A 288,358-nucleotide genomic window follows, 5' to 3' on the forward strand; every position below is an offset into this window, starting at 1 on the left:
ATACTTACATACATGCATATTTACAATCATGCATACTTACATACATGCATATTTACAATCATGCATACTTACAAACATGCATACTAACATACATGCATACTTACAATCATGCATACTTACATGAATACTTACAATCATGCATACTTACAATCATCCATACTAACATACATGTATAATTACATACATGCATACTAATATACATGTATAATTACATACATCCATACTTACATGCAAAGTTAATGAAATATCATCTTAAAATCATAAGAAATGAACAGAAGTATTCTTCCTGACAAAGTTCATTCAAGTCTCTTTCTTACAGCTTTAATTTGTATGTTCTTAATTACATGCAACATCCTGACTTTCTGCAAATAAAACACCTTTAAATACAAATTACTCTCCGTTAAAATGATGTATGTGTTCAGTAAGCACTGGTTTACCTAGTACAAGATTGTTCAAATGTTTAATCGACTGACTTTTGTGACGTGAAAGACACCGCTCGAAACTGAAATGGTAGATTAGTTTACAATTTTACTACCATTGCAAATGTATTGGAAAGCAAATTCGAAACAGTCTAACCGCCCAGCAATACTTTTGTACTCGTTCAGCACTCAAATTTCTTTTAAAATTCCAAAGTCGGCCTTAAGGGATAGCTTGAATAGTATCGAACTAAAGTTCATAAAATAGAAAAGACTTCTAAAAGATTTGTCATGATATTTTTTATTTCCTTGTGATAAATTTATAAACGTTAGCGTATAATGATAACTACTATACTTTTAACATTAGGATCGTTGAGTACAAAATAACGGCATCTTTGTTTGTTTCAGCCAAAGCTCTCTGTTAAAACGATAGCATATCATATGTCATTGTAATTAAGAGGTCTTGAGTTCAATACTAGACTTGACGCCACGGTCTTCATGAGTTCGTGGATCAGATAGGAAAAGTTGATTAGCATTGGAGTGATAACGTCCTGACATGGAAGACAAGTTGACAAGTCACCCTGGAAGCTACCAATGTTATCATTATTAGGGGAGATTCAATGATACCACACAACATCAGAAAATTCCATCTCTGACAAGCTCGAGGATACGGATGCCTAAGAATAGCTGCAAACTCCACGTGATTGAACGATTCAGAGGGGTCATAATTACATGTTATCTTAGCGAACAGGCTCGATTTAGACTCAACAGGAATGTTCATGTCAGTGAAAACGGCATTACCTTCTGTGTAAACATTCTAATTAAATAGGGCAAACCTAGTAATACAGAAGGGTAGCTATGAGTGGGGTAGGTAAACTGACAATCTTCATTACGGAAACTCACCCTATTTCAGCTTTTTAATTTAGTGTTGCTGCTCTCTCATCCTGCCGGTCAATGGCTGGGATAATGTTAAATGTCAAAGTGCTCGTTAAAGGGTGGGGTTGGATGTGGCGGGCTGTCATGGCTGTTGAGGAATGCTGACCATAATGGTTGTTTCATATTTAAACAAGCATGCCGTATTTCATATCAACAAACTTCAATTTGTAACAAAACTCAATGAACTAAGTAAATTTAGTTGTGTTCATTATATCATACAATGTTGGAAAATTCGTAATATGAGGGAATCCTGTATTTACTTTTCATTTGTATTTGTTTCTAATTAAGTAATAGGTTTTTGAAGTTTCGTTTCCAATCTTCATTAAGGAACAAGCATTGATACAGATCGGTTTCTTCAGTCAGTAAAAATACAAGTGCTAGCCTCGGATGATCGTCTAACATTATCCATCGACGATGCAAAGCAGCTACCTTGCCAAGAGTTACTTGGCCAGAAACCGTAAATATATTAATAAATTTGGTTACCGAATACACGATGAAATAGTAGTCATGGTAAATACCAACTGTTACGCAAAGACAATGACTTCCAGTATGTCGGAATGAGTATACGTACGTAACATTGTTTACTCTTTCAAATGGAGATTCCATTTAACAGCAGTACTTAACACTTACACAAGTATACTCAATCACATGACTTCTAAGCGTACAAAATGAATTACATTTCATCCATGAAGTCGAGTGATCCAGAATAGTATTTTGGTGTCTCAAAATATAGTTTGTTCTGTTATTACCGATTCTGATGACTTTAGATTTATTAAACACGTAACATTTTGTAGCCAAACTATGAAGATTCTAAGACTACTATTTGCTGAAAATGAGAGAGTATTAAAACGTAAATAACAAGAACATGAATGATTGGATAGATGGACTGAGGGATTGATACCATCAAAGTTATTTAGTATTTTGATGCGCTTGAAGCAAATGAATAAAGAACATGAATCAAATGTATCGCTCTCAGCCAAGCGCCTTCTATAAGAAATTTCCTCACGATCAAAATTGAAAGATTCATTTTGCAGGGTAGAGAATGTTTCATCACACTCATTGACTTACAAATCTAAATTGGTGTTACTATGTGGTTGATTACTACGTACAACGGAAATATCGTTTATGGACATTAGACGTATCATCGACTATTTATTTTGTTTGTTTGTATGAACCTTGTACAACTAGTGATCTCTGAGGTAACTTATATAAATTTGCATAAAGGTTTCGAATGAACGTGAAATTACTGTGGGTCAATATCCGATATCTGATATTCAAATATCGAACCTGTGGCGTGGGAGATTTGTTATGCCGACACTGTCGTAGGTGTGGGGTCGGGTGCTTCCAATATTTATTTAAATTATTATAGAAGTCCCACCCCGGCTTGATTTTGGTTGGAAGTTAAATTAGTGAAAGACAGATGTAAAGCTCCGAGCCACCAGTTAGCAATGCCGACGGGTAATTGATTGATGATACCAAAATGTGAAATTCAACTAATAACTATTTAATGACAATTCAATGAACAAATGATTAAAATTTCCCAAGTACTATCCTTCCTTTCGAATCTGTGATAGCCTGTTACATCATTTGATTTGTAGTGTGAGATAGCTTCCAACCTGTCCTTGTATTCTACTAATCTGTGTATTTTTCCCTCCGATCCCTCCGATTCTTTATCCTCTTCCTTCCGACGTTCTCCAAACTCCTTCTCTCCACCGACTCCTCGATACTGTTCCTTCTCCACTTACTCCTCCTTTTCCTCCTCCTCCTCAACTCTCTACGGACTAGACTTGTCGACTGCGACTTCTCTGCTAGACTTACTTCGGGACTCACTGAACATGAAGTTCTGTCTCCAAAAAACTTACTGTGAAAACACAAGGAAGGTACAATATTTTCCTAAGCTCTCTCATCTCACACTACACCCAGCCAATCATATGATAACGGCTATAAAATTTCTTCTGTCACGCATTCTTTCACATCGAAGTACTCATACGTTCTTGTATGGCAAAACAACTTCGTTCTAAAAGCACGGCATCAATTACTTCTCATATATACATCAATAAATACATCAGTACATATGCCTAATCCCATTATACTAAACAATATCACAACAAGGAGACGCATTTCTTTACGTCAAAACCCATACAAAGTACATAAATATTAAAATATCCATGCATCCATATTAACTAATCTTGCATACTTCAACCATTTTCCAAATTCACAATTTAGACATGTGTAATATGAAACATATCGCATGAATAAATGCACATGTTTACTACAAAGTAATATATTAACGAATGATAAAATTAATTCTGATCACAAGCTAACAATCTGTATAATTCTATATAATTCTTTATATATGTAAGGATGGAAATTTCTGTCGATCTATGAAGGGCACATTAACTTGGGCCGGAGAACAATTATTTAGGTATATGGGGACAGGTGCTGGTTAAATCTATATACTGCAATGATTTCTAATGTCTGTGTTGGGAGAGGAAGTAATTATTAATTAAACCTTCTTAACCGTTAGACGACTAGAAAAGGAAAGGTTACCTTAGATTTTATATCGAAACTGTCAGATTTGAAATTTTCCAGATCTGTTGTTTGGAATTTTATAAGTCATGCTGAACGTAATTTTGGCGCCTAGTTATAAAAGGCGGTAAGTATATTTAATCCTGACTGGTTACACTAAAGAAGGGGCGTGGTTCCACCCTAAAATTCTTGGGGTTAAATTGCCCTCATCGAAAAAATCTAGTCAGTCTGCAATTTTCCTGCAAGAGTGACAATATAAAGGACTCCGAGAGTAAATTTGGAAGAAATTCTCTCTTAAATCATTTGTCAAAGGGACCGGATGTCGGGAAAGTCAACGGACACAATTTGGTGATAGAAGAGAACAAAGCTTAAAAGCACAAGGTTTCTGCGTCAATTTCATGTAATTCGTTGATACCAATATAATGATTTGCTTAAATTTAATTGTGTATATTTGCATGAATTTATTTGTTTAAATCCGTAGATCAATTATCTTTATATGAGTGTACATGTGTTGAGTTCATGTATCTGAATTCGTACAATGATCTTTATATAAGTTTGACGAATTGTTTGAATTTGTAGTCTTGATTGCTATTGGAATCTAAGAATTTCATGCATTACTTTAGTTGATATTAGTTAAAGAATCCGTTTGAATTCACCAATCTTAGACAATTTCATGAATGCTAAAGACTCGAATGTGTGTATTCGCTGAAAAGAATGTAGATAAGTCATGTAATGAATTGTAATCATTAATTTGTGTATAATTGAGACGAGAACGGAACTGTTATGTCTCGTGTAATGTTAATGGGAATCAGTGATGAAATAGCCACTAGGAAGTACATTAATCTTGTAAACTAGGTTTGTTTATGGTGTGCCATGTTTAGCTTGACCATTTAGCCTTATGTCTGTTTGAACTCCGATTGAACGATATCTGACATAACGAGAGGGGATTAATGATCTGTTCCCAGTAGGACAACTGACAAAAGATTTAGGTTTCTTCTGTTTATTTTGAAAGGGAAAATAGCTCCACGGACGTATCCTATCCACTGAATTATCCACTGACGTATCCACATACTTACTTATCCAAGTATCTACGTACTTACGTATCCACCTAATCACACAAAGTTTGAGGGTCGAAAGGAGGCGAGACAGTAGGGAGGTCGGAAAAAGAAAAAAGCGAAAGGACCTAGAGGAACCACCACAGAGAAGTTGGAGTGGACTGGAATAAGCAGGTTATGAAGTTGTACAAGGCAATGACTACAATCGTTCACTCGATTATATGATGAACTATTTCTATCATTTAAAACAGATCGGTTAATTATATACATATATTTGTGTTTGACATTCGGTGAAAGATTTATTCCAAAAAGAAGTGTATCTTCCTAATGTAATGTGTTATCCCAGTTGTTTATGTACTTGATTAATTTTTGTTTTTCCATGTACGGGGGCTCGTGTCATTCTTTTCTATATATCTGCTCAGATCTCTATTTATTCCATCTATAACTTCACACTTTATTTTATTATTTACTCGATCCGGGCAACAATACCGAGGGCGATCATCCTCTATATAATGATAGCCAAATAAAGCGGACACCTAGCAAGAAGGTAAAACCTCATAATACCACACCAGCAGTAGCAACCGTTACATCATAATACTCAAACTCATTTCTCAAATACGCATGTTAATTGACACTACAAAGGTAATTCTACGTGCTAAACGATTCTAGTAATTAAGTATACATACTCCACTTTAATGCAATTACAATGCCTAATATTCCGCAAAAATCGAGCAAATAACTCGCTGAACTTTACGAAGTGCTGTGTCTTTCCTTATAATCTCCTCTCTAAGTTTTCTCGCCAAATTACGAGTGGCTTTCTCGGAGTAATCCCATTTACTCAGCAATCTTCCCAGAAAAACTAAATTTTTGCTTGCTAGGTAGAAGTTATAATTCAGATCGAAATTGTTACTACACCTTCCATCTAAATACCGATTAGATGTCTATTTGATTCGATCCAATAAACTTAGCGGACAATGTCCTTCTCGCTGTCTGTCCACGTGGGAACGGATTTAGAACACGCACCGGTTTCTCACGGGTTCCTCTGATCTTTGTAACACATAGGTGGGAAGTCGCTCGATCTAACGCCTGTGCCAATTCAAGATGTCGGTTCGTCTCTCTGGTCACGGTAACCTTGCGTAAGAGATTAACTCTAGCCTACAACATGTTCAGACATCAAATATCACTTGTAATAATAATGCCTTAGCTTATACACGACTTACGAACTATGGTTGAGCAAACGTGACAGAACCCAAAGACTGCAAATTAGTGTGATTTTCGTTAAATCTAACATATTCTTGAAAATTAAGTTTAAAAAGTAAATACTTGCTTTGAGAACAACCTTGGTCAGTAAATAATAAAGCAAGTTAGAGATTTTCTTCCAAAAAATCTACATTGTACGCGCATAGTTTTTCTGTCATCTCTTGCCAGCCTCCGTTTTCACAGAATACGGTGGTTGAAAATTTCCATCATCATTGTGACTAAACCTTTGTTCAACCCCAGCGGAAGTAGCTCTGAATGTGCTAACCAGATCAGTATGGGACTTCATTATAAAGTATATCTCCCTACACTTGCTTATAGTGTCCGTTTTTGAAATAATTCATCCTCTCATATTAGACTTGACCATTTGATGTAAATTTCTGGTATATAACAAAATGTGAAAACTCCTTTCTGGAAATGTTTAATCAGAGCAAGTGTAATAATCTGAATTGGACTTGACCATATTGTGTATGTTTCTTAACAATTTCTTGTCATTCCAATTTCTACACACTTTCACTGCTGGCAGGAGGGTTCGGTATTTGAAAAACGAGCCCATTGCTCAATTCACATATATATTTTTCAAAACTTATTTGTTTAAACCCTCCCCACTAGGACCTCGCTACCTTTCTGACCGTTGAGTAAGGTAACCAAACAAACAGGGGCCACGCCGAAACGCTAAAGGCCAGACGTTAGTCGAAAATTCACGGATCATATTTTGCAATATGCAGCAGAAGATGTAAAAATAGGAAATAACAATGAATGATAATTGGATGTTATTCTTAACATGGACTGCCATACTGATAGGTATAACATGTCATTGATCTTAGGCGATTGGAGAAAATATGTAACGGGATCATATAACTTTGATGTTAAAATTCATTGACATGTCGCTGTATTCTTAACATGGACTGCCGTAGTGATAGGTATAACATGTTATTGATCTTAGAAAATATGTAACGGGATCATATAACTTTGATGTTAAAATTCATTGACATGTCGCTGTATTCTTAACATGGACTGCTGTAGTGATAGGTATAACAATGCCATTGATCTTAGAAAATATGTAACGGGATCATATAACTTTGATGTTAAAATTCATTAACATGTCGCTGTATTCTTAACATGGACTGCCATAGTGATAGGTATAACATGTCATTGATCTTAGGCGATTGGAGAAAATATGTAACGGCATCATATTACTTTGATGTTAAAATTCATTGACATGTCGCTGTATTCTTATTTGCTTTACATTGCGACGGCAATGTACGCTAATTTAAGGTTTGAAAATCCTTTACATTATTATTATTATTATTATCACCATATTTACTGTATCTTCATTGGCATGGCAGAAGAAGCAGTATGAATCGATGACAATGATTCACCATGTTTATTTGTAATTACCATGCACCTTTTCTGAAAAAGCTTCGATAACATTCCTATTTCTACACATGTTTTGAAACAGCGCTGTATATTGCTTCGATAACGTTTCTATTTCTACACGTTTTGAAACAGCGCTGTATATTGCTTCGATAAAATTTCTATTTCTACACCTGTTCTAAAACAGCTCTGTATATTGCTTCGATAACATTTTTATTTCTACATATTTCCATAGGTATATTTGGCTGTAGAAGTAATGCCGGTAAGATATTTTGATTTTTAATATCATTTTCATCTTATTAGTATTAGTTTAATTTTTTTAACTACGCTTATAGATCAACAAATATGGCAGGTGTGCGACATCAAGTTAAAATGGTTCGTGGGTGGGTTAGAATGTAGTTATGTAAATATATGTATGCATTCTTTAATGTACCCATCCATTCATCCATCCATTTGTCAATATGTGCGTATATCAGCTCGTCTATACACTTATACATGCATACATACATACATGCATACATACATACATACATACATACATACATGCATACATGCATACATACATACATACATACATACATACATACATACATACATATATGCATTGCTTTCCAAAGCTTGTAATTGGATAGTACGGCTATGCATTATTTCGATTTCACTGTGTGGCCTTTGAGGGTCTATAGATTACTTTTGAATGAGACGCAGATTCGTCGCTGGTTAACTCCCAGTTCGATGCTTTAATACTCGCTTTCAGCTGAACTGACTGCAGCAACAGAGGTCAAAGTATCTTGCTTTTAAGGCGCACGTATGTGGCCATGTTGATTCTAAAAATCACGACATTACTTATCCACCTACCTATTTAAGTACTTACATTCATATAATCATATATAAATATATATTAATTACAGAGAATTATAAATAAACTCCATAAAGAACGGAAAGTGCTATCCCTGGATTCTATAGAAGAATGCTTGATAATAGTAGGCAGAATTAACATTTTAATACAAATAATCCTATCATACAGGTCAGAGAAATTTGAATTCGTACTCTATGGAGAATCGAACCCAGGTCTGCATTCTTCTATATAATCCAGGGATAGCACTCTCCTTTCTGTCAGGTGTATATTTATAATTCTCTATAATTAATTCTATATACCTTTCATGTGAATCCAGAATGACTGTGTAGATAGATAAGAATTAATTACTAGGTCGTCATGTGAGTGTGTCTGCTACACACGAGTGCATATAATACCGATTTAGTAGTATCATTTTTGGTGAATATGAGCTTGCGTATGCAGGCAGGCGACGGATGCCGTGTACCCGCGGACCTGGGCTCGAATCTCTGTAGAGTGTGAATTAAAAATTGTTTAACCTGTATGATAGTATTATATATATATATACGAATTTGTTAAAATTTGCATTTGACTTCTTAACATCAGGTAAACAAATAACTCAATATTTTGTAATTATCCTCAGAGACTTGTAATGGGCTGTTAATGCCAGGCAGAACTATTAAGTTGACGGCTTCGTCAGTGCGTCAAGTTCCAGGCGAATTTCACGGCCCCACAAGGGCAATCCTTAATGCTCATGAATTTACGGACATAAACGGTAGGCTGCTGGCGGGGGCATGGTCTGCCGCATCCAATGACTCGGATCCTTATATACAGGTAATTGACGTTGATGAGGCAACCCGTGGTACACATATTATTTATATTCCTTATTTGAACGCTCATCAGTTGTCAGATTCATACCAGGAGAATTATTTTCTACTTCTAAAGGCCACATCGACAACACTATTTTCTTTCCTTTCATTATTTAAATTTTGCACAATAATTTTACAAACGAAATCAAAATCGGACTGTAATAAGAAATTGTAACTATAGGATTATTGAACCGATAGAAAAAAAATTTAATTCGTCTCACGGTCAAACAGTTTACAACATAATAAAATCCTCTCATATGGAGACCGGCATGATACAATATTTATATTGCTCTTGTCCATCGACTTGTTTGACACCCACCCCACCCCCACCGCTGTGAACAAGTTTCCTAGGGTTCAGTTCTAATGTTCCGAGGGTTATACAAACAAACGTAATCCAATACTATAAATTTGCAAGTAGACAATAGAGTGTGCTGATGACTGGTTCCTGAAAAAACTTTTCCGTTTTCTCAGTTCTCAATCCTACCATGCAGTTTTCACGTGAATGTCTTATTCAGCTCCAAATGAAGCAGTAAACTCGAGATCATATACAAGAGACGGTCAAACTGACGACCATCGATGCGAAAAACGACTGAAAATAGTGTTAGTGAAAGTGCTAATCGATATTTGAAACATACAATTACTGTTCCAGGTCTATGTATGCTTACCACTACAGGGGATAATGCAAATAACAGACTGTGAAATAGTAACTCAAAATGGCTTTTACACTGGCTTACTATAGAAGGGGTGCGCCATAAATATTTTCACCAGCGTGGTATTTCAAGTATTAGTTCATTCCACTTACTTGTTTTTGTGTTATATCCCTGATACAGATACTGCAGGTCCCAATGTCAACTGCAGAAAATTCATATTTTTCTTCAATAATTGAGGAAATATCGAGCTTATGTGGCCTGTACATGAAAATAAAAGTCAATCTGACGATGTACGTTTGCAGTCAAGTACAATTACGAGGAAGCATAGTTATTTGAGACGCAATTTGGATTGAAACAACCACTGAGACTTCTAGTTTGTTCTTTGGCACGCTGGAGATACAAATCGATCCGACCAAATATTTATTTTCACTGTAAAAACTATCGTTTGTAGCAGTTTAAAGTTATCTGCATGGTAATAATAATTGACGAGCATAACCCTATTGAAGATTTTCCTTTTATCTTAAACAATTACCAGGCAAGCATGATACTGGCGAACACTTCACCGACTGATATGTATAGTATTTTGAAAGGATTTAAGGTTGTATCTAATGCGGGAATCACATTACCCAAGCAATGGAGTATTTGTAAATTTGCAGAAAAGATTACATCGTCATATATATTTGTTGAAGTTGACCAAAAGATATGGTGTGATTTTTCAAAATATGTTTTCGGAGCTTTTCTATAAATTAATCGAGTTAGGGAGTGAATTGGAATAATGTGAACCTGGTAAGGTTTTTGACACAAAAAAAAGTAAAAAGCGTCATTGTATTATATCGTGCAAGAAAACGTCTAGTTGCGGACTCCGTGCAGATGTATTGAAATGTTTAATGGTGACATAGAAACAATAGGTGAACACAGTTAAGATTAATAAGAGACACGCTTGCAGATTTATAAAAAAGAAATGGCATCCACATTCTATTTCTATCATGAAATGATGTACGACACGGTAGAAGCGGAGTAGCGCAAGCAGGGGAAGAAATTGTCCGAAGCTATTGCTAAACACAATGAAGCAAAATCTATAGCGGAAATACACAAACATTCAATAATGTTTGATCGTGTTGCCTATAAAAGAAAAAAGTCTCGGAGGTTCGAGTCGGTGCTCGTTTGGGCCGACACCATGTTGGAAGATATTTTTTTAAACGTGCAAGCTAATTTCATGATCCTGGAATGAACAGGCTTATTTATTAGCAATGGCTCCATTTACAAATTTATATTATTGTAAAACCAAATAAGACTGGTTGCTTTGTGTGCTCTGTAAAATTCTAATATATGATACAAAGTGTATTCTTATTCAGATACCACCACATGGTAATGAATAGGGAAAGGGCTGCCACAACAAAAAGTAACAAGTTAGTTAACGCTGTGTATATAAGAAGTTCAATGGTTTTGGGACGCAGTCAATGTAAAGATGTATGCTTTGAACACTGCGACCAAATATGCCATTATGAAACTGCAAATCCCACTTGTTCGCGTTACTTGGAGGTCAAGGTGCTCGACCATGCTTTCAATGTTGTATCTAACTAAAGTCACATAATCAGTTTTGCCAACCATGCGGATCTGTTCGAGAGTATTTGCTGATTCACCAACGCAACAAATATAGCACTATGATCGTGAAAAAATTCGATGATGTTAAGAATACTGAAGTAAATGAAATTATTAGCAAGTTTGAAGTGACTGCAGTTTCTGATCCTAGTAAAGTAAAAACAATACAGCAAAAATTTATGAAATAGGCAACCACTTTCATTTATATACCAGCATGCCGAAAATGAATCAACTCAGGAAACTCACGCGTGAGCGTGGGATAAAGATATCAAGAGTTAAAACAAAAGCAGGTGTACTTACATTATTAGTACTTTTCGCGGAGGAGTCGGGTACGAATGTAAAGCAAATCCGCATAACGACAACGCGGCTAGGTAATGCAATTCCTACACGATCCAAGTTGGCCGAGATTTAGCACATCGTTGGTGATGTACAAGATCATCGCAGCTGTATCGCACTTACCGTTATCACCGAGGCTGCTGCAAGTTTCCGAGTTTGAGTTACATAAACATCGCGGCGATTTACAAGATTATCAGGAAATTATCACGATCGAATACAAGCCAAGTATAATCGCTATATAAACTGTTTTCAAAATTGCTTCCAGATGTTATATCAGCGTTACAGTGCGCATGCACCTCCACAGTTAAGATGGAGATTGTTCCTCGTCTTCATCTGATTATGCCGCTTAACCGAACCAATGATGATGTGGAGAAAATCAGCAAAACGTTTGCATGGACTCTTGAGACAATGAATACATTCACCAAAGCAGGATCAAGATGGACTCTGTGAAGATTCGTGGAAGTTCAAATGCATATTTCCCCGTTAAAGCTTTTCCACAGGATGAATTATATTGAGACGCCAATGTATATCCCGCGGCAAGCAGTGATCAACGTAAAAATAAGGACAGCAGATATTTAAATGGAATATCGTATCTGCGTTGCATTCCGCTAGTGACAATACAAATCAGTCTCTTTAATACAGACAATATCTGGGAGAATTCAAGTTTGTCAGCTTGGAATTTCCTGTTAATGTTACTGACATCAGTAAGTTTGAGCGACTCAACTCTGATATTGGTGTTATTGTCTTTGTTTCGAATTAACTAGTGGTGCCAATCCCACAGTCCAAGGTAGGAATCGTGCGGTACAACACTGATTTATTAATATTGGACAACATAGATGGTTTAGTGGTGCAGTATCATTGTGTGTGCATGCAAAATTTCAACGAAAGGTATACCGGCACAGTAAGTACGAGGGGGAGGTAATTACCATGCAGATATTTTATGCATATGTGTAGCACCCAAAGGCTGCATGACGATCATGCCTTTTGCTACAGTGGAATCCGTGAAAATCCGCAGCGTGCTATCATGCCAGAACCTGCAAAACATTCTGAAATTTACAGCGGTAGAACGAAAAATGAAAGTCTCGCATGTCATTTATGCGGAATTTGGATGCTAAAAAGTTGCAGTAGACGCTAAAACAGAGGTTTAGTCAAATACAACACAAGTAACTGGACAAGTCCCTGTAGGTTTTCCCTACACTACAATCAGACGTTATGGAGTGTCTGAGACACCAGTGTTATATCGTGGCAAGCACTCAGTTAAGTTGTTTCTTTATTCGCACAAGATTACATCGAAATGGATCCGATAACAGCTCTCCTCACCCGCAGACATGAATATAACCTCTATAACACCGCAAGTGTTCCACGGAGACTCACTGATAGATCTGTGATGGTATCTTTGGGACTGATGCCAATGTACTCAATCACTGTCACACCACATGGCGCGTGCAATCTACAGTTGCGAGTTTACCCCCAATAAAACATAAGCCCCTGTCGTTCTTAACAATTGGCTTGGTACGATGATCACGTGATTATCCAAGTGTCTCAGCCGCCTCGAATGCACCAAAAAGTGTAATTTCTAACAGCTTGAAAAATGCGTTACGTTTCATCTGTGGTACTTGCAGTTCAAGGATTCTCAGTGGTTTATTAATTAAAGTTGTACAAACTAATTAGCAACCTTTCAGCAGTTGCTGGTCGATCCGGTTGTGCTACCCCTGACAAAAGTTACAAGATCAGCCTGAATACTCATTAAGAATGTATCCATATAAATACATGAACGGATGAGAAAAGTTTGATGAAACCCATCTTCCATCTGTTGAACGTTCTATTCATCTCTAACACGTGAAAACATTTCCGCAAAGACTCTGCACACTGAAATAAACTATGGTCAAAATTCCATGAGTGACTATTACAATCTGTTTCTCAGATGTCTTCGATACGTTCCGATATGCGTCCATGCGCTTTTATAAACTAGAATCCGCACACAATTTCTCATCCACAGGAAATACTTGGGTTGCACATTTGTCAAAAGCAAAGGCAGAGTTAGAATTACTGACCGATATCGATATTCAATAGTTTGTCGAGCGTGCAATCCGTAGTAGGATTTCAATGTTCAGCTGTAAATATCCGCTAGTGAACGGATACGATCATTCCATTCCAGCTAGATACATAATCTATTTAGATAGCAGCAATCCGATGAAGACTATGCGTGTTGCTAGGTTTGAATGAACTGACCCAGCGCACGTAGACGTGGAAAAACACAACAGCAACAGCGACATAGGTACTTCAAGGAAGTTGATCTAGAATACCAGGAAAAGAGTTTCACCGTTGTCATAGTGGCTATCTACTGACCCCGGAAGCTTTGTTGGTGTATCAAGCGTGGCTGTAACCTTTGAAATGCAATCATGAATGATTCCCTACACAAGTTTATATAATGCGTAAAGCATGTACCGAACCTGAGAACCAAGAGCATGTATCTAGTCCATTTTCGTAATTTACAATGTATCTGCGATTGGGTATATATATACAACTAATCCCTCGGGTGCTCAGGTTTCGCCAATGTGCTCGGTCTGCTCCATAAATGTAAACGAACATCAACCTGAGAACGGTCGCTACAAACGAGTTGAAAAAGATTTATCTAAACGCGTGAATAACGCTATTCTTGGGAAAATAATGAAGAACCTTATAAAACTTGTTGGTGTTGCTTCTTTCTGTCACTGGGGGCCCCGAGTGGCCGAGTGGTCTAAAGCACTCTTCGTTACGGATCACTGCCATCTCACCTCTGTCTGCGGCGGTTCAAGTCTCGGATTCAGCCAATGTGGGTATGTGAGAAAGCTTGCCAGTAGCTTCTCGTGGGTCGGTGGTTCTTTCCGGGGTTTTCCCGGGTTCTTCCTCCACCATTAATACTGGCCGCCATGTATAGTCTATCGTGCATTGAAAAATGGCGTTAAACCCCACAACCACAGCAACAACATTCTGTCACTTAGTTAAAAACCATAAAGTAATAATATATTAATCTCGAAACCCGGTCTTTATGTTTTTAGTCACATCCTGACTTTCTGTCAATTTCAGGGTATCGCTACGAAGATTATTAAGGCGATCTTCCATTCCCTTTTGTCCTCAGAATACCCAGAAGTCAGCTTGATAACGAGGTTTCTTCTTTGTCTGGTAATACGGGTCACGCTTTTCGAGGACGCGACATAAAGCGCTGAGTTCGCAGGCGATACTTTGCATTTATACAGCCCTGTTGTCGATATTTTGAATCTTCATGCACGCAGTATTCGATGTGTTATATTACTGGTGCACTTGCGTCACCAACACCTGGTTTACAACTTATCATCTTGACGTGAAGGAATGCCATCATATCTACTTTAATCTTGTGATTTTGGGGAACTGCTGCTCGATAGTCCTTTAGTAAAGAACCCGGCCTTCGCATTACGATTGTCAAACGCTTTGGTGCACACTTTGTATCCCCTTCACAGCGAAGCGCTGGTACTGACATATCAGGCCTTGACGCTGATATCTTGTGCCTTGTCACTGTCAGTGGCCTTTCAGTCCTGGGGTTTCGGCACCATGCTTCAGTGATTATATAGTATGCCTACTGCAATGTCTGAATGAAGACTATTCTACAGTGCAATTGCAGGTATAGTGAACCAAATATTTCCCCAAAACTTAACTTATTTGGCATGAATCCTGCACCTGACATGTCGCTACAATGTGGACAACTTGCGTGTACGCAGGTGTGTATCCTTTTTCTACAGTAGTCTTTAATTAAACAATTTTAAATGGGACGACTAATTTGTATTATGTACCACTCCTGATATAAATATACAAACGGTTACCTCTAGTTCCATTCGGCCATGTTACAAAGCTTGGAACCTGCTGTGAATTGCCTTGAGGCTATGCGGGTTGGCGTACATCTATCTGGCCTTTAATTCTTTTTGCTATATCTTTTTGGAAGTAAACCCATTGTACTTGTTGCAAATCCTACGCACTGCTATAATTCCAGCTTGTCACTTCTAGCATGACTTAAAATCAATCCCCTCTTACACTAGGGGTTGGGCGAGTGACAATATTTGACAGCGATTGATTTACAACAAACAACCCTTTTACCTAGCTTTGACCACTTATAACGTCGCAGCTCAGGTATTTTACTTCGCGCGCATCCTATACATCACACGCGTGTATTTCATTGGGAAACACTTAGTCAATATATACCATGCTCGGAGTCCAGCTCACTAAAACGGAAGTAAATCAAGCGCGGAATAGAAAGGTGGACCCCTGAGTTACGCACGAGGTAAAACGTTTTGTACCCCTAGAGGGTATGGGCAGTGGAGGTCGGGGCAAAAAGCTTTGGGGCTCCTACTTAACCTGCTGAACTAATCAGATATTGTATATCTATTACGTTTAAAAAATGCAATTTAGTTTACCATGAGGCTAATATGTAAGCAAATTGTCAAATCTTTATCGAGCTAAAAACAGCACCTTTAACGTCATTAATACAATCACGCCGAAATGTTCGTGCAAATTGATTAGCAATGACAGGAATACGCCAACACATTCTAGATACATCATTACGGGCAAGAGATATTTGAAATGAAATTTTAGTTTGGGATTAACTCGGGGATTCATCGTCAATAATGTATTTCAACAGGTGGAGTTGGAGGCACCAAGTGTTGTACGTGGCGTGATAACCCAAGGACGGAATGGATGTTGCCAGGAATGGGTCACTGGGTACAAAATTCTCTATAGCAACGCACATGACTGCTCTACTTGGGAGCAAGTCATTGGAGGAAATGGAACAGTAAGTGTAACAGTCTGACACGAATTGTAAAAAGACCACTTTGTAAAGGACTTTACGATATCTTCATTTACCTACCATGACTTTACCTAAATCTATTCAAAGCCAATTTTATACCACATATCTTGACAATGTAACTATAAAATACAGTTGTGATTCCTAAATACTTATATATATATATATATATATATATATATATATATATATATATATATATATATATATATATATATATATATATATATATATATATATATATATATATATATATTAGTCAGGATTGTACTGCAAATGAATAGTAATACCTAATAGGTGCCTTAACATGTATCGACAAAAAATTTAAGTCAACAATTGTTTCAGATATTCCATGGCAACGTAGATGAGGACACACCATTCCAGAACAATTTCCAGTGTTCCGCATCAATCAAATGCATCCGACTGGTTCCTGTTACGTGGCACAATCACCCCTCTCTGCGATTTGACCTTATCGGTTGCCCCATAGCAAGGACAAGAGCAGCCATTTCACTTGCAGGGGCTGTTACTACGAACCAGACTCCGAATGTGTCCTTAAGCAGTAAGTAGTGATTTAGTAAATATATGATTTCAGCAGTGGCAGCAATGGAATTGACCTTCTATTACAAACTTCATGCTGCAAATTAAATACAAATCCACTGAAGTTTCTGTTCGTGTTTAGGCTCTAAAAAACAGCAGCACACAAAGAGTGAAAACAACAAGCTTTTTAAATTTAACAAATAACTTAATTCCTGGGAAAATTATGTAAAAATGAAAAAAGGAGGAGAACTTACGGTTTCATAAATCAAATCCAAAATTAATCCATGAATAATCCAAAAATAATCCAAGAATAATCCACGAATTAAACAGCAAAAGTCCTACTAATAAATGTTCTAATAATTTCAAGTTCGAATCCTGATGGAAAATCCAAGATGGATGACGATTACGTATGATGTAGTCTGTACTGTGTTGTTTTACAGTGCCTTGTAGAAATACAAATAATGACACTCCGGTGTTGGAAATCCAAATTTGTAAGCAATGTCTTTCCAAAATTTCTGTGTGATCATTCCTCAAAATATTTCCAGAGAAAAAAGAATTAATCCTTTTGAAATCCAACTGATCTGAAGAAAATTATAGCTCAAAATCTTGCTGCAACAAAGTAACTTGACATCAGTGTAAAAAGCCCAAACTGAGAAATCTCTCTCTCTCTCTCTCTCTCTCTCTCTCTCTCTCTCTCTCTCTCTCTCCGCATCTCTTTTAAAACTAACAAATGCGCAGTAATGGAAAAACCGGAATTGCGAAACATAGGGCCATGTGACCTTGTTTACCCAGTGTGACTCTGACAAAAACCAATCATTTTTACTCTAAAAAATAAAAGTATAAAAAATTGTTTATATCTCAAACACAAGGTTCCATCATAACCTTGGAAACAACCAATCATTTTAAATTAAAATATAATTTGTTTACGAAGGTTGCTACAAATTCTGAAACAATGTCAGGATTTAGATCAACACCTGGTGTTTACAAAAAGAATGATTTAGGTCAACTGATTTTCTGGACAAATATCGTCTCCAGTGATTATACTTTTAAAAAATTAAAACTGACAAACAATTAAATAAAAATAAATATGAATTAAATCAGACATACGTAACACTTTGAATCATATTTCTTCACGTACACAGGACTCAACTAAAGCTACCAAGAAAAATTGAATATGAACTGTAGAAGTCTTTTAGCATGTAGTTTACTTAACGAGGAGATACGGGTCCCGGGTGGCCGAGTGGTCCAATGCGCTCGTCTTTATCGATAACTGTCACCGCACCTCTTTCCGCGTGGGTTCGAGGTGCGGGATCGGCCATTGTTGATGTGTGAGAAAGTTTGTCAGTTGCTTCTCACAGGTCAGTGGTTCTTTCTTTCTTCCTCCACCAGTTATAGTGGCCGCCATGTATAGCCTATTATGCGCTGAAAAATGGCGTTAACCCAAAACAACATCAAAATAACAGAGAGATAGATATTTTTGTATAATGTACACAATGTGTAGTGATTTGAGTCTGGGTTCAAACTTAAAAATAATGTGAGATGTTGCCGACATGAAAACGGGGCGAGGAGAAGAGTGTGGATATTCCTATTTAAAATGACACTACTAAACGTTTTTATGATAGAACATGGTGAAAATTCTTTCGAAAAATATTTCGATAACTTATATCAGAATAATCTATTTTTAAATGTAAAAGTTTATATTTTAAGAGTTGCTTCCAAAACAAAAACAAAAAAAAGAAACATACTTACAGTTCTTCAGTGTCGTTCCAATTGTCATAAATATGCTACATGAAGGCAAGAATAATGGCATTTTACAATGATTTTCCAAACTGCTTCGCAGATGATGTCATATAAGAACACTACTGTCTGCGCAAGCTCTTTGACCCAGAGGTCAGCATAGTTTGAAATGTGATTTCTGTAATTTTAGTCAATGTGCCGAAAAATATCGATAAACGTACAAGTACGGTGTAAGATCTGCATGCATAAATATTGCATTTTCCACATTACCGTTGTCTGGTAAATTGTTTCAAAGGCAAATCTTTATCAAGATGGAGTTAACACTCTTCTGCACATTTCTAGCATATTGTAGCATGCTGTGGCAGTGGGCGGTATCCAAGATATATGTAAGCCAGATAAAACTCAATGAGGCGGTGTCATAGCTTGAAGAGGATGTAACTAATTGCAAGTGGTATGTTAATTAACCGTCAAACAATAATCATAAACACGGTTCTTTGGAAACGCCAAATTACATCTTAACACTCTAGGTAAAGACAAACTGATGGAAACAGCCCTCTAGCCACGCCATAACTTGGAAAACTAATGTATTACCACGATTTAACACTGCTTGTAACTATAAACTGAGGAAAATTACTCTATAACCTGAGTAAACTAATTTATTATCAATGCCTTAACACAGTACGTAACGGTAAAATGTGGAAAATGACCTATTCGAATACAGTCTGACTGTAGACAAAACAAATTTATTGGGTCCACCAAAGTAACCAACACATAGAAAAACCTTTCCTTCCTTGAAGAAAAGGTCCAAACCTGATAAAACTATATTTTGCGACCTAAGAACTTTAAGCGTACGTTCGAATATACGGGCCGTGTTAATCTTATGAGACGTAGACTGTGTTAAACCTAAGAGACATGTTGCCAGGGACGTCATTTCAACTTTTTTCGGGGGGGGGGGGGGGCAAAACTTGACGGACTTGTTAATTTTCGTATATAGGCAACATCATTTTTACATTTTACAGCCCAAATGACGTCCCTGCATGTTGCTAATCAAATTCGCAGAATAAAAAGGAATTCAACACGATGGTCAGGTGAATTCCTATCACTGACTCCAGAGTAAGTGCGATTCAAGATGATTCGCGAAGTTTAGCAGTGATAGACTTTATTCCTGTTAAATATTGACCCTATCATCTTCACAGAATTTTAGGAGAATGCACATATTGATGCATCGCTCAGAGCTAGACTTCCCCGTATATATCATATTGGAAATTCCTGGAGCGAGGAAAGAGGAGGTGTCTTCATCATATATACTTGAAATTGCTTTACAGCCTTTATGATGTCAAATACACATATATGTATCCTGTCTGTCTTGAAAATGACGATATATAAACTCCTCCTCAGGTGATTGTAGTGGCAGCTTGTTGTCTCAGCATCCCTTCACGATCACCGCCTCCTCTGAATTTGCATCGCATGACCCAAAGCACGACTATGGCGCCAACAGAGGTATACTGAACACCACAGAGTACACCGATGGGCAGGGAAACGTTCATATTGGAGCCTGGGTGGCGGAAAAGAGTGATTTCAATCAGTATTTGCAGGTGATTTCTTAATACATGGATTATCGTAGTACAGATTTAGATGGTCGTACAGAAATGTTTATTGGGTATGAACTAAATAAAAGGAGTTGAGTTACTGTACAAGCCATTAGTTCTTTCACGAAAGTGGCATGTGACTAGCTTGTTTTATTCTGTCCGTCAACACATTTAATGGACTCAGTATGAAAATAGTGCAAGCTTAAAATTCTCACATTTAGAAATATTCTGCGTGACAAACAGTGCATTGTTATGTGACCTGGCAATATGTTATGGCACGCTGTGACATGGAGTCTTATGCGCCGGTACATTTGTGATTGAGATGACGTTGCTTACAGAGTGTTCAATGCGGCTTCTGGGGCTGGGAGTAAGGAGTAAAGAATAGATATCGAAATAGAATATAAGGTTATGAATAAATATCAGAGTAGATGAAAACAAGAGAATGGATTCTATACCTTTATTAACATCGACGAATATTTGAAGACAATTCAAATACATTAAACGAATCTTCTCTTAGAAAACTGGTATTCGTTCAGCACTAAAAGATAATGAGCTTACAAAGTCAATAATAAGGTAGTCTATGTTTTCCACATTTCCAATGCCCTCAAAACAACTGTCTTTGTCAGTTTCAGGGTTTTTAAACTACAAATGCTGCCAATAATTATTCTCTAATCACCTAATGACCACGCATAATGTAACTTCAAGTTTGCATTTGAATGTGTTTTCCTGTCCCATATCTGTGTCACTTACAAGACGAATATTAGTATATCCAGCCGTGTAATTCAACACACAACCAGAACACCCAATACAAAATTATTCTTATCTCAAAATACTAAACACGTATACCTAAATATATCGTAGAATTCCCCATGCCAACAAAATTAGGGTCCACTTTACGAAATTAAGCCATGCTGTCATAAGGTGTAGTGAATACGGAACTTTGTGACATCTACTCCAAGAAATTGGCTAATTACTCTCTCTGAGAAATATATTCCCAATACCGACTCTACATAAAAAAATAATCAATAAAATCTAGCAAAACTATGAGAAGTTAATACAAAGAGCACATACCCTAGTTTTATTGGATTTATTGTGTCGATCTATATTGTGTGTTTAACTTTTGTCCATAATTGTGAATTGAAATGATCATTTGTAAATATGCTGCATGGCTAATGTTTCCATGACTGCAAATTATAATTTGCGATAATGATTAGATTTGAGATCAGAACTTTGCTTTTTCCCTTGAGAAAAACATGGTCAACCTGATATTTGTCAGGTTGGTTGCTAAAATTGAAGTCAACAGACCAGACCTTGTTTACAGATTGAGGTAAGTTTTCATCAGGTTAGCAGGTTTTTTTCTTCTTCTTTAGAAACAGTCATTGAGACATTTGTGAAGTGGGCATGTATATATGATTTGTGATCAACAAGATTTCTCATTCCTTTTTTAGCGCCTGTCTAATGGAATCACTGTTACTTGTCTTCAGCTATAGTTTCAGAGTATTTATTTATTTTTTATTTTTATATTATTGATTGGAATTACAAAGTGCTCATTTTCCTTTGGCCTTGATCGGTGTTTTGGGATTATTGTAAATAAATTCAAGGTCATTCTGGACTATATTATTGTGATACATCAAGACAGTTGGCACATCAGCTCATCCAAGGATAAAGGCCCTGACCGAGTCATACCAAAGACTTACAAAAATGGTACTAACACCTGCCTCGCTTGACGCTCAGCATTACGAGTTTTGTGTTAGGACTGATAGGCCTGGTGTCAGGATAATGTGACTGGGTGGGACATAATGCTACATGTCTGAGGCATGATGCCCCAGTGCTAGACATCACTATAAACTGTCACACTGCAGACATCACAGCGATATGACTGAAAAGTTGTTAAAGCTACGTTAAATATCCAAATCACACACACACACACACACACACACACACACACACACACACCATAGAGTCGCAAGACATTAATATGCAATAATACGCATAACTGGCTGCATAGTTAACACCACTGACACCAGTGGAAGAGGATAACTAATGAATATAGACTTTTCCGCTTTCCAATATATGATAACAACTGAATATACAGGGGCCCCGAGTGGCCGAGTGGTCTAAAGCGCTCTTCGTTACGGATCACTGCCATCTCACCTCTGTCTGCGGCGGTTCGAGTCTAAGATTCAGCCAATGTGGGCATGTGAGAAAGCCTGCCAGTAGCTTCTCGTGGGTCGGTGGTTCTTTCCGGGGTTTTCCGGGTTCTTCCTCCACCATTAATACTGGCCGCCATGTATAGCCTATCGTGCTGAAAAATGGCGTTAAACCCCACAACAACAAATATACATTTTTTGAGCAGATAATAAAAGCATATTATACTCCTGAAGTGGAAACATTTTGCATGGTCACTCGTGCTTTCACAGCTCGTTACAATTCACTGTCCCCACTACACTCCTGAATGATATTCTTCTACATCTAATTGCATAATTGGATGATGTCTACAATTATTATTTGTTGACAAATGGTGGATCAGGTATTTTGAACACAATCGAGATTGTTCTTAGACCTCAAAATCCCACGATTCAAAATAAATTACACATTTAAAGACTGCGAATTGGGATGGAAGAGTCAGGAAAGATGTAAAAATTACTTTACAGGGGCTTTCGATGAGGTAATGAAAAGCAATTAACGAAAGGTAATTATAATTAATAAGGCTAATAGACTCATCCTTAGAATCGATGACGATAACAGACTCGTCCTTAAAGGTCACTAATGATCACTATCTTCGTCATTTAGGTTGTTGTAGAAAATAGAAACAGTGACAATGCATGATTATTATGAAACGAACATAAACCCGGATGTCTAGAGCTTTGTGTAGTATAGCAAAAAGAAAACCCAACAATACAGGTAAGAGTCATAATTTGGTCAGTGTTGTTGTTGAAGACATAGCCATCACCTTTGGGGAAAACTGTAATGATGTTCGTGTGCGCTACAATGCTACAATTCGACACAGAACATAAGTCAATAGTACACACTTTCCACATTTTTTTAACATCTTTAGTTGCGAAACTGGTTAAGCTTCGTTTTTAGCGCTTGGTTCTGTTTCTTCAAACAATGTTGCTTGTAGAGTGACACAATTTGCGTAAGTCATTTATCTTGAAAACTGTACTTCACAACATCAAGTAGTGCGTCACAACGACCTACTCTTCTACCTCTAGTGACTATTGTAGACATTTAGATCATTAAGTGGCAGAACAAGCGAGACATAGCACCAAGGAAATACTGTTAACGAAACATATTAATTTGGGTTTTGCTTGAATTTGTTAGGTAGAACTGAGCAAGCCAAGTATAATCCGTGGAGTGGTAACACAGGGACGTAGCGGCTGCTGTCATCAATGGGTTTCCCGATTTAGAATACAATACAGCGTTGACTGCAAAACTTGGAGCACGGTGGGCAATGGGAGTGGAAAGGTAAAGTAAATCGAACCAACACATCAGTCTTATCTTATGCGAGATGATACAAGTGTACCATAGATTTTACATTCTGTATCCTTGGATGATGAATACAAGATCTGAAAATTGGAATCAAACTCAAGTAATAGCATAAACGTGACAAGATTAAAGTGTACTTCTGTTCTGTATGTTATCATGTTCCTTGCAAATGCGTACCATTGTCAGTTGCCAATGATACAACATGTCGGATACCAAACTATCTGCTTGGTGCAGTAGAGATCAGTGATAATTTACCATCACTAGATTTCGCACCGAAAAACTGTCTGCCAATCGCTATGACTAACTGTTTATAACGTTTTATAATCTTTCTTGTCTTCGTTTACTGTTCCTGAGCCTTGAAATGTACAATGACACGTTTAGCTTGCATTCCTGCAATCTTAGAGAGTAGTAAAAACTATTTTGTTAAAATCGTATGCGTCTTCTTATATTAATGATTGACAAACATAAATTAGGGTAATAGTATATATATATATATATATATATATATATATATATATATATATATATATATATATATATAACATGCAGCTATATATATCTGTGAATGTGAACGGGTGTTCGTGTGTACATGTTGTTTGAAAAGAACTATATTATATCTTGTCTGAGCCAATTGGTCTCTGTCAACAGTCACCGTCTCATTCGCCGTGTAATGACTAGTTTAGACTTAGAATGACTTTCTTTTCATTTCTTTTCACAAACTTCAGTTTACATATTGTTGATGTTTTTGTTTTTGGTTTGTTAGTAATTAATTTATGTCCAAATGCAAAGATGAAAAATCCATCTTACTCATGTCGCCAAAATTGTGATACATTTGTTGCCAATTTATGAGCATGCTTTTACCTTCGAAGGTCTTTAAAAAAAACACGTGTAAGAAATGGAAGCGTATCGGTCACCATCGGTCAACAGTTTGTTGTGTTAATGATGACCATTAAATGACATCCCTGACAGCATTTGTCATATGAATGTTGAGGAAGAGAGTCTTTAATTGTATCACAAAATATGGTGCATTTATTTCATTAATCTGTAAAAACTGTCAGTATTGTTATGGTGCGACATAAAGTTCAATTAGGTATTGGTTAATCAAAGTAGTAAGTTGGTGAGGGACAACTCCAAGGCCTGCATTTCACTGGAGGGGTTAACGTGTATCTCATACAGACTTCAATGGAGGAATTAGCATACATACATACACATACATACATACATACAGAAACTCAGTCGAATGCAAATAGAACTACTTTACAAAACGGCTTATCTTTGATAGTCTAGGGCTGTACAATCGTCTCTACAGAAACAACATACATTATATTTATATCTTCCAATATTAACAGATTTACGCATGTATGGTCCATATCTTCTACAGGTGTTTGAAGGCAACAGGAATGAGGACACGCCAGTCACAAACATTATGGATTGTCCGATCACAGCCAAGTGTATCCGAATCGTTCCCTCACTTTGGCATACCCACATTGCACTGAGGATGGACCTGTTGGGCTGCGAAATCAGACGAGGGGGAGGTAATCCCATATTTGTTGTAGTTGAAAATAATTCTCTCTCTCTCTCTCTCTCTTTCTCTCTCTCTCTCTCATGGCATATAGAGTTCTAGGTGATTGGAAACTAAGAGTGTTTTGTATGTATTTTTCCTCTTTTGTGTTATAGAGCTGAAACGAATCTGTGCAAGACTTCAGTAAGAAAATATTCTTTCATTTGCAAATGAAATGATGCCACCAATTTGCGAACAGCCACGATCTAACTTGATTTTTGAAACCTATAAATGCAAATAATTCGTGAAAGTTTTGTATCGCTATCTGTTTGATTGTTTTTAGAAAACATGTAAGCGACCTATATTGAAATTCTGATTTAGAGTTATTACGATCTAAAGTTATGGTTTATTTTATAGCGCCTGTTAACGGAGCTACTATACATTCCATGACGTCGTTGACAAGTACAGCAACAGCTTTCACTAAAACAGCATCAACATCTTCAACAAAAGCATCAGCGACAACAACTCCACCAACGACAACAAAAACAACAACCACAAGTACAGCGACATCAGCAACAACAACAAAGCAAACTACAAATACAACAACTTTAAGTACCAAAACAACAAATACTGTACGTACAAACGAACTGACAGATGCTACGGAAACATCGCCTACCACACCGCCACTAGAGCCATCAAAAGCGTGTGCAGATAAACCAGGCGTAGACTGTTTGATTATGGACCAAATTGGAGTTTGCAACGATGCCATGACAGCTCGAGAATATTGTCCAAAATTCTGTGGAATTTGTTCATCGCCTTCAAGCATCATAGTCGGTCCTCTGCACACTACATCAGTAGCTGGGATACAACAAACAGACACATCCGCTTTTAGGACGGTTGTTTCGCCTTTATTGTCAATTAATCGGGCTTATACTGTATCACCTAGTTCGTCTTCTATGACAACAGATTCACCCTACACAGAATGCCAAAACAAGCCAGGTGTTGACTGTAAGCTTCTAAACACTGCGGGTATATGCCATGAGCATAATTTGGCTCTGAAGTATTGCCCAGAACTATGTGGTCTTTGTACGTCACTGTTAAGTAGTGTGACATTGCCTTATGTTGCTGTGAATTCACTTAGTAATGAAAATAATTTACATTCAGTTTCTTCATCGCAACCTAACATAATGCTTTCATCGACTTCAGTATCACCTCTCGCGTCACCAATTGCATCTGCACTGCAAACATCATTTGCCACGGAATCATTAGCCACGCCAGCTTTACAAGCCATTCCATTATCAACACACCAATCAATAAGATCTCCATTTACATCTATATCTACTTCCGTGCCACCGACATCAGTACCGATGCAAGCTGTGTGTCAAGACAAACAGGGACTTGATTGTTCAGTTCTAAACCATATTGGTGTATGCCACGATCCAATCCTGGCACCTAAATACTGTCCTATGTACTGTGGTATCTGTCTTGGCATGAATTCGGCGTCAGCGTCCATGCTTGTGTCGAATTCGGCATCAGCGACCATATTACAGTCCTATCAACAGCAATCGACACCTTCATTTTCCACTAAAGCAGCCGTTTTACATACCTCTCCAGTAACTTCTTCTATAATTTCAAAAACCTCTACTACTTTAACAAGTTCGTTTCTGTCTTCGACTCCATCCGTGAGGGCATCAAGTACATCAGGTCTGACATCATCTGTACCTGTATTCATCTCTCCAACATTAACTGTAAACACTTCAATGATAATATCTTCACTTGCAGTTTCTTCATCTGTATCGTTTTCGAGCGTGTGCGTAGACATGCAGGGGGTTGATTGTATTGTTCTGGGAAGATCAGGAGTGTGTCATGATATAGGTTTAGCACAAAAATACTGCCCTAAATACTGCGGATTGTGTCAGGTTTCTAGTTTATTTACAAATCAATTTTATTTTACATCTAGTGCCTCAGCTCACCCGTCTCAACCACCAACCTTAACACAACCTGCGACAAATATGACCACAATACCTCGCATGTCATCTTTAAATCTGTATTCAGCAATAACTAGTAGTACGCCATATCTGTTTTCACTTTCTGTACATCATTTAGAAACAAGTTTTTTGAGTCAGATTATTTCTCCTACACCTGTAGTTTTGCCCGGCATTACATCCAGTTCGCTATCATCGTTTATACCCAACACGGTGTTTTCAACAGCTATTCCAACTTCAGCTATGATGAACTCGCCGTTGCTTTGCATGGACAAACCAGATGTGGACTGCATCTTACTGAATCAGATCGGCGTTTGTCAAAATGCTAACACAGCACAGACGTTCTGTCCTAAATTTTGCGGCCTATGTCAATCACTTGGCATTACGACAACAATATCGCAAGCAAATGGCAGCCCAAAAATATATTCACATACACCAAGAACAAATGTGTATTCAGGGACTTATGCTAATATGGTCTTTTCAACAGTGTATTTGCCATCTTCTGTATCGACTTCGGATTCCATTCAACCTCAGTCAACTTTAGCACAGTCTGTCGCAGCGCCAGAACCAATAATATCATCGCAAAATTTCTTCATATCCCAGGCCGTGACGCACATACCACTTACCAGAGGTTTTACGAAATCAGGTTCAGTAGCCCAAAGTATATCGCTCTCTTCAATGCATGAAGTGCAAACTGCTATACAGCAAACCAAGTCTTCGTCAATTCTATCAACAGCAAGGGCCAGGTACACATGGTACACATCTCTTACTTCTTTACAACTCTCAACAGTCAATAGTATGCCCACATCGCTGTCACCGTATCCTTTATTGCAAAATGCCCACAGTAGTTTGCCTGTGTCAAGCACGCACTTTTTTTCCACTGTATCTTTCAGTAAGTCTCCATCTTCAACACATTACGCCCAATATCTATCTAGTAAAATGACGCCTCAAAATAGTGTTATAACTCTAATACAGCCTTCAGCAACTCTGTCTAGCTTAGTACCCATATCTTCACAACATCTATCAGTATCACAGTTTAGCAAAACACCCTTATCATCAAAACAGTCAATTGAATTAACATCTAATTCCAAATCCACATTATCGCCATGGCTGCCAGTATCAGTATCCAGTAATATGCTAACAGTCAGGTCACATGATTTTGAATCTCTGTCTAGCAGGATAGTGTCAACATCATCATATCTTCCACTTCCACAGTCAGTCAGTGTGACAATCTCTTCGTTCTTCCTGCCCACGTCTTTATTCGGAATGTTGCCCCAAACATCTACCCAACCTCTAGCATCACCAGGTGGCATAATGCAGACATCGTCACAACGTTTGGAACCGCCTTCAACCACTGTGTCTTCTACGCCATCACAATTGTCTGCAAACTTTGCCTTACTATCCCAGCATTTGACTTCTACATATGTAAGTATCTCCGAACAATCATCACATCAACCAGTATCTCATTTTGGCATAACGTATCCACTTTCATCACAGTTGTTGAAATCAGACTTCAGCAGTGTGCCGCTATCATTATCACAACAGCTGACATCTATGTACAACAGCAATCGCACGTCATCACAACGGCAGTCATCTATCTACAGCAGCAATCCTACATCATCACAACATGCGACACCTTTCTATAGTAGCAATCCCACATTATCGCAACAGCTAACACATTCCTACAGCAGCAATGCTACATTATCAAAACAGCCGACACCTAACTTCAGCAGCAATCATCCATTATCACAGCTGACACCTTTACAAAGCAGTAATCCAACATTATCACTACAGCCTACACCACCCTATGGCATCAATTCCACATTATCACCACAGCCGACACCTTTCTACAGCAGCAATCCCACATCATCACAACTGGTGACACTTTTCTACAACAGCAATCCCACATTATCACAACAGCTGACACCTATCCACAGTAGCAATCCCACATTATCACAACAGCTGTCACTTTCCTACAGCAGTAATCCCACAATATCACAACAGCTGACACCTCTCTACAGCAGCTATTCAACATCCTCACAATATATGACACCTTTCTACAACAACAATACTACATTATCACAGCAGCTGACACTTATATATAGCAGCAATCCCACATCATCGCTACAACTGAAACCTCCAAACAGCAGCAGTACCACATCATCACAACAGCTGACATCTTTCTACAGCAGCAATCCAATATCATCACTACAGCCGACACCTCTCTACAACAACCCTACATCATCATGGTTGCTGACACCTTTCTACAACAGCAATCCCACATTATCACAACAGCTAACACCTATTTACAGCAGCAATCCCGCAACATCAAAACAGCTGACACCACTATATAGCAGCAATCCTACATTATCACAATGGATAACACCATTCCACAGCAGCAATCCTACATTATCACCACAGGTGACACCTTTCTACAGCAACAATCCCACATTATCACAATTGCTAGCACCTATCTACAACAGCAATCCTACATATTCACAGAAGCTGACACATATATACAGCAGCAATCCAACATCACAACAGCTGAAACTTATCAACAGCAACAATCCCACATCATCACAACAGCAGACACCTATCCACAGCAGCAATCCCACATCATCAAAACAGCTGACACATGTCTACAGCAACAATCCCACATTATCACATTTTATGACACCTATCTACAACAGCAATCCCACATTATCACAACAGCTGACACATATCTACAGCAGCAATCCCATATTATCACAAGTGCCACCTATCCACAGTAGCAATACTACATTACTGCAACAGCTGACACCTCCCTACAACAGCAACCCCACATCATCACAACAGCTGACAACTTTCCACAGCAGCCATCCCTCATCATCACCACAGGTAACCCCTTTCCACAACAGCAATCCCACATTATCACAACAGCTGACACCTATATACAGCAGCCATCCCATATTATCACAATTGACACATATCTACAGCAGCAATCCTACATTACTGCAACAGCTGACAACTCCATACAACAGCAATTCTACATCATCACAACAGACGACACTTTTATACAGCAGCAATCCTACATCATTCAAACACGTGTCACCTCTTTACAACAGCAATCCTACCTTATCACAACAGCTGACACCTTTCCACAGCAGCCATCCCGCATCATCACAGGTGACAACTTTCTACAACAGCAATCCGACATTATCACAACTGCTATCATCTATACACAGCAGCGATCCCGCACCATCACAACAGCTTACACTTCTCCACAGCAGCAATCCCACATTATCACAACAGCTCACACCTATCTACAGAAACAATCTCACATCATCACAACAACTGATACCTACCTACAACAGTAATCCTACATTATCACAACAGCTGACACCTTTCCACAGCAATAAACCCACATTATCAGCACAGGCGACACCTTTCTACAACAGCAATTCCACATTATCACAAGTGCTAACACCTACCCACAGCAGTAATCCCACATCATTACAACAGCTAACACATCTCCAGAGCAGCAATCCCACATCATTGCAACTACTGACACCTTTCTACAACAGCAATCCCATGTTATCCCAACAGGTGACACCTATCTACAACAGTGATCTCAAATCATCACAATTGCTGACACCTTTCTACAACAGAAATCCCACTTCATTACAACAGCTTACGCCTACCTACAGCAGCAACCCTACATTGTCACAACAGCTGACACCTTTTCACAGCAGCAATCCTACATTATCACCACAGGTGACACCTTTCTTCAGCAGCAATCCCACATTATCACAGCTGCTAACTCCTTTATACAACAGCTATCCCACATTAGCACAACAGCTGACACCTATATTCAGCAGCCATCCAACATCATTACAATTGCTGACACCTATCTACAGCAGCAATCCCACATCATCTCAAGAGCTGGCACCTTCCTACAACAGTAATCCTACACTATCACAATTTCTGACACCTTTCTACAGCAACAGTCCCACATTATCACAACAGCCATTCTCATTCAGAAGTGTAAGTACATTGACACACATACAAGTAGCATCATCTTATGATAGATCTCTGTCATCGATACCACTGTCAATGTCTACAGCGCCTATACAACCGAAAATACCTTGGCATAGTAGTTTGTCTAGGCCATATCACATGTCATACCAAACTGGAAGCGTGTCCCTGACGGTACTACAGCTTTCACCATTACAGTCAAATAGTATATCGACGTCGTCATCAAAAATATCAGCAATATCGCCTGCCACCATGCCGACATCATATTTACACCCCTCGTCGTTTCCCGATAATATTACGCCGTCTCTTTCTCCACAAATGTCGGTTACCGCAGCAGGAATTATAGTCACAACAGCATCACAGCCGTCGATTCCCCTGTCTATATTTGTCTCTACCACTGCTACAACCACCACTATTTTATCACCTTGTGTAGATACAACTGGATTTGATTGTCACACATTCGACGTATACTATGGCTTGTGTAAAAATCCAGTTATTGCTAAGAGTAACTGTCCAAAATATTGCAATTTATGCCCCTGAAAAGCAATGTTCTATTGTGTCTATCTATTTTGCAACTACCTATAAAGAATTGTTCATACTTGAAGGCATTCTTTAGAAGCCAGGACTACAATTATAGACTACTGTTTATTTTAATATTCACATAGGTAGATAACCACTTTGAAAATTAATCAATTCATCTACTGTAGAAGATTTAACATTCTGTGAAGTTATTTCAAAGTTTAGTCTCTGTATAGATTTTATTATTCTTCAAACGAATGCTGACTGTTGAAAGACAATAGTAATACATAACATACAAGAATAAAAGGTAAATGTTAAACCAGCATTAATAATGTTTGGGAAAAAATGTATAAAATGAATTTGTTGTCTTTCTTTTTATTAAAATTGTGGGTGCTGATTTCTCTTTTTACCGAGAGATTTCCAGTAATGTGCGCTACTGTACTGACTTGTGGTTCATATAGGAATGTAGTGGCATTCTTGAAACCTATATCAACCTATATCAGTCAGTAATAATTAATATATATTCTTGCTTTGATTAAAAACAAATCAATAACAAGTAGTGTATAGTGTTGCTTTGATTAAAAACAAATCAGTAACAATCAGTGTATATTGTTGCTTTGATTTCGACTAAGAATTAACTGAAGGCTATTTTTTAGCTACTTGTTGCGATCATCAAATTAGATTTGCAGCACAGGCACAATTACTGTATCTTAACATGTAATTGTTTATGTTGTTCTATTTTTACCTTAATGAAGAATGTTATATTCTAATTTCAACTAGAATTTCTCTATACCGTTTATGTATCTTCATGCTGATTTAATACACATTTACGATGTGTATAACCCGTTGGCATCATTCTATGTAAGATTTTTCTAGCAAAATTCTTGCTTTATGTGTAAAAGAAATTACAATCAATCATGCACGCGTGCCGAGGAGTAAAATAAGTTACAGTGTTTCATCTCTGCATTCGAATTTTGTACTAAAGCGACAACTTGTAACAATTACGGCAATGATGGTAGCAACGTTTGAAGAGGTGACCCGTCATGTGTTACAACGACCACTGTTAATTACAACGATCACTGTTAATTACCAAAATCATATGAAACAGTGATCTTCTTTGTTGAGATGCTTCTTAATAACTTGAGACCTGAAATTTCTGTATGATGTTGGCATTACTAATAAAGTAAAATCAAATTAAAATTTTGAGATAGTAATTGTCAGTTATCAAGAACAAAAATATAAAAATAGATACATTCTAGCAAGAAAATTTCTTCCAAAATCTTCAGAGTTGATATTCCTCTATAAGCGCCTCTGATAAAATGAATCGAATTTATGTTCGAATTTATATTTGTTTCAAGTAGGTCTTTCTTGTGCACATTCCTGTATCTTCCTCTTAGAAAAACTACCAGTCCTTCCAACCGCTCTTCAAAACGCATCTAAACAATCATAATAGTATAAATGCTCATTACATATCTGATGTCATTTATAAAGATACATTTCTTCTGTATTAAAAACCAAACAACAACGAACCCGAAGTGACTGTGATAATTTGTTTGAAGGATTGCATGTTACCCCCCTCCCCCCCCCAAAAAAAAAAACGGTTACCGCAAGTTCGTTACTTAGTCTTGACTTTGTGCCGTACCAATTTAGCGAACACATTACTAAAATGTAATACTAATTGTAAGGAACATGTTACGTCTTCATTTAAAAATTAAAAGATCTGCACAGAAACAAGAAGAAAGAAACGATAATGCGTTAGCTGGTCCCAGAGACAAATGGTGAGGACCCTTGTGTGTTTACACTCAAGTAAATACGAACCTTGGGGTGGTGGTGGTGGTGGGGAATGCAATGATAATCATCTGGGCTTTTAATAGGACTTGAGTATCCATATTCTTATCACCGACATCATCTCTAGTAACAACCAACTTAAATGCTAATAACAAGCAATATTTGGAAAGCCGATAATCTTGCATCTCCTCGATTGATTTACTGGAGATTTATCCTACAGCTCCACTAACCCAAATAACAAAAAAAAAAAAAAAAAAAATAACATTATCATTGTGTTTTGCGTTCTGTTTGCGGATAAAGTTTTAGAAGAAATGCATTATAATATATTTCCCCATTTGACAAGATTTTTCCTAACATTTGACAATGACAGATGTTGACGATTTTCTACAAGATTGTGGATAAGATCCTATTCAACCGAATATTTGTCGTCGGCTAAAAATACAGCTGTAACCCGTACAATAAACGTATTAAAGACGTATTTCAGTCTGTTACTGAGAATGCAGAATGAAAATATTTGTCGTCTGCTAAAAATAGAGCTGTAACCCGTCCAATAAAATTCTTATAGACGTATTTCAGTCTGTTACTGAGAATGCAGAATGAAAATATTTGTCGTCTGCTAAAAATAGAGCTGTAATCCGTCCAATAAAATTCTTATAGACATATTTCAGTCTGATACTGAGAATGCAGAATGAAAATATTTGTCGTCTGCTAAAAATAGAGCTGTAACCCGTCCAATAAAATTATTATAGACGTATTTCAATCTATTACTGAGAATGCAACAAAGTAAAGCTGCACGTGCAGCACACTGAATACCGTACAAAACATATGCGCGTCACACATATCTAAATACAGTGATGCAAACATGTTGAATAATGACAACAATCAAGCCACTATGTAAAGACTATACTGTAAAATCTAGGCACTCTTAGGGTACTCGGACCAACATCAAGGCTGACATGGAATGCAATTATCCGCCACCTCCGACAGTTTTGGGTTGGTTTCATTGTTTAAAAGATGGTTCCAACTCAACTGAATGTGACATACTCGCTTGAAGACCGTTGGCTGCGGCTGGTCAGTGGTAAGTGGCAGTTGTACAGGAGGCAATTCATGAAGATGCTGGATGCACAATGGAAAAATATTCATGTTTGCACGGGCATTAACTCGACAGTTGTTTATAATATACAGAAAAGTCATTTGGAGCCACAAATATATTTCTACAAAGTCAATCCCGCATTTGTTGGCGGCTGACAAAAACAGACTAGGGTTGAAATTAACACACACTAACACACACACACACACACACACACACACACGCACACACACACGCACACACACACATTCACCAGTTATTAGACGAGTAGCAGCCAGAGACGTTTGAATGAGATTGTCACGGGTGATGTTACATAGATTTGCTTTTCTGAATATGACTCGAGAAAACATAAGAAAGTCTGGATCGGAAAAAAGGTTTGATTTGGTTTTGTGGGTTTAGTGCTTTTTTCCAGCTCATGATGGGCCCTACATGGCAGCCAGTATATTTGATAGAGGAAGACCGCAGGAAAACTCTATGAAGATCCACGAGAAGCTACTGGCAAACATTCTTAGAAGCGCACATCACAATTCGCTCGACGTATTCTGCATGTCAAGAGAATTTTATATGCATTATTTTTCGATGCAAAAGGACCGCTTGTCCCGGTACTTATGTCCGACTTTGCTAGTGTCACTGGGGATTTTTATGTCTTCAGAGTGTTGCCACAAGTTGTAGAACACTACCGAGCCACCCGTTCACGCGCTGGAAGACGAGATATCAATCTACTCTATGACAAAGCAGCGTACCGGCACATAAATCAGTCGTCGTGACAGACCTCTGTTGGGAGTACAGTATCAGACCTCTGTCACAGATCTCTATTGGGAGTACAGTATCAGACCTCTGTCACATACCTCTATTGGTAATGCAGTATCAGACCTCTGTCACAGTCCTCTGTTGGGAGTACAGTATCAGACCTCTGTCACAGACCTCTATTGGGAGTACAGTATCAGACATCTGTCACAGACCTCTATTGGGAGTACAGTATCAGACCTCTGTCAAAGTCCTCTATTGGGAGTACAGTATCAGACCTCTGTCACAGAACTCTATTGGGAGTACAGTATCAGGCCTCTGTCATAGACCTCTATTGGGAGTACAGTATCATACCTCTGTCACATACCTCTATTGGGAGTACAGTATCAGACTTCTGTCACAGACCTCTACTGTGAGCACAGTATCCGACTACTGCCACATCCTCCACACATCCCTGACATTGCTAAAAGTCATTTTTTGCCTGAATTCCTTTGTCAAAGATTCGCTGAGTGGCAGAGAATTTGAAAGCAGCCATCTGAAATCACTTCTACCATCCGTATAGCGCTGGGCGTTTTGCCAGAATCAGTAACAAATCTACTATCAGATAACCTACATAACTAAATGATTAACTGACTAACTCATGAAATTACTGTCAAAATAAATTAATTAAAGTAGACAGTCAACTCAAACGTTTTCTTTCATTACAATTTCCAGAATGTCGGATCCGAGGTCATTATCTGACGTTTACGTCCAAATAATTCAGCTAGTTTGAAAACGTGCTTAATATTAATATTCTTTTGAAAGTTACAAATTATCCGCTTTCAGAATTTGGGTTGTAGTGTTTCTCAAGGTAGAAACTGATTAAAAAAGCGACAGAGGCTTTAAAAATATAACCATCTTTTATAATTATGCAATTAGTCATAGCCGTTTTACATGAAGACAGTGTTACTCCTAAATGTTTGTGTGAATATACTAAGATAAGTTCTCCAAAGACGAATTACAAACTTACAAAATCTGTGGGTTTCTGTTGCTACAAATATGCATGAAGTTTTGAATATCTGAAAATTAACAAGCTATTTATTTGCCCCTCTTATCAAGGTCATCATTTAGTACAATTTGCATCTCGACAGGATCAGGAGTCAGAAATTGTAATAATGATACAGCATCCAAAAGTCTTGGTAATTAATTAAGCTCATCAATACGGCTGAGCAATGAAATGTGCCTGTAATATGTGTTAAATACAACACCTTTTTCAAACAAATTTGCATTGATCGAGAAATTTAACTGTAAATAAAGATACATAGAACATTCACGATGGTGACTTGTAGGCGCTAGAGTTTGTTTATATAAGTACAATGTAACTAATGACAAATTGACCAGAACCCTTATTGGTAAAATAGAAATTGTATCTTACACCTCCTATTGTTGAATGACTAATTTGTCCAATAGCTCAGTCCTATATTGTTTTTCAAAGTGTATGTGACATGTGATTTAATTTCAATTGAAGTTTTACGAACAAACTTATTTAAGAAATCTGTATAGACTGGTTCTATCTTTTCATTTAACAGCTACGGTATGCTGTATGATGATATTATTTATTACACAAGTGAATCATCAGAAAACCAGTGCATTTTATACTTGCTACTGATGAGGTCTGGTAGTCATTAACTTTGTTCCTCTTTAATTTAATGCATTTCTTTACAGCTTTCAAAACCCCAGCTTCTGACATAATTCTAGATTTGGAAAATAAATGTTTTTATTTACTTCAAATTCACTTTGAAATGAGAACCCGGTAATAAGGAGGTAATCACACAAAATATTTAAAGAAGTAACATACTATATTATATCATTCAAATTTGAGTTCTTAGCCCTCGTCTGAGTTGCATATGTTTACGTTAAAATGGTTATTTGGTGTAGAGCAAGAACTTTCTGTTAAGGACTTGTTAGAGGGCATCATCTACAATGTCTATCATATAAATGTTAGGATGGATATTTTCAGTAAATTGTACTCAAAGCAAAATTTTATTCTTTTAATATAAATGTGTACAATTTCGAAAAAGATTTTGCTTTTCTTTGTGAAATCAAAACAATCCTAAACATTGTATACTGCTTTAAGTTTACAAATTTAGAACTCAGCAGCAAAGGTGCTGAGCCAACAAATTCCTTTCAGCCGAGTGTATCACTAAAGTTTCACGTGTTCTTGGATAAATCTATCTGATGACGTACATAGACCCAGACGGTAGTCGATAAGAAACGATGAAGCCTCACTTTGAGATTCTGGTGGAACCCAAGAACTAAGACGTATGACCATATCTGGCTGCGTCCTAAGAAACTGTGTAAAAGAATCGAGAAGATTTGCTTGGCTAAATTAGTCCGTTTCGTCAGAACTCAGAAATAGCTTGTCTTATTACAGGTTAGCTTAAAGGATTTTTATATACAATATAGGGATTTTTAATGTTAAGATTTTAAAGTAAGAGTTCAATCTAAGATCGGTACATTTGCAACATTGGATTATTTTAATCTTTCTTTACTATTCTTTAACATAATGTATTGAAAACTGTAATAGTTTGAAGAATTTATATTTACTTGTAATTATATTATTGATTATTGTAAATGGCGATGTTCGTTACCAACTTCATACTCAGTAATAATTAATTCAGAAATAAAATACACTTTAACTAAGAGAGTTTAATATTTTGGCATTTTGGATTAAATTCAGTAAAATATATTTCTACTAAATGATTGCGGTATTAGTCTGAAATATTGAATCTTAGATTCTTTATCTATCGTGAATTTATTCAATATTTAATTATCTGTTTTATGTTCTAAACGGCAGAAATTGTATAAATGTATCAAGTTGGTAAGTGGAGGAATATCTTAGTTTTATATGTATCTCTTACATCCGTAATTTAAGTTTATGTAGACTGATACTGGAATGTAATTTTATATATTGAGTATTTTAATAAAATTAGTCCGTTTTGTCAGAACTCAGAGAGAGCTTGTCTTATTACAACGATCCCGTGCTTTTCTCGCATCTTCCTTCCCCAAAGATGTAAACGTATCTACACTGTTATGAGTGACACCTCTTTTAAGAGAGCATGAAGTCTCTCTCTCTCTCTCTCTCTCTCTCTCTCTTATCTCTTCTCTTCTCTTCTCTTCTCTTCTCTTCTCTTCTCTCTCTCTCTCTCTCTCTCTCTCTCTCTCTCTCTCTCTCTCTCTCTCTCTAAAGCGCTCACCGTTACTGATCACTGCCATCTCACCTCTGTCTGCGTGTGTTCGAGTCTCAGGCTAGACTAACGTGGGTATGCGAGAAAGCCTGCCAGTAGCTTCTCGTGGGTCGGTGGTTCTTCCCGGGGTTTTCCAAGGTTCTTCCTCCATCAATTATACTAGCCACCATGTATAGCTAGCTTGTGCTGAAAGATGGCGTTAAAACCTACAACAACAATTCTCTCTCTCTCTCTCTCTCTCTCTCTCTCTCTCCTTCTGGCCATGGAAAAGAGCATTGCTAAATGTTTATGACAAACTACCCTTATAAAATAAATTATTTTCACAATAGCGTTTTTGCCAGTTGGATTCTTTTTTTTCTCTCCAGTTACTGCAAGAATATTAAGAAAGAATTCACTTTTGATTAATCTAAATTCATCGTTGATTTAGAAAAAAACAACGTGTTAATGGACTAAAATATGCACTAAGTTTTACTTGTACTGAAGGCCAAATGGAAGAGAGGGGATTACTCTACTGAATCGGGAATAAAACATTATTTACCAACTTGATTTCAGTTTGACGTTGTAAATACGTTTATATGTAACAGTAATTTTGGTATGTGTCAATTGTACACGACGATGATGGGATTGGCTTTATTTCACCTGCTTCGTTTCTTGATGGATTTTTAAGTGAGTATGGGTTATTAAAAAGATTCTGATTTTGAAAAAATGTTGATTTTGTTTCACAAAATCATCTTTGACATGAGTGTGTGCTCTCTCTCCCTCCTCCTCTCCCTCTCTCTCTCTCTCACACACACACACACACACACACACACACACACACACCTTTCTCCCTTTGCACATGTACATCTTTATCCGTTAAAAAGAATGTGTATATGTCACAAAGCATACATCTGTATGTATGAAATATATGTATCGTTTTCTAGCCCAGTGTAGGGTCGGGTCCAAGAAGATCGTTGGGTGAAGATGACCTCAAATAAATAGGCAAGGAGGCTGTGAGATAGAATTCTGGTAGTGGCCCATGTGGCAAAGCTCTATGGAACACATGAGTTTTAAGCGTTTCATGGCCATACATTTGACCATCTAATTCTAAAGAAAACTTATCTATGAAACGTTTCAGTTGTTTCGGGCACATTTTTAGTTGGAGAGCACGCCAGCTCCGTTTTACCCCTCCATCTCTAATCCGTTCCTGGCACAACTGTTGTACGTTCATGACACTCACTAAATTCCACTTGACATAAGTCCCCATACTGTTCAATCCTTTGTTTCATAGCCGTCATGTCTTCCACATGTTTCAAGCAGTGTTAATTCCCCTTAGACACTACACACCTATAGGGACATTTTTATTAATGATAACTTTCCATAGGTCTATGGTGACATCGGGCTCCAATGCAAACCCTATATACTGCCTGTATTATTAAGGTCGGGTCTCTCAGCTGATGCTGTTAGTATATCTTAATTAAGGGTATAGGCGTTTTCGTTTAAGTTGGATACGTCGACTTAATTGGACAGGTCCGCTTGGTGGATACTGCTCACATACCTTATTGGCCTGGTGGATACTGCTCATATACCTTATTTGCCTGGTGGATACTGAATTTATGCCTTTTTTGAAAAGGAGGGTGGATAGCTTTACTAAAGTGACGGGTGGACGGGCAGATATCAGCTTGATACGTGTATTTTATTGAGCTGGGACTCTCTTTTTATTTTATTTTTAACTTTGTGTTTCTTTGTATGAATCACTCCCAATATGTATTTTTTTAATTAATAATATTTTTCACAATAAGACGGCCTTTCTGGTGAATATTTTTTGTACAGCTTCAAGGTAAAACCGTTGAAGCATCATTGGAAAGTGAATATGACGATGCATGTATATGGATATTGAAATTGTTTTATATCCATTTTTTTTATAATGATAATACAACTATGCTGTCTTGATGGAAAATGGAGACTGTTTCTAAATAACGACTTAAATAGGAAATCCAAAACAAACAAGAAATGTTTGTTTGTTTTGACATTTTGTTAACGAGTATATAAATGAACAAAGCTTTATTTTTCTTTCATATCCACTTTTAAAAATTGTATTGTAAAACTTTTATTTTCAATTATGGTACATAACCTAATATTTATTCATCGTCAAATAAAAATATAATACATACTATTGATATATGTAAAAATGTAATACATGCTATTGATATATGTTCGTGTTCAAACATATAAAAAAAACACAAGACAGACAAAGTCAGTGGTACACCTTCTTGCAGTCACTGACGTTTATTTTTGTTTTGTTGCTCTTCTTTGTTGTCCTAGCCTTGATGATGCTGATGATGATGATGATTATTATTATTATTATTGTTATTATTATTATTGTTGTTATTATTATTATTATTATTATTATTATTATTATTCACAGTAACCTCAACAATAATAATATCAATTATACGAAAACGTACCTTAAATCATTGTTTGATTACCCCAATTTTTATTTTTAAGTTATAAGAGGTGAAAATGGCAGATGCATTTTCAGAATTTATTTTTTCTGTTTACGGTATATCCCGTTTCTTAAAAAGCCACAAAACAACAATAAATTAGACCCTAACTTTATTTCCTGGGCGCATGTGGACGTATGGGTCAGTTGATATTCGGAATACACGTGGGCGTATCATGTTTTTGGTAGTATAGTAAGTTCGGGTACTTGCTTCGCTTTAATTTTCCTCTAGCTTATTTGTCGACTGGTTTTGAAACATAGATGAAATATGAAACTATTTGCCAACCAGTCGAACATATCTAAAGGCGCCATTATTGTTTATATTCGAGACGAACCTGAACTTGTTTCGACAAACTTGATATGTTCGTTCCCTCAAGAGTATAGCTAAAAGAAAATGGCAGGTGAACGCGTACTTGGAGTTGGTATAGGAACCTTTCTAATTGCCTTAGTCTGGTCGTTCGCCTTGTTCTTTTGTGTGGTTTTCTCACGTGCGCAAGGAGCTGTCTCGTAAGTCCCGGATAACGTTTTTAAAGACTTCACGCATATGCTATCAGTCTTGGCGGTATTCCGCATACACCACATGACTGTATTCCAGCCAGCTTTCTTTAAAATATTCATGAATAAAAACTCGTGTATATTTTGAAAATATTAACTTTTCGCATATAAATAAATGGTTGACATTCACACCTTTCAAACTTATTTTTTATGTTCAAGAATAATAATTACAGTACATTTGAAAGTAACTCACGTCACTTGAATTCATGTGAGAATATCTTAAAGAAAATAGTTTCATATACAAATTGTTTTTGAAACATGTGACGCTGTTGGTAACCAGCATGAAACTAACCAACCAGACTTACGCAGACAACTGCAAAAAAAATATTGAAAAATATATTAAATATGTGGATACTTAATATATTTTTTTTATCTAAATGGTATCTATAGGATTTGCACACAAGTTTGTTTGTACCCACTACCAATTTAATAAACAAAAGGCAACGATTTTAAAATATGATTCACAGCTGGCATGTAAAATAATTTATAAATAATAGTTGCTTTCACAAAATTACATTCATAATCATAAATGTGAATACTTTCATTTAGGGCTGCAACATTTACTAGTTTTGAATAGCTCATTTTAGGCCATAAAATGTGTACAGAACTGGTAACCATGTCAGCAAATTGGCTATTACTGACAAGAACTGAACATATGTCATATATGCCTAACAATATCATAATCAGAGATCTCGGAAATGCTTAATTACGTGTATTTGGACACCAACTTTTTATCTGAAAGCAGAAAATCATTGAGGCAGGAGTCCTCTGTATGCATGTAATAGGTGTGCGGCAAAATTCAAAGACTTGCCAGTCCTGCTTCAGCCACCTGCTTTGTGGAAAAATGTGTTGATCAGTTAGCTGTGTTGATATTTACAATGACAGAATTCAGTGACTGAAAGACCTCCTTGATGTACATACATGTTGCCATTATAAGAGACATCAAAAAGAACATGATACAATAGCTGGGTGGCAAGTTCAAAGACTATGACTGGAGACCGGGTGGTAATGTAATTATATTTTCAGTGATTGAATTCAGAGTCAGAAAGACCCAGAGATGTACATGCGGTCATTTATAAAAGTACCTAAAATACACAACTTTAGCTTTTGTTATTTTGTTCATTTCCGAATGTATCAGAATAAGTAGTGCACGTGACCTCAGAATCAAAACATGTCGAGACTTAGACAAAATGCCATTTGTAAATTTGGATAAGTATTTTGGGGTTAAATGGCAAACTTACGAAGATTGTAACGAGATTCAGAAGAGTGCTAAAGCTGCTAGAATTGATAGTTCGGATGGGACAGTAGCTAATTGTAAGAAGGTGTGTGATGCCTAGCTTAGTGTTTGGAATAAGTCCTTACTTGGACTGACAAAATTCAGTATCACTCTGATGGACGAACAAGAGCTATTTAAGAGGTACATAGAATGACTGTCCATACTTTATTTTAAAATGCCCCTCGCCTTAGCCCAGTTAGTTCTAGTGTCATGGCGAAATGTATTCATCAAGACATCAGTAGCTAGGCCTAGTTTTGATATCAGTTAAGTTGACAAACAAACTCTTGCCCATTCACAAGCATATGTTTTGATAGTTGATTGACCATTAACTCTTTTCCGAGTAAGGTAGTAACTATCAATTTCCTGCATGATATCCTTTGATGATAAAACATACAAACATGTGTTTTCAGATCAGAATCGGTGATCTGGATATATATTAACTGCCTCTTGTACACTATTTTGTCATAAAATTAGTTTGAAACTCTAAGTGAACCAGTAGGCCTAACGGGAAATAATGGCGGACTTTGCTAAGTCTGGGATGTACCAGTTTATTAGATTGTCTGTTTTCGTAAATCATCACGAAAATATTTTCAGAAAAATATACAAATCATTGAAAATGCAAATTATGTAGGTCAGAAACGTATGGGACAATGCTATGTTGTGGAATTTGGGAGAAGCACTTTAAGGTCTAAGATGTTTTTGACTTGACACATATTTGCAAAAATACGGGGGGAAAAAACAGCAAATCAGATACTATTTAATCATTGCCTAAAATTACTACAAGGACGTAGACAAATAAATAAACCATAAATTTGCAATCCTGTCAATGGACTGTTGTAATGAAGCTATATTAAAGTGAGTGATTACATTACAAACACCTCTCCATCTAAAAATGGTGGGACTCCTATTTTTACCAAAATGATAGTCCTGGACTCTAGTTTTAAAATCCTAGCGAGATCTCTGATCATAAAACAGAAGTTGGCCACATGCATTAAAAACAAAGTGCCAGCTGAATCCTGTAGTTTAAGGCAGCAAGCAAATGTAACAATGTTAGATTGAGTGAGGTTTGTAAAATTGCCATTGACCAGCATTCATCCATCAGCTACGAGTGTACTTAGTAAAGATGCTTTGCTGACTTCCAGTTAAATGGCATCACAGAAGTTATTGTATACTGTGTGAACACTCAAAAGATCACCCACAAACCTGTTTTTACAGGACCTAATGGCAGGGCAGACACAGTACATAAGCCACCCACCCATCCTTATTTTAAAAATGAGTGCAGAGCAACCAAAACATTTCCTAGAGTATATAAATGTTGTTTACATTGAGGTGGTTATACAAGTGTGCCATTATAATGCTTAAAATGCATGATCTCTTACCCCTGTACCCCCACAAGGGATTCCCTCATACAGACCTCTTGCCTACTTGTTTACACCACCATCCCCCTCCCAGTGATCTTATTGGATCTGTCCTTGGATATAAAAGCTCCTAACCAGTATCACACACTAAGTGATGATACTGTGATGTTTATACTTATTTCTTTAAAGAAAGAAGTTATTTGGCTATGAGTAGATTAAGGCATGAATCAGCAGATGGTTTCATACCTTATTTAACTAAGTAAATTTAAATTAAGACTTCTGACAAGCAGTACAATCCCAGCTCATGGTTTTAAATCAGAAATTTGAACACTTGTAGGGGAAGGAAACAATACTTTTAAATGTTTTGCTAATGAAAAATGTAAGTGATTTGATGCATTGGATGGATAAAAGACAGATTCAACTTGTTGTCTGAGTATTGAGGTAATTCCACATCATTGAATTTATCAGTTCTGAGACTAAATCCAGAATTTATATCAGGCAGACTTTCCACCATTTGTGTTTACTGCCATACAGGTTTTCTCCAAAATAGTATTGGCAGAAAGTAATAAGTCATGCTATTATATATTTGTTTATTTGTACAGTTTGTATGTACAGTACTTTGTACTGCCCCAAACAGTCTAGTAGTTGTAAAATATTCTAGATCTAATCCAAGCATTTTGATTGCAAGGAAAACTCAATTTAATAATGAATTTTTAGAATAAGTATCACTTTAAATTTAAAAGTTCAGATAGTTGCAAGAACACAAATGTCAGGGAAAAATATACTCAGTTTCTAGCCGGTTTGTATAATCTTTAACTATAGTTTCATTTTAAAATGAAGATTTATGTTCAATTTAAAAGAAAATTTTGATCTTTACAGCAATGCAGGAATTGGAATCATACTGATAGCTGTGCTTTTCTCTGTGATACTACTGGTTCTTCCAAAGGAGGAGAGTGCAGCACAAAAGGCAGTACCAAAGGTATTAAGAGATACCTCTGAGTCATTTATGTTAATCATTGCTAAAAGCTTTGCAAAGTTATTGAAAAAGTGCTAGTGGAAGGAATGTGTAACCACTGATATTATTCATTATATAAGAATAATTTAGAAGACTTTAGGGGATAATGTATAGGAAGAGGTGCCTGAAAAAATGGACATCAGGATATCATAACAACATCACACACATCTTGACTTGCTAATGGGTTGTATGGCATTTCTGGCACGTCAGTGTATTATAGTAGGGAATCTGTCATATTATTATTTACCATATTAAGTTAATGGTAATAAATAGTTACAGTAAAAAAAATAATATATATATATATATATATATATATATATATATATATATATATATCAGTCATTCAGAACACAAGCAAGGAATTTCTTACAGAGGGGTTGGCAAGAGGGGTACCTTTCATGATTCAAAACCCTTATTTTTACCACAAGGATACATTCTGGAACAAGGGAGGATTATTTGTAAATGTCATCTCTTTTGGAAGAAAAAAAATCAGACAAAATATATATATATATATATATATATATATATAAAAGGGCCAGACTTTCTTCCTATTATTTTGACACTGTTGAAAAACTGCTATATGATCAGGGATTTTCAGATTTGACTAGAAAATTGAACTTGCCCTTGGGACAATTGAGCTTGCTTTAAGAATGGTCAGATAGAAAATGGTTTCGAAATAGCTAGATTTTCCACGATGATTGAAACTTTCTTGCATGTTTAGCATCATTATGCTGTTTATTTGTCTGTCAAATGGGTTCATTAGAACTAGAAACTTCATCCATTTTCTAGTTTTTGCCTAAATAAAATTTTATCAACTTCATCGAGAATAATGAAAGCTAGACTCTTTGTAATGAATAATTTCTACTGGCAACTTAAGATTTGTGAACACGGATTTTATCAATGTACTTCACAATTATCATCTTCACATTGAATTCATCAAAATATTTGACAGGCCGACTTTTAAGATTTAGAGCACTTATTTTTATCTGTTTAATTATTTGCCAAGCAGTATTTACATATGACTATTGGTCTCCTGTTAATTACCTCATGAACATCTTTATATCATAAACACAGCATATGGGTGTTACATTTTCAGTTCATCAATCTTGCTTTGAATGAAATCTTGGTGGTTAATTGTTAGTGACGAAAGCCTTTTATTTCCAAACACAACTGTCATTGAAATCTCACAAGTTATGTTATTAACAATTAATGCCTTCCTCACTTGAAGACTGTTTCATGCATCAAAACAGTCCTTAGACTCGGCCAGCTAACATACTGCTGGAGGTTAGGTTATGGACCTGTACACTGGCTTATCCTGGCTGCTATTTGTGAAATGATTCATTGATATATTGATCCATCAATACTATTGCTGAAATGATACACATATTGATACAAGAGACGGAGAATCGATACAAAAAGATACTTACCATATGCATGTTATTTTAGTCTTCAGCAGTCATAAATAATTATTATTAGTTGCCTTGTTTTTCTGTAAAATTATAATCCATCTGAAACAGCATTTGCAGTCACAGGTACTCATGTTTATTAGTAACAATGACAAAGATTATCTGAGCATACCTACTCGCAGTAAACAAGTTAACACAAAGTGACATGGTTCGTAATCTGCCCCCCCCCCATTTCATGCTAATTATCTTAACCCAGAAGTATGTTCAGCATATGCTATACATTCATTCCAAACGTGTTCCACATGGATAATGAAGTACTTTACTCATCATTTAATAAGCACTTTTATGCGAAGTTTCAACTTTGAATTGTATCTTGACTCCTTTGGTCGATTTGAAAACTACGCTGCCAGTGTGTAGCATGTTGAAATATGTTATATTCAATTCTCATTTGTTGTTATTGCTTGTTCTGCTCCAGGTTAAACAATAACCACCAATCAAAAATCAATGTAGCTTATTCTCTGCGAGACAAACAGGACGTATTGGCAGAGAGACTTTGCATGAACATCATTAGATATATCAAGTGCTTAAGCGGAGATGTTGTCAAGGTATGCCATTGCACAAATTTGTGCACTTGGAGAACAGTGAAACGTGAAACCTCCCGCAAATTCGCTGAAAGTCCCACATATGATACTGTGCACAGCAAAGTATACAATTTTTATTTTAAATTTCCTGTCAAGACATCTGTTTTTTGGGTAGCAGCTGTTCCACAGCTGGGTTTTTCAACTCGATATGAATGGTTGTGAAACTAAATTTGATTAGAACGACGTGCCCAGGAATAAAAACTATGGCATAGTTTGAACCATTCATGAAGCAAATTTTACAAATGTGTGTTTAAAATATGGGCTACCTAGAAAACCCAAATGTCTTATTCCCGGTGTAGTTTATTACAGTTTTGTCCTGCAGATGCTTGCTGATGATAGTGATGATGACAATAAATTTTTAAAGTTATGATGTATATCAGATTATTGGATCTGGGAAAGCGTTAATGGAGATATCAGTGAGTGATTTGAGTGCAAAATGGTGTTAAATAAGAGTCAGATGTACATGCTGGATGGACAAAAAATAGATGGCATGACCCTTTCAGTGATATTTCGAAATTAAATGTACAAAGGGCAGAATACTGAGCCTAATTAAAATACAGACAATTTAAAAGTATAATGCAATTTTCTGTTTTTTCAATTAATCAGATTCACCCTGTGGATCATGTGCTACAAAACCATATACATGTATCCATATCAGGGTTAAGATCAATTGAATAAAATAAAGGTTAAAAAATGCGATTAGGAAGTAAAGATATTTATTTTAATACCTCAGTCTGCACAAACAATAATGGACTAAATACCCAAATACAGCATTATGGAACAGATACAAAATTTGGCATAGTAGTCAGTAAACTACTGATTTAACAAAAGAAGTTTATGTTAGTGCGAAATCCTATTTTGGAGCAGATGTATTCAAAAGATAATATCTGTGATCTCAAGAAATTGTACAAAACAGTCAGTGAGATCAGTTTCCCAACATGTTCAAGCTGACAAAACTAGCTATGTATATGCTCCTTCAGAAAAAAGCACAGATCAATATTGATACAAAGAAAAGGATCAGAGTATGCTCAGAATTATTTAACAGATTAATGCTTATACAACCTGAGGTGATATCTGTCAAATATGTTTATTTCAGTAGAGCTAAAAGAAGTGGAGCAGGAAGAAACAGACGGATATTGAAGTTTACATAAATATTGACCTATGACCATTTCTTCCTCTCCTCCATTTTTCTTTGATAAAAAGGGAGGCCTCCCTTAAGATATAATCCTGTCATCGTCTCTCCTAAAAATTGTACATGGGGAAACAAATTTGGAATTTCTCTTTTTTATGCAGAGATATTTAACCAGTGAATGAAGGTACTGATGGAATAAATGAAATTAGCATAGAATGAACAATGGGGCAGATTTCAAACTGCTCAAGTTTATCAGCTTGTGTAAGTTAAAAGAAAATTGTTGAATAGGACTGGGTGTAGTCAATAGTTTTCTATTTTCACTAACAAATATAAGTACCTGTGGCTGCAGTAGTCTTTTGCATCTGCAGGAAATAAAATGTGATAGATTTTTTTGGTATTCAACCTTATTTCCAATGCCCGGATTTGTTCTAAATGAGATTTTCTTTGCACAAGCAAATTGCATTATTTCTTCTGTTTTGTAGATAACATCATAATGTCTTCCAAGTATAACTGAGACATGAAATTGATAATAACGTTTTCAAATCATTTATGTTGTGCAAAACAAAGGGAATAAAATGGCCTAAAATGCTGGATGAAACTCAATGCAACCAGCAGGTAGTATCTTTGAAAGTATTCTTGATATCTTTTTATCAATCAGGATTGCACATAAATATATCATAACTATATGTCTATCTGTAGTCTGCATACTAGAAATACAACCAAGAATGTCGACATACTTGAAAGGGCACCACCCACCTTCCAACGATGGAAAGACCATCAAGTTCTTATGCATACTGATATGTACAGGCTGGGTATCATTATTCATATCGATACATGGCACAGGTGTACCATTTCACCCCTACTGGCTATGTACAAATGTTACAATTAAAATTTAACTGATAGTTTTAGAACATCAATATTTTATTCCTTATTGATTTCAAATTGTAAATATTCACATCATGCCTGAGCATGAAAATGTAAGTGACATTGATATTCACTACAAGATGGAATATGAATTGTGGCATTACAGATGGAACATTAACACTCCCCATCTTGAGTTGTTTTACTTGCCCATGGGCAAGTGGCTTGAATACTTGAGCTTGCCTGGGTTGAATTTGAGTTTGTCCAGGGATTAAGGCAAGTTGATTTGTAAATCCCTGATTTTAAATTTTTTTAAAATGCTTTAAATTGACTGCTTTTCTATGTATTTTCCTTGCAGTAGTGTACTTCTGAAACAGAGTGTTTGCGACTTTGTATACTAAAATTTTGATTTGGTTTGATTTCATTAAAAGCACCGTCTTCTATAAATCTTGATGTAAACCAGTACTCTGTAGTTTCGTCTTTTGAGCATGGAAAAACTCTATCAGAGTTGAAAACCATTTGAGTTGGAGAGGCACTGGTCATTTAAGAGTAACTGCAAGTTTTCTTAATTACTTTATGTGATAGTACTTGTGGATATGTCACTTACAGAAAACATTTCATATATCAAGAGAGCCAGAGGCTACCAACAATTTACAATACATGGATTAAATACAGTGTAATTCACTTTGTTCCTTTTGGATGAAAAACATTAAATTAAAGGCTTTTATAAATTGCTATCTGATTGGTTTAGCATAATTGTCAATCGCTTTGATAATGCTTGATATAATTTATTAGTGATGTATAACCCATGATATAATTAATTAGTGATGTATAATCCATGATATAATTAATTAGTGATGTATAACCCATGATATAATTAATTAGTGATGTATAACCCATGATATAATTAATTAGTGATGTATAACCCATGATATAATTAATTAGTGATGTATAACCCATGATATAATTAATTAGTGATGTATAACTCATGATGTAATTAATTAGTGATGTATAACCCATGATATAATTAATTAGTGACGTATAACCCATGATATAATTAATTAGTGATGTATAACCCATTCAGCATGAGAATGAGATGGCTTATTATTATTCATGCAAGACAAGTGGGTGATAATAAAGGTAACCAATGAAATATGGAGAACAGAAATCACTTTGAATAAAGCTTATTTTTTTAATACAGTTACTTAGACTATCTTCACAAGGTGGAATGACTTGAAAATAAAGCTCCAAACTGGGCTAAATATCAGAACTTTAGAAAGAAAATGACAAATTTTGTCAGCACACTTAAGGTTACTTTCAGGCCAATTAGGTAACACTTTTCTTTTACAAGCCTGATGAGGGATATCTGAGTTACTTTTATCTCTAAAGTTTTCTTTTTACTTTGTATAATTTTAAATAATGCAGTGAATATGTTTTAAAAGTATTGAATATACACAATACTGAGCAGTAGTTATTTCACACTGATCATTCTATTAGACACATTTTATAAATAAATTGTTTATTGATTCCACCTTTAGGATCTGTTAAGTTGTATACTTTAAAAGCAAATTTTGTCTTTTGTTTCAGATCTATGACTACTCAATAATCTACAGATATTTGCTAATTTCTGGACTGGGGCTCTTTCTTTTGATTGGCCTGGCTATTTATGTAGTGAATCATGTGATGGAACCAATCTATGCCAAACCACTACGAAGGATTAGACGGTGATTCAACAGGAATAGAAAATATGATTTGATGTGAGACTCTATACTTAAGTCATAATGTAGAAACGAAGGATGATTGTGTACAGAACATGACCATGGAAAAACACAGACTGATACACTTTTGAGATGTATCGATAAATGTTTCATTTATATAAATAGTGAAATAAAGTTTCAGGATTAAAAATGAAAATAAAATTAGAAAGTATGACAGATAATGACTATGATTTTCGGAACATTAGATAATTTGATAATTATGTATTTAACTGATTATCCTTATTTATGCAAAACGTCGTGCTTATCTAGAAAAATGATGTAGATAAGAAGTGTTTTAATGGGAGAGAAAAAATAGAATATAATTTTTATGCAGGAATAATTCTGTTACAAGTACATGTTGTCTGATATAACATGTTTGAGAGTTTTGTTCTTAAGAAAAAGTAAACACTGAATAATAATGGTAATCTTAATTGGGACTTTCTTTCCTTCCTTCATAGCTAGAGGATATTGTGAACAGTTTTTAAGCTTGTGTGAACAAATGCATGCACTTATTGCAACATAAAACAAAATCATGATAAGATCTACAGACCATAGTTGAAATGATAAAATATATATACTTTGCAAACAGACAGTTTTGGAACTTAATAAATATTTTTCCTTTTCCAACAAAATTTTACAAAGTGGTCTTTGAAGTAAAGATGAGAACTCACAGGAAAGCAAAAATGTAGGTTATTTGTATGATCCTCTACCTTATTCATGTTGGAACCTGGGATCAAATTTAGAATCACATATGTGTACAGAAAAACAACCTATACCTCTCTATCATAGGTCCACTTCTCTATTCAGGGTTTCAGATGAGTTGATGTTTATTACAATGTTTCTACCAATGAAATCTCTATAATAATTTGTCTAATACGTAAACTGTTTGACTAGTTCAGTCGGCGTTTGAATTTTAGCTGACACTAGATAAACTTTTTAAAGTTACTCAACTTTATTTTTTTGATGCAGCCAGACAGTCAGCGACTGTCATGATAATGAGGGAGTCTCAAGTTGTTACACAAATAGTTTTTATTCACACACGTTCTGAGTACACATCAATAAGCTCCCATGATGGATTGCCGTGCCCCCTGCGTCCAGGAGCAGTCCCTATCTAATGTTGCAGCTACAAAGGGGAGCAGTTATTAGTTAGAACAACCAAGTAAACTACGATACCACACATCTTCCCTCTTTTAAGATTATCCGAACATAAGATTTTGCTTACGAGTAGATAGAAAGAAAAAAAAAAATTCCGCGAATATGAAAACATTAAATAAGTAAGCAATGAATTCACTGTCTTTGTATCTGAGCTGTCCACTGAAAGAATTTAAAGGAATTGATTTATTTAATAGGTTACTGTAAATTTGCACAGGATAGTCCTGATTCTAATATTATAGAAAACCTAAAAGTCCAATTCTGTTGCAATAATTCAGAAATCCAATACTAAACAACGCGTTGGCACATTGATAAAAGTCACTTTCTTAGACAAAATCACTGAATCTGGCTGGATTTCGGACGACTCTCCCACTTAATGTCCGCACTGGAGTGTTTGGATTGTTGGGCCCATTGGGTACAGCTGGCTTGCTGGGGGTTGGCTGCACTGGGTCATGCTGGGTGGTAGAATCATCAGATGGTGGCACGGGCTTCATGTTATTGAGAGACTTTGGGCTGGACTCCAAATGAGTCCTGACAGGACACTGTGGGGACTTTGTTGCAATGTCTGTAGACATATTTGTCTTGACTGTAAGTAGGTTCTCGGGGCTTTTCATCCACTGTACATGGATTCGATTGCACCTGTATATCCCTTGGGGAGTTTTTACCAAGTAGCTTCTTCGGTCTTTGTCGGCTTGAATAACTGTGCCTGGTGTTGACCACTTGTTATCATTTCCATTTGATTCTGACACTGTTTTCCTCAGTAATATCTGGCAAATTATAATGTAGTGTGGCGTCGGTTGTAAAAGAATTCATATCTTTGTTTTGTCTTGAGGTCTCTCTGCCTGATGATTTTGAGGCTTGGCCACTTGGGGTTTAACTTCTTTTCAATAACAGGCAAGGTGGTCCTCATCTGGCGTCCCATCATCAATTGGGCTGGGCTGGCACCGGTCACAGCCATCGGTGTGGCTCTATAAGCCATCAAGCCAAGGAATACATCATCCTGCTTAAGTATGGACTTTGCTATTTTGACACCACTTTCTGCTTCACCATTTGCTTGTGGGAAGTGACGACTGGTAAATACTTGTTTGAAGTTGTATTTCTCAGCAAACTCCTTGAATTCTGAGGAAGTGAACTGGGTTCTATTGTCTGATACTACGATTTCTGGGATTCCCCATCATGCAAATGTGCTCTTTAGCTTTCCAGTTACCTGCTGGGAGGTTGTTATTTTTAGATGCTTAATTTCCAATAGTGTGAAAAGTAGTCAGTATCTACCAGGTATCTTTCTCGTTTGGCTTCACAAATATCGATTGCAATTTTCTGCCATGCTCTGTCTGGTAGAGAGGTTGCCTTCATTGGTTCCCTCCTCTGTGCTGGCTTCCTAATCTGACAAAATTCACGTCTCTATTTTGTCTTGGATCTGTCTCGCGATTCCGGGCCACCATACACATCTTTGGGCTCTCTCACGGCATTTGCTAATCCCTGATGACCCTCGTGAATGTTATCAAGAATTCCGGGCCTTAAGACTGTAGGTATGATAACTCTGTCCCTGAAGAGAAATAGGTCGTTCTGAATCAAGAGTTCACTGCGTACAGCAAAGTATGTATGTACATCTAGGGACAGCTATTTTACTTATCCGGCCATCCATTTCTGGTGAAAGTCACTGCAGTCTGCAGATGGTGGTCACTCCTGTAACCTTTTATTTGTTCTAATTTCATATCGGAAATTGGCCTGTATGCCTCCATTGACTCTATAAAAACTTCTGTTTCCTCCTCGTATGTGGCTTCCTGGCCCAGGAGAGGACTCAGAGAAAGGGTGTCTGGAACTACCAAAAGCTTCCCAGCTACATACTCTGCCTTTGCGTTGAAGTGTCTCAGTGGGAGTAGAGATACACCAAGAGGATCTGAACCTATAACCCAATGTTGAGGATTGACACCATGGCAATGGGAGTTATGTGCCTGGAGTAGAGATAAACCAAGAGGATCTGAACCCATTACCCAAGGTTGAGGATTGACACCATGGTAATGGGAGTAGAGATAAACCAAGAGAATCTGAACCCATTACCCAATGTTGAGGATTGACACCATGGTAATGGGAGTAGAGATACACCAAGTAGATCTGAACCCATTAACCAATGTTTACGAGTCTTCACTTACCAATGAATCACCACGTGGAGATGCATAATAAGTGTAAAGCAAACAAACAAAAAAAAGATTTCGAACAGTCAAGATGTCATAGGGTTTAAGATACCCAGGATGTAACAAGGAAATGGCTAAAAATATAAATGTCACTGCAAATTAGGTCATAGTGACCTAGCTTTTTATGTACAAGTTATTCTCCTTGAGATACATCCAGATACCAGTTTTGAGTATAGAAGAAATAGGATCCATTATATACTGAGCATGTTATAAACAAATAGCTGAAACGCAAGTCACTTTACTTGCAAACGTTTGGTCACACTGATGATGTGGTCTTGAGATAAATCAGCTACTCTCCTGAAGATATATCCACAGGCCACCATTCATGACGAGATAAAGTTTAACATATCTATTTTATGAGAATAAGGAGAAATAAATCTTAAATAACGAGTGTGTGTGTGTTTGGATTTTTAATGTAGCTTTAACAATTTCAGTCATATCGCTACGATGTCTGCAGTTTGTAGTCACAGCATTAGGAACAAATGAGAAGGCAAATTTCAATCATCTCTCAACCTTCAAATAAGAAAAACTCATTGTTTTATATATATATTTTATTGTTACATCTAGAAAACTGAATTACAAAGTAAATTTTTTGTAAATTATGTTTTTCAAGAATACTTACCCAATCACATTGAAGTTAGGAATACAAGCCTGACTACCTCTTGAATCCAGGAATTCAAGTGTTAGGTTTTTTATTTATATGTCTTTTGTTTCATTATATGCTATTATTGATAATTTGATACTGTATGTTGGACTTGACCTTGTCGAAAGTCAAGTTCATTTTCTACCTGACCTCAATTATTGATTTTGGCTTTGTAGTAAACATGTTTATCTCAGTATGAGTCTTGAAATTTGGAAATTCCTATGAATTGCTGGGTCTACTTGTTGCTTACTACACATTTTATATTATAATTTTAGCAACAGACTTCTAATTACAAGTAAGATTTTATTTTGTAAACATTAAGTAGTTTCTAGAAGGTTATTTTCCATTAGGTTGTTTTTTTTAGAAAATGTTAATTGTGAGTTTAGGTCAGGTGGAATACTATTTAGTCTTGTTATTGGAAAAAAATTTAATTTATGCTTTAAGATCCGTGTAGAATCAATTGTATTAATACTGTGACCAGAAGTTCATTTGGACTAAAATGTTATTTATTCAAATTATTTATTTACTGGAAATACAGAGGGCTCATAGAAAATAACATATTTGAAAATAGACTAGAATTTATACTAAAATTTCAAATAATTATATATTCTTGGATTGTACTATTATGATTCAACCAAAACGTGTTGGTACATCAACATGTGATGGGCCACCACAGGCACATCAACACCTTCAACATTGATTTAATTTGGATTTTCACAAAAGTTTATTCAGAATTTTAATTATTAGGACTTGCGTCTATAATTCTAGGATTGTTTGGGAGTTAATTTGCAATACCATAAATATATTTTCTTAATATTTTCATTTTGTATTTGAGGGAAATAAATTATCTGTTGAATTTTATAAACTTGTTGTTTCTCATTCTTTCCTATTACTTGTTTTAAGACCACAGAGACATAATAGAAAATTCGGTACTCACCCTTTGGATACAAATTTCTCTAAAATTTTCAGAAAACTTTGTGAAATTTTGATTCACCTTTTTGTGGAATTTTCTAAGTCCCAGTTATAATTTCACATTTTAGAAATCCAAAGTGAAACAAACAAGCTTTCACAATACCTAAAGTAGATTACTTTTTAAATCCTACTCAGGAGTGTTTAGAATTTATTGAAAATAGAATATAAAAAAAAGTTGTAATTCGAGTTAAGACAGGATCAGCTTCAGATAGAAATGATGTAGATGCAAAGTAAGAGGGAGAGAGACAATGGTTGGAAGAACAAAATGATAAACAAATGCAAAGAGAAAAGCAAGAAAGGGAATTTCAGTTTAGATTAAAAGAATTACAGCTGGCAAGTGGAAAGCATTCCCCCACTTTTGATGTTATCAGAAATTTCAAGTTAGTACCCCATTTTCAGGAAAATGAAGTAGATCAATATTTTGGTAATTTTGAGAAAACTGCTGAAGTTTTGAAATAGTCAAGAGAGCACTTACTTTATTGTTACAAAGTGTAATTATTGGCAAAGCTTGTGATATTTACATTTTACTGTCACTACATCAGAGTGCTGATTATGATCTGGTTAAGGAATATATCTTGCAGGTTTATAACCTGGTACCTGAGGCATATCAACAAGGTTTTAGGAATTCTAGAAAATCAACTGACCAAACCTATGCCAAATTTGCTTGGAAAAAAAGCATGACAATTTGATAGGTGGTGCTCTTCTAAAAAGGTTAATAAAGATTTTAAAATCTCAATAAACTCATATTAGCGGAGTTCAAGAATTTGTATCCATAGTGACATTAAGATTTACCTTGATGAGCATAAGGTCAAGACTAGAAATTACTGCTCTTAAAGCTGACCATAAAGTTTCTTTTGTCACTAAGCCTTCCAGACTTCTGGTCTAAAACTATTGCAGCCTAATATGAACAGTTTCAAATTTTAAACTTTTAGAATTCAAGTTCTGTTAAGACTGACCAGAAGTCCTTATCTCTTCCTACATGTACCTTTTCAAGAAGAAAGGGCACATTATTTCTGATTGTTACAAACTGAAAAATAAGCAACTGAATCAAGACAGAGCTATTCCAAACGCTCTTATTTCTAAGAGGCTATGGTCATGTCTTGAAAGCATTACATTTGTTCGGTCAGACAAACCCCAGTCTGATTTTATTATGGAGAATTATGAACCATTCACAACGAAGGGTTCTATATCACTCATGGGTGATTCTGCCAATCCTATTCCTATTAAAATTTTAAGGAACACGGGAGCTTCTCATTCTTTTATTATAAGGTGGTTTGCCTTTTTCTGAGAAGTCTTCTTCTAATGAGAGTGTTCATATGTAGCTTTGTTGATGTTCATCTCCAATTTGTAAGTTAGTCATAAGACTTAGTCTCAGGACCTGTGACAGTTGGGACTGTCATATTTACCCATTGAGGGTATTCATTTATCAATAGGCAATGATCTAGCTAGAGATACGGTTGCAGTCAATCCCTTTTTAACTGGCAAGCCTTGTTTGGATCAGAAAGTCGATCCTATTGAAAAAGAAATCCATTACTACACATTTGACATAATTTATTTTAGTAGCAGACTTCTAATTATAACTAAGATTTTATTTTGTAATTATTAGGAAATTTCTACAATTTTATTTTCCATTAAGTAGTTTTTTCTTTTTAAAGAAATGTTAATTGTCACCAGAGGTCAGGTGGAAGTCTATATAATCTTGTGATTGGAAAAAATATTAATTTATGCTTTAAGATCTGAGTAGAACAAATTGTATTCATGTTGTAATCTGAAGTTCATTTGGACTGAAATTTTATTTATTCAAATTATTTATTTACTAGAAATACAGAGTGCTCATCAAAACTAACATTCTTGGAAAGAGAGACATGAATTTATACTGAAATTTCAAATAAGGATATATTCTTGGATTGTATTATTGTGATCCAACAAAAGACTGCTGGCACATCAACACAACATGGGCCCTGCATGCACATCAACACCTTCAGTGTTGGATCTAATTTGGATTTTCACTAAAGTTGATTCAGAACTTTAATTATATGGATTTGTATCTGTAATTCTAAGATTATTTGGGATTTAATTTGCAATGCCAGTTCCTTTTTTTAAATTTTCACTTTGTATTCTAGGGAAATAAATTATTTGTTGAATTTTACAAAGCTTGTTGCTTCTCACTCTTTTCTATTACTTGTTTTAAGACTATACAAGGGGCCCCGAGTGGCCGAGTGGTCTAAAGCGCTCACCGTTACGGATCACTGCCATCTCACCTCTGTCTGCATGAGTTCGAGTCTCAGGCTCAGCTAACGTGGGTACGTGAGAAAGCCTGCCAGTAGCTTCTCGTGGGTCGGTGGTTCTTTCCGGGATTTTTCAGGGTTCTTCCTCCACCAATTATACTGGCCGCCATGTATAGCCTATCTTGTGCTGAAAAATGGCGCTAAACCCTACAACAACAACAACAACAAGACTACACAGTCGTAATACCAGAAAGGTTAAAATGTAGTCTTTCATGTTTATATATCATACCATACCAAGGGAAGAAACTCTTCTGCATTACTCCCTCTTACCAATACAAAGTGGTACTGATAGCGAACCAGTTTAAGATGAGTGATACATCAACATTTACAGGGAGATGTGGGAGTAGTAAACCTACTGGTAATGTGAATTTCCAGCTTTAAAAAAATTCAACAAATATAGAAATACAATCACAGATAATCCCAACAAATTTTACCATTTCCTTGTGTACACTTTGTTGAAGGATTCAAATAGGCAATGCAGTACATTGTTACTTGTACTTGGGGGGGGGGGCGCAGGATGGCCGAGTTTCTTAAGGCACTTGCCTTTACAGATCAATGACATCTCACCTCTCTCTAAATGGGTTCAACTCTTGGGTTTGGCAAACATATGAGAAAGGTTACCCAGAGCTTCCCATGGGTCAGTGTTTGTTCTTGGAGTTTTCCTGGGTTCTTCATTAGACAGATTTACTTTCCTGCCAAGTATAGTCTATCATGTACTGAAAATGGCATTCAGCCCAGAACAACAATAACAACTTGTATTGCAGTGACTGCTTAAATAGGTTTGCTACCAATGCTTCTTAGCACTGATGATGGGTAAGAGTTTCTTCCCTTTTTACATATGGCATATAAGCATGAAAGGAATTTTTCTCTTCTGTTTGATTTGAGAGGTAGCGAGGACTATATTCCCAACATTTATGTGATAGAGAACATATATGAAGGAGACATATTCAGTATTAATACATGGCTATTGCAAACACAAGACAAAATGCCAGTAAGCAACAATATCAATTAATGGGTTGAATATACCCTGACATTGTCAGAGTACTCAGTAACACATAAATTATACAAATAAATTGAAAAATGATTAAATGTCATGACATGAACTAAAATTCCTAAACATTAGATAATTCCTAAAAACAATCTGGATCCAATGGTATTAGATTCGTACTTACAGCATATCAAGAAATTTGTGCTTCCTTGTTATGTTGTACAGAATTTTAAAGAATTTTTACACATTGCTCTAATTTGGATTAAAAACAATGAACCCTTCATGAAGTCTTTTTACATAACTAAATAAGCTACTAATGCATATTATATATGCATGTATTTTATTTTTTACCATATTTAACAGAGAGCCTTGATGGCCACTTGTGAACCAAAGGGTGCAAGTTCAACTTCTCACCAGTCCAGACCAGGTTGGCTGTCTCTTTTTTTAGCAAGGCACTTTGCTTAAATTGTCTTGGCGTGATGTAATCATTCATGTGTTGATGTTCTATAAAGCACCAAACAATCAAAATGAAACCATATTTAACCAACATAATAGATGGCAAGATGCTAGTCTTTCACACAGGATTCAAATTATTTACAAGCAAACAAACATTTAATTTCAAAAATATTAATTAAATAGAACAAGGTGAATAAATATGAAAAGCCATACAAACTGTCTTTCAAGGATCACATACAGTACCCTGGTGTATCAATTAACAGTATATTTGCAATATGATAAAATACAAATTTATTTTGGTTTGCTAGAAATTCCCACATGAAATCTGCACAAATATGTACACTAGAAGATTAACACCTATTATTAAAGTCAGCTGTTGGTGTCTGCAAAGCCAGATGGAAAAAAGGCCAAAACAATATTTTAAATTTTAATTCCACTGGCAGAGTTACAAAGTACTAGTAAGCCTAACATTTACAGATACAAAAATATGTTGAATTGTGTATCTATGTCTAATAATATTCAGTCATCTCAGACCAAAAAATGTGTTTTTAAGATACTCATTAAAATGTACAATCATTGTTAATCTCATCAAATGACAATTTCTCAAGTTGTGATTGTTCAGATATAGAAATGTATATTAGGACAGTACTCATTACCTCTTAAATCATGGATACTCTACCTGGCAACAGTCACTACAATCTGTTACAGTGTATGCTATTGCCACAAACAAACATTACATGACATCATGTGATGTATGCTATTGCCACAAACAAACATTTCATGACATCATGTGATGTAATAAGTTAGTGATTACCTACTCCCTTGAGAACTGTTCTCCTGCAGTGTTGTCTGGTGGAGGAGTGTCCTCACCTTTGGCATGGGTACTATATCCCACTGGACAACACTTGGTGTACAGGAGATGGCATTAAAAAAATATCATTAGTCAATATACTATTAATATTTATGTGAATAGTCATGTCTTGTTACAAGAACATCAATTACATTGAGAGTATCTTCAGATTCCAATGGGAATAAATGTGTTCAATGTGTCAAAGGTAAATTTGATCATTACAACAGAATAATCAGCTTCTGACACAGACACCAGTTTCCTGGTAACCAACATGCATGTTTCCTTTCTATATCCTTTACAATGATAATTATAATTACCCTTTGCAATTGCATGTCTACAGAAATATGTCTGAAAATAAGAAAACATTTATCTCTCATATATCAGCTTTTACTGTAAATATATGAATGCAAGTATTAAAGAGATTTTAAAACTGACATTAAATATTAAGTCGATATAACTGACTATTGACTAATTTATATTTTTACATGCTGGTTTCACTTTTAACACAAAAGGGGTCATTTCTCTACAGCCAAAATATTTATGATATTTATCACCCAATTATTGATAGCTTCTCTAAAGCCATAATCAATGATCTGTCACTTGGTTACTGTAACAAGAATTGACAGAACTACTTGTTAGCTATTAAATGGGATGAAACAGTAAAAACAAATTGAAATAAAATGGAGGCTTTGAAGATATCAATTCAAGATATGTATACTTTCAATTCTTCTTCAAAAGTTGTTCAGGAACATCTGAATGTGGCCTTAAAGATCATGCAATAAAATCAAGCATCCATTACCAACAATACAGTGGTAAATCAAGCATCCTTTACCAACAATACAGTGGTAAATGTAAGTCAAAATGATATCTCAAATCAACAACACTTTCTTATACAGTTAAAACCCTAATGCTGCCATTTATCATAAATTTCATTATTCTTCCAATCAACCTGTTTTGAAAAAAGGAAATGATTTGTTAAAATGTTATCTGACATAAACAGTTCTCTGAAATAATCAAGATGTTAGGTTTAAATGATGTTCAAATATTCAGTTTTGAATTAGGAGGTGCTAACCCTTAATTCTGTCACCCAAGTCACTTGTAATTCCGTTATTTTATAGGAGTGCTCCAAAAGTACTGATGTGATACATTCAACGAATTCCATTAGTGACTAATCTAATAATAACAGCATTGGCAAGTGGTGCAAAAATTGGTTTGAGAGGGAATGAAGATATGCATGCTCACTTTTTTAAATTGGTTCTCAGAAGAAAAAGCATGCATTAGATAAAAATAAGACAGGGGTAAATATTGGTTATCAGCTAGAATACTTTAAAGGGTGAACTTTGGCTAAAGACAATCCAATGGACTGTGGTGTTGGCTTCTTATGTTTACAATGGTGATGTCATAACATCTTGTGTTCCAGCTTTCAACTGAAATTGGTAGACCTATGGATGTCACCAACAACATTGGATAAAATCATACACATGTGAAAAATGGCCAGGTTTCTCAGTTTGAGGGAGAAATTACATGGCTCATAATGTGATGAAATGTCGATATTATCTGGTTTCAACGGAACCCAATGATGTCTAGGACCAAGATCAAAATTATTTAGATGATTTGGCATGTATGGCTTCTGCATGTAATGGCAGCATTGGGGCTTTAAACGTACCTAATATGTAAATTTATTAAGGGCTGTTCCATTTCAACATACATGGTACCCAGGGAAGGCAGTTTTTTTAAAATATATGCCAGGGTACTTTGATTTCACAGAGTTCATATTAAAATGATTTTAAAAAATTTTAGATTGCATCTATGGGTGATTACCTAACTATAAAAGTAAATTCCCTGTGTCCCATGTGTGTTTTAATGGAACAGCCCTAAACATATAATGCTATTTTTCTGATTATTTCCACTATGTGTTATACATAGCAAACTGCATGCATGACCACTTACAAATTCTTAATCTGTACATGTGTATGAGAAACATTTATGATATCTAAAGTGGTTTACATGCTGATATAATTTTTTATGACATTGCGTTTTTACCTGGGTGTATTGTTAAAGTGGTATGAATTTGGATGTAAAATCATAAATGTCTTGGAAGTGACTTGTGACAAAATTGCACAAAATTTTAATAATCACAATAACAGTTCTGTGAAAGAAAATTATAATGTCAACAAAAAGTATATGGGACCTTTGGAAACTTTTAGTAAATTTTCAGCCTGCCATAAATCAGTAGTGGCAACTTTCTGTTGCAGAACACCAATGTGCTCTTACAGGTATATCATACTAAAAAAGAAATTTACTCACTGACTTAACTTTGTCAGTGTGCATGTGATACAAATGCAAATTTTGATGAATTTTCAAATACAATACAGATATTATTTTATGGACAAACAATGACAACTTACTTTTACACATCCCTTTTCTGTGCAACAATCCTAAACTTGGATAATGACTAGCACAGGAAAATATACACCAACCATAAACATTTGGAGTGATTTTGGATTGCTTAGACACTTAGCAATGTAACAAGAAAATATACACCTACCATAAACATTTGGAGTGATTTTGGATTGCTTAGACCCTTAGCAATGTAACAAGAAAAGATTTTAAAAAGTTTGAGGCTCCAATATTTTGCAAGTGATCACGCAAAAGCAACTGCACAATTAAAAAAAGATTAGACTGTAATGATGTCTCATTACACTCAAACATTACCCTATAGGATGCCCCACCCCTAATCAGCAGCCGGCCGCTGAGTTTGTTTTCAAAAGTACCCCTCAAAGATGGCCACCCCTTTCACACTACCACTGGCAGGTATATTAGTGCAAAAAATGTCAAACTTGCCCCTCATGAACAGCCACATTTTCTCCAACATGCCAAAAAAGAATCAAACTTTAATTCATACCAAGAGGTAAGTAATCTGATTATACCGCTGTGTGATCCTCAGATGTCAGATTTTGTCATCTTGATAACTGCTGGTTTTTATTACTGCCAATAACTGCCAACATTGAAGTTGCTCACAGCTTCCATTAGAGGTAGTATTTTTCACCCTGAGCATTAGTGGCTATTATTACTGGCAATAATTATCAAGATTAGAAAAGCTAACAACTCTGATGTGCTTATTTGTTCAGCACAGATGTGCATGACATGAAAATGGTTAACAGCTGATGTGGCTTCTCCCACATGGAGAAAAGAAATGTAAATTCATTAGGGTAACAGACTATGTCCAGTGAATCACATGAAAAGATCCTTTCCTTTATAAACATAGGCCATTTCATTTAAATGCAAAAAATTGTTTTAACAATGACATAGTTGGCAACACAAGAGGAAATTAGTGTGAATAGTTCAACATGTCACTGAGGAAAAGAAAACATCAATTTTGAAGAAAAGTGAAGTAATTCAGCTTCACAAAAAAGTGGGAGAGCTTGAGGATGCTTGACAAAATATTTGATGTTGGAAAGATTCAAACAACATCATAAAAGGACCTGCAGAAGGGGGAAAATGGAATGGACAGAGAAAGAAAGATTGTTAGAGCCGAGAGATGATTGTACCTTGATTTAAACGATAAGGTTTTCAAATGATTTTGTAATGCCAAGAACGTGATACAGGTTGAATGATTTAAGAATAGGCAACATTAAGACATCTCTAAAACATAGTGATTTTTGAAATGACATTAGTAACAGTTTGTATCACATTGATTCCGCAACATGAATGTAAGTTTTAAATGAAAATATTAAAATGTTTCCGAATTAGCTGTGACTTTTTCACCCCAGAAGCAATTACTACTCACACATGTGATCCCCTTCTTACAAGGCCACTGTCCTGCTGCAGAAGGGGTGACCTTATTGGAGGGGAATCACTGTATAGTATTACAGAAAATTTCACTGTTATCTTACGATAATCTTATCTGTAATTTGGATAGTTTGTCCAAGTCCTGGGGACATAAGCAGTGGACACAATGGCTACTGACTGAAGGTTGAGGGGCTGACCCTGGGTGCTGCTGACCCCTGGCTGTGGGCTAAGTGACTGTTCTGCATCTACAACCTGAGCTGTCCCATTTTGCTGGACCTGCCCTTGTGGTGGAGCTGCAGAGACTATCTGAACAGGTAGTGCCCCTTGGGCAGAGGTGAAGTGAGCATGGGACAAGGCCTGACTGAGATGGGCCAGCTCAATTGTGGAGTGTGTTCCAATGTGGCCAGTTGGGGCCTGGATCTGGACCATTGTGGGTGGACCATGCCCAAGTCTAGTTGACAGATGATATGTTTGGTCCCCTGTTGTCTGTCTGTACTCTTGCAGTGTTTGTGTTAACTCACTCATCGCCTGCGTCAAAAGATCAGCTTGTATCTCATGTGGCTGACCATGACTTGACTGAACAACTCCATCATGATCAAAACGTTCAACCACATGAATCGTTGTTGTCCCATCTTGGGAAGACTGGGGTTCCTGTTGAGGCTGAACTTCATCTTTGAACATGGGCTTGCGACGTTCCTGAGCTGGAGGCACTAAATGGGTGTGTTTCTTTCTTTGATGCTGGGTCAACTTGGCCTTGCTTGCATACTGCTTGTGGCAATACTCACATCCATGTGGCATTGTCGTAATGCTCCCAACTGTCTGGGAAAATGTTGGGTTGGGCAGGTGATGATGAATGTCATCCAAAACAAGCTTTTTGCGACTACTCAGTGGAAGATCTGCTCCAGGATGGTTTTTAATAATATGAGCCTTTCGCTTTGAGCTGGATTTATACACTTTGTCACAGTATTGGCAGTAGTAGTCACGCTGGGTCTTTAGGATAGGCAGGTTCAACTCTGGTACAGAGTCTGGCTTCACATCTGGGTGCTTCTTAGCCAGATGGTTCACCAGCATACCCCTACGTTTGAATCCCAGCAGACACAAATGGCATTTGTAGATAAACCTGTGATAATCTGTCGGTGACACCTTTGGTATAAATTTTTTCAATGGTTTCTCAGCTTTGGCTGCATCTTTGGCTTCACGTTCTTCAGAGTGCATACGCCTAATATGTTCCTTTAGTTTGTCTTTACGTTTGAATTGTCGGCCACATGTTTCGCACATGAATTCACGATGAGATGAATGCCTAAGCATGTGAAGCTTTAGTTTGTCTGGACGTGGGAAAACTTTCTCGCATTCTGGGCATGGATAGCATCTGTTGGAATGAAAACCTCTAATATGTTTCTTTAGCACCAAAAATTCTGAAAATTTTTTGTTACACTCAGGACACGTGAATTTGCCTTCCTCATTAGTATGGACAATACTGTGTTCTCTCATAGCAATGGTTTGATCAAAGCCTTGATGGCAGATTGGGCATTCATAGTACTTCTTTTCACTGTGGGTTTTCATGTGGCATGCTAAGGCTGAATTATTCATGAAACGTTTATAGCAAACTTGGCATTGTAGAGGTTTATCATCTTCGTTTCCATGACACAGAAGATGACGCTGAAGTCTATCTACAGATGTAAATGATTTCCAACATCTTTCACATTTAAATGGTCGGTGATAATTAATCTCTTTACTTTTTGATTTACCATGCTCAGCTGCATGATCAATTAGATCTTTTTTGTTATCAAACTGCATGTGACATACTGGACATGCAAGTCTGTACATCTCCAAGGAGACAACCTCTGTCCCATCCTCCATCACCATTGTATTGTCCTGAATCTGTAGACTGCAATTTTCTGCTGGCTGGTATGTCAACTTCCGAATTTCATCTAGACCAACATCCTCGGCAGCATGGGTCAAAGTATGCAAATTCAGAAGGTTAGAATGGTCAAAGGTCAGGTCACAATGAGTACACACCCACTCATTCCCTCCACTATTTGTTCCAGTTTGCCTGTATAAAGACTGGATATTACGCCGCATAGCTTGACTGTCATGTCGCTTCTGGTACTTCTTCAAAGTTCTGAAAGTAAAAGAAACATTATTAATAGTTGGATGCTAAATAGTATTTCACAAAATGGTGCAAGAAAATACATAAAACTGGTGTAGTTCATAATATGGGAAGATAGAACACTACGCAAAAACTTTATATCCAAAAATAGTTCTAACTGAAACAAGTTGGAGCAGAGTAAGTCAAAGTTAAACAACTGGCATATCTGGCATCAGGGTAATATGACCAACTCAATCGTATTTTTGACATGCAATTCAATGAGATTTCGGCCTGGATGAGACTTTGTTTCATTTGATCCATTTTTTGCATCCAGATATTTGAAATATTTTGTTCAGATTTTTTTTTGAAATCAGGATGGGACACCCAAAATGAAATTCAGATGTCACCATGTCCAAAGTAAACCTGCAGCAAATTGTTTTGAATGATATTATACAGAATATTACCGTGGTAACAAGATGCAGATCCAAGTATTCTCTAAATTCTAACACAACTCAGTAAGCCCCTCTATTTTGACAATGAATATGTTAAGTAAACATATTTAAAGACTGCAGCTACTAACTGTTCAGTGAAACATTTTGTGTCAAAACAGCATGTACATCAAAACCAACACTATTTCTTGATCATTTAATGGTGCCATAAAACATGTTTCTCAAGAACAAATCAAATTTATTGAAGGCAAATATTATATACATGTGTTTGCTTCTGTAAATAAACCTGTAGAATATTATAAGGTATAAAAAGCATTGCTGTCTTTATTATTCATGTCATAAAACCTGTCAGGAACCATATGTCTATTTACGAATATACTTCAAGTTTATTGTGATACATCATCACTTAATGGATCATTATTATAGTTATTCTCATAAAAACAAACCTTTTCCAAGTAGCACTGTATCATGTGAGAGTATCCCAAAATGATGATCTATTTCATTCTGATGCTTAAAAGTATCAAAATTGTTGTATTCCAATAGCTTACATGACATTATGAGGAATCTGTTTTCCTATCCTTACTCAAGCTTCACAGCCAGACTCATAAAACTGATTTCTGTATGTATAGTTTCAAAGAAAACTTTAAGACATTTTGTTAACAAGGTACTTCATGTGAATAATTAGTTCATATCCCCATCTATAATTCATAGGATCAAATAGGTATATCCTTCCTGTATTCTGAAAAACTACTTTTTGGGGTATCTTTTCAAGCAATAAATTTTCAAACCAGTTCAAGATATGTTCTTTATGTTCTTTTATTTATTTTAATTAAAATGTAAAGGAAGTAATATAACCCAGTTCCATACTCACTTGTTGAGATAAATATTGGTAGACCTTTTCTTCCAGTGGTAGGTGGAGGGACCAGGCATCTCTGAGGACACATCCTGTTAAGTTGAAAGAATGTCTTAAAATATTAAAGCAACCAGTATACCATCAAGTCACTGTAAATTCTGAAAGACAAAACCTTCTGGATTATCCTCAGGTTCCTAGAGCTGACAACTATTTCATCTTTATTTTCAAAGGCTTTGTGTTAACTGGTCAGGAAAGGCTAATTTTACATAAACATTCATAATGCATGGTAAAAAATTATAGCCAGTTGGACCTTTTGTTGCAATCTTTTTTCAGAGATAAGAAAATGTGGTTGACTCTAGATATACAAAATAAGTGGTATTACCTGGCCAAACTATCTACAAAAGAACACATTTTGTTGACTAATTTTTCCCCTGATCGCATTATAATGCCACTGAGTATTCACAGGGGTACTTTACATCTTCTGAGAAGTTACATATTTTTCTATGTATTAGCTGATACATTTTGCCTCTAAGAAATTACTTGATTTCTACTCCACTTCAAGGGGGCCCAGAGTGGCCGAGTAGTCTAAAGTGCTCTCTGTTACCGATCACTGCCATCTCACCTCTGTCTGCATGGGTTCAAGTCTTGGATTCGGCTAACATGGGTATGTGAGAAAGCTTGCCAGTAGCTTCTCGTGGGTCAGTGGTTCTTTCTGGGGTTTTCCCGGGTTCTTCCTCCACCATTAATACTGGCCGCCATGTATAGCCTATCATGTGCTGAAAAATGGTGCTAAACCCTACAACAACAACAACTCCACTTCAACCTGTATATTGCATAACATGTAAAACCTCACCATAACTATTTCTGTTACATAGAAAATTTGACAATATAGTACACATGTACGCCATGCACAATTTCTGCTAATGGCAGGTAATACAAATTGGGATGAAAAACTTCCATGTTATTGTTTTTGGAAATACTTTTTGTATGATATCAATTATTTACACATTTCTTTAATATCTCTGCAGATTCAATTACTAATACCTACATAATCAATCTAATATCCATCCAATGTCATTTCTGAAATACCCAATTATGAAATCAACTGCTTTAAAACAGTTTCAAAAACTTTTGTCTATGTATTGGAGTTCAGATGGGCAGGTAGACATTGTCAATGAAGCATGCTATCCTAAGGCCTGTTTCTAGTGAATGGAGGAGGGTTCATGAGAAAAATCTGCAGAAAAAACATGCTGTCAAGGAGCAGATTTGTTATTTAGGAAACTTGCCATTGACAAGAACTCACTATAACATTAAAGCTCATGAAATCTCATGATCTTCAGGAGAAGGTGGCATCACAAAAAGTTTAAATGTAAATGATGTAAATGTGTCAGAGCTTAAGGCTGATCTACAAGAGACTAAAATCTCTTGAATTAAGAAGTGTTGATCAAGAAAACAAACCCGATCAAGGGAAAGTAACTTGCTGTTTTGTGGGAATCCCTAAATATCCCAAGAAGACTGCTGTCTAAGTTGAGCATCATGTGATTCAAGTAAATGATGTGAATTTAGCACTTACTTGTGGTGTTTTTTTAATGATGTAAATTTAGCACTTACTTGTGATGTTTTTTTAATGATGTGAATTTAGCACTTACTTGTGATGTTTTTTTAATGATGTAAATTTAGCACTTACTTGTGATGTTTTTTTAATGATGTAAATTTAGCACTTACTTGTGATGTTTTTTTAATGATGTAAATTTAGCACTTACTTGTGATGTTTTTTTAATGATGTGAATTTAGCACTTACTTGTGATGTTTTTTTAATGATGTGAATTTAGCACTTACTTGTGATGTTTTTTTAATGATGTGAATTTAGCACTTACTTGTGATGTTTTTTTAATGATGTGAATTTAGCACTTACTTGTGATGTTTTTTTAATGATGTAAATTTAGCACTTACTTGTGATGTTTTTTTAATGATGTAAATTTAGCACTTACTTGTGATGTTTTTTTAATGATGTGAATTTAGCACTTACTTGTGATGTTTTTTTAATCATGTGAATTTAGCACTTACTTGTGATGTTTTTTTAATGATGTAAATTTAGCACTTACTTGTGATGTTTTTTTAATGATGTAAATTTAGCACTTACTTGTGATGTTTTTTTAATGATGTAAATTTAGCACTTACTTGTGATGTTTTTTTAATGATGTAAATTTAGCACTTACTTGTGATGTTTTTTTAATGATGTGAATTTAGCACTTACTTGTGATGTTTTTTTTAATGATGTGAATTTAGCACTTACTTGTGAGAAGCTACTGGCAAGCTTTCTCACGTACCCACATTGGCCGAATCCGAGACTCGAACCTATGCAGACAGAGGTGAGATGGCAGTGATCCATAACGGAGAGCACTTTAGACAACTCGGCCAGTCGGGGCCCCTGTGCTGGTGTATGCATCGAGCCATGTGTTTCCAAAGGCTTTATAATACCAAAAATTACTGGCTTTATAATACTAAAAAATACTGGCTTTATAATACCAAAGAATACTGGCGTTATAATATCAAAAAAATACTGGTTTTATAATACCAAAGAATCCTGGCTTTATAATACCAAAAAATACTGGCTTTATAATACCAAAGAATACTGGCTTTATAATACCAAAGAATACTGGCTTTATAATATCAAAAAAATACTGGTTTTATAATACCAAAGAATCCTGGCTGTATAATACCAAAGAATACTGGCTTTATAATACCAAAGAATCCTGGCTTTATAATACTAAAGAATACTGGCTTTATAATATCAAAGAATACTGGCTTTATAATACCAAAGAATACTGGCTTTATAATACCAAAAAAATACTGGCTTTATAATACCAAAAAATACTGGCTTTATAATACCAACGAATCTTGGTTTTATAATACCAAAGAATCCTGGCTGTATAATTCCAAAGAATCCTGGTTTTATAATACCAAAGAATCCTGGCTGTATAATACCACAGAATACTGGCTTTATAATACCAAATAATCCTGGCTGTATAATACCACAGAATACTGGCTTTATAATAACAAAAAAATACTGGCTTTATAATACCAAAGAATCCTGGCTGTATAATACCAAAGAATACTGGCTTTATAATACCAAAGAATCCTGGCTTTATAATACCAAAGAATCCTGGCTTTATAATAACAAAGAATCCTGGCTGTATAAAACCAAAGAATACTGGCTTTATAATACCAAAGAATACTGGCTTTATAATACCAAAAAAATACTGGCTTTGTAATACCAAAAAATACTGGCTTTATAATACCAAAGAATCCTGGTTTTATAATACCAAAGAATCCTGGCTTTATAATACCAAAGAATACTGGCTTTATAATACCAAAAAATACAGGCTTCATAATACCAAAGAATACTGGCTTTATAATACCAAAAAAATACTAGAGATTGCTGATAACAAAATTATAACCAGATGAATATGCTGTTACACTGATCAATACATTTTTCATCAGATGAAATATATATTGTTACCAATATTGGACACTCTTGAATACTATATTGTATCAGGGTATCTTTTCCAAGTGACTGGTCAAAAGGGTATAAAGTCCCAATTTATAAAAAAATTAATCAAGCATGAGCTAGAATTATGTTAAATAGATATAACACTTACAGAGACTGGGTAAATCATTTATATCTTTAACAGCAGGTTCATTTACTGGGCAACAATGCACAGTGTATACATTGAACATCAGTGAGGTTTTAGAACTGGTATGTGTACCAATGGGCAACAATGCATAGTGTATACATTGAACATCAGTGAGGTTTTAGAACTGGTATGTGTACCACTGGCAACAATGCATAGTGTATACACTGAACATCAGTGAGGTTTTAGAACTGGTATGTGTACCACTGGCAACAATGCATAGTGTATACATTGAACATCAGTGAGGTTTTAGAACAGGTATGTGTACCACTGGGCAACAATGCATAGTGTATACACTGAACATCAGTGAGGTTTTAGAACTGGCATGTGTACCACTGGGCAACAATGCATAGTGTATACACTGAACATCAGTGAGGTTTTAGAACTGGTATGTGTATCAATGGGCAACAACGCATAGTGTATACATTGAACATCAGTGAGGTTTTAGAACTGGTATGTGTACCACTGGCAACAATGCATAGTGCATACATTGAACATCAGTGAGGTTTTAGAACTGGTATGTGTACCACTGGCAACAATGCATAGTGTATACATTGAACATCAGTGAGGTTTTAGAACTGGTATGTGTACCACTGGCAACAATGTACAGTGTATACATTGAACATCAGTGAGGTTTTAGAACTGGTATGTGTACCAATGGGCAACAATGCACAGTGTATACATTGAACATCAGTGAGGTTTTAGAACTGGTATATGTACCAATGGGCAACAATGCATAGTGTATACATTGAACATCAGTGAGGTTTTAGAACTGGTATGTGTACCACTGGCAACAATGCATAGTGTATACACTGAACATCAGTGAGGTTTTAGAACTGGTATGTGTACCACTGGCAACAATGCATAGTGTATACATTGAACATCAGTGAGGTTTTAGAACTGGTATGTGTACCAATGGGCAACAATGCATAGTGTATACACTGAACATCAGTGAGGTTTTAGAACTGGTATGTGTACCACTGGCAACAATGCACAGTGTATACACTGAACATCAGTGAGGTTTTAGAACTGGTATGTGTACCACTGGCAACAATGCATAGTGTATACACTGAACATCAGTGATGTTTTAGAACTGGTATGTGTATCAATGGGCAACAATGCATAGTGTATACATTGAACATCAGTGAGGTTTTAGAACTGGTATGTGTACCAATGGGCAACAATGCATAGTGTATACATTGAACATCAGTGAGGTTTTAGAACTGGTATGTGTACCACTGGCAACAATGCATAGTGTATACACTGAACATCAGTGAGGTTTTAGAACTGGTATGTGTATCAATGGGCAACAATGCATAGTGTATACATTGAACATCAGTGAGGTTTTAGAACTGGTATGTGTACCACTGGGCAATAATGCATAGTGTATACACTGAACATCAGTGAGGTTTTAGAACTGGTATGTGTACCAATGGCAACAATGCATAGTGCATACATTGAACATCAGTGAGGTTTTAGAACTGGTATGTGTACCACTGGCAACAATGCATAGTGTATACATTGAACATCAGTGAGGTTTTAGAACTGGCATGTGTACCACTGGCAACAATGCATAGTGTATACATTGAACATCAGTGAGGTTTTAGAACTGGTATGTGTACCACTGGCAACAATGCATAGTGCATACATTGAACATCAGTGAGGTTTTAGAACTGGTATGTGTACCACTGGCAACAATGCATAGTGTATACATTGAACATCAGTGAGGTTTTAGAACTGGCATGTGTACCACTGGGCAACAATGCATAGTGTATACACTGAACATCAGTGAGGTTTTAGAACTGGTATGTGTACCAATGGGCAACAATGCATAGTGTATACATTGAACATCAGTGAGGTTTTAGAACTGGTATGTGTACCACTAACAATATCTTTGTGCAGTCAAACTTGATAATACTTTTTCAAGTAGATATAAAAGTTTTGTTTATCCATTTGACTAAACCAAAGATTTAGATTATGTGACAATGAACATTCGTTATATGCTTATACAACTATGAAGAAGTGGCAACTTGCAGATCAATGTACCAATCGGCCAAATCATGGTCTGTATAATTGTAATTTGTCTAACTCTTTCATATGTACAACTGGTGTAAGATATGGAGAAAGTTCATCACCCTTTATGTTTTCTATGAACAATGGTCACTGTGAAGGTCACACTGGCTGTCCACATGGCACCATTTTTACTTAGCAGCAACTAGACTGGGGGATGAATGTGTGTGAGCATAAAATTAAAAGCAGTCCTCCAAACAGATTAGTAATAATAAACTTTTGCCAATGGAAGGAATCAATAAGAAACAAATGGCCATTTGAAGAAGTTTTTTTAGTCTATAACCAGGAGAGCTATAATTTAACATGATGATTGATGTATTTTTAGCAGTATATGTATTGTTTATGTATGACTGTATGCAATATTTTAAAATGATTTCTGAATAAGAAACAAAATATATGTGCTTTAATTATGGGTAGTTTTTCTTCTTAAGCCCCGCAGAACTGGCCCTGCTTCACAAACCTGTAATAAGACCACCTCTCATGAGCTGACTTCTGTTGGCAGAAGGCATGAACTCTCAAGACAGGTTTTACTAACTATATATGTACATATATGTATTCAAGATGACAAGATGACTGTCACGTTTACCCCGACCCAGAGTAGCCCCAGTTTGAAACATGTATAATCAAGGTAATTCTGACAAGCCATTGTTTGATGTTAAACACTGCCACAGGCTAGCACTAATCCCTTACATAAGATTGCCATGGCTAGAAGTGGAGAGCCAGACCTAGGAGCTGCGAGGCCGCCAGATAGTCAGTTATCAATTAGATGTGGAAACGTTTGTCCAGATCAAAAGAATTTGCCCGAAGAAGTGGGAGTGTCTTAACTTCTTTTCCCTGCAGACAGACAGCCAGGTTGAACTGGCCACTAAGACGACTGGACAGGGTCACAGCGCCACCCAATCAGAATCGAGATAGGGGAGAGACCCTGATTTGGCTAGAATGATATCACTGCATCTTCCGGCAAGAATTAGTTTGCTAGAGAGACTGCCCAGAGAAGGATAGCGTAACTCTGAACAGCCATTCGTTATTGGCAGGAATATCTTAGAACAGGAAATTCTAAGTACAGACAACTTCAAATAAGGTCAGTGAGCTAGTTGTTCGGTCTTTGCGGAATGCGACTGCATTTTTAATTGTAGGTCATATGTATACTTTATTATTACTAGAATCATAGTACGAAGAATTACTTTGTGGTGTTAATATGTTTGCATATTTTGAAGAAATGAGTTGATATTTGTAAAGAATTATATAGCTTGCTAGCCGTTGTAAGAGTTAATATTGTAATTCGCTATGTGGGTATTTTATAGTAGACTAGCACATGTGTTCATGTGATTATAGATTTTGCCACTGTTGAGTATTTGTGTACGCTTGTGGGAGTGTAATGTACAGACATGCGTCTGATTGTTGTCATATTGTAGTACAATGAGATTCAATATATATGTGTATATACTGATGTGATGCAATGTATTGATGTCTGTATGACAGTTCGCTGATACGGTGTTATTATGCCATTGTTTACCCTGCAAGAAGTGTGTGGGAATTTCGATGTGTACGCATGCGTGACAGAAACCGTAATAGCCTTATCTGATGATTAATTGTTGATCTAGTGTGAGGTGAGATTCGATAAAGCATATGTTAACGCCTTGTGGTTTTTCACAGGAAGCTTTGAGGGAAAGACCAGATACAGTTTGGTCCCGTAGTCTCAGATAGAGAGACAGAGGAAAGAAGAAGAAAGGAGAGAAGTCAGGAGAAGTTGAAGTCTAGGTGGAAAAGAGGAGAGAAGGGAGGAAGAGGAAATTGGGAGCGAAATTGGAGGAGGAGATAGTCGAGAGGGAAACGGAGTTGAAGGAAGTGTTGGTGGAACAGAAGGAAGGAAGGAATTAGTGGGAAAGAAAGAGATAAGTAGACACAAGGACAAGGGGAAAATTGAACTCACACTGTAAATCATGGGATGAATTAGGCTGTCACTTGGTTGAGGGAAAGACAGGTGATTGAGAGTTTATTGTTTTAAATTATCGAATTTATTAAATTGTTATTAACTGAATTTCATCTTCGTGTTCTCTATAATTTAACCATCAGCACTGCTGACTGGGGGCTCAGGGCTGTAAATCCACCTTGTCACTAATTTAACTTTCTAACCCCACGAGCCCAGGTGGAACTTTCATCATAATTTAATTAATATTTATTGGAAGAACCCCACCCCAATGCGTGCAACTGCCACAATGACAGTTATACTTGCAGAATGCTTTTACCTTTGTCTTCAATAACTTGTTTACTCTCTGGGCAAGTGATGTTGCAGGACGTTTTCTTTTCTGTCTGGACACTCCTTTCTGCTGCTGAGCTAGAGGCTCTGAATCTCCTTCCTTTTCACTGATTCCATCTTCGTGGGAAATCAGATGCTTCTGCAGAGCTATTTGGATTAAAAAGTTACCAGGAAATGCCTTATACCTTTTGTTCAAAAGCATCTTAAATCAGAACAAAACAGAAGCATGTATTATAACTCACTATTTTTCATTTGGTACCAATATTTTCAGAATCCATTTTTGATACAAACAACAGTTTTAAGAATGCTGCAAACAATGATATTTCTATGGATACAAAAGGACAGCAACAAATCCACAAATGTAAGTACCACTGAAATGTCATTGTTCCTAAAACCACCAAAATTTATACCCATCAAAATAAATGATATCACAATTATATCCAGTATTATTAAAAAAAATTAAACTGCTACATTGTCATTTTCATAGCGTGCATTGGAAAAGTTGAGATTGGCCCACCTTCCTCCCTCAACAACCCTTTCCTCTACTTCGGTAAGTTACAATTCTAGAAGAAAACAACTTTTCCAGTAATATTGTTTAGTTCAAAGAAGGTAATTCTAGCAATGTAGGAAGGAAATATACTTAAAAGCATATGTGCATATGACCATGCTCATAGATGGCATACATTGATAGAACCAATCAGGCATACTGGTGTGTGATGAGGGAGGGGCAACTGACCTGAGTGTCAGAATTTGTGGGCAGAAATAAGGCTAATTATTACTTCATGGATTTCCTATACTAATGACTGATAATTCTCTCATATATATATATATATATATATATATATATATATATATATATATATATATGTATATATATATATATATATATATATATATATATATAGATAGATAGATATGTGTGTGTGTGTAATCTATCTGTGTATGTGTGTCTGTGCTGTGTAATGCAGCCATGTGGGATTGTGCTATCTCTCATTTATATACATGTTCAATAATATGTGCTGTGTAAGGCAGTCATGTGGAATGTGGCTTTCTCTCACCACTAAATGTATGACTGTCCATGTGAGAAAGCCAGGTGAAATATGCTGATCCAACAAGAGTGTCAACAGACTTCATAAACAATTTTATAATGATTGCAATGTATCTTCGGTTAGACAAAAGGCAATATCTCTCCCACATTAAGTCTCCTTGCCACTATTAGGTGTTGCCAGTTTTTAAGTTGAGCAAATTACCACAAAGGATGCTCACATTGTAAGGTTGATGGGAGGGTCTTTAAGTCATTTGACTGGGTAAGTATTCTTAGAGAAACATAATTTATTAGAAAAATTTCCTTCTCCTTCTATACATTCCCTAATCACATTAACATTAGGAAAATAGTTAACATGAGGAGGGAATACTGAGCTTCCTACCTATACTGTGGGTATCCTTGTAGGGAAGAAAAATTGGATTCCCTATTTGTACAATAACCATTCTCCTACTTAAAGCAATACAGCTTATGTTCTCGTGAACTGTGACCACTCTATTAGGTCAAGAAGATGATTACTGAAATCTTCCTGTCAAAATTCAGTGGTGAATCCAGCAAAACTATGAGGCTGTGTTGGTTTCATTGGGACTGGTCATTTGGTTTAATTGGGGCTGGTCATTTGGGCCACAACCACAGGACCCGTCAGATTCAGGTTTTGTCTCTGTGGAACTAAATCCAAGTGATAAAACCTGGAGAAGATTGCTTGCATACCAGCTAATAGATTATATGATCAAAACTCTGCTAAACCTTGGAAAGCTAATTCTTTTACATTCTGAAGATAACATTATATGTTTCGTCCAAAGTCCGATTTGTATTCATGCATATTTTTTAATGTGAAAGTTCCTTTTCTGACTAATATTAATTGTTATAATTAAATATGTTATTTGGTTGAGAATTTCTAAAGAAGTGCCTTTCAATGAATAAAACATACTAGTAATTTTATCTATTTATTTCTTGTCATTTGCATTATATTGCATTTATGGAGTTGGAATGCAAATTCAAAATTGGATTTCAGTTATACAGAAGAAAAAATAATTAAGGTGTACATGTATTGTGTTTTTAAAAAAATTACAACTCAAACTGATACAAAAGTGTTTTAGTTTTTTTTACTCTAAAATGCCTAGTTTACAGTGCAGTAGAACTTCGATTATCTATCAGGGTGTGGAACAGAGACCATGACAGATATGAGAATAGACGGATAATAGAGTATGTACATTAAAAATATTATACAATATACAAAAATCACAATATCTACATATGTACTTGTACCTGTTTTTAATATGTTGACGTACAATTTTGACACAAAATTCCCTGACGGTTAAAAGAGACTGACGGTTAATAGGGTGATGGATAACTGAAGTTCTACTGTATAGATTATTAAAAGTAACTGATAATTATGTGAAAGAGACAATAGAAATGTGTTTGAGGATCACAAATACTTTATCATAGTGCATGAAAACATGTCTAAATGCAAAACAAGATGGATGGATGAGCATAACACCTTATGCCTCTACCAGATTCATAGAGGAGTATGTAAGTCTTGGCACAAATTTAAAACTTTCTTGTGATGTAGGGAAGAATTTTCCACATCTAATAATATATACATACCAACAGCAGTCTTAAACCTCTTTGAACATTCAAAGCAGGGAAACTTGCACTCTTGCTGGTCTAAAACTAAAATAACATTAAAGAAATATTATATGAAAAGCATCAAATGCAGTAATAATTTTTATAAGTCTGACTGATATTAATCAAGGGCACAATATTTTTTTAAAATAAACTAAATGTGTCATAAAATGTGCTCATGAAACAATGTGGTCCCAAGATTACCTGTAGATATAAAAAGGCTTAACAGCATTACCCCATCAGGCCCCAACAAGGGCATGATCTAAAGGCATAACACCATTACCCCATCAGGCCCCAACAAGGGCATGATCTAAAGACATAACAGCATTACCCCATGGCCCCAACAAGGGCATGATCTAAAGGCATAACAGAATTGCCCCATCAGGCCCCAACAAGGGCATGATCTAAAGGCATAACATTATTAGCCCATGGCCCCAACAAGGGCATGATCTAAAGGCATAACAGCATTGCCCCATCAGGCCCCAACAAGGGCATGATCTAAAGGCATAACATTATTACCCCATGGCCCCAACAAGAGCATGATCTAAAGGCATAACAGCATTACCCCATGGCCCCAACAAGGGCATGATCTAAAGGCATAACATCATTACCCCATGGCCCCAACAAGGTGCATGATCTAAAGGCATAACATTATTACCCCATCAGGCCCCAACAAGGGCATGATCTAAAGGCATAACATCATTACCCCATCAGGCCCCAACAAGGGGTATGATCTAAGGGCAGTAATACCACAGGTAGTAAAGGAAGTATGTAATGTTTTTATATATTCCAGAATGGGTGCAAATTTGCATGCAAAAAAACTATATTCCCCAAAAGTATGACTTTTTGACCTAATGGCTGCATACAAAGATACAACTCAAGAGCAATGGTACATAGTGATGGGTAAAAATGTGATGTCAATAGTTCAAATATGCACCAAATTATTGACCTCATGGCCCTATCCAGAGATATAACCATGGAATAATGGTGGGGTAGAGTGAACTAAATTTTTGACCCATGGCCCTATACAGAGACATAACCATGGAATAATGGTGGGATATAGTGAACTAAATTCTCGACCCATGGCCCTATACTGAGACACAACCATGAAATAATGGTGGGATAGAGTAGACTGAATTCTTGACCCACGGCCCTATATAGAGACATAACCTTGGAATAATGGTGGGAGAGAGTAGACTGAATTCTTGACCCACAGCCCTATATAGAGACATAACCTTGGAATAATGGTGGGAGAGAGTAAACTGAATTCTTGACCCATGGCCCTATCTCAAGATATAACCATGGAATAATGGTGGGATAGAATGAATTCTTTACCCAATGTCCCTACCCAGAGGCATAACCATACAATAATGGCAGGATAGAGAGAAAAGAAAGTTAGGATTATATAATATTCCAATTATGATGTGAACTGAGTGAGAAGCTATTTAAATATCAGAAACAAAAATAACGAAAAGATGTCCCACTTTTTAGCCCCATGGCCCAATCCAGGTAAATAGTACTGAGGACAGCTTATTACTGGGAAAAAGCAAGCTCCAGGATCATATAATAATCCAAATTGTTAAGTGAATTGGACAAAGTTAATTAGAATACAGGAATCTGGCCAAGGTCTGCACGTCAAGTGCACCCACCCCATTACTGTACACAGATCTATCTGGATAAAGTGACTGTAGTGACATGTAACTGAAACAATGACCACATTAAAAACAGATGGATGGATTGACATGTACTTGGCAAATTGACCACATTAAAAACAGATGGATGGATCGACATGTACTTGGCAAATTGACCACATTAAAAACAGATGGATGGATGGACATGTACTCAGCAAATTGACCACATTAAGACACCATAAGACTGTAGGGTGTGGATGGACAAATGAATGGATAGACATGTGCTCAAGAAATTGACTACATTAAAAAACCTTATCACTTTAGGGTGTGTATGGACAAATGAATGGATAGACATGTGCTCAAGAAATTGACTACATTAAAAAACCTTATCACTTTAAAGTGTGGATGGACAGATGAACGGATAGACATGTGCTCAAGAAATTGACTACATTAAAAAACCTTATCACTTTAGGGTGTGTATGGACAAATGAATGGATAGACATGTGCTCAAGAAATTGACTACATTAAAAAACCTTATCACTTTAGGGTGTGTATGGACAAATGAATGGATAGACATGTGCTCAAGAAATTGACTACATTAAAAAACCTTATCACTTTAGAGTGTGGATGGACAGATGAATGGATAGACATGTGCTCAAGAAATTGACTACATTAAAAAATCTTGTCACTTTAGAGCGTGGATGGACAAATGGATGGATAGACATGTGCTCAAGAAATTGACTACATTAAAAAACCTTATCACTTTAGAGTGTGGATGGACAAATGAATGGATAGACATGTGCTCAAGAAACTGACTACATTAAAAACCTTATCACTTTAGGGTGTGTATGGACAAATAAATGGATATATATGTGCTCAAGAAATTGACTACATTAAAAACCTTATCACTTTAGGGTGTGTATGGACAAATGAATGGATAGACATGTGCTCAAGAAATTGACTACACTAAAAACCTTATCACTTTAGGGTGTGGATGGACAGATGGATCGATTGACTACATTAAAAAACCTTATCACTTTAGAGTGTGTATGGACAAATGAATGGATAGATATGTGCTCAAGAAATTGACTACATTAAAAAACCTGATCACTTTAGAGTGTGGATGGACAGATAAATGGATAGACATGCATAAGGATACCAAATTTTCACAATCGTGATTTTTGACTCATGGCACCAAGAAGGGGCAGGAGCGGTACTAGCAGAAGGGGATCATGTGATGTACTGGAATATATGAAGTGAATTGGGAGAATACTGAGCTGCAAGTGCTCGAAACTTTAACCATATCTATCCGCAAACACTCATACACCCATAAAATGACAAACCAAATGCCACTTTCCCTGTCACTGTAGAATATAACAAAATAAAACCATTCTACTTTAAGGGTAAAGAGATACTGAATTTCAAGAAAGGTAAGACTCTGTAATACCATGATTATCATCACATTTTAATTTTTTGGGTTTACACTAAAATATGAGAAAAATAAATGCAAAATAATACAGGGTGCATGTTGAACTTTTTCAAAGTGGATATCTAAGTTGAAACTGGAAAAAAAGTACATCGACTATCAAATTTTTAATCTAACTGATCAAATTCTTAATCCACAATTTTATACTTACGAAAGTGCAATTACCAACTTTTGCAAACAATCAAATGACATGTCATAGCAACTAATGCGTACAAAATGCCAGAACTAAATCTCTGAAAAAACTCAAGCCCAAAACAGTTCATGAGCAAATATTTTCTTTTAAATGAGTTCCTCAATCTGATTCAAATCAATAAGATATCACATAGATCTATATAAGTTCCTGTTCTAGTTGCCTTTGGAATTCCCTGTCCACTTATTTTTTGCAGCCTATCAAATAATACACTGTTAGGTGGAGTTATTGTTACATTAACAATTATGTTTTGAATGATATTCTTCCCTTACAGCAGCCTGAAATCTTTAATTTGATCAGTAAAACAAAATGTCAACACAGCCTGACATATCAGTGACTGTTAGATCTCCTTACAAACATCAGTAAACATATATCCACTTTGACATCCTTAAACCCTCAAGCACCAAATCAACAGTGATAGCAGTTTTAAAAAACTGTATTGCTACCTTCTATATCCTCTTGAGTAACTTCCAGCCTCTTCTTGCCAAATCTCTCCGCATAATGAGCTGCATACCATACCTGCAACAAATACTGACATGTAAACGGAGTATCGCTATTCAAGATTACTCTGTCAACCATTGTTTTCCATGCAATTCTTGCACTGTCTGCTTTAGGAATTATTATTTGTGTTGATTCTGGTTTAAGCCCATCATAATAAGCACTCTCCAATCATATCATGAATTATTATAATTATGAAAGTGAAATAAATATATATATATATATATATATATATATATATATATATATATATATATATATATATATATATATATATATATGTGTATAGAGAGAGAGAGAGAGACACTTATTACAAGAGTTAGCTCCCTTTGTATTTATTGGTCATACTGAATAAAACAAATGTAAGCCCCATGTCTTGGACAAGCTTAACCCATTCAGTTAAGTGTTAACAGGACTTCTGACACACATATGACAAAGGCAAAATAAAAAGAAGCAACATTAAACTTTAATTTCTGTTTGGCTTCAATAGTCTAGGGAACTTATTTAAAAAAAAAAATACTGACGAGAGGTAATTATATGTGATACTAGTAACCTTATTGGTCTGACAGACATAATTACCTTTAATTCTTGTTTGGCTTCAATGTTCTTAGTTACAGAGAAGAAGATATCCAGCCCATGTTGATATGCCACAAGATTCTGCTCTGCAAATGTGTCAGCAGGACGAACAAACATCATCCAATTACACTTGTTTTCATCACTAGTTTCATAGTAGAGAAACTCTCCAGTTTGTCTTTCTACCTATTAGAGCACAGAACAATACAGTGAATGAAAAAAAAATCATCCATAAACATAAAAATCCTTTACAAGTTTTCAGTCACATAAAATTCAACCAGTGAGTTGAATAATTTCCACTTTTATGGAATGAAATTATTAAATAAGATTCACAATAAATTTCTTATCAAATGATTAACAACATAACACCATATTTCAATTAGTTAATACATTATTTGGCAAAAAATTCTTTGAAACTTGCATTGCTTGTATCAAAAAGTTAAAATTTGATGCTTCTAACAATCCTCTTTCCCACTGTGACAGTAAATCATACTTCTAACAACCTTCTTTCCCAAGTGACAGTAAATCAACAAATTTAATGCAGAAGATTGCAAAGCAGCTGGCCTGTGACTATCCTTTCACCAGCAGAAACAAGAATTCTTTGCCATCTTGGCTTATTGGCTCAGAGGCCCTTACTTTTTCTACCAAAACCTTCAGTTGCATCTTTTCCCCACAAATTTAGTACTTTCACTTATAAAATTGTATGCCTCTGATAGATATGTGATAGCCCTTGCCCTCAGGATGCTTTTCTATGCTATTTTTATATACCCCAGGGAGCACTGTTCATAATCCGAGCCATTCCAATAACAAAGAATTACAAACAATTTTCCTGAATAGCATTTTAAATGAACAGAATAGTATTTTCAGTACTGTGTCTCTCAAGTTTCTTGTGGACATTATGAATATCACATTCATTAATTTGCATGTTTGAAAGTTTCACTTGTGACTCAGTAAACTTGTCCACATTGTTCACTGTATCATTTCTACTTTCAAACAGACTAAACAGCTGCTTTATTTCATCCACAAACAAATCTAATAAACTAAAACCAAAAGGCTACTGCATGAGTGTACACGGTTTGTTTACAAAGCAGTTCCTAGTACACTATACTATCTTTAAGCACATAAAACTGAAGCTGACATATTGATTCCTTTGAGTTTCACTGGATTACAACGTACAATAAATAGGAAATGTTTAAACATCAATTCAAATATTATACCTTTATCTATATGACACCTAGTTCATCAAACAAAAGAAGTTTAATTTGCATACTTAGAGGGGTTACTGCTGATACATTGTAGTGAATGCAGAAGGTAGGCTGAAACCACTGCTTAGTTAAGAAATATACTGCTGCTGACTGCGGATGACAGGTGACCACTGATTACATGACAATTATGTAGGAAATTTGCAAGGGAGAAATTAGAATGGCCATTGTGACCAGGTGACTGCTGAACTCAGATGACTGTTAGGACAGGTCTGACTGTACAAAAACAAAGTTCTCCAGAGAAAAATGATGACTCAGTAAATATTTTACTGAGCCTCTTCATCTGGAAAACAAACCATACTTTAATAAGAAAAAAACACAGAGACCTCATTCACTTTTGTCATTATATCATAACTCTAGACAGATGATTTAAGGCAGTACCCACTGTGCTACAGTGAAAGCAGGGTGATAAGAACTCTATAGCTGTATAGGTTTTCAAAACATATACAAATCTTTGAACAAAATGTATCTCCAATGATGCTACTCCTTTAAAGACAGACTGGTTAATCAAACTAGAGATTTTGATGACCATGGTGTTACAATCACAATGGTTAATCATAATAGGGATTTGGATGACCATGATGCTATAAACACAATGGATAATCATAACAGGGATTTGGAGGACCATGGTGTTATAATCACAATGGTTAATCATAACAGGGATTTGGAAGAACATGGTGCTATAAAAACAATGGTTAATCATAATAGGGATTTGGATGACCATGATGCTATAAACACAATGGTTAATCATATTAGGGATTTGGAAGACCATGGTGTTACAATCACAATGGTTAATCATAACAGGGATTTGGAAGACCATGGGGCTATAAAAACAATGGTCAATCATATTAGGGATTTGGATGACCATGGTGCTATAAACACAATGGTTAATCATATTAGGGATTTGGAAGAACATGGTGCTATAAAAACAATGGTTAATCATAATAGGGATCTGGATGACCATGGTGATATAAACACAATGGTTAATCATAATCTGATTTGGATGACCATGGACCATGGTGCTAGAACTCACAAGTTCATAAATCTGGTTTAGAAATTTTGTCCGAGCTTCATCTGACCTTTCTTATCCCATTTTAGATATTATATTGGGGTCTGAGGTCAGAAATCCTTGCCTATTGAAAAGCTAGTATTCTCTGAAACTGCATGGAGTCAGATAGGGCAGTGCTTACTAATGAACTTAAATAACTATCCCTAGGAAATCAATAGGAAGATTATTTATTTTCTCACAAATTGGAAGTATAACATTTGTTAGGTCTTTAATTTATAGACATATTCATCAGATAGAAGCAAATGTCAAGGCAGCTGTTGTTAATATCATGTGAATACATGCTGATGTGTTCTCTGCATGAAGAATCAGACCTTTTCCAGGTTGCTTCAACAGCAACAAATTTCTGGTGTTTGTCCTGGAATAAGTATACTGAAAATTATGTTATTTTGTTGCTTTAGAAAAATATGCACTTTTACATCATTTTTTAATTTTTTTGTACAACATTAGAAAGGGCATTTTTGTTGGTATGTCATTACTAATGAACCTCTGTTGTCATGGACATTTAGGCTGCTTGATTTGGATAGGCATGTGACTTGTAATGCAAATGGAGAAAACAGGGTCAGGTTTTGTCAAATGCAGCAGTTTAATCTAGTTTGTAAATATATTAAAGAGGCAAATTTTATACTCCTATGAGACAGAATGCAAGCCTGTGACACATCTTTTAGTCATGATATATACAAGGGCAAGCCTGTGACACATCTTTTAGCCATAATATATACAAGGGCAAGCCTGTGACATATCTTTTAGTCATGATATACACAAAGGCAAGCCTGTGACACATCTTTTAGTCATGATATATACAAGGGCAAGCCTGTGACACATATTTTAGTCATGATATATACAAGGGCAAGCCTGTGACACATATTTTAGTCATGATATATACAAGGGCAAGCATGTGACACATATTTTAGTCATGATATATACAAGGGCAAGCCTGTGACACATCTTTTAATCATGATATATACATGGGGAAAGTTTCATGAAAATCATTGTAAAGTTAAAGACCAGACAAGAAAATGTTCACAGATGGACCGATGGGTGGACATTACCAAATTAAACCATAAAATGGTCAATTAAAGACTAGCACATAAAAACGACACAGGTTACTACAGCATCATACTAATTGTATGATATATTTAATCAATAGTTGCATATGATAATATCACGCAAATGTCCTATTCCATTAATTTTGGTGAAAGTGCTTGATTTCTGCATTTTTAACAATGACAACATATTTTGTTTCCACCAAGAGAACTGTACTGACATTTCAAACTCACTTACTCAGCAACAGATCACTATGTTTTGTAAATTATGTTTGTCTAAGAATAATTATGCAATCACATTATGGTCAGGAATTGACTTCTGCAGCCTTCAGACACCAGCCCTCCAAAAAGATGAAAAAGTTCATCTTTCTTGAATGCATATCATATTGTTATGCTCAAGGTGTTTCGAAAAATGCATTTTCAAGGTGTAATATATTCTTTTTTGTTTTATTATTAAAAATATTTATATTTTTTCCCCATAATCCCAAAGATTTTACACCAAGAGTTCAAATCTAAAAACAGCATTGTAGTAACATTTTCCCAAATTTAGAAATCAATGATTCCTCATCAACAACAGGGATGAAAACATTTCTCATAATACCTTTAAAAAATGCCGTCATATTAATATCCCATTCAAGTGGATTACATTTGTCTATGTATGGCAATTTAGGGTAAATCTTGCCTGACTGAACAGTAAAATTCACCTCCCATTGACTTCCTCCAAAATGAAAAGCATAAACCATGCAAATCCTGTGTGATCTAAATATACCCTGAGCAACAATCTGAGTCGAGTTGTCAAAGTGATTTCCAGAAAATTCCAAAAGATATACTGCTCTGATGCAGGAAGTATATAATTTTGGTCAAGATCAGAACAGTGATATATTAGCCATTGGCGAAGGGTACATGAAAACCTCATCAAAATGAAGAGTCTGAGAAGCTTTATAAACGCCATCACATATATCCATGTCTTCATTGAAGCCCAAATCCCTCATGAAAATTCATGACTTCATTGAAGCCCAACTCCCTCATGGAAATTCATGTCTTCATTGAAGCCCAAATCCCTCATGGAAATTCATGTCTTCATTGAAGCCCAAATCCCTCATGGAAATTCATGTCTTCATTGAAGCCCAAATCCCTCATGGAAATTCATGTCTTCATTGAAGCCCAAATGCCTCATGGAAATTCAGGTCTTCATTTAAGTTCAACTGCCCCATGGAAATTCATGTCTTCATTGAAGCCCAACTCCCTCATGGAAATTCAGGTCTTCATTTAAGTTCAACTGCCCCATGGAAATTCATGTCTTCATTTAAGTCCAACTGCACCATGGAAATTCATGTCTTCATTTAAGTCCAACTGCCTCATGGAAATTCATGTCTTCATTTAAGACCAACTGCCTCATGGAAATTCAGGTCTTCATTTAAGTTCAACTGCCCCATGGAAATTCATGTCTTCATTTAAGTCCAACTGCCCCATGGAAATTCATGTCTTCATGTAAGACCAACTCCCTCATGGAAATTCAGGTCTTCATTTAAGTTCAACTGCCCCATGGAAATTCATGTCTTCATTTAAGTCCAACTGCCCCATGGAAATTCATGTCTTCATTTAAGTCCAACTGCACCATGGAAATTCATGTCTTCATTTAAGACCAACTGCTTCATGGAAATTCAGGTCTTCATTTAAGTTCAACTGCCCCATGGAAATTCATGTCTTCATTTAAGACCAACTGCCCCATGGAAATTCATGTCTTCATTTAAGTCCAACTGCACCATGGAAATTCATGTCTTCATTTAAGACCAACTGCTTCATGGAAATTCAGGTCTTCATTTAAGTCCAACTGCCCCATGGAAATTCATGTCTTCATTTAAGTCCAACTGCACCATGGAAATTCATGTCTTCATTTAAGACCAACTGCCTCATGGAAATTCAGGTCTTCATTTAAGTTCAACTGCCCCATGGAAATTCATGTCTTCATTTAAGTCCAACTGCCCCATGGAAATTCATGTCTTCATTTAAGTCCAATTGCACCATGGAAATTCATGTCTTCATTTAAGTCCCACTGCACCATGGAAATTCATGTCTTCATTTAAGACCAACTGCCTCATGGAAATTCAGGTCTTCATTTAAGTTCAACTGCCCCATGGAAATTCATGTCTTCATTTAAGTCCAACTGCCCCATGGAAATTCATGTCTTCATTTAAGTCCAATTGCACCATGGAAATTCATGTCTTCATTTAAGTCCCACTGCACCATGGAAATTCATGTCTTCATTTAAGACCAACTGCCTCATGGAAATTTATGTCTTCATCGAAGTCCAGCTTAATATGGTCAACAATCTGTGTGTTGCTCTTGGAAGGAAAGCAAACTAAATTGCAATGAGTCTGAAACACCATGCCATGATAGATGAAACACTTGACAGATTTCTTTTCCCCATTCACAAAAAAGTGAAATAAGAGAGAAATGAGAGCAACCTGTTCATATTTTGAATCAGAATCAACCCAATCATGTGTTTGAGCAAGATGTCATTGAAGTATCCAGCACTTGTTGTTCTCATGGTCAGTCTCAAAGGAGTAGAGTTGCAGTCAACTGTCTTGATGAAAGTCCATGGGCTGAAGTGGAGTCCATATTGGAGTACCCCAAACTGACAAACATCCTGTAAAACTTGATCCAGAGGATGTGAAAATAGGCATCTGACAAGATGAGACTAATCCAGAACAAATCTCTCTGTATGGAAAGCTATACCAACCATGCAGTCCCCATATTGAACTTGGGCATGGCTTTAAACTTGCTGAACTTCTGGTTGGAGCTCTGCACCATTCACTTTCACACCAGGTTGTATGTAATAAGCAGGAGGGTTTGTGTTGTGAATTAGTGCCAATGTTTACTTGCTGAACATAATCTGCATCTTCTTCAACACCTTCTCAAGGCTGTTTTAGACCTCTATGATAGAAACTATTCTTCTTCGCCCCTTTATTTTGCTTTTTCTGTTCTGTCATGGCTGCTGCCATCCAAATTACAGTTGTCAATAAAATGACTGCTGATGATTGAAGCTTGTAAATTTCTCCTTCTGGTGAATCATCCTGCTATTGGGACTGGGACTGAAGTCCTTCTGGTGAATCATCCTGCTATTGGGACTGGGACTGAAGTTCTTCTGGTGAATCATCCATCTATTGGGACTGGGACTGAAGTCCTTCTGGTGAATCATCCACCTATTGGGACTGGGACTGAAGTTAACAAAAATGTAAAAATGAGTTGGAGAAAACTTCTTGGGCAGGCTGCCTTGTCATGTCCTAAATACTGCTGCCGAACAGCAATGGAGACCAAAAGGTAAATGATGACACTGACAGAATGACCAAAGACTGACAAAAGCAACCCTTCTCAACAAGAATGCATGAGGCAGTCAGGGCATTTGTTACTGTGGTCAGCTGTCCTGTTAACAACCTTTGTAAGGCATCACGTAGATACGTAAGCATGAATGTGACCTATTTATGTGAGCCTGAAGACAGCGAGTAAAGATAAGTCTAGCAGAGACACAATAAATATTATATTTCTCCCCTGCTTTAAGGCAGCAAGAACACTTCATGAGCTGCTTAACAGAAAAGAGGGGCTGATATGTTTACAGTCACTTTTGGTACCTCTGTAGAATTATTAAATGTATCCTGTACCAGCAGTTGGAGATGTACACCAGCAGCTGACTATCTGTGAAGAAGGCTTTTGAATCTCTTATCTTTTCAGACAGACAGCCAGTATCGTCTTTAATATGGAAGGATTGAAAGAACAGATGGAAACAGGGATACTCACCTCATTGTATACATACAATGATGCCCTGACTCCATATGATCAACTCAAAGATGGAGGTGGCAGGAACTAGGCCAAAAAAAAGGATCCAAATGATCTCTTTCATCAGTCTCAAAGCTACATTCAGCAAACTTCATTGCAGGATGAAGGTTCATACGCTGATCAAGGTTGTGCCTCTCTGGTTGGGTCTGGCAATCCAGTCCCCATCAAACATACCATGTGGAAGCAAAGATGGAAACTTGTCAAAGGACTAGTACTGAACCTGCTCAATGGATGAGTGATAAACTGTGAACCTGCTCACAGGATCAGTGATAAATTGTGAACCTGCCACCTGCATTAGACAACAATCAACTGACAGGGCCAGTGGTGGGACAGCTATATGAACTAACCATTTGGCAGATCCCTGTAACTAACCATATATGATGAACTGGTCAGCCAATCTGCAGTCTAACTCATAAAAGGCTTCTGATCAAAAGAATAACTGATCAATCAACCAGCTGGATGGAAGTAGCAGGCATCAGGTCAGTGACAGAGGGCATAGTTGGCTTGTGTGGCTGGCAGAAAACCCATGTGCAAAGATTTAAAAAAATACCCAGGCCGTGATCCTGTATGCAGCGGGAATGGTGCCAACTGAGTTGCCCAAAAAAGTGGATCAATTTCTACCAAGCCATCCATGTCATGAGTCAAAAGGTGAGAAGATAGTCAAGAATCTGATAGCATGATCCAGTGAATCTTGGCAGGAGGAAGAGCTGAAACAAGATCCAGTGAATCTTGGCAGGAGGAAGAGCTGAAAGCAAGATCCAGTGAATCTTGGCAGGAGGAAGAGCTGAAAGCAAGATCCAGTGAATCTTGGCAGGAGGAAGAGCTAAAAGCAAGATTCAGGGAATCTTGGCAGGAGGAAGAGCTGAAAGCAAGATCCAGGCAATCTTGGCAGGAGGAAGAGCTAAAAGCAAGATTCAGGGAATCTTGGCAGGAGGACAAGCTAAACGCAAGATCCAGGCAATCTTGGCAGGAGGACAAGCTAAAAGCAAGATCCAGGGAATCTTGTCAGGAGGAAGAGCTGAAAGCAAGATCCAGGGAATATTGGCAGGAGGACGAGCTAAAAGCAAGATCCAGGGAATCTTGGCAGGAGGAAGAGCTGAAAGAAAGATCCAGGGAATCTTGGCAGGAGGAAGAGCTGAAAGGAAGATCCAGGGAATCTTGGCAGGAGGACGAGCTAAAAGCAAGATCCAGGGAATCTTGGCAGGAGGAAGAGCTGAAAGCAAGATCCAGGGAATCTTGGCAGGAGGAAGAACTAAAAGCAAAATCCAGGGAATCTTGGCAGGAGGAAGAGCTAAAAGCAAGATCCAGGGAATCTTGGCAGGAGGACGAGCTAAAAGCAAGATCCAGGGAATCTTGGCAGGAGGAAGAGCTGAAAGCAGGATCCAGGGAATCTTGACAGGAGGAAGATTAAGAGCCAGGGAATCTTGGCAGGAGGAAGAGCAAGATCCAGGGAATCTTGGCAAGGGGAACAGCTGCTGGAGCACTCCACACTATACTAACTAATATCCAAAGACTTCAATCTTGAACATTTTCCTTGCCTATCAATTGTTTTCACAGAACCATGGACCAGTTCCTTTCCAATGAACTTGTGTCATTGATTGCAGAAGGTGCATTAACAGATTTGAGGTATATCTCATTGGTGTCCTGATAGCTTGAATACTTATACTTAGGTCAATTTATTGCTGCTATGTTCTTACAGTGACAATGAAAACAACTAAATAATGAAACAGACAAATGGTCCATACTGTATCCAAAATAAAGCACTGAAATACATAAATTACTAAACTGCGGTAAGCTTTAAAAGTGTCTGCTGTACAGAATGTTATTTTACAATGCATTCAACAAAACATAAAACACTGCAAGTCAGTGACTATATCCACAAAGGTGTACCTAAATTTGAAAATTAATGATGAAAAATAAAAAATAAAGTTGTTGATGGCTAAATTAAAGAAAAATTAGCATCATAATGCCAACTTTGCATGGGATCTGCTGATATTTGCACAGAAATCCAATGCATTTCTAAAGGTAGATCAAATGATATTTACACCGAAATCCAATACATTTCCAAAGGTAGATCAAATGATATTTACACCGAAATCCAATGCATTTCCAAAGGTAGATCAAATGATATTTACACAGAGATCCATTGCATTTCCAAAGTTAGATTAAATGATATTTACACAGAAATCCAATGCATTTCCAAAGGTAGATCAAATGATATTTACACAGAAATCCAATGCATTTCCAAAGGTAGATCAAATGATATTTACACAGAAATCCAATACATTTCAAGATGCTGCCTGAATAGAGTGCAAGTTTAAAATGAGGAACACTGGAAAAAATGGTAGCCACACAGTAGCAGTAAAGGGCAAGAAATAATATTGAAAATGTTTTTTTTCCAGAGATACCATTTCACTAATCTGCATGGAATACAGACAGGAAAGACTACAATTTTGGTCTTTTGGGGAAAGCTGCATTCAGGCAATAGTTACCTTTATAATACCAATATGATCATGTAGTATATCTGGCAGAAAAATGATAATAATGTTGTGTTTTTTTTCAAAATGTTTAATGTAGGCTTTGAAATTAATAAAGGCTGAAACATATTAAATGTAGTCTGACCAATACAAAATCATACTCTATACCCACAAATGCCATATGACCATGACTTTGATACCTGTAATCTTGAAATAAGACCTTTTTGGGGCAACATGTCACTTTTCCATGATCATTAATTATATCATATGGTGCAAAAGTCTGATGATGAAAACTAGAGATATAGCAATTTCAAACAGCTACATGATAATACCATACAGACAGACAAATGGACTGAAATGTTCTCATGTTTGTTATAAACAAGTAGTATAAACCTGATGGGTAAAAAGTATGTCAGTGTTTACTCACCATGAGAGGGAATTTGGCATTGTTAACTTTGGCCTGCGAGTCCACAACCTCGGCAATAAATGGACCAAACTGAGTGAATTTTGGGATTAGTCTCTTAGAGAACACCCCAGGGTCTAGAATAAAACAGTGTATTGGTAACTTTATGGTGAATTTGCACACATGAACAAATCTGACACATGCATGAGAAATGAAATGATCATTTGTTATCAATGGTTCACATCATCAACAGGATGCTTTTGTATCTGGCTTTTATACTGGACGATCTTACAACATCGATACAATGTAAAAAAATTTAAGGGCAAGTAAAAGTGGGGTATTATAAATGCTTTATTTAGACGGATTCTGCAATGTAATAAAAAGCCACAATTAACATATAAAGAAATGTGTAAGAAATGCACAGAGCTATGGGAAATATGAAGGAAAAGAAATTTCAAGACAACAAATTTTTGAAATTTTTGTTATGAAAAAGTCAAAATGAAATATCTTAGACACCTGAGAATTTTTATCAATTTTAAGTAACTGAAATGTATGCTCCACATTGATTTTGATATAGAAAATTTAACAGTGAAACAAATAATGGAATGTACAGCAAATAAAGAACAAATTACAAATAGAATGCAGAATGAACATGAACAAAATACAGAAATGATAAAAATTAAATGATGAATGTATTTCGTAAAAAGAGAATATAAATGCAAAATATTAGAAAATTGGTTATTTCTAGGCTACCACAAAATTTTCATGATCAAGTTTTTCATATGATGACCTAGAGTTAGATCGTAAATAATCAAATATCGACTGTTGTCTTCACTTTGGCAATGTATCAATAAACCTCTAGTTTTTTTCAAAATACTGGTGTGCTGGGGTAAACCTAACGCTGTCTGACCAGAAGAAAAATAAATGTTGACATTTTCTTTTTCTTAACTAGTCATGTGTAACTTGTACAGATTTGTGATAGCTCCTTGTTAAGTAAAACCTCTCCAGACTAAACTTGTACAGATTTGTGATAGCTCCTTGATAAGTAAAACCTCTCCAGACTAAACTTGTACAGATTTGTGATAGCTCCTTGATAGGTAAAACCTCTCCAGACTAACCCCATACAGATTTGTTATAGCTCCTTGATAAGTAAAACCTCTCCAGACTAAAACGATACATAAATTATTGAGATGTGTCTCTGAAAATGCAAATACCATTAAGAAAACAAGTGCTAGGTGTGAAACTGCAATCTCTTGAGTTATAAACCTCATCTTTATCTTTCTAATGGGATATATATTAAAAGATTTTTTAATTCACTGTCTTCACTCTGAACACAATATTTTCATGTTCTGGTCTCATTTTAGTAGCAATCTTATGTCAAGCCTGTATGTTTTAGTAATAACACAAGAAACTTAGTGGACATGTGCACTTCGCTGAATAATCTGATGACAGGGACTAGTATTTGTCGCAATTCACTTGTCTGAAAAACAAATGCTTGGAAACATTTGCCTGAGCTCTGCGAATGCAAACAAAATTAATTCCAAACATATTTCAAATGCAAATATAGACTGTTGATAAAATTACCTGTTACAGGGTCTGTAATACAGGAATGACACAACATTGAGATATAATGAATTCTGAACATTGCATGTTGCAGCTATTAGAAAACATAAGTGATTATAAAATAAAGAATAGTAAACTGATACTTATCAGACTGAAAAGCTAATTTGAAGATACCTTTCATTTTTTGTTTTTGCTTTACACAGACTTAAAGATCCAAGCTAATATTTACATACATAAAGGATCTTATAAATAGGGTTGGATGGATATAAAATAAGATGAACTAAAGCAACACTAACAACCTGCCATATCCCTACTCTTTTTAATGCTTTTTCCATCTCCACCCTGTGCCCATCCCCACCTTATAACAGTGACCCAGGCTTAATGTTTAAATCTGTCATACTATTATGTGTCTTTCTGCTATGAATACGCAAAGTTTCATAAAACAGTCACATGGTCTTTAATCACTTTCCACGGACCCCAGGCATGGGAGTCAAGGATGATACCCATCTAAGAGATGATTGCCAAGCAGTTTCGGAAAAATGATAACAATAAAGACAGAACAATACTGCATGAAGTGAAAATGTTTATAGCCAGTGGCATGCTGAACAAGACATATTAAACTGATAACTTCCATATCTAATGAACACTATATCACATAACCACAAAAACTTTGCATTTACCAATTACACAGAAATCCAATTATGTTGCAAACATGCTAAGTGCCATTCATAATTGTATAAAATTTTCAGTATGCCTTCAGGCAGTTTTTAAAAAAACAACAATTTTTGGAGACAAAATATTAATTTCATGCTTTGTCATTTTTTTAGACGTTTATAACAAGAATTTTATTCATGTATGTCAGACAAAAATGTAGTTCTATAACAATAAAGCATTGTGTTTAATGCTAAAACCTATAACCAATTACATACCAGTCATGCATATAAAAATCAATTTCAGTGAGTATTTTTAAAAATAACCTAGCACAAAATATACTCATGTGTTTTAAATATTATGAATTTTTAAAATACTTGATGTATTTCAGTTGTAACCAGATGCTAGTTTAAGTATTTTCTACAATGGTAGTGTTAAAAAAATTTTAGAGATGACAACTTTCACTTTAATAGTTTCCTCTTTTAGATTCATATTCTTCTGGTGTTTAATAATCAATTTTTTTTCTATAGGTGAGTGATACAGTAAAAACACATATAGAGTGATCTCTGTTATGAGCAACCACCTGTAATTTATGGCAATAACTGTAATGCATGTATCAATTTTATTACATAAATGCACTGTAATGAGTAACCACCAGCAGAATGCAACCTGTGACTATGATTTTTAGGCAGAATATGCATTTCAATACTGCTATAAATGACCATATCACAAAACATATAAACACCACTGACCTTGATTAATTCCTGGCAAAGCGCAGTTCTTTGTAAACAACACTGCTTTGAATGACCATATCACAAAAACTGAGACAAACACCAATGACAATTATTTAATCCTCTGTAATTGCAACCATTTAAACAACAACAAAAATTGAGACTCGTTTCCAAAATTCTATAGGTCAGGCAGATATTGTCATTTGCTGCAGACTGTAAACCAGACTAAAGTAACTGCCATTGTAGTGCCAATGTTAGACAGGGAGCTGCAGTGGCTCAGTGGTTAGTGTGCTAGATTCACAATCAATAGAGTGTGGGTTTGCATCTGACCATCGGACCAGCCTGGGTCATCTATGATGGTGTGTCCATGGGGAAGGCACTTTACTACATTTGCCTTGCAGTAAATAGTCTACTTGTGTTGCTGCGCTGTAAAACTTAAAACCAAACTAAAACCAAAGTCATGTCCACATCCACTGCAATTAACCATTCTTTCTTCAAAGGGAATGGTCACCGATGCATTATAGTTGATTCAAAACTTTGTACTGTTTATTTTTTGTGAAAACCTGCATAACAACAAAAATGTCAAAATAAAAAATATTTTTGAAGTGCTTCAATGGTATTGTCAAGTGCAACACTTATTTTTGGAGTTGATGATTCATAATGCCTGGGATGAATGAGGTCTTTGTCTGTGATACTTGTCAATGATAATCAAATTCTAGATTTGATTGTCATTGATGTTTACTGTTTTTTAAAATTATTTTACAGTGATTACAAACCACACATCAAGCCATCATCTGTTCACTGTAGTGCAGCCTGTTGAACACTTTGTTTACAAATTTGATCCATTAAATCAGTGATATAATAAATAAATTTATTCTGTTTCTGGAGGAAATAATTATGTCTTTTAATTTCATTCACTGATATATATATATATATATATATATATATATATATATATATATATATATATACATATATGTTCCATTTTTACCCAAAGCCTGATCAAAACTCCTACAGTCATTATTACAACTGATCACTGATAACATCAATACCTTGATAACAAGGGCAGAACCTCCCATGACAATGCAAAAATTTCTAACACTGGAGAAAAGAATAAATGTAACTGAATAAAGTGAAGATAGCTCATGGACTGGAAAAATAAATATTACCTTAGTTAATTCTCTAATTCATATGTAATCTTCAAACACAAATGGGAATGTATTATGATAGATGTATACCTATATTACCATGTAACATTACTTTCAGATGAATTCATGCAATATTTTAATAAGAATTTTGAATAAAGAATACATGTACATGATTGTAGATATATTTCCTTCTTAAACAGTGTTGAATTTCGAACCTGGCAACATATTTTTTTCACAAACCTCTTATGAGACCACCTGTCTTGAGAGCAAACTTTTGTTGGCAGAAGGGGTGGTCTCTTTTGACCAGTTTTACTGTATGAACAAGTGTTATTCATTATATCAGTGTCAGTGACCTAATGAACAATGAATTGTGGCCATCACTATTTTTGACAATTTAAGTCCTACCTAAAACTTGTTAAAGCTATTTCAATTGAACAGCAAGCCATTTTTCCAATTTATAAAATAGGCATTTAAACTGTCACTCTGTCTTGTCCTTGTTAAGTATTCATTGTTTAGTTTTTATCTGATTCTAGGCACTAAAAGAAATATTTTAGAATGTTTTCAGACAGAGAAAAGAATTGATTATTTCTTAACCATCCCAAACCCATGCAAAATATAAGTTGTCAATTCGCGATATGAAATTGTGGAAGTGTTGTGTCAGATTGCAGCATAAAATATCATTCACAGATTATGATTAACCTATAAGAAAAGAGTCAATTTTGTGAAAAAAATTCCTACCTCCTTCTGCCCCTAAACGAAATATCTGCAGCAGTGAAGGTAGGCTGGCCCAAGCTCGAGAGAATACAATCTTGTCAGGACAAAATGTCAGTGGGTGTGTAGGGCATTCCCCTTCATAGGCTGTCATACATTCTTCACACCCTGTGAAACATTTGTAAAAAATACAGTTGCATATATAAGACAACAATTGCTATTTTATACTGTGTTCTATATTTTTCTATAAATTATTTCATTACCTTGAGCTGCAACAATAATGACTACTGAAAAACCAGTTAGATTTCTAGTAGGAATGTGGTTCAAGCTATGTAACAATGATCCCTGTTGAAAAATTGGGTAGAATTCTAGTAGGAATGTGGTTCAAGCTATGTAACAATGATCCCTGTAGAAAAACTGGGTAGAAGTCTAGTCAGAATGTGGTTCAGGCTATGTAACAATGATCTCTGTAGAAAAACTGGGTAGAATTCTAGTAGGAATGTGGTTCAAGCTATGTAACAATGATCCCTGGGTAGAAATCTAGTCAGAATGTGGTTCAAGCTATGTAACAATGATCCCTGTAGAAAAACTGGGTAGAAGTCTAGTCAAAATGTGGTTCAAGCTATGTAACAATGATCACTGTAGAAAAACTGGGTAGAATCCTAGTAGGAATGTGGTTCAAGCTATGTAACAATGATCCCTGTAGAAAAACTGGGTAGAAATCTAGTCAGAATGTGGTTCAAGCTATGTAACAATGATCCCTGTAGAAAAGCTGGGTAGAAGTCTAGTCAAAATGTGGTTCAAGTTATGTAACAATGATCACTGTAGAAAAACTGGGTAGAATCCTAGTAGGAATGTGGTTCAAGCTATGTAACAATGATCCCTGTAGAAAAACTGTGTAGAATTATAGTAGGAATGTGGTTCAAGCTATGTAACAATGATCCCTGTAGAAAAACTGGGTAGAATTATAGTAGGAATGTGGTTCAAGATATGTAACAATAATCCCTGTAGAAAAACTGGGTAGAATTATAGTAGGAATGTGGTTCAAGCTATGTTAACAATGGTCCCTGTATAAAAACTGGGTAGAATTCTAGTAGGAATGTGGTTCAAGCTATGTAACAATGATCCCTGTAGAAAAACTGGGTAGAATTCTAGTCAGAATGTGGTTCAAGCTATGTAACAATGATCCCTGTAGAAAAACTGGGTAGAATTCTAGTCAGAATGTGGCTCAAACTATGCAAAAATGAAGGCTATGGAAAATCCAGGTAGGATTCTAATGTGAATATGGTTAAAGCCATGCCAGGTGTGGAAGTAAAATTTAAAACAGAAAACACAAACCAAGTTTGGTTCCAATTTTATATGACTAGTAACTTATTTTTGATGTCTACACATTTTGTGTGTGGACTCAACAAAACTACATATGTTGAAGAAACAGCACAGAATATCTATAGGTAAGTTTGTTTTCTTTTGTGAAAACTAGTAGAATGAAGAGAGCTGCTTTAGCAAGCCATCACAATCTGGTAGATCCAACCCATTTTCCAAACAAAAAATATTTCCAATACATAAATTCTATAAGACATTAGCATGTTTTACTGTATAATCACTCCAATGCCTCAATGTTATACCGTATAATGACTTCAATGCCTCAATGTTATACCATATAATCAGTTCAAAGTCTCAAAGTTATGCCACATAATCACTTCAATGCCTCAGTGTTATGCCATATAATCACTTCAATGTCTCAATGATATGCCATATAATCACTTAAATGCCTCAATGTTATGCCATACAATCACTTATATGCCTCAATGTTATACCACATAATCACTTCAATGCCTCAGTGTTATGCCATATAATCACTTCAATGTCTCAATGATATGCCATATAATCACTTAAATGCCTCAATGTTATGCCATACAATCACTTCAATGTCTCAATGTTGTACCACATAATCACTTCATTGCCTCAGTGTTATGCCATATAATCAGTTCAAAGTCTCAAAGTTATGCCACATAATCACTTAAATGCCTCAGTGTTATGCCATATAATCACTTCAATGTCTCAATGATATGCCATATAATCACTTAAATGCCTCAATGTTATGCTATACAATCACTTATATGCCTCAATGTTATACCACATAATCACTTCAATGCCTCAGTGTTATGCCATATAATCACTTCAATGTCTCAATGATATGCCATATAATCACTTAAATGCCTCAATGTTATGCCATACAATCACTTCAATGTCTCAATGTTGTACCACATAATCACTTCATTGCCTCAGTGTTATGCCATATAATCAGTTCAAAGTCTCAAAGTTATGCCACATAATCACTTAAATGCCTCAATGTTATGCCATACAATCACTTATATGCCTCAATGTTGTACCATATAACCACTTCAATGCCTCAGTGTTATGCCATATAATCACTTATATGCCTCAATGTTGTACCATATAACCACTTCAATACCTCATTGTTATGGCAAATAATCTGTTCAATGCCTCAATGTTATGCTATACAATCACTTCAATGCCTCAATGTTATGCTATACAATCACTTCAATGCCTCAATGTTATACCACATAATCACTTCAATGCCTTACAGACCATCGTTTTTTTTAGAGGGGTGGCCTTGCATCATTGTAGTAATACAAAGAACAGACAAGTGAAATTTGTTCTCTGGAAAAAACTTCATTTAAAACAAGAAATATTAAAGAATATATTCAGACTTTAAGATTTAATTTCATTTCTCTAAATACTTTTTAAATTATTACAAGCACAGGCATGCTCATTTGTAAGCTATGCCATAACTTATGTTTTCACATATATCCATTTCTGTTGATTTGATGGCTGCTACAATACATGAAATTAAAAACCAAATGAAACAAACAGTTCTCTCCTGTGTCAACTGGATTCCATCCCAAATCCAATCATTTAAACACCTACAGAATATTAATCTTTGTCTAAGCAAACAATAATTGATATGCAGGAAAATCAAAGACTTAATAGTATTCAACACTGCAATTTTCAATATTTTGACAGTGCTTAAATTTGTGGACTGGGAAGGAGTTCAATTATTTCTACATTAGAATCATTATTAATTGGGTCTCTAAATTTATGGATCAAGAAGGAGTCCTATTATTTCCAAAGAAGAATCATCGTTAGTTGGGTCTCTCAATTTGTAATGATTTTTTGCAACCATGAGATCATCAAAATTGGAACTTCTTGAAACAACAGAACTCGTAGTAATTTGTGCCAGGGGACAAAACTAGTTAGTAGCAATGGGTATACCATAAAAAAGGCCCCATTGTTGCTACAATTTGTATGGTAGGGCCTTTGGAAAACCAAAGTTTGGAGATTGCCAATCTGGAGCTATAACTTGTCTAAATGAAGAGGTGGAATACAAGAATCCAAATCATTCAATATCTCATCGATATAAATGTAAACAACTTATGGCTTTAAAGCAACAGAACTTGGTTAGTATATGATGCCAAAATTTAAGAAGGGGCAATAAATCTTTCTAAAATGATAATAATATGGAACACTTCAAATTAAATTCATTCTGGGCCAAATCTGAATGAATACAGCAAAGCCTAGTAAAAAATATGCAGCAGAAACCAAAGTCAGGAGGCTGGCAATCAGGGGTTAAAACTCCTGTGAATGATGATGTGCAATATTGGGAATGGAATTTTTCTCAAGGACTCACGAACCAAAATCCACATGCCAAATCCGGTTGAAAATAAACAAGTTTTAGCAAATATATATTTTAGAAACCACAATCATGAGGACAAGCAATCACAAGGCCATAACTTTAAATAAGGAACATACAAGTCCATATGAGAGTGTTCATACAGAACCAGAATACGTTGAAAGATTTTTCAGCTATAGCACGCCCCGCGATAACGTGAATTCAAAAACACTTTTTTTTTCAAAGTATGTGAAATAGTGTATACAAAATTTATTCTCATTTTGGGGAAGAGATCGTGTATGAATTTGAATATAATATGATTGTGGTGTGGTTCCTGATATTCTAAATATTTATATACATGTACGTGTATTTTTCTTTTACCCTGAATTTTTTATTTGTTTTACAGCACAAGAAATAGTGTGTAAAATGTTTATTAATTTGAATATAATATGATCGTGGCATGGCTTCTGAAATTTAACAACTTCACCAGGTTCTTGAAGTGTTATGCCAAAATAAACATTATTGGAAATGTTACTTATTACTGATCCATGAGAAAAGCCAGTAAGTCGTCTTTGTGATTGTCTTCAATTAATTCTGAATACGATCATTGCTCAAACAGTAGCCGACATGTGTTTCTTTTTTAACTTTATACACAACCAAGCAGCAGACAGTGTGGTGGTTGATAAAAGAATCTCACAATCTAATAGTCATCAAAAAATGAAAGCCACCAACATGTTTGCTGGGCTTGGTGGTGTTATTAGACCAGTAAATAATATCCACTTTATTAGCTGGAAATCGAAATGGTATGAAATTATACATGTGTTCAGTTTAAAAAAGCTTTACAAAAGTAGTTTTCACACATTTCTTTCGATATTCACAAAATCTGAAGTAAAAGTTATATGCACGTTTAAAGCATGTGTTGTTTGTTAATTATTCTTGCTGAAGTCATTCAAATGCACATGCATACAAGTGTTAATTATTGGGAATTTACAATGGATAAAGGTACACGGAAAAGCATATGATAAAATTTTAGCAGTATGAAATTTGTTAAGATACCGTTCATAGACCCTGGAACGTAATGAACCATACATGTACTTCATTTCATTTTGCTGTTAATTTTTCCCATTGAATTCAGACATAATTACTGAATAGTTTAAATATGTATGCAATATCTGCAATGGAATTATATGGATTAACTGCATGCCACGATGGTAAGATATCAGATGGTAAGTAAATGGTGTTGATACTCTGTTCATGCTATATATTAGACATTGAATTCTGACAATGATCTGTAACAAAATTATTGAATATTTTAAATCTGTGTGCACTTTTTCAATGGAATTACATGCATTATGGATGAATTGCATGCCACAATGGCATGATAGTGAATGGTGTTGATACCCTAGTCATGATATACATTAGACATGAATAAATGTATATGTGCCAATGTGTTGTTCTCTGAAAAAAGTAAAATACTGTAAAACCCACATTAACGCGACCCTGCTATTAACCTGATCCAATCTTTTGGATTACAATGCATTGCATATGAAGATACAAAGTAATTATCAAGGGCTATAATTTTATCCAAAAGATGTGCTAAAATGCTAAAAGGTATACCTAGGCCTATGAGATAACATACACACTTAGAGCTATGAGATAACATACACACTTAGAGCTATGAGATAATATACACACTTAGGGCTATGAGATAATATAAACGCTTAGGGCTTTGAGATAATATACACACTTAGGGCTATGAGATAATATACACACTTAGGGCTATGAGATAATATACACACTTAGGGCTATGAGAGAATATACACACTTAGGGCTATGAGATAATATACACACTTAGGGCTATGACATAATATCACACTTAGGGCTATGAGATAATATACACACTTAGGGCTATGAGATAATATATGCACTTAGGGCTATGACATAAAATACACACTTTGGGCTATGATATAATATACACACTTAGGGCTATGACATAATATACACACTTCGGGCTATAACATAATATACACACTTAGGGCTGTGAGATAATATACACACTTAGGGCTATGACATAATATACACACTTAGGGCTACGAGATAATATACACACCAAAACTGCATCAGAATATGCTTCATAGTTTCTGAATTATGCTGATTACAAGGATTAGCAGAAAAAGTTATGTGCTCGAAAGGAATTGGAAGACAAGGAATTACTTAATACATATCAATAATCTAAAACAGCTGACAAAACATACAGATATCATTTGGATTGTAGGTCTTGGCCCTATACTGAGGTCTATGCCAGGATGGTATCTCATTCTCTTGTTCTGCCAAACGATGAGACTTCCTCCTCTGTAACATATGACACAAAATTAATTTTCTCTATTTCTGTATCATATTTTCATATTATATATTTTAAATCAATTATTTTGCATTCATGAAACTATTTAGTATTTAGTCATACTGAACATAGACAAGGTCATATTGTAGCCAAATTTTTACATGTACCACTGTTAACCATATGAAAATCAAATTGTAAAACCTTGTAAACTAGACAAAATATTGAACTCTGAAGTTTTATTATTGTAAATAAGTATGAATGGGATTCATTCATTGAAAATATTTTATAGACATTGTGTTTTACAATCATTTGCATGAAAATGAGAAATTGCATATTGCAGTCTTTAAATTATGTTTCATTTTTATTTGAATGACTGTACAAAATAATGCTATTTCTGTTTGGTTTATGGTATACAATAAATGGCTTATTGACTTTGTACTGAAAACTATTTGCATCACCTTGCTATTTTCACCAGGCCAACTCACAAGCTTCACTTCCAAAACAATCCATCAACACGGATATTTCTCAGAACAAATTCAATGTTCACACAGAAAATATTACATTGAAGTGTAACTTCACATTTTGGCAACTAAATGAGGCAACGCATAGATAATTATCTGTGCTTATATCAAACTATGTTAATAGTGAAATTTTGAGACACTTGCTAAAAGTGATGAATGTTACACCATCAAGTCATAACTATAAACAGATAAAATTACACACACACACACACACACACACACATAAACCAAATATGGTAAAAAAATTCAGTTATAGTTGTTCAGCTATACTTGTGTTTGTCATGGTAAACAATAATACTTCTAAATAACAGTTTATTAATAGGGACAATAACTGTTACTTTTCTTCTGTTTAAATTATGAAAATATTTGTTGGCTTTTGGCATATGTAATAAATTTGATTTTAATTGAATGATTCTTTCCAAACTTAAATAAGAAATATTTTTTTCTGGTAAAATACATATCTTCGTGAACATTTACCTAATCATAATACCCCACAAATCCATCCAGATAAAACTGTTGGTTAAAAAGAGTTAAAAGTTATCTGCCCACCTAGGTGGCAGTTGGGCAGAGTGATCTCCCCTTTAATATTGGGACAGGCAGCAAAACCCATGAATATCACAGTTACTACTGAAACATAAGGCACGATCTCTATTGGATATAACTGTGGGGACTCTAGGAGGGTATATGTGTATTATGATTGGGTAAGTATTCACAAGGAAACATATTTACTAGAATTTTTTTTATTATCTTTAAATACATTACCCAATCATAATACCTTAGGAGAATAGGTAAGAAGTGGAGAAAGGGACATCCCCTTATAATGGAGATGCCATCTCTGGTCCCCTATGGTATACGAGACAGCTTCTAGGTTACCAGACTGGAAAAGACTCCATCTGTTGGGAAGCAACTTAAAAAAGGGGAAATGTTCGAGAAGCTGCATTTTAAGAAGCAGTTGAATAACCTAGAAAAGCAACCTGTTGCAACATGGCTAAAGGTCCCATCTGAGTTGGGCCTTTGGGATGAATTATCTCTAAGGTAAAAGGATAATACAGTTAATGAACAGTTCTGGTCAAGGGCAATGCTCCTGGCAACTGCTCTAACATTGTAAGCTGAAATGCATAACAATTTCATCTGAGCTGGAGATATTTCTCAATATGCAGAGCAAATAATACTTAATCCAACAAAAACGGGTCTGTGCATTTGTATCATCCTGTCACTTTTTGAGAGGTAAACATTTTTTAGAATGGTCTCCTTCAATGCAATAGCTCAGTCATTTTTAGATACAACTATGTGGCTCATACTGGATCCTTGAGTGAACAAGTGTGTGATTTGGATTTTTAATGTAGCTTTTAACAATTTTTCATTCATATCGCTAAGATGTCTGCCGGAAAGAACCACCAACCCATGAGAAGCTACTGGCAAGCTTTCTCACATACCCATATTGGCCGAATCCTAGACTAGAACCCATACAGACAGTGGTGAGATAGCAGTAATCATTAACGGAGAGCGCTTTAGACCACTTGGGGCCCCTATCCAGGTAAGAACCAAAATAACTCAACACACTACCATTGTGAGATTCAAGGATGACCCGTACAGACAAATGCAGGAAGTGTGGCATCTTGACACTAAATGTACTGCTGGAGAAAACTCACCTGTATTTAGCCAGTTGTTGTGGAATTATACATATATTAAGAGGTTTCTCAGGGACTTGCAAGTTAACATAATTAAAAGTACCGCCCGAACTTATTTGTGGAGTTGCAAAAGCTACCCATGTAAGTAACTAAATCCAATTATATGTGTAAAGATGACAAAGTGTATCTAAAATTGTAAAGGTAGAACTTTGTCAACATACAAAGAAAGACAAACTGGAAATATAGATAGAATATACTTTCCTTGTGAAGAGAGAACTTCTTGAATTTGTATCAAGTTTGTTTCTGGCTTTTGTGAAGTCTCTCATGGGGAGAGTGTGCGTCTTGTCAGGAGTGCAAGTAATATCTGAGATATTCATTAGTTTTGCCTATATCAAGGGGAGATCAATCGGCCTGATTGCCAGCTAGGTGTGTAGATAATTTGCACCTCTTTTTATCTTTAAGTTTCATCTGGGAGGGCTGGATTTGAGAGGTGGAAGTATATGTTATGATTGGGTAATGTACTGACAGAAAGTTTGGAAAGATAAGTATGTTCATCTAGCTGAAATAAAATGGGATTGCAATTTATGAAGGCTGCCACGTATGTAGTCAATGTATGTATATATTTGTTGTTTACTGCGGTATGTAAACACAGTCTAAATTTTCACAATATGAGGATACTCCTTACTCCTATATCTACATAACAAGTGTTCTCAACCATATAAAGGAAAATATATGAGATTCTTTTGATTTTTCACATCAATACAACTGTACAAATTAATAGGGCAACCACTATGTTAGTTTTGAAATTTCTGTACTTTTACAGAAAGTTAAAAAGGAATCATATGTTTAATTTTGAATTCAAATTATTGTTCTATGACAAGGGATCTTTAGATAGCACCAACCAAGTGATCCTTTTGTATTTCTTACTTAAGGTGACAAGACAAAAACTTGGTCATTCTTACACCATAAGATGTTCCTGGCTCCTCGTCATCTTTTGCATAGTGGACACGTGATTCACCCAGGGTACTACTGTCTAGATTAGAGTCTTCAGATAACACATATCCAGACATGCTTGTACCTAATAAAATTTGGAGATAAACAGGCATTTTTTCAGAAGAAAGAAAAGCAACAGCATGAATAGAACCTAGATTTGTATATTAAGTATGCACAAAGTGTACTGGGTAAGGCATATGTAGCTGCCACTGATTTACACCAAACTAGAGTAATATACAGTGAATGCCACTAATTTACCCTCCATTAAACTGTGTAATATCCAGTTGCTGCCTCTGACTTACCCTCCAATAAGCTGTGTAATATCCATCAGCTACCACTTATTTACACCCCACAACAGTGTAATATCCAGTAGTTGCCACTGATTTACCCTCCAATAAACTGTGTAATATCCATTAGCTGCCACTTATTTACACCCCATAACACTGTAATATCCAGTAGTTGCCACTGATTTACCCTCCAATAAACTGTGTAATATCCATTAGCTGCCACTTATTTACACCCCACAACACTGTAATATCCAGTAGTTGCCACTGATTTACCCTCCAATAAACTGTGTAATATCCATTAGCTGCCACTTATTTACACCCCACAACACTGTAATATCCAGTAGTTGCCACTGATTTACCCTCCAATAAACTGTGTAATATCCATTAGCTGCCTCTGATTTACCCTCCAATAAGCTGTGTAATATCCATTAGCTGCCACTTATTTACATCCCACAACAGTGCAATATCCAGTAGCTGCCACAAAATTACATATCCTGCACCATGTAATATCAAGCTGTCATAGCCTCAATGTCGTTGAGGCAAAGACAGCCACGTATGTAGGTTCAGCAAACTCTGGGTTTGAATATAATACATGCATTCATGTCTCCGTTTATGGGGAGAGGGTAAAAAAGTTTTTGATGTCCAATAAAAGTAACTGTTGCTCTTCCTGTTTTTCCCCCCCCCAAATTTGGAATTTTCAGTTTTATTCTTCTGAAGTGACTATTTAAACCTTTAAAAAGGCTTATTATTCCTTTCATCTTGAACATGTATCGTTTGTTTGATGCCATTTGTAAGGAAATTCAATAAGCAAAAGCTTAATCATGCAGACATATTGAATGAAAAAATATGTGCAGTTTAAAGCATCTGAAGTACTCCTGTAAAGCTAGCCTGGTTCCCTAACCAATTCTGTTGATTCTAATATGAAACCCAGATCTGAAATTAACAGTATCTGGATTTTACCTCAACAATCATATTTCTGTAATTGTTGCTATTATTCCATAAGTCTGTATTTTAAGGGTCAAAGTTAGGTCGGCAATTTATTTTCTAAATATGAAACTTTGCCAGACAAATTTGGTTTGGTTCTGTGGGCTTCAAGACCATTTTCAGTACATGATATGCCATACATGGCAGCTAATATATTTGGTACAGGAAGAACCACTGACCCACGTGAAGCTACTGGCATGTTTTCTCACACACCCACATTGGTCAAGCTGAGACTTGAATTCAATGAGACAGAGGCAAGATGTGTGACAGATCTGTAAAGGCAAGAACGTTAGACCACTTGACCACTCAAAGCCCCAGACAGACAGATGGACTGAAAGACATTAGTAAAGCTCTATGCCCAATATGGTGTCTCAATTTCTCTTTCTGAATTTTTGCTCCTGAAAACATAGCTTCTCTTAAACTTGTGCCAAAGAACAACACTGTACTTTAGTTACTTCTGATCATCATTAAGAATTGCTGGCTCAAATTAAAAGTACAGTCTTGCAGGCAAATTAAAAGTACAGTCTTGCAAGCAAATTAAAAGTACAGTCTTGCAAGCAAATTAAAAGTACAGTCTTGCAGGCAAATTAAAAGTAGTCTTGCAAGCAAATTAAAAGTACAGTCTTGCAAGCAAATTAAAAGCAGTCTTGCAAGCAAAATGAAACAAAACAAGGTTTCCAGAGTCTCATCCATAAATATGCCAATGCATCTTCATACTGGACAAGATCACCTCATGTTCTAATTGAATCCGTCATAATAAATTAGAGAATATCTAAATTTTTCATGTTGAATACTCAAGTTTATGAAAGTGATAAAAACTGATGGTCTAATACAAATGCATGTGGTATATATTTCCAAACCAAAGGACACTATTTAAATTAAATTATTGACAGTGGCAACGTTGACATTGCCTTATATCTGTACTGGGACTTTAGTCAAGCACACTATAGAATGATCACACTGCTTAAGTGATCACACTGCTTACAGTGTATCCCACTACCCTCATTTATGCTTCAGAGACCCCAATTTTTTTTAATGTGACCCCAAGTTATGATACCAAAGTTCGTTTTTTACTGTGTGTGACCCCCAGTTCTAAAAACAAGGGGAATTTTGACTCCCAACATTGCATCCCTAGGGAATACACTGCTGCTTATATCCTGAATAAAAAAGGTTGGCTTCAAAATAACAAAATTCAGAAATAAGATTTAATTGTAGTTACAACTGTACTGCAATGAGAAAATACCCATGATGGAATTAATGAAGGAACCTCTATGCCATATTTATTACACTGAATAAGTACATTATAATAATTTTACAATAAAGAAATATCATTGAGAACTACTAGTATTTTCAATTTACTACAGTAATTTTAAGAAAATCAATGCAAATTAGTTGCTATAAGCAAGAAATAAAATATATAATAATGAAATAATCAGGCTCTCTGAATGTAAGAAGGTCCCTGTAAACTCTGTCCTAGAGGGCATTTGTTGGGACACTTTGTTGGAAAGGTGGAGAGAACAGTGTGTCCTAACACAGAAAGCCACTGCATTAAGTTTTATAAATGTCTGAATAATTTATTGGTATTTAAAAGCAAATTAGCACATACAAAGCTATAAAGAAATAGGCAAAGTAAGTAAAATGCTCTGTCCAGAGTCACATCAATACATAACAGACAATTAAAAAAGTCCAAGGCAAGAAGAGTAAATGCCTTTCACAGAGAGACTCCAACTTAGCTGATCTGGACAGTATTTTGAACCTGCAAACCACTGTTTGTGAGTCAGGTGTACCAATTAATGAGTCACTGAAATCCCCACATAAAAGTCTGATACAAACTAAAGAAGGCTTACAAATGTGATGACCAAGCTGATCCACCATAGCTGAGCTATCCACAGTCCTGTCCATGGATGAATCCAGTACAGAGTCTGCAGTCAAGTTCAGTGGAGGATCCTGTGATGATCTCAGCTGAGATGATGATGACAGCTGTTGTGTCAACTGAGCAGATGATAGGTGGACCAAGGTTGATGATGGCAGCAGAGTAGTCCCTCTCACTAAATGGGATGATGGAATGTGGCTGGATGAAAGTTGGGAACTGTCTATGGCCTGTTCCATCTCACTAGCTGTAGTCAATCTGCTGGATGAATGTCCCGTCATCGTTGAGTGTAGCATTGGTTCCGCATCATTCATGCTAGAGTTCTCTTCAAGGTATGCTCTAGGTTCTAAAAAATAAAATAATGCATGATATTATTAATGCATCATATGTGTGTGTGTGTGTGTGTGTGTGTGTATGTATGTATGTATGTATGTTGTTGTTGTTGTTGTTGTTGTAGGGTTTAACGCCATTTTTCAGCACATGATAGGCTATACATGGCGGCCAGTATTAATGGTGGAGGAAGAACCCGGAAAAACCCGGAAAGAACCACCGGCCCACGAGAAGCTACCAGCAAGCTTTCTCACATATCCACATTAGCCGAATCCGAGACTCGAACTCACGCAGACAGAGGTGAGATGGCAGTGATCCGTAATGGAGAGCGCTTTAGACCACTCGGCCACTCGGGGCCCCTATGTATGTATGTATGTATGTATGTATGTATGTATGCATGCATGCATGTATGTTTGCTTAATGGCACATAAGCAATCCTGGTCATATAACACTAATTAACCCATTTTATCCTGTTTACCAATTTCAACTGCAATGCCTGATTCCTGAGACGCAATTCTGAGTACATTTTTGTGGTAAAACGGAGCATCATACAGCGGCAGCGGAAACTGTAATGACCTTCACCATGTTTACTATAAATGTTGTAACTTTATTTCTATTTTAAAGTATATAAAACTGTATTTCTGAAAAGGGAATAAAATTTGCAACACAGTGATATATGTTTTGTTATCATTTACCAATGTACATGCTCACTTCTGTATTTTGAAATATGACTTGGAAAAAAAAAAATTAAAAACTTACCATGATGTTCAGTGAATATTTTGTTCATGAAGATGAATGAAATGCTCTAATAGTACGTGAATAAAATAAAGATAATTCTATTTCTAGTATTTTGGTCTGAATTTATAGTTTCTAGCACTGTTAGTTCAAAATTATAATAATTTTACTAAAATTGTACAACAAAACACCTGAAACAATTTGTTTACTTCACATTCTAGAACATGTACTTCAGCGTGCAGTTTCTCACAAAAACTTGTCACATCGGTTGCAGCCACAGATTAAATTGATAGAAGGACACCCAGAAGAAGCCAATGCAAAACATTACTTTGAGTTGCTTTGGGATGATTTAATCTGGAAAAATCATCCTGGTCAGCTTCATTCTCCGAATCACTGTCAAAAAGTGCACAAAGCCATCATCTCTTTCATCAACTTTATTCAATTCTATTCATCATTTAAATCAATATTATCATCAGAATCATCCAAATCATCAAATTCAATGTTGCTACCCTCGCTATCAACATCCATGTTTACATCTGATTTGTCATCCATCATTTTATCGATCGATTTTCAATTCAATAATTTCTTGTCCAAACACGTTTTTTTTTATAATTCACTGTGCATGCATGCCTTAACCATTTCCAATGATGGTGAAGAAGTACACAAATATTTGTGATGTATAACACATGTTTCTAGAGACACTACACACATACATAGTAGAGTACGACCATAGTCATATTCAGGATAAAATGGGATACTACAACCACAGGCATATTCATGACAGAATGAGGTATTACGACCATAGTCATATTCAGGATAAAATGGGTTAAAAGAAATGGTCTGAAAATGTTCAAGTAAAAGTTGCTAAAATCTTAAAATAAATTTTCCAAACAAACGTAAACATGTACTCCAAAAATACAATAAATCATAAGTAAATATGTTTAAATTTTTTATAAAATATGTAAAGTAAAAGGTAAGGGTTATAAAATATATGAAGTAAAAGAAATGTTACCAAGTATATGAAGTAAAAGATAAGTGTTATAATATAAATGAAGTAAAAGATAAACATTAATAAAAAATTGAAGTAAAAGATAAAGATTATAAAATATATGAAGTAAAAGGTAAAAGTTATAAAATATATGAAGTAAAAGGTAAAAGTTATAAAATATATGAAGTAAAAGGTAAAAGTTATAAAATATATGAAGTAAAAGGTAAAAGTTATAAAATATATGAAGTAAAAGAAAAAGGTTATGAAATAAATGAAGTAAAAGGTAAGTTATAAAATATATGAAGTAAAAGATAAAGGTTATAAAATATATGAAGTAAAAGGTAAAAGTTATAAAATATATGAAGTAAAAGGTAAAAGTTATAAAATATATGAAGTAAAAGGTAAAAGTTATAAAATATATGAAGTAAAAGGTAAAAGTTATAAAATATATGAAGTAAAAGGTAAAAGTTATAAAATATATGAAGTAAAAGAAAAAGGTTATGAAATAAATGAAGTAAAAGGTAAGTTATAAAATATATGAAGTAAAAGATAAAGGTTATAAAATATATGAAGTAAAAGGTAAAAGTTATAAAATATATGAAGTAAAAGGTAAAAGTTATAAAATATAAGAAGTAAAAGAAAAAGGTTATGAAATAAATGAAGTAAAAGGTAAAGATTATAAAATATATGAAGTAAAAGTTGTTGTTGTTGTTGTAGGGTTTAACGCCATTTTTCAGCACATGATAGACTACACATGGCGGCCAGTATTAATGGTGGAGGAAGAACCTGGGAAAACCCCCGGAAAGAACCACCAACCCATGAGAAGCTACTGGCAAGCTTTCTCACATACCCACATTGGCGTAATCGGAGACTCAAACCCACGCTGACAGAGGTGAGATGGCAGTGATCCGTAACGGAGAGCACTTTAGACCACTCAGCCACTCTGGGCCCCATGAAGTAAAAGAAAAAGGTTATAAAACATATGAAGTAAAAGGTACAAGTTATAAAATATACGAAAAACAAGTTATAAAATATATGAAGCAAAAGAAAAAGGTTATAAAATAAATGAAGCAAAAGATAATAGTTATAAAATATATGAAATAAAAGATAAAGGTTACAAAATATATGAAATAACAGATAAAGGTTATAAAATGCATGAAATACAACTTAGAAGTTATAAAATATATGAAGTAAATGGTAACAGTTATAGAATATATCAAATAAAAGGTAACAGTTACAAAATATATGAAAGTAAAAGGCAACAGTTATAAAATATATGAAGTAAAATGTAACAGTTATATAATGCATGAAGTAAAAGATAAAGGTTATTTTAAAAAAAGAATCTCTAAAATACAGCATCAGTGTTTTTTTAATTAACCACTGTTATAAGGTCCAAGATTGTCTCTGGTGGTACATCATTAAAAAGGCTCTTAAATGAGTTTTCATTAAATAAATTGTTTCACAGGGTTGGGAACTGATACATTCTGGAAGAACATGTTTTTCTGTCAGTGGATATTTCCTTGGTATGCACTCTGGTCAAGCATCACCATTCTGTCAGTATGCATGGGTCAGATATCTGTGTCCAATATATGAGCAAAACAATAGACTCATCTTTGTCAAGTATGCATGAGTCAGGCATGTGTGTCCAATATATGAGCAAAACAATACAGACTCATCTTTGTCAAGTATACATGAGTCAGGCATGTGTGTCCAATAGTTGAGCAAAACAATACAGACTCATCTCTGTTATAACCATCAAATATCTGATCTTCAATCAGATAAAAAACCAATTACCAATAGTGACTCCTGCCTTCATGTCTTAAACTCACAACATGCTGGAGGGAATACTGGGCTCACTCTACATCCCAATTCTCTGTGGAAGGTCAGATGTGTAGGGAATACTGGGCTCACTCTACATCCCAATTCTCTGGGGAAGGAGGTCAGATGTGTAGGGAATACTGGGCCCATTCGACATCCCTTTTCTCTGGGGGAGGGGACAAAAGTGAAGGGAACAATGGGGCCGTTCTAAATCCCACTGCTCATGGGGAAGGGGACATGTACGAAGTGATAATTGGCCTACTCTACATCCCATTTCTCTGGGGTAAAGGGAGAGGTGTGGAGGGAACACTCAAACCCATTCTACATCCCACTTCTCTGGGTATCTTGTACTTTCATTACAGTTTCAATATGACAGTGATTATCAAAGCCTTGATGATCTAGTTTTGTAGTTATGCAGCACTGCAACACAAGTAGGTTTTTCAGAGCTGAGGCAATTTATGTAAAGTACCTTCTGATATATATATATATATATATATATATATATATATATATATATATATATATATATAAATACAGACTCAATTATCCAAACTCCCAACTACCAATGCGTGGTTGTTACAAACTACAAATTTCAAGACCCAACAAACAATGATCATTCATGGAAACGTTAGTATGATCCCCTAATCCAAAAATGGTTGACAAAAATGCAATTTTGTACAAAACCATGGAAACTGATATGCTCAAAAACAAACAAATTCAAAGTAACAAAATTCTTGTGCTCATGAGAACAACTGATTCAAACATCCGAACATTCAATGCCTGCAATTAAACTATATTCAAATATTTTTACCCCATGGTTTGAAAGTCAAACTTGTGCTAACGGATGAACGGACCATCCCATAAGCTCTTCACACAAAACAAAGACCATTCCAATATAAACTTTCTAATACAACATGAACCTGTTTCATCACCTTTAACTAGGCAGAGAGAAAAGAAGTTGTTTTGCATCTCTACTATTTTATAGGAATTTTTGCTGCAAATTGCTGCAAGGTTCCCTTATCAGCAAGTGTCCTGTATATAAGTTTTCTTTCAAAGAGTTTTTACTGTACCTGTATCATCATAGTCTTCACTGTCATCCTGTGTTGTATCTGGCTCTCCAGTCATCACCTCCATTTGTTGTATATGACGAATTCCTCTCTCATGCTGGAGAAGAAATAACATGCCATTAGAAATGTCAAAATCATTTCCTGTGCAACAGTTGGCTGGTGCTGAGAGAACTTATGGACATTTGTTTTATAAATAAATTATTCACATTACAAACATTGTATCATTATCATTCAATATAAAAAAAAATGTAATATGCACAAGAAAAACCATGTAAGCTACAGAGACTGTATAGTGTTTACTTTCACTGTTGATCCCATGAAAGTGGACTATTACTGTACCTGGATACACAACAAATCCTAAGAAAGTGGTCTGTTACTGTACCTGGATACACAACAGATCCTATGAAAGTGGACTATTACTGTACCTGGTTATACAACAGATCCCATCAAAGTTGGCTGTTACAAACCTGATTGCAAAACAGATCCTATGAAAGTAAACTATTACTGTACCTGCTTACACAACAGATCCTATGAAAGGAAATGATTACTGTACCTGCTTATACAACAGACGATATGAAAGGAAACCATTACTGTACCTGCTTACACAACAGATCCTATGAAAGGAAACTATTACTGTACCTGGTTATGCAACAGCTGCAGGCAAGTGAAAACAGTATACTGAGAATGATTACTTATTTTATATTTTTTTAATTTTAAATGCATTAAAATATAAAATTCTGCGAGAATGTTTGATTCATGTTATTGACAGTAAAAGATGGACAACCTAGGTTCATTTCATCATCCAAAATCCTTATTTGATCTGACAGGATGGCATGGTACACACATGCTATAGTATACAGAAAGAAAACACATTGAATGACATTAAGCTGTTAATATTAGATGTGACACTAAAGATCAAAAGGACCTGAATTAACTTTCAAATACAGCTTGGATAATCCACTGCACATGTGATGCTACAGTTATGGAATTAGGCATTAGGGCTGTCAAAAATCACGAAAAACCAACCCGGGTACCCGTTGCGAAATTTAACGGGTACCCGGGTACCCGTTAGCACATGAATGACATGTACAACCGTAGACCAACTAATTGTTATCCCCATTTCTTTAATATTTTGTATGGCGATAGAGGCTAACCGTGTAATGCACTACTCGGTCTGATGCGTCCGCACCGATGTAGCTGCGAATGATCTGACCGCACGCTATTAATTAATAAATTTATTTAGAATGACCTTTGTACACAGATGGTAGGTATAATCCAACTTTTAATGATCACTGTGATCAGCCGCGTTAAATCCTTTAGAACACTCACCTTTTTTTAAAGTATAAGTCCTTGTTAGAACAGACCACGTTTATTCATCGGCTTTTGACCGCAGATTTGAATTACCCACGCATGCGTGTAAAGCAGCTTTACCACATGTCAAGAGTAATTATGCCCCAGTTATACCACGTGACCACGCAGTCGCAGAAGTGATATTATTTTGGAATTATAATTCTTAAGATAGTTATGACAAAAACGTAGTAGTATCGAAAGTAGAAATATCGGTATATGTATGACGGCTAACCTTCAAAATTAGCAGAGCTAGTCGACTAGAAAAACAACGAGCTGCTCAAAGATTACTTTGAGGCATTACGAAGATTTCAAGGTGTCTAGGTGATAATTGTTCATAATATAAATTGTGGGATTTCTTCGACATGTGTGTTCGGAAATCAAAGGTATCCATCTGGATTTCATTAAAAGAGCACGCAATGTACCTATCATTTAGCACCCACAATCAATAGTTATCGTCTACAAAGAGGTTTATTACCTGTAGAACAATGCTATGTTTTAACCTTGGTATATAATGCCTCGGGGATAACGGTTTGTCCTGTTGCACAATGCCAATGAATTTTATTAATCCAAACAGACTCTCTGATGTATTGTTTATTTATATTAAGCAGGGATCTGGTTTCTAATTAAAGCCATAGCTGTCACACCTGTTTGAAGTGGTTGGCGAGTGTGGCGATTTTTTTTTACGGGTACCCGCGTTTACGTTTCAATACCCGGGTTTTTCAATACGGTCGGGTACCGGGTACCCAAGTACCCGTTGACAGCCCTATTAGGCATGCTTCAAATCCAAGATGAGTCAATGAATAAATATGTTACTTGTGCCATTAGGAGCCAGATAAAAACTTAGACCTCATTTTCTATGCTTGGGTTTTAGAAAATTTCTGCAATCTTGTTGCAGTCATTTGTGGTCAGTTCATAAATGTGATTGATAAAATGATTCAAAGAGGGATAAAGTTGAAGAATAAAAATTTAATTACTCTTAAGTACCGAAATTGCAGAGGTTATACATCAGAATATTTATTAGCTACAAGCAATGACTAATGAACTTAGTATAAAGATGGGACTACCTTGGAGGTTCCTGTTTGTATCATACTGGCATCAGCAAATCCTGACCCACTGATGGAGCTTACCATGGCTTCATTATCCCTCTCATGCCTTGTGACCTCCAACTGACGTCCAGATGTTGTGACCTCAGAATTTGAGGAAAATGTAGATAGTGAGGTCACATGCATTGGAACAAAGGATTGCCCAATGGTTGTCTGTTGAGAAAACATAAAGCATTAAAAGTTGGAAATGATGGACATTTCTGCTTTTTGACAATGGAATATGACCACAAGAAGCCAAATCAAATTCAGCACAAAAGTGACATAGTAAAACCTCTTACAATATTATAACATGTATTTTGAAATAGAATGGTCATGTTATAATGCAATTTCACTTACCCTTTAAAACTTTTTGTTATTAAAAAAATCAAATGTTTCAAAAGTGTATTATTTCGCTCATTTATCACAATGCATGAAATTATTTAAATAAAATCACACTTCTTCTACCTTTTTTCCTGAGGCATCCTTTGTTGAAATAGATTTACTAAACTGATTTGGCTATATGTCTACTTGTAAACAGGGGTTGGTTCATTTTCAACACAACATTACTGGGTATATCATACGACCAATTTGGCTAAATTTCTACTTGTAAACAGGGGTTGGTTCACTTTCAACATAACATTACTGGGTATATCATACAACTGATCTGGCTAAATGTCTACTTGCAAACAGGGACGATTCACTTTCAAAATAACATTACTGGGTATATCATATAATGGAGAAGGAAGCTAAGACATAAAAACTGACTCAGGCTGGGGTTGGTGGGAAACAAATCCACAATGCTTCCATTACAAACTGGAAAGGGGCCCTGAATGACCGAGTGGTCTAAAGCGCTCTCCGTTATGGATCATTGCCATCTCACCATGTCTGCGTGGGTTCAAGTATAGGATTCAGCCAATGTGGGTATGTGAGAAAGCTTACCAGCTGCTTCTCGTGGGTCGGTGGTTCTTCCAGGGTTCTTCCTCCACCATTAATACTGGCCGCCATGCATGGATTATCGTGTGTTGAAAAATGGCGTTAAACCCCACAACAACAACAACAACAACAACAAACTGGAAGCTCTAACAACCAAGCCACTAAAATTCATAAGTTTTTATAAAATACAAGAATTATTATTCAACATACACTGAAACATCCAAACTCAAAGTGTTACTGGCCCAATATTTTTCCAAGTTTTCAGTTGATCAGGTTTTGTGAAGTTACAAACAATAGAAACATTACACTGGGACACAGCAAACTCACTTCAGTAAAAATAAGTGTAACAAATAAATATCTGGCAGTGCATATCAAGATCACAAATTATATCAGGCCAATAGTTTACTTCCATAACATGAATTCTCATGTTATAAAGTTAAAACCTTTAATAAAGTATATTTTGCATTTTTTTAGACAAATATTTATCTAAAACCTTTTTTTAAAACTGAAACATTGACTGTCACAATTTTACATATTTCATTTAAGACCACCTATGGAAGCCATGCATACTTCTTTTTAAGTCCTACCTCTATGTTTATTAAAAAATACAAAGAAATATCCCACACACACACACACACACTGTCAGACACACATGATGAACATATGCAAATTTAAACGTACATAAGAAAAATAATGTTACTCAAATTGGAAAAAAGTACACAAAACTGACACTCAATTGTAGATCTTTAGCTGTAGTATTGTACAAAATATTTAAGTTCAAAACAAGAATCCACTTTTCTTGAAAATAAAAATTTTATTAAACAACTCTACTATATATTTTTCCATTTTTGGGAATAACGAAATATTAAATTTGTAACTGTTTAAATTTGTTGGTGTTTTTTAAGCAAGAACTTATTAATATGATATTTTGCATGAAACATAATTATATCACCAAACTTGCAGTTTCAAAAGAAGGACCTCACTTACGGAAATCATAATATTTGGTATAGAATTTCTAATCCATGCAATTAAGAATTTAAAATAATCTTCAATAACTAAACAATCACAAAATAAATGTTCCAATATCAGCCTTCATTACAAAAAGGTACATTTATTATCAATCAAATTTTTTTCTAAACAATGTTACACTAATTGTGTGCATAAATTTAAACAGAAACTTTAAACTTAGAGATTTGTATCTTTAGTGCACTTTTTAGCCAAAATTAAGAGTTTATTTTCAAGTTCTGATTATTTATCTGGCACCTTAATTGCCTGGTCCAAGGCTGTGATTTTCCATAAGTTTTATTCATTTATTCTATACCAAATTTTTAGATACAGATTTTAATTTTTTTTTGTGCTAAAACAAAATTTATCAGTAAATTTTCTTCCTTAGAATATTCCCTTTGTAGGTGTTTTTTTTTCTTCTTCTAGTAACAAGATATTTTTGTAATAATTGAGAAATTTTCAATGAAATTATTAGTGATATTCTTCTGACATAGTGTTTTATGGATGATCCATATAGATGTTTGATACATTTTATTCCATTAGATCACCATTTGGTAGAGGAGTGAAGATACTTAATATTAACAAATTTGGAATATCATATGACAACTATTCTTCCAGTGAGGAGGGCTACTTTCTCCATGTTGCAAATATATGGATATCTTGCTGCCAAACTGTATTACTAATTCATCTAAAACTTTGTAGAAAAACAAAATTCAAACATATTTAATACATGGATAAGATTCATAAGAACGGACAGATCAGAGCACAATACTATAATTCTACAGACTACATACTTAAAAATGGCACACATAGTGTAGATTCTTTTTTTTTTTTGGATTCCAATTTTTGTGGAATACATGGTCACTGTGAGCAATGATTTTTCTAAGGAAGAAAGACAAGAACGCTTTTTTCCATCTAAACTACAAATTTAAGTGCTGACGAAAATGTCATATTTTGCAAAATCACTGAAATTTTTACCCAGTTAAATGTATCAACAATACACACTGCTTTTTTATAGAGTCACCTTTATTCAAAAAAATTTCTTCCATAATGTCAGGGTGATCACATGATTGGTAACCTTTAAAATGTACAACTCTGGCATTTCACAAGGATGAAAAGATGGCAAAATGTACAACTCTGGTGTACAAACCCTTGCCTCTCTTATGGGGAAAAGATGACACAATGTACTCTTCCACAGTACAACAAAATGGCCTCTCACAACAGGGAAGGGGTGGGGTGGAAAATATACTACTCCAGAATAAAGAAGATGGAAAGATGGCCTTTCATAAGGGGGAAAATATGGCAAACTGTACTATTCCAGAGTACAAATTGTGACCATTCATAAGGGGAAAATATGGTAAAATGTACTACTCCTGAGTACAATTCATGGTCTTTCATAGGGGAAAAAAAGGCAATATATACTAATCTGGTGTACAAAAGAGGGAAATGAAAATACAATGAACTACTCTGGCATACAAAAGAGGCCTCTCACAAGAGGGAAATGAAAATACAATGTACTACTCTGGCATACAAAACAGGCCTCTCACAAGAGGGAAATGAAAATACAATGTACTACTCTGGCATACAAAAGAGGCCTCTCACAAGAGGGAAATGAAAATACAATGTACTACTCTGGCATACAAAAGAGGCCTCTCACAAGAGGGAAATGAAAATACAATGTACTACTCTGGCATACAAAAGAGGCCTCTCACAAGAGGGAAATGAAAATACAATGTACTACTCTGGCATACAACAGATGGCTTCTCATCAGAGGAAACTGCACTTCAAGACAAAATCTTCAAAGTTTTGATATCAAGATTAAATCAATATACAATATGGCAATTTAAATGGTCCTTGAATCAGGGCTATAGATGTTAGAAATGTGAAAGTGGATAACTGGGTCAGCAGATAATAGTAACAGGAAGCAGGTCGTGGTCTGCACGTCAAGCTGTCAGTTAAATGATGCTGTACACATCAAGAAATATCTACATCGACTGTACCAAGTAACAACACAATGATGTCTTGCAACGCTCAAAAATATCAAAGTGTTCGCTATGTCAAACTTTTGCCGACAAAAAGTGTAAGAACATGATGCTTTGCTGCACATAATTATCTACTTTATAACAGCATAACAAAATCACCATGATCTACCTATCTACTACAAGCTATCATTCAACAGAAATTTCAATAACAACTGAAATGCAAATTTTGTCTCACCTTGTGATAAAATAGTTAGATACCTTGGTAGATTTCACAAAATACTGAAGATATTCAATGCATTTTAAGTTTTTCTCCAATTTTATTTTTATAACAATTCACTTTAAATCCTAAACAAAATAACTTTTTGCAATAAAACATTCACTTTATAAATATTTGTATGCTTATGAGTGGGTATATATGTAGTTTCGGGGCCCCGAGTGGCCAAGTGGTCTAAAGCGCTCACCGTTACGGATCACTGCCATCTCACCTCTGTCTGCGTCGGTTCGAGTCTCGGATTCGGCTAATGTGGTTATGTGAGAAAGCTTGCCAGTAGCTTCTTGTGGGTCGGTGGTTCTTTCCGGGGGGTTTCCGGGTTCTTCCTCCACCATTAATACTGGCCGCCATGTATAGCCTATCTTGTGCTGAAAAATGGCGTTAAGCCCTACAACAACAACAACAACAACAATATGTAGTTTCTCAACTCCACCAATTCATCTATAAGATTAAAATGCCTCTATTTAAAGAATCCTCCATAAGCTTACACTTGATTGGCTGACACTGTGGTCCTCAGGGGAGATCACTCTCTGCACAGCAAGGACACGATTCTCCGAGTCTACTACAAGATGGTGCACCTGATAACCCTGAAATTATATTAAACAACTTTACATAAAATCATCTTAAGAACTTTAACAATTATATCAAAACTCAGACTTTGGTAATTTCTGCAATAATAACAGGCTATATAAAATCGAAGCTACAGTTTCATTCCCTAGAATGTTACTTTTCTCAATGTTACTAAAGAAAACCATCTAATAAATATGTCAAAACTATGCATACATATTGCAAAGTAATAAAGGTGAGAGTTCAGTTGATTCCGTGAAAGGGGTGGCATACACTGCATATAAATTGTGATTGGTCCTAGTTTTTTTTACTGTATCAAAATAAGTACAAGGACAGGCCTAATGGGCAGTCTAATGGTATACTGAATAAACCAGGGATCTCTGGGATACCTAAATCCACATAAAACTACGTGTACTTTCAATTTCAGATGCATGAAAATTCTGACAGCAAAGTCCTCAGTAAGAAATTTATTTTTGTCTGCGAACCTCTCCTTGATTTATTCCACTTTTACAAAAAGCAAATGTCAATCATCTAGTGTGCAGCAATTCAAACAAAGTGCAAGTGATTGTAAAGGGACCAAGACAAGCTGCATAGATTAGATCTTTGCAGACAAGGAGGCTAAGAAATCTGTTAATTGATTGCCAGAAACTAATGATCATTTTTATCAAAAAATTACATGTGTGAGTGCTTTCACACCTTGCTTTGGTAAGCATCACTCAGTCCATCATATTTTAAATTCCTCTGCAATCTTTAGAACAAATCCATTTTATTGTATACTAATTTAAAAAATAGTGCCAAGATTTCATGACTTCGCAACTTATTTTCTTTGTCAGAGAAACAAAAATTCTTTTTTTAATAATCATAAACTGTCATCACAATTAGCTATTCATTCAGCGTCATGGGACTTGTTTCCAGACTTTGCTTTTTCAGTGCAAGTGTTGCTGGTTTCACCTATAACATCAGCGGGTTGTGAGAATGATTTCTCACCACATAACTGAATCATAACAGAGGGTTAGCATTTTAAAAGAAACTATTGATATATATACTAAATTGATGGGATTGATGAAGAAAGGTCCAGAACTTTAGAACTGTGATCATAAACTTGCAATAAAGAAGTTTGTTAAAGTCTGTTTACAAAGCAAAAGAACAAAATGAAATGAAAAAAGTGAATGGGATATGCTTTCTTGTTTCTTCTTCCAGCGTCAAACTTGGCAAAGTTATTAATATGAAATGGCTAACTGAATAAATTAACACAGAAAAGAAATTATAATCTCTTCCTTCCTTGCTTCTAGCTGTTACATCACGATCACAATTATCACTGTTCTCAAAAGCCTTAGTTTTTTATTCTTTTACTATGATGCTATATATTTCATACTGAATGAGCATTAATGATCTGACAACACATACTGGTGGCCAAACAAGACAAGTATTAATGATCTGACAACACATACTGGTGGCCCAACAAGACAAGCATTAACGATCTGACAACACACATTGGTGGCCCAACAAGACAAGCATTAATGATCTGACAACACATACTGGCGGCCCAACAAGACAAGCATTAACGATCTGACAACACATATTGGTGGCCCAACAAGACAAGCATTAATGATCTGACAACACATGTTGGTGGCCCAACAAGACAAGCATTAATGATCTGACAACACATACTGGTGGCCCAACAAGACAAGCATTAATGATCTGACAACACATACTGGTGGAACAACAAGACAAGCATTAATGATCTGACAACATATATTGGTGGCCCAACAAGACAAGCATTAACGATCTGACAACACATATTGGTGGCCCAACAAGACAAGCATTAATGATCTGACAACACATATCGGTGGCCCAACAAGATAAGCATTAACGATCTGACAACACATATTGGTGGCCCAACAAGACAAGCATTAACGATCTGACAACACATATTGGTGGCCCAACAAGACAAGCATTAATGATCTGACAACATATATTGGTGGCCTAACAAGACAGCATTAATGATCTGACAACATATATTGGTGGCCCAACAAGACAAGCATTAATGATCTGATACCACATATTGGTGGCCCAACAAGACAAGCATTAATGATCTGACAACACATATTGGTAGCCAAACAAGACAAGCATTAATGATCTGACAACACATATTGGTGGCCCAACAAAACAAGCATTTGTTCTGAATTACCTAAAGGGCATAAAAGTTATTATTACTGGAACTCCTATTTTTAGGAATGATTCTCCAACTTTTTTCAAGGAAGGATCCCTGGACTTAAACTTTCAAAATCCAATGGAGAACTCAGTCTCAGATAAAAGGTTCATTAACCTACATCCATAGCTAATTAAAACAGACAGGCAATAAGCTGGGAATTAAGCTTCACTGTCAATAATTATGTGAGTTAAAAATGTCCAACAGCAAATTCTGGCTGAAGGCAAGTGTGTAGAAATTGGAATGGGGAACCTGCTCCTTTACATGCCTTGCATAGAGGGAAATCATCCTTTAAGACTATTCTCTCATACCTCACATAATTTTAATACACAATTCTTAGTTTAAACTCTAATTAATTTAGAAACTTTGTCAAATGCAATTACAAACATATGATCTTCCCAAGAGTGACAAAAAATATAACATTAGTCATCTCAATACTGGTAGAAACGGTTATACAGAAAATATATATAAACTTACAAACAAAGCATAACAAAGAATAATTATGAACTAATTAATTGTTATTAAAAAGGTTGAGTTCAGTCAACTAATTAAATCTTTTGGACATCTTAATGCAATTTTGTACAGTTAAAAATATTTTGCGTGTTATTTTCTACAATTAATGTAGAGTTGCCAAATAATAATGTTTCAATCGTAAGAGCAAAAGGGAGTGTGTACAGTACTAGATCTCTAGGATTTGAATATTCGGAACAGTCTAAAAGAAAGTGATTTGCATTCTCAATTTCACAGCAGGAGAAATAATTATTAGATACATTATTCGTAAATAAATCGAAATTTATGTTACTACAATTTGTTCCTAGCCTAGCACACCTGATCTGAGACAACCTACCACTTTATCAAATCAATTTTAGGTCTAAGACTCTGAACATTAAGGTGCACAATATTAAGATAATTTCTCCAGGTTTCTGGACCAGTAAAGGTGTCTCACTTTGAGGATGGGGATACCATTTGGAATTTTGACCTTAAAAATGATCACATATTTCTACTGACAAGCAATATAACATAATATCACTTAACACAGTTCAACATAATACCATATTAATGTCATAAAACACATTGATAAACAAAGGTTGATGTTGTTATAGGGTTTAACATCATTTTCAGCACAAGATAGGCTATACATGGCAGCCAGTATTAATGGTGGAGGAAGAACCTGGGAAAACCCCCGGAAAGAACCACCGACCCACAAGAAGCTACCGGCAAGCTTTCTCACATATCGACATTGGCCGAGCCTGAGACTCGAACCCATGCAGACAGAGGTGAGATGGCAGTGATCCGTGATGGATAGCATTTCAGACCACTCGGCCACTCTGGGCCCCCATAAACAAAGGTCTGCTCAGTTATGTACTAAATGGAATTTCAAACTATTCATATGACATAAAATGCATCAGACAACTGATAACAAAGGAGACATTTTCTGCATGTTTTGGTGACATACTGCTGAATTTGTTTCATGCATTCAATATAAAATGAAGTCTATTACAAGATCTTCTACAACTGCCAAACCCAAACTATTTAATTAAATTTGTATAAACTTATAACAAGAAAAGTATTCATGAAAATTTGAGGCCCCATCATAGAGCCAGAAAAGTGACATAACACAAAATTAACAAAGGTGTAATGGATGGATAGATGGAAAAACAGTAACATCACATGCACTACAGCAATCATGGAAGGGCATAAAAACTTCTTGTATTTTCAGCTACTCACTGACTGAGAAAGTGTACTGCTATCCACAGGCTGAGGTGTGGCAAAGCTTGAGGCATCTGATGCTAGAGGAGTGTATGCTGTCAAACTGTCACCGACGGAGGTGACATCACGATATTCATCTACAGGTGATATTCTCTCGTAGGATGACTCTGGGGCCTGGTAAACCTCTCCATTAGAGCCTGTGATTTCAAATGCCCCTGAGTAGTGAGCTCTTACACCAGCTTCATTAGAATATCTTCCGCTGCGGTATTCTGACTGTGCAAAAGATGAGGCAGGGGTTAGAGAGGAAAATGTAACACTTGTTGAGGAAGAAGGCATGGATGAACTAGCCTCATCTAGCTGCTGTGAAGTATAGTTTGAACTTGTTTCAGTAGTGGTCATTGGAGTATTCCAGGAATCACTACTTTCTGCTTGATTACTGTCATCCATTTTACAGAGCTAATCAGACTGTGTCACTAAGACCGTCGACTTGATTTAATGCATTGGCCAGCTTGGATAGGAGATATCCAAGTCATATCTGCAAATAAATTTAAAACATCAATACTCAGACAAAGATAGGATCTATATGGTTAAAAAGGCAATTTCATTCAAGTTCTGTGTGAAAGGATATTTTACCCCATGCATCAATCATTTCTATATTATTATTATTATTATAATAAACCCCTTCAGTATAATGCTGCCCCTCTTACAGCATCAATATGGCCATGGATTAAACCCAGGATGTTATATTTTACCACTGCTTACTACTTTCTTTCATTTCATTTTAGTTAATGCCTAATGAAACCAATTAAAATTTCAATTCATATCATTCAATATTTCATTTTTTTCCCCTCACCATTCCAGCTTTTTTCCTAGATTCCTCAGTATATGACTCTCTCATTCATAAAACATATCTATATGGCTCCTTCACTTATAACACATATCACCTATACAGCTCTTCTCATTCATAATACACACATTGCTCCCACTCCCATCACCTCTGATGGCTTCCTCACTCATAACACACATCACCTATATGGTTCTTCTCATTCATAGCACACCACTCTACAACTTTCAAAGTACTGAGATCGACTTGATTTACTTAAACATCATCATTAAAGGTGTGCTGTGAACTACATTCAGGATTCAATTTTTTGACATTTCTCTCTGACTTTCCACTACACTTGCCAGCGTTAGAACAGGTAGAGCTTATGTCATCAGTAAAAGGTGTGTCACATACCACACTGAGGCTTATGTCATCAGTAAAAGGTGTGTCACATACCACACTGAGGGCTTATGTCATCAGTAAAAGGTGTGTCACATACCACACTGAGGGCTTATGTCATCAGTAAAAGGTGTGTCACATACCACACTGAGGGCTTATGTCATCAGTAAAAGGTGTGTCACATACCACACTGAGGGCTTATGTCATCAGTAAAAGGTGTGTCACATACCACACTGAGGCTTATGTCATCAGTAAAAGGTGTGTCACATACCACACTGAGGCTTATGTCATCAGTAAAAGGTGTGTCACATACCACACTGAGGGCTTATGTCATCAGTAAAAGGTGTGTCACATACCACACTGAGGGCTTATTTTCAAGGTCAAGACTCAACATCATTTGTTTTCCCTCACTTTATATTCCAGCATATAACTGAAGAGCTGTTATAGATCAAGGGTTGAAATATTATATACTTATATATCATCATTAGAAGGTGTATTATTGTGTACCAAAATTGTCATCCTAATTTGAACGTGAAGGTCACAGTTTAATATTTTAAGTTTTCCAACACAGTTTCCTTTCTGAAAGCTTCATAACTAGGACCCTTTAGTGATGAAAACTTTTAGACATTATGATTTGAAAGTGTCTTGTGTACAAAATTGGGTGTTATATATTCATGGTCAAGGCGAGATTTCAATACTTAAAAACTTACCTTCTTACCTTTTCTTCCATTTTATAAAATTAGAGCCATTGGAGATTAAGGGACTTTGACACATGTGTGATGTACAACAGTGACTGTCATATCTTAAAGGTCAAGGGTCAATACTCTAGGTTTCAGTAATATTCTTTCTTCTTCTCTAGAACTTGTTCACTGTTCAATAAATTAAATTTTTATACTTGTATAATGTCACTTGATGTGTGTCATTTTACACCTGGTCTTTCTATCTTCAGTGTCAACATTACAATTACATGTTTTAATTATTGCTTTTGTTGCTACTTTCTATCTTAATGCTGCATGATGTTTAGGGATGAACCATGGTACACTTATGCCAAAAGAAAATATGTCTGGCAGCAGTTTGAAAAGAAATATGGTAATTAAGGTCATTATCTTTTTATTGCTATTTTATTATTGCTCAGATGCCAAAAATGAAATCCACTATTGCCATATCCTTCCTTGGGAAATAGCAATCGATTCTGAGGTGAACAATTGAGCACAGTCAGTACCATTCTTTTTTTTTTTTGGCATACATAATACAATGTTTTATGAATGCAAGCATTAAAACTGGCTAAAGCTGGTTACCAAAACCACACACTGGTAAGGGGTAGCCTTGTGTATTTGAAGGTATATCATGTATGACTGTCAATGTAATTTATAAATTTTCAGCATTTTGACCCTATTGCCCTTTGAGATAATGATACTTGGTTACTGTCCATAACAGGTCTCTCAAGCCAGATTTAGTCTTGTGCAATTTGGTGATCTTACCAAATAATGTATCGACCAAAATTTCACTGAATTTGATTATTATTGACTATTACTGACAACATTATTATCTTACTGATGCTGCTGTTATTGTAACAGTTGTAACTCTTTAAAACAACAGTGGTTTTGGTGGGTTTTTTTTAATAAATCAAAAAAGTAATAACAATAGTAATAATGAGACTAACAAAGTGACAGATCAGAAACCCACCAAATTGCAAAAATCAAACAAATGGCATTGCGAACTGGTGTAATTTATTGGATATTAAATCACCACTGCAGATGAGCATTAAATTTTGCAGTCATTAGATATATACTTTAAAATTTCATTGTTTATTCAACATTTTTGATCAGCAAGCCATAATAATTTGGTCACATTTGGCAGTGAAGAAATTCAGTGCATGGGTAATCAAAAGGAAAAGAAGACATACATGGTTTTAATGAAGGCAAATAAAAGAGCAATTGATAAAATGTACAAGGTTACTTGTAACAGTATGTGTGGCATAACAAACAAGAGCAGATGTAGCTCCAGGTCCACAAATAAAGCTGATCTCTCAAGCTTCCAAGAGCTTTGTTATACTGTCTGTGTTGATGCTGGCCATGATTAATATCATTTTTATTTGCATTGTTATTAGTAGTTGCAGAAATATTATTATTATTATAATTATTATTATCATGCATAAACACAGCAGTCTGAACTGTTTCTTTAACAGCGTTTTCTTTCAGGTGATGGGATATTGTTAGCTTGTAAGTGTTGGTAGTGATATGACAACTGCACATCAACATGCTGGTAAACTGCAGATAATGTCCGCCATTTTGGATTTATTAACAAATATGGCATAATAAAGTGGAAGTTGCAACTGGCCTATTTGTCCCCAAACAAATAAAAACTAGTTGTGCAATGTAACAGTGATAATCTGAGAGCTCTGGAATTCTTTCACCAACAATATGAGCATCTATATAGAAGTTTAAGGATCAAATGTATGCCCAAAACCGAGTCGACCATCGTTTCTTTGTTGCACGAAGGTCACAAAATATGTTGAAATGAGTGGTACAAATTTGGAAGTTGTCATTTTTATTTCATGTAAGAAAGAAAGGGTGAATAAAGTTGCTCTAGTTGTGATTAACCCAAAGGTGACGGAGACACTCAAGTAACCCCTACTGGGAAAATGAACATAGCTTAGGCGTATCCCATTTTGAGGAAATCTCACAAGCCGGACTGTTCCATCAGAGAGGGGTCTACAACAGATAGTCAAATTTCAAATGAAACAAACATTAATAAACAATGAAGATTTCAAATAAAACCAAGAAAGATTCATGTTCATCATATATAAGCACTGTACACAAGATCTATGTAAGAATTGTATAATATTACGAACAATTTTCGTAAACCTCATAATCAGAAACTTACCTCCATCATAAAAGTCTCGTACAAACTCGATTTAGATCACGTGAGAACAAGAGGTACGAGAAGGTTGTTTACAAATGGCTGCCGCCATACGAAACGTTTTGGAAATGAGTTTTGTTTAATAATGTCATCATTAGGGAATCATGAACTGATGGAGACGGAAGAAGTATCCCATAAGCCTGGTCTTTACCGATGGAAAAGACAAGCTGATTCACGTGTTTACTCACGGTCACAGGTGTTTTCATCAAAACATATTTCCGTTCGTCCATTTATTCGACACACCTATACTAGGGTGGGGGTTAGGCGTAGGTCTATCCTCATTTTATAATTTAGGGCACTAGCGAGTCTGATGTACTGCACGTATGGTGTATTGTCGCACATACAAAAATTATGACTTTTGCATCCAAATCATATGTGTGACCGAACATCAGGAATCTAATCTATAATAATCTTACACCAACCCATTTTTGTGTCCTATAGTTTTTGCATAAATCACCGTTTGTCTGTACCACTTTACCGATTTCATTAACGAAAATCTTTAATGTGATAAAACAGATGCACAGAACTTAGTCATGTCATTCTTTGATTTTTAATTTCTAACCTATTAGCTACGATGCCGTAGCCTCAGTTTGATTTGTTGTGGTTGAGGCTATGAACTGATTCCATATCATGTAATGGAGCAAGAAAAGATCATCACAAACAGTGTAGAAATCTAGTGCATAAGTATAATGATGTTGTGAAAGAAGTTTGGTTTATTTTGAATTTATTAAGCCCTTACACGATAAAATAAATTGGCATGGTTACACTAACCTCACCATGTCTGCCATGACAGATAATGTGAGACTCTCACCGTGACCCCTTTTCTACTTAAGGCTTGCCAGACCATATTTGGATATTCTATGCTATGTTATTATCAATCAAATGGCGAATAATGGCTTTTTGATGGAATTTCAAAGTTGCCTATAAACCGTATTTACTTTTAATGTGCAGAATTTCTGACTCAGACTGTGCCAGATTTTTACTACGATTTGTTTACTTTTCAAAATAAGGCCTCAATGTCCTTATATGGCACAAAAACAAACAAACGAGGCTGAGAACGAAAGTAATCATTATTTGAACTAATATGGCAGACGATCCAAACGAAAATATCAGATAAAAAAAGTAAATAAGATTTTACAACTATTTCTATAATGATTATCTATATTTCTGGTATTAAATAAGAGGACTACTCAATTTATTGGATTACATGCAAGGAATATGTTCAAATTGTTGATATTAAGCTATAAGAGTGCTGGGTGTGATTCACACCCACCTTGCTCCATTGACACTTATATACTCATGTTAGTACCCTGTCCACGAGGTAGGAGTAAGGGTACTAATATTAGTACTAACCTGGCTATCACCAGGGTGGGCCTAACACTGTCATCATCTGCGCATTTCATGCATACCGGAGTTTCCATACTAACACTGCGCTATATTGTGTACACAATGGGTGAGTCTATTTTCCTCACACAACAAAGTGACATAGGTCATCCTATTCGGTAAATGCCGGATCATTCTGTAATTACCATATGGTTGAGAGTTATATCCCTTTGCAGACATGTACTTAGAAATTACAACACTTGTCAAATCCACATGAAATGCAAATTTTTAGTTGCCATTCTTTTCCTTTGCTTCATTTGACATTATAAATATTGGAAGCAGATGATGTATTTGCCATTGCTGTACATACATGCTTAGCTATGCATCTACCCCTTCACTGAAAATGGACTTCTTAGGGAAATGGAAATGACCAGCAAGCAGGGTTGTATTTTAACCTGAAAACATCATTTGGTACAGATTGCACAGATGATAATGGCGTTAGGCTCCCCCCAGGTCATAAATAGGTTTGAAATTATAAACCAGTGAATGAACTGACTAATGTCTGTGCATTTTTTCTTTCTCATTTGTGCTTTTCACTTTTTAAATTGGTGGTGGGGTACAAACAAATGTTCAGGTAGATTCATATGATAGCTATGTGCGAGGTATTTTGAAAAACATATTTTCTAAGTGTATTATTAACTTCTTTGGATTTATCGTGATCTCATTATTATATTTTTATCTGATCATAAAACCTTAGATATTACACCAGGAGCTGTCAAAAAAATTAAAATAACTGGTTGTCGAAATTTCCAACTTTTGGAGATCAACAGTTTTCTCCTCAACAGAGGGGAATTTGCAAAAATTTAAATAATGGAAACATTTTTTATAACACCATAAACTAAATAAATGTTAATTAATAAATTTGTAGAAGTAAATAAAAAAACTTTTAAAACATATATTCAAACTTTTTTCTACTTATGGTAATTTGGAGTAAATTGTCTCTGTGCATTAGGATTCACATTGTTTTGATTTGCTCCAAAATATAAACACCATCTGGGTGAATCAAAATGCAAAATGCGTGTTACTGTCCAGTGTTTCAGTTTTACAGATATTTGTTCCTAAACACTGTAGCAAATTTAAAATGTCAACTTTACTTAACAACACTTTGTCAAGATGGGAAAGGGTTAAGTCATATTATAACAATGTAGGTTGGCATGAAAATCACCAGAGTTGCAGTCCAGAAGTTTATACATTGTAAACTGGTGATCAGTCCTATTCAAATTACATAGTGTTTGAAAAGTTATAAATTTACTACATGGTGTGCCAGTTTTGGTCAAAACGTTTATATAAATTTGAAGTGTAACATATTTTTGAGCCTTGAATGATGTTACTAAGTATTTGTGCTACTTTGACCAACATAATTCAAAACTCAATTTCAGGCAAACCGCTCCGGTGGTCTAGTGGTTAGAACATCTGAGTCATACCAAAGACTTTTAAAAATGGTACTAACACCTGCCTCGCTTTGATCTCAGCATTAAGAGGTTAGTGTTAGGACAGGTCTGCCTGATGTCAGGATAATGTGACTGGGTGAGACATCATGCTACATGTCTGTGGCATGATGCCCCAGTGCTAGACATCACTATAAACTGTCACACTGCAGACATTGTAGCAATATGACTGAAAAATTGTTAAAGCTATGTTAAAAATCCAAATCATACACACACACACACACACACACACACACAATAGACAATGCATATCAGCTAAAATTTTCACAAATATCTTAAAAATAGGTAAGATCATTGGTCTTCTAAAAATGTATTTGTAGAGCACATATTTTGTTGAATAAGAGGATAAAATGCAATTTAAATATTTCATTGTGCCTTTACTTGCCTTAAAATGCATACTAAAATTAAAATAATGACATATGCAAGATTTAGGGTTTTTAATTTACATCAAAACCTATAATCCCATGCAAGATGTTATCATTTTAACACAGGGTATGGTGCAAAAAAAGGCCTGTTTTGATCTCTGGGTCTAATGTTAATTTTCAGAAAGCATATTAGAGTTATCCCCACCTCGCTTGCGCATAGCTATTTGTACCCACTACTGATTTAAAAAACAAGGCATCAAGGATATAAAAATGCATAAAACTTAGTCATTTCATTCATTGATTTATAAGTTCTAACCTAATTGTTAGCATGGGGACCCAAAAACTAAACTTGTTGAAGTTTTAATTCAAAAGGGAGTTTTTTTAGCAACACGGTTGCCATGTTTGCTTGGGCCAGTCTATGTTTTCAAGCAACAGATATGATATAGTTCAATGTCTTTAAAAATTTAAGTAATTCAGTAAATTTTGGATTTACATCTCTTTGAATACATGTATACAAGAGTTTCTGCTATTTATATGTTCAATATGTTTTAGAAATATTTAAACTGGACATTGAAAAAATCTGATGTAGATGACACAGTTTTTACTCAAACAGATTATTCTAGAAACCAGAAATGGACAGTGACCAGTCTGTTAGCTTGTTTGCATCAGGAGCTTCAGTTGGCTTTAAAATGCCAATAATTTGACAGTGTTAGAGACTCCTTGGTGACAATCAGGTTAGAAATTATAATTCATTGAATGAAATGACTAAGTTTTGTGCCTTTTTTATATCCTTGTTAATTATTTTTTTAAAAATCGGTATGGGAGTTACAAACAAATGGGAGGGTATAGTTACAATATCATAAGGCTGTGACTTCATTGTATACCATACAATTGAGCAAATAAAATGATTGCCAAAGACAAAATGATGACTAGTTAAAATCTATAACTAAAGTAGAGTTATGAACATGTTTTTAGGAATTTTGGCAAATGGTAAAGTTATTAAGCCTATATCAGGTAAATTTTATTGGTATGTTTATACTATCTGTACTTTGTCCACCATGACAAATAACAAGAGATTCTTGCTTTAGTTCATTTTCTAAATAAGGCTTGCTATGCCATATTTGGATATTCTATATGTTATTCAATGCATACCATATTTTTTACAACCTGTTTACGTTTTCAAATAAGATAACAATGTCCTTATATAGCACACAAAAAAATGAGGCTGAAAATGGAAGTAGTTGTAAGTTGAACTAATATGGCTGATGATCCAAAAGATAATATGAGATAAATAAGGTAGGCTATGTTTTACACATCATTTTAATATATCATGTAAAAATTCATGTATTAAATAAGAGGAATATTTAATTTCTTTCAGTATATGTATGGAATATGGTCAAACTTTTGATAGTGGGCTGAAAAAGCTCTGTGTGTGAATCACACCCAGCTGCTTCATTGCTACACCACATAGGCTCATACTAGTACTAACTGTAAAATAGTACTTGAATCTAAGAGTTTCTTTTGAACCAGGATATTGTTTTTTCTTTCACTGGAAAAAAATTCATTTGTTTCAGCAAATATACTGGGTATAAATGGGGAGTTTTTTTGAAAAATCAGAGTGTTTTTTTTTCTTCTGTACAATCTGGGGGCAGGAATTTAAAAAAAAAAAAGAACTTGGATGTCTCCAACACACTCAAAAGTTTTCACAGACATTACATATTCAAAGTGCCAGTCTTTGTCTTTAGGGTGATAAACTGTCATTTACTGTTTTAAAAATAATTCTCTCAAATTGGTGAGAAACAAAATCACAACTTTTGATCACTTGACTATGATTGAGCCTCTCCAACATATTTCGGAAAATTTATCAACCATTTAAGCTTCCATCTACCTTAAATACTTACAGTTTTGAATGAATTGTAGAAATCAAATTGACTTGTTGCCCAGTTTGTTTTTAATTGCTTCCAGTGCCTTGCACTGTGAGCACTAACAACCAGTTTCAGCAGCTGATACAATCTTTATTGGAAAGCCATCATAAAAAATGACACTCCCCAAGGTTGTTGATGGTCAATGTTTGTGAGCTGCCAGATCAGTGGGTTATATTACATTGCACAAATCAAGTGACTGGCTTAGCTTGAAAGCTGCAAAGGCAAGTATGCCACTGACTGCTTGAAAATCTTACAAATATTTATAAATTTTAAAAGGTAATATAAGTACAATCTAAAACATTGAAAAATGTTGCCTTATGGGAGATATTGGTAGGTAATATGACACCAGGGGACATGCTACCAGACAAATTGGGCAACTGAGTCACAGAAAAACATAAATCTCACCAATTTTGTTATGAGAGCAAAAATGACTTTGCTGTCATATTAAATGTACAATGACTGACAGTAATTTACCACTTTAAGATACCCCCCTCAGCCCAAACAAGGAATGATTAGCCCTAGGAAAAAATGTAGTGTTTACAGCCTTAGAAGCACAGACAAAATAAAGTCTTCTATATTGACAGGCATGTGTTAAGTAACTGATTGACCAATAACTCTTCCCCTCACAAGATATCACTGCTCAATTTCCAAAAGTGATCATTTTGACTTGTGTTTTGAAACTGAAACAACTGTATGTAAATTATAACAATGTGATTTATGGAAGCACTTTCTAAAGGGTAGCCTGGGTACCACTAGCCAGTTAGTTTAACTACCTAAATCTTCCAGAGCAACAAGTAATTTTGTGCTACTTTGGTGGAGTACCTTAGACCCCAGGCTGGATGAGGGAACATGGTACATTATCATCAGTTAATCATACTTATTAAAAATTAAATGGTGTTTTTAACCTAGTGTTGTTGAAACATTGTATAAGTACTTTATTTCTTTATTTACAGAAACTGAGTACCAATGATGATATTCAGAACTGGATTAAGGTAACATATGACATAGGATCATCGAAGAGTTTAATCTGGAAGAAGTTATTATGATGGAGCATCAACACTCCTATATACTAGCTTTATTTTAAATCTGAATTTTAGGTTAAACTGAAACAAACATGGTTGTAAAACAATTAATTTAACTGTTTCCTTATTTAGTTGTAAACTTAATATGAACTTTTATTTTATCACTTGATTACTGAGTTATTTACATCAATTTACTGTCGAGTCATTACCTTAATATAATTAATTATCACTTGTCTTTGCAAATCACCAACATCTTACCTCTGTCAGTGTGGATTTGAGACTCAAGCTTGGCCAGAGTGGGCATGTGAGAAGGCTTGTCAGTAGCTTCCAGTGGGTGGGTCGTTCTTCCCAGGAAATATTGGGTTTTTCCTTGACCAGAGATAGACTGACAATGTATAGCCTATCATGTGCTAAAAAATGGCATTAAATCCAAACTAACAAAATACCAATCGGTCATCACATGACTCGAGTTATATAAGTTAATATAATCATTTATCGCTTGACTGATTTGTTATTTTGGTTAATAGAACCATGTATCACTTGGCCAATTTGTTATTTAGAATAATACAACCTTGTATTGACCACACTGGTGGCCTAGTGGTTAGAGGATCCACCTTGGATGCGGGAGGTCATGGGTTTGATGCCTGGCCAAGTCATACCAAAGACATAGAAAAATTGTACTAAAAGCTGCCTCGCTTGGCACTCAGCATTAAGACGATAGCGTTAGGACTGGTCAGCCTGGTGACAGGATAATGTGACTGGGTGGGACATCATGCTACATGTCAGCAGCCTGATGCCCAAGTGCTAGACATCACTATAAACTGTCACACTGCAGACATCATAGTGATATGACTGAAAAATTGTTAAAGCTACATTAAAAATCTAAATCACACATGCACACACAGAGAACCATGTACCACTTGGAAAATATGTTATTTAGGTTAAGAAACCCATATCATAATTTTTCTATGTGTAACACACAATTTATGTCACAATTCTGCAGTTCCATTAAATAAAATCAGTAGTTTTAGTTGTATTATAAACAGAAATCTTATTAATGCAGTGGTCAGATGATTCAAACAGAATTATTGCTGAATTATTTTATATTATGTTGGAAGTCAGTAATATTTGCCCCATATAGAAAAATGTGAAATATCCTGGGGGATGGATTTTGTTAAAATCCAGGTAAATAATTATAATGTAAAGAACATAATTTAGGTACAAACAATATTCTATTACTCTGATTGGGTGACAAGTACAGTTATTTTTGTATTGATTATTTTTGTTTTAAATCACTTGTTGAGACTGGACAAGGTTCATAGGAATATTTCAAATGGTCAATCTTATATGAACAGTTTCAGAAATAATGTTTATTATTCAAGTAATGCACAGAAAAATCACAATTAAAATTCATATTTCAAGCCCTCCTACTGTTTCTTTATTAAGTTGCCCAGAATTTTAACATTTCCTATTTTTAACTTTACTGGTCAAAATCTGTTCTCTGTCATTAGTCAACAGTCATCCACTATGGTGACCATCTTGAAACTATTATCATGTCTTCACTTCCCCCAAAAGTGGTTATTTCACACATGGGGTTTTCATCAATATGCTAATATACTTTCTATGATACATAGTAGATCCAAACTGAAAATGGTACCTATTGTACATCGAGTATGGCTGTCTTGAAACTCTTGCTATTGTTGCACCTCCTGAATGGATGGTTACATACACATTGGATTTTAACCAAAAGACATCTAATGATGTTTCCTTGGTCCTAAATGAAAATGGTGCCAAAATGACCTCCATTATGTCCACCATGGCAGCTAATTTGAATATCTTCTTCTCAGTGAAGAATATCTGAGATGGTTCCTGAACTCAACAGTTTAAAGGAAGAATGGTCTTTGCTTAAACTCCTGAAAATTTGTTCACCAAGTAGAACATCAGTCCCTTTGAGAGACTCTTATTAGTGGAGGGGGGATTTCTTCAAAACGTTTTTAGTCCTTGAGTAGAACCTGATTTCAGATATCGTTTATTTTATTAGATCATTTGTAAAGTTTTATTAATTTTTATTCCATTTTCTCCATCAGAAAGTGGAAGATGCATCTAATAGAGCAGCTGAACAAGTGTTTGGGATCAACCATTCCGGTGGGAGGGCAAGAGGAAAGGCACTTGCTCTGGCAACAAAGGAACAGCTCCAAGAGCATGACCAAGTCCAAACTGAAGGTTTTTATCTACCCATAACGTCAAGCATAGTTCTTATTTCTACAATCATGAGATGATGCAATTATAAGAAATATGTCTCTGAATTGATGGTCACTATGCAGGACATGTATACAATGGATCAATAACCGTCTTCTTCCCTGATGCTGTTCATGTACTGTGTTTGCAAGGCATGTCAAACTACAAACAGCATACACCCAGATTTGACAACTTGAAATGTGCTTGTCTATTATTGTTCATTTTTTTATGATTTCATTCCAGTATAGTAGGCATTGATCTTTTGGGGCATTATGCTATGGCAGATGTTGTTTGCACTTTTCTTAGAAGAGGTGATTGTTGGTAAATAGCATAGCCCTTACAACTAATTAGATTTGGATTGAGATGTTGATTTTTTTTAGACTTGTGTGGAAAATGCCTTGTTTTATTGCAGAAAGTTTTTTTTTGGTGTTATTTACATCATATGGTGAGCTTACATTTTATTTTCTGCAGCTCATGAACTCCTTTCCCAGTGGATGTCTGAGAGGGTTGACTTTGGAAAGGATGATGAGCCAGACAATGTTGATGACATATGGCATCAGAGGGCTGTCGAGTCTGATGTTAAACGAGAATGGGACCACCTTCTAGCCAACAATTATGAGGAATTTGGGCTTCAGTTGTCCAGTCGAAAGACCAACAAACCAGAGGGTTTGTATATGGATAAATTACACTGTCCAGTCCTGAGAACCATGTCATCAAGGATTAACTCTTTTAGGGCTTCTCATCAATTCAACTATTTCATCACTTTATCTTCAGTTCAGACTTTCATAACCAGGAAAGATTTGTAGTCCATACAGAGTTAGGGGCCTTTTCTTAGGAAGTTATTTTAAACCAGAATAGTTCATGAATCTCTCAACTTATCATGATTTTGCTTTGTGGTGGATTTCATTTTTATGATTCATTTATGACAGAGTTTGGGCCATGTTGATTAATTTCAGATCTTCATTAATGCAAGTTGCTTACATATCTGAACTCAGTTTAATGTGAGTACTGCCTCTTTCAGTATAGATTTACATTTTAGTATTTTAAGTCATCTGCTTTATTTTTGACAGAGCTGTATGTATTGTCCGTAATTTCATAGCATTGGGAATTGTTTACAACTATCATATGTCAGAAACCACTGAATATGCAACTGAATATTATCCTATTGATAGATGTGTTCTTTAGAGGACTTAATCTCCTGACATCATTTTCAACAAAGTAATGGGCCTTAACAATTAAGTTTGTGCTCACCTCACAAATACCAATGAGCTTATGGTATAGCCCTGCATTGGTCATGAGTTGTCCATCATCTGTCCATCATCTTTTTCTTGTTAGCATGGTGGACTCTGTATTTTTGACCTGATTTCAATCAAATTTGGGTTTATATCATCAGAATCTTGGATGATTTCAGTAATGAGTAAGAGCTGTACATATTAATGAGATTATTGATCGTACTGAATGACCTTGTTACCATTCTGACGTGTAAGGGTCATTTTGTAAACAGTATATTACAAAGCTAACTTTTGTCCATGAGTGTAGACTTAATCTTACGATAACATTTGTAAACATGTTTACTTGGATCTGTGTTCAGGACACTGATTTTCTCCTTGGAATTTCTAGTCTACCTGATGTTTTTCATGTTTTTTTTTTACTAAAATTTAAGTAAAAGACCTGACCTTGTATACAGCTTAAAATGTTCTCAAAATTAACTTTTGACCCTTATCTTGGTCCTTTATTTTTTCTGATTTTGTTTTTATAAATATTTATTCAGACATCCAGATGTGTTTGCTGGGCAACTTGATTTTTCAATATGGTTATCCAGTGGGCTTCCATATTTTTGGAGAATTTGTCCACCCCTTGTGTATTTGAATGTATAGTCTTTACATTTTGAAAACTCCTATTAGGACTATGTTTTACACTGCACTGTAATGCAGTAGGCAGTAGTAATGTGTATCATCACAATTAAGACACAATGAAGAAAGATTAATGTATGCACATGATACATGTGTGCTGTACACCTGAACATGGCAGAGTTCAATACAGTACAGTTCAATACAGTACAGTACAATACAGTACAGTACAATACAGTACAGTTCAATACAGTGCAGTACAATACAGTACAGTTCAATACAGTACAGTTCAATAGAGTATAGTTGGACTCGATTAATTAGTAAGTGTATTGCAAACTCTCAAGAAAAATTGACATTAAATGTTTCTTTTTTTTCTACAGACCCTTATAGCCATTTGTATGAAATGGATGATAGTGAAGCTGTGTCAACTGTCCTCCAGAACATGATGGGAAAAGAGCTTATCAAAAAGAGTTTCACACAGGACCTTGGTTTTGATGAGTTGTCAAAACACAAAGATCCACGAACAAAAATGCAACTTCGACATCAGCAGGTGAAAGAGAACAGAGAAAGGAGACAGAAGGAACTTGAGAAAAGGCATCGGGAAATTCAGGCTAAAAAGGAGGCCTATTCAGAGGCCAAACAAATTCTTGCTAAGGTAAAAATTATCAGAGTTCACTACATAATTTTCTTCAGATCCAGATTTTTTCCAAACATTATGGGGGTATGGTGTATGTGCCAGAAGTGGTTAATATGTACTCTATTCCACAACCCAGATTGCAGTTTGTATATCTAGAGAAACTATAATTATTTCCCCGAGTTGTGAAAATTGATCTGATGATAATTGTTCTCAAAAAGATCGCTTGGGATGGAATGATTTGCTTCATGGGTAAAGGGAATTCAGTATTGGTGTAATGATTAATCAAAATAATAAAAAACTGGTAACAAAATGTCAAGCAACAATGCATGTAGTTATGATTTTTGTACTTGAATATAAATAGTCTTAATTGATTATTTTGCAATAAAGTCTAGCAGGAAAAGTAAAAGCATCCAGTTAGATATTCTTATTTTGTATAGCACAAAAATGAATGCCAACAACAAGGCAGAGGACACAGTGCTGGTCAAACCATTCAAATGATGACACCACCAGTGAAAACATGTAAGAAAATATCACCAACCAATTAAAATTGATGTTTAATCATTTATGTTCAACCAGACAGCAATCTTGACATTTCCACCAGTTCCCAAAATGCAAACAATTTCTTTATTTCAGATAAAAACTGAGACAGTGTAGTAAATTTACATTATGGTTGCATTTTACTCTGCATCCAAGGTTACACAAAGACTTGTACTCACTTTACTTTACATCCTACTTTTCATCCAAGGCTACTGGAAGACTTTTACTCCTTTGTCATTTGTTTAAAAAAATATAAAAAACCCAGCACAGGTCATTTGCATAAGTTTATATTTAAAAAGAGTTTGTATGAATGAATATACATTAATTAGATTGTAGAAAATGTGCAAACTTGGTTTCAATGTGCCAGTTATCTGGATGAATAAGATTTGGTTTCATTGTGCCAGTTATCTGGATGAATAAGATTTGGTTTCAATATGCCAGTTATCTGGATGAATAAGATTTGGTTTCATTGTGCCAGTTATCTGGATGAATAAGATTTGGTTTCAGTGTGCCAGTTATCTGGATGAATAAGATTTGGTTTCAATGTGCCAGTTATCTGGATGAATAAGATTTGGTTTCAATGTGCCAGTTATCTGGATGAATAAGATTTGGTTTCAATGTGCCAGTTATCTGAATGAATAAGATTTGGTTTCAATGTGTCAGTTATCTGGATGAATAAGATTTGTTTTCAATGTGCCAGTTATCTGGATGAATAAGATTTGGTTTCAATGTGCCAGTTATCTGGATGAATAAGATTTGGTTTCAATGTGCCAGTTATCTGGATGAATAAGATTTGGTTTCAATGTGCCAGTTATCTGGATGAATAAGATTTGTTTTCAATGTGCCAGTTATCTGAATGAATAAGATTTGGTTTCAATGTGTCAGTTATCTGGATGAATAAGATTTGTTTTCAATGTGCCAGTTATCTGGATGAATAAGATTTGGTTTCAATGTGTCAGTTATCTGGATAAATAAGATTTGTTTTCAATGTGCCAGTTATCTGGATGAATAAGATTTGGTTTCAATGTGCCAGTTATCTGGATGAATAAGATTTGTTTTCAATGTGCCAGTGATCTGGATGAATAAGATTTGTTTTCAATGTGCCAGTTATCTGGATGAATAAGATTTGGTTTCAATGTGCCAGTTATCTGGATGAATAAGATTTGGAAAAATGAACTTCATATGTATAAGGGTCTCATTTGTATGGTATCAGGACCTTGCAATGTTTGCAGAGTTCCAGCATTTGTTGAAAGTTTTAACCTGGAGGTATATTCTGTGTGTGTGTGTGAGTGTGTGTGTGTGATTTGGATTTTTAACATAGCTTTAACAATTTTTCAGTCATATTGCTACGATGTCTGCAGTGTGGCAGTTTATAGTGATATCAAGCACTGGGGCATCATGCTGCAGACATGTAGCATGATGTCCCACCCAGTCTTATTATCCTGACACTGGGCCGACCAGTCCTAACATTGACCTCTTAATGCTGAGCGCCAAGCAAGACAGCTGTTAGCAACATTTTTTAACAAGTCTTTGGTATGACTCAGCTGGGGATTGAACCCATGACCTCCCGTATCCAAGGCGAACACTCTAACAACTAGGCCACCGGAGCAGTCAGGTATAATCTGAGGGTTTAGATTCTTTTGCAAGATTCCTGGAACAGTTTGTAAGCAGATGTATCTGAGTAATTATTTTTTCTTTCTTCATAATTAATATATCAGTTGAAAATAAAACACTTTCATAACTTAGACTTTATTCCATATTGAAGCAAGGAATACATCTGGAAGGTTAGACAAATACACTGTTAAGAGCTACATGTCAGTCAGTGTGAGAACATATAGCATATGCAAAAAAACAAATGAAATGGGAAGTTTCTGTATTAGAAAACAGTTAATAGCATAAAATTCACAGGCCATAATAAACCAGGTGTTACTAGCTGTGTGATGTAAATATGTTGAATTGTAGAAAAGGTACAGCTATCACTAGCTGTGTAATGTAGGTATGTTGAATTATAGTGAAGGTACAGCTATCACTAGCTGTGTAATGTAGGTATATTGAATTGTAGAAAAGGTGCTGTCACTAGCTGTGTAATGTAGATGTGTTGAATTGAGTAAAGGTGCAGCTATCACTAGTAATGTAGGTATGTTCAATTGTAGTAAATGTGCAGCCATCACTAACTGTGAAATGTTGGTATGGTGAATTGTAGTAAAGGTGAAGATATTCTAAGCTGTGTAATGTATATTATAAAAAAGGTACAGCATATTGGGATGAACAAAAATTGTAAATTAATATAGAACAAACTTAGCACGTGTATGGTCCTGGATTCACTCAGCAGTTGCAATATGTATACATGTATATGGTCACATCTAAGCATAATGGTTCCCTGCAGTTGCTTTGGTTTCCTTGACCAAAAAGTGGACAATATACAGACATCAGATTCATCACAGCACATGCTGTCAGACAGTAGTAGGAACTTGTTATGCAATTAGTTATAAAAAAAATAATTTGTAATACATCTTTCAAGTAAGTGACATGATAGGAGACATTATCCTATTACATTTCAGGAGGATCGTGACAAGGCTCTCAAAATGAAAAAGGAAGAGATGGAGATCCGAAAAGAGATGGCTGTGATCCGAAAACTAATGGCCGATGAAAAACAACAGACTGAAGAGAAAAGGAGAAGGCAGGTTACTGTAATCTGTGTTTGATAAAGATTTTAAATGAATGCACAGAATAAATTTTGAATTTCTGGTTATCACCAACTATGTCTGACTGACCTCACCAACACTGTCTGACTTAAAATACCAATACTGCCTGACTGGCATTACTAACACTGTCTTGACTGACATCAGCAACACTGTCTTGACTGGCATCACCAATACTGTCTTGACTGACATCAACAACATTGTCTTGACTAACATCAACAACTCTGTCTTCACTGACATCAGCAACACTGGCATTACCAACAACACTATCTGACTGGCAAAACCAACACTGTCTTCAACACTAACATCACCAACATTGTCTTCACTGACATCACCAACACTGTCTGACTGGTGTTACCAACACTGTCTTCACTGACATCAGCAACACCAACATCACCAGCACTGTCTCTACCGACATCACCAACACTGTCTTCCCTGATATCACCAACACTGTCTGACTTGGGTTACTGTTGTCCCTCTTGCTATGGTATATAATGCCTATTTAGTATTGAGGATATTATTATCCCTCTTGTATATGATGCCTGTTTAGTATTGAGGATATTATTGTCCCTCTTGCTAAGGTATATGATGCCTATTTGGTATTGAGGATAGTATTGTCCCTATTGCTATGGTATATGATGCCTGTTTAGTATTGAGGATATTATTGTCCCTCTTGCTAAGGTATATGATGCCTATTTGGTATTGAGGATAGTATTGTCCCTATTGCTATGGTACATGATGCCTATTTAGTATTGAGGATATTATTGTCCCTATTGCTAAGTTATATGATGCCTATTTAGTATTGAGGATATTATTGTCCCTATTGCTATGGTATATGATGCCTATTTGGTATTGAGGATATTATTGTCCCTATTGCTATGGTATATGATGCCTATTTGGTATTGAGGATATTATTGTCCCTATTGCTAAGGTATATGATGCCTATTTAGTATTGAGGATACTATTGTCCCTCTTGCTAAGATATATGATGCCTATTTGGTATTGAGGATATTATTGTCCCTATTGCTATGGTACATGATGCCTATTTAGTATTGAGGATATTATTGTCCCTATTGCTAAGGTATATGATGCCTATTTGGTATTGAGGATGCTATTGTCCCTCTTGCTAAGGTATATGATGCCTATTTGGTATTGAGGATACTATTGTCCCTCTTGCTAAGGTGTATGATTCGTATTTGGTATTGAGGATATTAGTGTCCCTCTTGCTATGGTATATGATGCCTATTTAGTATTGAGGATACTATTGTCCCTCTTGCTATGGTATATGATGTCTATTTGGTATTGAGGATATTATTGTCCCTCTTGCTATGGTGTATGATTCCTATTTGGTATCGAGGATACTATTGTCCCTCTTGCTATGGTGTATGATTCCTATTTGGTATCGAGGATATTATTGTCCCTCTTGCTATGGTATATGATGCCTATTTAATATCGAAGATACTATTGTCCTTCTTACTATGGTATATGATGTCTGTTTGGTATTGAGGATATTGTTTTCTTGGATTATGTTCATTGTGACAGTGGCACAACCATGTCTGTGATACCAACAATTCAAATGTAAATTTGTTATACTATGAGGGTATTGTTTGTAAAATAGGTGATGGCCAGGAAGAAATGGAGTTACTGAGTAAAGATGATTTCACGTAATTCACAGGCATGAATATGTACATGTATGTTGACACTTCATCAGATGCTAAAACTTACTGATGTATCTTTTTATTGTCTTCATAATAATAACGTATTTATCCAAATGTTTGAAAATTGTATCACCATTACATACAAATTCTGACAGTAATTATACCATAAATTGTTTACTGCATATATGTCCAACATCATCAACATAGACAAGTACATAAATGTCTTGAAAAAAAAGAAAAGGATGAGATTTTCAGTAAAACATTTCTCTGTTATAACATTCCAAAACTCACAGTCCCCAGGGAAGTGTTCTAAGCAACCATTATATGGCATATATGTCCAACATCATCAACATAGACAAGTACATAAATGTCTTGAAAAAAAAGAAAAGGATGTGATTTTCAGTAAAACATTTCTCATTTATAACATTCTAAAACTCACACTCCCCAGGGAAGTGTTCTAAGCAATCATTACTGTATATCATTTTGGATACTACAACATGAAATATATCAGGTATTTAAACAAGAAAAGAACATTTTCTTTTTATTAAATACCAAACTTGCTCCAGAATTAAAGCTTTGAAAGATTAAACTCACTTTTTAGCATAATGCCCAATTTCGTAAATTCACCTCATCAGAAAAAAGTGCAAGGACAGATGGCATATTTCTAGTTTTTGATGCATATATATTTTGTCTTTTGTTTTTTTGTCACCACAGTTTATTCTAGATATACATATATTTGTCATGCATGAAATATAAGCTTTTGGTCTTACACATCAGAAATGGCCAGAGTGCATTTTAATTGTTATCTCCATTTTGCATGACATTTGTAAATTTTCTGCTGTAATGGCAAATTGGAAAATTTAAAAATACTAAACAACCACCACTATGTTTATGTTTGTTTGTAAATATATATATATATATGGGTTGATACCATCTCCAGAAAATATTCAAGGAAAATGAGAACTACAATAGTACAATCATTCACTACTGTTGTGATTGAGGTCATAATAGCCTCATTGTTGAAAATTATTCTTATGAATTGTTCACTATAGTGAGAGACTATTTGTAGTAACAGAAAAATATTTTGACAGAGAAAAAGAGGAGAAAGAAGCGATCATACAAATGGCTTCAGCCCAAGTAAGCATGGAACAAGATGAGGAAATGAGAGTAAGGCTTGAAGAAAGGAGAAAAGCAGAAGAAAGACAACGAAAAATCAAGTCAAGACTTGAGGAAATGGCAGCAAAACAAGTTGCTGAGAATCTAAAGGTCAGTTAAAGTTTTCCTGTTTAATCTAGGTGTTTCTTCTTTATACCATCAATTCGTATTTTATTTACAGAGTACTCTTTTTATTTGGATTTTATGATTGCTTTGAACCAAGAATTGGGTGATTCATCGAATATTTATCCTTCATTGATGCATTAGTACCCCTTCTCCAAGCAACAAATTTAAAACCAACAGATATGTTATTTCTTTGTTGGATACATGATCACATGATCACATCAATATTAGGAAATAACAACTGATGCTTCTCAAGTCCAGCCCTTACATGTAAATATCAGATGGACAAAGGAAAGCAACTCTTACCATACCACCACACTGAGCTTACCCACCAAGTGTAGCAGTTTCAGCTTTTGCCTCAGTAGAATCAACATCATAATGTGCTGCCTCTTGATATCCAATAAAAGTAAACTCAAAAATTCTACCCATCCATCTAGGTATTCAGTTATAGTCCATTTTGTAGCAAGGTGAAACCACAAACTGCCCACCTTCATCTCACCAGTTCCTGATCCAGAAGCCTTGCTCATGGTTATGATTCTTGTGATTCTTTCAGGTTCGATAAGTTTTGGTGAACAATCTCTTTATTCTAGTGATATATAACCCCAGGATCTGTTTTGTCCAGTGGGGGTGGGGGGAGTTAGCACCTACTGCTATCAGAGTTTACCATTCCATTATTTCCAACACATTTGGAAATCATGATAGTGTGGATATAAGCTACAATAATGACATAATTTTATCAGATTTGCTGGCGATATTTTGCATAAATAGGCCCAACTAAGTCCACATGTTTCTTATGTGGAATCTTTCATGGATATTAGTTTGGCTCAACCTCACTGAAGGTACTGTTCCAACAGGTTTTTTACTAGGCCAGAACTGCAGTATACAGTGTGATGCAATCCCATTTAATGGGTTAGAACTATTTCCATATCAGGTAAGCAGGTTATATGATCCTAATGATGCATCCAGGCTTAATAGCAAGAATCGATTGCTCTCACCAGGCTGGCTAAAAGTGGTCATATATTTTTAATTGATATGTCATGTGAGGCAGTGATGCAAGACTTCATCCATGCTCAACCTTCTCGAGATTCTGTCTTTGAGATCTAGCTTTGCAGAAATGAGAATTGAATTAGGAATGTTAAGTGGCTGTGGCCCTGCAACCACCAGAACAAGTTGATGTCAGCACTACCTCCTTATCGGTTTGCATTGAGTGTTTTTGCTGGATTTACCCAGATTTTTACACAGTAAGTGTTATTTGTTACTTTAATGTCTGTATTGACATCTTGTAGCTATAAGTTGTGCCACCTCCATGTTAGGAACTAGTTCATCCATTATATAGGGATTTAAACCTTATTTTCTGTTGATCAATACCCATGGTAGAGGCTGGATGGATGGATTCTTTTGATGGATTCTTGGTTGAAACTGGATGGGTTATTTTTTGAAGAATATCAATGGTGGAAGCTGGTTGATGAATGTCCATGGTAGTGGCTGGATGCTTTTTTGAAGGATACCCATGGTACAGGCTGTTTGATGGAAACCCATGGTAGAGGCTGGATGCTTATTTGAAGGATACCCATTTTTGAGGCTGGATGCTTATTTGATGGATACCCATGGTTGAGGCTAGATGCCTATTCAAAGGATACTCATGGTTGAAGCTGTATGCCTATTTGAAGTATACCTATGGTTGAGGCTGTATGCCTATTTAAAGAATACCCAAGGTTGAGGCTGTATGCTTATTTGATTGATACCCATGGTAGAGGCTGGATGCTTTTTTAATGGATGCTCATGGTAGAGACTGGATGCTTATTTGATGGATACCCATGGTTGAGGCTGAATGCCTATTAGATGGATACTCATGGTAGAGGCTGGATGCTGATTGGAAGGACATCCATGGTAGACTCTGGATGCTTATTGGATGGATACCCATTGTTGAGGCTGGATACTTATTTGACTGATACTCATAGTTGTTTATTTGAAGATAACCATGGTAGAGGCTGCATGCTCATTTAAAGTATATAAATGGAAGAGGCTGGGTGCTTATTTGATGAATACCCATTGTTGAGGCTGGATGCTTATTGGATGGATACTCATGGTTGAGGCTGGGTGCTTATTTGATGGATACCCATCATTGAGGCTGGATGCTTATTTGATGGATACCCATGGTAGAGGCTGGGTACTTATTTGATGGAGATCCAAGCTGGATGCTTATTTAATGGATACCCATGGTTGAGGCTAGATGCTTATTTGTTGGATACCCATGGTAGAGGCTGGGTGCTTATTTGATGGAGACCCAAGCTTTAGGCTTATTTAATGGATACCCATGGTTGAGGCTGGATGCTTATTTGATGGATACCTATGGTAGAGGCTGGATGAATATTTGATGGATACCCATGGTAGAGGCTAGATGCTTAATTGAAGGATACCCATGGTAGAGTCTGGATGCTTATTTGAAGGATACCCATGGTAGAGGCTGGATGCTTATTTGAAGGATACCCATGGTAGAGGCTGGATGCTTATGTGCTGATACCCGTGGTAGAGGCTGGGTGCTTATTTGATGGAGATCCAAGCTGGATGCTTATTTAATGGATGCCCGTGGTAGAGGCTGGATGCTTATTTGATGGATACCCATGGTTGAGGCTGAATGCCTATTAGATGGATACTCATGGTAGAGGCTGGATGCTGATTGGAAGGACATCCATGATAGAGGCTGGATGCTTATTGGATGGATACCCATTGTTGAGGCTGGATACTTATTTGACTGATACCCATAGTTGTTTATTTGAAGATAACCATGGTAGAGGCTGCATGCTCATTTAAAGTATATAAATGGAAGAGGCTGGATGCTTATTTGATGAATATCCATTGATGAGGCTGGATACTTATTTGTTGGATACTCATGGTTGAGGCTGGATGCTTATTGGATGGATACCTATTGTTGAGACTGAATACTTATTTGACTGATACCCATAGTTATTTATTTGAAGATAACCATGGTAGAGGCTGCATGCTCATTTAAAGTATATAAATGGAAGAGACTGGATGCTTATTTCATGGATACTCATGGTTGAGGTTGGGTGCTTATTTAATGAATACCCATCGTTGAGGCTGGGTGTTTATTTGATGGATACCCATCATTGAGGCTGAATGCTCATTTGATGAATACCCATGGTAGAGGCTGGGTGCTTATTTGATGATGATCCAAGCTGGATGCTTATTTAATGGATACCCATGGTTGAGGCTGGGTGCTTATTTGATGGAGACCCATGGTAGAGGCTGGGTGCTTATTTGATGGAGACCTTAGCTGGATGCTTATTTAATGGATACCCATGGTACAGGCTGGATGCTTATTTGATGGATACCCATGGTAGAGGCTGGATGCTTATTTGATGGATACCTATGGTAGAGTCTGGATGCTTATTTGATGGATGCCTATGGTAGAGGCTGGATACTTATATGAAGGATACCCATGGTTGAGGCTGGATGCTTATTTGATGGATACCCATAGTTGCAGCTGGATGCTTATTTGATGGATACCCATGGTTGAGGCTGGATGCTTATTTGATGGATACCCATAGTTGAGGCTGGATGCTTAATTGATGGATACCCATGGTAGAGGCTGGATGTTTATTTGATGGATACCCATGGTAGAGGCTGTGTGCTTATTTGATGGAGACCCAAGCTGGATACTTATTTAATGGAGACCCATGGTTGAGGCTGGATGCTTATATAATGGATACCCATGGTAGAGGCTGGATGCTTAATTGATGTATATCCATGGTCAAGGCTGTATGCTTATTTGAAGGATACCCATGGTAGAGGCTGGATGCTTATTTGAAGGATAACCATGGTAGAGGCTGGATGCTTATTTGATGAATACCCATAGTTTAAGCTGGATGCTTATTTGATGGATACCCATGGTAGAGTCTGGATGCTTATGTGAAGGATACCCATGGTTGAGGCTGGATGCTTATTTAAAGGATGCCCATAGTTGAGGCTGGATGCTTTTTTGAAGGATACCCATGGTAGAGGCTGGATGCTTATTTGATGGATACCCATAATAGAGGCTGGATGCTTATTTGATGGATACCCATAGTTGAAGCTGGATGCTTCTTTGATGGATCCCAATGGTAGAGGCTGGATACTTTTTTGTAGGATACCCATGGTTGAGACTGGATGCTTATTTGAAGGATAGCCATGGTAGAGGCTGGATGCTTATTTGAAGGATACCCATGGTAGAGGCTGGATGCTTATTTGAAGGATACCCATGGTAGAGGCTGGATGCTTATGTGCTGATACCCGTGGTAGAGGCTGGGTGCTTATTTGATGGAGATCCAAGCTGGATGCTTATTTAATGGATGCCTGTGGTAGAGGCTGGATGCTTATTTGATGGATACCCATGGTTGAGGCTGAATGCCTATTAGATGGATACTCATGGTAGAGGCTGGATGCTGATTGGAAGGACATCCATGGTAGAGGCTGGATGCTTATTGGATGGATACCCATTGTTGAGGCTGGATACTTATTTGACTGATACCCATAGTTGTTTATTTGAAGATAACCATGGTAGAGGCTGCATGCTCATTTAAAGTATATAAATGGAAGAGGCTGGATGCTTATTTGATGAATATCCATTGATGAGGCTGGATACTTATTTGTTGGATACTCATGGTTGAGGCTGGATGCTTATTGGATGGATACCTATTGTTGAGACTGAATACTTATTTGACTGATACCCATAGTTGTTTATTTGAAGATAACCATGGTAGAGGCTGCATGCTCATTTAAAGTATATAAATGGAAGAGGCTGGATGCTTATTTGATGGATACTCATGGTTGAGGTTGGGTGCTTATTTGATGAATACCCATCGTTGAGGCTGGGTGTTTATTTGATGGATACCCATCATTGAGGCTGAATGCTCATTTGATGAATACCCATGGTAGAGGCTGGGTGTTTATTTGATGATGATCCAAGCTGGATGCTTATTTAATGGATACCCATGGTTGAGGCTGGGTGCTTATTTGATGGAGACCCAAACTGGAGGCTTATTTAATGGATACCCATGGTTGAGGCTGGATGCTTATTTGATGGATACCTATGGTAGAGGCTGGATTATTATTTGATGGATACCCATGGTAGAGGCTGGATGCTTATTTGATGGATATCCATAGTTGAGGCTGGAAGCTTATTTGAATACCCATGGCTGAGGCTGGATGCTTATTTGAAGGATACCTATGGTATAGGCTGGATGCTTATTTGAAGGATACCCATGGTATAGGCTGGATTCTTATTTGAAAGATACCCAAGGTAGAGGCTGGATGCTTATTTCATGGAGACCCAGGGTAGAGGCTGGATACTTTTTTGATGGATACCCATGGTTGAGGCTGGATGCTTATTTGATGATACCCATGATATAGGCTGTGTGCTTATTTGATGGAGACCCAAGCTGGATGCTTATTTGAAGGATACCCATGGTTGAGGCTGGATTCCTATTTGTTGGATACCCATGGTAGAGGCTGGGTGCTTATTTGATGGAGACCTTAGCTGGATGCTTATTTAATGGATACCCATGGTACAGGCTGGATGCTTATTTGATGGATACCCATGGTAGAGGCTGGATGCTTATTTGATGGATACCTATGGTAGAGTCTGGATGCTTATTTGATGGATGCCCATGGTAGAGACTGGATACTTATATGAAGGATACCCATGGTTGAGGCTGGATGCTTATTTGATGGATACCCATAGTTGCAGCTGGATGCTTATTTGATGGATACCCTTGGTAGAGGCTGGATGCTTATTTGATGGATACCCATGGTTGAGGCTGGATGCTTATTTGATAAATACCCATGGTAGAGGCTCAATGCCTATTTGAAGGATTCCCATAGTTGAGGCTGGATGCTTAATTGATGGATACCCATGGTAGAGGCTGGATGTTTATTTGATGGATACCCATGGTAGAGGCTGTGTGCTTATTTGATGGAGACCCAAGCTGGATACTTATTTAATGGAGACCCGTGGTTGAGGCTGGATGCTTATATAATGGATACCCATGGTAGAGGCTGGATGCTTAATTGATGTATATCCATGGTCAAGGCTGTATGCTTATTTGAAGGATACCCATGGTAGAGGCTGGATGCTTATTTGAAGGATAACCATGGTAGAGGCTGGATGCTTATTTGATGAATACCCATAGTTTAAGCTGGATGCTTATTTGATGGATACCCATGGTAGAGTCTGGTTGCTTATGTGAAGGATACCCATGGTTGAGGCTGGATGCTTATTTAAAGGATGCCCATAGTTGAGGCTGGATGCTTTTTTGAAGGATACCCATGGTAGAGGCTGGATGCTTATTTGATGGATACCCATGATAGAGGCTGGATGCTTATTTGATGGATACCCATAGTTGAAGCTGGATGCTTCTTTGATGGATCCCAATGGTAGAGGCTGGATACTTTTTTGTAGGATACCCATGGTTGAGACTGGATGCTTATTTGAAGGATACCCATGGTAGAGGCTGGATGCTTATTTGAAGGATACCCTTAGTTGAGGCTGGATGCTTATTTGATGGATACCCATGGTAGAGGCTGGATGCTTTTTTGAAGAATACCTTTGGTTGAGGCTGGATGCTTATTTGATGGATATCCATGGTAGAGGCTGGATGCTTATTTGAAGTATACCCATGGTAGATGTTGGATGCCTATTTGATGGATACCCATGCTAGAGGCTGGATGCTTGTTTGATGGATACCCATGGTAGAGTCTGGATGCTTATTTGATGGATACCCATAGTTGAGGCTGGATGCTTATTTGAAGGATACCCATGGTAGAGGCTGGATGCTTATTTGAAGGATGCCTGTGGTTGATTCTGGATGCTTTTTTGAAGGATACCCATGATAGAGGCTAGATGCTTATCTAATTTCTCCTCCTGATACCTATTTTCTGACATTATTGTGATCAAGGTTATTGTATTCAATGTATGAGATGCATTTTATAGTAAATTATGTGTCTCTAAGAATACTTACCAGGTTACATGTCTATTAAACCCTTCCACACCCTTCTGCAAATGCATGCATCCTCATTGATTTATCACTCAGTTTAGACTGATAGTTTATCACTCAATTTAGACTGATAGACATCCAGTTTAGACTGATAGACATCAAGTTGGCAGCTACCTAGCAGTAGAATAAAGAGAAAATAGATAACGGTTTTTTAATGATAGCATTATAAAGTTCAATTTTTCATAAGAATGTAATTTACTTAAAATGTGCTTTTTCACAAAGCTTCAGACCTTTAAAATGCAAGAATAAATATATTCAATGTATTCTATGGTGTATCCTAATTTCCTCCCTCACACATCTGAGTCAATATGTAGAATACATTTGTCTTTCTAAAATACCAAATCTAGGGCGTCTTATAATTTCTACAAGTTTTGAAAATGCAGCATTGTTATGTTTTTGATATTCAAAAGCGTTCTAATATTGATTCCTCTCATCAAATGTATATACATTATTAACCGAGGTGCATTACATTTTTAACCAAGGTTCACTTTATTTTTTTAACCAAGGTACATTACATTTTTAACCAAGGTACATGACATTTTTAACCAAGATATATTTCATTTTCAACCAAGATACATTACTTTTTCATAAACTCATTGATTTATAAAATAGGCAGTATCAAAAATTAGAAGTGATCTTACTGTTATTCTGCTTCCATTTATTTCTCTTTCTGCTCTTTCTCCAAACTTAGATCTTAACTTTACTCCTATGGTGACATAAAACAATTGCAAGGAAGAGCTTACAATTTCATATGCTTACCATAAAGTATTATGATGTGGAGTTGTCCATCCGTATATCCATCCCCTTGTTACCAATTTTGCTTTTTGCAATTGAGTTCTCCACCATTAACAGTTACCAGATTTTGTGGGTGGGTTGCACTTGGGTTGAGGAAGAATCCTGTCAAATTCAGGGTCAAAGCTCAAAGGTCAAGGTTACTGTGTTAATTTCCTTGTAATAACATTAGATCTTTGCCATCTACAGTTTTAAAATAATTGTGGTTGTCCAACTTAAAGGGCAAATAGAACCTTATTATTTTTGTCAAGGTCACTGACAGAAAGAATAAAAATGGTTTCCAGATAATATTATTAGTTTTACATTGTTTATCTGAACCAGACTTTGTAGATGATAGCTGTTTTTCTATACAAAATATATAATACTACACAAAATATTGCCTTGTTTTAATTTCTGGCCTTTAATTCTTTTGCTTTGTTTCATTTAGCTTTGTTTTTCATTTCTTTTATTACTGTAACAATTAACTGACTGTAGCAGATAGTAACACCTTTAGCTTTTATATGGGAAATAACTGAAAAGATGAATAATTTTGTCTTGTAACAGCCTTATTTTTTATTCCACATCATTATTATGTACCTGATGACAGAATATACTCTGATTGATGTATTATAAAATTATTGGTTTATTTTTTACCCAAACAGACTCTTCAGAGACATTTTTCTTCCTGGTACAATGTTGTTTTGGAACGTCAGCTGCAAATGGGGAAAGCCAGAGCCATGGCAGACTGGAAATTACTCTTTCGAACATGGAATGCTTGGAAATCTTTTGTTAGATCACATAGACTAGATAAAGAAACCAAGGAACACGAGATGAATGTAAAACTTACTCAAAGGTATAATGCAGAAAATTTGTCATGTTAGAAATGTTTTGGGCATTAATAAGGTCAACTCACTTATGTATTGGAACCAATTTAGCCACTGGCTTCCTAACTCACAACCAGTTCATACTTCATGCAGTAAATGTGGCAAACCAGTTTATATTTCCGATGTTTTCTCAGCTTTCCAAGAAAAGGAGCTCTAAGGAATCACTTGGGCAAGTTTATAGGTACTTTTTTGCTCTTTTAAATGGTCACTACCTATCATTTCACATTTTACTTCTTACTTGCTATGGCCATCCCAGTAAAACATACTTGGGACCCGGATGTACTTACCTATCAATGCAATTTAGAATTTTCTTATCATTTTCATATGAATTTGTGTAATCAAAGTACCCTAGGATTTATAAATGTATGTATAAATGGAACAGTCCTTATTACAGCACTATGATGGTATTTTCTTTTAAATTGCTGCATAGATATTAACAGAAGTAAAGATTATTTTTAGCTGATAGAAGAACTTAAGCAGTGACCTGAATTCCATCATTCATCCTTCTAACTGAACTTCTCTTAGCATAACTTTATTTTTACTGCTCCAGATTTGCCATAAGACTTACGCTTGTATTGATTCCAAGGTCTAGTTCACCCTACATAATGTTATTCAGCTAATACAGTATTGCCAGTACAGTCAGATATGGAACTCCCATTGCTACTCCACCTGAATGGATGATCATATCTAATCTAATAATATCTAAATGGATTTTCTTTACAAGACTTTTGATCTGGTTGGTCCTAAATGAAACTGGTATCACTCTGACTTCCAGAAATGACCATCATTTCAGCCATCTTGAAAAGCTTGATATCACAACTCAACCTGAAAGTAATAATGCTATTGAGTTTTCAGCAAAAGAATCTTTATGGTATCTTGTTGCTTCTAAGTGGAAATAGTGCTGCTTAAACTTCAGCTTAGGCACATTGGTGACCATTATGAAAATTAGTTATCCCCAATTCTCCTGGATGGATGATCATATTGACAGTTTTCATAAAAAGATTTGTTGTGTTGTCTATCTGGTCCTAAGTAAAAATGATTTGACATCCAGTATGGACACCATAACAACCATCATGTAACTCTTGCTATTGTTTTTTGAACTAAACAGATAGTCAAATCAACATGATGTCTAGATGGTCCTAAATGATGCCAATCTGACATATAATATGGCCTACTCCATCTTTATGGACAATCATATCAACATAGTGTTTTCACCAAAAGACTTCTTACAATGTGTAGTGTGTCCTGTATAAAAATACTGATGTTTCATCTATACTTAACAAATTTTATTTAGAAATGTCTACACCAGTACTGAACACTTGGAAATATTTGGGATTTTGATAATTTCCACATGGAAATACCAGTTATGGCAGCTGTCTGGTAATCATTATCTGCACATCCTACTGTTTAGTTGCTTGGTAGTTAAAGAAGATATGGTCCTATTGGTTTGATAAACCAATCATAACATGGCATAATTGCCACAATTATTTCATATGACTGAAAAAGAGTACACTCTGTCTTCTAAACAAATCTGTTTCTAACTTTATGCCATTTATGAGAGCCATTAAATCTGACATCAAAATGGCTGTTCTGATTAGTGGATTTTCTTGGAGAGCCAATAGCTTTCAATCTTTGCTTTTGGCCAGGAAAAAATTCTGATATTTAACTCTCCCACTGTTGTATAGAGTAACCTCAGTAATACAAATCAAATCAGCCCATGCAGAGGTTAGTCAGAACAACAAAATTGTCTGACATAATCAGGTTTGTGTTCTTTGGATATGTTCTACCATGTGTGGAAAGGATTGAAAATGCCTTTATTTCCAAGAGGTCAATATAAAGGCCTTCTCTTGAACTGTCAACATGCCACTGACCTTTGAGGGTCCATTAGTAAACTGACATTGTCCAACTTGCATTGAAATAGCCAGAGGAGCTGATAGACTTCCTTGGCCAAACAGGATCTTGTTTACACATTCTCTGACACATGAGCTGTACTTTTGTTTGGGAGAAAGACCCCAAATTAATGTTTGTTAAGAGTTCCATATCAAAAGGATTTAGAGAAGGGATTAGATCTTCTCGGCATTGATTATAAAACCCTGAACCACAAATGAGGGAAGTGAGATTGTTCACCTCTTGAACCAAGAACCATACTTAACAAATGTTTTTGAGTTGTCTTCCATGACTGCACCCTTCTCCATGGAGAACATAATGAACTGGGATATAACATAGTTTAACTTCTTACAGAAGGCCCATCTTCAGCATCTTGGTTATAACCTTTTCCAAAGCATGAATGTTTCAGTGTTTTGGGGAGGAAAACATTTAAGTTGATGTTTGTTGAGTGTTCCATACCTAGATGGACAAAATGTTGAAAAGGAACAAGGTCTTGCTTATCTTTGTTGATTATGCTCCACACATTGAAGGAAGTGAGGTTCACGTTATGAACCAAAAACAAAACTTACGAATGTTTCTTATTGTGTTGTCCAGGAATGTCACCATCTCTGTGGCAAAGGTCCTAAACTTCTAATGAAAGCTTATGGCCATGAGAGTTGGTATATAGTATACATCCTCACTGATTCCATTCTCATTGCACCTGTAATGCAGATCTCATTCCCAATAAACTTCATAACCAGAAATGGTCCAGATTAGAAGCCCAGTTTGTGCAGTTTTATAACTTTCTAAACTGTCTTTTACAAGCACAAAACTAGATTTTCTTTTTGAAAAACATCCCATTTCATTGGATTGCTTGTGATATTTTTTTTCTCATGAAAGTGGAGGGGTTAGGAAAACAAAATCCAGACACCATCTGACACAGTTTAGATTATGGAAATGATGACAAAGTATTTTCAGCATGCATCACCAATTTTCTCTTTTGGATATGCCATCAGTATTGATTGCATTATGGAATGCCAGTCCATTGTGGCCAGTTTGTTAGGTCAGATAACTCTATAAATAATGTTTGTTCACTATGAATTTTATAGGAATGGTTGATTGTTTGGCCAGCTGGCTACAGCTGTTTGGTCTGTCTTGGCAGCCAGATTGCCAGTTGGAGATAATAATCTGTTGACCATTGTAAACATACTTTGCTCATTTTTATCGTTGGACTGGTTGGTCAGCAGGTTGGAACAGTGTATCAAAACTTGGATATGTTTTGCAGTCTATCCAGCTGGTTCGGTATGATCGGTACATCCGGCCAGCTATGTGGTCTGGCTAAATGGCTGGCACACCAATTGGAAATAAGAGACTACTGATGACTGTAAAAGGGAGTTAACATGTGAGAGTTTCTTCCCTTTGTCTTTTAATAATAATAATAATAATAATAATAATAATAACAATAATAATTGCTATAACTAGGAGAATTTCATCCATTAGTAGAGCAATCATGACACAGGTAGAGGCAGAATACTCTGCATTTCCTCATCCTAGTACTCATTCTTCTAATGAGATCAGGTAATGTACTTGATGGAGAAAGCAATTTCTTTTGTATAAATTCTGTTTCTCCGATAATACTTACCTGATCACTTTACAAGTAATACCTCACGCCCTTCACCGCAATGCAAGTATCCTTTTTGGTGTCACTCAAGTATAAAAAAATGGATTAAACCAGATATACTGGTAGGCAGCTTGTGGGTAGAAAGAGAAATTAATCTGTAAGAGTTGATTCCCTTTGTCAATATTATATTGACAGAAAGACATCATGACATGTTTCACATGTCATATGAAGAATACAAAATGCATTTATGAAATGTCCTACTAACAACGTAAAAATTAATTTTATTTTGGGATTTTGTGGAAAAAAAGAGATATTATTTGGTATTTTAATTTCAGTTTTGTATCCAGTTGTGTATGTAAAACATAATTGATCCTTGAATCAAGTTGAGATCTGTAACAACCATGAAATGCATAATTGGTATCCCCACAAAAATTGTGAACTGACAGTATTAAATAATGTTCATAAATTTCTTCTAACCTGTGAAATCCATGGTAAATGGTATCCTACAAAAGTTGGTTAACTGTATTTTAAAATATTCATAAATTTCTTGTGAAACTTATATTGATTTTCTTTTGCAATTTTTGTGTTTCAGAAATACACAGGTGGCAGAGACTCACTCTAGGATGAAGCTGATGAGGAAATACTTCATTGCATGGCAGGTGTGGGTCAAGAGTGAGCAGGAACGACGTGAGCTTGAACAAGAGCAGTCCAGCACACGTGAAAAGATGATGGCTCTGCTCCAGGCAGCAGCTGCTGGAAAACTGAAAGGAGAGGAGCAAGGGGAGATCACTCAGAGGAACCTGAAAACGAAGTCAGCTCGAGAGCACGCACAAAGAACTGATCAGAATAAAGTGGTTAGTTCATCAGTCTTTAGTGTTGGTTCTTCTACTTTTATATAATTTCCTTGCTACTGTACATCTTTTTTAAAGATGTTGTCTACAGTTTTCAATTTTGATTTGTGGATTGAGGCACTTCAGTATAAGGAAACACTGAATTGTATAAGATTATTAGATAAAGACCATTTGCATAATTTAGTTTTAAAATTTTCTGCTAATCAGCAAATACTTATTGTTGTTATTAATTTAGGTAAAATGTTAGCATAAATGTTAAATTCCAAACTCTTCAGTACAATGAAAATGACATTTAATCTCCAATCATACTCGCTGATTCAAAAATATATTGCTTATCTACTCCCTTATTTTGAGACTGAAGTTTTACAAACCAAATTGTAATTTTAGGATGACCTCTTTGAACAGTCAAGAAGACCCAAAACCTCACATTCAGATACAAGTCAGGCTACCAGCAGATCCAACAGCCAATCAGAAGCAAGCAGTATGGGTCAGAGGTCAAGGTTACCCCAAGAACCATGGCAGATAACTAGAGCACATTTGAAACTTACAAAGGAGGAAATGCTTAGTTTAGGTGATCAAAGTTTAGATTCTATGGAGAGGTCAGAAATTACAGATGCAAAAATTCGGAAACGCTTTGGAAAAATGCCGTGGATGAACACTCATTATGTAATTAATAACTTTGAACATCGACACACTGCACAAAAGAAAATTTTAGATGAACAAAGGCAAAAGATAAAGGAACAAAAAAGAATTATTCAAGAATTGCAATATAAAAACAAAAATGATGAGCTGCAGAAAGAACTGAGTGAGCAAAGAGCATTGCTAGAGAAGTTACTACAACAACAATGGACACCCTCACCTAGACCATCTGGGACAGAAAAGATTAATGCAAAGCCTGTTGGACCAGGAGTGAACAACATTAATAATAGCAACAATACTAGACCATCTGGGACAGAAAAGATCAATGCAAAGCCTGTTGGACCAGAAGTGAACAACAATAATAATAGCAACAATAACTGTATCAGGGAAAAGCCAAATTCTATACATCTGGTGACCGATTGCAGTGATGTATCATCTGTGAGGTATTTTGATGCTTTTATTTTCTTTTTGATGAAGTGATCTTAGTGTTGATTATAGTCGTCATCAACGTCTTGTCAAAATTTTGAGCAGTATGTGGCAGACAGTGACCATTGCAATACACCAAAACTGTGCAGATGTACACAGTTGTGAATAATTTTTATAAATAATATAATCAATATTGATTCACAGATTTGGGTGTCCTTTTGTTCAAGCTTGTTCTTTATGGCAAAGTTTGTGAGTAGGTTAGTGTGTCAGGACACAAAGTCAAGCAAAGTCCAAGGTCCAGTATTGTGTACATTTATTTAAAAATACGAAACCATCATTACTATCGGTCACCTGGTCTAAACAGCTATTCTAATTTTGTCATTAATTTCCTATATAAATGTCATGTATATAATAATCAAATGCTTTCCCTGATCAGCAGCCAGACATTTCCTAACCAAAGAATGGTTTCTGATTGTTGCCATGTGTTCACTGGAGCATATCATCAGTGAACGAAAACTAAACTTTACTATGTGTAGTGGAAGTATTAGTAAAAATATTCTTCATTTAGTTAATTGTGCATTCACTGGCCTATAATTATTACTGTTTTAGATAGTTCTTGTTGTTATTTTTATTATTATTATTATTATTATTATTATTATTGCTGCTATTATAGAAAATTATCTGGGATAAAATGTATTGGTATACCACTGTACACTAACAGATATAGAGTACTTTTCCTCCTTTTGTAGGTCAATACCAAATCAGTTGCCATTTTAAGACAGGAATTGCATCAAAGATTTTCAACCAAATACTTCCATTAAATATAGCCATGTAAGGTTTTGTAAATTCAGTGCTTTCTTTCATGTTTATTGTGTCTTGTTTGTCTCTGTTTTGTAATTGCTTTCAACAGTGCTTATGCAAGTTATAGTTTACAAAGAAAACTCTTTAATTCTGATTAAGCTTTTTTCTTTCAAAATCTGTACAGTACTCTTGAATAACTCAAAATTAATCACTGTACAGTACTCTTGAATAACTCAAAATGAATCATTTGAATACTTGGTATAACAGGAAAGACTCACTTAGTCCCACTCTTGGGCATTTTCTTGTCTACAGCTCAGAAAAATTTAAAACAATAGTAAACTCAAACCCAGAGTCTTTGCCTGCTGTGCTCAAGTTTTGAAGTTGTACTTTATTTTTCTATTTCTCAAATGCATCTTAACACATTAGTTTTTCTTGGTCCTTTATTTCTGTCCATGGGCCCCGAGTGGCTGAGTGGTCTAAAGCGCATTCTGTTACATTTCACTGCCATCTCAGCTCTGTCTGTGTGGGTTTGAGTGTCGGATTCGGCCAATGTGGGTATGTGAGAAAGCTTGCCAGTAGCTTCTTGTGGGTCAGTGGTTCTTTCTGGGGTTTTCCCAGGTTCTTCCTTCACCATTAATACTGGCCACCATGTATAGCCTATCATGTGCTGAAAAATTGCGTTAAACCCCACAACAACAACATTTCTATCCAATTTTACTGATTTTCTTTGCCTGCTTGAGAGTTTAACTACAGTGTAACATGTCCAAAGGAACATTCAAGGAACTACAACTTTAACCTCAAATGGACAGATGTCCCATACATATAGATGCACGTAAAGGGTAGGAGAAAGTGTAAGTAAATGTATGAGAATTGGGAAGGGATATGATGCACCTAAATAGGTGTCTTTTATGTGGACTTGTCTGCTGAAAGATATATTATGGGATAGCCTGTTATTGATAACTCATTCTTCCGTCAGAAGAAGTGTGTTATTGCTATTTCTAAACCACTTGGATGTTTACCATGAAACTTTACACATATATTCATTTATGTATCTAGTTGGTCCTAAATGAACAAAATGCCACTTGGACATTTAATGATTTCTTATCATTGGAAAGTTATAGAAAGCTTGGATTATTAACATAAGACTAATTATTATGTTGAGTTGTTCCTGAAAATTATGTTAATCTGACCTCCAATATGGTTTCCATGGTGGACATCTTGAAAATCTTTTTATTGTTACACCTTCTAGATGGATGATGATATCAGTACGTTGTCTTTCAATAAAACCCTTCTTACTGACTGCTCCAATGCAATGGATCCTTCTTGAAAATCTTAATATAACTATTCCTTCTAAATGGAAGTCATATCAACATGGGGTAATCGCCAGAAGACCTTTTGTGCAGACTAATTAGTTCTTAATGATTTTATGTCCAATATGGCCACCACATTAGCCATCTTGAAATTTTTTTTGTTTCCCTAAAAGATGGGATTGTTTCAAAACTTAACAGTAAAAATGAAGAAAGAGCTATATCTTGGATTCCTGGAAACTCTTTTCAGCCAGTAGAGTATTAGTTCCTTTGAGAGACTCTTGTTAAAATTACCTAATATTGTTCACTTGGCCTCAATTGCAAGACTTTTTGATTGATGGAATGATTTTCCCATATTTAGAGTCCCACATCCAGGTGTTAGAGTCCAGTAATAATCACTTTTACCTTCTGTTATATGTTTACACTTATTGTAGGTAAGCAACCCTTTACCAGAAAACAATGCCATGTCATGGGTGAACTGCCTAAGACATAAATGTGAACCTTTTAAATATGGTGTCTTGTCATCTCCTTTTCTGAGAGAGTTAAAGTCCTTTTTTGATCAACTTGGATCTTCTGAATAGATATTTCTTGTTACCTGCAAAACTCAGTGGCATATCAGCATTTTTTAAGACATTGCAGTTTATTTGATAGACTTTGTCTCTTTTACTTCTTATTTGACAGAGTTGTTGGACTAAGCAGTCAATTTCATAATCTTTATTTTAGAACTTGCTTGTAAGAAATAGATCAGAAATCTTTCAAATTATTTGGATGTAGTTTTCTTTAACACTATCAAATAGTTTGTGACATGCCATTTAGTGGTTTCAGCATTTTTAATTCAGTTTTGACAGAGCTGTGGGGTTTGCTGACCGATTTAATTGGAGAGACCACTATACCATATCTACAGTTTTCTTCCCATTTATGTGTTCACCTTTCATTACTTGTCTATTCAGATACTTTATAATTTATCACATGTGAGATGTTTTACAAACAACAAAACTAGTACCACAGTGTTTGGTGGTTTGCCATGAACCTTGATAAATATTAAGGTCATTACCTTATGCACTTTGCTGACACAATTTTTGTTGGAGTTTTCTGCTTTTGGGGTTTTGTAGCAGGGTGTGACATAATCTTGTTGATGTACCTTTGGATAAATTGCCATGAAACTTGGTCAATATTATGACTATCACATAAAGATGCAGATATTGACCAGTTATTTTGTTCCTGCTGGTTTTGTTAGAGTTATTGCCCTTTTTTGTGTAGTAGCTTAATGCATTGTTTGACATAATCTTGTTAGCATAACGTGATAGATTGCAGTGAAACCAGGTAAATATTATGGTTTTGACATTAAGATGCACTTATCTGCAAATCACTTTGCTCCCACAATTTTTGCCAGAGTTAATGCCCTTTTGTATCTTGTACTTTGTGCAGTATATAACAAAATCTCATTAGTACAACTAGTCTGCTGCTTTTAATGTATTGGCATGAAACTTAGTAAATATTATGGTAATCACCTGAATATGTGCATATCAACAAATCACTTTGCTCCCACAATTTATGTAAGCGTTATTGCCCTTTTTGTATTGTAGTTGGATGCATTGTATAGCACAATCTCATTAACTCATCTGGTCCTGCAGTTTTTGTGGATCACCATGAAACTTTGTTATATTATAGTTGTCATATAAAATGCACATATTTGCAAATTGTTTGCTTCCCAGATTTTTTAAACAATTTTGTTCATTTAACAGGATGCAGTATATGACAAAATTATGTGAATGCAATTATTTTTTCACTTTTATATCCCAGTCAAACATAGTGCATATTATTGTCATCAGAAAAGAATTAACTTGTTCACAGATCATTGTACTCACTCTGTTTTCAGAATGGTTATTTGTGGGGGTGATGCACTGTAGTTTCATCTCCTGCATGAAGTAGCCATAGGGTGCTGGAGAGGCAGGGGTATATTTTTATGAGCAAATAGCTCCCCATTCCTCTAGATATATTTTCAGGAGCAAATAGCTCCCCATTCCTCTAGATATATTTGAGACAAATATCCAGTATCAATGACAACAACCTAATATTTTTAAAACCAGATTCTGTGAATTATACTTTCCTGGATTCAGAAAAGACAGCATATTTGAGATAAGAGAATTTTGTACTTGTGCTTACTGGCAACATAAAATGTTATTGCTGCTAACAGCCATTTGTTAATACACAGTAGTCAAATAGGTAGAGATGTTGATTATTTACTAACAGATTTATCCTTTATTATTGTTATTGTTATTATTATTGTTATTTTTATTATTATTATTATTTTTATTATTATTCCAGAAAAAATGAGCCTGTCACATCCAGGACTGATAGATCTGACAACACTTCAGCTAGTGAAAATTCCAAGCATCTTGTTTTACTCAAAAGTAAGACTTCTTTGCAATATCAGGCTACACTAATTGTAAAGAATGTGAAAACATTATTTATTTAAAATGCTACCTTGATGTTGTGACTGAAAATCTTAATATTGACATCATGTTATATTACTCAGTTACGTAGAATACATTTGATACTTGCAAATATCTTTACATTCTACAAACTATTTTCTCAATTTTGAGTCACCCATATTGACTTTATATGTCCCAAGCTATATAGTAAATCACCTTGTTATTTGAATTAAGAATATTTACAGTCCTATGACTATGGATTGTGCTGTATTGGGAATAACAGTCATGTACACCACTGTCTTTTTAATCCATGCCCACATAACTGGTTAACCCACATACTATGCACGGATAACTTGTAAACCCAAATACCATGCCCAGATAACTTGTAAACCCACATACTATGCACAGATAACTTGTAAACCCAAATACCATGCTCAGATAAATTGCAAACCCACATATAATGTGTTATGATATATAGATACCCCCTTTTTTAATTGGTAGTATATATATATATATATATATATATATATATATATATATATATATATATATATATATATAATGACAAATTAACGATTTGTTTTGCAAAAATCCAGTGATACTGAATATCCAATATTCACACATTTTGATATTAAAATGTCTAATTGTCTTGTAATATTATTATAAAATAATAAGAAATATTTGAAAATACCACCCTCTGAAAGTTTATACTGACATAAAACTGCTTAGTCCCATAGGTGATGACTACAGTATCAAAAACTTTATAAAATCAGCGGATAAAAAAGTGACTCTCCTTACTCATCATCTCAGCTCTTTTATTTATATCTCTTGAGGACTAAATAGTACTTTGACTTCTAAGTTGTTTTTATTTTGATAACTGTTGAGGACTAAATAGTCCTTTGACATGATGACACATGCTTAATAACAGATTAATTGTTTCCAGTTGCTTACAAAACATGAAAAGTGCCAACATCAAGGTAGTGTCCTCATGTTGGGTCAGCCTAATTTATTGTTGTAATTACATGCATAGATAGACTTAAGTTTGAGCCTTTGGCCAATCCATGGTTTATTTTTGCAAATTTATAGTGATATTTTCAAATAATTTGTACATTCTAATGAAACTTGCATATTTTTGTCTTTTTCTCATTTTTGCGATAATGTTTTTGTGTCTGGACACATTTCCAGGACTATACATGTGACACATGCTGACCACATTTATTAGTACACACAGCTTGGTGTTATGCCTAATCATTACCATATTTTATTCATAAAATAATATCTGCTGACATTTAAATTTGCTGAGGATGTAACAACTGGTAATGTTGGCTTTGGCAGGTTATTAGTGCCATGCTAGTGTAAAGCTTTTGTTTTCCTGCATTTCCTTACAGTGGATACACATGCTCTGACCATGATTGGGAATTAACTGCAACTTCACTGATATACAAACTTGTTAGTACTGCATGTCAACTTGATTAATTAAAGTCATTCACAAATTGTCAAGAAAAGGTGATTTTGAGGATTTGAGGACATCGAATTATCATGTTAACAGAGACGGTAAAATGGATATTTGTGATGGTAAATATTATCACTCCCCCAATAAAATATTGTTATCACAGTGCTAATCAGTATATGGGATGGTGTGCAGAAATTGGGATATAAATAACAGTAATATATGAGGAAATTGTCTTTAAAAAATGTCATTCTTTATAGTTTGACAACAGTGTTTTCACATTAGAATGGCTTTAGTGTTTCTGACAATAAAAGATAGATGTTACTACACCAGATTATTACATTGAACCAATCCGACAACAAGTCACATCTGTGCCTTGTTATAAATTAGGTTATAGGTGTACTAACTTCTTAATGTTTTCTTAATGTTTTAAATTATTCTTTAACCATTCTTTTTATGTAGGAATGGAGGAAAGAGCAGCAGAGAGGGCCAAGTCCAAAGCAGAGAGAGATGCTAAGCGTAGAAAAGCAGAGGAAGAAAGATTGGTATATAATATTTCACCATTATACCTTATTGCTACATTATGAGCTTCACAGTGCTATATTGCTACGTTATGAGCTGCACAGTGCTATATTGCTACTTTATGAGCTGCACAGTGCTGTATTGCTACGTTATGAGCTGCACAGTGCTGAATTGCTACATTATGAGCTTCACAGTGCTATATTGCTACATTATGAGCTGCACAGTGCTGTATTGCTACATTATGAGCTTCACAGTGCTATATTGCTACATTATGAGCTGCACAGTGCTGAATTGCTACTTTATGAGCTGCACAGTGCTGAATTGCTACATTATGAGCTGCACAGTGCTGAATTGCTACATTATGAGTTGCACAGTGCTATAATGCTACGTTATGAGCTGCATAGTGCTGAATTGCTACATTATGAGCTGCACAGTGCTGTATTGCTACGTTATGAGCTTCACAATGCTATATTGCTACATTATGAGCTGCACGGTGCTGAATTGCTACATTATGAGCTGCACGGTGCTGTATTGCTATGTTATGAGCTTCACAGTGATGCATTGCTACATTATGAGCTTCACAGTGCTATATTGCTACATTATGAGCTGCACAGTGATGAATTGCTATGTTATGAGCTTCACAGTGCTGTATTGCTACATTATGAGCTGCACAGTGCTGTATTGCTACATTGTGTTACACTGCTGTATTGCTACATTAAGAGCTACACAGTGATGTATTGCTACATTATGAGTTACACTGCTGTATTGCTACATAGTAGAGTTACACTGCTGTATTGCTACATAGTAGAGCTACACTGCTGTATTGCTACATAGTAGAGCTACTTGCTGTATTGCTACATTATGAGTTACACTGCTGAATTGCGAAATTATGAGTTACACTGCTGTATATCTACATTATGAGTTACACTGCTATATTGCTACATTATAAGCTGCACAGTACTGTATTGCTACATTATGAGTTACACTGCTGTATTCCTACATTAAGAGCTACACAGTGCTGCATTGCTACATTATGAGTTACACTGCTATATTGCTACATAGTAGAGCTACACTGCTATATTGCTACATTATGAGTTACACTGCTGAATTTCTAAATTATGAGTTACACTGCTGTATTGCTACATTGTGAGTTACACTGCTGTATTGCTACATTATGAGCTACACTGCTGTATTGCTACAGTATGAGCTGCACAGTGCTGTATTGCTACATTGAGTTACACTGCTGTATTGCTACATTATGAGCTGCACAGTGCTGTATTGCTACATTGAGTTACACTGCTGTATTGCTACATTGTGAGTTACACTGCTGTATTGCTACATTATGAGCTGCACAGTGCTGTATTGCTACATTGCGAGTTACACTGCTGTATTGCTACATTATGAGCTACACAGTGCTGTATTGCTACGTTATGAGCTATACTGCTGTATTGCTACATTATGAGCTACACTGCTGTATTGCTATATTGTGAGCTATACTTTTGAAGAAATTAATTTCACTCAAAATTAAAAGTAAAATATGCTTGACCAAATCAGTTATTCAGAACAGTACTAATAGAAATGCTATTATAAAGATGACAATTTTATCAAGTCAAAACCTGAAGACAAGAAATGCTGCTACAGTGATGACAATTTTATCAAGTCAGAATCTCTCTGGACTGATGATGATATATTTCAGAAGTAATTTGGGAGAAGTTTTACAAATTCATTGTTTCTTAAAGATGCAGAAAAACTGATCACTGATCAATATTATGTTCAGTCAGGTACCATATTTGACACATTCATTTGCATATGGCAACAACCAAGATTTGTTGCCATATTATGCATGGAAAAGTAAGGGTTGATGGTCTTTACATAACTGCTCCGATGGCCTAGTGGTTAGAGCATATGCCTCGGAAGCAGGAGGTCGTTGGGTTCAAATCCTGGCCAAGTCATACCAAAGACTTAAAAATGGTACTAACAGCTGCCTTGCTAGGTTAGCTCAGCATTACGATGTTAGTGTTAGGGCTGGTTGGCCTGGTGTCAGGATAATGTGACTGGGTGGGACATCATGCTGCATGTCTGTGGCATGATGCCCTGGTGCTAGACATCACTATAAACTGCCAACTGCAGACATCGTAGCAATATGACTGAAAAATAGTTAAAGCTACGTTAAAAATCCTAATCACACACACACTATAAATTGACACACTGCAGACATCATAGCGATATGACTGAAAAATTGTTAAAGCTACATTAAAAATCCAAATCACACACACACAATCTTCACATGAATCGCAAGTTGAAAGGATAATATTGCCCCTGACCTGCTAGCACATTATCCAACATCAACTTTTGGTTTATGGTGATAATCATTGGGAGCTTGTTGTATACGCAGAAGATCTGAATGATTTAATATTGAATTTATGAAACTGGTTGAATAATGTCCAGCATTTGCAACCCTTGGCAAGCAAAAGATGGACATTATTTAATGAGTTTCATGAATTTAATATTAAATCATTACCCATTTGAGATTCTGTTTATCACATAGTTTATTTTAATGCCAATAGTTTAGAGTGAAAGAAGAAGGAATAATTTCTTTCATTTAGACTAAAATATTGCACCTTTAATTTGTTGTGCATAAAAAGTAGTCCCAGATGCTGTTCTACGGCCATTAACATGTAAAAGTTTATTTTATTTTACAAATTATAAATCAAAGAGCAAGTGTCTTTCTGAATAAATAGAACATTTTACACAGACAGAATCAAATTTCAACACAAAATGTCAAGTGTGTTAATGTCACATTGTTTGATACAGTACCTGTCACATTGTTTGATACAGTACCATTTAGGGTAGATAATCCATGTTTATACTAAAGTGTGTAATGTCACATTGTTTGATACAGTACCATTTAGGGTAGATGATTCATGTTTATACTAAAGTGTGTAACATCACATTGTTTGATACAGTACCATTTAGGGTAGATGATTCATGTTTATACTAAAGTGTGTAACATCACATTGTTTGATACAGTACCATTTAGGGTAGATGATTCATGTTTATACTAAAGTGTGTAACATCACATTGTTTGATACAGTACCATTTAGGGTAGATGATTCATGTTTATACTAAAGTGTGTAACATCACATTGTTTGATACAGTACCATTTAGGGTAGATGATTCATGTTTATACTAAAGTGTGTAACATCACATTGTTTGATACAGTACCATTTAGGGTAGGTGATTCATGTTTATACTAAAGTGTGTAACATCACATTGTTTGATACAGTACCATTTAGGGTAGATGATCCATGTTTATACTAAAGTGTGTAATGTTACATTGTTTGATACAGTACCATTTAGGGTAGATGATTCATGTTTATACTAAAGTGTGTAATGTTACATTGTTTGATACAGTACCATTTAGGGTAGATGATCCATGTTTATACTGAAGTGTGTAAGTTTCACTACTAAACACTCCTTTATGGTCTATTCATTTGAAAGATGATTACCGGATGCAGAAATTCCAGATTTACTGTAACATATATGTGACCAGATATTTATGGAATACTTGACTACAAAAGATAAAAACAAATTTTATTTTTAGTCAGAATTGCATCATATAAGAAACATTAGCTCATTTGAGATATTTTACTGGGTTAAAAGTTGTAGTTGGATAAAATTCTGTCATTTGGGAGACTGGTTTATGTCCACATTCTTCTGTTAACAACAGTGAGTTTATTTACTTTAATAAGTTAACATTTAAACCACATTTGTATATAGGATTGATACTGCCAACCCCTCTCCCCACATGCTATCAAGTGAACAATGCCCTTAGTTTTATTTCTTATTGTTGGTTTTATCTTAGGGTTGTATGCCATTTTCCAGAGCATGATGTGCTATACATGAATTTTATTGGCTGGTTTGGACCAATCATAATTGCATAAAGTAATATTTTAACATTTCATATAAAAAATATGAAACTACAGATGATATATTTAAAATATACCAACCATGTGATAAGAACAAGTGCATTACATATTCTTGTTATGCTGATATCAAGACCCCTGTAATCACAAACTACCTGTGTACAAAATATTTTGAATTTGTGCTCAAATTTTCAAAATTTTGACCTTCTGTAAGTTTATTCCAACAAAGATTCAGAAAAATGTTGAGATTAACTAGTTGATTGTTTCTTTTCAGCCAAATTTTCACAAGTGTGATTTTTAACATCGGAGTTTTAAGTCAGAGTTCAGATTTTATGCCCTGAGAGTTTCATCAGCAAGGGTCAAGTCCTTGTATAATCCTCAAAATGTTTTTTTTATGAGACTCAAGCTCAAAACCTCCAAATTAGATATATGTTACAGAAATGAAGTAGTCTTGTACAAGTAAACAGTTTTTATAATTTGGAAAGTCTGTGACCTAAGCTTTAGCTTCACTCTCAGACTCCCAACCTAAATTTGATTTTTGAATTGAAAAAATTTAAACAAAGGGGGCAAATGTGACATCAGATAAACAGACAGATGGATAATTACAGAAATGTAGAGTCATCTTTATGTGATTATCACTTGTCCAGACAGATGGTCAATTGCAGAGATGTAGAGTCATCTTTATGTGATTATCACTTGTCAAGACAGATGGTCAATTACAGAGATGTAGAGTCATCTTTATGTGATTATCACTAGTCTGGACAGATGGTCAATTACAGAAATGTAGAGTCATCTTCATGTGATTATCACTTGTCCAGACAGATGGACAATTACAGAGATGTAGAGTCATCTTCATTTGATTATCACTTGTTGAGACAGATGGACAATTACAGAGATGTAGAGTCATCTTCATGTGATTATCACTCATCCAGACAGATGGACAATGTCAGAAATGTAGAGTCATCTTTATGTGATTATCACTTGTCCAGACAGATGGTCAGTTACAGAGATGTAGAGTCATCTTCATGTGATTATCACTTGTTGAGACAGATGGACAATTACAGAGATGTAGAGTCATCTTTATGTGATTATCACTCGTCCAGACAGATGGTCAATTACAGCGATGTAGAGTCATCTTTATGTGATTATCACTTGTCCAGACAGATGGTCAATTACAGAGATGTAGAGTCATCTTTATGTGGTTATCACTAGTCTGGAGAGATGGTCAGTTACAGAGATGTAGTGTCATCTTCATGTGATTATCACTTGTCTAGACAAATGGACAATTACAGAGATGTAGAGTCATCTTCATGTGATTATCACTTGTCCAGACAGATGGACAATTACAGATATGTAGAGTCATCTTCATGTGATTATCACTCATCCAGACAGATGGACAATGACAGAAATGTAGTCATCTTTATATGATTATCACATGTCCAGACAGATGGACAATTACAGAGATGTAGAGTCATTTTCATGTGATTATCACTTGTCCAAACAGATGGATAATTACAGAGATGTAGAGTTGTCTTCATGTGATTATAACTTGTCCAGACAGATGGTCAGTTACAGAGATGTAGAGTCATCTTTATGTGATTATCACTTATCAAAACAGATGGACAATCACAGAGATGTAGTCATTTTTATGTGATTATCACTTGTCCAAACAGATGGACAATTACAGAGATGTAGAGTCATCTTTATGTGATTATCACTTGTCCAGACAGATGGACAGTGACAGATATAGAGTCATCATTATGTGATTATCACTTGTCCAGACAGATGGACAATTACAGAGATGTAGAGTCATCTTTATGTGATTATCTCTTGTCCAGATGGGTGATTATCTGCCTCTGTATCAGAATAATTTGTCTGTTTTCAAAGGTCAAATGATTTGGTTTGTTTGTTATATTTGCATGAAATGCCAGCACATATTTGGTTAGTTGTATTGGAGTTTTTAAAAAGACATTTCATGACAATAGTGTTTGGTCATTTGAGTATTAATCTGACAATTGAGCCAAATAATTATGAAACAGAATGGAAAATCTTGATGGAATCTGTATTAATCTGTTCTACAGGCCCAGCTACAAGCAGAGGAAGCAGAACGTAAGAGACAGATGGAGGAAGAAAAGAGAGCCAGAGCTGAGGCATATAGGGAGAAAAAGAGACTTGAGCAACAGGTAAATTTGAACAATTGGTTGAGTGGTATTTTAACAGCACAGAAATATAGGTAAGATTATCATTTACAGAGGCAATGGATCAGATAGAAACTGCCAAAAATTCTAATGTACCTGACAATCTTCACATGTTTAAGTGACACACTTCCAGCTGCTTTGTCTTTAGGCTCTTTCCTCTAACAGTCATTTAGAAACAATGTATTTACAATGTTGCATTTATTTGGTTGATTTGCAGTGGATTTATTTGCATGATAAACCACATTCAGCTTGTGACAGTGATGGATTTATTTGGTTGATTGGCATGATAAATAAACCATGTTTTGCCTTTGTCAACAGTGGATTTGTTTTCATTGATTTGCAAGATTAACCACATTTAACTTGAGACAATGGTGAATTTACTTGTTTGATTTGCAAGATTGACCACATTTAACTTGAGACAATGGTGAATTTACTTGTTTGATTTGCATGATTAACCACATTTAACTTGAGACAATGGTGAATTTACTTGTTTGATTTGCATGATTAACCACATTTAACTTGAGACAATGGTAAAACAGTATGCCTGGAGCCTTTGTAACTCAGGCAGCAGATACTTAGACCAGCTTGTTGCTGGTGAGAAAAATGTTCCATTCCACAAACACATTGAAAGCATTTGGTATTCCCCTCATTAGCTTCATATCAAATTGGTCTATGTAATAATTACCATATATTTGTAAGTAGTAGTAGTCCATTCAAAACATTAGAGAGATATGTACTTAACTGAACTTTTAAACATGCATTAGGTCTAGGTTTACTCATTAAGTTTTTATGTTTAAGAAGAAACTGACAAATCAGCACATAACAGAGTTTAGCACCAGCAGGATGAGAGCCTATTGCTTTGCATCATGACATGTCCTGGCAGACAGTCCATCGCTTTGCATTGGGACATGTCCTCGAAGACAATCTATTGTCTTGCGTCAGGACATGTCCTGGCAGACAGTCCATCACTTTGCATTAGATCATTTTCTTGCTGACAATCCATTGCTTTGCATAAGGACATGTCCTAGCAGATAGTCCATTGCTTTGCATAAGGACATGTCCTAGCAGACAGTCCATTGCTTTGCATAAGGACATGTCCTGGAGACAGTCCATTGCTTTGCATTAGTAAATGTTCTGGCAAACAGTTCACTGTTTTGCATTAGGACATGTCCTGACAGACAATCCACTGTTTTGCATTAGGACATGTCCTGGAAGACAGTCCTATGCTTTGCATTAGAACGTGTTCTGGCGAACAGTTCATTTGCTTTGCATTGGGACATGTCTTGGCAGACAATCCACTGTTTTGCATTAGGACATGTCCTGGAAGACAGTCCTATGCTTTGCATTAGAACGTGTTCTGGCGAACAGTTCATTTGCTTTGCATTGGGACATGTCTTGGCAGACAATCTACTGTTTTGCATTAGGACATGCCCTGTCAGACAAATCCATTTCCTTGCATTAGTACATGTCATGGCAGACACTCCATTGTCTTGCATTAGGAGATGTCCTGGCAGACGTTCCATTGTCATGCATTATGACATTAGGATATGTCTTGGCAGACAATACATTGCCTTGCATTAGGATATGGCCTGGCAGACACTCCATTGTCATGCATTATGACATTAGGACGTGTCCTGGCAGACAATCCATTGCCTTGCATTAGGACATGTCCTGGCAGTCATGTTGTATATTAATAGTTTGATGCAATCCCTATGTAATGATGCATGATAGGAAAGCTCAAGACCGCTGTTCATGAAACAATGTGAGTTTTCTTTTTACATTTGAGTTTCATTTACTTTTTTTTATTGTTGGTCTGAGATGATGCTGTTTTATTAGAAAGTATTAATATAAATCAAAATGAAATCATTCTGCTGTAACCTTGTTAGAATAAAAAAATTTCTGTCAGTAGAAATTGTGAATTTTTTTCTCCAATTGCTTTTTTTCAACTTGAAAAATAGATATCTTTATTTTCTTCACCACCCCATATCTCTTTCCAGCCCCATTAAAGTTAAAAGTCCTCGAGGGAGTAGTCCAAGTCATTTTTCTGGACCTGTTTTGGGGCTGAATTTAAAACTGAAAAAGACCTATACTGATTTTGGGAGAGAAATTATTTAACAAGTGTAGCAAGGGATATAATGAGTTCCGCTAAACAAGGTTAATCATTCAGAGTCAGAGCTAGAATCTAATATTTAGGCAAAATGGCTTTTCTTTCCAGCCATACAGCTAAGTCTGCAAACTGTATAGCTAGTTCAAAACAATGTGTTCATTTACATGTTTTTGAATATTTTCACATCAGCGTTATGTAGCAATATTAAAATGCTTCACCACAATTTTTACAGAGCGTAAAGCAGCAGCCTTTCTAATAGGTTACATTTGTAAATTAGCAACAGTTTTTACAGTAGACGTCCTTTGATTCTACTCAATTACTGGACAAAATATCGGATACAAAATTATTAATTTTATTAGTACTGGACCAGGGTACATGCAGTGAGTCACTGATTGAACTATACAAATTTAATTTTTCACTCATGGGCAAAATTCTTGGCATGAATTCCATTGTTAGCAATGTAATTTTGGACAGTACGGGCATGTCAGGTATATAAGATAATGCCTTAACAAGTTGGTAATTATCCAAGATTATTTTGTATTTTGGACTGAAATGATAATGTATAGGGACCATGGTTGTAAATGGCTATATGATAACCCTGCCAGTATAACTCTAACAAAATAGTAACAACTGGGTTTAAAAATTTCCTCACCTAGTTTTAAAGTGATTATGAAAATTTCTATCAGTTGCATGAATTGTTTTAGCACTCAGCTGACCAAGAAGATACACTTAGTGCTATTGAATGCTTGTTCTCAGTCAGATGAATGTTCAATGAAGAATACTGCCAACTTTTTGTCGACAAAAACATATTCTTTGAAACAACACTTTATCTTTATATGTTTTATCAAAGCCATTCAATTGTTTCTTTCTTAATCTTTGATATTGATAATCCGACTATTTTTAATTTGTAGTCACAGGAAATTAGTGAAAGAAGATGCATAGAAACGAGTTCAGGAAAACAGTTTTTTCATGCATTCAGTAATTAGTTTGTTAAGCGTAGTCACTGGATAGGCAGCTTGTATAGCATATGCATTTGTAATAACAATTTCAAGAGTGCATTAGATTTTCAAATTAGTAGTAAAAAAAAACAGGAGGAAAATCTTATTCATGAAAATAAATTAAATCAGAATTACTGAAAGCCATGTACTGAATCAGTGGTAAGTAAGTGAATAATAAGCATCCTTCAGCAAATTCAGAAAAACAAAACTTGTTATACTTGCTCAACTAGGCAAGCAGCATTTTAGAGATTTTTCATTATCATAAGTAATCAGCCATGTCATTGCCAAAATCGTGTATGCATTCAGGTACATTTCTCGATATCAAATGTAGCAAAGACTTATAATCAGGTCATGCCATTACCATGCTGTGTTTTGATTATTTTGATATAGGCCTTGCCTCTAAGCTGACCGATCTGGATTTGAAAAAAATTATGTCAAAAGTTTAGGGACAAGCAGCTGTAATTGGAGGATGTGAATAAAGTTTTCAAGACCTTTTGATTCAATTTTTGTTGAAATTTTTTCTTTAATGTTATTATATTCAAATTTACATGAAACTGAAAACAATGAAGTATGTTAAGTATTCATTAAGAAGACACACAAAGACAATTCAAATCATTATATCTGCATTTATGGAGAAATCCACAAATTTGCCACTTCTGCTTGGCATTTCCATAGTTTAAATAACTTTTAAATTAGGTGGAAAATTGTAATAATGATATACCTTGCCTGGTAATGATTTACTGTATAACAAATGTGACTAGGTGTTTCAGTATAAATTGCTGACTACGGTCTTTTATTATTATATAAATTGCTGACTATGAGCTTTTACTATTATATAAAGTGCTGACTGATCTTTTACTATTATATAAATTGCTGACTATAATTTGTAACTAATATATAAATTGCTGACTATGATTTTTAACTAATATATGAATTGCTGACTGATTTTTAACTAATATATAAATTGCTGACTCTGAACTTTGCTATTATATAAATTGCTATGAGCTTTTTCTGTTATTTAAATTACTGACTTTGATCTTTTACTATTATATAAATTGCTGACTATGAGCATTTACTATTATATAAATTGCTGTCTGATCTTTTACCATTATATAAATTGCTGACTATGAGCTTTTACCATTATATAAATTACTGACAATGATATGTTACTAATTTATAAATTGCTGGCTATGAGTTTTTTCCATTACATAAATTGCTGACTGTGATGTTTTACTGTTATATAAATTGCTGACTATGGGCTTTTTCCATTACATAAATTGCTGACTGTGATGTTTTACTGTTATATAAATTGCTGACTGTGGGCTTTTTTCCATTATATAATTTGCAGACTGTGATTTTTTACTATTATATAAATTGCTGACTATGAGCTTTTTCCATTATATAAATTTCTGACTATGATGTTTTACTATTACAATCAATCAACATTAGAGAGAACTTGAGAGACAAGAGAGAGAAGAGAAGATGAAGAAGCTGAATGTTTTAGCTGATGAACATTACCAGAAATCCATCTTGAAATTCCGTGGCTTTCTGCCATTTAAGAGATTGGTGCAGATTAGAAAACAGCAGGAGCAACTATCTACCACTCACTTCCAGAATACTCTTCAAAGGCATGTATTTGGTCAAGTATATATGGAAAAGTGTACTTGTGTGTCTGTCCATTTAGCTGCTTATGTAACCTTTACAACTGGGAATATGAAAGGTGTGTCTGAGATTTCAAATCTTGTAGTTCATTAAAATAGCTATTACTGGTAGCATGTATACTCACAAGGTGAATCCAACTGCAAAAAAGACTGCATAGACCCAGATCTGGGTCATTGCAGCTTGTTAGAAGTAATCAGTTAAATAAATAATATACACCCAGAGCTGCTGTCACGTTATGTGTCCCAGCAATCGGGATCTTAAAGCTTTAAAGAAGTAACCTGTTGAACGAACAAGATAGACCCAGATGTGCTGTTGCATTATGTGTCCCAGCAGATCTGGGTCTGTGCAGCAAGTTAGAAGTAACCAGTTAATTAAATAACATAGGCCCTGATTTGCTGTCACGTTATGTGTTCCAGGAGGTCCGGGTCTATGCAGCTTGTTAGAAGTAACATGGTGAACAAATAATATAGACTCAGTTCTGCTGTTGCATTACGTGTGCCAGGAGATCTGGGTCCATGCATCTTGTTAGAGGTAACAAGTTGAACAAATATTATACATCCAGAACTGTTGTGGCATTATTTGTGCCAGCAGATCTGGTTCTTTAGAGCTTGTTAGAAGTAACCAGTTGAACATTAATGTTGACCCTGATCTGCTGGTGCTTTGTATGACTTGCAGTTGGACTCAGCCTATAGGTGAGCATATACAATACTGACACAGCTGCTTTGTTAAGTCAAATGAACTCTCAATTTGTCTCCAGATGAACGAAATTGGTTCTTCAGAATACACTGTTCCTCATTTTAGTACATTTGGATAACTGCTTTTAATGTGGAGTTAAGTGTGGATCCCATTTTAGTACATTTGGATAACTGCTTTTAAGTGTGCATCCCTTTTTAGCTTATTTGGATAGCTGCTTTTAATGTGGAGGTAAGTGTGGATCCCACTTTAGTACATTTGGATAACTGCTTTTAATGTGGAGGTAAGTGTGGATCCCACTTTAGTACATTTGGATAACTGCTTTTAATGTGGAGGTAAGTGTGGATCCCACTTTTTTCTTATAGAAAAGGCCAAAACTAAGCTCCATTTCAGGCAACTGCAGCTTCCTCCAGGTCTTGGGGGATAAAGTTTTTAAAGCCACACTGTGTGATGTAAATAAGCAGATAAAACTAGATCACATGCTGGATCCAGCCCACAGACCATCAGTTGCACATGCCAACTCTATTTGCTCAATATTAAAAGATCCTGATTGAAATTCAAAGCGACAAAAGTCAGTCAACTGTCCCATTGATTTGTGTGAGTATTTTCATGAAAAGTTAATTCACTGCTTTCTCATTGGCTAAACTGGCTTTATTGGGATGACTGTCAAGAAGTTAATGGAACTTTTGTCACAAGATAATTTATAGATTGGTGGTCTCCTGCCAGTGACAGTGTAAGAAAGGCATCACATTAACACCTGAGTATTGATCAGTTTTATTAAAATTGCTCGTTGTTTACATCTCAGTTTGTGCCTTTGATAATCTATGGATTGTTCTTTAATCTTTGCAGTAATACATTTGAAAAATCTGATTCAGGTTCTAATGAAACATCATTATTCTTGACTTTACTTTTTTCTTTTATCTCCTTTCATTGTTACGTTTTTTTTCTCCAAAGGTAATGTTCATTCTTCATACAAACAGTTTGGAGGTGTTCAGTCATTTATTGTTTTATCCATCAAAAAGTAGACTAGTGTTCAGTCATTTCCATGTTATATCCATCAAAAAGTAGACTAGTGTTCATTCACTTCAGTGTTTTATCCATCAACAAGTAGACTAGTGTTCATTTATTTCCCTGTTTTATTCATCAAAAAGTAGACATGTTCTGTCATTTCCATGTTTTGTCCTTCTAAAAGTAGATTAGTGTTCATTTATTTCCATGTTTTATCCAAAAAAAGTAGACTAGTGTTCATTTATGTCCATGTTCTGTCCATCAAGAAATATACTAGTGTTCATTTATTTCCATGCTTTAGCCATCCAAAAGTAGATTAGTGTTCATTTGTTCCCATGTTTTATCCATCAAAAAACAGACTAGTGTTCAATTATTTCCATTTTTTCATGAAAAATTGACTAGTGACATTTTATATTGCTGTCTTGAGGAATTAACTAGTGTAACCTAGTTGACTTTGTGGTTTATAAGTTATAAGGCTTTGGGTTTTTTGTGTTTGCTTTAAATCTAAACACATGGTTTAACATTTATATCTACTTACAATGAACATACATGGTTTCACATTTATGTTGGCCTACAATGGACACACATGGTTTAACATTTATATCTACTTACAATGAACATACATGGTTTCACATTTATGTTGGCCTACAATGGACACACATGGTTTAACATTTATGTTTTCTTACAATGGGCATGTGTGGTTTAACATTTGTGTTTTCTTACAGACATCTCAAATTTGACTGATGCATGGGTTTGTTACACTGTATGTCAGCTGGATTTATATTAAAGTCTGTCAGAAATTTCTTATCTTTTTAACTTTTTAAGAACTGGCGTTCATTAATATTAAAATAATTTATGCAAATATTTGTGTTGGACAAAAGAGATTATAACTCTGAATCAAAGAAAGTTGATGGCTTTGACCTCTTCATACACACACTGACACACAAACACCCACACACACACTGACACACACAAACACACATATACACACACACTGTCAGTGTTAACCAAAAGTTGTTTCCATCATCTTACATCTTCACCTATGCTGCAGTCAATGTATATTAACCACAATCCTCATGAATTACAGAGGGAGAGGTTTAGTACAAAACTTAAATCCATCTAAGCCAGCATAATCTACTGTTACAACATCCCACAACACCATTCCCAAATGGTTACCAAATACAGCCTCCATCTTTACACCACACAATACCAGCTCCAAATGTTTACTAAATACAGCCTCCATCTTTACACCACACAATACTAGCTCCAAATGGTTACCAAATACAGCCTCCATCTTTACACCCCACAACACCATCTCCAAATGGTTTGCAAATATAGCCTACATCTTTACACCCACAACACCATATCCAAATGGTTCCTAATACAGCCTCCATCTTTACACAACACAACACCAGCTCCAAATGGTTCCCAAATACAGCCTCCATCTTTACACCCCACAACACCATCTCCAAATGGTTTCCAAATATAGCCTCCATCTTTACACCCACAACACCATATCCAGATGGTTCCCAAATACAGCCTCCATCTTTACGCCCACACCATATCCAAATGGTTCCCAAATACAGCCTCCATATTTACACAACACAACACCAGCTCCAAATGGTTACCAAATACAGTCTTCATCATTTTACTCCCCAACACCATCTCCAAATGGTTATCAAATACTCCCATCTCCAGAAGGTTACCAGTCATAAAGACATCTATGCTTAAATCCTAGCACTATATTAAGACCTCTCCAAAAAGTAGTTTCTTTATCTTTTATGATTCACTTAACACATTGAATACCTTAAAATAATCTTAAATTTGAAAATTCTATATTATCCCATGCATTATAGAAGCATGATTTGGTTATACATGTATAGTCTGTAAAAACCATTCTGTACTTTTGGCTATCCAGTCAGATTGGTTTTAAGCTGTCACCCTTTTCTGAATCGGGGTTCCAATATGGAGACCTTTGGTATTATGTTATGATTCTTAGCTTTTAACCTATGTAATAAAAAAGAGTGAAAAGCAAGTAAAATTTTAAATATAATTTATTTCCCTAAAATGCAAAATTAAAAATTAAAAATAACTTGCAGTAAATGTTCTATCATATGCTGAAGTAACAAAAAGTCCAACTGTGTTCTAGTGGTATTCCAAATGATGTTCACTATTGTACTGATGTACCAATAGTACTGATGAATCACAATGATATAATCCAAAAATGTCATTAAATAAATTCATAGTAATTCTTCCAAAACAGCTATAATTCCAAATAGAGCACTTTGTAATTTCAATGACTGGTTGAAGTAAATAAATGAATCCCTTCAAGCAAATGAAAATAAATGTCTCAAGACTAATATTGGTACAAAGAATACTTAATTCTTATGTAAACTTCTCTATATAGAAAACTAATGCACAATACAAATGAAAGGTGCATATTCATTCTAGAATGATCTGAACTCGTAAACAAGGTCAGGTGCTCTAACCAGTTGGAAATTAGGTCAGCTTGGCCTTTCAAGAACTCGTGTTCTGGAAGTCAGTCATGTGATATTTACTTTTGTAACAGTAGACCTCATTCTCAAAGCAGTGAATGAATCTACAAATTATGATTACAAGAATGACCTCTTAATTAAATAACCCATAAAACTATTATCTTGTAAATAATATGCTTAATATAGATATATGTAACAATTGTCTAAATTGAAATGTTTAGTATATTTGGCAAAATATATGGAATGAAAACTCCACAAGCAGACTTCAATACATTTAGCCTACCATTGGAGAGTGCCATCATTCATGAAGAATAAATCACACAGATGAGGTGGTATTGTGTTACATATAGGACACTCATACCATACTGCCTGAATCGTGAATCTCGACTGGATTGTGCCCCTGCCAGTGTCCGCTTACAGTGTAGCATATTCTTGTCAAATGTTTTGATTTTCAAAGAGTGAGATAGAAATTGTATGATGTAAGCTCACTCAAGCAGCCTTTTGATGAGGTTCTGAGAGACAAAACCATTGTCTTTCTGAAAGATCACATTTGAAAACAAGTAACTGCAACATTTTAAGGACTTTAACCTGTTAACCATTTGTTTATTAAATACTTTTTTTTTACAGGGCTTTATAATCTTTTATATTTTATCTTTTGAATGAAAATATTTGCTTTTGTTTGAAAGAGTTTTGCTATGAAGATGATCACAATTTTAAACCTTTATATTTTCACAGCCTATATTTTTGTCTTTTATCATAAAGGACTATATTTTCATTTATTCAAAAGTGTTTTTCTTTTTAAAGCTTTTAGCAATTATTCCCATAATATATTGTGAACTGTTATTCTAATCAACACTATACAATCAGAATTGTGCTTATGTGCCATTACACATATACACACGAGTACCATGCATATGTGCCATTACACATACACAAACGAGTACCATGCATATGTGCCATTACACATAAACACTTTGGTACCATGCATATGTGCCATTACACATACACACGAGTACCATGCATATGTGCCATTACACATAAACACATGAGTACCATGCATATGTACATTTGCATATACACACACAAGTACCATGCATATGTGCCATTACACATACACGAGTACCATGCATATGTGCCATTACACATGCACACATGAGTACCATGCATATGTGCCATTACACATACATACACATGAGTACCATGCATATGTGCCATTACACATGCACACATGAGTACCATGCATATGTGCCATTACACATACACACACGAGTATCATGCATATGTGCCATTACACATACACACACATGAGTACCATGCATATGTGCCATTACACATACACACACTTCAGTACCGTGATAATGTGTTATTACACATACACACATGAGTACCATGCTAATTCTACTACTTGTGTACTGATACCTTAATTATCACTAACACTATATAGGCTTGTCATGTATGGAGAAATTAGTAAGTCCTTATACATGCTTTGATTAATTCCTCAGTTCCTCAATGCATTGAATATATTGAAATCTTCAACAAGAAGTCAGAAGATACTATCCAAATTTCCTTGTATTTCAAAATCTGCAGATCATCATATCAAGAGATGAATCCATTCTAAAAATGTGTACAGAGCATACATTGTTCATGTTAGTTTTAGGAGACTCACTTTAAGAGATGGCCTATTTTTTCTCAATTTTTTTTATGCACACAGTTTGGAAACAAGTTTTGAACTCTTAAGACCTCTACTTTTTTAAACTAAGCTTCCCTAAGTGGAAATGGAAAACATTATTTAAAATTTATATTTTCCTTATATATTTCATATAGAAAAGTTCTGAAAGCATGGCATACACATGTGAGACAAACTCTGTCTGAGAAAGAAAGTCTGGCAAATGAAATGTACACATTCCTCATCATCAAGAAATGTTTCAACAGCTGGCGAAAGGTAAGTGGCTTAGTGCATTGCTGGGATAGAGAGATGTGATTGACCAACAGGTGTTGTGTTTAGGGCCGATCACTTTCAAATGAACTTGAATATTGTATATGCTAAAATGTTGAGAAAATTGTTTTATTTATCATTGCAGTCATATTTTCATGAAATGTTTTTGTTTAGAATTTCTAGCTGATTTCGAGATGTTTACTGATGTATGAATTAATTAGAAAATCACACAGAATATGACCAGTATGTATATGCTTTCAACAACAAGATAGATATTACAGATTTTTAAGTCTCACATAAATGAATCTCCGTGTCATTATTTGAAAAGATGATGACTATGATTGACTGCAATTCAGAATGTGAATACCTTTTAGTGTATATATAAAAACTGTGGTGCAGAAAATGATGTTTTTCCAAGTACTTGCTTTTTGTGGAGAAGGAACATTGTTATTCATCTTTAACATGAAAATGAGTAATATTTAACAAGTAGTAATTCACAGTCATTGTTAGGCTTTAGTATCAAAATGAGTACTATATAAAAAGTAGCAATTCTATAGTAGAGTGGAATAAAGTACTGTCGTTGGGGAAATTCTTTAGTAGAGTCAGACAGAGTACTGTTGTTGGGGGATTTCTGTAGAAGAGTAGGATCAAGTACTGTTGTTGGGGGAAATTCTATAGTAGAGCGAAATAAAGTATTGTTGGGGAATTTCAATAGTAGAGTAAAATAAAGTACTGTTGTTGGGGAAATTCTATAATAGAGTGGAAAAAGTATTGTTGGGGAATTTCTGTAGTAGAGTAGAATCAAGTACTGTTGATGGGGAAATTCTATAGAAGAGACAGATCAAATACTGTTGTTGGGGGTTTCTGTAGAAGAGTAGAATCAAGTACTGTTGTTGGGGGAAATTCTATAGTAGTGTGGAATAAAGTACTGTTGCTGGAGAAAATTCTATAGTAGAGTGAAATAAAGTACTTTTGCTGGAGAAAATTCTATAGTAGAGTGAAATAAAGTATTGCTGGGGAAGATTCTATAATATAGTGGAATAAAGTACTGTTGTTGGGGGATTTCTATAGAAGAGTAGAATCAAGTACTGTTGTTGGGGGAAATTCTATAATAAGGTGGAATAAAGTACTGTTGTTGGAGGAAATTCTATAGTAGAGTGGAATAAAGTACTTTTGCTGGAGAAAATTCTATAGTAGAGTGAAATAAAGTATTGCTGGGGAAGATTCTATAATATAGTGGAATAAAGTACTGTTGGGGAAATTCTATAGTAGAGTGGAAAAAGTATTGTTGGGGAATTTCTGTAGTAGAGTAGAATCAAGTACTGTTGTTGGGGAAATTCTATAGAAGAGTAGAATCAAGTACTGTTGTTGGGGGAAATTCTATAGTTGAGTAGAATTAAGTACTGTTGTTGGGGAAATTCTATAGTTGAGTCAGATAAAGTACTGTTGTTGGGGGATTTCTATAGAAGAGTAGAATCAAGTACTGTTGTTGAAGAAATTTCTATAGTAGAGGGGAATAAAGTACTGTTGTTGGAGAAATTCTGTAGTAGAGTAGAATCAAGTGCTGTTGTTGGGGGAAATTCTATAGTTGAGTAGAATCAAGTACTGTTGTTGGGGAAATTCTATAGTAGAGTGGAATAAAGTACTGTTGTTGGAGAAATTCTATAGTAGAGTAGAATCAAGTGCTGTTGTTGGGGGAAATTTTATAGTTGAGTAGAATCAAGTACTGTTGTTGGGGAAATTCTATAGTAGAGTGGAAAAAAGTACTTTTGTTGGAGAAATTCTGTAGTAGAGTCAGATAAAGTACTGTTGTTGGGGTATTTCTATAGAAGAGTAGAATCAAGTACTGTTGTTGGAGAAAATTCTATAGGTGGCGCTCACCAGATAATATGTACTTTTGAGAGAGTGACGTATGTAAGGTGAAGTAGTTCGCATTTAAAACATGCACAGTGGAGAGAATGTTTGCATACCTCTATGCTACATTAATGTAATGTGGATGATATTTCTTTTGGATATTGTACTTTTGGAAATTTTACATGATTTAAGCACACTGCTAACTAATATGACTGCTCCCTTGTGTTAAAAAATCAGTCTAAATTAGCCTAAAGTACACTATACATAGCAGCTATTAAAATAGGGAAAATGAATTTTGCCAGACTAGACGATACCAGCTTCTGAAAGTGCAATGAATGAATTACCAAATATATAAAATGTAAAAAAAGTTATCGGCTCTTTTTTATACAATTTACCTCTGAAGTTCAGGAAGTGAAAATGACCAAGTAGAGCTAGCACTTTTTTGAAAGGTGCACATTTGAAGTAAGGCCAAGCTGTATACTCTATAACCCATAGTACACCCATCAATCATACACCAAAATAAAGGGAATTAAAGGTTCTTTGCATTATACCTAAGATATACAAGGTCTTTTTTAAATAGCCAGTATAACCAGTGAGGAAAGCCGGGGACATTCTTTTTCTTTAAAATCCTAACCCTATGCAAAATGCGAAACTGTATAGCGCCACCATAGTAGAGTGGAATAAAGTGCTGTTGTTGGAGAAATTCTATAGTTGAGTCAGATAAAGTATTGTTGTTGGGGAAATTCTATAGTAGAGTGGAAAAAAAATATTGTTGGGGAATTTCTATAGTAGAGTAGAATAAAGTACTGTTGTTGGGGGAAATTTTTAGTAGAGTCAGATAAAGTACTGTTGTTTGGGAATTTCTGTAGAAGAGTAGAATCAAGTACTGTTGTTGGAGAAAATTCTATAGTAGAGTGGAATAAAGTGCTGTTGTTGGAGAAATTCTATAGTTGAGTCAGATAAAGTACTGTTGTTGGGGAAATTCTATAGTAGAGTGGAAAAAAATATTGTTGGGGAATTTCTGTAGTAGAGTAGAATAAAGTACTGTTGTTGTGGAAATTCTATAGTAGAGTGGAATAAAGTACTGTTGTTGGGGGATTTCTATAGTAGAGTAGAATCAAGTACTTTTGTTGGGGAAAATTCTATAGTAGAGTGGAATAAAGTACTGTTGCTGGAGAAAATTCTATAGTAGATTGAAATAAAGTATTGTTGTTGGGGTATGTCTATAGAAGAGTAGAATCAAGTACTGTTGTTGGAGAAGATTTTATAGTAGAGTGCAATAAAGTACTGTTGTTGGGGGAAATTCTATAATAAGGTGAAATAAATTACTGTTGTTGGGGGAAATTGTATAGTAGAGTGGAATTAAATACAGTTGCTGGAGAAATTTCTATAGTAGAGTGAAATAAAGTATTGTTGGGGAAGATTCTATAATATAGTAGAAAAAAGTACTGTTGTTGAGGGAAATTCTATATTAGAGTGGAATAAAGTACTGTTGTTGGGGGAAATTCTATAGTAGAGTGGAATAAAGTACTGTTGCTGGAGAAAATTCTATAGTAGAGTAGAATTAAGTACTGTTGTTGGGGGGGGAATTCTATAATAGAGTGGAATAAAGTACTGTTGTTGGGGGAATTCTATAATAGAGAGGAATAAAGTACTGTTGACCGAAATTCTATAGTAGAGTGGAATAAAGTACTGTTGTTGGGGAAATTCTGTAGTAGAGTAGAATCAAGTACTGTTGTTGGGGGAACTTCTATAATAGAGTGGAATAAAGTACTGTTGTTGGGGGAATTCTATAATAGAGAGGAATAAAGTACTGTTGACCGAAATTCTATAATAGAGTGGAATAAAGTACTGTTGTTGGAGAAAGTTTTATGGTAGAGTGAAATAAAGTACTGTTGAGGAAAATTCTATAGTAGAGTGGTATAAAGTACTGTTGTTCTTGGGGAATTTTATAGTAGAATGGAACATAATGATGTTGTTTATGGAAGGGTGGGGTTGATACTGTAGTATAATTTTGTAAAGTACTTTTGTTGAGGGAAATTCTATAATATAGTTCTCTGAAAGAAAATGTTATTTTGTAGATAATTAGTTTCAGAGGAAAACTGTTGATCATGGAACAATAATGTTAATACTAAAGCAGCAGCAAATTCAGACCCGTAACAGACACTTTTGCAGGCACATTTTATAATTAGGTATATCAAAGTTATTTTGTTGTACAACTTGTTATATTTTCTTCAGGAATGCTTTTATATTAAATTCCACAAATATATTGCCACACATTCATTTTCATGTAAAAAAAAGTGTATGGCAAGAGTAGTTAGAGTTTCAGGAGTTTTCGTTTTGTATAATATGTAACTCTGTTTCAGTATAAATATCACACAGAGATAATATGTAACTCTGTTTCATTATAAATATCACACAGAGATAATATGTAACTCTGTTTCAGTATAAATATCACACAGAGATAATATGTAACTCTGTTTCAGTATAAATATCACACAGAGATAATATGTAACTCTGTTTCAGTATAAGTATCACACAGAGTTTGAGGTTTTGTATATGTAACTCTGTTTCAGTATAAATATCACACAGAGATAATATGTAACTCTGTTTCATTATAAATATCACACAGAGATAATATGTAACTCTGTTTCAGTATAAATATCACACAGAGATAATATGTAACTCTGTTTCAGTATAAGTATCACACAGAGTTTGAGGTTTTGTATAATATGTAACTCTGTTTCAGTATAAATATCACACAGAGATAATATGTAACTCTGTTTCAGTATAAATATCACACAGAGATAATATGTAACTCTGTTTCAGTATAAGTATCACACAGAGATTGAGGTTTTGTATAATATGTAACTTTGTTTCAGTATAAATATCACACAGAGATAATATGTAACTCTGTTTCAGTATAAATATCACACAGAGATAATATGTAACTCTGTTTCAGTATAAATATCACACAGAGATTGAGGTTTTGTATAATATGTAACTCTGTTTCAGTATAAATATCACACAGAGATTGAGATTCAGAAAGCAGATAAACACTATCAACACATCCTCCTTTCTAAAATTCTGCACAGCTGGCATGACTACATGAATGAAGAGAAAGTTGCATCATGGGAGAAGGAGAGAAGAGCTAAAGAGTTTTACCTAAAGTAAGTAATTCGAATTGCAAAGGACATAAGCATTATTGATTCCATTTTATTTTATTTTTTCTTTGCTTTTTTATATCCCCATTGCAGTAGCAGAAATAGTATATTGTTTTGTTGCTATGTGTCTGTAGGTCCATACATCCATCCCAGATCTGTCATGAGAGCATGCAAGATCTAAAAGTACCTTACAAAATGTTTACAACCATTGCATTAGTCTCAAATCACACTTCTGATCTTTTAAATGCATGTTTTCAACTTGACAGTGGCAAGTATATGATATTTTGTTACACCTGACTGAAAACTGGTCTAACTTTAAATATTAAAAAATGTACTGCCTTATTGAGGTCTTGTTAAGGTTGGCAGGTGTGTATATCTGTATATAGATGTCCTCATTATAATATGCTGTGTGTACACTTGTTACATATTTTGTTTCAGCTTGCTGAAGAGGCGTTGTTTCAGAGCATGGGTACAGCTTCCAGAGTCAATAAAGAAAGAACAGGAGAAAGCAAAACGGCTAGCCGAACTTAGAAGCAGAGTTTCATCCATGCTTCCTGATTTTGAACCCTCAAAGAGTTTGCAGCAGAGTTCAGAAGTGATTTGATAATAAGCCTATTTTAACAAATTTGTTACAGTTTACACATTATGTATCAAATGTTGGATTAGCTTGGTGTAAATTGAAAAAAAGGCATTGATATGCTCAAAAATAAAAATTGGATTGAAGTTTTGTAATTTGATAACAAACAACAGACAATGTAAATGGGAACTAATTTCTTTGGGTCATAATGCTTACCTTAACACCTGCTAAACAAAATTTTCATGGTGATTTAATTTCCTGGATTTTCATTACCCACATAACAATGTATGTTAAATCTTCCACATATATTTCTAATTTTACAAAAATCACTGTGCAGATAAATTTATTCATTAGCTAGCCTGTTAACTATTTATCTTTTTTGTTTGATAGAAACTGTTTACAAATATGTATGTATCAGAGAATACCATTGTTTGTTACAAATATGTATGTATCAGAGAATACCATTCTTTGTTACAAATATATATGTATCAGAGAATACCATTCTTTGTTACAAATATGTGTGTATCAGAGGACACCATTCTTTGTTACAAATATTTATGTATCAGAGAATACCATTCTTTGTTACAAATATGTATGTATCAGAGAATACCATTGTTTGTCCGGCATATCTAATTGTCAAGCTGCAATGATTGTTTTGTTTTTATTTAAGGAAAAAAGCGATTTTTGATGTTTTATGATAAATGTAATCCATATCCACCAAGTACATTGATTTTTTCAGAAAATAAATTTCCAACAAGGATAAAAATCCTTTGAAAGACCGGGTATGTATATATGCATGTTTGTAGACATGTAGCTATGCATGTTTGTAGACATGTAGCTATGCATGTTTGTAGACATGTAGCTATGCATGTTTATAGACTTGTAGATATGCATGTTTGTAGACTTGTAGATATGCATGTTTGTAGACATGTAGCTATGCATGTTTATAGACTTGTAGATATGCATGTTTGTAGACTTGTAGATATGCATGTTTGTAGACATGTAGCTATGCATGTTTGTAGACATGTAGCTATGCATGTTTATAGACTTGTAGATATGCATGTTTGTAGACTTGTAGATATGCATATTTCTAGACTATTGCACCTATTAAGATAAGATGTCTGCTAGTTGCAAGTTTCAGATGCTGTCTTGTCATATATTTCTTCTTCAAATACATTACATAATCATACTATGATAGAAGAACTACCTTGCATATCCAGCCCTTCCAAGCCAATGAAGCTGTTCACCACTCCTTGCATATCCAGCCCATCCAAGCCAATGAAGCTGTTCACCACTCCTTGCATATCCAGCCTTTCCAAGTCAATGAAGCTGTTCACCACTCCTTGCATATCCAGCCCTTCCAAGCCAATGAAGCTGTTCAGTACTCCTTGCATATCCAGCCCTTCCAAGCTTCCAGGCCAATGAAGCTGTTCATCACTCCTTGCATATCCAGCCCTTCCAAGCCAATGAAACTATTCACCACTCCTTGCATAGCCAACCCTTCCAATCCAAGGAAGCTGTTTACCACTCCTTGCATATCCAGCCCTTCCAGGCCAATGAAGCTGCTCACCACTCCTTTTGGCTTGTTTAAGCAATAAAAGTGTTAAAGAGTAAGCAGCTGGCTGAGATGGAAGTCAGACAAGCTTATTCACCCCTTGGATAGAGAGATTGGACCAATATCCCATCAGCTGACGTTTACTAATGATGATGCCTGGTTGGCCTACCCTCACCAGAAGCTTCACAGATATCTTCCTATTTTGTGCCTTTTCTCCAGTTTGAGCAATCAAATTAAGTTTTCTAATCTCAGGGACATATACTCTGATTTCTCACTGTTTGGTTCAATCCACATCATAGAATATTTTGCCACTCAGTCGCCTATTTCAGCATCTGATCAGCTAATTAGTATGATCTCAAATACCTGTCCTAAATTTCAGTAGTGTCATCTCATTATTCAATGTCTTTGGTCATCTTAGTATCCTGTCTACTTTCTGCTTAGTGTGACTCATTTGACCTGTATATGCCATTGTTTGGTTTACTTTAATTACAGGTAACAATAAACCATGTTATGTGTTGGGTCTGTAATAAGTTCAAGATAGCTGAAGATAATACGCTAGCCAGTATTAGCTGTATTGGGTGTCAACCATACATGGGATATCTTTTTGCACTGGTCCAAAGAGGTGTGCAACAGTTTCAGCAAAAACATATACCGATACCCAGGCTAGTGAGACAGCCAAGAAACACTTCTATAAAGGTACGGACACCATTATTATTGTTGCCAAAACTGACTCAGTCATCAACTGTTTCATGTCCTAGCCACTTGAATTTAGAAATTCACCAGTTCCAAACAGGGTCAGGCAACCTTTGCCATCTTGGAGCTCCCACAAAGTCATAACTCTGACATCACCCACAGTGCCACATGCAGATCTTGAAAGGGATTGAACAGACTACCAGGCCATCACAGAAACAACACTGCAGATCACTTGTACCAGTCCTGGACGAGCCAACCTTCAACCTTGTCTACTCAAACTCTAGCTCTGTCTCAGCCTATGTCCTTGGGACTTGGTAGAGTGATCTGTCTTCCAAGCATACCAGTCCAGGGCTTCAGATGTACATAGCATCCTGCACCTGTTAATGTCACTTCTAGTCCCAGCTCTGTCACAGATGCCTGGCACAGCCAGCACCAGATTCAGTGATTAAGTCTTCCAAAATATCTAAACTTGTACCAATGAAAGCAGTGCAGACTGGCACAAGACAAATCAGTAACTGGTCCCAGATCTTTCACAACCCATTACTGGCTATACTGTTTTCCCATTCCAGACATTCAGTAACTGACATCAGTTTTTTATGACTCTCAAAGTAAACACCTTGAGATAACCATGTTCCAGCTTGGATGGACTCCCAGCATCATTCCTCATCCCCAGCTTGGTGGTTCATCACCACAGTCATTGTGATCATTGCATAAGTCTTCTTTGCTGTGTCTTATGTCAGATTTTAAAGATGTGCACTCCAAACCCATGTCTGTGCATCAGTTCAAGTAGTCTTATGGCTTCAGACTTCAGAGTTCTGTCAACCTCACCTTGTTCTGCCAGTGGATTCTTGCAGAATTCCAGCATCTATATCAGCCTTATTTATACAGTTACCAGTCTGATTAAGTCTCTGATATCTTAAAGTACTTCAAAAGGCAAATTCAAGACTCAAGAAACAACAGGCTTTTCCATTCTCAATGCCAACTTTCATCTAACTTCAGACTGGACCTTGTTACACATGCAGTATTTCATGGTATCATAGTCCCAGCCATGATAATATTGAAACTGACCTCAGTATGCATGGACCTGAAATCTTGATTCATTGCACAACAACTGCTTTGCAACATTGTATCTATTTGCTCCAATTCTCATCCAGGTCTTCAAAACTGCTGAGATTAGACTAGATCCTCCATTGAGATCCATATTGACAAAGATGCCCACATAGCTCATGTACTCCACAGGGATGCTCAATACTCAGTCTCCAGTTCCAAAGCTATTTGACAGCAATATGTTGCTGTCCATGTCATCACTCTACAACAAGGCCATTCTACAAATGTGCATAAAGAGCTTTTCATCCTAGCCCAAGATTGCTGAATCCTCATACATGGCTTGTGACAAACAAGCCCAGGAAAAGAACTTGTCCTGCAAACAAATGGTGAACAGAATTGCCCTGGCTCCATGAAGGCCTACCACTTTGAAGGCCCTTGAGGGGGAATTGCAGAGAAACATTTATCCCTTATAAGCCTCATTAAAATAGATAGCTCATTTCCTCCTATAACATTTCAAAGATAAGTTATCTTCAGTCACAAATATGGTCTGCCATTCTATGATTTCACAACCATCATGGAACAAGCAATTTTGTCACTAGTCTGTGCTATAAAAGTTGCCATGATGCATATTGTTGTGATGTCACTAAGAATTGTATCTAGTATTAAATGCAAACTTTCTACCAGCAATTAAAAGTTTTAGTCACTTTCAACCAACTGTTATGTTGTCACATAACCACATGAGCTAAAGAATAGCATAGACAATTACTGTTTTCACAGGTAAAGAGGTTGCTGATAATATGGCAACATTCTGTGCATGAGTAAAGTCATTCGTTGTGAAAAAAATGAAGATACTACCTGTTATAAAAGTGTTAATAATTAAAATTGCAGTAAAAATACCAAATTTATATTAATTTTACATTGAATAATATGGATTTGTCACCAGGAGTTCACTCTCATTAAATGTCTTGTTTGCTTTGGGATGACTGGATTTGTGATGCAGTGGCAGTTGTCCTAATATTATGATTAGGCTAATACTGTCAAAGAATTATATTTACTCCAAAACATGATTTTCATAGATCCATAAATGTTTTTGACACAGTGACGAGTGTTCTAATGTTTCCAAGTGTATAAATATATATCAGATTTAAGTGAACATGATATTATCATGAAGGATCATTTTTAAACTGCACTGCTATCAGTTTTATGATAGCATGTATCTGCATCATGGGTTTTATTTATCCAATATTCTTTAAATAGTTAATTTGCTGAAAGCTGTTTTGTTGGTATAGTTTTGTCCAAAGTTATATATATGTAATTGTACTTAATTGAAGATAATTTATTAACAAAGTATTGACCATGGATTCATTTACTGTTTCTCATTTAAGTTAAATTTTGAATGTGCTTACATTTTTAAAACATAAGTTTTAGACCCAGCTGTTGAATGTCGCAGGGTATTAGTTTACCGTCATCCATTTGGGCATGAGTGGCGGCACCTGGTTTGGTTTCCAAATGTTAACTGAAGTTCTATTAAAGAGATTTCAGTGCAGCTTGGTATGTCTGTTTTCCTCAACGCAAAAAAGAACCAACCCTTCGGATTTCAGGAATGGGATCTCAAAGGTCATGGTCATTGTTGCCAAAAAATAAATTTTGCCTGTGTAACTTATTTATGGATGATATAACAAGTTAGAAGTGAATAGATTTAAATGCAGATTGGTTCACATGTTTTCCTTAGCACAAGAAAGAAACCTGGTGATATTGAGTTCAGTAGCTCATTGGTCAAGGTCACTTGCTATAAATAGATATTGCATAATCATCTGACTTCTAGATAATAAGTTACGGTTTCAGTGCAATTTAATGTGTGTGCTCCCCTTATCCCAAGAAAATAATCTTTACTTTTGGGGTCAGTATCTAAATTTTGCCAATGCATTTCATTTCTAAATGATGACTTAGGTTTCTGTCCATTGATTTCAGTCTAACTTGGTACACATGTTTCCCATAACCAAAGAAATAATCTTATTAATCTTGGGATCAGTAGCTCCAAGGTCAGGATCACTGTTCTTAAAAATACTTTTGCCTATGCATTTCATATCTGGATGAAAACTTAAATGTTAGATAACAGAATTTGATGAAATTTGGTAAAATATTTCTTTCGCATGGATTTAGGAAAAACCCTGATGATATTGATATCAATAGCCTTAAGGTTAAGGTCACTGCCACTAAACAGATTTGGCCATTGTGTCTCATTTCTGGACAATAATTTCAGTTTTATACAACTTATTTGTACCATACTTTTTACATGTGTCCCCTTCTGCCCAAGACAGATCCTGTTGATTTTGATGTGTTTAACTTCATGGTCAAAGTGCTGTTAATAAAATTGATTTTGTCCTTTGCATTTCATTCCAGGCTATTAACAATAGATTTAGTTTTTTTTTTCATTTCTCAACAGTAACTAAATTTCTCAAAAACTGATTTCAAGGAAACGTGGTACATATATTTCTCTTTGCATGAAAAAGAACCCTGTGGATTTCAGAGTTGGTAGTTTGAAGGTCAAAATTGTTGTTACGAAAGTTAAATTTGATCCTTGCTTGTTATTTCTTGGCAAGGACTATACATATATTCTCATTATGTTGGTGGGATATCTTGTGCTGTTTGTTTTACTCTAGTTACATATTTATATCCATGTTTAGATCTTGTCATTTTACCATTTTTTAATTTACATATCATTGTACATATTCCCAGTATGCTCAGTACAGTTGGCATTTGCTGGAAATAAATTTTGTGGATAATTTAAATGGCTTGTGTTATAGATTTATTTTATGATCCATGCTTTTAGAAAAATGGCAGTATGTAAAATTGAGGTCATGACCCCCTACCTCAATGCATTATGTTATAGTTATGATGTAACCAGATCATCTTCAGTCAACAATCTCAGTGTGTGTACTCAGGCAGGGAATATATCTTGCACTATAACTGGTTGTCTGTTGCTTTCATTTTAAATAGCTGATTACAGTACATTATTTTTATTCACCAGTCAAACTGCTTCACCTGTAGTCATAACAGCTGGTTTTTGAATGCAGATTCTTAAAAAAGAAATGAAGCATCTTTATTATTTTTATAATTGTAAGGCATTCGCCTTTACACGTCACTGACATCTCACGTCTGTCCTTGTTGGTTCGGGGTCGGCTAACGTAGGTATGTGATAAAGCTTGGCAGTAGTTTCGTGTGGGTCAGTGGTTCTTCCCAGGTTTTTCTGGGTTCTTCCTCCACCAAATATACTGTCAACTATATAGCCTATCATGTGCTGAAATTCTAAGATGTTCTCATTTCAACGGGTTCTCATGCAGCGCATTCGGTCAGTACAGCACCTGCAGCGGAAGCCATTTGTAGCAGTGTTGGCACAGATTTTGACAACCCTGCGTTTTTGTTTCTATGCTTTTGGGGTTATTTTTGGAGAGGTAGAATCATCAGTGAGAGATATTTATTGATAATCAAATAAATTCAATCATTTAAAATCACAGTGACTCTCAGTCATTAAAAGCAAAAGATACGTTAGATTAACGTCAATCGCCATAACATTTCACAGCCACATTCTTAAACCATTAGGCAGCACATACACAGTATAATTCTTACTTTAACTGCCCTCCGGATTTTGGTTTTATATACCCTGCCCTGTTTCGAGTCTTGTACGGTAAATAAACTTAACCCCCGGCCTCCTTCTACGGCAAATGTGCTAAGAAAATAATATTAGACATAACCATGGAGTTAGTGCACAAAACACTATAGGCAAACAGACCCATGGATTTATGTGCTAAGAATAACAGGTAGACATAGTCATGGAGTTATGTAATAAGAAATGACCGGTAGACATAATCATGAAGTTATGTGCTAATAAATAATAGGTAGGCGTAACCATGACGTTATAAGCTAACACTGATAGGCAAACATAACCATGGAGGGTTTGTTTTCTGCTAAGAAATGATGGGCAAATATAACTATGGAGTTTTTTTTCTGTGCTACGTGCTTTATTAACGACTCTTTCCTATCGGAAGTAGTCTAATTTGAGTCATCTGGGAATCCTGTGAAGTTTTATAACGTCATTGACCTTGAGAATCACGTCGAACGTCGAAATCAAGAAACAAAAATCGATATTACGTGCTAAGGCGTCGTAAGCTAAATCACAACTGAATCGCAAAACTTTTCTGACACTAATGCCTTTGTCAATATATATATATATATATATATATATATATATATATATATATATATATATATATATATATATATATATATATATATATATATATATATATATATAGTGTGTGTGTGTGTGTGTGAAAATTCCAATTTTGTGACAATGGGCATATGTGGTTAGTTCGGATTTGTCTGTGTATTGGTTAACACATATCGAGCTTATGAATGGAGGTATAATTACAGTAACTTGGATAGACATTATTCCATCATTGTGTATTTATGGCGGTATTCAATATTAAGTATAATTACAGTAACTTGGATAGTCATTATTCCATTATCGTGTATTTATGGCGGTATTCAATATTTGGCTTACTTGAAAACTTGGCTTAAAAGTTTAATATAAATATTATGATTTATGCATGTTGACATCCTGTTGCCTCTGGTCTGACGATTGGTCAGTTGATACATTCCTATCTGTATAGCAGAACATTATTTTGTTTTTTTATCCCTCAAGCGGTAATTAGCAATACTGCCGTAAAAGTGAATGGCAAGACTTAATAGATAAAAATATTCCGGAGGCGACGTCAGCAGCGAAATTGTCTTTGGAAAATCCTGTCTCGCTTACGTAAGAAAAAACATTAATGGTGACATCATTTTCAACAGTGAATGAAAGTTTATAAAAGTTGCGTTGTCTTCTGCCTCGATTTTTGCATTCAAAGAAATTTTAACACAATGCTTCTATGTCTGAAGTTCACAACCTGTTATTCAGTGCGTTTGTATCTCTGCAGCTTAAGGATAAAACGGCGTCATCATAAGACGGTTAGCTGGTGAGACATTTCTTTCCTTGGAGTAAAGCTCAACATCGTAGAAAAAGTGGTTTTGTTTTGTTTTTGTTAACGGCATTTTTAGCACATTATTGGCTAAATCATAACGAGGAAATGGGACTAAGTGCCTTTCCCAAGGACACAGAGAGACAGCCGCTGGTCAGGGCGGGTTATAGAACTCGGACCCAGGACTAAGAGTCTGACGCTCTACCAGCACAGCTACCCCTGACATCCCATCTTTGTGTATTTATGGCGGTATTCAATATTACCTTGCTTTGAGCTGTACTCAACGACCTAGTATTACTCATTCTTGTGGTATCGTTTTTTTTCCTTATCTACAGAACACGACATATAATTAGGTTGTATTATTGTTGTTTTATTGAGTGCACATAATTTACTTGAAAAGATAGCCATTATTATCCGACTTTTATAAAACGCCATCGCAAGTGTTTACCTAACTCTCTTTGATATTTACCCATGTCTATCGCAATTGATCTGAATTTACCTGCATTACTTAGAGCAAGGTGCGTCAGGGTTGTTTCTCCAGACAATGAGGAAGATCATAGGTGTAGCTAAATCATTAATAACGTCATTTGATTTTACCTGCCATCTAACTAAGAGATCGAACTTTCGAGACTGAATTCTGAACCAATATTGACAAATTAATCATTGAACGTTTACTCTGACATCTACATTTTTATACTATGTTGTTAAAGGAAAACATTATTGAGCTGTGCATTTGTATACTCAGCCTGGTACTGCGTGAACCTGAAATCAACAGGTCGAAATCATCGTGGGTGCTCTTTGATTTAATAAACCCAACCAACCCCCCTTCCAAACTCTGTCTCTCTCTCTGTCTCTGTCTCTCTCTCTCTCTCTCTCTCTCTCTCTCTCTCACACACATCCATTATGTGACGAAAAGTGGTGTCTTTCATTTTTTATGGCAAACTAAAATTTCTTCCGTGTGGTGGATTTGTAAAGATTTGTTTTTGCAATACAATATGACAAGATGTTTTAGAATTGCCATTTGAAATTTGGACTTGATACAAAACAGGAGTTCACAAGATACATTTGTTCCAGTTGCAAGGGTCAATTTTAACAACAATCGTCTTTGAATGTAGGCCGAAGTGATCCAACATTGCTACGCAACATGCAGCCATCCCAAGATGGATTCACTCTGAAAAAGATACAGTCACTGTGCAATAAGATACTGCAATTCAGACATGGATAGGGTTTATAATAATGGTCATTGGGTAATAAGGTACTTCGTTTAGAGTATAGATATAATTTAGAAAAATGGTCACTGGACGTGAAGGGACTGCAAAGTAAGGATGTGATTTAGAATAATGGTCACTGGACAAGAAGGTACTTTAATTAAAGTATGGATATGATTTAGAATAATGGTCACTGGACGAGAAGGACTGTAATAAAAGTGTTGATATAATTTACTATAAAAAGTTAAATATGACTCTCTCAACTGTGAATAAATCATGAAAGGTGCGCCAAAAAGAACCAGTTTTTATATGTGACATACCTTCGCCCTGAAAAGCATCAACACGGCAAGAGTCAATAATAACAGTCAATGGAGGGAATGGAAGGGGGTAGTGTAATGAATTCTCTCTCTCTCTCTCTCTCTCTCTCTCTCTCTCTCTCTCAGAGAAGGATGCATTTTCTCCGCTGTATTAAAGTTCTTTTCATAAATAACCTTCGTACAGTACGATTTTGTATAATTCACGGTTATATAATGCTTGAGAAGTGTTTATCACGCGCCAGTTGCTACCTTTGACATCTATCATAAAACCACCAAACGATACTTTAATTTCCATTTTGCACCAAAATAAATAGTACATGTCTTTGTATGGGTACATAAATTTGTGCCCTTGAGTGAAAAAGAGAGAAATGTTTTGCCATACCGTCGGTAGATGAATCAACAGGATATATCCTTCTGTGTAAATATATACGTAGGATGTAGATGTGCGTTTATAACACCTTGATTTTGACACACGTACCAAAAAAAGGAACCTGCGCATTCATCGCAGTAACCAAGGATATCTCAACTGCATACCTTTCTTTCCTGTTTTGAAAGAGCAAGCTTAGCATACAAGTCGATACACGGGTCAGGTATAGTGGTATACGAAAAAGCATTCAGGAATCAATTGACAAAACAAAAACGCAGATATCGAATCCCAAATATAACACTTTGGTAAATTTGGTATGCAGGGGCGAGTCCACCTTTGCTATATGATCAGTTGAAAACCGTGCTGATGGTTATAAAGTACTAGATAGTATTGTGGTAGTGGGTCGTGTTTTAAAATTATTGTTTCAAGTATTTATGGGAGGAAACAACAAATTCAGGTTAGGAATTGTCAAAATCCCTCCAAAAATAAATTATAGACAGCAAAATTTGAGCTTTTGTGTGTGTGTGTGTGTGTGTGTGTGTGTGTGTGTGTGTGTCCCTAAAGGTATACTTGTGTTGTTTGGCATTATTCGGTATTCTATTTATTTCAATATTCATGCACAGAAGCAACAGGACATCCAGTTTGGGCTCTTTTGATACTAAGATTCGAAATCACACCCTTCTAATTGCCAGATCAGGCGCACTAACCACTAAGTCACCAAGCCTCTCCTCTCCACCCCCCTCTCTCTCTTTCTCTCTCTCTCTCTTTATATATATATATATATATATATATATATATATATATATATATATATATATATATATATATATTCTGGGGGAGAGGAAGATCACTGATGTGGAAGACGAGGCAGGAAATCATAGGGCCTCGGGAGAAAGGAAGTGGCGCAACTCTGTCGATTACCTCCAGTATATCCTATTTTTACTGCTGTCTCCAGACGTGCAACTACTAAAGAAAGTTGTTTTAATTTATGCATAGTTATGGATCTCAATTATGTGTAGATACGAAGATGTAGACTTCGCTAATAAGACTCTCGAAAACACTGAGAGGAATGCAAGTAGTGAATGGGGCCACCCAAGGGACAATGGGAATTAGCATTAAAAACACCCCTGGGCCACTCTAGGGACAATGGAAATTTAACATGGAGAAAAACGCTGGGCCACTCTAGGGACAATGGGAATTTAACATAGAGTTTGGGCTTGTCTAGGGACAAGGGGAATTGAACATGGGAATAGAGTTTGGGTTTGTCTAGGGACAAGGGGAATTGAATATGGGAATTTTTTAAATTTTTTTTAAAAAAGTTTTTTTTAAATTTAAATTTAAATTTAAATTTAAAAAAGGGTAGGCAATGGAAAGGCTATCTCTTTTCGAGAAATATGGCTGGCCCTGAAAAGGGCCTTTGGGTTTTCTTCTTCTTCTGCTTCTAATTTCTTCTTTTTCTCCACCAACTTCTTATTTTATCTCCAACACTCTTTCTTTTCTTTTCTTTCTTTTTTTTCTCCTCCTCTTCTTTCTTCTTCTCTTCCTCCTCTTCTTTCTTCCTCTTTTCATTTTCTTCTTCTTTTTCAATTTTTTCATTCCATGCTCTCATCCTTATCTTTTCCTCTTCATCCTCCTTCTCCTCCTTTATCTCTTTCATTACACCACTTATCTTGTCCTTTACCTTTCTCAAGTTATTAATTTCCATCTTTACACGATGGGGACTATAGGAATAGTGGTCTTCAACGAGTCTTATTAACATCTGCTCCATCATTCCTAAATTGTCTAAAACGTCTTGCAATGTTTGCATCTTGTCAATTTGGTTCGAAGCCATCTTCTTTGTAGAATGGTTTGAACGACGAATACTGTGGGTTCTTATAGTGAAAGCGCGGACGTGATGGAAAACATCCCCCTTAAAACATAAAATTGATCTTACCTAGATCATGACCAAACAACGCACGAACGTGAAGGAAAACATCCCCCTACTTTTTCATTTCATATAATAAAACCCTAACTATACTTTCTTATTTCATATAATAAAACCCTAACTATACTCTCCACATACGCTAAGAAACAATAAACAAAATCCATAATCTACTATCCACACAATCGTACGTGAGCGCTTACAAAACCCTAACTATACTCTCCACATACGCTAAGAAACAATAAACAAAATCCATAATCTACTATCCACACAATCGTACGTGAGCGCTTACAAAACCCTAACTATACTCTTCACATACGCTAAGAAACAATAAAGTAACCCATAATCTACTATTCCCACAAACATACCTTAGCTCTTACAAGCACCAACACACAAACACATACCCTCACACTATCTTAAAAAAGAGTTAGTGTTTATATTCACACTACTCTACCTACACACATTGGCAAATTGATGGTTATTTCTTTTCTAGAGTATTGGGTAGCCCTGAAAAGGGCTGTTTTTTTTTAACTTCATGGACACCTGGTTAATGGTGGCACCTTCCAGGCCTGGCGCCGCATACACATCTTATCCCCCAGTTACTTTTTACCTTTTGGGGGGAGAGAGCAGAGGCAGGATATGTGGCTTCAGAATCCCAATTTTCGGTTTCTGGGATTCTGAAATTTCTTCTTCTTCTCTCCTTTTCCTCCTCCTCCTCCTCCTCCTCTTCTTTGTATCTTCTCTCTCCTCTTTGTATCTTCTTTCCTCTTCTTCTTTATATCTTCTCTCCTCCTCTTCTTTGTTTCTTCTTTCCTCCTCCTCTCTTATCCTTCCCTCCTCCACAATGGCTTCCGCGGCCAGTTCATTTAATATGCGCCTGGCATATTCCAGATGCACATGAAGTTCCAACAGTTTCTCCAGTCTCGTGTTCATTTTTGGTGTTGATCAATCAACAAGGGTAGCTGGACTGCCGAACGAGTTTCAATTTATAGTGAAAGCGCGGACGTGAAGGAAAACATCCCCTAAAAACATAAAATTGATCTTACCTACATCATGACCAAAGAAACAACAACGCGCGGACCTAAAAGAAACACTCACTCACTTTTTATGCTACCCATCACTATTTTAATTTTTTTTATAAATCACTTCAATAGACTATCCACATACGCAAAGCAATCCAATCTAACCCCCAAATATACACCTCAAACACCAAAAAACACATTATTTTAATCTACTATCCATACCAACTTACTTAAGCACTTACAAACACAAACACACAAACACATACCCTCACATTTTTTAAAAAAGAGTTAGTGTTTATATTCACACTACTCTACCTACACACATTGGCAAATCGGTCGTTATTTCTTTTCTAGAGTATTGGGTAGCCCTGAAAAGGGCTGTTTTTTTGTTTTGCTATGGCATTCTTTTTTAGTTTCTAAGAATGCGATGTCCTCTGAGGATAGACTTTCTGGCGATAGGTCTGCTTCTTCGGAAAGAGAAGAAGAACTCTTTGGTGTCGATACGACAATCGACAAAGCCTCTGTCAGCTTCAGGTTGCTGCTGCTGCTCTTGTTGTTGTTGTTGCTGCTGTCTCTGAAGTCTGTACTTCTCTGTCCATTCTTCTTTTTCCCTGTTCATTTCTTCTCTGAAGAGCTCTTCTATCAGGTCTTCAGTGATTTTTAACATTCTCACATTCTCTATTTCTTCTGGCTACGGTATCAGACTGTGTCTGACCCTATGCAAATTCACGTAGGCTTCGTTGAGTTTAGCTAGTTTGGAACACATCTTCTTAGGAGGATGAGTCGACAATGGATGGTTAGACTGGAAACAACCCCGGTTCTTAAAGTCAAAGCGCGGACGTGAAGTAAAACATCCCTCTACGGTTTTCGAGCCGCAACGTTCAGTGAGTGTCATGAGAGGGATAGTAAGAAATGAAAGAGCATCAATCCAACATTCTTATAGCTAAACAAAAGACAAAGGCATTTTTTTCAAAACACAACATTTTTTATTCAAAAAATCACTTAACACTAAACAACAACTCTAACATTTTTAACAATAATCCAACACTATAACATCAAACAATTTTTTCAAATCACAAACATTTTTTTCTCAATTGACAGTCTACTTTAAACAGGGCTGACAACGTTGTGAATGAAATTGTGATTTCCACTGTTGGAAATCATTAGGCCATTGATGGACACTACGTTTCCTAGCTTGAGACAAAAGATAAGCATAATGGTCACAAAACCATCGATCTACTTTCACATCGTTTCTAGTAGAAGAACGAGGATCAAAATGAGTCACTAAATGTTCTAAGGAATAGCCCAGGCTGCGATGATGCAGAAAATACACACAGTACTGTCCACACACCAAGGAATCTGTGCCTTGTAATTTCACGTTATTGAATCGGGTGATCTGAGCATTTCTTCTCATAAAGTCGATGATATCGTCTTCCAAAGGGGGTAATCCGTACGAATCGAAATATTCCACACATCCTTCTTGAGGAAAGTAGACGGCTACCCAGTGGGTTCCTGGGAGATGACTGTCGTCCGTGTTGATCACGTAAGCTTGATGTTCTTTAGGTTTGCGATGAGGGAGTTCATCTTTAGCACAGACGACAGGATTCCAAGAAGCCGTATACGAACTGTGGTTCAAAAGGTAATAAAGTTCCCAGGTATCCATTGATTTGTGTGTGTGTTTTCTTCTTCTTCACAGGTAATACTAAGTCGTCAATTCGATCCTGACTTTTTGCTTGAAAATGTCTGACGAATAAACGGTTATTCGTTCTGTTTCCTCACTCTGATTCAGGAGAGCTTCGATACGATGGATCTCTTGAGTGGTTAATGGTGGACAAGAATGTTCACGCAAGTCTTTATACCACTGGTGCAACACGTCTTTGTTCGAGATGAGACTCCAAGCTTCGTCCAGATATTCGTCCAATTTTTCTTCTTGACTTAACATCAGGCATTTATCGTGTTGAATTTGACTGGGATGATCGTTTTGACATCCATAACAATTTTTCTTGATCAATTGCGTCATTTTTTCGACTAAGTGTTTGGCAAAACAGGAGACTAAATGGGCTTCTTGTTCTGGCCATCTCGACTTCATCATGATCACTTCTTCTTCCACAGTCTCCTCACATTTCATGTCCAAAGTTTCTCCACTAGGTAAAGAGGGATAACAGTCTTCCATGGTTTCTAATAATCTAGGATGACTTCTCTCAAACTGTTGATTTCTATCGTATTATCGAATTCTGCATACAGGATGACGTTCACCGTTTCATCAGGGTCTCGGTCTTTAAACTGAATTTCCACACGAATCTGGCCGGATTTTATAGGGTGGAAATGTCCCTCGTCGCTGCCTTGGTCTGGAGTGAAATCAAAAGCCCACAAAGCATAGCCTCCTGCATAATCCTCGTACGTAATGCCGTGACTGGTATTGGTTCCTAACTGTCCGGTGGCTTCGTACAAGGACAAGTACGATCTCAAGTAATTCTTCTTGATAAAGTCAGGTTCGAAAGGTCGGGTACACAAGGTCTTGCCATCGCGACTGACTTCGATTTTGGACACGCCAAAGTGTTGAAAGTAGAAAGGATTTTTTTTCGGCAGCTCCGTTGAAGGCTGTATTCTCGACGATACCAACGATCAAACGTTTGGGTAACTGTCCTTGGAACAGATGATCTTCGATCATGGATCGCTGTCCCTTGGGAATGGTGAAGGTTTTCACTTCCACGCGTCGTATGGGATACTTGGCAGTCGTTCTGCTCAACGTCTGACTGATGTCGTTTCCCACTTTAGGTAACACTTCCACACGGCGTACGTAGAGTCTGGCTTCTAGGATTTTGGTTTTGTAACCGTCACTATCAGCCATCAAATGGAAAGCGGCACTGCTACGATTCAGTCTCAGGCGGACATCCACCCCGTTCAGCAAATACTTTTCTTGCAACCACATGTCCAAATGCAAACGATCCATCAGTTCTAAACTTGTGTCGGCTCCCGTGATTCTCTTTCTTCATTCTACAAATCCATCATTGTTGTCTTTCTTTTCATCAGTTTCCAATATTTCAAACTTGGTAGGTTCGTCAGCTTCCCATACCACACAGGCATTGAGATGAGTGTTCTTGGCATCTATTCCGTACGTCAAGAGATTTTCCAGGTAGGCACGATAAGGGTAAGTATCCATGCTGCTACTGACCAGTTTGTTATTCAAGTACAAGTCCACTCCACTGAACAAGGAATGCATGAAATTGTTGACGGGAGCTACTGTTTCATCGTCTATAGCACCTCCAGTCTTATCTAGAATTTTGACTTTCAGATACAAGTAACTGCTATTCAGATCGATGTAATCTTCGGGCTGTCCTTTGATTTCAAACTCGATGGGAGCGGAATCGGTCAGTGAGGAGACGGGGTGAAATTCCACCCACTGGGATTCTTGCATCGTCATCATCGTGGGGGGCATGGCAAACAGATCCAGTTCCGTCTTGGAACAAGCGCAAGATTCTCGGTGCATCATTTTTTTGTCTCTTTTCTCAATAATCGAAAACGTCTAAGTCTCGAACGGTTCTTCTTTTCTTGGCCTTTCTCGCTTGAAGTCTGGTGAAAGGGTATTTTCTTCGTCGTCTCTTTCTGCCTTGTCCTTGCTGAATGCCTGACTCGGTAGCGTGCAGGGCATTTATAGGTGTTTCTCGTTGGCCTAAAATGTCTTTGCCCGTTTGCAGCAAGACATTTTTGCCTGCCCTCATGAAGGCTTCTTTAGGGTTTTGTTTGTCGGTGATGACATTTTGGAGAAATTCTTTGCCTTGTGTCAGTGCCGCATCTTTCAAGGCGTGCAATCCGCGTGTCACCATCGGTTTCAACACCGGGGCCACCGAACGAAAGGCCGATTTTAACATGTCTCCTAAACCGTGTCCTCGCTGTCGAGCAACCCCTCGGTACACTGGATACATGACTTACTTACGAGTCGTGAGAGAACCGTTTTCGAAAATGGAGTTTCACCGTGACTTTTCCTTTGGTGAATGGAATATTTTGTCCCAGATCTCCTTTTATAGCAATGTTGACCGTGTCCAAATACGACTTACTGACAGGCAAATAGTGAGGATGTACAAATTCGCGGTGGACGTGGTAAGTGTTTCCACCTTCCTCGTCAGCGTCCGTGGCAGAATCCACTTTGAAAGGAATGACACGCAGTAACGGTACGGAGGTGTGTCCCACCACGTTGTACTCCACCACATCGGAATACACGAACATCAAATTCAGTCCTTGGTTCAGTTCTACCGGGGCACGAAATAACTTGCTAAAAGACTCGTTGTCGTAAACGATGGGTAATTCGTTTTTCTTGATCATGATCTTTCTCATGTCCATGTCTCCTCCCAACATGTCATACAATTCAGGACAAAATAAAATGGACATGATTTTACTCCGTTCAAATTTCATCAAGAAGCGACGAGCTGTTTTGTGGTACTCCATGGTGACATTTTTGTTGACATGCTCCAAAGCTTTCAGAAACACGACATTAAACCTGGAGGTTATGGTGCTGACCAAATGTTGACCACTAAAATAATAGCCTGGGGGAATGAACAAGTGATAGATGGTGTACTTTTGTGTACGGGTTTTCTTGTCATATTTGACATTGCTATCCATCCACTGTTGCATTTGCTCGTCATGAACTTCCACATCAAAAAAATTTTGATTGGGAAGGACATTGAGGACTTGGGTCGGGTGAATCATTTCTACTAAAGCCACTTCCCAATGGGCTTCGTGATCTAACTGGATGGCTTGAGGTAATTTGGCCGTGTAACAGCACAACGTGTTCTTGGGAAACACCTCCATGGAACTGTCACTGGGTAAAGTTAAGTAAAATTGGTTTTGGTGACTCATAATTCCAGAGTTCTGTGGCTGTCCGAGGGGTTACTGGACGTCAGAGGCGTGTCTCCGTCTAAAATGGGGTTCTGGTTGTGATTGAAGTGGTGACTGGCACTGGCACTGGACACAAGGTTCCCGGGTTTCCCGTTCGAGGTGAATTTCAGGGAGGGATTAGGAAGCAGGTAACCGATGCAACTGCTCAATAAAATAGTCCACAATTGTTTGTCTCCTTGTTGCAAACTCAAATTGGCGATGGCTGCCCCGATGACACAATACACCACGAAGATTTGGCAGAAAAAGACGATTTGCGTTTTAGGCACACGTTCTCCACACCACACCCACAAGGGTTGGTTTTGTAAATCTTGCACAGAAGAACTGGGTGAAGGAGGAGTGGTCGACGTAGCTGCGTCTGTGTGAAAAGGCATGATGGTCACTTCTTTTTATAGTCGATGACTTGCGAAGCGTCGATCCAAGAATCGAAACTGGGTGGATATCCTTTCCAACGTACTTTAACTTCTTTGACACGTTGTTTGCCCACTTTACGGGTTCTGCGTTCGAGAATGCTTTCGATGTCGTACACGTCGTCTTCTTTTTTGGTGACACGTTGTAACTCGGGCAAATAAAACGTTCCTTTGAGCACTTCTCCGTTCATGTCTTCCAATTTATAGACGGCAGGATGACGGCCATGCACTCGTCCAGTGACGCGAAACAATTCGGTCGTCCAGTTAGGTAAGTAACCTTTGTCAAAAGTGCGTTTGGTTTTGCCAATGCGCACCCAATCTCCTACGGCCAACTCTCCACTTTTCTTGGGGACAGCCCTCGTCGGGGACGTACCAAACAGACGCTCAAACACCAGCACTTCGTTGTCGGGAGTCACGTCTTGCGGGGCACGTCCGATGCTTCGATGGTAAGATTGGTTGTACGCTTGCACCAGGTGCGGTAAGATGTCGATGTACTTCAGAGTGTGGTGATGCGTAAAATATTTCCACATGCGTTCTTTCAAAGTGCGTTGAAAACGTTCCACGATGCTGGCTTTGGTTTCGGGATTCTCGGTGGTAAAAAAATGAATGTCACGTTTCTTTAATTCTTTTTGGAAAGCTTGGTTCAGAAATTCGGTGCCTTTGTCCGTTTGCCATCGAAGAGGGCGACGACCGCTTTGTTTCAACACCCGTTGCAGGGCTCGCACTAACTCGCTGCTGGATTTGGAAGTCAAAGGCACGACCCAGGCAAATTTGGAAAAGACGTCGATGACACAAAACAAATATTTGTAGCCACGATTGTAGCTGGCCAAATGAGAGACATCGGCTAAATCGGCTTGCCATTGATGATCGATGCCTTCCACTCGGGTGCGACTTCTGGCAAACTTGCGTCGAATGGGTTTGTCTAAAGTGTAGGTAGCTTGTTCTTGTAACCATCGTTACACTTGAGGTAAACGGAGACTTTTCAGTCGAGTTTTGGCAGCACGATACAATTTTTGAACTCCTGCGTAACCTGCAGGATGGGAGGGATCGTAGTAAATGCTGGCTAAGACTTTTTCCATTTTTATTTTTTTGTGTTAATAAGACACCCACTCTTCGAGGATGCTACTCTTTTTCTCTTGGGGTACTTTCTTGGATTGCAATGCTTTGCGTGTGCGGCCGGCAATAGGTGTCGAAGAGGAGGATGTCTGAGCGGGGGATATCGGTTCTTGTTTCACTTCTGTCTTCACTTCTGTCTTCACTTTCTTTTTCTCTTGTGAGGAAGAAGGGGTGGCCATCATCTTTTTAATCCATCCAATTCTGGAGGTAGGTGGTGTTGTTAACTTGCGTACTTTTTCTGGTGGAGTTTGAAACCCTTCCTCTTCTTCTTCTCCTTTTTCTGTCTTGGTCACTGGTACTGGTGGTACTGGTACTGGTACTGGTACTGGTGATGGTGCTGGACTTTTCATCAAGTCTTAAAATCTTTCAGAGTGGGTAGAGCTGTTTCGTCTAAAGCTTTCTGGTGAAAGAGTTGCAGTCGTTGCAAGAGTTGACCGTACTTTTGCGATTTTTCTGTTTCGGACAAATCTTGGCCATCCATCAAGGACTGCAATTCGTGTTGTAACTGGGACATCTCGCTCAAATTGGGATTGGGAGGTAAATGCGGGGTGCGTTGTTTTTGCCACCGATGGTATTCCATCCATCGTTTGTAAGGCACTAAAGCTAGTTTTCGTCCTTCCATGGGGTTGTCAGGGGTCGATTCTGAGATCTTGGAACTTCCGAGGGCCATTTTTATCTTGCTCCCACCAGTCCTCCCAACATGGTTCCCAAGACTCCTTTCAGTATGGGACCTAACAAGAGAGGCAAAATGCCTCCACGTTGGACCAACATCTTCTTTTTTGACGAATGGGAATTTTCTTTCGAACCATTTGGCGAAGAACGTGACAATGCTTGCTTAAGCATTGTTTCTGGTGTTTGGACAAAGGGATCGTGCCTTTCAAAACGTTCAAACAACATTCGCACACGGTATCGATGACCTCTTTGGAGGCTGTTTGAATGAGTTTTTTTCGTAGGGGTGGAGAAGCTTTGGACAGGACAGATAACATGTCCCCATGTTTGGCTAAACGTGGTGGCAGTCCTTTCCTTTTCTTTCCTTGGGGTTTTCTGGAGGGTGACATCTTTGAGTCTTCAGAAGCACCAAAAAAACACTGATACCCGACTTGGTCACAGGCCTTTTTTATACTGGAACGCGTCGCCACTGATTGTCTTTACGTCGTATCAGTTTGAGGACAGGCATGACACGTCGTGCAGGGGTACGCAACGGACTAAATCGAGCCAGTTCTTGCTTGGACAAATTCAGTAAACTTTGTAACATGCCCGATCTTTCATGGACTTTGATTTTGGGAGAAGGTACTTTGTGAGCAGCAGCCACTGCCACTAAATTGGAGGGTCCTGCCACTGGGGAAGTTCTTTTGGGGGTCATCAACGGAGAAGTTCTTGGTGTAATCAATGTCTCCAAGTACTCTTCAGTTCCTGGTGTCATCAACGGAGAAGTGGACAAACGTGAGGATGCCGGAGACGCAGTCACTGCCGTGGCAGATCGTGTTTTGCGAGTGTAAGGTTGCGTCCTGGCCGAAGTGACTCTCTTGCGACTAGTTTTCTTCTGTGGACTTTTCTTTTTCTGGGGACTTTTTTCTGTTTCTTTTTCTGGGGGCTTCTTTTCTTTTTCCGGGGTGGTGGTGTCTGGTCAAAGGAGGGTCCTGCCACTGGAGAAGTTCTCCTTGGGGACCTGGTCTTTTTCTTCTTGGGGCTTCGTTGGACTTTTGTCTTGGGTATAACCTTGGGGGTATTAGGATCCCATCTTAAGAGTGAGCGAATGATGACCCCTCCTAGAGTACCGCTCCCTCCAGGTTTCAAAATGATTTGTTTTTTGGTTTGAGTGTCGATGCGGGGATCGGCCAGTTGGACCAAAGCGACTTTGTTTCGATCAAAAAAGCGTTTGGTTTGATGAGGAATCTGAATGATTCCTTGGAGTAATTGACGTGCCGTCACCGTGAACCATCGTAAGACTTCTTTGAGACTAGCTTCTAAGACACTAGCTCGTGTTTGTGGATTTTTTTCTCGACTGATGCCATACAAGGCACGAATCAATTTGACGGGAAGATGCGACTGAAGGGACGTCATGTTCGCACTGTGTGAGACAGACGAAAAAGGGTCTGAGGTTTTTATAGATTTTTTTATGGGGAGTGAAATGAAGTCGAGGACGGAGACGTGTACAGGACAGGCCCTCCGTCTTGGCACCAGTGGTGAAACAAGTGGGTACGAAATCGCAAATCCTCGGGAGTCGTAGGTTTCAAATCGACGAGTAAATAGGCGTGTGGCGTTTGAGTGGCATCGTCGTACGCCTGAGTCAGCCAAGGCGTTCCTAACTGTTTGGCTAAGACTTGCACTTGCGATTTATCTGGAGGGCTTTTAAACAAGACCACGTAATGCGCATTGAGACTGATGGTGCGATGGGCTTTACTTTGTTGAAACAAATTTTGAGTGATGTAAACGACACTGGCATTACGGTGATGCCCTTTGCGCGTGAACCACAGTTTAATTTCTTCTTCGTCTTCTCCTAACATGTCGTCGAAAATGACCAAATGGGTTTGACGGGAGTCAGAGACGATGCTGTCGTCTTCTTTAGGAAAGCCTTCCACAAACACGATGGAATCGCCTTGACTTTCTCGCAAGAGGTTGTACGCCGATTGCCACTCTTTGTAACACCACACGATCCGTTGAGGTGGCCGATCGATCAAATGATGTTTATGTTCGATCAAACGTTTGACGAATTCGGTTTTGCCTGAACCGCTAGGTCCAGCAATGAGCATGTTAAAGGGATGGCGAAGATACAAAGCCTCCCAACTGGCACGATCTAAGTGTTCGTCGATGACTTTGACAGTAGAGGAAGAGGGAGCAGAGACAGCAGAGGTAGCCATGGTGTGAGAAATGTCACTTGTGACACGAAAAACAAACAAGACAAGAGTTTATATACTTTTTCAGAACACGTTTATTGAATGTTTTTTTCAAACATGAATACGAAAGACAAAAATACATCAAAGCCAAAGGCTTAAATACAAGAATAAAAGGCACATGATAACCATGAACGTGGAATAAAAACAAGTGTCTGTACAACAACCACATGTTTTGGGTAAAGTTGTAACCAGTTCTATAGTAGGGGGTAAGGTCACACAAGTGTCCTCCCGAAAGAGTCTTTCAGGCCTGTCCACGACAGTCCTGTCCTGGGTGACGGGTTCTTCTGGCACCGTCACTAACACAGGTTGAAAAGTAACTTTTTTCCTTGAACAACTCTCGTGCATACTGGGCCACTTCTTGGGTCCAAGCCTCAAAACCCTGGTCTCGGTGATGTCCAACATTTGACTCCTAACCAATCTGGTTTCTTCTTCGTCAACGACATGGTAAGTTACTTCAATGAACAATGAACAATGACGTTGTCCCTTTTTATATGCTGACCAATATCGATGTGACCGTACGGCAACGTAAAGTGATTGGGAAGTCTCACTCGCTTCTGGTACACGATTTGATAGATTTTTGCAGGGGCCGACTGACGATGTGGTGAGTGGGTAAACGTACAATCTTGTTCGGTTGATAAGTGGTCACTTTAAAGTTTCCATCCTCTCCCGATTGCAAGGCTTCTTTCAATACTCCAAAGTTGACCACTCGACTGGTACGATGATTCAGAGTCAGTCCTTTCACTTTGCACGTCGTGTGCACTTCTCCTTGTTTGTCCCGGTATTCGTAGCCGTAATTTTTGGGACCACCACTGACGAAACTTAGAATCTTGTCGTCGGGATGTTCGTCTGTCCAGGCTCCTAAACGGTCTCCTTCGATGTCAGGGTGCTGTTGACTCGGGTGATGGATATGAATGCAACTGTCCGTGTCAAAGTACAGGACGCGTTCTTCTAACAGTTCTAAAGCTTCGTACAGTTTTAAGCGAGCATGAGCTGTCACGTAAGCCGCAATGATGACATTTCCAAAAGGGTCGTCTTGTACAAAGTCCAGATCTTCTTCGTAATTGACCAAGATCAAATCCTCTCGAACGACGTCCACGTGTTTCATGTATTTGGTTTTTGTCGTGAATCATCTGGAAACAGCGGGAAGGTTCTGTCAAATATTCCGTCTTGGGTAAACACGGTCGTTGTGCCATTTTACCCCATAAGCAATTTAACATCACTTTGGCAAACGATCGCCTGCCTTCGTTTTTTTCGATGTGGTCTGAAGAGATGCCTTCTTGTTCGTAGTATTTCTCTTTGAATTGTATTTGGTCTTCGGGAGTGTGACACCAGGAAGGATAGCCGCTGGCTTCTTGTTTCAGTTTCAAAAAGGCATCCACGTAGTCGGCGAAAATGCCTTTCTGAGTAGGGTCACCCTTGTGGTACTGTTGTGTCTTGGGAAAGTGGCAAATTTCGTACACTTCTAACAGTTGGTATCCCATGTCCAGAGCTTTGAACAATTCCACGCTGACCCAGGTTCCCGTCAAGGCACGTTCTTCCTGGCTGTGATGGCAAGGTTGGTCCTGGTTGCACGTTTCGGCACAAGTACGGCACAAGGGAAACATCAGTTTGCCTTGACAATGGTGAGGTAAGACGGGATGGTATAGGTTCGTGGGAGGCAAAACTTTGCACTTGATCAAGCCTTCGTATTGTCGAATGTTTTTCAGGTCGATGTGTTGCGTCAGCAATTGCGGGTGCCCTACAGGAAAGCGACAATATTTGCACACGTAGGGATACAACGAACACACGTCCAAGTATTTGATTTTTTCTCCTTTCTCTTCGTCGGCTTGGTACAGCAAACAGGTGGCATTGGTCCTTCCTCCGTACAAACTATCCCTCGGGTTCAGCGGGTCCATGAACTGGTAACTTTCCACGAGGCGTTTAAACTCGGGATCGGTTTTCATACGGTGATCGTACTCGTGTTCCCACATTTCCACCACTTGGTATCCTTCCTGTTCTAACTTTAGGCGTCGCTGACAAGTGTCCTGGTACAGGTCTTCCATGGTCCGTTGTAAAAACTGATTTTTAGTGTCACGGTCAGAGTAGTAGACGGGACATCCGTGAAATAAGCAACCGTTAAACTCGTACACGATCTTGGGGTTTTCTAAGTCACAGCCATCGACCGCATACGTTCCGATGGTCTTTTCGCCTCCTCCGTTGCGGGCATGCTGAATCCATTTGTCTTCCTTGTCGCACAAGTAATGTAACCAGCGTAGGGCTTTGACCGAGTATTGACGTTTGACAAAGTGGGTCGTTTGAGGACTGATGACAGCCACGGTGTTTTCAGGCATGAATCGTTGGCGGTACACTAAGGAACACGCTTTGGCAATGGTGCAAGCTTCTTTCAAAGGATTGACCCCTCCGTGTTCCATGAACAGTTCTCGAAATTTTCCACAGCAACGTCGTAAAATGTCCACGTCGGAACGACAATACTTTAACATTTCTTCCTGAAAGTCGAAGGGGTCGGAGGCGTGAGCCTGGTACCAAGCGTAGAAATCTTCTCGTTGTTCGATACGCATGTTGTCGGGGTCGTAATAGTGAGCCTCAGGTAAATGGGGTAGAACGGTATGTTGATTGGCTTCCGTATTGAAAAAGTGTGGAAAGTACCATTTAGCCATTTCTGTCACTCCAAACGTTTTAGGCATTCGGCTCAAAGGCATGGCCAAGTAACTCATCGAATCTTTAAACTGTACTTGTCCCACTTGCATGAAAATGATTTTGGCTCCGTTCAAAGTCACTTTAGGACGTTCGGTGCCTTGTTCCGTATAGTATCTGAGAAGAAACTGTCCATCGTATCCGGAGAAATTGTGAGCCATCACCGTGGCATGACGATGACAATCTCCGTAACGTTCGATGTCCTCTTGGCTCCACGTCTTGTCGTTGGGGTCTAAGACCCATTGGGCAAAATCGGCTAACGTGTTTGGTCCCCGAAAGATTTTTTCACGTCCTCCAGGAATCTTGCTGCAGTGAGGGCAATGACTGAAGATAGGTTCTTGAATGCACTTCTCGTACGCTCGATGAGCCACGCAGAAATTAGGAATGTGAATGCCGGTCTCTTGCATGCATTCGAAATCGAAAAAGATGAAATTGCCTTTCTTCTTGTGACCGTCCTCTTTCTCTGGTGGGGGTTGGTATTTTTGCACGTAGCATTGGTGTTCCAAGTCCACGATGTGATGACAAATGTGACATTTTTTATTTCCTGAACATACGTGTGCCTTGGTACTATTGGTACGTATGCCTTGTCTACACGTAGGGCACAATCTCTAGAGTTGACAAGCACATTTCTGCTGTGAACCTTGCGTCTTCAGATGTTGCTTGTAACAGGTAGGACTGACAAACGTGCGCAAACAAGTGGAACAAGGCACTGGTCCTTCGCTCAGACAGTGTGGAGAGGCCAAACATCCTGGGCATTTCCATCCACAATGCTTGTGTTGCTCTCGATTGTTATAACCATAGTCACATTTCTCACAATAATAACCGTATCCCAGGAATCCAGTGATACTGGTAATGGTATCGAAATGGTCATCGTGATGATAGACATGAAAGTATTTTCCGTCCTTAAAATCTTGGCCTCGAAACAACAGAGGCCCGCGCATTTCTTGAGGGTGCACTTTCAAGGTGTAGCGTGGAGCTAGGGCATCTTGCAATTTTTGCATCTCAGGAATGCCACAGGGTGTGTCTTTGGACAGTCCGGCTTGTTGTAACAGGAGTTCTGCTTCGTTTCGTTGTTTGGCTCGATAGGAACGTTGAATAGTGTTCCAGGTTCTTTTCCATTCTACCGTGTCGTTCTTGTTGGCATAGGCTCGTCCCACCACGATGGCTCGAGCTAAACACATCTGGTCTTGAGGGTTGTTAATTCGGACGAGACTTGTTTTGGTGTTGCGAAGGTCGTCCACCAATAACATCTTTTCGCGTCCTGTCCCTTGAGGAAGAGAGACGTGGGCCATTTTCAGTGTGGCTTTACCATCGGTGATGTCAAAGTGGTCATTAGATTGTTGTACGTGTTGAATCTTGTCCATGATTTTGGAAGGGGTTAGTTCTGCGGGTCTGCTAAACTCGATCCAAACAGGGGATTTCAAACCGTCGTGATCTATGGATAGTGTCAAGCGATCGTCTTCTTTGGGTTGACATTGTCGCTTGAGTGCGGTGAGCAAAGAATCCCACATCTCGGTGATAAACCCTTCTGCTTTCTCCAAGGGTACGTCGGTCTTGAAATCTTTAAACTTCACCGTGTAGGTGTAAGCCGTGGTTCTAAATTTTCTAGAGGAGCGCTTTTCCGTCTCTCGAATGGAATAGTATTTTTCAGGGTTGACTAAGGGTGGTGAACTTGGTTTAGAGGGTTCGGATTCTGGTTCACTCATGTCCTCTTCAAAATCACTGGCATGAATTTGTGCCAAGATTTCAGCCCTGGTACGAGGCGATAGATCACGTTTCTGCCTCTTACTTTCTTCTTCTTCTTCTTTCTTCTCGAATGAATAGGATCGTTTCATCTTGAGTGCAAAACGTCAAATGACTCAAGTTCAAACACCATAGACTAATTTATAGTCATGGCAAACCAGCGTATATAAAAAGGGTGTGTCTTGTCCTTTCACTATTCATTTCACTCTCAAACCGAGGAGAACGATGGAAGAGACTACCCAGATGGAACGTTTCGTCAGAGCTTTGCGAGGGGTCATTAGAAAATTCTCTTCAGACCAGCCGACGGACTACTCTCCTTCCTTTCGAGATAAAAGACAGGATACTTGCTATATCTGTCAGAAGAAAGGGCATTGGTCTTCAGAGTGTCCAGACCGTCAAAAAAGAAAAAAAAAAACAGGGGTAAAAAGACAAAAGTCAAGATACCTGTTATTATTGTAAAGAAAAAGGACATTGGTCTCCAGATTGCCCAAAAAAGAAACAAGAGGAGTCAGAAGAAAAGAAGGATTCTTCAGAAGAAGAGAGGGATTCTTCGGAAGAAGAGAGTGATTCTTCGAAAGAAGAGAGGGATTCTTCAGAGGAAGAAGAGGAAGAAAGAAGACAATTCTATTTAAAAGAAGCAAAGAAACAGGAGAAGAAAAGAAGAAGGGAAGAAAATGAGGAAAAAACGGTGAAGAAATTCAAAAAACAGAGAGACTAAACAAGGAGAAAGAAGAAGTCAATGAACTTTTAATTAAAGTGTTCTGTGGTGAATTGTGAATTGGATTGTAAAAAATGGAGAAAAGAATACATGAATGATATAAGGTAAGTGTCTTTGAGTTTTGATTTTAAAATAAGAAGCTACACTCACGCACTCATGCACAGACACGTACTATAAGGGTAAAATGGGTGGGATTCATTTTTGAGTTATTGGCAAATTGAAATTGTATTTCTTTTCGAGAAATGTGGGTGGCCCTGAAAAGGGCCTTTTTATTTTGGTGTAGGGGTGAGTTTAACCAATCAACTTTAACTGCCTTAAGCCTTTGTCACGGCCAAGGCCTACTTCTGATGATTGGGTTGAAATCACTAAGGGTGGTACGACAGGCTTAGTCACAGGGTTGGCGTGTTTAGCTCGGGAAGGTCGTATTCTCTTCGGTCGTGATAAAGAAGTCTGATACATTTGTTTCAGACTTCTTAACTCCGCTAAAATGTCCAACAGTACCGTAGCCGTTTGATTTTCACCCTCTTGTTTCTTTGCTGCTACTTCTTCTTGCTGTTGTTGCTGTTGTTTTTTTCTTACCTCTTCTTGTTGCTGTTGCTGTTGCTGTAGGAGAAAAGCTTGTTCCGCTTCCTTTTGTCGTTGCATAAATTTCTCCAATTCTTCTTTCTGTCTCTGTCTAGAATTCTCCACTTGTGGTAATGAAGAAGGTAACGAAGGTTCCGGAACAAATTCTTGCGAGGTAAGAAAATCCACAAAATCCCAATGTACCTCTTCTGAAAGTAAGTCCGGGTTCCCTTGGGCGGTCTCCCCTGCTGGTGCACCCCAATGGATCGTTTTCTGAGTTTCCGTCATGTTGAATCACTGTCGCATAGATTGACTGCACACAAGCGCTAACGAATCTATATAGACCACGTGACGTCACAGACTGCTCTCTTCGGATTGGATGCGAGCTGACTGAATTTTGTAACGCGTGTTCGGATTGGTGAATGAATTCAATCCGTTTCAATCCTTCCTGTACCTATAAATAAGCGCAGTTCACTGCATTGATTCACCTATTCTCGTCGCTTCAAGATGTGGACCACAGTTGAGTCATCCACCCTTGTGTCTTCCATGATGTTTAGGACGGACATGCTCATGTATGTCAGGTCCAAGTGGACTGTTGTTGATAGGACAGATACTAGTCAATGGATGAGGAGAGTTTACATAGAAAGACAAGGATGTCTCAAGAGGGTACTTGTGTATGGACCGACAGTTAGAAGGAGTTTAAGAAGAAAAAGAAGAAGATGTGACAGATGCCATCTATGTTAATATTAATATTAACATAAACCCAAAGGCCCTTTTCAGGGCCAGCCATATTTCTCGAAAAGAGATAGCCTTTCCATTGCCTACCCCTTTTTAAAAAATTTAAAAAAAAAAAAAAAATCCCATATTCAATTCCCCTTGTCCCTAAACAAGCCCAAACTCTATTCCCCATGTTAAATTCCCCTTGTACGTAGAGTGACCCACGATTTTTCGCCATGTTAAATTTCCCTTGTACGTAAAGTAACCCACGATTTATTCCCATGTTAATTCCCATTGTACGTAATCTGACCCACGATTTTTCGCCATGTTAAATTCCCATTGTACGTAGAGTGTCCCAGGGTGGTTTGTAATGCTAATTCCCATTGTACGTAGGGTATCCCCATTTACTACTTACGTGGATGCCTTTTTGAAACTGAAACAAGAAGCCAGCGGCTATCCTTCCTGGTGTCACACTCCCGAAGACCAAATACAATTCAAAGAGAAATATTACGAACAAGAAGGCATCTCTTTAGACCACATCGAAAAAATCGTAGGCAGGCGATCGTTTGCCAAAGTGATGTTAAATTGCTTGTGGGGTAAAATGGCACAACGACCGTGTTTACCCAAGACGGAATATTTGACAGAACCTTTCCGCTACTTCCAGATGATTCACGACAAAACCAAATACATGAAACACGTGGACGTCGATCGAGAGGATTTGATCTTGGTCAATTACGAGGAAGATCTGGACTTTGTACAAGACGACCCTTTTGGAAATGTCATCATTGCGGCTTACGTGACAGCTCATGCTCGCTTAAAATTGTACGAAGCTTTAGAACTGTTAGAAGAACGCGTCCTGTACTTTGACACGGACAGTTGCATTTACATCCATCACCCGAGTCAACAGCACCCTGACATCGAAGGAGACCGTTTAGGAGCCTGGACAGACGAGCATCCCGACGACAAGATTCTAAGTTTCGTCAGTGGCGGCCCCAAAAATTACGGCTACGAATACCGGGACAAACAAGAAGTGCACACGACGTGCAAAGTGAAAGGACTGACTCTGAATTATCGTACCAGTCGAGTGGTCAACTTTGGGGTATTGAAAGAAGCCTTGCAATCGGGAGAGGATGGAAACTTTAAAGTGACCACCTATCAACCGAACAAGATTGTACGTTTACCCACTCACCACATCGTCAGTCGACCCTTGGAAAAAGTCTATCAAATTGTATACCAGAAGCGAGTGCGACTTCCCAATCACTTTACGTTGCCGTACGGTCACGTCGGTATTGGTCTGTATATAAAAAGAAACCCTAGGCAAGATCGATAGTTCATTGTTCATTGAGGTAACTTACCATGTCGTTGACGAAGAAGAAACCATATTGGTTAGGAGTCAAATGTTGGACATCACCGAGACCAGGGTTTTGAGGCTTGGACCCAAGAAGTGGCCCAGTATGCACGAGAGTTGTTCAAGGAAAAAAGTTACTTTTCAACCCGTGTTAGTGACGGTGCCAGAAGAACCCGTCACCCAGGACAGGACTGTCGTGGACAGACCTGAAAGACCCTTTCGGGAGGACACTTGTGTGACCTTACCCCCTACTATAGAACTGGTTAGAACATTACCCAAAACATGTTGTTGTACAGACACTTGTGTTTATTCCACGTTCATCGTTATCATGTGCCTTTTATTCTTGTACTTAAGCCTTTGGCTTTTATGTATTTTTGTCTTTCGTATTCATGTTTGAAAAAAAAAAACATTCAATAAACGTGTTCTGAAAAAGTATATAAACTCTTGTCTTGTTTGTTTTCGTGTCACAAGTGACATTTCTCACACCATGGCTACCTCTACTGTCTCTGCTCCCTCTTCCTCTACTGTCAAAGTCATCGACGAACACTTAGATCGTGCCAGTTGGGAGGCTTTGTATCTTCGCCATCCCTTTAACATGCTCATTGCTGGACCTAGCGGTTCTGGCAAAACCGAATTCGTCAAACGTTTGATCGAACATAAACATCATTTGATCGATCGGCCCCCCTCAACGGATCGTGTGGTGTTACAAAGAGTGGCAATCGGCGTACAACCTCTTGCGAGAAAGTCAAGGCGATTCCATCGTGTTTGTGGAAGGCATTCCTAAAGAAGACGACGGCATCGTCTCTGACTCCCGTCAAACCCATTTGGTCATTTTCGACGACATGTTAGGAGAAGACGAAGAAGAAATTAAACTGTGGTTCACGCGCAAAGGGCATCACCGTAATGCCAGTGTCGTTTACATCACTCAAAATTTGTTTCAACAAAGTAAAGCCCATCGCACCATCAGTCTCAATGCGCATTACGTGGTCTTGTTTAAAAGCCCTCCAGATAAATCGCAAGTGCAAGTCTTAGCCAAACAGTTAGGAACGCCTTGGCTGACTCAGGCGTACGACGATGCCACTCAAACGCCACACGCCTATTTACTCGTCGATTTGAAACCTACGACTCCCGAGGATTTGCGATTTCGTACCCACTTGTTTCACCACTGGTGCCAAGACGGAGGGCCTGTCCTGTACACGTCTCCGTCCTCGACTTCATTTCACTCCCCATAAAAAAATCTATAAAAACCTCAGACCCTTTTTCGTCTGTCTCACACAGTGCGAACATGACGTCCCTTCAGTCGCATCTTCCCGTCAAATTGATTCGTGCCTTGTATGGCATCAGTCGAGAAAAAAATCCACAAACACGAGCTAGTGTCTTAGAAGCTAGTCTCAAAGAAGTCTTACGATGGTTCACGGTGACGGCACGTCAATTACTCCAAGGAATCATTCAGATTCCTCATCAAACCAAACGCTTTTTTGATCGAAACAAAGTCGCTTTGGTCCAACTGGCCGATCCCCGCATCGACACTCAAACCAAAAAACAAATCATTTTGAAACCTGGAGGGAGCGGTACTCTAGGAGGGGTCATCATTCGCTCACTCTTAAGATGGGATCCTAATGCCCCCAAAGTTATACCCAAGACAAAAGTCCAACGAAGCCCCAAGAAGAAAAAGACCAGGTCCCCAAGGAGAACTTCTCCAGTGGCAGGACCCTCCTCTGACCAGACACCACCACCACCCCGGAAAAAGAAAAGAAGCCCCCAGAAAAAGAAAAGTCCACAGAAAACTAGTCGCAAGAGAGGCACTTCGGCCAGGACGCAACCTTACACTCGCAAACCACGACCTGCCACGGCGGTGACTGCGTCTCCGGCAGCTTCACGTTTGTCCACTTCTCCGTTAATGACACCCAGAACTGAAGAGTACTTGGAGACGTTGATCACACCAAGAACTTCTCCGTTGATGACCCCCAAAAGAACTTCCCCAGTGGGAGGACCCTCCAATTTAGTGGCAGTGGCTGCTGCTCACAAAGTACCTTCTCCCAAAATCAAATTTCAAGAAAGATCGGGCATGTTACAAAGTTTACTGGATTTGTCCAAGCAAGAACTGGCTCGATTTAGTCCGTTACGTACCCCTGCACGACGTGTCATGCCTGTCCTCAAACTAATACGACGTAAAGACAATCAGTGGCGACGCGTTCCAGTATAAAAAAGGCCTGTGACCAAGTCGGATATCAGTGTTTTTTGGTGCTCCTGAAGACTCAAAGATGTCACCCTCCAGAAAACCCCAAGGAAAGAAAAGGAAAGGACTGCCACCACGTTTAGCCAAACATGGGGACATGTTATCTGTCCTGTCCAAAGCTTCTCCACCCCTACGAAAAAAACTCATTCAAACAGCCTCCAAAGAGGTCATCGATACCGTGTGCGAATGTTGTTTGAACGTTTTGAAAGGCACGATCCCTTTGTCCAAACACTAGAAACAATGCTTAGGCAAACATCGTCACGTTCTTCGCCAAATGGTTCAAAAGAAAATTCCCATTCGTCAAACAAAAAAGATGTTAGTGCAACGTGGAGGTATTTTACCTCTCTTGTTAGGCCCCATACTGAAAGGAGTCTTGGGAACCATGTTGGGAGGACTGGTGGGAGCAAGATAAAAAGGCCTCGGAAGTTCCAAGATCTCAGAATCGACCCCTGACAACCCCATGGAAGGACGAAAACTAGCTTTAGTGCCTTACAAACGATGGATGGAATACCATCGGTGGCAAGAACAACACACCCCGCATTTACCTCCCAATCCCAATTTGAGCGAGATGTCCCAGTTACAACACGAATTGCAGTCCTTGATGGATCGCCAAGATTTGTCCGAAACAGAAAAATCGCAAAAGTACGGTCAACTCTTGCAACGACTGCAACTCTTTCACCAGAAAGCTTTAGACGAAACAGCTCTACCCACTCTGAAAGATTTTAAGACCTTGATGAAAAGTCCAGCACCATCACCAGTACCAGTACCAGTACCAGTACCACCAGTACCCGTGACCAAGACAGAAAAAGGAGAAGAAGAGGAAGTGTTTCAAACTCCACCAGAAAAAGTACGCAAGTTAACAACACCACCTACCTCCAGAATTGGATGGATTAAAAAGATGATGGCCACCCCTTCTTCCTCACAAGAGAAAAAGAAAGTGAAGACAGAAGTGAAGACAGAAGTGAAACAAGAACCGATATCCCCCGCTCAGACATCCTTCTCCTCTTCGACACCTATTGCTGGCCGCACACGCAAAGCATTGCAATCCAAGAAAATACCCCAAGAGAAAAAGAGTAGCATCCTCCAAGAGTGGGTGTCTTATTAACACACCAACCAACACAAAAAAATGGAAAAAGTCTTAGCCAGCATTTACTACGATCCCTCCCATCCTGTAGGTTACGCAGGAGTTCAAAAATTGTATCGTGCTGCCAAAACGCGACTGAAAAGTCTCCGTTTACCTCAAGTGCAACGATGGTTACAAGAACAAGCTACCTACACTTTACACAAACCCATTCGACGCAAGTTTGCCAGAAGTCGCACCCGAGTGGAAGGCATCGATCATCAATGGCAAGCCGATTTAGCCGATGTCTCTCATTTGGCCAGCTACAATCGTGGCTACAAATATTTGTTTTGTGTCATCGACGTCTTTTCCAAATTTGCCTGGGTCGTGCCCTTGACTTCCAAATCGAGCAGCGAGTTAGTGCTAGCCCTGCAACGGGTGTTGAAACAAAGCGGTCGTCACCCTCTTCGATGGCAAACTGACAAAGGCACCGAATTTCTGAACCAAGCTTTCCAAAAAGAATTAAAGAAACGTGACATTCATTTTTTTACCACCGAGAATCCCGAAACCAAAGCCAGCATCGTGGAACGTTTCCAACGCACTTTGAAAGAACGCATGTGGAAATATTTTACGCATCACCACACTCTGAAGTACATCGACATCTTACCGCACCTGGTGCAAGCGTACAACCAATCTTACCATCGAAGCATCGGACGTGCCCCGCAAGACGTGATTCCCGACAACGAAGTGTTGGTGTTTGAGCGTCTGTTTGGTACGTCCCCGACGAGGGCTGTCCCCAAGAAAAGTGGAGAGTTGGCCGTAGGAGATTGGGTGCGCATTGGCAAAACCAAACGCACTTTTGACAAAGGTTACTTACCTAACTGGACGACCGAATTGTTTCGCGTCACTGGACGAGTGCATGGCCGTCATCCTGCCGTCTATAAATTGGAAGACATGAACGGAGAAGTGCTCAAAGGAACGTTTTATTTGCCCGAGTTACAACGTGTCACCAAAAAAGAAGACGACGTGTACGACATCGAAAGCATTCTCGAACGCAGAACCCGTAAAGTGGGCAAACGACGTGTCAAAGAAGTCAAAGTACGTTGGAAAGGATATCCACCCAGTTTTGATTCTTGGATCGACGCTTCGCAAGTCATCGACTATAAAAAGAAGTGACCATCATGCCCTTTCACACAGCAGACGCAGCTACGTCGACCACTCCTCCTTCACCTAGTTCTTCTGTGCAAGATTTACAAAACCAACCCTTGTGGGTGTGGTGTGGAGAACGTGTGCCTAAAACGCAAATCGTCTTTTTCTGCCAAATCTTCGTGGTGTATTGTGTCATCGGGGCAGCCATCGCCAATTTGAGTTTGCAACAAGGAGACAAACAATTGTGGACTATTTTATTGAGCAGTTGCATCGGTTACCTGCTTCCTAATCCCTCCCTGAAATTCACCTCGAACGGGAAACCCGGGAACCTTGTGTCCAGTGCCAGTGCCAGTCACCACTTCAATCACAACCAGAACCCCATTTTAGACGGAGACACGCCTCTGACGTCCAGTAACCCCTCGGACAGCCACAGAACTCTGGAATTATGAGTCACCAAAACCAATTTTACTTAACTTTACCCAGTGACAGTTCCATGGAGGTGTTTCCCAAGAACACGTTGTGCTGTTACACGGCCAAATTACCTCAGGCCATCCAGTTAGATCACGAAGCCCATTGGGAAGTGGCTTTAGTAGAAATGATTCACCCGACCCAAGTCCTCAATGTCCTTCCCAATCAAAATTTTTTTGATGTGGAAGTTCATGACGAGCAAATGCAACAGTGGATGGATAGCAATGTCAAATATGACAAGAAAACCCGTACACAAAAGTACACCACCTATCACTTGTTCATTCCCCCAGGCTATTATTTTAGTGGTCAACATTTGGTCAGCACCATAACCTCCAGGTTTAATGTCGTGTTTCTGAAAGCTTTGGAGCATGTCAACAAAAATGTCACCATGGAGTACCACAAAACAGCTCGTCGCTTCTTGATGAAATTTGAACGGAGTAAAATCATGTCCATTTTATTTTGTCCTGAATTGTATGACATGTTGGGAGGAGACATGGACATGAGAAAGATCATGATCAAGAAAAACGAATTACCCATCGTTTACGACAACGAGTCTTTTAGCAAGTTATTTCGTGCCCCGGTAGAACTGAACCAAGGACTGAATTTGATGTTTGTGTATTCCGATGTGGTGGAGTACAACGTGGTGGGACACACCTCCGTACAGTTACTGCGTGTCATTCCTTTAAAAGTGGATTCTGCCACGAACACTGACGAGGAAGGTGGAAACACTTACCACGTCCACCGCGAATTTGTACATCCTCACTATTTGCCTGTCAGTAAGTCGTATTTGGACACGGTCAACATTGCTATAAAAGGAGATTTGGGACAAAATATTCCATTCACCAAAGGAAAAGTCACGGTGAAACTCCATTTTCGAAAACGGTTTTCTCACGATTCGTAAGTCATGTATCCAGTGTACCGAGGGGTTGCTCGACAGCGAGGACACGGTTTAGGAGATATGTTAAAATCGGCCTTTCGTTCGGTGGCCCCGGTGTTGAAACCGATGGTGACACGCGGATTGCACGCCTTGAAAGATGCGGCACTGACGCAAGGCAAAGAATTTCTCCAAAATGTCATCATCGACAAACAAAACCCTAAAGAAGCCTTCATGAGGGCAGGCAAAAACGTCTTGCTGCAAACGGGTAAAGACATTTTGGGTCACCGAGAAACACCTATAAATGCCCTGCACGCTACCGAGTCAGGCATTCAGCAAGGACAAGGCAGAAAGAGACGACGAAGAAAACACCCTTTCACCAGACTTCAAGCGAGAAAGGCCAAGAAAAGAAGATCCGTTCGAGACTTAGACGTTTCCGATTATTGAGAAAAGAGACAAAAAAATGATGCACCGAGAGTCTTGCGCTTGTTCCAAGACGGAACTGGATCTGTTTGCCATGCCCCCCACGATGATGACGATGCAAGAATCCCAGTGGGTGGAATTTCAAACCGTCTCCTCATTGACCGATTCCGCTCCCATCGAGTTTGAAATCAAAGGACAGCCCGAAGATTACATCGATCTGAATAGCAGTTACTTGTACCTGAAAGTCAAAATTCTAGATAAGACTGGAGGTGCTATAGACGATGAAGCAGTAGCTCCCGTCAACAATTTCATGCATTCCTTGTTCAGTGGAGTGGACTTGTACTTGAATAACAAACTGGTCAGTAGCAGCATGGATACTTACCCTTATCGTGCCTACCTGGAAAATCTCTTGACGTACGGAATAGATGCCAAGAGCACTCATCTCAATGCCTGTGTGGTATGGGAAGCTGACGAACCTACCAAGTTTGAAATATTGGAAACTGATGAAAAGAAAGACAACAATGATGGATTTGTAGAACGAAGAAAGAGGATCATGGGAGCCGACACAAGTTTAGAACTGATGGATCGTTTGCATTTGGACATGTGGTTGCAAGAAAAGTATTTGCTGAACGGGGTGGATGTCCGCCTGAGACTGAATCGTAGCAGTGCCGCTTTCCATTTGATGGCTGATAGTGACGGTTACAAAACCAAAATCCTAGACGCCAGACTCTACGTACGCCGTGTGGAAGTGTTACCTAAAGTGGGAAACGACATCAGTCAGACGTTGAGCAGAACGACCGCCAAGTATCCCATACGACGCGTGGAAGTGAAAACCTTCACCATTCCCAAGGGACAGCGATCCATGATCGAAGATCATCTGTTCCAAGGACAGTTACCCAAACGTTTGATCGTTGGTATCGTCGAGAATACAGCCTTCAACGGAGCTGCCGAAAAAAATCCTTTCTACTTTCAACACTTTGGCGTGTCCAAAATCGAAGTCAGTCGCGATGGCAAGACCTTGTGTACCCGACCTTTCGAACCTGACTTTAAAAAGAAGAATTACTTGAGATCGTACTTGTCCTTGTACGAAGCCACCGGACAGTTAGGAACCAATACCAGTCACGGTATTACGTACGAGGATTATGCAGGAGGCTACGCTTTGTGGGCTTTCGATTTCACTCCAGACCAAGGCAGCGACGAGGGACATTTCCACCCTATAAAATCCGGCCAGATTCGTGTGGAAATTCAGTTTAAAGACCGAGACCCTGATGAAACGGTGAACGTCATCCTGTATGCAGAATTCGATAATACGATAGAAATCAACAGTTTGAGAGAAGTCATCCTAGATTACTAGAAACCATGGAAGACTGTTATCCCTCTTTACCTAGTGGAGAAACTTTTAGTGTTGCATTGTTGTTAAAAAATGTTAGAGTTGTTGTTTAGTGTTAAGTGATTTTTGAATAAAAAATGTTGTGTTTTGAAAAAAATGCCTTTGTCTTTTGTTTAGCTATAAGAATGTTGGATTGATGCTCTTTCATTTCTTACTATCCCTCTCATGACACTCACTGAACGTTGCGACTCAAAAACCGTGTGGGGGATGTTTTCCTTCACGTCCGCGCTTTGACTTTAAGAACCGGGTTGTTTCCAGTCTAACCATCCATTGTCGACTCATCCTCCTAAGAAGATGTGTTCCAAACTAGCTAAACTCAACGAAGCCTACGTGAATTTGCATAGGGTCAGACACAGTCTGATACCGAAGCCAGAAGAAATAGAGAATGTGAGAATGTTAAAAATCACTGAAGACCTGATAGAAGAGCTCTTCAGAGAAGAAATGAACAGGGAAAAAGAAGAATGGACAGAGAAGTACAGACTTCAGAGACAGCAGCAACAACAACAACAAGAGCAGCAGCAGCAACCTGAAGCTGACAGAGGCTTTGTCGATTGTCGTATCGACACCAAAGAGTTCTTCTTCTCTTTCCGAAGAAGCAGACCTATCGCCAGAAAGTCAATCCTCAGAGGACATCGCATTCTTAGAAACTAAAAAGAATGCCATAGCAAAACAAAAAAAAACAGCCCTTTTCAGGGCTACCCAATACTCTAGAAAAGAAATAACAATCGATTTGCCAATGTGTGTAGGTAGAGTAGTGTGAAAATAAACACTAACTCTTTTTTAAAAAAATGAGAGGGTATGTGTTTGTGTGTTTGTGTTTGTAAGTGGTTAAGTAAGTTGGTATGGATAGTAGACTAAAATGATGTCTTTTTTTTTTTGGTGTTTGAGGTGTAAATTTGGGGTTAGATTGGATTGCTTTGCGTATGTGGATAGTCTATTGAAGTGATTTATAAAAAATTTTAAAATAGTGATGGGTAGCATAAAAAGTGAGTGAGTGTTTCTTTTAGGTCCGCGCGTTGTTGTTTTTTTTTTGGTTATGATCTAGGTAAGATCAATTTTATGTTTTTAGGGGGATGTTTTCCATCACGTCCGCGCTTTCACTATAAATTGAAACTCGTTCGGCAGTCCAGCTACCCTTGTTGATTGATCAACACCAAAAATGAACACGAGACTGGAGAAACTGTTGGAACTTCATGTGCATCTGGAATATGCCAGGCGCATATTAAATTAACTGGCCGCGGAAGCCATTGTGGAGGAGGAAAGAAGAAACAAAGAAGAGGAGGAGAGAAGATATAAAGAAGAAGAGAAAAGAAGATACAAAGAGGAGGAGAGAAGATACAAAGAAGAGGAGGAGGAGGAAAAGGAGAGAAGAAGAAATTTCAGAATCCCAGAGAGCGAAAATTGGGATTCTGAAGCGACATATCCTGCCTCTGCTCTCTCCCCCAAAAAGGTAAAAAGTAACTGGGGGACAAGATGTGTATGCGGCGCCAGGCCTGGAAGGTGCCACCATTAACCAGGTGTCCATGAAGTTCCAAACAAAAATAACAGCCCTTTTCAGGGCTACCCAATACTCTAGAAAAGAAATAACCATCAATTTGCCAATGTGTGTAGGTAGAGTAGTGTGAATATAAACACTAACTCTTTTTTAAGATAGTGTGAGGGTATGTGTTTGTGTGTTGGTGCTTGTAAGAGCTAAGGTATGTTTGTGGGAATAGTAGATTATGGGTTTCTTTATTGTTTCTTAGCGTAGTTGAAGAGTATAGTTAGGGTTCTGTAAGCGCTCATGTACGATTGTGTGGATAGTAGATTATGGATTTTGTTTATTGTTTCTTAGCGTATGTGGAGAGTATAGTTAGGGTTTTGTAAGCGCTCACGTACGATTGTGTGGATAGTAGATTATGGATTTGTTTATTGTTCTTAGCGTATGTGGAGAGTATAGTCTGGGTTTTGTAACCGCTCACGTACGATTGTGTGGATAGTAGATTATGGATTTTGTTTAGTGTTTCTTAGCGTATGTATTTGTGTGTTTGTGTTTGTGTGTTTGTGTTTGTACCCGCTCACGTACGATTGTGTGAATAGTAGATTATGGATTTGTTTATTGTTTCTTAGCGTATGTGGAGAGTATAGTTTGGGTTTTGTAAGCGCTCACGTACGATTGTGTGAATAGTAGATTATGGATTTGTTTATTGTTCTTAGCGTATGTGGAGAGTATAGTTTGGGTTTTGTAACCGCTCACGTACGATTGTGTGGATAGTAGATTATGGATTTTGTTTATTGTTTCTTAGCGTATGTATTTGTGTGTTTGTGTTTGTGTGTTTGTGTTTGTACCCGCTCACGTACGATTGTGTGAATAGTAGATTATGGATTTGTTTATTGTTTCTTAGCGTATGTGGAGAGTATAGTTTGGGTTTTGTAAGCGCTCACGTACGATTGTGAGGATAGTAGATTATGGATTTTGTTTATTGTTTCTTAGCGTATGTGGAGAGTATAGTTTGGGTTTTTATTATATGAAATGAGAAAGTATAGTTTGGGTTTTATTATATGAAATGAAAAAGTAGGGGATGTTTTCCTTCACGTCCGCGCGTTGTTTGGTCATGATCTAGGTAAGATCAATTTTACGTTTTAGGGGGATGTTTTCCTTCACGTACGCGCTTTAAGTATAAGAACCCACATTATTCGTCGTTCAAACCATTCTGCAAAGAATAAAAAAAGAAGATGGCTTCTAACCAAATGGACAAAATACAAACATTGCAAGACGTTTTAGACAACTTAGGAATGATGGAGCAGATGTTGATAAGACTGGTTGAAGACCATTATTCCTATAGCCCCCATCGTGTAAAGATGGAAATTAATAACTTAAAAAAGGTAAAGGACAAGATTAGTGGTGTCATGAAAGAGATAAAGGAGGAGAAGGAGGATGAAGAGGAAAGAATAAGAATAAGCAAATGGAACGAAAAGATTGAAAAAGAAGAAGAAAATGAGAAGAGGAAGAAAGAAGAGGAGGAAGAGAAGAAGAAAGAAGAGCAGGAGAAAAAGAAAGAAAAGAAGAGAAAGAGTGTTGGAGATAAAATAAGAACTTGGTGGAGAAAAAGAAGAAATTAGAAGCAGAAGAAGAAGAAAACCCAAAGGCCCTTTTCAGGGCCAGCCATATTTCTCGAAAAGAGATAGCCTTTCCATTGCCTACCCCTTTTTAAAAATTTTTTTTTTTAAAAAAAAAATCCCATATTCAATTCCCCTTGTCCCTAAACAAGCCCAAACTCTGTTCCCCATGTTAAATTCCCTTTCTACGTAGAGTGACCCACGATTTTTCCCCATGTTAAATTTCCCTTGTACGTAAAGTAACCCACGATTTATTCCCATGTTAATTCCCATTGTACGTAATCTGACCCACGATTTTTCGCCATGTTAAATTCCCATTGTACGTAGAGTGTCCCAGGGTGGTTTGTAATGCTAATTCCCATTGTACGTAGGGTATCCCCATTTACTACTCACGTAGTCGGCGAAAATGCCTTTCTGAGTAGGGTCACCCTTGTGGTACTCTTGTGTCTTGGGAAAGTGGCAAATTTCGTACACTTCTAACAGTTGGTATCCCATGTCCAGAGCTTTGAACAATTCTATGCTGACCCAGGTTCCCGTCAAGGCCCGTTCTTCCTGGGTGTGATGGCAAGGCTGATCTTGGTTGCACGTTTCGGCACAAGTACGGCACAAGGGAAACATCAGTTTGCCTTGACAATGGTGAGGTAAGACGGGATGGTATAGGTTCGTGGGAGGCAAAACCTTACACTTGATCAAGCCTTCGTATTGTCGAATGTTTTTCAGGTCGACGTGTTCCGTTAACAATTGCGGGTGCCCTACAGGAAAGCGACAATATTTGCACGCGTAGGGATACAGCGAACACACGTCCAAGTATTTGATTTCTTCCCCTTTCTCTGCGTAGGCTTGGTACAGCAAACAGGTGGCATTGGTCCTTCCTCCGTACAAACTATCCCTCGGGTTCAGCGGGTCCATGAACTGGTAACCTTCCACGAGGCGTTTGAACTCGGTATAGGTTTTCATACGGTGATCGTACTCGTGTTCCCACATTTCCACCACTTGGTATCCTTCCTGTTCTAACTTTAGGCGCCGCTGACAAGTGTCCTGGTACAAGTCTTCCATGGTTCGTTGCAAAAACTGATTTTTAGTGCCACGGTCAGGGTAACAGACGGGACATCCGTGAAATAAGCAACCGTTAAACTCGTACACGATCTTGGGGTTTTCTAAGTCCCAGCCATCGACCGAATACGTTCCGATGGTCTTTTCGCCCCCTCCGTTGCGGGCATGCTGAATCCACTTGTCTTCCTTGTCGCACAAGTAATGTAACCAACGTAGGGCTTTGACCGAGTATTGACGTTTGACAAAGTGGGTCGTTTGAGGACTGATGACAGCCACAGTGTTTTCAGGCATGAATCGTTGTCGATACACTAAGGAACACGCTTTGGCAATGGTGCAAGCTTCTTTCAAAGGATCGACCCCTCCGTATTCCATGAACAGTTCTCGAAATTTTCCACAGCAACGCCGTAAAATGTCCACGTCGGAACGACAATACTTTAGCATTTCTTCCTGAAAGTCGAAAGGGTCCGAGGCGTGAGCTTGGTACCAAGCATAGAAAGCTTCTCGTTGTTCGGTACGCATGTTGTCGGGGTCGTAATAGTGAGCCTCAGGTAAATGGGGTAGAACGGCATGTTGATTGGCTTCCGTATTGAAAAAGTGAGGAAAGTACCATTTAGCCATTTCTGTCATTCCAAACGTTTTAGGCATTCGACTCAAAGGCATGGCCAAGTAACTCATCGAATCTTTAAACTGCACTTGTCCCACTTGCATGAAAATGATTTTGGCTCCGTTCAAAGTCACTTTAGGACGCTCGGTGCCTTGTTCCGTATAGTATCTCAAAAGAAACTGTCCATCGTATCCGGAGAAATTGTGAGCCATCACTGTGGCATGACGATGACAATCTCCGTAACGTTCTATGTCCTCTTGGCTCTACGTCTTGTCGATGGGATCTAAGACCCATTGGGCAAAATCGGCTAACGTGTTCGGTCCTCGAAAGATTTTTTCACGCCCTCCAGGAATCTTGCTGCAGTGAGGGCAATGACTGAAGATAGGTTCTTGAATGCACGCTCGATGAGCCACACAGAAATTAGGAATGTGAATGCCGGTCTCTTGCATGCATTCGAAATCGAAAAAGATGAAATTGCTTTTCTTCTTGTGACCGTCCTCTTTCTCTGGTGGGGGTTGGTATTTTTGCACGTAGCATTGGTGTTCCAAGTCCACGATGTGGTGACAAATGTGACATTTTTTCTTTCCTCGACATACGTGTGCCTTGGTACTGTTGGTACGTATGCCTTGTCTACACGTAGTGCACAATCTCAGGAGTTGACAAGCACATTTCTTCTGTGAACCTTGTGTTTTCAAATGTTGTTGGTAACAGGTAGGGCTGACAAACGTGCGCAGACAAGTCGAACAAGGCACTGGTTCTTCGCTCAGACAGGGTGGAGAGGCCAAACATCCTGGGCATTTCCATCCACAATGCTTGTGTTGCTCTCGATTATTATAACCATAGTCACATTTCTCACAGTAATATCTGTATCCCAGGAATCCGGTGATAGTGGTAATGGTATCGAAATGGTCATCGTGATGATAAACATGAATGTATTTTCCGTCCTTAAAGTCTTGGCCTCGAAACAACAGAGGTCCGCGCATTTCTTGAGAGTGCACTTTCAAGGTGTAGCGTGGAGCTAGGGCATCTTGCAATTTTTGCATCTCAGGAATGCCACAGGGTGTGTCTTTGGACAGGCCAGCTTGTTGCAACAGGAGTTCTGCTTCGTTTCGTTGTTTGGTTCGGTTCGATTTTCGAATGTTCTCCCAGGTTCTTTTCCATTCTACCGTGTCGTTCTTGTTGGCATAGGTTCGTCCCACCATGATGGCACGGGCTAAGCACATCTGGTCTTGAGGGTTGTTAATTCGGACGAGACTTGTTTTGGTGTTGCGAAGGTCGCCCACCAATAACATCTTTTTGCGTCCTGTCCCTTGAGGAAGAGAGACGTGAGCCATTTTCAGTGTGGCTTTACCATCGGTGATGTCAAACTGGTCATTAGATTGTTGTACGTGTTGAATCTTGTCCATGACTTTGGAAGGGGTTAGTTCTGCGGGTCTGCTAAACTCGATCCAAACAGGGGATTTCAAACCGTCGTGATCTATGGATAGTGTCAAGCGATCGTCTTCTTTGGGTTGTCATTGTCGCTTGAGTGAGGTGAGCAAAGAATCCCACATCTCGGTGATAAACCCTTCTGCTTTCTCCAAGGGTACGTCGGCCTTGAAATCTTTAAACTTCACCGTGTAGGTGTAAGCCGTGGTTCTAAATTTTCTAGAGGAGCGCTTTTCCGTCTCTCGAATGGAATAGTACTTTTCAGGGTTGACTAAGGGTGGTGAACTTGGTTTAGAGGGTTCGGATTCTGGTTCACTCATGTCCTCTTCAAAATCACTGGCATGAATTTGTGCCAAGATTTCAGCCCTGGTACGAGGCGATAGATCACGTTTCTGCCTCTTACTTTCTTCTTCTTCTTCTTTCTTCTCGAATGAATAGGATCGTTTCATCTTGAGTGCAAAACGTCAAATGACTCAAGTTTAAACACCATAGACTATTTTATAGTCATGACAAACCAGCGTATATAAAAGGGTGTGTGTCTTGTCCTTTCACTATTCATTTCACTCTCAAACCGAGCACAACGATGGAAGAGACTACCCAGATGGAACGTTTCGTCAGAGCTTTGCGAGGGGTCATTAGAAAATTCTCTTCAGACCAGCCGACGGACTACTCTCCTTCCTTTCGAGATAAAAGTCAGGATACTTGCTATATCTGTCAGAAGAAAGGGCATTGGTCTTCAGAGTGTCCAGACCGTCAAAAAAGAAAAAAAACAGGGGCTAAAAAAGACAAAGGTCAAGATACCTGTTATTATTGTAAAGAAAAAGGACATTGGTCTCCAGATTGCCCAAAAAAGAAACAAGAGGAGTCAGAAGAAAAGAAGGATTCTTCAGAAGAAGAGAGGGATTCTTCGGAAGAAGAGAGGGATTCTTCAGAGGAAGAAGAGGAAGAAAGAAGACAATTCTATTTAAAAGAGGCAAAGAAACAGGAGAAGAAAAGAAGAAGGGAAGAAAATGAGGAAAAAACGGTGAAGAAATTCAAAAAACAGAGAGACTAAATAATGAGAAAGAAGAAGTGTACGAACTTTTTAAAGTGTTCTGTTGTGAATTGTGAATTGGATTGTAAAAAATGGATAAAAGAATACATTAATGATATAAGGTAAGTGTCTTTGAGTTTTGATTTTAAAATAAGAAGCTACATTCACGCACTCATACACAGACACGTACTATAAGGGTAAAATGGGTGGGGTTTATTTTTGAGTTATTGGCAAATTGAAATTGTATTTCTTTTCGAGAAATGTGGGTGGCCCTGAAAAGGGCCTTTTTTCTTTATGGTGTAGGAGTGAGTTTAACCAATCAACTTTAACTGCCTTAAGCCTTTGCCACGGCCAAGGCCTACTTCTGATGATTGGGTTGAAATCACTAAGGGTGGTACGACAGGCTTAGTCACAGGGTTGGCGTGTTTAGCTCGGGAAGGTCGTATTCTCTTCGGTCGTGATAAAGAAGTCTGATACATTTGTTTCAGACTTCTTAACTCCGCTAAAATGTCCAACAGTACCGTAGCCGTTTGATTTTCACCCTCTTGTTTCTTTGCTGCTACTTCTTCTTGCTGTTGTTGCTGTTGTTTTTTTCTTACCTCTTCTTGTTGCTGTTGCTGTTGCTGTAGGAGAAAAGGTTGTTCCGCTTCCTTTTGTCGTTGCATAAATTTCTCCAATTCTTCTTTCTGTCTCTGTCTAAAATTCTCCACTTGCGGTAATGACGAAGGTTCCGGAACAAATTCTTGCGAGGTAAGAAAATCCACAAAATCCCAATGTACCTCTTCTGAAAGTAAGTCCGGGTTCCCTTGGGCAGTCTCCCCTGCTGGTGCACCCCAATGGATCGTTTTCTGAATTTCCGTCATGTTGAATCACTGTCGCATAGATTGACTGCACACAAGCGCTAGCGAATCTATATAGACCAACTGACGTCACAGACTAATCTCTTCGGATTGGATGCGGGCTGACTGAATTTTGTAACGCGTGTTTGGATTGGTGAATGAACTCAATCCGTTTCAATCCTACCTCTACCTATAAATAAGCGCAGTTCAGTGCATTGATTCACTTGTTCTCGTCGCTTCAAGATGTGGACCGATGTGCAATCTTCTATGTTTGTGTCTTCCATGATGTTCCGGACGGACATACCCATGTATGTCCGATCCAAGTGGACCGTTGTCCACAGGACAAACACCAGTCTGTGGATACGTAGGATCTACGTAGAAAGACAAGGATGCCTCAAAAGAGTCCTGATTTACGGTCCTACAGCGAAACGTAGCCTAAGGACAAGAAGAAGACCAATGCGGTGCCCTTTATGTTAATGGATACATTAACATAAACCCAAAGGCCCTTTTCAGGGCCAGCCATATTTCTCGAAAAGAGATAGCCTTTCCATTGCCTACCCTTTTTTAAATTTAAATTTAAATTTAAATTTAAAAAAACTTTAAAAAAAAAAATTTAAAAAAATCCCATATTCAATTCCCCTTGTCCCTAGACAAGCCCAAACTCTATGTTAAATTCCCATTGTCCCTAGAGTGGCCCAGCGTTTTTCTCCATGTTAAATTTCCATTGTCCCTAGAGTGGCCCAGGGGTGTTTTTAATGCTAATTCCCATTGTCCCTAGGGTGGCCCCATTCACTACTAATGCATGGTACAGTCCGCTTTACTGCCTATGTCTTATTCAGAATATTTGTGCCATAATAAATACCAACATCGTGAATACTCTTTCGACATCAGAGTCGAGATTAGTAGGTTTCATCTGTTGGGTATTCCGTTCATAGCTAATGCCGTCCAGCTTTGTCATTTGCTTCTGGTTGGTACAATGGGAAGGATAAAAATACTTGATTTATTTCAATGCCTGTATTAATGCATTGTTTAGTTCTCAGCACCTCCAAAAGACATTGACAATGGACATCGATAATTCCTGTTGTAAATTCCTGACATCCAAGGTCCACTGTGTTGCCAGATCCTTTGTTCCTATCACTAAACCTACTGCAAACACTGTATCGTCGGTCCAGCATATCCGTATATGCCCGTACTGTCAGTTTAGTGGTTTAGTATTTGCATGTATACGGTTTATAGAATAACGTAATAAAACCAACAAAACTATGGCGAGGTTTGTGTTTTGTGGATTTAACGCTGTGGTTAGCACATGGCAGACTATGCATGGCGGCCAGTATACCTGGCGTAATAAGAACTTAGAAAATCCCTGGGAAGAACCACCGATCCACGAAAAGCTACTGCCAAGCTTTCGTACATATGCTGCCAGAGCCGAGACTCGAACCCACTTTGACAGAGGTGAGATTTCAGTGATCTGTAACGAGCGCATTAGACCACTCGGTCAGGGGCCCCTATGGTGAGATAAATTTGGCGAAGAATGTAGGGTGTGCAAAAATCGGCATGTTCATACAGCATTCGACCCTAAAGCAACGATGAAAGGCTTAATCACATAAAATAGCCTACACGTGTTCTGCTCAGTGTGACCCTTACGTGCCTTAATCTACATCTAAGATTCTTTTATGTTGTATTTATTAACATCCTATTGCAAGATTATGTAGTATCGTTGTTTTTCATATTGCTTGATGTTGTTTCATGTAATGTCAATTACAGGGGAATATCGCTTTCTGATAATAAAGAAACTGACACTGGAATCTCCAGCATCAAATAATAAAGAGTTTAATGTTTTTTTAATAGCTTATCATGGTATAAACTGACAGTTGCCATCACAGAGAAAATAACGCCCGAAGGACGTTATGTAAGCTGTGTGAGTCGGTAACTGACGATAAACTCAGAGAAAAAAATTATTTATAATTTTATTTTTTATTGTTATTTTGTGTTGTTTTTCTTTAAAATATTTCCAAATAGTTTTAGAGCCTGTTTAAGCGTATGGATTCTTGATGAGGCGTCTGCTACGTAGCTATTTATAGAACGGGGGATTCTCCAACTGCAACGTAATAGCTACTTTAATATCAAATAAAAATTTCTAACAATGGTAGGCGATCTAAAGGTTTGAACATTCCTCATGGGAGTTTCGACAGTGGTGTGAACCTGGCCAATCCATTGATCTAGCTGTCTTGAGTGACGATTTATCCCTTGTCATAAATGTATACAATAAATGTCAGTTCATGGTAAAGCAAGGCTTAAGTATGGGAAAATATGAACGAGTTTTCCTGAGTAATACCGCACGACCATGGGAATGAAGTATTGCTCCGAAATAGGAGTTCATATTTTCCATACAAATGCTGTATGCAGTAACATTTGTATTATGTACTAATTTTGTTTTCTTCATGAGGTTTAATAATAAAAAGAACACATTACGTGAAACAAAGTAATTGAATTTATACTGTTTTCCAAAATAAATACACAACCGTAGATTCATTAATACACAATAAGAGTATCAACAGCGCACAGCGACCTTTGAACTTCATCTCACGCTAGTAATTAGTCTCAAAAATAATGTTCGTGTTTCTCATCTTAAAATTGAAATTTATATTCATATTGAGAAAGAATGCGCTTTTGAAACAAGTTTTCCATTTGGTCTGGAATGGATGGATTTTGTTTCTCTGTCGATTCTAATCAATTCTGCTTTCTGCTTATGATGGGCCTGGATTTATTAACAGCGTCAATTCCGTACAATGTACATGTGATTATAGCATTAGAGGGACACGCCATGAATCAACTGCATGTGTGTTTCTGTTCAGTCATTGATTGTTTGGAGTAATAATGTGGGGAAAATATTAATTATTTCAATCCAAAAGACGCTTTGGAATATCACGTCCATTTCATTTTGAGTGCAGTAAGGAGAATGTGACTTAATATGGAAATATAGACGAAATTACAGTACATTTTCACGGTTTATATCAAGTTTTGGAAAATGACATAGGTCATGTAATAGTATTCGCAGAACTAAGAAAATAGATTTTGAGGAAATTCAGGATGCATAAATATAAGCATATTTATTGTCATTCTTATCACTAGCTAAAGAGGACATACGTTTATGCCTTGTCACTTGCATGCCCTTTCTTTGATGGACCCCATGAATGTACATGACCTATATGACTTCCATCGCATACATAAATCCAAAACATTGTATGAAAGTAGCTGCTGTGTGACAATCTATTTAGCCAGCGGAAATAAGACAAATTCGTCATCTTGGCTTGTTGGCTTTGAGGCTCGTAGTTTTCTATCAAAACCTTCACTAGCATTTTTTCTTCATTTTTATTGTTTTGACTGATTTGTAAAACGGTACGTCTCTGACAGATATGCGATAATCTTTGGCCACGGTGTGTTTTTCTGTGCTATTTGTATGTCCCATAGAGAGCACTGGTCAAAGTCTTAATAATTCTATTTGCGAAAATTTACGTATATTTCTACTAAATAAGTGTTTCAATGATCAGGATGGTATTTTCAATACTGCGTCTCTCGCGTTTGCTGTGGGTGTTTCAAATATCACGTTCATTCGGTTGCTTGTTTAAAAGTTTCATTTGTGACTCTGTGAACTTGTTTACTTGGTTAACATCTCTAGTTTCAAATGGAGGAAACAGTTTGTTTGTTTCCTCCACACCCAGATCTAATAAACCAAAAGCTAATGCCTCTTCTACTAAAGCGTACATGTTTTGTTTAGAACGTAGTAACTAATACACGATACTATTTTTAGGCATACGTGTGTTGCAGTATGAAGCTATGCTATAGAAAAATACTGCACTATTCTGACATTGTAAAAGTTAACGGAGAAAATATTAGCACGTAATATTACCTAATACATTATTTGCACGCTCCTTACTGCTAATTAGGTATTGCCTACTACATTCTTTGCACAGTGCTCCTTACTGCTAAGTAGGTGTCATACCTGGGCTACATTTTTTAATTATATTAACATTATGTGAACTTAACTTGCCATAAAAAACGTATTCGGAAAATGATCGAACGCAAAGACTCCAAATATTTTATCACGCTAGATAGTAACTGTAGTTGATATTTATGGAACCCATATTAAGCAGGCGAATCTCTCTCCCCTGTTATGTATAATTTATATTGTATTTAATTTTTTTGTTCTTGACTGAGAGTTGTCCATTGAGATTTTGTATACCTGAATTTTGTCATGTTTGTGAGTGAGGGCTGTGGACAGAGTTCCCCCTACCTGACTTTTGTCATGATCATAAGTGATAAACAAGTTACTAGAGTATGAGTTCAAGGGTTAGTGGCTATTTCCATGGAAATTATTTTTTTTTCCAAAATATTCTATTGCGGCGTAGGTCAAGTTAAATATGTATAAAGAGACGGTTGGTAAACAAGTATTCATTCCTATTTTAAGATCTGTCTGCGGGATCAATTACAAGTGACTTGTATTCAGACATAATTTGAGGGGATATGGTTTGGGTTCTTTTTTGACGCAGCTTTAACAATTTTTCAGTCATATCGCTACGGTGTCTGCAGTGTGGCAGTTTTTAGTGATGTCTAGTACTGGGGCATCATGCCGCAGACACGTAGCATTATGTCTCGAGTTTTCTCCTGTCTCTGTTTCATCTGCCAGCAGAAGCTTTTGGAAGATCGAAGCATGTCGCTTTGATAACTTGATACATAGATGTATGACAGATAGAGAATGTTACGATACACTAACACTAGTAGTATATAGGGATATCCCTATATACTGCTAACACTTCTTTCAGACATAAAATTGATAGAAACTAGTTAACCAACAAACTAACAAACTATGAACAAAGGGAAAATCAGAGTATCCTATGTTTCAGTTAATGTGTGCTTGTGTGTGTGTGTTTAAAATTTATATTGTTCACACGTCAGTACCATGAAGCGTGCGAGATATTATCATTTGTTCAAGCAATGCACCCGAGAAACCAATTTCCTTCAATAAGCCTCATCACAGAGCCATACAAATTCTTCACAAGTAATTTTTCTCAGTATCGCATAATTAAAGTATTCGTCTTTTGTATCGACAGTTTTCTTTATTTTTGGTTTTGTTTTGAGTGGGGGTGGAGGGAGTTGGGCGGTTGGGTTGAAACATTCCAACTCGCCATGTATTCTGTTGTGGAAACACAGACGAGTTGCAGAGTTCAAACAGCGAATCAATGACATTAATCGGTGTACATACCTGAAACAACTCTCTCTCTCTCTCTCTCTCTCTCTCTCTCTCTCTCTCTCTCTCCTTCATAACGCTGTACAACACTGTTATTGTACAAGTCTACGTTAAGTCTGATTTTTTTCGATTCATTTGCTATCGCAAGACAAGACTTTACAAAGAGGCACAGAGATGAATGTAATACTACTAAGACATTCATTTGGTTCTTAAGGGTCATCTTGGCGATGGTTCTCATACTTCAAAATGCATTTAGATGTTTATTTCACCAAGATAAAAAGGCAAGAGTGGCTTAAATAAGCGTTGACAGTGTTGCTAAGCATTAAATGAAATATATCGACTAACGTTTGGGATCACAATAAAATGGCAAGTGTGTGTGTGTGTGTGTGTGTGTGTGTGAGAGAGAGAGAGAGAGAGAGAGAGAGAGAGAAAGAGAGAAAGAGAGAGAGATTTATTATGAAATGTATTTTCGACAGCAGCAATATTATTTAGTAACGTTAAGTCGATTAGTTTGATACATAGGAAACTTGTCTTTTCGACGAGGACCTTTTCAGTTCAAACAAACTCCCCCGTTAAGAGATAAAACTTTTTATGTAATAATAATGTGTATTTTCACAGATACGTTGTCTTCTTTACGAAGAGTATTTATGTCAATTTGCGTCATATCCATCACCAATCAGCTACTTTATATCACTCAGATAACTCGCTCTGTCACTGTGTAACATCTAATACTTTGTATCACACAACCTATTTGCTATGCTACTGTGTACCATCGAATATTCTCACTCAATAACTTAATATTCGACCGACTACTACTACTACTAAGGCTGCTGTTGCTTCTGCTGTTCCTCGTTCGTCTTCCTCCTCTACTGCAACTACTACTACTACTACTACTATAGCTACTACTACTTCTGGTACTAGTACAACTACTACTAGTGCTACTACTACTATAAATAATAATAATAATAATAATACTAAAAATAATAATAATAATAATAATAATAATAAGAAGAAGAAGAAGAAGAAGAAGAAGAAGAAGAAGAAAAAGAAGAAGAAGAAGAAGAATGATATAGGTTCATACGTGAATGCTAATTTGAAAGAAAATATAAAAAGAGTTACATAGTTGGCTTTACAAGTGCAAAGTGATGATTCCTAAAATCCAGTCCTTGAAGCAGGTTTGACTTAAATTACTCAATGTGTAAATGTTAATTCGGCATTCTTTCAAACAAAACACTGCTCTCCATAGTCTCACTATAGGGGGAGGGGCGGGGCGGATGTCCTTGTCTCCGGCCCCGGTGTCATTTATTTGTGCCATCCTTATATCGTGATAACGTAATATGCGCTGTTTGAATAGATTCAGGATCAGTGGTAACACACACACACACACACACACACACACACACACACACACACACACAGACACACGCACACACACACACACAAACTGACAGATGGTAGCTGCACGAAATATCAAATTTGCATTGCTGATAGACGATAATACGTATTCATTATTTGTACACAAATGTCTGTTGTGGTTAGGACGATATAGTTTACTGATAAATCTATTTCTTTTGAACGTTGAGAATAAATAAATCTTTAGGATCCTAGATAAATTATCTTTAGTCCACAGTTTAGGTAGACTCGTTACTGCATATTTCACACGCACTTTCTGTGCCAGAACAAAACGTTTGCATTCTGTGATGGTGTTCTAACTTGATCTTGCTCGTTTAACAAGATCGTGGTTCGTATAGAAATATTGTGGCTCTTAATTTTAAGAATTTTACCCCTTTTTCATTACCATAACTTTTGGTAAAGATTTGGTAGCTTCTCCACATCTTCATTTTGTATTGGCCGGTAGTTACTTTTGTCTCAAGATGGACATTTGCTTTTATCTAAAGGTGGATGTTTACTTTTGTCTCAGGTTGGGTATTTAATTTTGTTTCCTGTTGGATATTTATTGTGTGTCAAGGTGGGTATTTGCTTTTTGTCTCATGGTGGGTATGTGCTTTTGTCGCAAGGTTAGTATTTACTTTTGTTTCCTGGTTGATATTGACGTTTGTCTCAAGATGTGTAATTACTGTAGTCTCAATGTGGGCATTTATTTTTGTCTCATGGCGAATATTTACTTTTGGAAAGCGGGGTTTGTCTTTCGGTTAAATTTAGAAAACTGTGACTTTGTCGTCTTTTGATAATAGATTTTGCCCGGCGCTGTGTAGACATGATTGTGCTGATGTGTCGTTAAACGATATGCATAGATGCATACATACGTACGTACATATATCGGTAATGCTTATATGTCGTTAAACGATATACACAGATGCATACATACGTACGTACATATATCGGTAATAATGCCTGAGCTGTCATATTTAATTTGTAAGACTCAATACCATCAAGCAAAATTATGTTTCCTATAAGTATATTGTATATGTTATGTATTTCTCAAGGTCTAAAGGACATATGGACATACTCAGTGGACATAAATATATGTTTATGGATTTATTCTCGTAAGGCATCTATTAATATATGAATGTGACATCTTAGCAAGGAATACTTGTATATATTGCATAATATCCCATAGAACAAAATTGTTGCTTTTCGGGGAGGGGGTGCTGTTTTTTTTATTTATATTTTATATTATAGATGAAATACACAATAAATTTCATTGTTTTGAATTGAAAATAAATTTTTAAAAATGTCGTGCACTTATTATCATGAACTCCTAAAATTTGGCCATGCCTTCTCTACATATAATATCTTTAATGTGCTGTGCTAAAATTACAATATATTTGCATCCTGCGATGATTTTTTGCTGCAAATATGAGATGTGTCCACCTTGAAAAGATTAATTTTTCAGTTCATCCAAAAGTGGTATTGGAACAGTTAACTTCTTTCACTGATGTATCACACAATCAGCTCGTGCTGGTCATTGAAATGCCATTTGATTCACTTATCCAAAACTCTTGTCAGCTCTTTCTATTCTTCCTTAGAAATGTTATCCAAGGTTTACAAGTAGAAACACCTGTGCTGATTTGAAACCTAATAGTTGTGCCAATATTAACAATAGTATTGTTGCACTTGACAAACAAAACAAATACCACACTAATATTTGGCTTCGTCCCTGTGTGGCATTAAAGGAAATATAAGAGAATATGGTTGACAGTGTGGTAAGTAAGTAACATTTTAGTTAAAATAGCCAGATTGTTATGATTGTTATGATTGTTATAACTATATATATATATATATATATATATATATATATATATATATATATATATATATATATATATATATATATATATATATATATATATATATATATATATATATATATATATATATATATATACATATATATATATATATATATATATATATATATATATATATATATATATATATATATATATATATATATATATATATATATATATATATATATATATATATATATATATATATTGTATATGTATTTCAGAGATACAGCGAAAACTTGAAACCTCGTCCTGCTGCTGGAAAATTATTTTATGGCAGTTTTATGTCGTTTGGAGCTTATACACTGGGGACAGATGAAGACATCTGAGTTATGTCTAGTATTCGAGTTATGTCAGGCAATCGAGCTATCCGCGGTATTTGAGTTATTTTTTTGTCGTATCTGTAGGAAGACGCGGTAACAATCTCAACCATTTCCAAACCCTCAAATGAAATGGCGGCTTTTATAAAAAGATCCGGAAATCGCTGACACAATTGTTATCTTTATTTATACAAGGGTAAGATGTCTTTTTTATCATGCATCATAATGGACGTTTGTCGTAACTGACTTTTTCATTGTGTATCGTAATGGACATAACACTAAATCTTTAGAATCAGACGTTCGTCAAATGTCAATCGATACAGCAATTTTAAGAAGGCTTACAATTCTTCATCATCACTACTTTGAGATCTACCATAACTGTTATCACAGTGTAATTACTTTTATAATGGACAGATCTAATATTCACATTTATAGATATTTAGACTGATATTAATACACAAATTGTAATTACATGCAATTTATTTTATTTACGTTAAACTCTTCCTTTCGTCAGTATCTGTCACGTTATCATGTTTTTATTTTAGTTTTTAAAGAGAACCGGTAAAACTACTTGAGTGAAATACCCCCAAAGCAGTTGTGAATACAGTTACATGTATAGAGAGAAATCAATTCCAAAAGCCCAAAAGTAATTTACATTTTTTAATATGCGTACGTTTATAGATGATTCTCACTAACTGAAATGTATGGAATATGCATCTTTGATAGGTTCTCCTTTTAGGTCGAATTTTCTGTGCGTCGTGTATAATTCATTGTGATCGCTTAAGCCTGCTCTTGAAAATGTAAGATGGAAATGTTCTATGGAGTAAAGAGCATATCTCTTTCATAATATCTGTTATGTACATTTAATTTGTAATATTTATTGGCCTTTTCCACTGATTATATGTTGTTTATATCTGTATTTTGTAATTGACCTTAGTCCAAAATTAAGTTAATGGTCTACCCGACTAGTGACATTTATTCTGTAGAACAACATGATATATAGCTAACAGTTATCTACGAGTATAGATTAAATATTGAGCTCATTAATACTTGTAAACATGTTTATTTTTATCGGAATGTAGGATATCAATTTTTCACATGGAAATTCCTAAACTTGTTGACAACTTTTATTGTCTAGAGAGGAGACTGACCTACATCCTGGCTCTATTATTGTGTCTTAGCTCTTTATATCAATGTTCTTTACTTGAAAAATTACACATCCTAGCCTTAGTATTCAAATCAGATTCAGTCTTATTGTTGATTTGTTAATTTGGTTGGACTAATTTATTTTGAATTATTCAACGGATATAAAAGTGCTCAATAACATTATTAAACTAAAACATTAATTGAAAATTTTAGTGAATTAAGACAGACATTTTTTAATTATATTATTGTGAGACATCAAAAGACTGTTAGCACTTCGTCACTCTCCATGTCATCGACACATTAGCACGTTCGATAATACAGGCACATCAACACATTCAATATCGGAATTTATTTGGAATGCCACTGGAACTCAGTTGCAACATCATATATTTGGATTTGTGATAAAACTTTAAGAATTATTAGGGATTTAATTCAAGTACTGTAAGTTCTTTTTAAAATTTTACTTTGTATTATATAAAAATAAATTATTTGGTGAATTTGACAACATTTGATTGTTTTCGCTCTTTTCTGTTGCTTAGGTTAAGACCATATAGTCGTAACAATACATAAACGGTTCGGTTCCTGTCGAAGACTAAATATCAAAACAAAAGGTTCATTACCCGTTTGCTGTACAATGGTTCACTAAACCTAAGTGCGAAATAATGCATTTAGACGTAGACAAGAAAAATGAAGCATACACAGTGTTATCACTGACGGTCTGGAAAATAACACTTATAGAGTTTGATTTTGCTGCATAAGGAAGTGCATGATCTACAGTAGTAATGCTTACTAAACTGGAGTTAATTGACCGACGATCTTGCCAAAATCCATGTGTCATTCAACAATAGAGAACCCGCAAAGCATTTTCTCTCAGGCTATACAAATAGGTTTTATCAGAAGCCAAACAATAGGAATCATGCCTTCATTATAGCTATAACCTCGATATTGATGGATAACCCTTGAAATCGCTTGACATCAACGAGGAGATTTTCAAAGCAATCCAAAATTGCATGATTACAACTAAGATATTTTCTAATCACTAGTTATGTCTTCACGCTAAGCTGATATATATATATATATATATATATATATATATATATATATATATATATATATATATATATATATATATATATATATATATATATATATATATATATATATATATGTATATATATGTATATATATATATGTATATATATATATATATATATATATATATATATATATATATATATATATATATATATATATATATATATATATATATATATATATATGTGTGTGTGTGTGTGTGTATACATATATGTATATATATATATATATATATATATATATATATATATATATATATATATATATATATATATATATATATATATATATATATATATATCGTGCATTTAGATTTCGTTACTACATATATACCATCTGAGCTGCAGTTAAAAGTCCTTCTTTACCCTTTCTTTTTTTTCTCGTTTGTTGTCTTGCAAATATATAGTTACATGTTTCTACTGTTAGTTACTGTGTGTCATAATTATATGTACAGTGTGTTTTAACATCTCATTATCTTGTTTTAATATTTGCAGTAGTATACCTTCATTAACCACATCAGCCACATTATAAAAGTAAATATTATTGTAAATGAGGAGAGAGCTTAAAATAAGCTTATACTGGTTTCTCAGTCCTATGTATCTTTCCACGATGATTTCAGCAAATAAATACCGCTTAAATCAACATAAACAACCTTGCACTATCGCCATATGAAGCGAATGGTAAATAACAGGGATACTTTATAATTTTCTGTCGGCAATAAACCACCCCAAACTAGACGACGTTCATTATTTAGGCATGTTCAAATGTTTGCATACATAGATAGACCTTGTATATAAACACTACTGGGTAGATAATCTACACATTCTGACAAATAACGTTCGTCAAACCGGTTTTCAATCACATTCCGATTTACATGAGGGATCAAGCTTCGTATGCTTATTAAAAGAGACATTTTCAATTAAATAACTGGAAAACATGACCTCCTTGATTGACTGAATTATACCAATTGGTCTCTTTGCTGAACTATAATAGTTTAAATATGATAGAATCAACTCAACTATAGCTCTTTTGATACCCTATGGACCGTCCTTTCTCTCTCATAACACAACTGTACATTCCTAGTCTTTCAAATACAATAGGGTTCAAAGTTACAATAGAAGCTATTTAATATTATCCCTACACCTAGTACAGCTATCATGCCTTTTCTGTGCGCACTTTAGTACTTTCCGATACTGTCATTGCAAGGGTGTCTTGATTCAACGTTCGTTTCGAGGTCATTTTAGTTGTCAGCAGTTCTCAAGCATGAAAACTTAAGGTCTCTCAGAAGGGCTGGATATCTGTGAGCAATTCAAGCCACCAGAAGAAAGATGTTTTAGAAAGAGCCATTTAAAATTGAACAGGAGAGAAATGTCTTAGGAATGCAAATAATACTTCGTACGATCTTTAGTTTAACATACAGAGACCAATCAGGAATTTAATCGTACAATTACATATCAAGTACGAATCTATCCTGCCTTGTAATCAATATATTTTTTACATCATATATTCATTTTAATACATGCTCATTTTTCTGATAAACCAAATTACTTAGTTTTGCTTTTATTATACAGGTAATTGGAAAAATCTATAACGGTGCTAAATGTTTAATCCTTGTTTGTTCAACAAAAAATTTGGATTATTCAATTTTCTGAGATTGTAGCTGAAACTGTAAGATACTTAGCCAATGGCACTGAAATGTATTCCTACGTATGATGATCAAAACGCAGACGTCTTTGCCTTTGTGCCATAATACTGGTGTCAATAACAACGACGACTGTAATAACAACTATGATGTCAAATATGCTATCAACATCACCGTCGTCAAAAAAATGGCATCAGTGACAGATCAGTGTTCTAGGTGATGACATATGTAGATGTTTCAAGTTTGTCCTCTCACGTCAGAATTGCATGAAAAACTTTTATTAATTCCGTTTTCTCTCTGAAGAGTTCAGCCGGGTTAATAAGAGACCACCCCTAATTAGCCCTAATTAGTACATACAGGTTATAATAATATGTGCTCTATGTATGTGCATATTTTAGCGGCACAGCAGCATAATCCTAGTTGTACAGTGCAGATCAAAGACTTGGGTTTCTAAAAAGTAAACGCAAAAAATTGCATAAAAACTGTTAGGAAGCTAAACCCTTCCTAATAAACATAAATATATAGTACTACAAGATGAAATTTAATTCGTAACAATATCTAAAAAATTTAATAGGCAAAAAAAATAACGTGAAAATATAAATATGGAGTCCACATTTTTGTACAAATGTGAACATTATTTTTTTTAAAAAAGTCGAAGATTTAAAAGAGTAAATAAATTTATATAAGAAATAATCTGTCTCGAAGGATGAAAGAAGAGTCATTCGACAGGAATGTGTTCTACTTTCAATGCACCTAAAAAAGTAGGCGATCATTTAAAGGTTCTCCCTTTAGAAGGTAGGAATGGGTCAGATATGTGTACCCTATACACGACAGCCACAATTCCACCTCATCTCAGCAATTTGTTCTGTACGAGGGATGCCACCTTTCAGTGTGGGGTTTTGATTTTCTCAAGCTTGATTGTGAAGTTTTTATTCCATATATTTTACTAAGTATATATATATATATATATATATATATATATATATATATATATATATATATATATATATATATATATATATATATATATATATATATATCCTAGTATTTACAGATGTTTACAAAAGCCAGATATAAACAGAGCGTGACTATATTTATGTGGTCTGGTCTTGAGTAAGCAAATATTTAGCGTTCGCAAATGATTGATCATTCATTTACCGAGTGTATCAATTATGTTACGTAATAGGCGTAACATGTAAATAGTGTTATATTCTCACACATAAGGATAGTAATGACTACTTATACAACGTCTGCACGTATTACCAGGTGTTTCAACTTTCACCTGCAAATAATGAATGACGATAAGTGGGTTGTCAAACGCACCTGGCCGAACCTATAAAGAATAAAAGAATCATGTTAAGATACAATGTAAATATTTTGTGCAAATAAAAAGATAATTGGTGTAGAAGGTACATAACAAGCAGTAGCCTAGCTTTAAAATATAACAGTGCAAAACTTGATTCCCCTTAACTTAAGAAATGGTTTCGTTAAACATGTCAAAATTGTATATCTAAATATTATCGAAATAAATATCATTCAGCTTGCCACAACATCTGAAAACAATAAAGCCATCTAAAATTTGAAACATTTCTTTTTTGTAAGCAATTTCAGCCTTTGTCGATACTGAAGAATATAGACATTTACCATTTACTTTAGTCTAAGTACATTGGTGTGAGAAATGTAATACATCACTATATTAAGGAAGGATATGTAAATCCTAGCCAATAACAATATATCTTGGAATGTATGACAATAATATGAAATGGTTGTCTCTTGTTGTCTGTCTCAACTCTGATTTATTACTGAGCGTACATGTTTTCATCTATTGTGCTAGTGCCATATTTTTACTGATGTTCTTCAAAATAGTTCTCCGTTTTGGGCGAAAATATTCATATAACTTGTATTTCGCCCTTGCTGGAGTTCATTTTGCTAAAGCTGTACATTTAACTTGCAAATTTTTATGTAACTAATATGATTGAACAAATTACCTCAGAAATATAACCAGAAGGCCTAGCATGAGAAATATAACCAGATAGTAAAGTATGATAATTTTCGCTTTGAGCAAAAACTTTTACGCTTTCTGTGTCTATGAAGAAAATTTGCATTGAAAATGGAAGTATACGAGTACGTTTCAGACCCGATATTTTCTGGTATAGTAACTAGGTTACCTTTTATCTACCATGAGCAATATAATTGCTCAACAGGGTGACAGAAACTATCAACAAGAAGGGTCACATATAGAGCGATCACTGTTATGGGGATCAAGTTGAAAATTACTTGCAGGAGACTTATGTTCAACTCGCTCATCATTTGGCAACGTGATTTATCACAATCTACCACAGTCTACCACAATCCACTACAATATACCACAATCCACTACAATCTACCACAATCCACTACAATCAACAACAAAAGACAAAGAAAATACATCAACTGACCACAACCTTCTGCAATTAAGCGTGCAAATACCACAATCGACCAGTGTATATACCACAATCTACCACAATCCACTATAATCTACCTCAATCTGTTACAATATACAACAATTCACTGCAATCTTCCAGTCTACCGCTATCAAGCGTGGAAAGGTCACAATAGACCAATATATATTTAATTATTTACGTTTTGACTGTAACCTACGACAATTCACTATGAAAATATGCAATCTACAACAGTCTTCTGCTGTCAAGCATGAAAATCCCAAAGTTGTCCAGTATCTATCTATCCATCTATCTATCTATCTATCTATCTATCTATATATATATATATATATATATATATATATATATATATATATATATATATATATATATATATATATATATATATATATATATATATATATATATATATATATATATATATATATACATGAATCGGACACAATCGATCATTATATGTTTAATGTTTAACAAATAAGCATATTATTATTATTATTATTATTATTATTACTACTATGAATAAAATTTCCTAACTAGCATAAATAGATTTATTCAAGAGTACAGTAGGCATGATGCAAACGAATTTATTAGCATTATAAATTGTAAGTAATGTAATTATTGCTATTATATTTATAGTAAATGACCGATGTGACAGTCACGTGGATAGGATAACATAATGCTATTATGTTACATTATAACGTAATTTGGCACATCATATTATATGGCATATTTCCTGCATATGAATTTTCATGTAATTTTGGTTTTATAAATATATTACGTACAAGGTAACTTGCAGGTGTGAAATTCAGGATTCAAAATAAAAAGTCACAAGGGTTATAGTAATGTCCAGTGTATGTACGTCTGTCACAGCTAAAACTGAATTACTTAGTAAACTTGAAACGTACATGTCAAAGTACTCCAGAATTATGTACTACATAGCATAAATACGTTCAGTAACTTACCATTGTTCAATCATTAGAGAAGATGGTATTAGTTCCCAACTACTTTCAAAACGAAAATCTCGATGGATTCTTGGTTACCTTTCAATGGATCGTCATATTACCTTACCAAATTAAAATAGTTAAGAATAAGTGGGAGAATATATTTCCTGAAAGCGGTGTTAGTTTTTAGATCTAGCACATTAGATGTTAACGAGTACATGACCAAATTATTCCACAAAACTTCTTCTACCTAAAGCCCATTATTCATTTCTAAAAAAAATTGGAATTATCAAAGCCTCGAATTAAACAATTAAAAGAACTCTACCATATTTTAGAGTCAAATTATGAGTTACAGAACCAAATTGCTCCTTGTCCAAATTCAATCTGCTAATTCAGTAAATCATTTTGGAAAATATGTAGTCAATAGTTCAAACATACATATGGACAAACTATAAACTGGTATGTAGGCCTATATTTAATTTGTATTATGTGATTGACGTTTGTCGATAATTGAGGGTAGAAGTTTGGGGCCTACGTGACTGATGTATTTTTTTCTTGTAAACAACATATTGCAAATCTAATTTTGTCAATGAATGTATATTATATTTTAACATTATTGTTATTTGTATGTGAACTTATTTACTTGGATTTAAGTTCAGGACATTGGTTTTCCTTACTGGAATTCCTAGTCTAACCTGACATTTGCTTTGTTTTTTTATTATAATTTAAGTAAAAGATCCGATGTTGTTGACAACTTTGAACAGTGGCGTCACTAGGGTTGGTGTCACCCAGTGCAGTAACTCACAGTGTCACCCCACCCCCACCCCAATGGACCTTCTTCCTTATAGATAGTCATGTGCGATAGCTCATGGTGTCACCCACATGGACCCCCTTCCTGCATAAAAATTAAAACATTTTATAGACAGTCATTTTGGTGTCACCCCCTCTCATGGTGTCCCCCGGTGCGGTGCGCATCCACTGACTTAGAATATTCTAGAAAGAAACTTTTCATCGTCGGCCTGGTCCTCCTATTACGTCTTAGGTTTTTATATTTAGGTTATTTATAATAGAATTACTCCCTCCTGTCTTAACATATGAAGTGGAATCCGTCTTTTAGTTTTGTTCAGTTTTAATTTGAGAGGATTTATTTATTTAAATTATTCACTGGAATTATAAAGTGATCATTAATACTTTCAGACTAAATCAATATTTTGGGATTATTGGGAATTCATTTACAGACATTTTAGATTATATCATTGTGATAAATCAAGACTGTATGCACACTAACACTATTCCAAGCTATTGGCTCATCAGCACATTCAAACTTTGAATTTCATTCCGAAAACGACTTGAATTTATTCTGAATATTCCATACGTCTGGTCTTGTGACATAACTTTTAGGACTTTTGGGGATTTAATTCACTTTGTATTATGGGGGACATTTATTTTTTGCTGAACGTTACAAAACTTGCTGCTGTTCGCCCTAATCTGTAACTTAGTTTAAGACTATAGATTCGTAATAAAATATATGTACTTTTACTACTGTTGTGAAGTTCTGACCTTTATTATAAACTGTTGATCCAGTTCTGGGATTTATTGTAATACTGTTCTTATGAATTTATTTGTTTGCTTTATGCCTTATATTTTAACAGATACTTAAAAGTATGCATAAACTGTCAGTGTTAAGTCAGTGAAACTCTGTATATGATCTTTAGTCTGCTTTCTTACATAATTATATTTTTATTGCCAAGTATAACACACACACACACACACACACACACATATATATATATATATATATATATATATATATATATATATATATATATATATATATATATATATATATATATATATATATGAATGAATTATTCCTTCATAATTTAGTTTAATAATGCTTGTGTAGATTTGTTTACTTGTAAATACAGTTAAAGAAATCACTATTCTACATTTGATTTGTTTACTTGTAAATACAGTAAAAGAAATCAATATTCTACATTTCTCGGATTCTTTGGGACATATATCAATGATGGAGTGAACCACTGATGTATCTGTCTGAAGTCCGGTGCTCTAGAAAGTGACAGATCTCTGCCCAAGTGGTATATGTCTCACGGCTTCCGGTCGCCGCCTGGTCCCCGGCTATGCCTCTCTCCGGATCTCTATGTCGATCCTCTTGTATAATGTCGTGCCGCGATTCGCCGACTGGGTCGTATTCTAAGTCGCCAGCTGAATCGTATTACGGGTTGTCGACGTGATCGTCGTTTGTGTCGTCGCTCCCTCCACATCGACAAAAAAGACGACGAGAGACGAAGAAATGAGGAGAGATTGATCTTCAGTAACAATCATTAGTCTGATACTGGTCAACAAGATCCATGTGATTTCTTACCAGACCTTGAAGCTTCTTTGTTCTGGTCGACGAAAGACTTTAAGTCCTCGTTATCCTGTTCAGTAATCTACTGACAGATGTGATAGATCACGCTGAATGGCTTGTAGTGCTTCCCCCAAATGGATGTCTTAGTTATAGCTCTTGCTTATTCCATACCATATAATGTCACACCGCAGTAGTGAAGGGGGACACTTTACGGACAATGGGAATTAGCATTAAAAACACCCTTGGGACACTTTACGGACAATGGAAATTTAACATGGCGAAAAATCGTGGGACACTTTACGGACAAGGGGAATTAACATGGGAATAAATCGTGGGACACTTTACGTACAAGGGAATTTAACATGGGAATAAATCGTGGGATACTATACGTACAAGGGAAATTTAACATGGGATTTTTTTTTTTTTTTTTAAAATTTAAATTTAAATTTAAATTTAAAAAGGGGTAGGCAATTCAAAAGACTATCTCTTTTCGAGAAATATGGCTGGCCCTGAAAAGGGCCTTTGGGTTTTATGTTAATGTATTCATTAACATAAATGGCACCGCATTGGTCTTCTTCTTGTCCTTAGGCTGCGTCTTACTGTTGGTCCGTACATCAGCACTCTTTTCAGGCATCCTTGTCTTTCGACGTAGATCCTACGTATCCACAGGCTGGTGTTTGTCCTGTGGACAACGGTCCACTTCGATCGGACATACATGAGCAAGTCTGTCCGAAACATCATGGAAGACACAAGGGTGGATGACTCAACTGTAGTCCACATCTTGAAGCGACGAGAACAGGTGAATCAATGCATTGAACGGCGCTTATTTATAGGCGGAGGAAGGATTGAAACGGATTGAGTTCATTTACCAATCCGAACACGCGTTACAGAATTCAGTCAGCTCGCATCCAATCCGAAGAGAGCAGTCTGTGACGTCACGTAGTCAATATAGATTCGCTAGCGCTTGTGTGCAGTCAGTCTATGCGACAGTGATTCAACATGACGGAAACTCAGAAAACGGTCCATTGGGGTGCACCAGCAGGGGAGACTGCCCAAGGGAACTCGGACTTACTTTCAGAAGAGGTGAATTGGGATTTTGTGGATTTTCTCTCCTCGCAAGAATTTGTTCCGGAACCTTCGTTACTTTCTTCATTACCGCAAGTGGAGAATTTTAGACAGAGACAGAAAGAAGAATTGGAGAAATTTATACAACGACAAAAGGAAGCGGAACAGGCTTTTCTCCTACAGCAACAGCAACAAGAAGAAGAGGTAAGAAAAAAACAACAGCAAGAAGAAGTAGCAGCAAAGAAACAAGAGGGTGAAAATCAAACGGTCACGGTACTGTTGGACATTTTAGTGGAGTTAAGAAGTCTGAAACAAATGTATCAGACTTCTTTATCACGACCGAAGAGAATACGACCTTCCCGAGCCAAACATGTCAACCCTGTGACTAAGCCTACCGTACCACCCTTAGTGATTTCAACCCAATCATCATCAACATTACGCAGTCCAGAAGTAGGCCTTGGCCGTGGCAAAGGCTTAAGGCAGTTAAAATTGATTGCTTAAACTCACCCCTACACCATGAAGAAAAAAGGCCCTTTTCAGGGCCACCCACATTTCTCGAAAAGAAATACAATTTCAATTTGCCAATAACTCAAAAAAACTCACCCATGTTACCCTTATAGTACGTGTCTGTGTATGAGTGCGTGAGTGTAGCTTCTTATTTTAAAATCACAACTCAAAGACACTTACCTTATATCATTCATTTATTCTTTTCTCCATTTTTTTTTACAATCCAATTCACAATTTATAACACAACACTTTAATAATAAGTTCATTGATTTCTTCTTTTCTCCTTTTTTAGTCTCTCTGTTTTTTGAATTTCTTCACCGTCACACTCTTTTCCTCTTCTTCCTCCTCGCTTTCTTCCCTTCTTCTTTTTTTCTCCTGTTTCTTTTTCTTCACCTGTCTTCTTTCTTCCTCATAAGAATCCCTCTCTTCCTCTGAAGAATCCCTCTCTTCTTCTGAAGAATTCCTCTTTTCTTCTGACTCCTCTTGTTTCTTTTTTGGGCAATCTGGAGACCAATGTCCTTTTTCTTGACAATAATAACAGGTATCTTCACTTTTGTCTCTTTTAGTCCCTGTTTTTTTTCTTTTTTGACGGTCTGGACACTCTGAAGACCAATGCCCTTTCTTCTGACAGATATAGCAAGTATCTTGACTTTTATCTCTAAAGGAAGGAGAGTAGTCCGTCGGCTGGTCTGAAGAGTATTTTCTAATGACCCCTCGCAAAGCTCTGACGAAACGTTCGATTTGGTTAGTCTCTTCCATCGTTGTGCTCGGCTTGAGAGTGAAATGAATAGTGAAAGAACAAGACACACACCCTTTTATATACGCTGGTTAGCCATGACTATAAATTAGTCTATGGTGTTTACACTTGAGTCATTTGACGTTTTGCACTCAAGATGAAACGATCCCATTCATTCGAGAAGAAAGAAGAAGAAAGTAAGAGGCAGAAACGTGATCTATCGCCTCGTACCAAAGCTGAAATCTTGGCACAAATTCATGCCAGTGATTTTGAAGAGGACATGAGTGAACCAGAATTTGAAACCTCTAAACCAAGTTCACCACCCTTAGTCAACCCTGAAAAATACTATTCCATTCGAGAGACGGAAAAGCGCTCCTCTAGAAAATTTAGAACCACGGCTTACACCTACACGGTGAAGTTTAAAGATTTTAAGGCCGACGTACCCTTGGAGAAAGCAGAAGGGTTCATCACCGAGATGTGGGATTCTTTGCTCACCGCACTCAAGCGACAATGTCAACCCAAAGAAGACGATCGCTTGACACTATCCATAGATCACGACGGTTTGAAATCCCCTGTTTGGATCGAGTTTAGCACCCCTGCAGAATTGACTGCTTCCAAAGTCATGGACAAGATTCAACACGTACAACAATCTAATGATCAGTTTGACATCACCGATGGTAAAGCCACACTGGACATGACCCACGTCTCTCCTCCTCAAGGGACAGGACGCAAAAAGATGTTATTGGTGGACGACCTTCGCAACACCAAAAAGAGTCTCGTCCGAATTAACAACTCTCATGACCAGATGTGTTTAGCCCGTGCCATCGTGGTGGGACGAACCTATGCCGACAAGAACGACACGGTAGAATGGAAAAGAACCTGGGACACTATTCAACGTTCCCATCGAGCCAAGCAACGAAACGAAGCAGAATTCCTGTTGCAACAAGCTGGCCTGTCCAAAGACACACCCTGTGGCATTCCTGAGATGCAAAAATTGCAAGATGCCCTAGCTCCACGCTACACCTTGAAAGTGCACCCTCAAGAAGTGCGCGGACCTCTGTTGTTTCGAGGCCAAGACTTTAAGGACGGAAAATACATTCATGTCTATTATCACGATGAACATTTCGATACCATTACCAGTATCACCGGATTCCTGAAATACGGTTATTACTGTGAGAAATGTGACCATGGTTATAACAATCGAGAGCAACACAAGCATTGTGGATCGAAATGCACAGGATGTTTGGCCTCTTCACCCTGTCTGAGCGAAGAACCAGTGCCTTGTTCCACTTGTCTGCGCACGTTTGTCAGCCCTACCTGTTACCAACAACATCTGAAAACGCAAGGTTCACAGAAGAAATGCGCTTGTCAACTGCTGAGATTGTGCTCTACGTGTGAACAAGTCATACGTACCAATAATACCAAGGCACACGTATGTCGAGGAAAGAAAAAATGTCACATTTGTCACCACATCGTGGACTTGGAACACCAATGTTACGTGCAAAAATACCAACCCCCACCAGAGAAAGAGGACGGTCACAAGAAGAAAGGCAATTTCATCTTTTTCGATTTCGAATGCATGCAAGAAACTGGCATTCACATTCCTAATTTCTGCGTGGCTCATCGAGCGTGCGAGAAGTGCATTCAAGAACCTATCTTCAGTCATTGCCCTCACTGCAGCAAGATACCCGGAGGGCGTGAAAAAATCTTTCGGGGACCGAACACGTTAGCCGATTTTGCCCAATGGGCCTTAGACCCCGTCGACAAGACGTGGAGCCAAGAGGACATCGAACGTTACGGAGATTGTCATCGTCATGCCACGGTGATGGCTCACAATTTCTCCGGATACGATGGACAGTTTCTTCTCAGATATTATACGGAACAAGGCACCGAACGTCCTAAAGTGACTCTGAACGGAGCCAAAATCATTTTCATGCAAGTGGGACAAGTACAGTTTAAAGATTCGATGAGCTATTTGGCCATGCCTTTGAGTCGAATGCCTAAAACGTTTGGAATGACAGAAATGGCTAAAGGGTACTTTCCACACTTTTTCAATACGGAAGCCAATCAACACGCCGTTCTACCCCATTTACCAGAGGCTCACTATTACGACCCCGACAACATGCGTACCGAACAACGAGAAGCTTTCTACGCTTGGTACCAGATTCACGCCTCGGACCCTTTCGACTTTCAGGAAGAAATGCTAAAGTATTGTCGTTCCGACGTGGACATTTTACGGCGTTGCTGTGGAAAATTTCGAGAACTGTTCATGGAACACGGAGGGGTCGATCCTTTGAAAGAAGCTTGCACCATTGCCAAAGCGTGTTCCTTAGTGTATCGACAACGATTCATGCCTCAAAACACCGTGGCTGTCATCAGTCCTCAAACGACCCACTTTGTCAAACGTCAATACTCGGTCAAAGCCCTACGTTGGTTACATTACTTGTGCGACAAGGAAGACAAGTGGATTCAGCATGCCCGCAACGGAGGGGGCGAAAAGACCATCGGAACGTATTCGGTCGATGGCTGGGACTTAGAAAACCCCAAGATCGTGTACGAGTTTAACGGTTGCTTATTTCACGGATGTCCCGTCTGTTACCCTGACCGTGGCACTAAAAATCAGTTTTTGCAACGAACCATGGAAGACTTGTACCAGGACACTTGTCAGCGGCGCCTAAAGTTGGAACAGCAAGGATACCAAGTGGTGGAAATGTGGGAACACGAGTACGATCACCGTATGAAAACCGATCCCGAGTTTAAACGCCTCGTGGAAAGTTACCAGTTCGTGGACCCGCTGAACCCGAGGGATAGTTTGTACGGAGGAAGGACCAATGCCACCTGTTTGCTGTACCAAGCCGACGAAGAGAAAGGAGAAGAAATCAAATACTTGGACGTGTGTTCGCTGTATCCCTACGTGTGCAAATATTGTCGTTTTCCTGTAGGGCACCCGCAATTGCTGACGGAACACATCGACCTGAAAAACATTCGACAATACGAAGGCTTGATCAAGTGTAAAGTTTTGCCTCCCACGAACCTATACCATCCCGTCTTACCTCACCATTGTCAAGGCAAACTGATGTTTCCCTTGTGCCGTACTTGTGCCGAAACGTGCAACCAAGACCAACCTTGTCAGCACAGCCAGGAAGAACGTGCCTTGACGGGAACCTGGGTCAGCGTAGAATTGTTCAAAGCTCTGGACATGGGATACCAACTGTTAGAAGTGTACGAAATTTGCCACTTTCCCAAGACACAACAATACCGCAAGGGTGACCCCACGCAGAAAGGCATTTTCGCCGACTACGTGGATGCCTTTTTGAAACTGAAACAAGAAGCCAGCGGCTATCCTTCCTGGTGTCACACTCCCGAAGACCAAATACAATTCAAAGAGAAATATTACGAACAAGAAGGTATCACTTTAGACCACATCGAGAAAAACGAAGGCAGGCGATCGTTTGCCAAAGTGATGTTAAATTGCTTGTGGGGCAAAATGGCACAACGACCGTGTTTACCCAAGACGGAATATTTGACAGAACCTTCCCGCTACTTCCAGATGATTCACGACAAAACCAAATACATGAAACACGTGGACGTCGTTCGAGAGAATTTGATCTTGGTCAATTACGAAGAAGATCTGGACTTTGTGCAAGACGACCCTTTTGGAAATGTCATCATTGCGGCTTACGTGACAGCCCATGCTCGCTTAAAATTGTACGAAGCTTTAGAACTGTTAGAAGAACGCGTCCTGTACTTTGACACGGACAGTTGCATTTACATCCATCACCCGATTCAACATCACCCTAACATCGAAGGAGACCGTTTAGGAGCCTGGACAGACGAACATCCCGACGACAAGATTCTAAGTTTCGTCAGTGGCGGTCCCAAAAATTACGGCTACGAATACCGGGACAAACAAGGAGAAGTGCACACGACGTGCAAAGTGAAAGGACTGACTCTGAATTATCGTACCAGTCGAGTGGTCAACTTTGGGGTATTGAAAGAAGCCTTGCAATCGGGAGAGGATGGAAACTTTAAAGTGACCACTCACCAACCGAACAAGATTGTACGTTTACCCACTCACCACATCGTCAGTCGACCTTTGGAAAAAGTTTATCAAATCGTGTACCAGAAGCGAGTTCGACTTCCCAATCATTTCACCTTACCGTATGGACACGTTGGTATAAAACATTGGTTGTAAGAGGATAGTTACCCCACCAGAAAGATGACTTCGCCACAGCAAGAATCGAGTGAGAAACCCGATGAGAACTCCAAGTTCAAACCCTACCATTTTCCAGTCTTCTTACCTGACTATTGTGATTGTGCCCGTCGATTGGACACGTTTCAGAAATGGCCTACGGATAGGGAAGGATTACCTTCTTCGCATGTTTTAGCTAGAACAGGATTTGTCTACTTGGGACCTGAGTCAGGATTGGGATACGAGGTGCAGTGTTTCGCTTGCGGACTGAAGTTACGAATGGATCTATGTATCTATAAAGATTCAGCTATTCTGGAACATACTCGATGGTCTCCGCACTGCCCTTACCTTTCTATGGCCTTTCCACCCATCACACTACGGTACAATGTTGATGGTACCTTAGAGACGGTACCTTCCGAAACAAGACATAAAAAACGTAAAAAAGGAAAGATGTACAAGCTGGAGACTGCATTGCGACTAGTATAAAAAGGGGGCTATGGTCAAGATCGATAGTTCATTGTGACTACCAAGACCGAGCGAACAAGATGAATACTTTGAAAGAGACATCGTTCCAGTTTGGGGATTGTAAAAAAGCTGTATCTTTCTCTAGTGTGACTAATACTGGATGGATAAGACCCAGGCATTGCGACGGAAAATGTCCGGAAGGAAACTGCGATTGTCCATGTGGTTACCATTGTAATTGCGTAACGGAGTTTGCAGACGAGTGCGATTGTGAGCCTTGCGATTGGACCGATGCTGTACGTTGTGACCTGAGCGATGCCGTAAAGCATCATGGGAACTTTAGTGCCCCTACCCCTATCATGGAAAGTGATGCTGTGCGTGTCAAACCTGTGGGGTGCGAAAGCGATGCTGCTCGTCCTCTTGGACATTTTACTGGGTTTCGTTTTAAAGGGGAATGTTCACCTTCACGTCTACCCCCCTACGGATGTCATCCAGCCCTGAGCAAACTCCTGTTCATGTCACCCAACCCTCATCGAAACGAACCTGTGAAAGACGAATATTCGTTTCCTGTGCGTTTGTCGGAATACTGCGACTTTGAAAATCGTCTTCAATCGTTCAAAGGAAAATGGCCAAAGTATCTGGGAGGACCGACCCCCGAAGAATTAGCCAGAGCCGGATTTTTCTACTTGGGCGAAGGAGATAAAGTCAAGTGCTTCAGTTGCGGTGTGTCACTTCACCACTGGGAACCGCAAGATTCGGCCTACGTTGAACATGCTCGATGGTCACCGAATTGTCATTACTTACCCTTAGTGGGACCGAGACATTGAAGTAACTTCTTACCATAATAATTTGTTCATGGATACTTTACAAGAGAACATTCGTGCTTTGCCTGTGGAGTTGAGAGAACGCATTTACCGAGAGCTGGTCAAAATACAAGTGAAACGTAAAGAACAATTGCATCCGTTACGTCACCGGTGTTTGAACCACTGGTACCTGAAGGCTATACAAGGACTGATTCAATTGAAAGTGTTCCATTGGACAGACATTGATCAACGACCTTCTGGTTATAAAAAGGAATGGTTTGGTATGGACGATTGTAGTTACTACATTGTAAACGTATTGCATCGAATTCCAGAGGAAGAGTTAACGAATTACAAACTTTTTGAACACAATGTCAACTTGGTGAAAGAGGAAACTTCTGAACGAATTGTAATGTGTAGATTAGTGACTCAACGATTTAAATTCGACACTGAAGTGAAACCATGTTTGTGCAAAGAGTACATTTCTGGTGTCAGACCAAAGAGGATTTAGTATGACCTATTCATGGATACTTTACAAGAGAACATTCGTGCTTTGCCTGTGGAGTTGAGAGAACGCATTTACCGAGAACTGATCAAAATACAAGTGAAACGCAAACTCAAAGTGATTCATCCGTTTTTAAATTATGCTCTGTTCCAAAGTACAAGAAGACTGATTATGAGTGGATATTACATTAGGCACAAAGTTAAACGAGGCTATTGGGTACCACCCAGCGATTCCAAAAACAGTGTATATACTTATGGATACTTTACAAGAGTACATTTTGGGCTTGCCTGAGGAGTTGAGAGAAAGGATTTATCGAGAGTTGGTGAAAATACAAGTGAAACGTAAAGAACAATTGCATCCGTTACGTCACCAGATCTTTAACCACTGGTACCTGAATGGTATAAGAGGACTGATTCGTCAGAAATTTTTTCACTGGTCAGACCTTGTTGAATACTTTCAGTATATGAATGATGATGGGCTAGACGTTCGTAATTTTGGTTACTTGGAGATTCACTTACTGCAACGTATTGAGGAAGACGAGTTAAAGGATTACCAACATTTGTTACATGGAATCTGCTTAGAAAAAGACGAAACATCTAGACAAACTCTGGCGTTTCAGTTACAGTATGTAACATTTAAATTCCCTACTGGAGAACGAACGTGTTTGGTTAGAAATTACCTTTATTGCTTCCGAAACAAAGACACTATAAAATCAAGTTGCCATGCCACGGATTATGTCACATATCATTCAACAGATTCCGTGGAAGGAACTCAATGACCATATTCAAACCGTGGATCATTACCATCAATTATTACAAGAACTATATCCATTCAATTTGGGACGACAAGTGGTGTGTGTCTTAGTGACTTGTTTTCTGGGATTTCGTTTACCAGCCGATTCCTTGTGGACTCTTTACGATCAGTACTTACCACCTCCATGGCCTTAAATGGTCACGAAAAACTCCTTTTGCTCAAAGCCTTGCGTTTTCATCTGGATACTTCTCGACCTCAACAGGAAAAAAAGATTCGTCAACTTTTAGCTACCCAAGACGTGTATGACGATGTGTGTGTAGCTTGTGACTTACATCCCCATTGGACAGATGTTCGTGATTGGAAAAAGGGGGGTTTTGAGGCTTGGACCCAAGAAGTGGCCCAGTATGCACAAGAGTTGTTCAAGGAAAAAAGTTACTTTTCAACCTGTGTTAGTGACGGTGCCAGAAGAACCCGTCACCGAGAACAACCACTCGCTTCAGGACAGGACTGTCATGGACATGCCTGAAAGGTCATTCCGGGAGGACACTTGTGTGACAATACCTCATGTAGAGACTGTAAGAACATTACACACTGTCCCTAGGACATCTTCGTTACCCAAAACATGTTGTACAGACACTTGTTTATATTCCACTTTGATCGCTTTGCTGTGTTTTATATTCCTGTACATCACTATTTGGGTTGTATGTATTTTTGTCTTTCGTGTTCATATTTGAAACATTCAATAAACGTGTTCTGAAAAAGTATATAAACTCTTGTCTTGTTTGTTTTTTCGTGTCACAAGTGACATTTCTCATACCATGGCTACCTCTGCTGTCTCTGCTCCCTCTTCCTCTACTGTCAAAGTCATCGACGAACACTTAGATCGTGCCAGTTGGGAGGCTTTGTATCTTCGCCATCCCTTTAACATGCTCATTGCTGGACCTAGCGGTTCAGGCAAAACCGAATTCGTCAAACGTTTGATCGAACATAAACATCATTTGATCGATCGGCCCCCTCAACGGATCGTGTGGTGTTACAAAGAGTGGCAATCGGCGTACAACCTCTTGCGAGAAAGTCAAGGCGATTCCATCGTGTTTGTGGAAGGCATTCCTAAAGAAGACGATGGCATCGTCTCTGACTCTCGTCTAACCCATTTGGTCATTTTCGACGACATGTTAGGAGAAGACGAAGAAGAAATTAAATTGTGGTTCACGCGCAAAGGGCATCACCGTAATGCCAGTGTCGTTTACATCACCCAAAATTTGTTTCAACAAAGTAAAGCCCATCGCACCATCAGTCTCAATGCGCATTACGTGGTCTTGTTTAAAAGCCCTCGAGATAAATCGCAAGTGCAAGTCTTAGCCAAACAGTTAGGAACGCCTTGGCTGACTCAGGCGTACGACGATGCCACTCAAACTCCACACGCCTATTTACTCGTCGATTTGAAACCTACGACCCCCGAGGATTTGCGATTTCGTACCCACTTGTTTCACCACTGGTGCCAAGACGGAGGACCTGTCCTGTACACGTCTCCGTCCTCGACTTCATTTCACTCCTCCCATGAAAAAAATCTATAAAAACCTCGGACCCTTTTTCGTCTGTCTCACACAGTGTGAACATGACGTCCCTTCAGTCACATCGTCCCGTCAAATTGATTCGTGCCTTGTATGGCATCAGCCGAGAAAAAGATCCACAAACACGAGCCCGTGTCTTAGAAGCTAGTCTCAAAGAAGTCTTACGATGGTTCACGGTGACGGCACGTCAATTACTCCAAGGAATCATTCAGATTCCTCATCAAACCCAACGCTTTTTCGATCGAAACAAAGTCGCTTTGGTCCAACTGGCCGATCCCCGCATCGACACTCAAACCAAAAAACAAATCATTTTGAAACCTGGAGGGAGCGGTACTCTAGGAGGGGTCATCATTCGCTCACTCTTAAGATGGGATCCTAATGCCCCCAAAGTTATCCCCAAGACAAAAGTTCAACGAAGCCCCAAGAAGAAAAAGAAAAAGACCAAGTCCCCAAGAAGAATAACTTCTCCAGTGGCAGGACCCTCCTCTTACCAGACACCACCACCATCACCCCGGAAAAAGAAAAGAAGCCCCAAGAAAAAGAAACAGAGAAAAAGTCCTCAAAAAAAGAAAAGTCCACAGAAGAAAACTAGTCGCAAGAGAGGCACTTCAGCCAGGACGCAACCTTACACTCGCAAGCCACGACCTGCCACAACGTCTCCGGTAGCCTCACGTTTGTCCACTTCTCCGTTGATGTCACCAGGAACTGAAGAGTACTTGGAGACGTTGATCACACCAAGAACTTCTCCGTTGATGACCCCCAAAAGAGCTTCCCCAGTGGCAGGACCTTCCCATTTAGCAGCAGTGGCTGCTGCTCACAAAGTACCTTCTCCCAAAATCAAAGTTCAAGAAAGATCGGGCATGTTACAAAGTTTACTGGATTTGTCCAAGCAAGAACTGGCTCGATTTAGTCCGTTACGTACCCCTGCACGACGTGTCATGCCTGTCCTCAAACTGATAAAACGTAAAGACAATCAGTGGCGACGCGTTCCAGTATAAAAAAGGCCTGTGACCGAGTAGGGTATCAGTGTTTTAGGTGCTCCTAAAGACTCAAAGATGTCACCCTCCAGAAAACCCCAAGGAAAGAAAAGGAAAGGACTACCACCACGTTTAGCCAAACATGGGGACCTGTTATCTGTCCTGTCCAAAGCTTCTCCACCCCTACGAAAAAAACTCATTCAAACGGCCTCCAAAGAGGTCATCGATACCGTGTGCGAATGTTGTTTGAACGTTTTGAAAGGCACTATCCCTTTGTCCAAACACCAGAAACAATGCTTAGGCAAACATCGTCACGTTCTTCGGAAAATGATTCAAAAGAAAATTCCCATTCGTCAAAAAAAGAAGATGTTGGTCCAACGTGGAGGCATTTTACCTCTCTTGTTAGGCCCCATACTGAAAGGAGTCTTGGGAACCATGTTGGGAGGACTGGTGGGAGCAAGATAAAAAGGCCTTCGGAAGTCCCAAGATCTCAGAATTCACCCCTGACAACCCCATGGAAGGACGAAAACTAGCTTTAGTGCCTTACAAACGATGGATGGAATACCATCGGTGGCAAGAACAACGCACCCCGTTTTTACCTCCCAATCCCAATTTGAGCGAGATGTCCCAGTTACAACACGAATTGCAATCCTTGCTGGATCGCCAAGATTTGTCCGAAACAGAAAAATCGCAAAAGTACGGTCAACTCTTACAAAGACTGCAACTCTTTCACCAGAAAGCTTTAGACGAAACAGCTCTACCCACTTTGAAAGATTTTAAGACCTTGATGAAAAGTCCAGCACCATCACCAGTACCAGTACCAGTACCACCAGTACCCGTGACCAAGACAGAAAAAGGAAAAGAAGAAGAAGAAGAAGGGTTTCAAACTCCACCAGAAAAAGTACGCAAGTTAACAACACCACCTACCTCCAGAATTGGATGGATTAAAAAGATGATGGCCACCCCTTCTTCCTCACAAGAGAAAAAGAAAGTGAAGACAGAAGTGAAGACAGAAGTGAAACAAGAACCGATATCCCCTGCTCAGACATCCTCCTCCTCTTCGACACCTATTGCTGGCCGCACACGCAAAGCCTTGCAATCCAAGAAAATACCCCAAGAGAAAAAGAGTAGCCTCTTCCAAGAGTGGGTGCCTTATTAAGACACCAATCAACACAAAAAATGGAAAAAGTCTTAGCTAGCATTTACTACGATCCCTCCCATCCTGCAGGTTACGCAGGAGTTCAAAAATTGTATCGTGCTGCCAAAACGCAACTGAAAAGTCTCCGTTTACCTCAAGTGCAACGATGGTTACAAGAACAAGCTACCTACACTTTACACAAACCCATTCGACGCAAGTTTGCCAGAAGTCGCACCCGAGTGGAAGGTATCGATCATCAATGGCAAGCCGATTTAGCCGATGTCTCTCATTTGGCCAGCTACAATCGTGGTTACAAATATTTGTTTTGTGTCATCGACGTCTTTTCCAAATTTGCCTGGGTCGTACCCTTGACTTCCAAATCCAGCAGCGAGTTAGTGCGAGCCCTGCAACGGGTGTTGAAACAAAGCGGTCGTCGCCCTCTTCGATGGCAAACGGACAAAGGCACCGAATTTCTGAATCAAGCTTTCCAAAAAGAATTAAAGAAACGTGACATTCATTTTTTTACCACCGAGAATCCCGAAACCAAAGCCAGCATCGTGGAACGTTTTCAACGCACTTTGAAAGAACGCATGTGGAAATATTTTACGCATCACCACACTCTGAAGTACATCGACATCTTACCGCACCTGGTGCAAGCGTACAACCAATCTTACCATCGAAGCATCGGACGTGCCCCGCAAGACGTGACTCCCGACAACGAAGTGCTGGTGTTCGAGCGCCTGTTTGGTACGTCCCCAACGAGGGCTGTCCCTAAGAAAAGTGGAGAGTTGGCCGTAGGAGATTGGGTGCGCATTGGCAAAACCAAACGCACTTTCGACAAAGGTTACTTACCTAACTGGACGACCGAACTGTTTCGCGTCACTGGACGAGTGCATGGCCGTCATCCTGCCGTCTATAAATTGGAAGACATGAACGGAGAAGTACTCAAAGGAACGTTTTATTTGCCCGAGTTACAACGTGTCACCAAAAAAGAAGACGACGTGTACGACATCGAAAGCATTCTCGAACGCAGAACCCGTAAAGTGGGCAAACGACGTGTCAAAGAAGTCAAAGTACGTTGGAAAGGATATCCACCCAGTTTCGATTCTTGGATCGACGCTTCGCAAGTCATCGACTATAAAAAGAAGAAGTGACCATCATGCCCTTTCACACAACAGACGCAGCTACGTCGACCAGTCCTTCTTCCCCTAGTTCTTCTGTGCAAGATTTACAAAAACAACCCTTGTGGGTATGGTGTGGAGAACGTGTGCCTAAAACGCAAATCGTCTTTTTCTGCCAAATCTTCGTGGTGTATTGTGTCATCGGGGCAGCCATCGCCAATTTGAGTTTGCAACAAGGAGACAAACAATTGTGGACCATTTTATTGAGCAGTTGCATCGGTTACCTACTTCCCAATCCCTCCCTGAAATTCTCCTCGAACGGGAACGTTGTGTCCAGTGCCAGTGCCAGTCACCACTAGCAGCAGAGGGGGCGAATCGGACATTTTGTCCAATCGTTATTTTGCTTAATTATTACTTTCTGCAACTCAACGATCTAGTGTCGTCAGCGCCTGGTAAAAAAAAAACGACGACGTCGTTGGGGGATCGTCCAAACGTCATTTGGTTTAATTAACACCTTCTGCGCGTTGATCCCCAGCGTCGTCAGCGTCCGGTAAGCACATCGACGACCGCGTCGATGTCATCGCCCCCTCTGCTGCTAAGTGGCTATTTACAATGAAAATTATTTACAACTAACCGAATATTTGGTCAAGTCCGATACGATATCGTGTCCGAGGATCATGTAAATTTATCGTTACGAATCCATGTGGGGTCGACTGAGCATGACTAAAAAAGTTTCGAAAAACATTAAAGTCCATGTCACCGCCGCACCATGTCTGCCAAATATTTCGTAGCGTGTGTGTATCAACGCCGTTGAACACAGCAAGAATATTACAGTTGTCTCTAATTACTTTTGGAATCTGAGTGTATCGTTGAGTGACATATATCACGTCAGTGTTTTTATGCCTGCCTCTGGAAAATATCCTAGCTGGGTTTTTTTGATTGTCTAACATAACATCATCGTACACGACTAGATTGTTAACGTCGCCATCAATATCATCAATACCCGGTGCATCATTGATATCCGTAATAAACTCAATAACATTTTTTTTAGCGATCGCTGATGCATTCTCGTTGAAATCTTTCAACACCTCGTAGCATCGTTGATCATCTACGCTAGGAGCAACCAAATACAACTTATCCCACTTCATCCATCTCATTATTAAATTGAGTAACAATTGCGTCTTGCCGGATCCAGATGGTCCGATGATAATCATCCGGATCGAGTTTGGTAACGCTGCAACATGCTTAACTGGTTCTCTTGTTTTAGTCGCCGAAAAATCAATTATATTCATATCTCTATACATAAATTATGGATCTATATTGTGTGAAGTGTAGAGTGCGTACTGGCACAAATGATATGACAACCGTTACGACAAGAAATAACAGATCGGCGCTTACTGGTAAGTGTGTGCAATGCGGTACAAAGAAATTTAGATTTATTTCTATTAGACCCGGAGATGTTTTAAAAAAAAGCGAGGAGGTGACATCGCAGCCAAATTGGCAAAACTCCCCGGAACACCGTGGGCAAAGTATCCAGGAGAAAAACACCTCCCAGGATATAACTACTGTGGCCCCGGAACACGATTAGATATTAGACTCGATGATCAAAATCAGCCCAAACCCGGTGAGTATCCAATAAACGCTATCGATAAGGCGTGTCATGCTCATGATGTTGCTTACAAAAGTAGCGATCTGCAACAGCGTCATATCGCGGATGTAAAATTAATTCACGCGCTAAATGCTATTCCTGATAAATCCGTCAAAGAAAAATTGGCCTCATGGTTGGTAAAATCGGCTATGAAAGGTAAATTAATGATTGGCGCTGGTAATTAATAACAATCATCCAAGAAAAACGATGGATTCCATCTATTATTCCCCGAGAGGATACTGGAAGGGGAAGGCCGCAATTGGTAAACTCGCAAGCGCTGCAAAGGTAACAAAGGCCACTGCGGTTAATTGGTTATCCAAACAGGCTATATGGCAAATTTATCTACCACCGCCTAAACAAATCAACTTCTCGCGCTTTGATGTCAGCGTACCTAATGAAGTTCATCAGGCTGATATACTATTTTTGCCGCATGACAACGGTTACAAATACGCGCTAACCGTAGTTGATGTTGCGAGTCGATACAAACAAGCGGAGCCGTTAAAAACAAAGTCGGCAACTGAAGTAGCCGCTGCGTTTGAAAGAATTTATCGAAGAGGCCCTCTGCGCTGGCCAAATCTATTACAAGTTGATCCCGGTAGTGAATTTCGCGGCGCTGTTTTATCAACGCTGAAACATCATAGCGTCGCGATACGACGAGGTCATACTGCGCTACATCGTGATCAGGCAATTGTTGAACGATTCAATCGGACTCTCGCTGAACGGTTATTTGGATATCAATACGCGAAGGAATTCATCCAAGAAAAACGATCTCGTGAATGGGTTAAAAGGTTGCCAGGTGTAATTGCAGCGTTAAATAACGAGATTACCCGAGCAATCAACATGAAGCCCAGCGACGCGATTAAATACGAGTATATACCCGGAAAATCAAAAATAAATAGCGTTTCCAAGCCGATTCTTGGCGATGTCACTGTTAGATATCTATATGAACCAGGAGAGCTTGAAGGCGGTAAAAAAAGAGCTACTGATCCTATCTGGAGTGTTACCACACATAACATATCAACGATAACACGATCAACTGGTAGACCACCGATCTACAGACTGGATTCAACTGCTCCTCAGCGCGGATTTACACGCGAGCAACTACAAGTGATACCTAACGATACTCAATTACCCCCACGTGGTCTTAACTAGCGCCGTTGCGTCTATTGCACTCAAGACAGGTCAACCTCACATTGTTTTTGACATGACCGAGACTGTTATCGATCCTATCCACGGTAAATTGGCGAGTGTCTTTATCCGAATAACGCCAACTCATTATACAATTGCAACTCGCGCAGTGATTATTCTGTTGTTGTCGTAGCGAGATTATTAATTCGGCATCAATATCAAAACGCCGCTGTTTTTTTTTATCCTGTTGGCGGTAACCCGAGAGTTTTCTATCAATGACGCTTGCATCGATGGTGACTTTGTCGCCGGCTTCGTCAGTGACTCCGTCACCGGCTCCGTCAACAACAATTCTTCGAAGCTGATTTATCCTTCGTACTCTGGACACTGCAAGATAGACTAGATTCGACCATTCGATGCGATTATCAACCATCCAAACAATTGTGTCCGTGATGGTTAGTCCCTGCGAGGAATGTATTGTTGTTGCGTATCCTAGCGTCCACGGGGATTTATCAGCACGTAGCGCGTCCTCGACGACGCTGATATCAACGAGCACGATATCATTCAGCACGAGAATTTGTTTTTTTGTCCCTGACGCTGTCGGGCCCGGGATTTCAACTTCAATGTTCTGCCGCCGTGTGTCCGCGGGTCTATAACACAACGGCACTGGACGCGTTGGAAACTTTTCCTTATGCAACGCAAACAACTTCCGCTGAAGTGTGTCTCTGACTATCTTTCTACTCGCTACAATCAAATCGTTTGGTCTCCATGTTTCCCAGAATTCATTCAACGGCGTTTCCGGAATTACCTCGCGGATTATTTCACATTGAATTCTATCCGGCTGTAATCTGATTAATTTCTTAACCTCGCGCAGTTGTTCATCAAGTGCTCGGTAATCAGTATCGGTTTCTTCATAATAGTCCACAAAACCCCTTAACCAATCATGTGGACCCTCGCCGACAAATGGTGGTGGTTGGCCATGGTCCCCACACATGATTACCGCTGTATTCGCGCGCAGCAACCACTCAAGAAACATTTGTAAAGTATCTAACGAAACAGTACATATTTCATCCCAGATGATAATGTCGGGAATAAATTTTTCACCCATTCGATCAGGAGTCCACTCACCGCCGCTGTATCGAAAAAAGCTGTGATAAGTAACGGCGTCAACATTTCGTTGTTTTATCTCTCGCGCTAGTCTATGGGTCGGTGTAAGCACGATTATACTTGCCCGCGTTCGAAATAATTCAATTGCCCGAGTCGTCTTTCCTGACCCGCCACAGCCGCTTAAATAAACTGTTTTGTGTCTACAAATTGGATCAGAACACGATGGTGCATTAGACCATTCTGACAATTTATCACCGCGTAGGTAATTGTTCTCAACGATGACATTTGCTGACGGGGAATAATCGCGTCGTATTTCATTTTTAATTCTCCATGTACCCCAACTCTCGTCCGGACTAGTAAACTCGGCTACGTTTCCCTTATACGCTACGTCAATATAAAATGAATCAACGGCTACTCTAACCGCGGTATCGGGGAATCTATTTATCATCGAGAATAAATTGATAGCGGCGTAACCCAGCATAGACGCCCTCAAATGTGGATACGCGGGGCTGTCTCCATCGCTGTAGGAAACAACTGTACCCAACTTTGTTCCATTGGACAAGAAAGCTGTTTTGCAGTTCACGTATCTATTTTTCGCCACTGCGTCCTTGATTACGAAATCATATTCTGCGTCATCTATAATCAGCCGTGAGCAATATCGTTTGTAATCGCAGTTTTTTCCACCTTGTGTAAACTTACCAATTATTCTTCTACCGAGATCTTTTGCCTCGTGGTTTCGTTGGTTGAATATCCTCCTGGACCATTCGATGATATATTCCTCGTCGGCATCAATGTGTTTTCTGGATTCATCAATTATGCTATCTAGACGCTCTGGTTCTGGTAACCAGACTTCAGTCTGCGCCCGGTATGATATAATCGCGTCACTGACAATCAACGAAACTAGCATGCTACAATCAATCATATACCGTAGCAGCGCTATTGGCAACCACTTCTTTTCAGCTATGTGTCTACCGATCCAAATATAGCAACAGCGATGGAGTCCTGCCGCGAATTCAAATGATACTATGCGAGCGAATCCGGTTAAATCAAAATCAGGCAGTGGTCCATTAATAGCAACACGAGTCATTTCATGACTGGGGTGTCCAAATCGTCTAAAGTACTCAGCGGCGGATCCATACCCGAGAAAACTCGCTGGATAACAGGCAACCATATCAACGGAAATCATAGCGTCGCGGCTGTATTCAGTGTTCCATAGTCCACCGTGATAGTATTCCAAACAACTGGATTGTACATCTGGTAAAAATTCCTTGCGCGTTGGTCTCCACGCATTTTTCCTTGCTGCAACATGAGCTACAACCGATGGAATCGTAAAACAATTTGTTAGCAGTTGTTCATCATGCTCTTCAAATTCCATGGCGGTTTTTTTCATCCTGTTGTGAAATGCTTCAGTGCGATATAATTCGCCGTTTGGTCTTACAAACTGATCAAAGGTATCCGCATCGTTTTCAGCGCTGCGAAGTAACCACACTGATACAGGGTCGTTTTTACACAAGTAGGCAATAGCATCAAATAGTTTCCTCTCCGCGAGAAAACCGTCCTTGGAGAATTGTTCTCCCAGGAATTCTTCGGGTATATACTTTACTGTTCTATCCCGTGGAAATATTGTGATCGCGGGCGTCCATGCGTGTTCGTTATGATCAATAATTTTGATTGGGGCTCCCTTCGATTTATACTTCGATTCGTATAATACTTCACCGGTTATCGTTGTAACGGTTATTGGAAATCTCAGCGATGTTTCTAATCTCGCTATGTCGCTGATGGTCGCTCCACGTTCTTTTACGGTTAGTTCCCACTGGTTGATTTTGCTACGTCGTAAATCAGTCAATTTGTTTCCTCGACACGCATTTGTAAAATGCTCTATTATTCGTTCTGCTACACAATTTATCCCGGTTGACTGTTTCATCGGTTTCAGTTTTCCGATATCAGGTTTCTTATTTAACGGGTATATTCCATAAACAACTGCTGTTTCAGGATACGCTCGTTCATAGTATGGTCTGTCAATTCCGGTTAACAACCCCGGCTTGGAGTCGCGGCTGACAATGACTGTTTTCTTGTCGCTGAGAACCGGTTCAAATTTATCACGTATGATCCAATCGCCTGATTTCACCCGGACAATGAATTTTACTCTGAAGAAATATCTTTTACCGTCAAGTTGTGATATTATCGTTGCTGCGCGGTTGTCGTTCATGATAGCATCAACAACACCATCAATTCGAAATGTTGACCAACTGTGAGATGCGCCATCACGCTTGAATTCATTGATACAATCGCGTATTTTACTCAACAGGGTTTTATCGTTTATTAACGCTTTTGGTGTGTCCTTGAGGACTCTATCGAGATTAAACCTAATATTTTTCCGGGGCTTAATTGCTGCCAATCTCTCAAACTCATCCATATAATTAAAACAAGTATTTAAATGAAAGAATATAGTATAATGAATCACTGCAAATGGTTGATGATTGGGTCGACAACCCCGTGCAATAAATCATGTAGAGGTGAATTCTGCGGGTATCATTTACAAAGCGTTCGTAATGGTTCTCTTGGCCCCCTCCCGTGCTTGGTTTGTCACGTCGGTGTAAGAGGAAAATCGCAGTTGTGTATTAATTGTGGCGGAAAGCGATACAGGGAACTAAAACGCTATTATGACAAGCGAATTAAAAACGCCGTCATTGACCCCACCGCAGACTTCGTCATCAAAACCCCCCAAGACTACGTTGAAAGATTTATAATTAAACCAAATAATAAATTAGACAAATAGTATTATTATACAAATGGACCAAGAATTTCAGCCGCATCCTGTGCTCGTCAGTTACGAGGCATCTCGCGACGGCATTGTTAGAAACCGCAAACTGAAGAAGCCGGTTGGTACCGTGAATAATCGGGGGTATTTGCAATTTAGTGCTGGAAAGAAGACGTATTTTGTTCACAGGGTGGTATATGAAGCGTTTAACGGATTGATCAAAGATGGCCTCGTTATTGATCACATTAATTCTAATTGTCAAGATAACAGACTGTGTAATCTGCAAGCTATCTCTCAGAGCGAAAATATTAAAAAAGGCCAAACTGGTAAGTGTTCAATTCAAGCAAGAGGTGTCAAATCGTTTAATACATCAACGCACGAGGAAAAAACATTTCACTCCATGCATGCGGCAGGAAAATATTTCGACATTTGTAGGGCCTCAGTACGATTTGTTGCAGAACGAGTATATCAAACAGCGATCTCAAAAAGGACCGGACACAGAATTCGATTTTCATATGTAAATATCAGCGAGTGACGAAGTCACCGGCGCCTATGGCGCTGACAAGGCCACCGGCGCTGACAATAAATTGTCCGTTCCGGAAGAAAACAAAGTATGAACACCTCGGAATTGATACACGGGGTTTTCATTTTTTTTTATTTAAAAACAAGATGTTTTATAAGAATAATGAATATCGAAGACATCAATAATATATTAACTGAGATTTCAAAATTAAAAAATCAAGGAATTGAATTATCTGATGGTCTCGACAGTGAAAAAATATTATCCGATTATGAGATTATTAACGAACAGTCGAAACGGGGGCGTTTTACCCTGGCCCGCGAGTACTTTTTTATAAAACGATTACAACATACGATTAATGAGAACCTGTACCACAATGACGCAAATGCATTCATTGGACTATTTACTGCCGTTGAAATAATACGAAAAAAACTCGGACGTGTTTATGAACGACGCCGGGAGATTTCTAGTAAGATCAAAAACATTAGAAGGATTATAGACGAAAACTCCGTGGAGCCCCCGATGGTACACTCGGCGGAAAATTAGAAAATTGCGGATCAATTTACAATAATGATAGGTGAATCACTTACTACTCGGTTAGCCAGAGAGCGGCTAGCAGCGCTTAAAAAGTTCATACCGTTACGAGACAGAGTGAGAGAGAAACTTCAAACGCGACAACAAATGCAAACCGATTTTACTGTTGGAAGCGAACAGTTATTTGCCCCGGTAACTAAAGCGACTAAGGATGTTACAGCTGCAACAGAACGAGCAATATACGGGGATATTCCTAAGGAGGGCGAACGGAAAGAGGCGCCTCTTCTTCCTGTACTTGAAAAGATAGCAGCAGAGACAGAACAAACACAGCAACGGATAAAACAACTTTCCAGTGATATAAAAACCCAACGAGAGTATGAACGATTAGCTGATATTGATGATTCTGAACAGGGTGATGTTGGTGAACTTCAAAAAATTTCCACTCAAAAAGGAGTCCCCTTTATAGATAAACTCACTGAAGGGGCTATAGCACAAATAAAACGACCTCAATTACTGAAATCCGACGAGTATAGGGTTTTTGGTAATTTTGCCGCTCAAAGCTATCATTCAAGAAAAAACTTTTTAAAAGACGAGTATAAAAACAGTAATATAAAACGAGATGACTGGGTTAATTGGTTGTATAAAACGAATAAAGAGATTGATCGCTTGGATACAAAAGAATTGGAATATAAAGAATTTAAAAAAGGAATTGATGATTATGATATACAACAACAACAAGAACAGCGAAAAGAAAAACGTCAAAAAAAAGCTGGTTCTAAAAAAACAAGCGGAGAGGGGTATCCAAGTGGTAGTGGTCTAGTTGAAAACGCTAGTGTTACCTGCCCTAATAGTGTTCTCAGTGATATATCACGGCTAGAGGTATTAATTGGAGGAAAACGAGCCGGAAATAACTCTCCGGAAATAATCAATGAGGCCGCTGATATTTGCAAGCGGTTATTTGCAGGCGGTATCATAGACATTAATACATATCGAACGCTCATAGACGAACTCGTGGATGATTAATTGGAAAACTGGTGTTTTTAATAAGGATGATCATACACTACAACCATGATAAACCAGTACTCGTCTACGTGGTAAACTCGCGATTGCCTGTTTACCGCGCGTACTATGGAGACGGTCTCGGTAGCACCATTGCGGGGTTATTTACAAGAATGGCTCCAAAAGTAGCGCCGTTAGCCAAACAATTAGGAATGAAGGCCATTGATGTTATTCGTGATAAGGGTATTAGTGCCATTGGAGATGTTGCCGGAAAGGCGCTTTCAGCCGCGCGGGACAAACTAATGTCGTTGGTGAGGAGAAAAAAACAGAAACCACCGGTGATGCCATCAACGACAGTGATGCCTGCAAATATCAGTAAAGTAATAAATAACGCCGTGGAAGAAAAACTAGAGTCGTTGGCGGCTCAGTCATCCACCAACGCGCCCATGAACGCAATAGCGGGAGAGTGGTCTTAAACAGAATTCAAAGAATTTACGACGAAAAAATCGCAATTGAAAACATCAACATGATAAATAATAGAAATGTTTGCGCGAACCGCTGATCCCGCGTTTGATATGGACGCCCCAGTGCGCAGGGATGATTCTGTCCGTGATTATCAATATTATTCTTATTATGCAGCGCAACCCGACCTACGATCGCGAATTGAACTTCAGGTCCAAGATACCAGTAAATACTTTCTGCCGTGTGAAGCGTTTATCGAAATCGAGGGAGAACTCGTGACAAATGCCGCCGATAATGCACCGTACGCAGATGACGATCATGTTCGAGTTGGTTTCGTCAACAACGGTATCATGGCGTTATTTGAGAGCGCCAGATATCTTATTGACGGGCGAGAAATTGAATCAATAGAACGCGAGGTTGATGTTGCAACGACGATAATTGGGTTAGCGAGATATTCGGATGATTACACAAGATCGGCGGGTCCATCTATGATGTTTGCGAAGGACTCCGCCGATAACGCTGATCATTTTCAGTACATCAACGTGCTAATAAAAGAAAATACCACAATTGACCAGGATGAAGCAACCAATCCAGATCGCAGAGCAAAACCAGGCGCTAATTTCACTGTTATAAAAAGTCTTAACGATAATTACAATATGGGATTCGCAGCACGAATGTTGATGCTAAAAAGACCACGCCGACAGTTTTCATGCGCGATTCCACTCCATCACATATTTGGATTCTGCAGAAATGTTAGAAAAGTTATCTATGGGGCCAAGCATACAATCGCGCTGACGCGAAGGGGCGATGATAACAATGCAATATGGCGTGCTGCTGGCGTCGCTGCCGGTAAGGTTGTTTTAACTAAAATGGCATTGTGGATGCCGGTGCTGACTCCATCAGTTACCACGGAGGCACGATTGTTAGCATTTATGGAACAGGGAGGGAAATCGTTGTTGAGTTGGCTAGCGGTAACAACTGATGCTAAAGAAGATAACGTCGCCGATACGTTTACATGGCACCTGGCATCAAAACAGGGTGTTTCGGCCCCACGTCACATATTCATAGCGCTGCAGAATAGGAATCGATTGGGTAATCAAGAACACAGCCATATGATATTTGATCAATTAGGAGTCAGGGATGTTTCGCTGAGAATAAACGGACAACAGGAACCATCCGAGGATATACAGCTTAATTACGGTGACAACCATATCGCACGTGTGTATCATCGATTGCTGTCGTATATGGGTCGTGATCAAAACGTCGACACTGGTTTGCAAATATCACAACTTGATTTTAAAAACCGGTATCCGATTTATTATTTTTCGTTGGAGCATCTCGATTTAACGAGACAATCCGTCGTTGATATACACTTCCGAGCTCGTATAGCCCCCCCGGTTGGTGTTAATTACAGAGCGGTTGCCGTCATTCTCAGCGATAAATCAATGCTGCTAGAAGGTGTTGGTGGACGAATGAGAATCGTTGATGCGCCAGTGGAAAACATGTAATTGAAAGCACAAAACGCGTTTACAATAAAATGTCGTATAGTGTCGTCAGTGTAGAGTTGACTGATGGTCAAGTCAAGAAATTACGATCAAAGTCGGCTAAACAATGCGGGACCACAATAACGCTGAAGCCGTCACAGATGGCGGGTGGTAATCATAAGATATCGTTGACGGCGCGTCAAATAAAACATTTCAATAATGCGATGAAGAATAAAAAGGGTGTTCAAATAGATTTCTCGGCCGCAGCGATCAAAGACATGGAAAAGACCGGTGGGATATTTCCGTTGTTAGCCGCGATTCCGGCATTGATTGCCGCGGCGGCCCCAGCAGTGGCTAAGGCGGCTGCGTTAGGAGCCGTTGGTACCGCGGCGGGGATGGCATTGAAGAAGGCAACCGGGAAAGGCTACAAAAAAAAACGACCCGTGGCCGGAAAGGGTCTAAGACTACCGGGAACCCCGTATTCATGGTATTCGGGAAAGGGTCTAAGACTACCGGGAACCGTTTATTGACTCAGGAGTCTATGACTCCTGAGTCTATGACTCCCATGTCTAATTTTGATTTAATAGACGCCGCAAACGCGCTAGCGATAAAAAACTTCAGAGGTGTTTTTATGAGGGATCAATTACCGGCGGCACCAAGGAATATTGAAACCGGCATAATTAACCTCGATGGGTCCTCCGGAGCGGGAACTCATTGGGTTGCATACGCGATTGATCCGCGTGCGATCGTCTATTTTGATTCATACGGGTTAGCCCCGCCGAAAGAGTTCATGCGGTATATCCGGGCGTGTTCAGCCCGGGCGTGTTCGGCCCGGGTTTTTTATTCCACGCTGCCAACACAGCGATTAAGCGACCCACCGATATGTGGCCGCGAGGTATTGAACGTACTTGCGGCGATTTCATCATCGCGAAAACCACCTCATATGGTTGTAAACGAATATACTAGTGGGGTCGTAGAGGCCCGGCGGGTTAATTAGAAACGCTGGTTTATTTTACAATAACGATGATTGATATCTGGGGACGACCGGTTTCGGCGCTGAAAAAGCCCACGGAAACGCCCGCCACCGATGACATAAAAAAACTAATTGAGGATGAAATCGCTGATACGTTGAACTTAACCAGTGTTGACCCAGATGAAATAGTTGTATTTCAAGACCGCCAGGGTAAATTGAAATCCAGTAATGTGTCGCTGAATGACGTTTTAATACGACAGCGTGATGCCGCCGAGGACACTATCGCGTTGTATACCGGCGACGGACGACTCAAACCGGGTGAATCCATCTTGACAATAAATGGAAAAATAAGTACACTTGGCGACAATTATATAACCATGTCAAATTCGTTAAAGGGTTTACGTGGTGAATTTAACTTTCATGGAGAACAGTTCAGGTCGATGATAACGCACGTCAGCGAAATGCGAGACATTGTCAATAGTTTTTTTCGGGGACCCCCGACGGCAGACGAACCAAATCTTGTAATAATAAAAAATGCTATTTCGGATCTTATGGAGATGTCGGCCAATTTACCCCCGTTGCGAAAAAATGTTAACAGGATCGATGACAACTTTGATAAATTCTTTGGTAAAAAAAATACCAAGCCGGATGAGATTACAATAACTATAAATGATATCACTGCGTATGGACAGGAAATAAAAACAATCAAAACTGATGTTGCAACAAACAAAAGGAGTGTAGACGCGCATGAACGGGAAATAGAAATAATCGGCGCTAATGTTGCAACGATCATAAATAATGTAGACTCGCATGGACGGAAAATAGAAACAATCAAAACTGATGTTACAACGATCATAAATAATATGGACGCGCATACACAGGAAATAGGAACAATCAAAACTGATATTGAAGCGAACAAAAAGGGTGTGGACGCGCATACACAGGAAATAGGAACAATCAAAACTGATGTCGAAGCGAACAAAAAAAATGTAGACGCGTATTGGCGGGGAATAGGATTAATTAAAACTGATGTTGCAGCGAATAAAAAAGGTATGGACGTGCATACATATGAAATAGAAACAATCAAACTTGATGTTGCAGCGAACAAAAAAAGTATGACCGAGAATACACGGGAAATAGAAATAATCAAAACTAATGTTGCAGCGAACAAGAATAATATAGACGCGAGTTGGCGGGGAGTAGGAATAGTTATAACTGATGTTGAAGCGATTAAAGACAGACTACCGAGAATGGCAGAGCAACTCGAAAAAATAAAAACCCCTCATGAGAACATCATCAACACAGTATACACAATTCGGCATGGATCATTCGATTGGACTCCTACACAGAATACAGTAAATATCACCGCAACTGTTAAGGGCATTTATCGACTGACACTGGTTTCAATGATGCAGTTTAATATATTATCGTCGAGTTCATCCGGGTTTAACAATACAATATCAACAATTATAGACAAGAACGCAACTGAACAGTTTACAATTTATGCCGTTGATGGAAATTTAACCAGGGCAAACATTACATGGTATGTGGAATTTGTAGCGAATCTAAGTAATTAAAAACACTAGCTCTTTTAAAATAAAAATGACCACCAAGGAAATTGAATCAGAGGTATCACCGACGTCACATCAATATCGATTCGATACCGCAAAAGAATTTTCCGCGAACTTGAAAACGCTTTCCGAACAATACCGTGCAAAAATAAAAAAATACCGTCGTAAAATAACCGCCATCGACGCGATCGTGTACTCGGTATCGGGTATAGTAGCTGGCGCCGGTGTTATTTTATCCACGGTGACCACGATAGCCCCGATCGCTGTTCCAATCGCCGTCTCCGCGATGACAACAATTGCTGGAGTCGCCAACGCAATCACTAGGAAGATATCATCGTGTTTTCAGAAAAAACTCAACGAGTATACAGTAAAACATCAAATAGTATCCGACGCGTACTCGAAATTATCCGGGTTGATCTCGTTGTCAATTGATAATTTGTTCGTATCCGATGTTGAATTCTCCACGATGGTCCAGTTGTATAGCTCCGCGATGTCAAAAATCGAGGATTTTCAACTGGAAGCCGGAACCACCTGGTTGTTGAAATTAGACACTAAAGACAACGAATAATAATAATGTCGCTGAACCCCGAAGGGTTTCAATTACTTCAGCGGATCGCGGAGAACACCACTCCGGTACAAACAAATATGATATCAATAACGTCAACGAAACCCGAATTCAGTGTGAACTTCCCGTCGCCGGTTCCAGTGAAGGAAATAGCGCTGGCAAAATTGCGAATATATCACAGTTGGCCTAATATCCGAGCGGATGCATTTAACGGACAACAACCTAATAACTCGCTGGTTTTTGCACGGACAAATAAACCCGATGGGACCCCAGACTGGGAGGAGGTTACAATACCAACTGGGTCATACCAAATAGAACAAATCAATAAAGAATTTCAACGCAGGATAAAATCAATCACAGGAAAAGAATCAAAAATCGCTATTACGGTTCATGAACCGACGTTATCGTCGACGATTGAAATAAGCACACCGGGGTATATGGTTGATATTTATAACAGTTCAATAAGAACCATACTAGGATGGCCTGAGAATCCACCCGCGGACACCCCCCCATCAACTATCCTCAGACACGATAACGGAGATGGTGGTAGGCATATTGCTCCATACAACGTAAATATCGCATCAGTGATAGCGATCAATCTAGTGTGTGATGTTATCGAAGGGAGTTATCAGGTGGATACCAAGCAATCAAATCAAGCTCAACAGGGGTATATCCTTTATTCGTTTTCACCAACAGCCCCTCCGGGATTTTTGATCATTGAGAGTCCGATTAATCCGGTCTATATGCGATGCCATGATCGGTTTTTAACGAGAATTAATTTCAGACTTACCGATCAGTCAAATAACCTAATTGATCTGCAAGAGGAGGAGTTAGTGATCACTCTGTTTGTAAGATCATAGCAGCAGAGGGGGCAATGACATCGACGCGGTCGTCGATGTGCTTACCGGACGCTGACGACGCTGGGGATCAACGCGCAGAAGGTGTTAATTAAACCAAATGACGTTTGGACGATCCCCCAACGACGTCGTCGTTTTTTTTTTACCAGGCGCTGACGACACTAGATCGTTGAGTTGCAGAAAGTAATAATTAAGCAAAATAACGATTGGACAAAATGTCCGATTCGCCCCCTCTGCTGCTCCACTCCAATAACAACCACAACCAGAACCCCATTTTGGGCGGAGACACGCCTCTGACGTCCAGTAATATCCCCTCGGACAGCCACAGAACTCTGGAATTATGAGTCACCAAAACCAATTTTACTTAACCTTACCCAGTGACAGTTCCATGGAGGTGTTTCCCAACAACACGTTGTGCTGTTACACGGCCAAATTACCTCAAGCCATCCCCTTAGATCACGAAGCCCATTGGGAAGTGGCTTTAGTGGAAATGATTCACCCGACCCAAGTCCACAATATCATTGCCCAGCAAAATTGGTTTAAGGTGGAAGTTCATGACCAACAATTGCAAGTGGAGTTGGATAAAATTGGCACATCTACCAATAGAACCTATGATGACAAACTTAAAACGTGGACCTACAACTTGTCCATTCTCCCAGGCTATTATTTCAGTGGTCATCATTTGGTCAGCGCCATAGCTTCCAGGTTTAATGGCGTGTTCCATAAAGCTTTGAGTAATGTCCAAAAAAGTGTCACCCTGGAATACCACAAAATAGCTCGTCGCTTTCTGATGAAATTTTCTGAGGGGTCCAAAAAATTCATGTCTTTCTTATTTTGTCCTGAATTGTTTGACATATTGGGCGGTGACACGGAGATGAGAATGGTCATGATAAAGAAAAACGAATTGCCAGTCATTTCCGACAACGATATTTTTGCCAGGTATTTTCGTTTCCCGGTAGAACTGAACCAAGGACTGAATTTGATCTTTGTGTATTCCGATATAGTGGAGTACAACGTGGTGGGACACACCTCCGTGCCGTTACTGCGTGTCATTCCTTTCAAAGTGGATTCTGCCACAAACGCTGACGAGGAAGGTGGAAACACTTACCACGTTCACCGCGAATTTGTCCATCCTCACTATTTACCCGTCAGCAAGTCGTACTTGGACACGGTCAACATTACTATAAAAGGAGATTTGGGACAAAATATTCCATTCACCAAAGGAAAAGTCACGGTGAAACTCCATTTTCGAAAACGGTTCTCTCACGATTCGTAAGTAAGTCATGTATCCAGTGTACCGAGGGGTTGCACGACAGCGAGGACACGGTTTAGGAGACATGTTAAAATCAGCCTTTCGTTCGGTGGCCCCGGTGTTGAAACCGATGGTGACACGCGGATTGCACGCCTTGAAAGATGCGGCACTGACGCAAGGCAAAGAATTCCTCCAAAATGTCATCATCGACAAACAAAACCCTAAAGAAGCCTTCATGAGGGCAGGTAAAAATGTCTTGCTGCAAACGGGCAAAAACATTTTAGGCCGACGAGACACACCTATAAATGCCCTGCATGCTACCGAGTCAAGCATTCAGCAAGGACAAGGCAGAAAGAGACGACGAAGAAGAAAACACCCTTTCACCAGACTTCAAGCGAGAAAGGCCAAGAAAAGAAGAACCGTTCGAGACTTAGACGTTTTCGATTATTGAGACACAGCAACAACAAAAAATGATGCACCGAGAGTCTTGCGCCTGTTCCAAGACGGAACTGGATCTGTTTGCCATGCCCCCCACCATGATGACCATGCAAGAATCCCAGTGGGTGGAATTTAATCCCATCTCCTCACTGACCGATTCCGCTCCCATCGAGTTTGAAATCAAGGGGCAGCCCGAAGATTACATCGATCTGAATAGCAGTTACTTGTACTTGAAAGTCCAAGTTCTAGAAAAAGATGATAGTGGAGTAGATGACGCTGACGAAATAGCTCCCGTCAACAATTTCATGCATTCCTTGTTCAGCTCAGTGGATTTGTACTTGAATAACAAACTAGTCAGCAGCAGCATGGATACATACCCTTACCGTGCCTACTTGGAAAATCTCTTGACGTACGGAATAGATGCCAAGGATAGTCATCTCAATGCCTGTGTGCTGTGGGTAGCTGACGAAGCGGGCAAGTTCGAAAAAACAGATGGAAGCAATTCCGGCTTTGAGGCAAGAGAAAGCAAAATCTTAGAGAAGAAGAGTTTAGAACTGATGGATCGTTTGCATTTGGACATGTGGTTGCAAGAGAAATATTTGCTGAACGGGGTCAATGTCCGCTTGAGACTGAATCGCAGCAGTGCCGCTTTCCATTTGATAGCTGCTGATCCTGCTAAGGCTCCTAAAAGCATAATCCAGGAGGCCAAACTCTACGTACGACGCGTGGAAGTGTTACCCAAAGTGGGTAACGACATCAGTCAAACGTTGAGCAGAACAACCGCCAAGTATCCCATCCGACGTGTGGAAGTGAAAACGTTCACCATTTCTGCTGGACTACAATCCATAACCGAAGATCATCTGTTCCAAGGACAGTTACCCAAACGTTTGATCCTTGGTATGGTCACGAATTCAGCCTTCAACGGAGCCTTCAAAGAAAATCCTTTCAACTTTCAACACTTTTTAGTGAAGAAAGTCGAAGTCAGTCGTGATGGCAAGACCTTGTGTACCCGACCTTTCGAACCTGACTTTAGTGACAAGAAGATGAATTACTTGAGATCGTACTTGTCCCTGTACGAAGCCACCGGTCAGTTAGGAACCAACACCAGTCACGGCATTGAGTATGAGGATTATGCAGGAGGCTATGCTTTGTGGGCTTTCGATTTCACTCCAGACCAAGGCAGCGACGAGGGACATTTCCACCCTATAAAATCCGGCCAGATTCGTGTGGAACTTCAGTTTGCAGAACAACTGAAACAGACAGTGAACGTCATCCTGTATGCAGAATTCGATAATACCATAGAAATCAACAGTTTGAGAGAAGTCATTCTAGATTATTAGAAAGCCATGGAAGACTGTTATCCCTCTTTACCTAGTGGAGAAACTTTGGAGATGGAATGTAAGGAGACCGTGGAAGGAGAAGAATCTCAAGACAAAGACGAAGAAGTTTTGATGAAGTCGAGATGGCCAGAACAAGAAGCCCATTTAGTCTCCTGTTTTGCCAAACACTTGGTCGACAAAATGACGGAATTGATCAAGAAAAATTGCTATGGATGTCAAAACGATCATCCCAGTCAAATTCAACACGATAAATGCCTGATGTTAAGTCAAGAAGAAAAATTGGACGAGTATCTGGACGAAGCTTGGAGTCTCATCTCGAATAAAGACGTGTTGCACCAGTGGTATAAAGACTTGCGTGAACATTCTTGTCCAGCATTAACCACTCAAGAGATCCATCGTATCGAAGCTCTCCTGAATCAGAGTGAGGAAACAGAACGAATAACCGTTTATTCGTCAGACATTTTCAAGCAAAAAGTCAGGATCGAATTGACGACGTATTATTACCTGTGAAGAAGAAAACAAACACAAAAACAATGGATACCTGGGAACTTTATTACCTTTTGAACCACAGTTCGTATACGTCTTCTTGGAATCCTGTCGTCTGTGCTAAAGATGAACTCCCTCATCGCAAACCTAAAGACCATCAAGCTTACGTGATCAACACGGACGATAGTCATCTCCCAGGAACCCACTGGGTAGCCGTCTACTTTCCTCAAGAAGGCTGTGTGGAATATTTCGATTCGTATGGATTGCCCCCCTTGGAAGACGATATCATCGACTTTATGAGAAGAAATGCTCAAACCACCCGATTCAATAATGTGAAATTACAAGGCACAGATTCCTTGGTGTGTGGACAGTACTGTGTGTATTTTCTGCATCATCGCAGCCTGGGCTATTCCTTAGAACATTTAGTGACTCATTTTGATCCTCGGTCTTCTGCTAGAAACGATGTGAAAGTAGATCGATGGTTTTGTGACCATTATGCTTATCTTTTGTCTCAAGCTAGGAAACGTAGTGTCCATCAATGGCCTAATGATTTCCAACAGTGGAAATCACAATTTCATTCACAACGTTGTAAGCCTTGTTTAAAGTAGATTGTAATTGAAGAAAAAAATGTTAGTGATTTGAAAAAAAATTGTTTGATGTTATAGTGTTGGATTATTGTTAAAAATGTTGTTGTTTAGTGTTAAGTGATTTTTGAATAAAAAATGTTGTGTTTAGAAAAAAATGCCTTTGTCTTTTGTTTAGCTATAAGAATGTTGGATTGATGCTCTTTCATTTCTTACTATCCCTCTCATGAACGTTGCGGCTCGAAAACCGTGTGGGGGATGTTTTCCTTCACGTCCGCGCTTTAACTTTAAGAACCGGGTTGTTCCCAGTCTAGCCATCCATTGTCGACTCATCCTCCTAAGAAGATGTGCTCCAAACTAGCTAAGCTCAACGAAGCCTACGTGAATTTGCATAGGGTCAGACACAGTCTGATACCGAAACCAGAAGAAATAGAGAATGTGAGAATGTTAAAAATCACTGAAGACCTGATAGAAGAGCTCTTCAGAGAAGAAATGAACAGGGAGAAAGAAGAATGGACAGAGAAGTACAGACTTCAGAGACATCAGCAACAGCAGCAACAGCAGCAACAACAGCAACAG

At 37.3% G+C, this 288,358-nt stretch overlaps 4 protein-coding genes across 4 annotated transcripts; 3 read left to right on the forward strand and 1 right to left on the reverse strand.

The window, feature by feature from the left end:
* Nucleotides 1-9,065: 9,065 nt before the first annotated feature.
* Nucleotides 9,066-32,520, forward strand: LOC149796040 (uncharacterized). The gene is made up of 7 exons (XM_089963918.1): nucleotides 9,066-9,236; nucleotides 16,511-16,660; nucleotides 17,018-17,231; nucleotides 20,345-20,541; nucleotides 23,860-24,003; nucleotides 25,406-25,559; nucleotides 25,943-32,520. The coding sequence occupies exons 1-7, from the start codon at nucleotides 9,066-9,068 to the stop codon at nucleotides 32,062-32,064; spliced, it is 7,152 nt and encodes a 2,383-aa protein (XP_089820044.1). The 3' UTR covers nucleotides 32,065-32,520.
* A 9,140-nt stretch (nucleotides 32,521-41,660) lies between these two features.
* Nucleotides 41,661-56,233, forward strand: LOC149796041 (transmembrane protein 218-like). The gene is made up of 3 exons (XM_089965959.1): nucleotides 41,661-41,884; nucleotides 45,446-45,545; nucleotides 51,209-56,233. Exons 1-3 carry the CDS (start codon nucleotides 41,772-41,774, stop codon nucleotides 51,347-51,349), a joined length of 354 nt encoding a protein of 117 aa, XP_089822085.1. The 5' UTR covers nucleotides 41,661-41,771; the 3' UTR covers nucleotides 51,350-56,233.
* Nucleotides 56,234-59,574: 3,341 nt separating this feature from the next.
* LOC149796042 (PR domain zinc finger protein 10-like) lies at nucleotides 59,575-130,581 on the reverse strand. The gene is made up of 16 exons (XM_089965958.1): nucleotides 130,551-130,581; nucleotides 126,461-126,977; nucleotides 122,442-122,540; nucleotides 117,745-117,936; nucleotides 115,334-115,427; nucleotides 110,370-110,738; nucleotides 107,221-107,336; nucleotides 104,021-104,117; nucleotides 98,099-98,239; nucleotides 93,292-93,404; nucleotides 83,183-83,362; nucleotides 82,552-82,624; nucleotides 78,781-78,846; nucleotides 76,120-76,277; nucleotides 68,124-68,197; nucleotides 59,575-66,836 (listed from the first exon to the last, which is right to left on the reverse strand). The coding sequence occupies exons 2-16, from the start codon at nucleotides 126,887-126,889 to the stop codon at nucleotides 64,826-64,828; spliced, it is 4,212 nt and encodes a 1,403-aa protein (XP_089822084.1). The 5' UTR covers nucleotides 126,890-126,977; nucleotides 130,551-130,581; the 3' UTR covers nucleotides 59,575-64,825.
* Nucleotides 130,582-130,605: 24 nt separating this feature from the next.
* On the forward strand, nucleotides 130,606-196,962 carry LOC149796043 (uncharacterized). The gene is made up of 18 exons (XM_089965960.1): nucleotides 130,606-130,782; nucleotides 136,661-136,699; nucleotides 138,817-138,952; nucleotides 139,439-139,633; nucleotides 141,198-141,472; nucleotides 144,553-144,671; nucleotides 147,443-147,617; nucleotides 156,118-156,308; nucleotides 160,419-160,680; nucleotides 161,065-161,759; nucleotides 166,179-166,264; nucleotides 168,198-168,280; nucleotides 174,265-174,366; nucleotides 178,936-179,114; nucleotides 185,169-185,286; nucleotides 190,150-190,304; nucleotides 190,737-190,893; nucleotides 191,615-196,962. The coding sequence occupies exons 1-18, from the start codon at nucleotides 130,672-130,674 to the stop codon at nucleotides 191,636-191,638; spliced, it is 3,102 nt and encodes a 1,033-aa protein (XP_089822086.1). The 5' UTR covers nucleotides 130,606-130,671; the 3' UTR covers nucleotides 191,639-196,962.
* Nucleotides 196,963-288,358: the final 91,396 nt, after the last annotated feature.

This window comes from Sinohyriopsis cumingii, chromosome 7 (assembly GCF_028554795.1).
Source record: "Sinohyriopsis cumingii isolate HCF-2022 chromosome 7, ASM2855479v2, whole genome shotgun sequence".
Taxonomy (NCBI): Eukaryota; Metazoa; Mollusca; class Bivalvia; order Unionida; family Unionidae; genus Sinohyriopsis; species Sinohyriopsis cumingii.

Excerpts from the sequence above, each read along its gene's own strand:
- LOC149796041 (XM_089965959.1), top strand. The coding sequence starts at position 41,772 with ATGGCAGGTGAACGCGTACTTGGAGTTGGTATAGGAACCTTTCTAATT. Across the intron at positions 41,885-45,445 it reads CGTGCGCAAGGAGCTGTCTC|CAATGCAGGAATTGGAATCA; the intron begins GTAAGTCCCGGA and ends TGATCTTTACAG. Across the intron at positions 45,546-51,208 it reads CACAAAAGGCAGTACCAAAG|ATCTATGACTACTCAATAAT; the intron begins GTATTAAGAGAT and ends CTTTTGTTTCAG.
- LOC149796040 (XM_089963918.1), top strand. The coding sequence starts at position 9,066 with ATGCCAGGCAGAACTATTAAGTTGACGGCTTCGTCAGTGCGTCAAGTT. Across the intron at positions 9,237-16,510 it reads ACTCGGATCCTTATATACAG|GTGGAGTTGGAGGCACCAAG; the intron begins GTAATTGACGTT and ends GTATTTCAACAG. Across the intron at positions 25,560-25,942 it reads CGAAATCAGACGAGGGGGAG|CGCCTGTTAACGGAGCTACT; the intron begins GTAATCCCATAT and ends TTTATTTTATAG.
- LOC149796043 (XM_089965960.1), top strand. The coding sequence starts at position 130,672 with ATGTCATCATTAGGGAATCATGAACTGATGGAGACGGAAGAAGTATCC. Across the intron at positions 144,672-147,442 it reads ACTGAAGAGAAAAGGAGAAG|AGAAAAAGAGGAGAAAGAAG; the intron begins GCAGGTTACTGT and ends ATATTTTGACAG. Across the intron at positions 190,305-190,736 it reads GCTAAAGAGTTTTACCTAAA|CTTGCTGAAGAGGCGTTGTT; the intron begins GTAAGTAATTCG and ends ATTTTGTTTCAG.
- LOC149796042 (XM_089965958.1), bottom strand. The coding sequence starts at position 126,889 with ATGGATGACAGTAATCAAGCAGAAAGTAGTGATTCCTGGAATACTCCA. Across the intron at positions 83,363-93,291 it reads ATGCCAAATTCCCTCTCATG|GTAGAAAGACAAACTGGAGA; the intron begins GTGAGTAAACAC and ends GTGCTCTAATAG. Across the intron at positions 68,198-76,119 it reads ACAAGTTATTGAAGACAAAG|GATGTGTCCTCAGAGATGCC; the intron begins GTAAAAGCATTC and ends TCAACTTAACAG.